This window comes from Perissodus microlepis, chromosome 6, assembly GCF_051167445.1.
Source record: "Perissodus microlepis isolate ML-2025 ecotype Zambia chromosome 6, ASM5116744v1, whole genome shotgun sequence".
Taxonomy (NCBI): Eukaryota; Metazoa; Chordata; class Actinopteri; order Cichliformes; family Cichlidae; genus Perissodus; species Perissodus microlepis.
In genome coordinates, this window is record NC_140466.1 from 36,412,152 (window position 1) to 36,700,509 (window position 288,358).

At 40.2% G+C, this 288,358-nt stretch overlaps 12 protein-coding genes and 2 long non-coding RNA genes across 16 annotated transcripts; 8 read left to right on the forward strand and 6 right to left on the reverse strand.

Moving 5' to 3' along the window:
* The first annotated feature begins 47,146 nt into the window (after positions 1-47,146).
* Positions 47,147-87,986, forward strand: LOC146386114 (uncharacterized). Of its 2 annotated transcripts, XM_084932155.1 has the most exons (4): positions 47,147-47,426; positions 56,177-56,524; positions 82,096-82,174; positions 87,901-87,986. In XM_084932155.1, exons 1-4 carry the CDS (start codon positions 47,255-47,257, stop codon positions 87,914-87,916), a joined length of 615 nt encoding a protein of 204 aa, XP_084788281.1. In that variant the 5' UTR covers positions 47,147-47,254; the 3' UTR covers positions 87,917-87,986. The 2 variants fall into 2 exon arrangements, with proteins under 2 accessions (XP_084788281.1, XP_084788280.1); XM_084932154.1 differs by lacking the exons at positions 82,096-82,174; positions 87,901-87,986 and having other exon boundaries at positions 56,177-60,248.
* On the reverse strand, positions 69,724-78,279 carry LOC146386115 (uncharacterized). The gene is made up of 12 exons (XM_084932156.1): positions 77,999-78,279; positions 76,743-77,099; positions 76,426-76,650; positions 75,392-75,745; positions 73,614-73,823; positions 72,369-72,626; positions 71,500-71,760; positions 71,144-71,404; positions 70,927-71,008; positions 70,773-70,833; positions 69,989-70,212; positions 69,724-69,904 (listed from the first exon to the last, which is right to left on the reverse strand). Exons 1-12 carry the CDS (start codon positions 78,141-78,143, stop codon positions 69,841-69,843), a joined length of 2,502 nt encoding a protein of 833 aa, XP_084788282.1. The 5' UTR covers positions 78,144-78,279; the 3' UTR covers positions 69,724-69,840.
* Positions 85,287-91,644, reverse strand: LOC146386116 (B-cell receptor CD22-like). The gene is made up of 11 exons (XM_084932151.1): positions 91,207-91,644; positions 90,067-90,396; positions 89,692-89,892; positions 89,247-89,579; positions 88,938-89,162; positions 87,886-88,140; positions 87,499-87,651; positions 87,200-87,284; positions 87,050-87,107; positions 86,324-86,583; positions 85,287-86,149 (listed from the first exon to the last, which is right to left on the reverse strand). Exons 1-11 carry the CDS (start codon positions 91,274-91,276, stop codon positions 86,086-86,088), a joined length of 2,034 nt encoding a protein of 677 aa, XP_084788277.1. The 5' UTR covers positions 91,277-91,644; the 3' UTR covers positions 85,287-86,085.
* A 5,455-nt stretch (positions 91,645-97,099) lies between these two features.
* Positions 97,100-132,777, reverse strand: LOC146386117 (B-cell receptor CD22-like). Its single transcript, XM_084932150.1, has 13 exons — positions 132,630-132,777; positions 128,086-128,243; positions 120,278-120,613; positions 119,941-120,150; positions 119,487-119,819; positions 119,069-119,269; positions 118,624-118,956; positions 118,318-118,542; positions 100,529-100,783; positions 99,194-99,278; positions 99,044-99,101; positions 97,800-98,056; positions 97,100-97,625 (listed from the first exon to the last, which is right to left on the reverse strand). Exons 2-13 carry the CDS (start codon positions 128,153-128,155, stop codon positions 97,562-97,564), a joined length of 2,427 nt encoding a protein of 808 aa, XP_084788276.1. The 5' UTR covers positions 128,156-128,243; positions 132,630-132,777; the 3' UTR covers positions 97,100-97,561.
* A 1,163-nt stretch (positions 132,778-133,940) lies between these two features.
* Positions 133,941-139,766, reverse strand: LOC146386118 (B-cell receptor CD22-like). The gene is made up of 11 exons (XM_084932153.1): positions 139,651-139,766; positions 138,853-139,188; positions 138,516-138,734; positions 138,361-138,393; positions 137,921-138,121; positions 137,506-137,838; positions 137,165-137,389; positions 136,007-136,186; positions 135,501-135,588; positions 135,301-135,358; positions 133,941-135,107 (listed from the first exon to the last, which is right to left on the reverse strand). Exons 1-11 carry the CDS (start codon positions 139,703-139,705, stop codon positions 135,021-135,023), a joined length of 1,815 nt encoding a protein of 604 aa, XP_084788279.1. The 5' UTR covers positions 139,706-139,766; the 3' UTR covers positions 133,941-135,020.
* Positions 139,767-149,389: 9,623 nt separating this feature from the next.
* Positions 149,390-161,202, reverse strand: LOC146386119 (B-cell receptor CD22-like). Its single transcript, XM_084932149.1, has 12 exons — positions 160,954-161,202; positions 159,454-159,789; positions 159,119-159,337; positions 158,665-158,997; positions 158,304-158,528; positions 154,990-155,247; positions 154,494-154,754; positions 153,341-153,601; positions 151,148-151,229; positions 150,978-151,035; positions 149,614-149,831; positions 149,390-149,468 (listed from the first exon to the last, which is right to left on the reverse strand). Exons 1-12 carry the CDS (start codon positions 161,192-161,194, stop codon positions 149,399-149,401), a joined length of 2,562 nt encoding a protein of 853 aa, XP_084788275.1. The 5' UTR covers positions 161,195-161,202; the 3' UTR covers positions 149,390-149,398.
* Positions 161,203-174,500: 13,298 nt separating this feature from the next.
* On the forward strand, positions 174,501-185,632 carry LOC146386120 (ubiquitin carboxyl-terminal hydrolase 46-like). The gene is made up of 22 exons (XM_084932161.1): positions 174,501-174,579; positions 177,855-177,923; positions 178,024-178,201; positions 178,284-178,375; positions 179,939-180,019; positions 180,218-180,273; positions 180,572-180,644; positions 180,754-180,837; positions 181,328-181,383; positions 181,703-181,793; positions 181,903-181,986; positions 182,081-182,181; positions 182,305-182,361; positions 182,462-182,593; positions 182,686-182,809; positions 182,895-183,046; positions 183,152-183,251; positions 183,392-183,468; positions 183,646-183,754; positions 184,364-184,421; positions 184,591-184,748; positions 184,835-185,632. The coding sequence occupies exons 4-22, from the start codon at positions 178,340-178,342 to the stop codon at positions 184,838-184,840; spliced, it is 1,635 nt and encodes a 544-aa protein (XP_084788287.1). The 5' UTR covers positions 174,501-174,579; positions 177,855-177,923; positions 178,024-178,201; positions 178,284-178,339; the 3' UTR covers positions 184,841-185,632.
* Positions 185,633-190,996: 5,364 nt separating this feature from the next.
* LOC146386121 (ubiquitin carboxyl-terminal hydrolase 46-like) lies at positions 190,997-200,791 on the forward strand. 2 transcript variants are annotated; one of them, XM_084932157.1, is made up of 22 exons: positions 190,997-192,401; positions 193,025-193,093; positions 193,194-193,371; positions 193,454-193,545; positions 195,109-195,189; positions 195,388-195,443; positions 195,742-195,814; positions 195,924-196,007; positions 196,498-196,553; positions 196,873-196,963; positions 197,073-197,156; positions 197,251-197,351; positions 197,475-197,531; positions 197,632-197,763; positions 197,856-197,979; positions 198,065-198,216; positions 198,322-198,421; positions 198,562-198,638; positions 198,817-198,925; positions 199,535-199,592; positions 199,762-199,919; positions 200,006-200,791. In XM_084932157.1, the coding sequence occupies exons 4-22, from the start codon at positions 193,510-193,512 to the stop codon at positions 200,009-200,011; spliced, it is 1,635 nt and encodes a 544-aa protein (XP_084788283.1). In that variant the 5' UTR covers positions 190,997-192,401; positions 193,025-193,093; positions 193,194-193,371; positions 193,454-193,509; the 3' UTR covers positions 200,012-200,791. The 2 variants fall into 2 exon arrangements, with proteins under 2 accessions (XP_084788283.1, XP_084788284.1); XM_084932158.1 differs by having other exon boundaries at positions 193,025-193,371.
* Positions 200,792-206,956: 6,165 nt separating this feature from the next.
* Positions 206,957-209,662, forward strand: LOC146386122 (uncharacterized). Its single transcript, XR_014800548.1, has 4 exons — positions 206,957-207,573; positions 208,197-208,265; positions 208,366-208,543; positions 208,626-209,662. It is a non-coding gene; the product is annotated as an uncharacterized LOC146386122 (long non-coding RNA).
* A 627-nt stretch (positions 209,663-210,289) lies between these two features.
* On the forward strand, positions 210,290-211,692 carry LOC146386123 (uncharacterized). The gene is made up of 3 exons (XR_014800549.1): positions 210,290-210,615; positions 210,914-211,179; positions 211,670-211,692. It is a non-coding gene; the product is annotated as an uncharacterized LOC146386123 (long non-coding RNA).
* Positions 211,693-212,396: 704 nt separating this feature from the next.
* LOC146386124 (ubiquitin carboxyl-terminal hydrolase 37-like) lies at positions 212,397-215,973 on the forward strand. Its single transcript, XM_084932159.1, has 11 exons — positions 212,397-212,523; positions 212,647-212,703; positions 212,804-212,935; positions 213,028-213,151; positions 213,237-213,388; positions 213,494-213,593; positions 213,734-213,810; positions 213,989-214,097; positions 214,707-214,764; positions 214,934-215,091; positions 215,178-215,973. Exons 1-11 carry the CDS (start codon positions 212,477-212,479, stop codon positions 215,181-215,183), a joined length of 1,020 nt encoding a protein of 339 aa, XP_084788285.1. The 5' UTR covers positions 212,397-212,476; the 3' UTR covers positions 215,184-215,973.
* Positions 215,974-223,502: 7,529 nt separating this feature from the next.
* On the forward strand, positions 223,503-231,147 carry LOC146386125 (ubiquitin carboxyl-terminal hydrolase 46-like). The gene is made up of 20 exons (XM_084932160.1): positions 223,503-223,713; positions 223,796-223,887; positions 225,451-225,531; positions 225,730-225,785; positions 226,084-226,156; positions 226,266-226,349; positions 226,840-226,895; positions 227,215-227,305; positions 227,415-227,498; positions 227,593-227,693; positions 227,817-227,873; positions 227,974-228,105; positions 228,198-228,321; positions 228,407-228,558; positions 228,664-228,763; positions 228,904-228,980; positions 229,158-229,266; positions 229,876-229,933; positions 230,103-230,260; positions 230,347-231,147. Exons 2-20 carry the CDS (start codon positions 223,852-223,854, stop codon positions 230,350-230,352), a joined length of 1,635 nt encoding a protein of 544 aa, XP_084788286.1. The 5' UTR covers positions 223,503-223,713; positions 223,796-223,851; the 3' UTR covers positions 230,353-231,147.
* A 15,038-nt stretch (positions 231,148-246,185) lies between these two features.
* Positions 246,186-273,501, reverse strand: LOC146386126 (uncharacterized). Its single transcript, XM_084932163.1, has 16 exons — positions 273,312-273,501; positions 256,305-256,387; positions 256,121-256,201; positions 255,055-255,114; positions 253,802-253,975; positions 252,255-252,383; positions 252,014-252,059; positions 249,957-250,047; positions 249,701-249,842; positions 249,439-249,543; positions 248,808-248,895; positions 248,624-248,657; positions 248,289-248,363; positions 248,077-248,179; positions 247,795-247,928; positions 246,186-247,629 (listed from the first exon to the last, which is right to left on the reverse strand). The coding sequence occupies exons 1-16, from the start codon at positions 273,355-273,357 to the stop codon at positions 247,494-247,496; spliced, it is 1,527 nt and encodes a 508-aa protein (XP_084788289.1). The 5' UTR covers positions 273,358-273,501; the 3' UTR covers positions 246,186-247,493.
* Positions 273,502-274,616: 1,115 nt separating this feature from the next.
* atp6v0e2 (ATPase H+ transporting V0 subunit e2) lies at positions 274,617-287,094 on the forward strand. Its single transcript, XM_084932164.1, has 4 exons — positions 274,617-274,841; positions 275,410-275,457; positions 281,643-281,741; positions 283,891-287,094. The coding sequence occupies exons 1-3, from the start codon at positions 274,738-274,740 to the stop codon at positions 281,734-281,736; spliced, it is 246 nt and encodes an 81-aa protein (XP_084788290.1). The 5' UTR covers positions 274,617-274,737; the 3' UTR covers positions 281,737-281,741; positions 283,891-287,094.
* The last annotated feature ends 1,264 nt before the right edge of the window (positions 287,095-288,358 follow it).

Here is a 288,358-nt window from a genome sequence, read left to right on the forward strand (position 1 = left end):
TCAGATTATTGAAAGTTGAGACAATGATAGCTTTTCAAGCATGCTAGTCTGCCATCTCTCTCTCCTCAAAGACAGATCCATGCACAAATAACCAGGAAAAAAAGCTACTGGCACTTCAGATTGACAAGCTCTGGCCTTTTTTACTGGGGCAAATACACGCTCACGAAAGGGAGGATGCTAGCATGTTTCAATCTGTCTGTCACTTATAAATTAGGAAGCGATTTCTTGCCAACTGAGGAAGTTGGAAAGGAAGTGACTGGACTTTTTTAAGTTTTGTGAAGATGTTTCACCTCTCATCTGTCTTGTTCACTAAAACCAAATGGTGAAAAGTCCCAGGTATTTAAACCCAAGAGACAGTTGTCGCTTAAGAGGGTTGTTGACCATCTACAGGGAGTGCAGAATTATTAGGCAAGTTGTATTTTTGAGGAATAATTTTATTATTGAACAACAACCATGTTCTCAATGAACCCAAAAAACTCATTAATATCAAAGCTGAATGTTTTTGGAAGTAGTTTTTAGTTTGTTTTTAGTTTTAGCTATTTTAGGGGGATATCTGTGTGTGCAGGTGACTATTACTGTGCATAATTATTAGGCAACTTAACAAAAAACAAATATATACCCATTTCAATTATTTATTTTTACCAGTGAAACCAATATAACATCTCCACATTCACAAATATACATTTCTGACATTCAAAAACAAAACAAAAACAAATCAGCGACCAATATAGCCACCTTTCTTTGCAAGGACACTCAAAAGCCTGCCATCCATGGATTCTGTCAGTGTTTTGATCTGTTCACCATCAACATTGCGTGCAGCAGCAACCACAGCCTCCCAGACACTGTTCAGAGAGGTGTACTGTTTTCCCTCCTTGTAAATCTCACATTTGATGATGGACCACAGGTTCTCAATGGGGTTCAGATCAGGTGAACAAGGTGGCCATGTCATTAGTTTTTCTTCTTTTATACCCTTTCTTGCCAGCCACGCTGTGGAGTACTTGGACGCGTGTGATGGAGCATTGTCCTGCATGAAAATCATGTTTTTCTTGAAGGATGCAGACTTCTTCCTGTACCACTGCTTGAAGAAGGTGTCTTCCAGAAACTGGCAGTAGGACTGGGAGTTGAGCTTGACTCCATCCTCAACCCGAAAAGGCCCCACAAGCTCATCTTTGATGATACCAGCCCAAACCAGTACTCCACCTCCACCTTGCTGGCGTCTGAGTCGGACTGGAGCTCTCTGCCCTTTACCAATCCAGCCACGGGCCCATCCATCTGGCCCATCAAGACTCACTCTCATTTCATCAGTCCATAAAACCTTAGAAAAACCAGTCTTGAGATATTTCTTGGCCCAGCCTTGACGTTTCAGCTTGTGTGTCTTGTTCAGTGGTGGTCGTCTTTCAGCCTTTCTTACCTTGGCCATGTCTCTGAGTATTGCACACCTTGTGCTTTTGGGCACTCCAGTGATGTTGCAGCTCTGAAATATGGCCAAACTGGTGGCAAGTGGCACGCTTGACTTTTCTCAGTTCATGGGCAGTTATTTGGCGGCTTGGTTTTTCCACACGCTTCTTGCGACCCTGTTGACTATTTTGAATGAAACGCTTGATTGTTCGATGATCACGCTTCAGAAGCTTTGCAATTTTGAGACTGCTGCATCCCTCTGCAAGATATCTCACTATTTTTGACTTTTCTGAGCCTGTCAAGTCCTTCTTTTGACCCATTTTGCCAAAGGAAAGGAAGTTGCCTAATAATTATGCACACCTGATATAGGGTGTTGATGTCATTAGACCACACCCCTTCTCATTACAGAGATGCACATCACCTAATATGCTTAATTGGTAGTAGGCTTTCGAGCCTATACAGCTTGGAGTAAGACAACATGCATGAAGTGGATGATGTGGACAAAATACTCATTTGCCTAATAATTCTGCACTCCCTGTATACAGGGAGTGTATACTAATAATTCTGCACTCCCTGAACAAGACACACAAGATGAAACTGGGCCAAGAAATATCTCAAGACTGATTTTTCTAAGGTTTTATGGACTGATGAAATGAGAGTGAGTCTTGATGGGCCAGATGGATGGGCCCGTGGCTGGATTGGTAAAGGGCAGAGAGCTCCAGTCCGACTCAGATGCCAGCAAGGTGGAGGTGGAGTACTGGTTTGGGCTGGTATCATCAAAGATGAGCTTGTGGGGCCTTTTCGGGTTGAGGATGGAGTCAAGCTCAACTCCCAGTCCTACTGCCAGTTTCTGGAAGACACCTTCTTCAAGCAGTGGTACAGGAAGAAGTCTGCATCCTTCAAGAAAAACATGATTTTCATGCAGGACAATGCTCCATCACACGCGTCCAAGTACTCCACAGCGTGGCTGGCAAGAAAGGGTATAAAAGAAGAAAAACTAATGACATGGCCACCTTGTTCACCTGATCTGAACCCCATTGAGAACCTGTGGTCCATCATCAAATGTGAGATTTACAAGGAGGGAAAACAGTACACCTCTCTGAACAGTGTCTGGGAGGCTGTGGTTGCTGCTGCACGCAATGTTGATGGTGAACAGATCAAAACACTGACAGAATCCATGGATGGCAGGCTTTTGAGTGTCCTTGCAAAGAAAGGTGGCTATATTGGTCGCTGATTTGTTTTTGTTTTGTTTTTGAATGTCAGAAATGTATACTTGTGAATGTGGAGATGTTATATTGGTTTCACTGGTGAAAATAAATAATTGAAATGGGTATATATTTGTTTTTTGTTAAGTTGCCTAATAATTATGCACAGTAATAGTCACCTGCACACACAGATATCCCCCTAAAATAGCTAAAACTAAAAACAAACTAAAAACTACTTCCAAAAACATTCAGCTTTGATATTAATGAGTTTTTTGGGTTCATTGAGAACATGGTTGTTGTTCAATAATAAAATTATTCCTCAAAAATACAACTTGCCTAATAATTCTGCACTCCCTGTATTTGTTTTTTGTTAAGTTGCCTAATAATTATGCACAGTAATAGTCACCTGCACACACAGATATCCCCCTAAAATAGCTAAAACTAAAAACAAACTAAAAACTACTTCCAAAAACATTCAGCTTTGCTATTAATGAGTTTTTTGGGTTCATTGAGAACATGGTTGTTGTTCAATAATAAAATTATTCCTCAAAAATACAACTTGCCTAATAATTCTGCACTCCCTGTATTCAGCTGAGTCTCTCTCTCTCAGGTCCGCGATCCTGAGAGTGCAGTCGTTCTCATGAAAGATGTATTCAACTCTATCTGAGTAGGCTGGGTTATTTTTTTACATCCAGAACGCTTTTATGACCATCTTTAACAAACCAAAATATCTCCTGAACTGTGTTTATTATGGGTGAATAACTGTAGCTGCAGCCTATGTCCACTGTTGATCCTGTGTAAGTCACTGACCAACCATTCTGACCCAGCACCGCTGTAACACAGAGCACATCAGTACAGTCACAGCAACATCATTAAGTAGCACACATACTTAACACACATACACTTCAGACAGGAAGCCATTAAGACAAACGACTGCATACAGGGTGTATGCATTTCTAGTTAATCTTTACCATTTTTTTTTGTGTGTGTGTCCAGGAAGTCAAGCTATAGCTTGACTTCCTGGACATCTCAGACACTCTCACGTTCATTACTTAAAATAAACATAGTTTTATAAGCAAAAGTATAAATTAATTCTTCTTTGTCTAATTTTTTAATGTTTTAATGATCACCTTAATTGGCATTAGGATTTGAGAGATTTGTGTCTATATGTTTTTTCTGTATGTCTCTAAAGATAGATTAGTGGCAAACATGGAGACAATCTGTATTTTACACTGGACAGTAAGAAAGTGGTGAGGTGTGGTTCCTTTATACAGCATGCAGAGCTTTTAGTGCATCATTCAGGTGAACTATGACAGCTCCAGTAATGCAGTTAAATGAAACTTTGCAACAGTTTTTATACAAAGATACTTAGCACAGAAAAGTTGAGGTAAACAGATCTATAAAGACAAATTTACCAGCACGAGTATATGACTTAATGCTAAACAGATAATAACACAAAATATTATTTGGTACATTTTAAGAGTCTTTTAGCTTTAACTTTTTAACTTCAGAAAAAGTGCAGTGAAAGTTGCAAAAGTCCGATCAACAAGTACCTGACACAGAGAGGAGGACAAGAAATCCACTTGCTGCTGCAGTTAAACTCATAACTGCTCTTCTCATCTGTATGTGCAGCTTCTGAGAAAGTCAGATCTGCCAACAGAATTATGGTTGTATATTTCACTGTGCAAGGAAAGTCAGTCAGTCGATAAAATATATACATAAAACATCAGCTTCTACTTCCAACCCTGAAAGATAATGTGATGAGTACTGGAACAGAAGCCAGAGGTCAAGCTGTCAAACTACTCTGACTTCTTCCTCTTCACATTTTTAATAAGCATGAAACCAGTCTGTCAAACTAACTTAAACTAGAGGTTAGTAGGGATGGGTACCGGTATCCGGTGCCATTATGGCACCGGTTCTGACATAAACAGTAGTAACCAGACCGAAAAGCAGCGCACATTTCGGTGCTTTTTTTTTTCCTGAGATGTCATACACTTTGGATTCTAGCCAATCATTTTACCTTTCCGAGGATCTGATGAAACACCTGGCGACGTATAGCATTTTGTTAAAAGCCGAGAAATGCGCCGTATTTGATAACTTGTTGCGAGACCTCACACCGTGCACATCTACTGCGGGTGGGTTGCCTGTTATCGGACCCAGAGTTAGCAACATCCCCCAAAAACCCAAAGAGTAGAGTCCTGGCCCCTAGCCCTGCCAGTGTAGCAGAAATGATGACGGATGATGATGATGGCAGCAGCAGCCGTTCTTCACTGCGTGAGTAGCTTAATGTTGTTCGTGTGTAATTTACGTTGAGTAGGCTAACCACGTTATTACATTAATGCATGTAAGATGAACTAGCAAACACCGTCGTAGTTACATGCAGCTGTCTTCTTGTTTGATGGCAGATACTCCCTTCACCCTGGCCAAAAAGGCTAAAATGACCAAAGAAAAAGTGGAAAACATCTATACATGAGAGGTTTTTGGACAAAGTTTGTGTTTTTTCCATTGATTAAGCAGCCAAGAGTGATACCATAAATCCCCTATAGCTGCAGAAAAGGCTAACATTGTTATCTTTTTACAAAACAACAGCTGAACATGAGAGGTTTTTGGACCAATTTTGTGTTCTCCATTCTTTAAGCACCGGTTCGAGCACCATTTAAGAACCGGCACCGTTTCAAAAGTACCGGTTTGGTACTGGTATCAGATAAAACCTAAACGATACCCATCCCTAGAGGTTAGTGAGGTAACTTCAACTCTTCATAGTGGTTCAGTTCATGCCCAGCTCATCTGTGTTTGAGAAACAGCGCTGTGGTATTAGTTTGTAGTGTTATTAAAACACCTATAATATAATACATACGAGTCACAAAATGTTATTAAATTTAAATGTATTTGTGACAGTTAGAGTAAAATGAAGTCAGAGAGAAAGAGAGAGTGAAAGAGACAGAGCCAGACAGGGAGACAACAGAGAGAGAGAGAGAGAGAACATGCTCTTTTAGTAAAATAAAAGCATAAATTGATAATTGTGTGAATGCCTACAGCATTCACACAATTGACTATGTGCACGAGACAATGCTAACTTCCTGGTTTGAGACCGGATGTGGGGTTGTGCATTTCCGGTAGCTTTACTTTGCGGTCAATCGCTACTGCGAAGATATACTCCAAAATCATGTCCAAAACTCGAAAACTGAAAGATTGTGTTAAGTTACAAAGAGCAGAAGGTGGGAACACTCACCGCTGTTGTGTCATAAAAAAATCTAATGATCAATTTTGACGTTTAAAGCGTTTAGATGATCAGTTGTTTACATCACTCAACACAAGCAGAACTGCATTACTGCAGCAGAAGACACATCCTCCACATTCAGAAGCACATCTCTGTATAATGACTGGTCTCATGATTTAAACAGGCAAATGTTCAGCATTCAAACTACAGGTGGAGAATAGTCAAACCAGATGTTTCCCCCGTTATGTCGATATCAGCTAGTCAAGTACACACCTACACAGCATGTTAACAAACCGTGAAAAAAGCCACACACAAAATGAATGATTGCTGGTAACGGTTTCTATACATTAGTATTTACGAAGGGTATGTTGTGACTTACCTTCGGTCCCTCGCTATAACGCGGTTCACCTTTCACCTCGCTGTTTCACGGATTTTTTAGTGCAAGTTTGCATGCTTTTTTTTTTTTACGTCACATTGTGTCCTGCGTCCTGATCGCTGCAGACGATCTCCTCCGTGACGTCTCTCCTGTACAGTACAGAATCGCTGCATCGATCGCTAGCAGTGTGACTGCAGTACTGTATGTCCACGAAACGTTTTGCACCGTCAAAAAATAAAATTGGCTACTTGATTTCACCTATCGCTGGTTATTTTTAGAACATAACACCCGCGATAAACGAGGGACAGCTGAGAAATATAACATTTGAATCCCTTTTCTCTTTTGCTCTGAGGCGCGGGGGAAAAATATCGACAAGTCGATGAACATCATTTACAGATATATTGGGTAAATGCCCAAGACATCTATAGAAATGTAAATCGCCGCTTGATTCGTTCATTTGCTTAACTTGTTTTGGACCGTAAACCAGGCGCGAATAGGACACCGGAAACAAAGCTCCCCACAGGAGTTTCTGCACCGGAAGTAGCATATGCTAACGTGCACATAGTCAATTGTGCTATGATGCTATGATTTTTGGTATTTTCTGCTATTATACTTTTTAAAATATTACGTTTTTTTTTTCCTTTAATTTGTCCCATTGAAATGAATGGAAAACTTCTGCAATTCTGCTAAAACTTGCTTGTTTTTGAAACTTAACTACTTCCTCATACTTTCACATAGAACAACCATTTAAACTTTAAAATGTTCACAAATTATTGGGCTATTCATGTATGATTCAGCTTTTTCATATCTGTTATCGTTTTAATCTTATCCCTCTTTAAGTTTTGAGTTTCATCTTTGTGATTTTTCACAAAATACATGCATTGTTATGGTTGCTATGCAGTTGGTTCTAAGTGAGCCACTGTAGCTTTCACAATCTTCTCTTCATGTCCAAACAACTTCTTGCTACTTGCTCAATTTTCACTCAACCCACACAAATTATACATCAAAACGTAGGTATTTTTGCTGGCTTTCAGAAGATGTCACTATCATTGTTGTGAGATTTATAGAATTTTGGCAAATCTCCTCAGACCAACACAAAGTCTCAAAGCTCTCCATAGAAAGTCAATGGAGAGTTTGTTCAAAATCACCGCTTGATTTCTGTAATGAGAGGCATTTTCGAATCGTCATATCTCCTTAACGAAGCGAAGTTAAGACATAAGGCTTGTCCGAGTATATCTTCAGACACTCCTGACGCTCACAATTCAAGAATTTCTTTCTCACCTATTACCGTTCTGAAATGAGTTAGACTTGTTTGAGGGTAGGAAATTCGTCCTTCGCTCAGATTTCTTCAGATTTCAAACTCTGGAAATGAACCACTTTTTTCTCTCGTCATATCTTTTTGATGGATTTCCACAGAGACCTGAAAACTTTCATGATTGTTCACCAAAGCCTGCTGTCTCTTACGGTGAAAGAATGATATCGATACTCCAAATAGATTTCGAGTTACAAAACGTTGTTTGAGGGGAGGTCAAGGCAGTTTTCTCTTCGCCCCTACTCAGTTAGGGTACATTAGAAGTCAAATATCTTTAATAATTCTTATTTTAATGATAAATTGTCAACACTTGAAGATTCCCCCATCTCTTCTGAACAAAACGGTGTAAGAATGACTGTTCTAGCCCCTACGGTTAGGAAATTATAGCCATTTGTTTGAGGGGAATCCTCACTATGTGAAATAAACTGAAAGAAGCAGGTCTGTGTCTCTGTGCTGCGTGTGTAAACAGATGCACCTGTTTTGGCGGGAAAACGTAAACAGCCTCTCTGATTGGTGGATTCAAATTGAGCAGCTTCCAGGCAATTTGACTGACCTAGAAACATACAGGCAGCACCTTTAACAGCCCCTGTTCAATACCGTGTGTGTGTGTGTGTGTGTGTGTGTGTGTGTGTGTGTGTGTGAGAGAGAGAGAGAGAGAGAGAGAGACCCTTTTTATGGCAGCATCTCATTGTAGGATTCAAATGGATTATATTTAGACTGGTTGACTGGATTACATCGTGTGTGTGTGTCTCTCTGTGCATTTGTGTTTCCATTTGTGTCCATAATTGTAATTGTGTGTATCTGCTGGCTGTTATTTCTTTCTTTTTTTTTTTGTCAATTTTTCAATTTGAGCGACCCATACCATGTTCAGTATTTTTTCAGCTGTCCATTTTACTTTTCCAATTTTTCTATTTAAGTTATTACTATTCTGTTAAATCATACTATTTCTGCTATTTTATAAGATTTGTGCTAAATATAGTATTTCTGCTGAATTATAGGATTTCTACTAAATCATAGTATTTCTGCTACTTTTTGGTATTTGTGATAAATACAGTATTTCTGCTAAAAATATAGAATTTCTGCTATTTTATAGGATTTGTGCTAAATATAGTAATTCTGCTTAATAATAGTATTTCTGCTGAATTATAGGATTTCTACCAAATAATAGTATTTCTGCTAAATCATAGTATTTCTGCTACTTTGTGGTATTTGTGATAAATATAGTATTTCTGCTAAAATATAGAATTTCTGCTAAAATATAGAATTTCTGCTATTTTATAGGATTTGTGCTAATCATAGTAATTCTGCTAAATCATAGTATTTCTGCTTCTTTTTGGTATTTGTGATGAATACAGTATTTCTGCTAAAACATAGAATTTCTACTAAAAGTAGTATTTCTGATTAATTATAGTATGTCTACCAAATCATAATATTTCTGACACAAGCAGCATCTGTGGTGTGTGTGTGTGTGTGTGTGTGTGTGTGTGTGTGTGTGTGTGTGTGTGTGTGTGTGCGTGCCTGTGTGTGTGTGTCTTTGTCTGTGCTTCTGTGACTCAATTTTTATTCGTTGGTGACCAGCATCCATTAGTGGATTCAACTTGACCAGATTCAGACTGATTGACTGGCATAGAAACACACAGGACACTTCATGCTCTGTTTGTCTCTGTGTGCTCTTGTGTGTGTATGTTTCTATGTCTGTGTTTATGCTTGCATCTATGTTTGTACACATTGTTTTCTGAACATGGGTTATGTGTCTCTGTGTGTGTGTGTGTCCCTATTTGTAAACATTGTCATGTCATTTTTGCCTTAGCTTTGTGTATCTGCTGGCAGTTCCTTTGTATCTTTTCTCATGTTTCTGCCAATTTTTCACAGTTGAACAATAACTAATCTTTTGAGGGAACTTCAGCTTTTTGAAGCTGGCCGTTTTGCGTTTCCAATATTTCTGCTAAAGTTATTACTTTTCTGCTGAATTATACTATTTCAGCTCCTATGTTGCATTTTTACTAGGTGTTACTATTATACTACTGTATGTTAAGTTGTACTCTTACAACATTTTTCCAAGTTTTTAGGTTTGTGCTACATATTAACATTTCTGCTGTATTATAACACTTCTGCCATGTTGTACTATTTCAGCCAAGTTACTATGTTCCTGCTGAGTTACAACATTTCTGCTTTTTTCTCCTTTGATATAGTATTTTTGCAAACGCTTTATGTTTCTTCTTAAGTTTCTGCAAAGTTATTATATTTTGGCTCAGTTGTTATTCATCTACACATTTATTACAATTTCAACAACTTTTCTGATACTGACTTCAACTTCTTCAGCTATTTTCAGCTTTTTCAGCAGTTTTCAGCAGACAGCTTCAGCTTTACAGCATTCACACTGCATTTTCGCAGGAAATGCAAATTTCTTATAATTAATTTTGTTTCATTTATGCAATACAATGTGTTTAATCTCACTTGAGCATCTACTAGCACAATGTGAAATTAGTGACAGTACCACATGAATGTCTGACCTGAACCCTGCTCAATAAGCCGAGAATAGAAAGCTCTGGTGCTGGTGTGAGTTCAGGTTCAGAGCACTGCTGGGGTTAGTCTGGGACTCTGTGAAGCAAGAGTTTGATCTGGTGAAAATCTGCTTAGGCTGCAGTGATTTTACTTCCCGTCCTATCTCCAAGGCAGAGGACATCCATCCTTTATGGAAAACTCATTTCCATCACTTATCTATGTGATCTCATTCTTTTGGTCACTACCCAGGGGCCATGACCATCTGTGGAGGCAAAGCGATGTAGACTGATACATCAGCAGCTTTGCTTTACACTTAACCACAGTGCAGTGGAACAGCATCTGTATCACTGCAGATATGGCAACAATCTGCCTGCCAAGCTCTCACTCCCTTCATTTATGAACAAGACGTTATGATACTTAAACGTCTTCAGCTTCGGGCAAGTAACTGCTCCCTGACCCAAGAAGCAATCAATCAAATTTTTATTTCAAACATTAAGCCAAGAAGTGTTAATACACATAAAAGACAAATATACATCAAACCAACTTGCCATTCAAAAAGACATAGGAGGAAGCAAACACTTATTACTCCTTACCCCTATTTAACTCATTATATATATCTGTTTTGATGACTATGCATATTGTATATATACAATATATCTACTCTGAGTATTCAAAGTACTTTACACAATAGCCAAGCACTTTTTTTTAAGTTTTTTTCTACATAACATTCACTCACACATTCATGCATCAGACGGTAATTTGAAGTTAGTATCTTGCTCAAGGATATTTGCCATTTAGCTTGGAGTTTCCTCTTTTCTGTTTTCTCTGTAATGAGACTCATGCTGAGTTTGACAGAAAACAGAAGTGCTGCACACTTGGCTGCTGTTACATGTAATGTCTAAATTTCTGAGATCTCGTTTACTAATAACAAAACAGAGAATGGAAAATTATGAAAATGAAGTGATGAGGGTTAGTTCCTTTTTTCTTTAGCACAGTGACTCAGTCACTGAATCCTTCAGATACCCTAAAAACTCCAAATCTGTGGAGACCCGTTTATCAGGGCAATAACATTACCTACACTGACACATGTTAATGCTAAATACCACATTTGCATTTTTTTAAATGACTCCTTTAGCTTCCTATGAAAAACCAGTTGCACAGTTGTGAAAATTAGACGTACAGTATGTGACACAGTGAAAAGAACACAACAAATCTCCCAAATCTACTCATTGCTGTTACAAACTCATAGCAGCTCCTCTCTGTCTGTGTAACTTCAAAGGAAATTATCATTAATTAATTTTCATTATTTCAACAAGGAGTGAAAGCATCGCATTTTGTAATGTAAAAAAGTCAATATGTATATAAAATGATTTAACTTATTACAGAAAAATGCTGTCTTTATGGATAATGTTCCTGTGTGATCATGCTCAGTAACAGAAAAGTCAAGCTGTTAAACTGGTCACAGTAAATGTGGAACCAAACCACATGCAGCTCTCCCAGCATGATTTATTCTGTAAAAGAGCGAGGGATTTGTTTTGGGATGTGCCTTTACCTCAGTCAACACAGCATGCCAACACAAGAGGGCATTTATACAGACAAAGAGGAACTAGATTTTAGATTCATAGATATTTGTTTATATATTACCAATTCACAAATATAGGTATTTCAAGGCGTTTTACACAGTAAATTAAGATTCTACACCAGTTTAGAAAGAAAACCAACAGTATGAAACCCTCTATGAGCAGCACTTTACAACAGTGGGAATAAAAATGCTTTGCTTTAGCAGGAAGGAACCACCAGCAGAGCAATAATGGCCACTGATGAAGAGCGAAGAGGGAAAATAAGACTATAGACTCAATAGTCATTGTGAAGCACTTCAGAGTAAAGTATGACCCCACAACATTATAGATAAGAAAGTGCACAAGTCCACTGCAGGGAAAACAAATTTATGGCGTCACCGTGAGACAGGATGTTCCTAATTTGGACAATACCAGAGACTGTTCCACACACTTTTATTTTATTTCATCACACACTTTGTTTATTTTTGTATTTTTTTGTGGACATGAAATAATTTACATTCACACCATTATGAAGGTTGGGAGACTTCATGACTTATCTGGTCATGAAAGTATTTCTGCGCACATACATACACAAACACACACCAAAATAATGTGTTTCTAAAAGAATCAAGTATGGCACACGGTGAAAAGTTAAAACTCAGTCTAGTTCAACTATGGCTCAAACCTATAGGCTACATTTTTCTGAAATAGAACCCGAAAAAGTCGTTCTATTGTAATATTTTAATAATTAATAATAAAATGTTAGCTTTTGTTGCAACAAATCAGCAAATTGTAGTGTGAAAATCTCATTTATGGCAGCTTGTTACAGCAGCTCCTGCTTAATACCAAGCTTTTTTTTTGTTATCCTTGTATGGTACATTGCATCTATTTCTTTATTCCTGCCCTGTCTACTTATTAATTTATTGTTCTTTGCTTTATTCTTTTCCAGGAAGTGTTTTAAGTTGCTTATTTTCTTATAACGTCTCCTGTGTGTAGCTGTGGTTAGTGTGTTTTTTCTCTTTTATGTACTTATTATTCTTAAACGCTTAGAGAATCAGACTGTCTCAGAAAGTGTTAATCCCTCACTGAGTTTGATTTTTCTGTAGAATATGAGCTAATTTATAAATGCTATGACTATGTTTAAGTTTAAGGCAACAACAAATCTTATCTACACAGCTGCTTATGAAGATAATACTACCACAATGATAAAATATGATATTAAAATCATTTTAGATTTAAGAAAGACATTTGCTTTGCCTGCTCTTGCTCTTGACGAAGGCGGTCGCACTTTTCTCCTCTCCTCCTCTCCCTTATCTTCCCTGCTTAGCCTCTTATGTCCTTGTCTAGTCTCGTGTTTTTTGTATTACTTTTCCCTGGAACACTCTCTCACAGTCTGTTCTCTAAAACCTAAAAGAGGAATTATGGATTGGATCAACTGGTCCCTAAATGCAATTGACACCCCTTTCTCAACGAGAAGTTTGGGCTTGGGTGAGCCTGAGTGCTGAAGATATCTACCTATTCGGAACCATGGTAACAGGGTTCTTGCTGATCGGAGCTGGCTTGGCCCTGACTTATCGAAGAATTAAGAAAGCGGAACCGGCTGTTCAAACCCCCACAAGGCTGCCCGCTGGGACTGGAATGATGGGAAGAGGCATGAGTTTCTCAAAATGGGCTCACTGAGTGTAGCACGGATAAGATCTTGGAGAGGCTACGGCTGCCGTGAATACTCAGAATAAGATCTCTGACTGCAGACTGGATACATCTTGGAAGGGCTAGCTCGGAATAAGATCTCTGGGCGCAAATTGGATGACATCTCGGGGAGGCACACTGTTGTGAGTTCTCAGAAATCGGCTCCTTGAGCACAAGAAATGACAACATCACAGAACGCAAGTATGGAGAAGCTCGCGGCTCTCCAACGGGAGATTGAGAGACCAGTGTTGGACTGTAGAACTGCTTTGAAATTCATATGAGCTGTTCGCACTAAAGTAAAAACCACCATCACTTATGCGGATACCCCTTTGGCGCCAGCTGCGGTCTCAAGGCTGGAGCTGAACAACAACACCCTGATAACGACTGTGTTTAGTCTGTTCCTTCCCATTCCATGCAAGGCCACCTGGGTTGGCTGGAAGACTGTTTACTTAGCCTAGCAGGGCGAAGGACACTGTCTCAGCTGAACTCTGGACACGCACATACATATACACTGATATGCACACACTCACCCCCCCTCCCTTTCCAAACACCTTCGACGCTTATTCCCTTCCGATGCTGACGGGGATCAAGGAGACCAGCGCACGCAGGCCCGGATGTACTGTCTAATTCGGCTGTCTCTCACCCTTTACCCATCCCTGTTGCTTGTCATGTGTTTCTTTGGTGTATTAACAGTTTTTTTCATGTGCTATGTGCAGAGGTGTTTTTTTTCTGTTCTCAAACTGATCTCCCTGTTGGAGCTCAGTCTGGGGGGAGTTATTTTTTTCTCCTTATCTTTCCTCATGTGGTGCATTTTCCATTGTTATACCTCTCTGACCTGTCTTCCCCATGTGATGTTTTGTGTAATGTATGTATGGTCGGAGGGTAAGATGGCGCCGCCATTGCGTGCAATAGGTCGGCAGCCTTATGAAATTTCCCCCTTGTGGGACTAATAAAGGTATATCAATCAATTCAATTCAAAAGTCACTTCTTCTTCACTCCTATTTAGTACACGGGGATCTGCCAGGCCTGGGAGCCATCGCCAGTCCCCTTCAAGGCCTTCCCCAAACCTCAACTCAATTCATGTCCAAGTATTCCCCTTTACCTGCTAAAATGCTGTCAAACCTAAAATGAGGACGTGGGCCCAGTTAGTGAATCATTACTTCATATAGTAATGGCTTGTTTGTCATAATTACTGGCACGACTTAGAAAGCTCTACTACATTTTTATTTACAATAAAAGAAAGCACTTTTCAATCATTTTTTTACAAATAAATAACTGTAAAGTGGGGTGTGCATAATTATTCAGCCCCCTTTGGTCTGAGTGCAGTCAGTTGCCCATAGACATTGCCTGATGAGTGCCAATGACTAAATAGAGAGCACCTGTGTGTAATCTAATGTCAGTACAAATACAGCTGCTCTGTGACAGCCTCAGAGGTTGACTAAGAGAATATTGGGAGCAACAACACCATGAAGTCCAAAGAACACACCAGACAGGTCAGGGATAAAGTTATTAAGAAATTTAAAGCAGGCTTAGGCTACAAAAAGATTTCCAAGCCTTGAACATCCCACGGAGCTAGTGATGGGCAGATGAAGCTTTTCATCCAATTGGTTCACCCCCAGCGCAAAGCATCTTGAAGCTTCATTTGCTCTAGTAGGACATCTACTGCACGTAAAAATGTTAGTTGGCATGAATTTGAGGAGTGTGGCATTTTGCACACAGCCTGTAAATGTCAACAACAAAAGGAGTGTGTAAAACATGTATATTGTAGTGATGGCAGTATACTGTGTATATTTATACTGGCAGTATGGAAAATGATTATTTGGAAATGCTTAAAATGGAAATGATCATTTACTGTGAGGTGAGGAGTAGTTGGGGTATGGACAGTGGTTGTGCTTTTGTAACGTTGAGGTATGGACAGTGATTCGTGTTTAGGGGACACATTATTGGTTTTTATTTAAAAACAACAGTTTCTCCACTGTGGCAGGTCGTAGGCGATTTCTTTTTTTGGACAATATTTCTCCTGCTTTTGAGAACACTCGCTCACAGGGCACAGATGAGGCAGGGGTACACAGGTATGTCAGTGCTAACTTGTATAAGTGAGGATAGATGTACTTTTGTCTCTCCCAGTATTTAAGGGGGTCCTCCAGCCTTCCAATATTTGACTCCATCATGTACCGTTGGACCTCAATATTCACGTCTGCTGTCACATTTTGTGTCTGTCTGCCTGACACTTTCATCCAGGTGACGCCACAGGTTGTTACCTAAACAATAAGGAGAGTTTTATGTGATACTAACAATTCAATTTTCAATTCAATGTTATTTATATAGCTCCAAATCACAACAACAGTCGCCTCAAGGCGCTTTATATTGTACAGTACACTGATACAGGTACAATAATAGATACAGAGGAAAACCCAACAATCAGTCTATATAAATGCAACTCAAATGCAATAACAATAGTACCGTGGGAAACAGCCTCAACAGTTTGTGACGTTGATGGCTATGGTGGTGGTGTGGAGGAAGAGGTGGTGGAGGCCCTCATTACAGAAGCACATTCTGCTTTCAGTCTTTTTTTTTTTTTTTTTTAATTGTGAATTTATTTTATTTTCGGTTGCTACAAACGGGACAGACATGACTGGGGGATAGGACAGGGAGAAAGAATGAAAGAAAGAGAGGGAGAGAAAGAAAACCAAAGGGGAGAAGAGATGGTGAGAAGGGGGGGAAGAAAGAAAAAAAAAAGAAAGAAAAATCAAACAAACAAAACACCTGGATCACCTGTATGGAGAAAAAAAACAGAAGAGAAAGCAAACAACAAAGAGCAACATAATAAAAAAAAAAAAACAGCACCATCACAATAAACTAGCTAGCAGTAGATAACAGTAGATACTAAATAATAAACGATATTGTGCAGCACGCAAGATAGACAGCGCACAATGTGCTTTGAGGCAGCAGCCAAGAAAGGTGTAGTCCGCGTCTGTGAACACCCGTGTGTACACCTGTGTGCACACCTGTGTGGATCAGCATGCTTGTATTCCAAAGGTTTCTCCATGTAACGATCTGCTAGGGAGTTTCAGTCTTTTTTCTGCTTCGCTAGCTCTTGCAGGGCTGAGAAACCCGAGTTTTCTGAACCTTGGGTCCAGCAGTGTCGCAAGGAACATAATGCCCATGGTTTGTATTTTATCCAGCTTCTCTCTCAATTGCATCCTCAGCTTCTGAGCCAGAGAAGACCCAATGGATGGTGATTTTTTTCCATTTGTTCATTGAGGCAATGATCCAGCATAGTGAGCAAAGGTATGACCTTTGACCCAGACACCCTTTTTTCCTGAGAGAGCTCAATGGTTGCATCGTTAAATGGTGCTAGGACAACCAGACACTCTGAAATTATACCAAATTCCTCAGATGAAACAGGTGGGATGTCTGTTGTGAGACTTGCCAAAGCAGCACCCACTGGCTCCCTTTGCTCGAACAGTCTTTGCAGCATATTATAAGTGCTGTTCCAGCGGGTTTCCACCTCCTGTATTAGTTTGAGTTGAGGCTTCCTTAGTTGTTCCTGCAACACTGAAAGCCTCTCCTTACAAAATACAATTAAAAAGCATACATTAGATTGTCAAGGGAGCAGAACTATACACTTAAGTAGCATTAAAGAAACTGTAATTAAGCCACTTAAAAACTTACCTTTGCAGTGGTACTGCTCCTGAAATATCCCACGATCTTCCTGGACTTGGCTCGGATGTCAGAGAGCTCAGGGGTCTGGTCAAGGGCCTTCTTCACCACTAAGTTCATGGTGTGAGCTATGCATATGGCATGTTTGAGTAGTAGCTCCCTTGCACAAGCCCCCATATTGGCAGTCTTTTAAATCCTTTGTCCTCCACAATGCTAAATGGCTGGGAGTCCTCAGTCACCATGCTAACCACCTTCATCTATTTGAGATTGTTCCCCTGAGGAAAGACAATAAAAACAAAGCACAAATATAAATATCACACACCTAACTTCATGGCATTTGATGGCTCACCTGGTCTTGCTCCACAATCGGTGTTCCCCTTATTCTCATGCAAAGCTCTGCATAAGCATGGATGAGGTGTTGTTGTTATATCCCAGCTCCCTGGCACATAGCAAACACTTCGCCTTGTACAAAAGTAAAGACAGCTTAACATAAATTGTATTGTACCATCAGTTTCTCTCCAAACTGTCTCCAAACTCTCACTAACCGCAACTCTCCATCAAACACCCACATTTTGAATGAAGTCTAAGGGGTTTATATATATCGCTGTCATAGCTTGCGACAAAGTTCGAACCACTTCCTGAACCAGTCACGTGGTACAGCCGGGCAACGAGGCTTCGGACGTCATCATTTTCAGCTCCTCCCATAAATGAAGAAAGCCTCGTTATGCACATCGCGGAAACGCCCCCTCTATTACTTGACACAAGCTTTGAAGCCTCGATAGAGAACGTCACATCACTATTGAACATCCCACGGAGCACTGTTCAAGCGATCATTCAGAAATGGAAGGAGTATGGCACAACTGTAAACCTACCAAGACAAGGCCGTCCACCTAAACTCACAGGCCGAACAAGGAGAGCGCTGATCAGAAATGCAGCCAAGAGGCCCATGGTGACTCTGGACGAGCTGCAGAGATCTACAGCTCAGGTGGGGGAATCTGTCCATAGGACAACTATTAGTCGTGCACTGCACAACGTTGGCCTTTATGGAAGAGTGGCAAGAAGAAAGCCATTGTTAACAGAAAACCATAAGAAGTCCCTTTTGCAGTTTGCCACAAGCCATGTGGGGGACACAGCAAACATGTGGAAGAAGGTGCTCTGGTCAGATGAGACCAAAATGGAACTTTTTGGCCAAAATGCAAAACGCTATGTGTGGCGGAAAACTAACACTGCACATCACTCTGAACACACCATCCCCACTGTCAAATATGGTGGTGGCAGCATCATGCTCTGGGGGTGCTTCTCTTCAGCAGGGACAGGGAAGCTGGTCAGAGTTGATGGGAAGATGGATGGAGCCAAATACAGGACAATCTTGGAAGAAAACCTCTTGGAGTCTGCAAAAGACTTGAGACTGGGGCGGAGGTTCACCTTCCAGCAGGACAACGACCCTAAACATAAAGCCAGGGCAACAATGGAATGGTTTAAAACAAAACATATCCATGTGTTAGACTGGCCCAGTCAAAGTCCAGATCTAAATCCAATCGAGAATCTGTGGCAAGATCTGAAAACTGTTCACAAACGCTGTCCATCTAATCTGACTGAGCTGGAGCTGTTTTGCAAAGAAGAATGGGCGAGAATTTCAGTCTGTAGATGTGCAAAGCTGGTAGAGACAAACCCTAAAAGACTGGCAGCTGTAATTGCAGCAAAAGGTGGTTCTAAAAAGTATTGACTCAGGGTGCTGAATAATTACGCACACCCCACTTTGCAGTTATTTATTTGTAAAAAATGTTTGGAATCATGTATGATTTTCGTTCCACTTCTCACGTGTACACCACGTTGTGTTGGTCTTTCACCTGGAATTCCAATAAAATTGATTCATGTTTGTGGCTGTAATGTGACAAAATGTGGGAAAGTTCAAGGGGGCCAAATACTTTTGCAAGCCACTGTAAATGTTTGGTTTAAAATCACTCCCATCACCTCTGCAGATTCATCTGATTTGGTTTTTTGGTTCAAAGTTTTCTTTTTCCTGCAATGCATCCTGCAAAAAACCAAACCCATAAAAAACTTTGAAAAGGGAAAATAAAAAGAAATGATGAAACTGTGAGATCTGCATCGCTTTACCTCATCCACAGACTCAGGACCAGCAGATGAATCAGCATCAGGAAAATGAGAGTCAACCTGATGATAATCATGATTATTTCTGATTTCCCTGAAATAACAACCAACAAACATGACATATTATCACTTATTAGCCAATCACTTTATTAGCCACATAATTCTGCCGTATTAGTCAGTGTCATCTGCTCGTGATATGATGGAAGAGACTCCCTTGAAAAGCGCTGGAAGTCATAACACATGTTCTTTGCATCAGTTACATGTTGATTCAGAGGATCAGGGTCTAAAGTTTACCTGCCACACTCAGCTGTAAGGTGGACCTGTGATGCCCTCTGGTGTTCTGTGCAACACAGTAATAACTCCCACTGTGTTCAGGTCTGAAGTCAGTGATGGTGAAGTTCTGTCCTGATACTTTTACTGAGTCTTCATCCTCCTTGTACCAGGTGTAATTAGCTGCTGGGTTAGTATCACTGCTACAGGTCAGAGTCACCGAACTGCCCTCCACTATCTCAGCAGAGGGACTCACTGACACAGAGGGAAGCTTTGGAGCATCTGGGAAAGAAAACATACAGTAGTTACACAGTTGGAGCTTAAATTCTTTCCTTTATTACCATAAATGTTCGGCTCTTGGTGAAACTCAGCTTAGTTTCACCAAACTTCCCTCCAGCAGAAAAAGTGTTTTACTCACAAATGACAGTGAAAGTGACTTTGCTGTCACCAAGAGTATAACCATATTTACAAGTTAACATCAGAATGAAATATGAATAATTTATATAGTTATCTGGAACAGCACATTTTCTGTATAGTGAAAGCGAAATATATGATGATGTAGAAACAGCAATAACTAAAGAGACATGGAACAAAAAAGGGGGCTCAATATGTGTCCAAGTAAATTTCTCCTTCTTTTGTGTCACCACAACAGATCATCTGCCTCCATCTCATCCTATCTCCAACATCCCCCTCTGTCACAACATCCATCTGTATGTCTTCCTTCACTACATCCATGACTCTTGCTGCTTTTTCACTCTTGCTGCTGTCCTGTCACAAATCACACCCGGGAACTTATGCCAGGGTTCTGTTTGTGAACTTTAGTTCGGCTTTTAATACCATTGTGCCTGAACTTCTGTCCTCCAAACTCTCCCAGCTCAGCGTGTCACCAGCTACCTGTCAGTGGATCACCAGCTTCCTGACAGAGAGGAAGCAGCAGGTGAGGCTGGGGGAGATCACCTCTGAAACTCGGTCCCTCAGTACTGGTGCCCCTCAAGGATGTGTCCTCTCACCACTATTGTTCTCCCTCTACACCAATGACTGCACCTCCAAGAATTCAGCTGTTAAACTCCTGAGGTTTGTAGATGACACCACCGTTATAGGCCTCATCCAGGATGGTGATGAGTCTGCATACTGGTGGGAAGTTGAGTTGATGGTACTCTGGTGCAGTCAGCACTGCAGCGGACTGTACAGGCAGCAGAAAAGATCATCAGCACCCCCCTGCCCTCTATCCTGGACCTGAACCTTTCAAGAACCAAGAGACAGGCAGGGAAAATCATAGCAGACCCCTCACACCCTGGACACAGACTCTTTGACCTGCTGCCCACCCAACATAGGAACAGTTTCTTTCTCTGTGGTATTCATTTGATGTTATTTCTGTAATCCTGTATATTTGTATGTATATAAGATTAGATTGGTATGATATGGTTGGTTTATACACTTTTGTGTATGTACGTGTGCATATATGTGTGTGTGTGTGTGTGTGTGTGTGTGTGTGTGTGTGTGTGTGTGTGTGTGTATTGTGCCGTTTACATATAGTTGTGATTTACATTGCTGTGCTTGTGAGACACCATCTTCTGGAACCAAAAATACTTGTATGTGTTTGTGCATATACTTGGTCAATAAACGGGACTCTGACTCTGATACTCTACTCACTCTTCTCTACCACAGCTGCACTCTTGTCTTCAGCTCTGTACTGGCCATTGCTTTGGAGGGTTTACCTGCATTTCTCTTCCTATCGACACTGTTAGAACAGTTTAAATCCATCTCCAATATGCCTGATCTTCTGCACACTTAATATGTCTTCCTTCCTTCTCTCCATCACATCAGCCAGCTCTCCCTTTACCAGTCATTGAAACTACACTTAAAGTCCTTACTTTCACCTCCACTCGTCTACCTGCCATCTTTCTCGATGTCTCCTAATGCACTTTCCCTGTTTCCCTTTCCTTTGTCTTTGGACAACGGTAGCACAGCCTCTATAAGCACCCTGTTGGAAAACAGCACCAAAACTGGTCAATGGGACCTGACTCATCTGGCCTGGAGATCTTGTTTTTTATGATCTACACGATTAATTTGGCCAAAGGTCTATGCTGGATGCCCTTCCTGATGCAGCTCTCCCCATTTTTTCTGGGCGTGAGACAAGCCATGGCTAGGTTTTCTGTCCAAGTAAATTTACGGATATTAAAACTGATTTACTCACATTTCACATCAATAAACACAGTTTTAGATGTTGTCCTCCTCAGCACATTCTCAGCTATACAGAAATACTCTCCAGAGTCTGAAGACTTGACAGAGCTGTAGGAGAGCTGTTGTTCTTTCCCAAAAGGTGTTTGGCTATTCTTCTTACACCAGGTGTAATTAGCTGCAGGGTTTGCCTTGTTACACGTCAGAGTCACTGAACTGTCCTCCTCAATTTCATGAGAAGGACTCAAAAACACAGTGGGAGGCTTTGGAGCATCTGGGTAGAAAAACATAGTTACACATTTGTTTAATAAGTTATGTAGGATTAGAGGGATGAGATGTTACAGTTAGAAATCAACGGTGTCTGAAAAGATCTAAACTGCAAAAATGGAGACTTGTTGGTGGAATTAGAATAAATAAATCAAATACACCAAATTTAAAAAAAAAAAAAAACTATTGTGAAAAAACATGGATGAAACTTTATGACACTTCAACATGTTATGAATGGAGATAAAGCTCTAAGAGAAGGAAAATCTGTTAGTTTTCCTCACATTTCATACCCATAAAGATGGATTCAGATGATCTCCATATAGCACTCTCCAGAATTACAGGACTGCATGGAGGTGAAGAAAAGCTCTAAAGTGAGAAGTGTTTGGCTATTTGTCTTATAACAGGTGTAATTAGCTGCTGGGTTAGCGTCACTGCTACAGGTCAGAGTCACTGAACTGCCCTCCACTATCTCAGCAGAGGGACTCACTGACACAGAGGGAGGCTTTGGAGCATCTGGCAGAGATAATATAAGGAAGAATTCACTATTAAAGTGTGGTATCACGATGTAGCACCAGGTAAGGATATTTTCTGAATCAACAATTAATTAGGCCAATTAAGTTGTTTCTTTAATCAATGAAGTGCTGGAAATACAGCATTGTATGACTCGTCCAGTACTTTTGAGATATTGACACTTATTTGTCCATTTTTGATCACATTTCTCAAAAACAATTTATTGGTTTCTCTGCTGTCACCACTTTCTTAATATTTCATGAAAAATCTAGGTAATCTTGAATGACTTTCATATCCTTCTGAGGTATGACCTGGTTTATCAAAGAATCACAGTGTGCTTTAATTCATAGTGCAAATATCTTAGCTAGGACTGCGCTCTTTTGGACAGAGATCTCAGATGTTGTTCCTGGGATGCTGTGCAGTGTTTTTAAGCACTACACAGTATTCAAAGGAAAATTATGATTGATGGATGGATGGATGGATGGATAGATTGCGCTGACAAGGGAAATGATTTACTCACATTTCACATCAATAAAGATGTGTTTAGAAGTCTTCCCCAGCTTGTTCTCAGCTGTACAGTAATATTCTCCAGAATGAGTGGGTGAGATTGACCAGATGAAGAGCTTTTGTTGTTTCCGAAGAGGTGTTGGGGCATTTTCCCTGTACCAGGTATATGTAGCTGTTGGGTTAGCATCACTGCTACAGGTCAGAGTCACTGAACTGCCCTCCTTAATCTCACCAGAGGGACTCACCGACACAGAGGGAGGCTTTGGAGCATCTGCGGAAGAAATCATTGATGTCTGGTTGGTGCACAGGTTAATGCTTAAAGAATGGAGTGCAAGGCTGCAATATAGGAAACTTCGCATTTGTAATATTTTGCACTGCAGGTTTACAAGAGAAAAACATCTGTGTATTATCATGTTACTCGCCTACTTTCACCATACAGCAGGCTACACATGGCAGCTGTTTGAAAGGGCTGTCAACTTCTCTTTCAAGGCAGCTGTGATTTCGTATGAGCAGCCTGCCTCAGGCCTCATTCTTACAGCTCGAACTGTAAGAATGAGGCCGGAGGTGCATTCTCCATTAACAGGTTTGGTGCACTTATTTACCAACAGGAAATCTCAGTTTGGTTCACAGTGTGTGATTTGGGTCATAGCCAATCTGTACTATAAAGCACTAAGCCATTCTATTCTTGAGACTAATTTGGCACTCTCATTGCAAAACTTGCCTTCTTTTACTCAGCAACCTGTACTGAATGGCTAAAAATTAACTACAAGGTACCTGGCACAGTCAGAAGAAGGACAACAAATCCACTTGCTGCCCCAGGTGGACTCATTGCATCTTCTCTCATCTGTGAGTAACAAAATTAACATCAGCAGGCAAATGATGTGGTTTATCTTTCAATAAGTATCAGACATTGAGAAATTGTACTTACTATGAAGAGAGAGAGTTGTCTTCTAAGTTAACCCATATATATATATATATATATATATATATATATATCCATCCATCCATCCATTTGCTTCCGCTTATCCTTTTCAGGGTCGCTGGAGCCTATCCCAGCTATCATAGGGCGAGAGGCGGGGTACACCCTGGACAGGTCGCCAGTCTGTCGCAGGGCCAACACACAGGGACAGACAACCATTCGCACTCACATTCACTCGCACATTCACACCTAGTGGCAATTTGGATTATCCAATTAACCTATCCCCAAGCTGCATGTCTTTGGACTGTGGGAGGAAGCCAGAGTACCCGGAGGGAACCCACGCAAACACGGGGAGAACATGCAAACTCCACACAGAAAGACCCCGGCCTGATGGTGGAATTGAACTCAGGACCTTCTTGCTGTGCGGTAACAGTGCTAACCATCGTGCCACCGTGTATATATATATATATATTAAAAGCAACTTTAAAGCCACTCTCATGTTGTCTTGCTTCCTCTTTTTAATTTAAAAATAATTATTGTCATCTAAGACTGTCTGGTTCCCCTGGTTATACTAAGGAAAAGAAAGCCAGATTATACATTGCCAGAAAACAACTCAAGAAGCCTGGACAGTTATATAGAAGCAGCAGGATGAATTTTACATGGCTATACCCTCTACTCAGATCCAGAAAGATGCTACAAAACTGGACTTGACTTCAAAGGAAATGTTAGTTCATCCAGTTATTTAATATCTAAAATGTGGGACTGTGTATAAAAATAGGTGTTTAGGCAGACTTGGGTAAACCTGTCATTTGTGCTTCCTACTGTGCTCCAACCAGGTATCAAATTGCATTTAAAATCTTGAGAATCAAAATCCCCATGTACTTGCCCATATTTGTATTTGCTTAACTGCTTCCTGCAACTTCTCTGTGACACTTAAGACTTTCTAAGTCCATTCTCATTTCTACTAACCATTATTATTTTTAACCCAGTAAGTTATATTTGTTAAATATATGTTAAAGCCAGCCTATCAAAAGATAAACTTAAATAATTGTGATAATAAATAATGCTGTTCTCATAATTTTTCATAACTGATAATCCGTCTTGTGTTTCTAGGCTGAAGGAGTGATGGTCCATAGGCTACACAAGGAGATGACCAGCCTGGTGAGAAGATTGATGGGAAGATTTCTCACTGCCAGCCTTATTGCTGACGTCCCACTGAAGGACATCAAGTTCATGGATGCCAGCCTACAGTTGCCAGGCAAAGAACTCTTTCTTGCAGTAGCTGCACAAAGCCTCTTGGAGGACAACATGGATGAACTTTCCTCTTCTGTCCCAATGATGATCCAGTAAGCATTATGATTATTGTGTTGTCCAAATAAGCTTACCTCCTAAGAGCTAACTGACTGATAATCCATCATACAATGCCTGTAATCATTGATCCGATCATGTGTCACAGGGCAGTGAGAGACTTCTTTGTAGCTGTGACAGCAATGCATCATCAGAGTAATTAAGCAATTACTTTGGTGTTCCTCCACCTCCAAAGAAATGTCAGTAGGAGTCCGAATTGCAAAAGACGCGCGTATTCTTGGAAAAGTGGTTGCAGGAGGTGAGCTGGCTTCAAACAAATGATGAACGCAGAGATGTGGTGCAGAATATGCCATGAAAATCCCACTCTAGCAGACAAAAACAGTCCAAATGTACAATTTCCATAACCCCTGGTTATGGAAATTGTTATAGTTAGGGAAGGTAATCCCCAGTTCTGTTTATGTATATACCTGTATCAGTTGTTGTATAGGATGTTTCTGTTGAACCATCACTACCATCTATTGCACAGGTACTGGACTGCTATTTAATTGAACTTATTTTGTCAGATAAATAAACTCAGTAAAATTCAAGGTTTTTTGTGTGTGTGAGACAATTTTTACATCCCTCACTTTGAGGTCTCAAGGTTGGCAACAATGTTCCCTCTAAACAGTAAAAACTGTGTTTTATAAGGAAAACGCTCAAAAGCACTCTCCGCCTGTGAGCAAAAACGATGCCAAAAAACCCCACCCTTTCTCATTGGTCGAAAAATGTACCATGTCGACCAATCAAAACATGGCATTTAGGTGTTTAGGAAGGGGGAAGTTTTAGGAGTGACAGCGGTATTTTGAGATGTGAGAGATTTGCGACATTTAGCGCAAATCTTGTGTAGTTAGTGTGTAGTTTAGTCAATAGTTTTGTTGTGTGTGTCAGAACAATGAGGCAACTGCTGAATGTTACATGTGTTACAGGAGTGATACATCTCCTGTTGTCAGGCCTGCAGGTATCAGGCTGTTGTTCTCCTTTTTCTCATAGTGGACAGAAATTATTTTTTGGAGTGGCACAAATAATTTGTGTGGCATCAGATTTGATGCAGAACACCTGATTGTTCTGTAAATAGTTTGAAAAGTTTGTTTAAAAAGCACGTTGGCTGCATTTTTAGGTAAACGGCTGCAAAAAACTTTGTTTGCAAAACTCAGTAACTCAGTAACAAGTCAGAGCTTTATAAAAAAAAAAAAAAAAAAAAAAAAAGACAGTTGTTTTTCAAAATTGGAGTTCAAGTTATTTTTACTTCCAATAGTGTTAACATGCTGCACAGGTCATGAACAAGATTTTTTTTTACATTTTCATTGTAAGTGGGCTAAAGCAGTTAATTAAAAGTAGTGTAACATAGATGTAAATGCTGTAATTTGATTATTTTAATAAACATGTAACTTGGATGGATTTAATGCTGGCATGACCACAGTGCACACGTCTAATGTTGCTCACAGTGGTCCAAGTGTCCGCTTAGGGAGTTTGTGTGTTCGCTCAGACATGAAAAATTAGAGGGAACATTGGTTGGCAAGTATGCTCAGGTGGGGCGTCTCATGGACCCAGAGGTCCCATCAGTTAGCTGCTAGTGATGTTAGAGGCTGATAACATCTCTAATAAGAGTTGTAAAAACATGCAGTGACCTATGACGGTGTCCACAAGCATCTGTTTTTCTCACCCAAGATATAATTTTCATTGTGCTTATCTCAAGCTCTTATTGCTGTTATGATGTAACCAAGGCGATAACTCTTAGTTATCTCACACCGCTACATGTGAATACAGAAGCCACACCCACCTATTGATCAGACCTTTGTTTGCAGTGGTTAGCCACTTAGAAGAAAGTTGGCTTAAAGAGGGGAGGAGATAAATCCATTTTTTTTTTATTTACTTTCATTTATTAACAATAACAACAACAATAATTCAAGAACAAATAACATTAATAACAAACAATGAATTGTAGTACATCTGGAATGAAATGATTGAAAATGAACTACGTAAAAAAAGAAAAGAAAATGAATTTATTTCTTTGGAATCAGCCCACTGGCCAACTCTGCCCTCACTCTCCACAGTAGCGCTGCCAGTCTCTTCTCCATTGGTACTTTGTAGTGGGGCACACACTCTCTAGGTTTAGGCTGCAAAGAGACGAGGGGTAAACTGTTTAACCACTAAAGCTGATCACTTTCAGATGTTCTGAGTCTCCAACTGTGATCTATGCAACAGCAGGCTCAGAAATGTAAGCCACTTAAACTGTTGAGACATTTTGTGTAGATTTTTGATCTCAGTTCTTTACACATCAAGTTAAAAGAAAATTTAGCTCTGTTTGGCATCTGACTGTTTTGTCTTTGTTACACATGGTCACAATTTCAAAAATAGAAATCTTACTCTGAACACATTGCTACCTTTATTTACCCTTTAACAGGTCTCAGAACATCCACACTCTTAGAAACAGCTGCCCGTTCCCATCTAAAACTCTGTTTTCTGCATTACTCTCTTGCTTACTACCCATCAGTCAACTGTTTTCAGCACTGATTTATTGTTTTAGCAAAGTTTTTGTTCTACTGCAGAATATTTTTAAGGTTGTCTGCTTACAAAAAAACCAAACAAACAAAAAAGCCTCAGGCCAGGAAAATCTCTTTCATGTTTTTCTGTGTTTTATCCTCAGTTGACACAAAGACATCTGCTGTGATGTTTACACCTTTGATAAAGTCTTGCAGGTGTCAGCTTTCTTTTTTATAAATGTATATAAATTAAAAAAAAAAAAACCTGGGGAAATACTTACTGGGATCAGACCTTGGGCTAGTTTCTCCTGAAAAAAAAAAAAGAAAAAAAAAAAGAAAAAACAAAAGTTCTTCCAACTAGGGCTGGTCAATTAATCGAATTTTAATCACAATTATGATCTGGGCTTTCAACGATCATTAAAAATGACTGAGCCGATTATTAGCCCCTCCCTCGTGCTTTACTCTCGCGCTGCTACGTGTGGCAAATCGAGCGCACCTCTCTGCATTTCGAACACGTGTCACAACAATTAAGACTAAGAGGACCCGAGGGAAGCTCAGAAAGCTAAGCAGAAGTTATTTGGAGAGGAGAGTGACTGCCGTTGGTTGAAAAGAGAAGTGAAAAAAAAAAAACTTCAGCGGTGTGGAAACATTATGGGTTCGCGGAGTCAGACGTGGATCAAGTAGACATAGTGTGTAAACTTTGCTACAGTGTCGTAGCTGCACCACAGAGCAACACTGCAAAGTTCACTAAACATAGATGTTTACATTTTTCATTTATTTTTTATATTGCAAACATTTGCACTGTCATCAGTATTTGCACACTATTTTACATTATTTTTTGACAATCTTTAAAGTCATTATTCAATACATTGTTATTGTTAAATAAATATCGTCAAATAATCGAGATCTCAATTTCAGTGAAAATAATCGTGATTAACATTTTTGCCATAATCGAGCAGCCCTACTTCCAACAAACATTGCTGCCCAGGTCAACGGAACTGACGGTGTAATAACTTCATGCCTCATCCCACACATACCCGAATCTCCCAGTGGAGCTGGTGACGATCCTGCTCCCCTGGTGCAGGATGTTCCTGCCAGCCCTTTTTATATTCATGATATCTGCAGACATGAGAAAAACCAGTGAGCAAACATGTAACTATCACATAAATGTGAATTTGATGGGTGTGATTTTGCTAGACTGAAGAAAGTGCAAACAGAATATTACAGAACTGTTATACAGCATGAGGGTAATCAATTCAAATTACTCTCCTTTATTTGACATAATTATTGTCTGACTGACAGAAGTTACAGGAAGTACTGCAAGTTAAATGAAGCTGACGAAAACCTTTTAGTGCTGAATACATACTTGAAAGCTCCACATTCAAGAACAATCTGAGCACACTGTCATCAGTTATCATCAGTGGGTAACTTTAGTTATGTATGAAACAGAGCTGGGTCTCATCACTGATTTCTACAATCGATTGGATCCCCGATTCAAATCAAATTGAATTTGTGAAATTTAGCCTCAGTCAGTCAGAAATATTATAATTCTGATCATTTATCAGTTCTGACACTTGTGAGACTTCATCAGATGTGTCAACATCACAGCAGATGCCTTTGTGTCAAAGTAACTGAGGATAAAAAAAAAACATGAAGGAGATTTACCTTAAAATATTTTTGCAGTAGAACAAAAACCAAAGAAAACCATGAGTCAGCAGGTGAACATTACCTGATGCTGCTGATGTGAAGCAGAGCAAAGTTACAGAGGTTTTATTAGAGACACAGCTGAGCATTTTGCAATGTGGCATCATTTTAAAAAGATTTAAAAAGATTAAATTTCTTTGGTTTTGAACAGAACAAATGAGGCTTTCTTGTCAAAACAAAACAAAAAAAAAAAAGACGGCCTGTACACAACAGTAGACTGGTACATAATTAGCAAGCAAATAATGCAGAAAACAGAGATTTGAGATGCGAAACTGTTCTCTGAGTCCACTGAGACAGAGAGCTGTGCAGGAAGTGTGAGTTTATCGTGGTGGAAACAAAACAGCAAAGGTAAGAGGGGAATTAATGACGATATTTATCAAATGTGAAGAGGTCAGAGGATGACGAAAACCGCTGATTTGTAAACATAAATGTATAAATACACTTCTCAAACAGAAGTGGCAGTCCTTTTAATTTTTGATCCACTACGTTTTGTAACTTACTTGGCCACCGGGTCGGCTTTTTTGACCGGGGGCGGGATCACCTTAGCGCGGATCCCTGAAATGAAAATTCATGTGAGAGATTATCTAAAGTTTGTAGAAAGAAAAATCTTCGTATTGGTGTTGTGGTTTATTGCTGACTTACACGACGATCCTTTAGTCGGGCTTGTCTGCTTCCCCCACAAAGAAAGAAAAACAGAAAAAGAAGATATTACATGTTCAACCGTTATTAACAGAAGATAATGTGAAGGCTAATTTCAATAAACTACTGAATTCAAATCAGTTTTATTATCGTCATATAGCTATAATATAGCACCAAATCACAACAACAGTCCCCTGTTGTTATATAAACATATTTGTGTTATATAAACACAAATATGTTTATATAAGTGTATATAGCTGTACATTTGCATATGGTTTTATGTGTTACTGGGGTAATAAAAGCAAACACGTAACAAATTGTAAGGAAGAGTTTATGATGGATAGGGCCTAAACTGGAAGAAAAAGTGTGTTATTAAATATTGAAAAGGGGGCGGGATAAAATACGATTATGCTTCTTCCTACTGCTTTTTGAACATTTAAGTTATTTAAATTATTATATACAGTGTTAATCTCTCTGTTTTGTGTCACATGTCAGATCAATGTGGGGACATTTCAGTTTTTCTGACACAGAACATAAAAGTGTTTATCTGCTCGGCTCCACTGATCTGAAAATGGGTTATTACCCACCAGTCTACCGTTGTTTACAGCAATGTCGGACGCTGTTTGTTTGGGTTTTTTTTTTTTACTTCTGACAAGAAAGCCTAATTCCTGCTGTTCAATACTGAGCAAATTCAAACTTTTTAAATAATAATGCTTAGCTGTGTCTCTGATTAAACCTCTGTAACTTTGCTCTGCTTCAGTTCAGCAGCATCAGGTAATGCTCACATGTTGATTCATGGTTTTCTCCAGTTTTTGTTCTACTGCAGAATATTTTTAAGGTTGTCTGCTTAAAAAACAACAACAACAAACAAAACAAAACAAAAAAGCAGGCCAGGAAAATCTCCTTCATGTTTTTCTGTTTTATCCTAAGTTGACACAAAGACACCTGCTGTGATGTTTACACCTTTGATAAAGTCTTGCAAGTGTCAGCTTTCTTTTTTATAAATATATATAAATTTAAAAAAAAAAAAAAAAAAAAACATGGGGAAATACTTACTGGGATCAGACCTTGGTCTAGTTTCTCCTGAAAAAAATACATTAAAAAAACAAAAAAACATAAGTTCTTCCAACAAACATTGCTGCCCAGGTCAACGAAACTGACGGTGTAATAACTTCATGCCTCATCCCACACATACCTTCAGCTGTTCCTCTTTTCTTTTTTTCTGAGGGCGTCTGTCTGCCTCCCCCGGTGCGAGGTTCCTCTCCCAGCCCCGGTGATACTGGTGATATCTGCAGACATGAGAAAAACCAGTGAGCAAACATGTAACTATCACATCAATGTGAATCTGATGGGTGTGATTTTTCCAGACTGAAGAAAGTGCAAACAGAATATTACAGAACTGTTATACAGCATGAGGGTAATCAATTCAAATTACTCTCCTTTATTTGGCATAATTACTGTCTGACTGACAGAAGTTACAGGAAGTACTGCAAGTTAAATGAAGCTGACGAAAACCTTTTAGTGCTGAATACATACTTGAAAGCTCCACATTCAAGAACAATCTGAACACACTCAACGACACTTGAACTTATATTTTATTGTTATTATTTATTTGTCGTATTTATTATTCTTATTGTATCTCTCATATTTGTGCTTTTTAAAAAAAAAACAAAAAAAAAAAACACGGCTGACCAAAGTGCAATATAATATAGCTTAATGCTGACAGCACTAATATACACATATCTCTGTCTCTCATATATCTCACCTAATCAGCTATGAAGTAGATGGGGTGGATGTGTGGCTGGGCTGAGGGATGGGGCTGGATGGAGTTGGGGGGCTGGGGGTGGCAGTCCTTTTAATTTTTGATCCACTGAGTTTTGTAACTTACTTGGCCACTGTTAATAGAAAGACAAATCATCATATTGGTATTCTGGTTTATTTCCAGTTTACAGGACGGTCCTTTGGGCCTTTGATGACCTTGAGTCTGCTTTCCCTACAAAAACAGAAAAACAGAAGAAAAAAATATATTAAATCTTCAACAGTTATTAACAGTAGAAAATGTGAAGGCTAATTTCAATAAACTACTGAATTCAAATCAGTTTATTAATATAATATAGCTATAATATAGCACCAAATAACAACAACAGTCCCCTCAAGGCACTTTATATTGTAAAGTAAAGACCCTACAACAGGCTAAACAAAAAAAAACAACAACAATCAGATGACCCATTTATGAGCAAGCACTTGATGACAGTGGGAAGGAAAAAATGCCAGAAGAGGAGGAAAACAGGACAGAAGACACACTATGAAAGAGAACTCTATTAAATTTGCCAATATTAGAGACTACATTACCCACCATGCCTTTCATGTATCATTCAACACCCTGTCACTCATACTTTGATGGTTCAGGTCTGACTCAGGTGACTCCTGCAAAGGTGATGTGGCTCAATGAAGTTGAGCCAGTCTTTCTTCCAGACAGCTCGCTGTACCTGCAAACACAAATCACTAACCATCAGCAAACCCAACACTTCACTCTCAGCTACTTTAAAAGAGACAGTTTGCTTATTTCCAACTCCATATTTTGATCCTTGGCAACTTTGAAGAGAGTAGCAAAGTCTGTGTCTGTGTGTTAAACATTCCCTGCTAAAATTAGCAAATTTCCAGCTCAATAGTTTTGCCACAGTTCAAAATAATCCTTTTTTATTTGATAGTGAGCCTTGGTTCTGCTTCAAGGTTCATCTACTGTCTGACAGAATGACATTTTAGTTCCTCTTCCTATAAGCGGCTCCAAGACAACATTCTCCTGATTGGCTGCCCCTCAAAGGGCTGAAAAAAAAAATGAGCATTTAGATCAGTGAGAAGCTTAAGTCTCACATCGATTACTAACACACATGCACACCTAATTATTTAAAACACTGGACCATGTTTAATAGAAGTATTTATTTTGTAATAGTACATATGTATGTTAGAAAATAAGGGAAAGCACAATCAGCCCGCCTTTTTGAACTTCAAAGCAGGATTTTTATATTACATTTGACCACAAATAGAGTATAAAGAACAAAAGTGCTTGGTTACATCGTTGGTTTGGTAAAAACAGCATTTTCATTGCTTTTAAACACATAAAAAAACACTCGTGAATTATCGTTAGCAAAATGCTAATTTTAGCAAGAGACTAGCATACTTACTTAGCAAGCACGTGGTCTCAACTCACCAAGATAAGCTATCAGCAAGGTGCTCCCATTAACTTAACACATTAAAGTTTTCAAGTCAGCTTTCAGACTGTGCAAACACTTGTTTATAACACTCAAATTAAATTTCTTTTAGCAATTATTGTTTTTTTTAATGTCACAATTCCAACCCTGCTCCTTTACCTGGGCTTGGACCGGCAAAAGTGACCCGAAATAGGCACTCTGGTGGAGTTACTTTGTGTGTGTGTGTTTATAAGTAGTTTTAAACCTTGTGATCCACAAAACAGCATAAGAGTAAAAGAGTAAAAGAAGAACTGACTGCGTTACAGCACCCGCTGCTTTTTGAGCGTAAAAGCGATATGCGCTTTCGCGTCTTTTTTTAGCGACTTTTTTTAGAAAAAAAGTCGCTAAGGGGTCTGAAAACTCGCTAAATATAGCGACAAAGTCGCTAAGTTGGCAACACTGAATGCGTGCTGGTGTGGTCCGATGTGTGGAAGGCGGGACTAATACTGCTTCTAAACAAATGAAATGATCAACACCAAATGTGATCCTCTCTCTAACTTTAGAGAGAGAATCATATTTCCTCTTTTCAAAATAAATATTTTTTTCAAAATAAAACTGTGAAAATGCATTTATACAAATAAAAAGCGGAAAGAAAGAAATTAGAAAAGGTGTTTTCTCTAGTTGTTTACACTAACATCTGGGTTGATTTACTAACTCAGCCTGACAGTATTTCAAAATAGATTTTAACACAGCTGTTAGCAAGTGTAGCTAACCGTTTTTTTGTTTGTTTGTTTTTTTCAAATTTCATTTGTCACATACACACACATACAGAGTACAACATGCAGTGAAATGCTTGCCTCCGAGCAGACAGGCTGCAGACGTGGCCGCGCCATCTCAGGGCTTGGTTTAGCATGGGGGGGTCTAGCCAAGACCCTTACTGGATACCACCCCCAGGCGGGAATCAAACTTGCGAATCCCAATCCAAAAGTGTGCAGCCTTACCATTACGCAGGCATAAAGTAAAATAATCCATCCATCCATCCATTTTCTTCCACTTATCCGGGGCCGGGTCGCGGGGGCAGCAGCCTAAGCAAAGAGGCCCAGACCTCCCTCTCCCCAGCCACCTCCTCCAGCTTATCCGGGGGAACACCAAGGCGTTCCCAGGCCAGCCGAGAGATATAATCTCTCCAGCGTGTCCTGGGTCTGCCCCGGGGCCTCCTCCCGGTGGGACATGCCTGGAACACCTCACCCAGGAGGCGCCCAGGGGGCATCCTTGTCAGATGCCCGAACCACCTCAGCTGGCTCCTTTCGATGTGGAGCAGCAGCGGCTCTACTCTGAGCCCCTCCCGGATGGCCGAACTTCTCACCCTATCTCTAAGGGAGAGGCCAGCCACCCTTCGGAGGAAGCTCATTTCTGCCGCTTGTATCCGCGATCTCGTTCTTTCGGTCACTACCCACAGCTCGTGGCCATAGGTGAGGGTAGGGACGTAGATTGACCGGTAAATTGAGAGCTTCGCTTTTACACTCAGCTCCCTCTTCACCACGACGGACCGGTGCACCTCCCACAGGACACCCCGAGGGACACGGTCGAATGCCTTCTCCAAGTCCACAAAACACATGTAGACTGGTTGGGCAAACTCCCATGCACCCTCAAGTATCCTCGAGAGGATAAAGAGCTGGTCCAGTGTTCCGCGACCAGGACGAAAACCGCATTGTTCCTCCTGTATCCGAGGTTCGACTAGCGGACGAACTCTCCTTTCCAGCACCCTGGCATAGACTTTCCCAGGGAGGCTGAGGCGTGTGATCCCCCTGGTCCCCCGGTCTGCCAGTCCACGGGTACTGCCCCTGATCTCCACGCAACATTGCAGAGGCGTGTCAACCAGGACAGCCCTACAACGTCCAGAGCCTTCAGGAACTCGGGGCGGACCTCATCAACACCAGGGGCTCTGCCACCAAGGAGTTGTTTAACTGCCTCAGTGACCTCGCCCCCGGAAATTGGCGGGTCATTCCCCTCATCCCCAGACTCTGCTTCCTCCTCGGAAGACGTGTCAGTGGGATTAAGGAGGTCCTCGAAGTATTCCTTCCACCGCCTGACACTTTTCTCAGTCGACGTCAGCAGCGCTCCGCCAGCACTATACACAGTGCAGATAGAGCACCGCTTTCCCCTCCTGAGACGCCTGACGGTTTGCCAGAATGTCTTCGAGGCAGTCCGAAAGTCTTTTTCCATGGCCTCTCCGAACTCCTCCCACACCCGAGTTTTTGCTTCAGCCACTGCCCGAGCCGCATTCCGCTTGGCCTGTCGATACCTGTCGGCTGCCTCCGGAGTCCCACAGGCTATCCAAGCCCGATAGGACTCTTTCTTCAGCCTGGTGGCTCCCTTCACCTCTGGTGTCCACCATTTGGTTCGGGGATTACCACCACGGCAGGCACCAACCACCTTGCGGCCGCAGCTCAATGCAGCAGCTTCGGCAATGGAGATGCTGAACATGGTCCATTCGGACACAATGTCCCCAGTCTCCCTCGGAATGCTGTTGAAGCTCTGCCGGAGGTGTGCGTTGAAGATCTCGCGGACTGGGGCCTCTGCTAGACATTCCCAGCACACCCTCACTACGCGTTTAGTTGCACCAGGTCTGTCCAGCGTCCTCCCCCGCCACCTGATCCAACTCACCAATTCAATTCAATTCAATTCAATTTTATTTATATAGCGCCAAATCACAACAAAAGTCGCCTCAAGGCGCTTCATAGATACAGAGAAAAACCCAACAATCATATGACCCCCTATGAGCAAGCACTTTGGCGACAGTGGGAAGGAAAAACTCCCTTTTAACAGGAAGAAACCTCCGGCAGAACCAGGCTCAGGGAGGGGCGGCCATCTGCTGCGACCGGTTGGGGTGAGAGAAGGAAGACAGGATAAAAGACATGCTGTGGAAGAGAGACAGAGATTAATAACAGATATGATTCAATGCAGAGAGGTCTATTAATACATAGTGAGTGAGAAAGGTGACTGGAAAGGAAAAACTCAATGCATCTTGGGAATCCCCCGGCAGCCTATGTCTATTGCAGCATAACTAAGGGAGGATTCAGGGTCACCTGGTCCATCCCTAACTATATGCTTTAGCAAAAAGGAAAGTTTTAAGCCTAATCTTAAAAGTAGAGATAGTTTCTGTCTCCCGAATCCAAACTGGAAGCTGGTTCCACAGAAGAGGGGCCTGAAAACTGAAGGCTCTGCCTCCCATTCTACTTTTAAATACTCTAGGAACAACAAGTAGGCCTGCAGAGCGAGAGCGAAGTGCTCTAATAGGGTGATATGGTACTACAAGGTCATTAAGATAAGATGGGGCCTGATTATTTAAGACCTTGTATGTGAGGAGCAGGATTTTGAATTCAATTCTGGACTTAACAGGAAGCCAATGAAGGGAAGCCAAAACAGGAGAAATATGCTCTCTCCTTCTAGTCCCTGTCAGTACTCTTGCTGCAGCATTTTGGATTAGCTGAAGGCTTTTCAGTGAGTTTTTTGGACATCCTGATAATAATGAATTACAGTAGTCCAGCCTGGAAGTAATAAATGCATGAACTAGTTTTTCAGCGTCACTCTGAGACAGGATATTTCTAATTTTAGAGATGTTGCGCAAATGGAAGAAAGCAGTCTTACATATTTGTTTAATATGTGCGTTGAAGGACATGTCCTGGTCAAAAATGACTCCAAGGTTCCTCACAGCGTTACTGGAGGCCAAGGTAATGCCATCCAGAGTATGAATCTGGTTAGATACCATATTTCTAAGATTTTCAGGGCCGAGTACAATAACCTCAGTTTTATCTGAATTAAGAAGCAGAAAGTTAGCGGCCATCCAGGTCTTTATGTCTTTAAGACATTCCTGCAGTTTAACTAATTGGTGTGTGTTATCTGGCTTCATGGACAGATAGAGCTGGGTGTCATCTGCATAGCAGTGAAAATGTATGCTATGTCTTCTAATGATGCTGCCTAAGGGAAACATGTATAATGTAAACAGAATTGGTCCTAGCACTGAACCCTGTGGAACTCCATAATTAACCTCAGTGTGTGAAGAGGACTCTCCATTTACATGCACAAATTGGAGTCTATTAGATAGATATGATACAAACCACTGCAGTGCAGTACCTGTAATACCTACAGCATGTTCTAATCGCTCTAATAGGATATTATGGTCAACAGTATCGAACGCTGCACTGAGGTCTAGCAGGACAAGCACCAGGTGGTGATCAGTTGACAGCTCAGCCCCTCTCTTTACCCGAGTGTCCAGAACATATGGTCGCAGGTCTGGTGATACGATTACAAAATCGATCATCGACCTACGGCCTAGAGCGTCCTGTTGCCACGTGCACTTATGGACACTCTTATGTTCGAACAAGGTGTTCGTTATGGCCAAACTGTGATTAGCACAGAAGTCCAATAACAAAGCACCGCTCGGGTTCAGATCAGGGAGGCCGTTCCTCCCAATCACGCCCCTCCAGGTCTCGCTGTCGTTACCCCCCCCCCCAGGGACTCTAAGAAGGCTGGGTACTCCGAACTGCCACTCGGCGCATAAGCGCAGATGACAGTCAGGACCCGTTCCCCGACCCTAAGGCGCAGGGAACAAACCCTCTCATCCACCGGGAAAAAACCCCAACGTACCGGCAGAAAGCCGAGGGGATATTAGAATACCCACCCCAGCCCGCCGCCTCTCACCAGGGGCAACTCCAGACTGAGACAGAGTCCAGCCCCTCTCCAGGAGACTGGTTCCAGAGCCCAAGCCATGCGTAGAGGTGAGCCCGACTATATCTAGCCGGTACCTCTCAACCTCACGCACTAACTCAGGTTCCTTCCCCACCAGAGAGGTGACATTCCATGTCCCTATTGCCAGTCTTGGCAGCCGGGGGTCAGTCCGCCAGGGCCTCCGCTCCTGGCCGCCACCCGGCACACAATGCACCCGACCCCTATGGCGCCTCCTGCGGGTGGTGGGCCTGCGGGAGGATGGGCCCATGTCTCCTCTTCGGGCTGTGCCCGACCGGGCCCCATGGACTAAGGCCCGGCCACCAGACGCTCACCCTCGGGCACCCTCCCCGGGCCTGGCTCCAGGGCGGGGCCCCGGTAACCCTATCCCGGGCAGGGTAAACTGTTCCCTCGATGTTCTTTTCATAAGGGTCAAAGTAAAATAATGCAAGATCTTTTTCAGGGGATAAAATTCTGGGGGCAATAATTTTGATCAACTGTCAAACGAAGAGGTGTTAAAAGTACTGAAGCTGGAGAAAATTGAGCAAGACCCTTGGAAATCTGGACCAGGGTGCCTAGGGTCCTGAGACTGTAGGTTATATACTATGAATTAAAACTAAAGGATCTCTTTTAAGAGATGCTGCTACTCTAATGAAATAATGATCATAATGACAATTGATAATTAATAATTATCTCCCTACTGTTGCAACACATAAACTCTGATGTTATGGTTGCTTTACAATCAAAAACTTCTCACTGTTTCTAGATGCTGACAGATTCCTCCAGCAAACTGTACAACACCAAAATCAAGACGTTTTTGATAGATGATGCACTCAGTGTTGAAGGGGGCTATGTCAAAGCTCATCCAAGATCAACCTAAGAAATGACATGGGGCTGCCTCGCCTTGGAGTTGACTTTGGACTTCTGAAATCCAAGAAGTCCAACAAATCCTGATATTATCTCCCAAATGCAAAATTGAATATGAAACAACCCCAGATGAAGGGACATATATCAGGCCCAAGGGTTTGTGCTCCAAACGTGAACCTCAACATGCCCAAAGTAACAATGCACAGCAGCATCTCAGATCTCCTGGGGTCCGTTCTTCGTACCTCGCTTACTACATCCAAGATCAAATGACACATCCAAGATCAAATCATCGCGCCAACTTTGAGCTCGCTATTCCGGTTCTCCGAACACACCTGTTGTTGACGATTAGTACAGCTGGATGAAGTAATGTGAGATCACTGGGTGGCTTAAAAGGGGCTACACATCGATAGTAGAAACATTGATCGGCAACCCTTTGATTGGTCGGCGAAAATGTCGAAGGAGCGCGCTCAGTATTTTTCGGCAGCAGAGCAAGAACTCTTGATTGAGGGATTTCAGGAGTTTCAGAGTTTAATTAAAACGCAAGGGAACACTGCAAAGGCTGCAAAAGCAAGGAGAGAGGGCTGGCAGAAAGTTACTGACAAATTAAACTCGTAAGTAATTTATTATATTATATTACATTATATCATATCATATTATATTATATTATATCATATTATATTCTATTACATTATATCCTCTTTCACATTAGAGCCACAACAGGACCCACTAGAACATGGGAACAAGTAAAAGTGAAATATAAGAATATTCTACAGAATTGTAATATTTATCACTTATATTGCTTTTAGTCTCTTGAAAAGAGACCCTGAAATAATCTGTTTGTTTGTTTATAACAGCAACCAAGAAAAGGGCAGAGCAAAAAAAGACAGGTGGTGGTCCTGCACCCCCTCGTCAACAAGTTGGTTAAGTAAATAATACCCTCACGGGAAAATCGATATCTCTCTATGAGCACACTGTTGCGCTGAGCTAAAGGATCCTGTCTATCCTGCAATATACGCTGAATTCTGAAAACTCTCCTTATCAATCTTGCACCTTCCGCAATGGGTTGCTCGCGTACAAACGGATAGGACATGGCTGCGACAGACTTCCCAAATCCACCTTCGCTTTTATAGCCGTGGTCTCTCATCTTGATTACACGAAGTAATTTACTATTACTACTCTAAAATATGAATTACATCTGAAATAATCAAATACATGAAATAGAATGATTAATAGTACATTTCCCTTTTTTTAGGAAATGACCTGCACGTATCTGTATGAAATCAATAAAAGAATCAAATACTGCATTATCTTTAGTTACATTGATAATATTTATTTATGGAAAAACAGTGGAAAAATATCGCTGTTGCTTTCGTATAAATGAAGCGGACATACCTGAATGGCCGCGATCTAATCCTGTTTACATAAAGTAAGCCTGCTCCCAAGCAGGTTTACGCTTACGGATCTGTTGCTATGACAGCAAGTCCCGGATGAGCTTCGGAGAACCGAACGATCCAAGATCACGCGAAATCGTCAACAATCAAATCCAGCTAACTTACTTAGCGAGGTACGAAGAACGGACCCCTGGTCTTAGTATTGATGATCCTTCATTGTATTTCAAAACAGCCTCACAGAAACATCACAATCAGATATGTGAACTATGAACATGAAAATTCCTGACCTGGACATAGATGGTGATATCAGAGTTTGTTACACTGATAGAAGGTCCAGAACCAGAGTAAGATCCAGCTATCCTGGAATGGATGGCGTTTTAGGTCAACATATTGAGCTACCGGTGGCTGGGCATAAGGCAGTAGTAACATTGAGCCAGTGCAAGTGATTTCAGACTACGAGAAAACTGAGATGCTCTGCAATGATTGATTTAGGCTCCAGAGTCTAGATTCAGGCATGTGCAGATGTGAAGAGGTCAGGGAAAAGAGCATGGAGGCAGATAGCATCAATATGACTGATAACCATGATGAGTAACCTGAGGGTGAGGAAGAGAAAGAGGGAGGGAATGAACAAAAAGCAGATTTTCAGAGGCTGTTTGGAAGCAGTGGAGATGTGTTTGGCAAGTTTATTCACATTTGTTCTGATTATGAGCAAGTGGATAAACAGCAGGCTGACAGCCTGGAGCTTCCCAGCTTGGGTTCAGGTGTTAGCAGTGGGGGAGAGGAGCCAGGTCACATGACACAGGGGTTTGCTCTGATGACAGGCAGGTCGGTGGAGCCCTCCAGTGATGGATATATGCCAGTGAAACAGGAGGAGGACTGAGAACAGACAGCAGGCTCAATTATGACGACAAATAGCATGTAGCACATGTCAGTGTGCCAATCAGTTCTCAGGAAAATGTAACATCACATAAATCTTTATCCACTTCACGGTGTTCTGCAACACTGGTGGTGATATTCATAAATGTATTTTCTTTGATTTTTATAGTTATGCAAAAAAAAATAGTTATATATCAGAACTGTTCACTATAACCTTGCTTTTAAACGGAATTGTTGTATCAGATATTACTACTGTCAAAAAATAAATGCATTATATAATGAGAAACTAAACTAAAATTAATAATAATGTAGTTATAATTGTTTGCATTTATATTGTGGTTTTTGTGAGATAATCTAAATATCAATGGTAGCTAAGATAAAGTTGAAGTCATAACATTACTGAGCTATGTAAGAGCTTGCATTTGTGTTTGTTTGTTTTTAAATAATGTTACTTTTAAAAAATATATATATACATAGTCATCATCTTTAACACAAAGTTGTTCCTGTGTTTTCTCTGGGTTTTGAAAGGGTGGCCATGCCCACTCTGATGCATCGATGTCCGGAGAACCGCCTCTTCCACGTCCCTGTCGTTGGTCCAGGGTTGTGAGGGCGAGGGGTCAGGGCTCCACGCTGGCACTGGCGCATATGATGCGTCTTCAAGCCAGTTTTCAAACGTGGATGAATCGTGGATGAATCTCCGGAGTCAGAAGATCGTCCAGAGTCACTGTGCCGGCTGCCGCTGTTTTTTCTGGCGGTGATGTCGGTGCGTGGTTCCGTCGCTCTGATGTCTGTTTGAGAAAAAGTGATGAAAGATTTCACTTTTTCTTGGAGAAAAAAATGTTGGCGCGCCTCTAATGAAATGTAACCCATACTCGGATTCAAAATTCTGGTTTACAAGAAGGATATCAGTGCGCAGGATAGAGGGCTTAGGTATTTTGTTGGGCGTAATAAAGCGCCGTTACTCAGACGTCACACCACCCCTTTCTTCAATGTTGAATAGTGACCACTGTAAAAAGTTCTAATGTACATAAAGTTTGTCTTCTGCTCAATCTAATTGTTTTTTAATAAAAACATGATTATTGAACAATGAACAAAATGAGATTAAATATTTTATTCGAGCAACCAGACAGGCACCAACAGGGTCCTGTGAATGTAACGCAAGATGCGCAGCTACAAAAAGGTTTTGATCACAAATCACACATTTGAATCAGCAGGTAGAGAACTTTACTTTTCCTACCACTGTCTGTGCCTGATTGACATTCCCCCCTACTACCAGTTGCCAGTGATGCTTGTATCTCTCGTGAACTAGCAAAACTGCCAGAGACATGCACGGGTACATGGACTAACGGGTATGAGCACGCCTGAGGGGGTGATTGGGGGTGGGGTGGTTGGGGGGCGAAAACAGTCCCACTATATCACTATTATCATCCATCAATCAATCCATGCATTCATTAATCCATCAATACAGCATACATCTGTTAAATCTACTAAACCACCATTGTCATAATGAACCCTTTGGAAGACCCTCTGGATCCTGCGTTTAAATGAGCACACCACATCAGATGTTCTGTGAGCCACTGAAACCAACTGCAGTGTACTGTTTTCAGTAGCCTTCAGCTTTCAGGTTCGTTTCTGTGGATCCACCTCCCAGTTTTTCAGATTAGTCTTACAGTGTGGGCTGGATTAGCTGACCCTGAATCCTCTCTTAGTTGCACTGCAATTGGCCAAGAGTGCTGGAGGCTTCCCATGATGCACAGACTATTTCGTCTTTACTCACCTCGTTTCATCTGCTGCACCCGGTTGGGATGAGAGAAGGAAGACAGTGAGGAAAGCTGGGCATCACTGGTCAAGAACGGCTCCAGAATCTAATTGCCACCTCCATTCCTGAAAGTTAGAGCTTTTAGCAATGAGGGCGGCGCTTTATTATGCCCTCTACTGTTTATACAGTGAATAATTTATTAATCCTGTGCATTCTAGTCAAAAGCACCTAACTGAGACATTCACATGATGGGGTGAGCAACAAGTGACCAGAGCGCAGCGATGAAGACAGAGTGGAACAAGTTTGAAGGAAGAGGAAATGCTCTCTTACCCTTTAGGTAATTGCACATAGGTAAACTGAGACATATGTGAAGCATACAGTGGGTCTGTGTAATGGCTTATTGGGTAGAAACAGGGTCTAAACCAGGGGTGTTTTATACAATTATATCTGGCCCACAACGTAATTTCATATCTCAATTATTAATGTCTCGTCGTATGTGGGAGCCAAATCTTCAGCCCTGCTGAGAAACCGTGTAGGCAGTGTTGGGGAGCAACGGAATACATGTACTGGCGTTATGTATTTAAAATAGAAAATGTGAGTATTCCGTTACAGGTAATGTTTAAATAGGTAGTAATTAGAATACAGTTACTCTGTTGAAATTAATCGAATACACAGCGGTCATTTCTGGTTTCATATGTTAGGCAATCCCCTCTCTATGGCTTGATTTAACGCAGTCGGGCATAGGTTTAGCTCAGTTGGATGAGCATGTAGTCATATATCGCATTACTGAGAGTACGACTCACGGCCCCCTTTTAAAAAAAAATCAATTTCCATTTGGGATTAATAAAGTTTCTTTGATTCTGATTGCCCCAAACAAAACACGCAATAAGAGGCACTAATGTAAGCGTCTGATAATCAGCATTAGTGCTGGCTGCTTATGTTACTTGCTTTCGTGCTTGTACTTACCTTGTCTCTCTGTTTCTAGTTCAACCCCCGGATCACGCTCGCAGACTATCGCTGCTACCTCAGTTCAACAGCTGGTCTCTCCTGCCATAAATGCCACCACCTCTCAGGTTCGGGCTTTCTCCCATGCTGTTCCACCTGCCTGCCTCCCTGCTTCTCCACCAGGACCTCCGGACTCGTCCTTTCACAGACTCACCTGGACCTTGCCTCTCCCTTAATCTCTCTCCACCTGCTGACAAAGTAAGCCAGAGCAATACAGCCCTGGGGTTGTTTGCCTCCACTTCCACCCGGCTCGCTGTAACTCTCTTCTCCTGTACTTGTAATGCCTTTCCCCTCACGATTCCTGTCAGACTCTGGATCCTCATGCCCACACTTCTGTGCACTCACAGCTTGGTTTCATAGTTTTAAATCCATGTGTATAGTCAAGTGTCACAACTCTAGTCCTTATCACAGTTCAACCTAGCCTTGTAAATAAATGTCATTATAGTGATATTCTGTCTTCCCCAGCCAAGAGCCCTTCCTAGTTTTCCCCTGCTCACAGTAGTGTTTCTGCCCTCACCTTTGTACATATTTCCCCAGTCACTAGTGTTCATGTGTAGTTTATTCTCACATTGATATTTTATCACTGCATTTAGTCACGATATCACATAACTTGTATATAGCCACTGTACTCTGCAATGGTGTGCGTTCACGTTTTCCCACTCGCTGTAATAAATTCTTGCCACGTACATCTTGCCTCTGAGTTGAATCTGTTTTGGGTCCAATCTACTCCATACAGCTCATGCTGTGACACGTCACATCAATAAGTTCATTTGATTCTGTTGTGACATTTCCAGATTCCTTCTTTCTGCATCTGAAATGAAAAAATTGACAGAATTGAATCATAAAACTACATGAGAGCAGTGATATGAGTGATATACTCAAGATGTCACGGTTCTGGGTCGGTTCGACACAGTATTTTGAGTTGTTATGTTTTGGGTTATTTTTGAATGATGGTTTGTTCTTTAAATTTCTCTGGTGCTTTGTCGGGTTTTATGATGAATCTGTTTCAGTTATTTTGGTGTGTTTGATTGTTTTCTTATTCTCTTGTAGTGCTTATGATGATGATGAATCTATGTTTTCACTTATTCTGGTTTAGGAAGTAGTTCTTAGGTTTTGTGTTCTCATGTTTATTGCCGGTTCAGTTCAGTGTCCCGTCTGTCTCTATGTCGTGTCTGCGTCTTTGTTTGTCTTATGTCTTATGTTAGTGTGTGCCGCTTTGCTCCCCTTGTCTCGTTAGCCCTGATCTCTCCCAGCTGTGTCTCCCTCCTGTTACCCATTCCCTGATTACCACCCTGTGTATATAAGCCCTGTGTTTTCCCGTGCTCAGTGTCGTGTTGTACCAACAGATCATGCCTGTATGTTTCCGGTTCTCAGTGTTCGTTGTTCTGTTCATGTTTTGTGCTTTGCCAGCAATAAAACTGTGGTTTTCTGTTGAAATTTGCCTTCACGAGTCCTGCGTTTGGATCCTCACCTCCGCCTGCCGCACACAGAGCACTGACACAAAACAAGCAGAACAATCTGCACCAAGACAACCAAAGTCAACTGGATACCATTCATCACCATTTCCAATTTCCCTAAAAATGAGACAAAAAATATTGGATGAGGAAAATATCAGTGTTCTCAACCCTTTGGTCAATCTTCATTCTCCTTGTACCAGGTGTAACTAGCTGCTGGGTAAACATCACTGCTACAGCTCAGTCACTGAACTGCCCTCAGCTATCTCACCACACAGGCTCAATGAGACCGATAGATGTCTTGGACCAAAAATAATAAGTGTTAAATAGCTCATATAAAGGCTGAATAATTGTCCAACTCTTCAAGCTTCAAGCTAATGTCTTCTGTACATTCAAGTTATTCATGGTAGAGTGTATGTACTTCACCCAGAAATAATCACCCAGAAATAATCATTGTCTTGCACTTTTGTACATTTAAAATTTCTATCTTTAAATTTGGGTAAATTATCAGCCTTTTTTAATAAGTCAAACATCCTTTTTTAAGCTTTTTTGTAGACATGGGTCAAAATTTGTCGTATTGTGTGTGAAACTGGTATACAGTGTACAGTACTATGCAACAATCTTGACTCACCATGTCTTCATCCCAGACTTTCTTGGCATTTTGTAAAGTGGTCTGGAGCAATAGTAGTTCCCCACCCCTTTCCCCGCCATCCACCTGCTGGCCTCCACCACTTGCTAATTTTACTGAATCTGTGAAAGCTCCACCATAGCCACTACCAAACAATTGAGTTATTTTTACACGTCTGCCAGCATCTGTCCAATCCGCCACCTTTCACTGTTTACACGGTTACAAAAAAAAGACAACAACAAAACATTGGCCCATTTAAAACGAAAAATTACCATCGGCCCACCGGGTAAATGCCCGGTATGCCCGATGGCCAGTCCAGCTATGATGGATGCTCCCTGATGCAGTGGTAGATTTCACATTGTTAAACAAAAAGAACAAGGAGAAGCGTTTTATCTTAAATTCACATACAGCACAGGAATATTTTAATCAGTATTATAGTTATGTCAAAATCTACACAGATGCATCAAAGAATACAGCCAACCAAAGTGGGATAGCATTTATAGTTCCTGAATTTAATATCAAGGTAGGGAAAAGGATCAATGACGATTTGAAATGGTTTCCATATTGTTAGCTATCCAGTGGATTGAGGAAACGAAACCACTAAGGTCTGTGATATGTTCAGACTCGAGCTCATCACTGGCCAGCCTGCAAGACAGTCACTCAGACTGCAGACCTGACATTATTCAGACTTGTTATGATGGGGCTTGTAGTCACAATCTCATGGGTACCAGCGCATCGTGGAGTTAAAGGAAATGAAATGGCAGATAGGACAGCAAAAGTCGCAACAAGGAGACCGATGGTAGATATGGTTATTAGTGTGAGTAGGACGGAGCTCAAGAGCAGAATACGATACAAAATGAAAGAAAGGTGGCAAAAGCAATGGGAGGAAGAGAGGAAAGGGCAGTGGTTGTACAAAATCCAAAGGAAAGTGGGGGGAATGAGAAGTACAGGACGAAATAGGAGAGAGGAGATTCACACACACTGGTTTAAATAGCACATTATTTTTAATAGGTAAACACTGTACATGGGAGTGTGACTGCAGTAGGGAACAGGAAACAACAGAACATGTTTTATTGCATTGTCAGAAGTATAATATTGAAAGGAGACAACTGATCAAAAAGCTGGACGATATGAAAGTGAAGTTTGACTTGATGGATTTATTTCGCGTGAGTTTTATAAGTGACAGTTATCAGGCTGTATTTCGGTTTTTAAGGCAGACCCATTTCTTCGGGGTTATTTTATTTTATTTTATTTTATTTTTGTCATTTCGGGCCTCACTCTACACCAGTTGGTGGCGGTAATGCACCATTTTGCTGTTTGCCAACCGCCAATAAACCCTATACAGAAGAAGAAGAACACTCGCGCTCTACCGGAACCTCACCACGTGACACAGGCGGAAGTAAACAAACAAAGGCATCATCACCGTCCCACGCGTGTGTGTCTGATCACAGAGACTGCTGTATTGAGTGTGTGAGCTGCCGCAGTAACAATGCCTTCAGTTCAGTATCTGAGAGAGTTTATCAACGAGCGACTAACTGCTGCTGCTGAACAAATATTCTTGGAGTTTGAAAAAACGATCGTCCAGTACGAGCAAGAGATCGACCGTCAGCGCAGACTGATGGATATCACCTGGAAACCCGAAATAAAGCTGCACAGGACAGGTGAGTGTCATTCTGATGAAGGATCCTAATCACAGCTCTGCGGCACATTTATTTTTGTGAAGGCTTTTTGGAGACGTAAGTAAGCAAAATGTATTTATATTCCACTTTTCACACGTTTTCAAACCCCCCGCCGTATTTCGCTACTCAGGTTAAATATGATATATAAGTCACTTAGATAACTTAAAAATTTTATTGTTTGGCTTTTTTCAGTATTTTATTTGTTCCTGAGTAAATCGGTTTGGCTGAGATCAAAGTTAGAGTTTTTACACAGCTGAATAAACGTCAAGCAGACAGCTGATTATCAGAAGTGTGAGATGCTCGAGAATATACTCCGGTATCCTGTTATATTTTAGATAGCAAGGAGCAGACGGCTTCGGTGGAGTTTATTAAACTCTGCAAATTTCATTAAAATTTAATAAACTATCATCTTGTCTTTATTGTTAGTTAGCACATACCTTAAACTTTTAAAGCTGTAAGCTAATGATAGTTATATAAGAGCAGATGCTGCTGGTGCAATAAGCTGTACGTTGTACGGCCAATGGATGCATGATCTGATTAGTCGACTAATCGCAAAAATAATCGGTGAGTAGTCCATATCAAATAATCGTTTGTTGCACCCCTAATTTATATGCCACATTTGACAGATAAAAATAAATAAAAAATTATATTGGGAACTACAGTGAACGACAGAGAAAAACTGCACTGTAGGCTCCACCGAGCGAGATACTTAGTGGTGAGATATGTCGAAGAAGGCCGGCTTCACCCCATTCTTGGATCGCAAGAAGTCACTCGGAGACAGTGAAGTCCAACTTCAAATCTGTATTCCGCAAAGTATCTCCATATGGAGGTCACCAATGCCACTAGTGATGTGTCGGTGGCGAACGAAACGGCTCTTAGAGCTGGATCTTTGAAGTGAACGACGTGTACAAGCTCCGAAGCGCCTACAAAATGCAACAGAAGTGCTCCAGGATGCTAGGCGCAGTGTTGAGCTTTTGTTACCTAGTGGCTACACAAGCCAAGAAGTACCAACGACCGGATTTGGTGTGTGGTAGTAACAGGCAAATGAACTTTTTTTTTAAATTATTTGAATATATATAAGTGCATGTGTATAAATACAAAACAATACACATATGCTTTCAACTGTGTAATTTAAGTGATCTAGGTAGCTCTGTTTTGGAAGTTCAGTTAACGCTAGAAATGTGTTTTGGAGTTTGTACGTGCTTTTTGGAGTTTGTACGTGCCTAGTCTCTAGGGGCCAGCATATATATATTTATATATAAACATATATAAATAAAACCACTGTTTGTTTGTTTTTGTTTTTTTTACATTAGTAGTTCCTTTTGTGCATAACTTTATATTGTTGTTAATAATAAAGCAACAAAACAACCTGAAGAGCCGGTTGGGAGCCGAAAGAGCCGGTTCTCTAAAAAGAGCCGGAAATCCCATCACTAGCCTTCAATTCCAGCATTGCAGTTAAGCCAGCCTCCACTTTGTTTTACGTTCCCTGTGTATTCTGAGCACTATGGCAAAAGACGTGGAAACTTGATTTCAAAATAAAAGCTCCTGAAGCATGATTTCAAAATGAAGGCCAACTTCCAGTAAATTAAGAGCACATTCACAAATATCAATTAGTCTTGTTTGCACACTCTAATGTTGGATACAAATGACATACCGTAGTATTCTAGTAGCAACATGTCAATATTAAAGCCATCTCCTTTTGGATTTCTAAGTAAAAACCCTCTGAATGTTTATTTTTGAACTACTCTTTTAATTAATTCAGAATGGGAAAACTCAAGTTTCCAGACTAGTTGCAGTCTATATTGACAGTATACAACCCCATAGTGATACCATGTCAATATCAATCATTCTTATTTAGCCTTTCAAAATAATAGCCCTTTCAAACTGACCATATATCAGTGTGCGTTTTCAATGACTTTAGAAAAATGGAAAATTACAGTTTCCACAGAATAATTACTGTCCATATTGACAGTATTCCATCCTACAGAGATACCGTGTTAATCTCAAGTCATTCTGATTTTGCCTTTGAAAAATAATAGCCCTTTCAAATTGCCCATACGGGAAATAATCTTTCAATGAATTCTGATTTCTCTAAAAAGAAAAATTCTTGTTTCCATTGCATAATTAAAAAGCCTTTTCTAATTGCCCATATCTGACTTACTCTTGGAACGATTTCGAAATGTTTTAAAATGGAAAATTCCTGTTTCCACAGGGTAATTCCACTTTAGATCAACAGTATACAACCCCACAGTGATACCATATCAATATCAAGTCAAGTAAAGTGGAAGTATCCTGTGGAAACAGGCATTTTCCATTTTAGAGCATTATGAAATCGTTCCAATAGTAAGTCAGATATGGGCAATTTGAAAAGGCTTTTATTTTGGAAAGCAAAATCAGCCTGACTTGAAATTAATATGGTATCACTGTGGGGTTGTATACTGTTGACCTAAGGTGAAATTATCCTGTGGAAACAGGATTTTTTTCTGTTTAGAGCATTTTGAAATTGTTACAAAAGTAAGTCATATGTGGGCAATTTCAATGGGCCATTACTTTGGAAAGTAAAATCAGACTGACTTGATATTGACATGGTATCACTTTGGGGCTGTATACTGTAAATACAGAGTGAAATTATCCTGTGGAAACAAGAATTTTCCATTTTAGAACATTTTGAAATCGTTAGAAGATTAAGTCAAATATGGGCAATTTCAACAGGCCATTAATTTGAAAGGCAAAATCAGGCTGACTTGATATTGACATGGTATTACTGTGAAAAACACTGTGGTTGAATAGTGTTGATATAAACTGCAACTAGTCTTTGGAAATACGACTTTTGCTTTTTTCTTTTTTTTTTAATTCTTTATTTCTAAAATATTACTTCACGAAGGTGATACGACTTTTTCTTTTAAGAGCATTATGAAGTCATTGAAAGAGTACTTCAAAAATGAAAATTCACAGGGTTTTTACTTTGAAATCCAAAATAAGATGGCCTTGATATTGACAGGGCGGTATTAGAGTACAAGGTTGTGTCATGTAGATCTAACATTAGAGTTTGTAAACAAGCTAGGGCTGGGCGATATGGCCTAAAATCCATATCGCGGTATAATTTGAAGCACGTGCGGTAACGATATATATCGCAATATATTCTTTTCTTCTGTATAACGTATTTTTAACACTATAAGGCACACTTAAAATCCTTTAATTTTCTCAAAAATTGAGAGAGTGCCTTATGTACGAATTCTGGTTGTGCTTACTGACCTCGAACCGATTTTTGGCGTGCAGAAATCTGTTAAAAAATGTTTTAGTACAACTTTGGTAAGCTGCACTGCTTAATGGATTGTCAGAGCATTACGGCTGCCGTAGTGAGGAGCTTCGCGGAGTAATCTGGGTCCAAAACTCCGTCGGCTTCAGGTCCCAAAGTCAAAGAACACTGAGAGTTAAAAACGGTCTAAATTCTTTCATCTTTAATAAAATCATCAGCGTTGCTGCTTTACCAGGTGTAACAATTAAGTTTAACATCCAGGCATCCATGAAAACAGAATTTATTAAATTTAACGGAGTTAGAAGTTAACAGGAACTTAGCTCGCTAGTTTCCACCTAAACATTTCATACCATGTTCTGACTGAGAGATTTTTGAAACTAATTAAAACGTACAGCTCTGCTACCACTTCCAACATAAATGAAGACAGAAAACTAAACAGCAGTGGCGTTTGCAGGGTTACTGATTTTGGACTACCTGGTATATAATGTTGTGCTACGTGATTGCTAGCGACACAGCTATGTTAGCATAACATTAGCACAGTGAAGCTGGAGGATGAACGCCAAACGTTTTTTCCACTCGATAAAAGTTAACGTGAGGGATTCTGGTGGTCAGGGACAAATGCAATCGCATAGCAGGATGCTATACACGGGGCAAACTTCAGTCAGGAGAACAACTGAGATTTTTCATCCACAATACGAGGTTAGTTATTAATATACTGCAACAACATGGGAATAGAGCAGCTGCGAGAGAATTCAACATTAATGAATCAGTGTTACGGAAGTTGTTTTGATGGCCACTGTAGTGCCTATATTAATTTCTTAAAGTTCTCTAATTCTCTTATATTTAAAATAACCACACTTTGGACGGACAAGCAACTGTTTTTACTCGTCGGTTTGTTAGCAACAATGACAGTACAACCATCGTGTGGCTCTGCCGTCCACTTGTTTATTTTCTACATAAACCAGGGGTGTCCACAGTTGGCCCACGGTCCATTTTTAATTGGCCCGCAAGTAATTTTATAAATAGAATAGAATATGGCCCGCACTCCAACTTTTGCTTGAGTGTATTGCACTTCTTAGTTTTAACACCAGGGGGAGCTGCTGTTGATCAAGGCAGTTGCTCCACCAAAAAGGACAATCACAGAAGAAATTTACCCCAAGTTACTAAACATGGCAGAACCAAAGAAGCGAAAGGTAGAAAATGAGTGCAGAAAATTTCAGACACGGTGGGAGAGTGAATATTTCTTCAAAGAATTCAAGGGGACGTGTGTCTGTTTGATCTGCACTGAAACTGTGGCAATTATGAAAGAGTATAATGTACCACGTCATTATGAAACCAAACATCAGGCCTATGCATCCTACACTGGTGCTGAGCGAGAGCAGAAATTAAAGAAAAGGGTAGCTCTCCTGCGGGGTCAGCAACAGTATTTTTTTTGTGCTCAAAAGGTCCAGGAAAAGGCTCCAATAGCCAGCTATGAGGTTGCCCAACTCATCGCAAGACATGGCAAGCCTTTTTCAGATGGAGACCTCATAAAACACGGCCTTGTTAAAGTCACCAAAATAATGTGCCCGGAAAAAGTGCAGGACTTCAACAACGTCAGCATGTCCAGAGATACAGTTGTGCGACGCATTGAAGACTCGTCAGCCAACATTAAACTGCAACTGTCTGATAAAGCTGTGCTTTTGATTTTTATTCTATCGCATGCGATGAGAGCACCAATGCCACAGACACCGCACAGCTGCTAATTTTTTTGCGGGGAGTGGACGAGAGCACGAGCGCTTTAGGTGAGTAAAAAATATATTCCACAGTACCCGTGTGTTAATGTGCAGGTACACATGCTTCAAATATCAATAATGCGCATCAATTATGTCACTACCCTGCTTTTGCGCACCACTTTCTTATATGCGTTTTTCTTGTTAACACACAGAGTACACACCCCTGTGCACAGCGCACGCACACGTAGTCAGCTGATTTCATCTGATGCAGATTTGCTCCTTGATCAAGTGACATTTGTCCGGATTTCTGGCACGAGTGGCGATCAGCACCGCAGCTGGATGGCCCGATTTACATACCCAGCGCAGCTGATACTCACCAGAATAATTTACTAAAATTATATGCACTCCTGTTATTAAGTCCAGTTCAGTCTGTTAATGTTGATAATCATTTCAAACGGACGTTAATAGATGTTTTGCTAAGCCTAATAACTTAAATAACAAACTTGAAATTTACCCGTCCCATTTTCGCTTTTATTGTTTTTTCTCTGTACTGTAAATCTTCTGTCTAAGAAGAAATCTGAGGCTGCTGTTCTGAGAATGAGCTACCAAAGCTTTTTCTGAATAAATCAATAAAGATCCATTTATGGAAAGCTGTGATGAAGGCAGTTTTGTCTTTAATTATATTCAACAATATAACACACATTTGACCACTTTTAAGTGATTTTTCTAACTTTAATACAGTAAAGTTAAGGTTATATACCTAATTTCTAGTAAGTGGCCCAGCCCCTCCCATATTTTTATGTATGTGGCCCTCAGTGAAAAAAGTTTGGACACCCCTGACATAAACCTTTCAAAATAAAGCTGAAGATCCTGTTGAGATTTTTCAAAATAAACTGAAATGATGACAAAATACATTATTTTCAAACATAACAATTCAGAATATGCATCAAACAAATTACTTCATGTTTTTATTTGAGGTAACTTTAAATGGTGCTTACAGTCACCACGTGGTTGAAGGGACAGAGAATCCCAGCATGACCAGTGAAGATGAGGCAGAACCAGGTAGCTCAAACAGAAGGATCAGTCTAAACAAATCCAGGACCTTATTCCTAAACGAGGGGCTGCCTCTGTAGCAGGGACATGGTTTGGTTATGAAAAGTCTGACATGGACCTGAAAACTGTACTATGCAAATTATGGTGCAAACTGGTCCAGACCACAGACTCAAACATGACAAACCTCTTCTACCACCTACGCAAGAGTCATGTGACAGAGTATGGAGAGAGTTTATGGATGAGAAGCAAAAAAGAGGTGTTTTACATCGAGGTATGAGATTTTGGTCATATCGCACATCCCTAGTTTAATGTCTCAATGCACTCTGAAATGAAGGCAGAGCACAAATAAGCACTTGGAGTTAAAAAAGAAATCATGAATCAATTAATAGACCAAAATGTATTCTAAGATTTTGACTCATCAAAGTTGCCCCCTTTGGCAGCTATAGCAGCTGAACACAGCCGTGACATTCTTTCTCCAATAGAAATCAAATATTCTTCCATATCTGTTGCTGAAGTTCCCATAAATGTGGACCTTGTAGTTGCTTTGCTTTCACTCTTCTGTCCAGTTCATCCCCAACCAGCTCGGTGGGGTTTAAGTCTGGAGACTGTGCTGAGCACTCCGTGTTTTCAAGCTTACCATCTTGTTCTTTTTTTTCTGAGGTAGTTCTGGCACACCCTGGACTTGTGTTTTGGCTCATTATCTTGCTGACCAACTAGGTGCATACCAGAAGGTACCGCATGGTGCTGCAGAATGCTGTGGTAGCTGTTTTGGTTCAGGAAGCCTCTCACTCTGTACAAGTCACTGACCCTGGATCCAGCAAACAGCCCCAGACCATCACACTTCCTCCTCCATGTTTGAGGGTTGATGCCACACACTGTGAACCATCCTTTCCTCTCATCAACGGCCCACAAAGATCCTGCATGATGATCAGAAAATTTCAAGCTGTGCTTGAATCTGTTGCCCTGTGAGCCGTAATTCACGCAAGCTGTTAACTCTCAGAAACTTGTCCTCTGATTCAGTCGTGTCTTTGGGTCTGCCAGACCTCTTCCTGTCAGAGTTTGTTTCTTTTGATGTTGAAGGAAACTGTACTCACTGACACCTGTTAAGAGTTCAAATATTGAGGGTGAGCACAAAACAATAATGGTCCAGAAGAGCTTCGGTCAAACAATGATTTTAATGAACACACGCGTGGGGAGATGAACACTGCCCACAGACAGCATCGATCTCTGCCCAATGATACACAAGCAGTTGTTTTATACCATCAGGGTTTACTTTTATGATGCCCCCTCATGCGTCAAGCAGATACAATACATGCATGAGTTTCAAAACCACAAATGTTCTGTTGACGACTTTTGACACATTGAAAAGGACATCTTCTCCGTCTCGAGGCCAGGTGCTTCCTATTAATCTTCTAACTCTCGCTTATCTCCTGGAACAAACTGTCCCTTAGGCAGACACAGTTTTGCAGTCACCACCTTTTGCAAACTATTATTTGAATTCTTACCTAAATATGAGTCTAACTACTGTGTGTGTGTGTGTGTGTGTGTGTGTGTGTGTGTGTGTGTGTGTGTGTGTGTGTCGACCTCCAACGCACTCAGCCTCGCCCCGCCGTTGATGCTTCTAACCTTTTACCAGACAGAAGCTCTCTGTGATAGGTGTAATAATCTTAACTAAGAACACGTGTTAATCTATTGAATAAATGCTTTGATGAAATGATAATTAATGTAATGGTAATGATGATGGTTATGAATAGTAGCAGTAAAATATTTCCCTGATCTCCACACACCTTAACTTTTTTTGCAGTGTAGGAGAGACCTACATTTTTCAGTTATATGATGTTCTGTCTATCTTCCATTCTTAATTGCCTTTTTCTTGCCAACACACTACTTTCTGCAGTACAATACTGTTCAACTGATGCTCCAGAGGGTATGTAACCACAGTGTGTTCCAACACTGGTTTTATGCAGACAGAGGGGGCTGTAAGTAATCCAGAAAAGTGGGAACCCCTATAGCACATGTGTGAAAGTCAAGGCCCGCGGGCCACATCTGGCCCGGCGTACATTTATATCCAGCCCGCGAGATCATTTTATATAGATGTACTATTATTGTTATGCATGGCCCGGCGATATGAGGCGCTAATAATATACAAACTACAGGTCCCATAATGCAGCGCTGCAGCCTCCTTGCTGAACGCTAGGCTAACTGGGAACATTCCCGCGTTAATCAAGTCAAACTTCTGTTATTGCGAAGCTAGCCGCTCACAATGGTGGAGAGAAAAGTTGATTCTGAAAGCAGAGCCTTTCAGCACCAGTGGGTGACTGAATATATGTTTACAGACATTGCTGTAAACATATAGTTAGTCTGTCTGTTAGTCTATCTGGTTATTGATCCCACTGCTCTTGCACATGTGCTACAATCAGCTGATTTTAGTTTGCCATATGCCATTACATTTATTTTCATTTCACAAAAGGAGGAGACCATGATGGTAAAGTAGAAACTGCATCCAGGACAAAACAGCTGCTAACACAACTATGGCTCTGTGCAAGCACCTGTGCAGACAGCATGCTAACGCTAAGCTTGCCAAGAGCCATAGATATCAAGCATAATTTAATTTTTTTTTTTTGTGTTGTCTATTTGGTCAGTATGATTTTTTTTCTCTATTATCACTTCACTTTTCTTTTAATTGTCTCCTTTTTCCCCTCCAGACGTCCCACAGCAGCATGTCTGTAAGGAGGAGGAAGTTGTCCCTGACCAGCAGCTGTGGAACCAGGAGATGAGCTCCAATCTGGACCAGGGGGAACCAGAACCTCCAAAGATTAAAGAGGAACAGGAGCTACTCTGTAGCAGTCAGGAGGGAGAGCAGCTGGTACTGAAGGAGGAGATTCATGCCTTTATGGTGACTGCTGCTGAGGAAAAAGACCACAGTGAACCAGAACCAAAAAGAGACCATCTCAACTGTGTCAGCTCTGATGTAGCTGTGAGAGAATATCAGGGAGCAGGGAAGAAAGAAGCTCACAATAATGTAGAATACCAACCTACACCAGACAGTCACTGTAAGTCTGACAAAACTAAAAAGTCTTTAAAATGTGATGTTTGTGGAGAAGTCTACAAATATAATTATGAAATGGATATGCATTATAGAATCCATACAGGGGGGAAGCCGTTTTCCTGTAAAACATGTGGGAAAAAGTTTGTACATAGGAATTCTGTAGTGAAGCACATGAGAATCCACACAGGAGAGAAACTATATCATTGTAAAATATGTGGGAAAAAGTTTGTACATCGTTCTCTAGAGAAGCACATGAGAATGCACACAGGTGAGAAACCATATCATTGTAAAACATGTGGGAAAACGTTCAGCCGTAAAAGTAATTTAACAGAGCACATGAAAATCCACACAGGTGAGAAACCATATCATTGTAAAACTTGTGGGAAGGCATTCAGACGTGGTACTCATTTGTTTCGCCACATAAAAATACACATATAGAGGTGTACTCTTTTAACAAGATTAACAGTTTAGCAAGCTGTGTAGAGCGCAAAGTTAAACAAGTCAGCGTGGTAACTAATGATAAACACAGCATGGTAGGAAGGAGGTTATGGTTAGTTTCATTTTAAAAGCAGGTGGCACATTTTTCTAGTAAGCACTCTCTGCTTACGACCAAAGTTTTAGGAGTGACGGCGGTGAGAGAGAGAGAGAGTTTTGAGATGTGAGAGATTTGTGACACTAGCGTGCATGGAGTGTGTAGTTAGTGTGTTGTGTAGCTATTGGTTTTGTTTTGTGTGTCAGAACAATGATGCCGAATGTCACAGTTGCTGCCATAAAGCCACCAAAGGCAGATTACAGAGTAAACGCTGTCTCCAGGTGGAAAACAGGAGGAGTGATACACCACTGGTCTGCAGGTATCAGGCCTGTGATGTTCTCCTCTGTCTTACAGTGGAGAGAAATAATTTTTTGGAGTGGCACAAATAATTTGTGTGGCATCTTATTTGATGCAGAATCGGAGTGTTCTGTAAATAGTTTAAAGTCTTTCCTGCATTTTTAGGTAAATAGTTGCATGTAACTTTTTTATTTCCAAAACTCATGCATAGGTTTATTAAATTTACAATTTCTATTTGCATTTCATGTTATGAAAATGATTTGTGAAACATGTTTTTTTGTTGTTGTTACAGTAAAAAAATATATCTGATTTCATGTTGTTGTTCTTTTTTTTTTTTAATCGATTGTACTAATGAAAACATAACTGTAAATTCAGATGTGAGGTTGTGCTGAAAAGAATGATACCAAACAAGGCAAGTAGACATGTAGAGGTCAAATCAACCCTGGACCTCAGAGGGTTAAACTTTTTTTTCCTAAAGTAACACAATAGTTACTTTTCCTCGTGGCTCAAAGAGTTGGTAGTTCGTCTTGTAACCGGAAGGTTGCCGGTTCGAGCCCTGGCTCGGACAGTATCGGTCGTTGTGTCCTTGGGCAAGACACTTCACCTACCGCCTACTGGTGATGGCCAGAGGGGCCGATGGTGCGATGTGGCAGCCTCGCTTCTGTCAGTCTGCCCCAGGGCAGCTGTGGCTACAACTGTAGCTTGCCTCCACCAGTGTGTGAATATGAGAGTGAATGAATAGTGGAATTGTTCAGTGCTTTGAGGGCCCCGAAAAGCGCTATATAAATGCAATCCATTATTATTATTTAATTACTTTTATAATATTGTAACTAAGTTAATAACTGAGTATAGCTAACTGATATTAGCTATTCTCAGTTCACGCAGAAGATTTTGTTCAGTGATGAGGCAAACTTTTATGTGAATGGTGAAGTTAACAAACAAAACCACCGCTACTGGTCTGACACTAACCCACATTGGAGGGATCCCTCCAAGACTGTTGGAACAACAAAAGTGATGGTTTGGTGTGGTATATGTGGTACAACGATAGTGGGTCCATTCTTCATCAATGGAAACCTCAAGGCCACTGGATATTTGAAATTGCTACATGATGATGTGTTTCCCTCTTTATGCACTGAAGCTGGCACGTTCCCTGAGTTTGTCCAGCAAGATGGTGCACCACCACATTATGTGTGCCAGGTCCGAGCATTCCTAGATGAACAGTTTCCTGGAAAGTGGATTGGTCGTCGTGGGCCAGTTGAATGGCCCCCAAGGTCTCCCGATCTGACCCCCTTAGACTTTTATCTTTGGGGTCATCTGAAGGCAATTGTCTATGGTGTGAAGATACGAGATGTGCAGCACCTGAAACTAGGGATACTGGATGCCTGTGCTGGCATTTCTCCTGCGGTGTTGCTATCAGTGTGTGAAGAGTGGGAGAAGAGGGTTGCATTGACAATCCAACACAATGGGCAGCACATTGAACACATTTTATAAGTGGTCAGAAACTTGTAAGTAACTCATGAAAGAATAAAGTTACATTGAAACCAAGCACACCATTGTTTTTTTTGTGACATTACCAATAAGTTTGATGTGTCACATGGCCCTATTCCTATTGAAAAAACAAAAGTTGTATCCAAGATGGCTGACTTCTAAATGGCCACCATGGTCACCACCCATCTTGAGGAGTTTTCCCCCTCACATATACTAATGTGCCACAAACAGGACTTTAATATCACCAATCATTCCCATGTTATTACAGTGTATCCATATAAATGGCCCACCCTGTACATAAAGTTTGTCTTTTGCTCAAATTTTTTTTTTTTTTTATAAAAACATGATTATTGAACAATGAACAAAATGAGATTAAATATTTTATTCGAGCAATCAGACAGGCACCAACAGAGCCCTGTGAATATAACGCAAGATGCGCAACTTTAAAAAGGTTTTGATCACAAATCACGCATTTGAATCAGCAGGTAGAGAACCTTACTTTTTTCTACCACTGTCTGTGGCTGATATTGACACCCCCTCCATCACCGGTTATCAGTGACGGTCTGCTCTCTCGTGAACTAGCAAAAGTGCCAAATACAGTACGAGCACGCCTGAGGGGGTGATTGGGGGGCGAAAACAGTCCCATTATATCACTACTATCCATCCATCAATCAATCCGTGTGTAGTGAAGTCGATTTTGGTAGGCTTTTACATGATGTCCGCAAATGCAGCACTAACATCCACACCTTCCCAGCTGATAATTAGAGGCCTTATCAGAAACAGTAGTGCTTCTCTACCACACGAAGGCACTTGGCATTCTTTTCCCATCAAAGGTGGCCGATAGCGTTAGGCAACTAAGCACCGCAGAGTAGTTTGATTTCTTCAGAAAAGCCGCTCATTTTAGTATTGCCCCTTAGACAGTGGATTGTGCAACACTGCTGCTGTGTTGTTGTAGCCTTGTCATTTTACACTAGTCTATGGACTGGCCTTGACTGACTCCTGGTTTTATGGTCTTTTACTCCAAATTGTTTGATATATTTTAATCATGCTTTTATAAGGAACTACCTTAGGGTGTATTTGTCACATTTATATCTCTTTTACTGATTTGTTTCATGTTTTATATGTTTGTTGCTTTGGTGGAGGTGCGGCTGCTCGTTGTGGGACTAGGCACGTGAGGTGGAATCGACCCCCCCAGATTCATGAGAGTGTACACACCGGGAATAGGTAGATTGCAGTGTTAGTGACAGTGAGGTTTGCAGTGGAATTAGGTGGCACCCTTGGGTTGCCTCCTCAAGTGGCCGGTCGCCACCATTTTGTTTAGTTATTATATCGAGCTCTTATTGAGTAGCGTCGTGGCAGCGAGCCTTGTCATTTTAATCATTGTTTGTTAATAAAGTGTTTTAATTAACTGTCTTGCCGTCTCAGCCCTGCTACCTTAAGAACTTCTCTGCTTTTAGTAGTATTCTTAATAAGTTTTGAGTTGTAAAACTGATCTGCCTCACCTCTGCTGTTAATAACGAGCCTGTGGGCTTTGGTAGCTAGTGTAAAATCCACATTGGCCATAGAAATCTTTCCTGGGGTGTAACTCCCCCCCCAGGTGGCGTTGTCAACATCCCTTAGTCACCTTCACTGGTTATCCTCCTTCGCGCCACCACACATGCATCCATTAATCCATCAATACAGCATACATCTGTTAAATCTACTAAATCACCATTGTCATAATGAACCCTTTGGAAGACCCTCTGGATCCTGCGTTTAAATGAGCACACCACATCAGATGTTCTGTGAGCCACTGAAACCAACTTCAGTGTAGTGTTTTCAGTAGCCTTCAGTTTTCAGGTTCGTTTCTGTGGATCCACCTCCCAGTTTTTCAGATTAGTCTTACAGTGTGGGCTGGATTAGCTGACCCTGAATCCTCTCTTAGTTGCACTGCAATTGGCCAAGAGTGCTGGAGGCTTCCCATGATGCACAGACTATTTCGTCTTTACTCACCTCGTTTCATCTGCTGCACCCGGTTGGGATGAGAGAAGGAAGACAGTGAGGAAAGCTGGGCATCACTGGTCAAGAACGGCTCCAGAATCTAATTGCCACCTCCATTCCTGAAAGTTAGAGCTTTTAGCAATGAGGGCGGCGCTTTATTATGCCCTCTACTGTTTATACAGTGAATAATTTATTAATCCTGTGCATTCTAGTCAAAAGCACGTAAGTGAGACAATCACACGATGGGGTGAGCAACAAGTGTCCAGAGCGCAGCGATGAAGACAGTGGAAGAAGTTTGAAGGAAGAGGAAATGCTGTCTCACCTGTTTGGTAATTGCTTTGTAAACTGCTGTTCACAAACGCTGTCCATCTAATCTGACTGAGCTGGAGCTGTTTTGCAAAGAAGAATGGGCAAGAATTTCTCTAGATGTGCAAAGCTAGTAGAGACATACCCTGGCAGCTGTAATTGCAGCAAAAGGTGGTTCTATAAAGTATTGACTCAGGGGGCTGAATAATTACGCACACTCCACTTTGCAGTTATTTATTAGTAAAAAATGTTTGGAATCATGTATGATTTTCGTTCCACTTCTCACATGTACACCACTTTGTGTTGGTTTTCACACGGAATTCCAATAAAATTGATTCATGTTTGTGGCTGTAATGTGACAAAATGATGAAAAGTTCAAGGGGGCCGAATACTTTTGCAAGCCACTGTAGGTAAACTGAGACATATGTGAAGCATACAGTGGGTCTGTGTAATGGCTTATTGGGTAGAAACGGGGTCTAAACCAGGGGTGTTTTATACAATTATATCTGGCCCACAAGGTAATTTCATATCTCAATTATTAATGTCTCATCGTATGTGGGAGCCGAATCTTCAGCCCTGCTGAGAAACAGTGTTGGGGAGTAACAGAATACGTGTACTCGCGTTACGTATTTAAAATAGAAAATGTGAGTATTCCGTTGTTTGTAGACATGGGTCAAAATTTGTCATATTGTGTGTGAAACTGGTATACAGTGTACAGTACTATGCAACAATCTTGACCCTTCATGTCTTCATCCCAGACTTTCTTGGCATTTTGTAAAGTGGTCTGGAGCAATAGTAGTTCCCCAGGCTTTCCTGTCTGTGTGTGTGTGTGTGTGTGTGTGTGTGTGTGTGTGTGTGTGTGTGTGTGCCATTTAACACTGACTTTTGACTCATTCAAGCATAAAAAAGTCCTCTAGCTCAAAATATGAACCAGTGTTTCGTCTGCATATAACGAAAAACTTAATTCAATTCAATTTTATTTATATAGTGCCAAATCACAACAAAAGTCGCCTCAAGGCGCTTCATAGATACAGAGAAAAACCCAACAATCATATGACCCCCTATGAGCAAGCACTTTGGCGACAGTGGGAAGGAAAAACTCCCTTTTAACAGGAAGAAACCTCCGGCAGAACCAGGCTCAGGGAGGGGCGGCCATCTGCTGCGACCGGTTGGGGTGAGAGAAGGAAGTCAGGATAAAGACATGCTGTGGAAGAGAGACAGAGGTTAATAACAGATATGATTCAATGCAGAGAGGTCTATTAATACATAGTGAGTGAGAAAGGTGACTGGAAAGGAAAAACTCAATGCATCATGGGAATCTCCGGCAGCCTACGTCTATTGCAGCATAACTAAGGGAGGATTCAGGGTCACCTGGTCCAGCCCTAACTATATGCTTTAGCAAAAAGGAAAGTTTTTAACTTAATCTTAGAAGTAGAGATAGTGTCTGTCTCCCGAATCCAAACTGGAAGCTGGTTCCACAGAAGAGGGGCCTGAAAACTGAAGGCTCTGCCTCCCATTCTACTTTTAAATACTCTAGGAACAACAGGTAGGCCTGCAGAGCGAGAGCGAAGTGCTCTAATAGGGTGATATGGTACTACAAGGTCATTAAGATAAGATGGGGCCTGATTATTTAAGACCTTGTATGTGAGGAGCAGGATTTTGAATTCAATTCTGGATTTAACAGGAAGCCAATGAAGGGAAGCCAAAACAGGAGAAATATGCTCTCTCTTTCTAGTCCCTGTCAAGACACTTGCTGCAGCATTTTGGATTAGCTGAAGGCTTTTCAGCGAGTTTTTTGGACATCCTGATAATAATGAATTGCAGTAGTCCAGCCTGGAAGTAATAAATGCATGAACTAGTTTTTCAGCGTCACTCTGAGACAGGATATTTCTAACTTTAGAGATGTTGCACAAATGGAAGAAAGCAGTCTTACATATTTGTTTAATATGTGCGTTGAAGGACATATCCTGGTCAAAAATGACTCCAAGGTTCCTCACAGCATTACTGGAAGCCAAGGTAATGCCATCCAGAGTAAGAATCTGGTTAGATACCATATTTCTAAGATTTTCAGGGCCAAGTACAATAACCTCAGTTTTATCTGAATTAAGAAGCAGAAAGTTAGCGGCCATCCAGGTCTCTATGTCTTTAAGACATTGCTGCAGTTTAACTAATTGGTGTGTGTTATCTGGCTTCATAGACAGATAGAGCTGGGTGTCATCTGCATAGCAGTGAAAATGTATGCTATGTCTTCTAATGATGCTGCCTAGGGGAGGCATGTATAGTGTAAACAGAATTGGTCCTAGCACTGAACCCTGTGGAACTCCATAATTAACCTCAGTGTGTGAAGAGGACTCTCCATTTACATGTACAAATTTGAGTCTGTTAGAGAGATATGATACAAACCACTGCAGTGCAGTACCTGTAATACCTACAGCATGTTCTAATCGCTCTAATAGGATATTATGGTCGACAGTATCGAACGCTGCACTAAGGTCTAGCAGGACAAGCACAGAGATGAGTCCACTGTCAGAGGCCATAAGAAGATCATTTGTAACCTTCACTAAAGCTGTTTCTGTGCTGTGATGAGCTCTGAAACCTGACTGAAACTCTTCAAATAAGCCATTCCTCTGCAGATGATCAGTTAGCTGTTTGACAACTACTCTTTCAAGGATTTTTGATATGAAAGGAAGGTTGGAGATTGGCCTATAATTAGCTAAGACTGCTGGGTCTAGAGATGGCTTTTTGAGTAAAGGTTTAACTACAGCCACCTTGAAGGCCTGTGGTACATAGCCGATTATTAGAGATAGGTTGATCATATTTAAGATCGAAGAATTAATTAATGAGCAGTTTTGTAGGAATGGGGTCTAAAAGACACGTTGATGGTTTGGAGGAAGTAATTATTGAAGTTAACTCAGAAAGATCAATTGGAGAAAAAGAGTCTAACTTAACATCAATGGTACTAAGAGTAGCTGTAGATAATATTACATCTGTGGGATGATTATTGGTAATTTTTTCTCTAATGATAAAAATTTTATTTGTGAAGAAGTTCATGAAGTCATTACTAGTTAACGTTAAAGGGATGGTTGGCTCAACAGAGCTCTGACTCTTTGTCAGCCTGGCTACAGTGCTGAAGAGAAACCTGGGGTTGTTCTTATTTTCTTCAATCAGTGATGAATAGTAAGATGTTCTGGCTTTGCGGAGGGCTTTCTTATAAAGCAACAAACTATTTCTCCAGGCTAAATGATGATCCTCTAAATTTGTGACACGCCATTTCCTCTCCAGCTTACGAGTCATCTGCTTTAGGGTACGTGTTTGAGAATTATACCACGGAGTCAGGTACTTCTGATTTGAGACCTTAGTTTTCACAGGAGCTACAGTATCCAGAGTCGTAGGTAGTGAGGAGGCAAAATTATTAACAAGATGATCGACCTCTGTTGGAGTAGCGTTCAGATAGCTGCTCTGCCCTATGTTGGTACAGGGCATTGAAGATGATAACAGTGGGTGGATTATATTCTTAAACTTAGTTACAGCGCTTTCAGAAAGACATCTACTTTGATAAAGTCTACTCTCCACTGCTGTGTAATCAATTATTGTAAATGTAAATGTTATCAGGAAATGATCAGACAGGAGAGGGTTTTCAGGAAACACTGTTAAATGTTCAGTTTCTATGCCATATGTTAAAACAAGATCTAGAGTGTGATTAAAGTGGTGGGTGGGTTCTTTTACATTTTGAGAGAAGCCAATTGAGTCTAATAACAGATTAAATGCCATGTTGAGGCTGTCATTCTTAGCATCTACATGGATGTTAAAATCACCCACAATAATTATTTTATCTGAGCTGAGAACTAAATCAGATAAAAAGTCTGAGAAATCAGACAGAAACTCTGTGTATGGCCCAGGTGGACGATAGATGATAACAAGTAAGACTGGTTTCTGAGTTTTACAGCTGGGGTGGACAATGTTAAGCATCAGGCTTTCAAATGAATTAAAAGTCTGTCTTGGTCTTTCATTAATTAATAGGCTGGTGTGAAAAATTGCTGCCACACCGCCCCCTCGGCCTGTGCTTCAAGATTTCTGGTAGTTAGAATGACTCGGGGGTGTTGATTCATTTAAACTAACATAATCATCCTGCTGCAACCAGGTTTCTGTAAGGCAGAGTAAATCGATTTGTTGATCAATTATTAAGTCATGTACTAACAGAGACTTGGAGGAGAGAGACCTAATATTTAATAATCCACATCTCACTGTTTTATTCTTTGGTTCAGATGTGGATACTGTATTGTTGTTTCTTTGTAATTGTTTATGTTTAAGTTGTTTGTTGCTGGTTTTTAGTTTGTTTTTTGTCTTTTTGGGAGCTGACACAGTCTCTATGGAGATGGGGTTTTTTTTGGGGGGGGGGGGGGGTAGCAGGAGGAGAGAAGCTGCAGAGAGGCATGTAAGACTGCAACTCTGCTTCCTGGTCCCAACTCTGGATAGTCATATTTTGGGGGGTTTAATAAATTTGTCCATATTTCTAGAAATGAGAGCTGCTCCATCCAAAGTGGGATGGATGCCGTCTCTCCTAACAAGACCAGGTTTCCTCCAGAAGGTTTGCCAATTATCTATGAAGCCCACATCGTTTCTGGGACACCACTCAGACAGCCAGCAATTTAAGGAGAACATGCAGCTAAACATGTCACTCCTGGTCTGATTGGGGAGGGGACCAGAGAAAACTACAGAGTCCGACATTGTTTTGGCAAAGTTGCACACGATTCAATATTGATTTTAGTGACCTCCGATTGGCGTAACCGGGTGTCATTACCGCCGATGTGAATTATGATTTTACTGAATTTACGTTTACCCTTAGCCAGCAGTTTTAAATTTCCTTCAATGTCACCTGCTCTGGCCCCTGGAAGACAATTGACTATGGTTGCAGGTGTCTCTAGCTTCACATGTCTGAGAACAGAATCACCAATTACCAGAGTTTGGCCCCCGGCGGGTGTGTGCGGGGAAAAACGGTTAGACACATGAACAGGTTGGTGGTGTACCTGGGGCTTCTGTTTAGGACTATGCTTCTTCCTCACCGTCACCCAGCCGCCCTATTTCCCCAGTTGCTTGGGGTCTGCTGGGGAACAGCTAGCGGGGCCTACGCTATCTTCGGCTGCACCAGCTACAGGGGCCTGGCTAGCTACGGGTGAATGAAGGGTGCGAAGCCGAGTCTCCAATTCAGTAATCCTGGCCTCCAGAGCTGCAAATATGCTACATTTGTTACAGATATCATTACTGCTAAAGGAGGCCAAGGAGTAACTAAATATCTGACACAATGAGCAAGAAAGTGCAGGACGGACAGGTGAAGTAGCCATGGTGCTAACGAGTCGACTACGAGCTAAGCTAAGCTAGCGAAACAGTACAGAGTAGGGGTGGGTTTTAATAATTGATTCATAGATTAAAATCGATTCTGGCTTGGACAACGTGATATCGATTCATTAAAATCCTGAATAAATTTTTCTTATATAAATGTATTTTGCCCAAAATGCCAGAATCTCAGGTGAAACATCACAAAATTTCGACAACCACCAAACATTTAAGACAGTAAACGAGAGCAGGTACACGGCTTCTGCACAAAGACGTAAACACACAGCGCATACCCGCGGATCAGAATCAGTGAGATGTCGCCTTTCTCACCCGACGGCACGGACACGGTCGGGGCTGAAAGCCGGCAGCTCGCTGATTCTGATGTTTCGGTGGGCCTGTGCTTTGTGTTTACGTCCTTTTTGCGCTGATTCTAAAGCTGTTAGTTTTATCTCTCTCCAAACAATATTGACCGAACCAGCAGCAAAAGAAGATCCAAACTATGCTTCACATAAACATCGTCATGGACTCCCTCTGACTTTTGCTGTTTTGCTTCCACCACGATAAAATCACACTTCATCACAGCTCTCTCTCTCTTTCTCAGTGTACTTCAAGAACAGTTTCCCGTCTAAAAATCTGTTTTCTGCATTATTCGCTTGCTTGTTACGCACAAGACTACCGTTATTTACAGCGCTGTCGGCCGCTGTTTTTTTTTTCTTTTTACACACTTCCGAAAAGAAAGCCTCATTTCTGCCGTTCAATACTGAACAAATTTAAACTTTTTAAAATTATGCAAAATGCAAAATGCTCAGCTGTGTCTCTAATAAAACCGCTGTAACTTCAGAGGTAATGTTCATAAGTTGATTAATGATTTTCTTTCATTTTTGATGTACTGCAGAATATTTTTATAAAATCCCAGTCCAGGAAAATCACCTTCATGTTTTTCTGTTTTATCTTCAGCTACTTTGACACAAAGGCATCTGCTGTGATGCTCACACCTTTTGATAAAGTCTTGCGAGTGTCAGCTTCCTTTTTATAGATACAAAAATATGTAAATGTACTGATCTGAATTATAATATTTCTAACTGTCTGAGGCAAAATTTCCCAGATTCAAATCAAATTGAATTGAATCGAATCGTGATCGAATCGATTCGGGACCTTGTGAATCGGAATCGAATTGATTCTAGAAATCAGTGACGATACCCAGCCCTAGTGTGAACGCACCGTAAGGAAGTAGAAAATATCAAACACACCAATACAACACCAGAGGCCTGAAACACTGATAAAACACGTTTTCAGTTTCATGTTGTCTAAACTAAAATGAGTCTGTGTGACATGTAGTCTCAGTTTCCTGTTCTTAGCTGACAGAAGCAGCACCTGGTGTGGTCTTCTACTGCTGTAGTCTGTCTGCTTCAAGGTTCAGTGTTCTGAGTATTCAGAGATGCTCTTCTGCAGATCTTGGTTGTAATGAGTGGTTATTTGACTGGCTGTTGCCATCCTATTAACTTGAGGCAGGTTGTCTATTTTCCTCTGAGCTCAACAAAACCCTTTCTCGCTGCTCACTGAATATTTTCTGTTTTTACAACAATCTTCTGTAAACTCTAGCGATGCATGTGTGGGAAAATCCCAGCAGATCAGCAGTTTCTGAAACACCAAGATCAGCCCCTCATGTTCAAAGTCCCTTAAATCATCTTTCTTCTTTCTTCTTCATTCTGATGCTCAGTTTGAACTTCATTGATGTCTTTATTGTATCTCCATGTCTAAATGACTGAGTTGCTGCCATGTGATTGGCTGATAGTGTTACGTATCAGAAACATTATACATGGTGAACAGACAACCTTTGATAAAGTCTCGAAAGTGTCAGCTTCCTTTTTATAGATACAAAAATATGTAAATGTATTGATCTGAATTATAATATTTCTGACTGTCTGAGGCAAAATTTCCCAGATTCAAATCGAATCGAATTGAATCGAATCGAATCGATTCGAATTGAATTGAATCGTGGATCGAATCGATTCTAGAAATCAGTGACGATACCCAGCCCTAGTACAGAGACAGTGAGTGAATACTTTGGCTATAAATTAGGTAGTGAGTACACAGAAAGTGTGCTTCGGATGAAGTACGTGAAGATTATACTATGAAAAAAGAATGTATTTAAAAGTTTTTAATTAAATTGCTAAGCAGATAAGCTACTCAGAAACACCACTGTGTTTGAGCAAGAACAGGAAGTGATACTCTACCACAGAGCGAGCGACCACCAAGTGACAGCGCCACCAAGAGTCAGGAAGAGAAACAGCAAACAACAATATAAAATTGTACTTTTTGGAACTTGTTTCCATTTCTTTAGCAGAATCTACAAAAAAGAAAATGCTACAGTAGAGACAATTTGACTGACATGAAAAATTTTCATACCATCAAGGTATTTCCAAAAGTGCTACTATAATTTATTGTAATATATCTGAAAATAAATAGATGATAAATTCCTCTTGTAAAACCTTGACCAAATGAAACATGGTGCTCATGATGAATAAGATTTTCATACCAGATCACTCAAGGATAGTTGGCACTATGTAGGGAGTGTTAAAGGGAGAGAGCTTGCTGATTTGATGATAAGAAATATGATAGAGATATCATTTGTGTACAGGACCAGGTGAAAGGGAAGAAAGATCAGATAATGTAATGAGTTCAAAACTGGAAATTAAAGGGGTGATGTTGTATGTTGTTAGTGCATTTGGACGCCGGTTAGAACGAGAGATATTCTGGAGTAAGTTGGATGAAATGGTGGGAATTTTCTCCAGTGGGTAGAGTTTGGTGATTGGAGAGGAGGTGATGAGAAGGTGTTGGGTTGATATAGTGTTACTTGGGAGAAATGCAGAAAGACATCTCTAGAAGTGAGTATATTAGAGGGACAGCTCAGGTTGAGCAGTTACAAGAAAAAGTTAGAGAGGTTGAGATGGTTTAGTCATGTGCAGAAGAGGGATAAGATGAAGCTGCCCGGCAGGAGTAAAGAGGAAGACCTCAGAGGAGGTTCATGGATTACTGACGGAAGATATTCAGAGGGTTAGTGTGACAGAAGAGAACGCTTGGGATAGGATGAGATGGAGGTAGATGATCTTCTGTGGTGAGCCCTAAAAGGATTAAATGATACAGCTGTTAATACTGCTGCCAAAGGACCTTCTAGGAAGTACTGATATATTTATTTTTAAAAAGGAAATTGAATTTTCTTTAATTAATTACAATAATTAAATTACATCAGTTACGAAAAATATTTTATTTTGTAATAATTATGTGTTTGTGTACAAATCCTGAATGGCTGTGGTTATGTTGTGAAGTCATTATTTGTTTTGTTTTTTTAAGACACTTTGAGTAAACCACAGAGTCATTGTTCATGAACGTTTGACTGTACTGTACAGTGTAAATGTATCTTCCCCATTTCCTTGACATCTTGTTCTGTGAAGGGAAAAAAAGATTTACATGATCAGTTTCTAATCAGATGTTTCCTTTAATTGTACGGCAATGAAAACTGTATCTCACCCTTGGGCTCTACTGGAATTGTCACATTTGACAGCAGTGTATTCAGCTTCACTGGCCTCTTCATCTTTGTGTCCGTATAGCTGACCTCGGCCGATGTTGGAGTACAGAGCGTCTGCCTGATTCTGAGAGAAGTGGATGGTGCTGTAGTGAAGGTCATCCTGGTGACCTGATGGTTCTCCTTCTGCTACAGCTGACGAGGTGTCGTACACTGGATCCATGTTCACCTGATGAAACCAGAACTTGATACTTACTGTAGAAATACTTCAATAAGTATCAGGAGTTTCTGGGGTTTTTTTATTGATTATGGTCAATACTTCTTTTTTGAGAAAATTAAAAATACATATTTAGACCACACAAGGTTTTAAAAATAATCAATGTGATAAGCTATGTCAGAATTAACATGTTAGAGGATTAGAGCGGTTAGATACTTAAAATATTAGTATCTACATTTAAGTGATGATCTGTTTAGTCGTATTTTCAAAAAAGCAATCCAATATTGTTAAGTTCCTTTTGATTATTCAATTCAATTTGACCTCATCGGCCTGTTCCATTTATTGCCACAATGCAAAACAAATTAGAAATCCCATTGCACTGCATTCTAATATGTGTTGCTCATATTGATCAGCAGGGAATGTAGAAATGCAGGAAAACATATTGTGCTGAGATTACAATGCTCCAAAATAACTTGGCTTTATTTAAGATAAAGCTGTCACTCCAAGGTGAAAGCTTTATTTTAAGGTATGTTTTTAAAGTGTTTTTCTTTCACAGTGGAATACTTTCTCACCTGTTCTTCACTGGAAGGTTTCTCTCCATCTTTACTCTGTTGTGTGAACCACTTACATTTTCTAAATAGGAGCCAAGAATTCAATGTAACAGTACATTTATGTATCAAAGAGATGACAGACTAATTGATTCATAAGAATCACAGAACTGCTCACCTAATGCACAGGCAAACCATGACCAGTGTGATAGCAAGGAAAACAGCAGTGATTGTACCAGTAACTGCTGCTTTCCGTGTACCTGAGAAGTCATAAAGGATAATAGAAACAAATCAGGAACATCAGAAAATTCTTATACATGACTACACACTTAAAAGGTGTTCACCTGAATAGAGATCATTCTCATACTAAAACCATTCAAAAACCTCTAACTCACTTGCTACAGTAATCAGATGTAAGGTGGACCTATGTTGTCCTCTTGAGTTCTGGGCGTTACAGTAATAACTCCCACTGTGTTCAGTTCTAAATTCAGTAATAGTGAAGTTCTGTCCCAATGCTTTTGATGAGTCTTCGCCTTCCTTGTACCAGGTGTAATTAGCTGCTGGGTTAGCATCACTGCTACAGGTCAGAGTGAGTGAACTGCCCTCCACTATCTCAGCAGAGGGACTCACTGACACAGAGGGAAGCTTTGGAGCATCTGGGAAAGAGCAAATATATATATATATTTGAGAGAGAGAGAGAGAGATACATAGATACATAGATACTTGAAGTGAAAAATCGAATTTTACTCACACTTAACATCTATGAATCGAGAATTTGAGGTTATCTGTCCATACTGATTCTCAGACTTGCATGAGTAATTCCCGCTGTCCTCTGAGCTGATGGCAGTGAAATGATAGATGCTTACTGGACTTGCAAGAAGGGTTTGGTTCTCCTTGTACCAGGTGTGTTTAGCTGCTGGGTTAGCATCACTGCTACAAGTCAGATTGACTGAATCTCCCTCCACTATCATACCAGAAGGTGTCATTAACACAATTGACGTATTTGGACCATCTGCAAGATAGATCACAAATTTTAGGTAGATTGTGTGTTGCAGTGTGTGGGGCAAGGTATTATGATAAACCCCTTTGAAACGTTCAAATAAAATTGTAAATTGTATTATTTTTTAACTGCTTCTTCACGAGCTATTACTGCTCAGTGTGTCCTAATGCATGACCAGGACTGAACTACCAGCCATCCAGGACCTCTACAGACAGGAAGGCCCTCCAGGTCGACTCTGATCCCAGCCACACACTGTTCATGCTCCTTCCAGGAGGTACAGGAGCATCCACACCCACATCAGCAGATTCAGGGACAGTTTCTAACCACAAGCCATCAGGCTACTGAACTGCTCAAAGTATTTTTACAGTAGTTTAAGTAATTTCTATTTATTTATTCTGCTGTTGTTATATTTTTATATATTTTCTTTATTTATATACATTTTCTTTTATTTTTGCCTTAATTACTTTATCTGCTATTTTGCTGATTATAATGTGCAATGTGCCACCTTCATATGACAAATAAAACTTGAAACTTAATGTTAATAATGACAAGTATGAAGAAGGTGGGCATCATATGGACTTCTTTTTATTTTGCATTTACATAAATAATTCTTTACTCACATTTTACATTAATGAAGATATATTCAGATATCCTCCTTCCCAGCACATTTTCAGCTGTACAGTAATATTCTCCAGAATCAGAGGGTTGGATGGACTGGAAGAACAGCTGTTTTTCTTTACTGACCAGTGTTTGAGCCTTCCTGTACCAGGAATACTTAGGTAATGGGTTAGCTTCACTGCTGCAGGTCAGAGACACTAAACTGCCCTTAATGATGTCACCAGGAGCCGTCCTCATCACCGAGGGAACCTTTGGAGCATCTGGACAACAAAACATACATGAATGTGTTATTAGCCTTTAACTGCGTGTCACTGTCCAGAGTGATGATGGTTGAGCTGCACCAGCTGCTGGAAATTCTGTCGCTTGTGCCTGTTTTTAATAACTGTGAAAAGATGCATACTATAATTTCTTCTACAGAGTATTTTGGCGTTGTCACTCATCCTGGTTAACAACAAATAAAAATGAAAGAAACATAGTATTTTCTAACTTCATACTATAAACTCATCAGCAATACACAATCTCAACAAAAGTGAACACATACCTAGAGGCAAAATAAACCTGCTACAGGAAGCCAGTGTCATAAGTGTACCAACAAACACAACACAGTCGAGGTGCTGCCAGTCTTATCTTTACTAAAGATACAAATATGAGCAGCAAGAGTGCGTGAACAAATTTTGCTGAAATGATCATGTCAAAATAGAAACTGAGTGCTGTGTTTGGAGAAAGGAAAGCACAAGGACAAAAACTGGTCCTCTGCGAAGCAGTCTGATAGTCACACAGGCTGAGCCTTTTTTTGCTCAGCCTAAACAACTCTCCATCATCAGTGGACCAATGAACTCTCCATCATCAGTGGACCAATGAACTCTCCATTATCAGTGGACCAATGAACTCTCCATCATCAGTGGACCAATGAATTTTGGATTATTCTTGTAAATTCTACATTAAAATAGCAGTAATTGATATCTGTGAACTAAAACTAAGAAGCAGTTGAGCAGTAAGACAAAGTTTTTTCACTGTTTGATTACAAACAGCCAAAGATAATTTTCAGGATTAGTCAAAGATCACTGGATAAGATGGGTGGATACGATCACTTTAATCATTTGATGTTTTTTTCTTGGTTTCTCTTTAAATATGTTTCATATACAATACTTATCATATTGTACTTTATTCACATGATTTACTCTGTAATATAACAACTGACGATCAAAGATGATCATTTGTTAAGTGGCACTGTGAAGTAAACTCACACACTGGGTTAGAGCGGTGACCCTCGTAAGCACAGGAGTAGCTGTCGGGACCATCAGCATATTTTGTGTATAAGGAAGAAGATTCTCCAAGAATTTCCTCTTCATTCTTATACCAGACAAAGGATGAATGACCAGAAGGAAAACAGCTGCTCTGACAGATCAGCTGTGGGCCAGTGGAGGACCAAACCACCTGTACCTGTATATCTGGATCTGCAAAGCAAAATGTCAGAATTTACCTGACTTAGATCCACCGTTAACAGGTTGCTTTTAAGGATGCAGTAGAATATTGCTCTGTATAAGTATTACAAGCAGTGTTGGGTGTAATGTGTTCCAAAGTAACACTTTACTGTAATCACATTACATTTGTCAGTAACACATTCATGTCATTTTTCTGCTTGCACTACAATCAGCTGATTTTAGTTCATGTGCAAGAACTAGGGCTAGAACTAGAACTAGGGCTGTCAACGTTGACACTTTGATGCGTTAGTGCCGCATTAACGCCCATTAACGCCCGTTAACGCCGCATCATGATTAACACGATTAAAATTTTTAACTCAATCAACCCATTTGGAGCGCAGAATGACTCAAAATCCTTCAAATGTCTCTGTCACTGCATTACGGGCAGTTTGTTCAAAGTTTCTCTATTCTGTGCTCCAGATGGGTTGATTATATTAAAAAAAAATTTCGTGTTAATCGTTATGATGCCGCGTTAACGTTGAAAGACCTAGCAAGAGTGAAAAAGATGATAGAGGGGTTCTGAAACTTTTCAACTTTTTCAACTTTTCAGGAACAGAGATATAGGCATTACTATATAGGTATAGGCATTCTTGGAGTTGTACCTGTGCATGTGCAATGACAATAAAGTTGAATTCTATTCTATTGTATTCTACTTTTATTTTTATGCACAATATTAGAAAAGTGCAATGGTAAACTGAAAACTGCTCCAGGAAAGAAACAACTTCAACCCAGCAGCCAGACCCTGTAAATCAGCATCAGAATTAAGTTTCTACACATATGAAGAATGTGTCTTGGTGTCATGATGCAAACGAAAGTGGTACAGAAATAGAATACAGAATATATAAAATATTAATATAATAAATATGAATATAAGTGCACACAATAGAAATATGCACTATCTACCTAAAGATATTAGAATACAAATCAGTGTAAGCATGTAACGGTTATGAGCAGTATGAGGAAGGAAACTGTTCTTGTAACAAGAAACAAAGGCACTGATGAGCAGTCAGGCTTGCACCACTGTAGCCTAACCTTCATTTCTGCTTGCATATGTTTCTACAGTAGAACAACTGAGGCAATGGCTTTGAAGTATCGTGAGGCTGTTTTTCATCTTTGTTTTTTGGTTTTGAGGGTATTTTGATGTTGTTTTGTTTTGTTGTTGGGTTAGTGTTTGTAAACACTAAAAGAAAAATGGTATGTGTGTCCTCATAAGGACAGAGATTTGTGTTGGTATGTGAAACTGTAGCCTAAGATTCAAAGTGTTGACTGGTAATAATGTGGCAGTGTGTTTTAGTTCATTTTACAGAGTAACGTGAAATTAATGGACTGCATTACTTTTAAGAAAAGTAACGAGTGACGTGTAATACATTGCTTTTTTTTTTTTTTTGTAATAACGACCCCAACACTGATTGTAAGTTTACTAAGAGGATATATGGTTGTCATTCACATACAATATAGACTATGTACATGTTGAAATTAACACTGCACTATACATAGTATAGGGTTATAATACAGATAAATACTTATTAGTCAGTCAGTACCTGTGACAGTCAGAGTTGTTCCAGGTGAAATGTTCCCCCATTGAAACGATTGCGTTGTGAATTTGAAGCGGTATTCTGCAGAGTCAGTCTTTCTCAAGTCACTGATTCTCAGAGTGGAGCGTCCTTTCTCTCTTTCAAGGAACTGAAAACGATCTGCATGCTGGGAGTCTTTACTAAGCTCCCATAGCAGAAAGTGAGTTCTCAACCAATAACTACGATCAGGTCTGAACCAGAATTTTGACACAACAGGATCTGTGTGATAGTATGTGCAAGAAATGTTCACTGATGAGCCTTTGAAGGCACAGATTCTTCTTTCAGTGTAATTCACTCTGTTGCAGTACTGATTATAGCCACCTGAAAAACAGAATTCTTTTTAAGATCGCCATGAAAATACAGTTTTGCATACATTTACTGTCTTTGAACAGTCTTCTCCATGTTAAAGATATCTTACTACAGTACATTAAGGAACAGATGCACATAATAAATATTGCATCAGCGCAATCTGGGTTCTGGCATTTGAAAAATACTGTCTGTATTTACAAAGACAGCAGAGAGAAAAGACAGCGTTCATGAGGTGGGAACACATTTCTACGAGGGTCTTTGTCAAGGCGCAAAATATAGGGAGAATATTCAAATCAGGTACACAAACTTATTTACTAATGTTTGTTACACACAATTTACTGCTGACACACAGAATAAAAGCATGGCTTAATTTTTGTGTGCTCACAATTCCCATTTGGCTCATTTAGGAAATCTGTCCGTGAAACAGCATCATATCCTGCTGAGACGCTTTGTACTAATATGGGGAAAATGCATTTTGTCTTAGATTTTATTAAGATAATATTTTATTAATGTGTTGTGCTGTACTGCCCTTACATATTTTTTTTATTACGTTCTGCTTAAAGATGATGTTCAGTTTTGATACTTTTCAGATCCAACTAATCACAAACAGCTAGGAAACATTTAATACACATCCCAAACAAGAGCTTGGGTTCTCAGGAGGGTATGAGTGGAAGACTGTGGCGTATACTCACACACAGAAGGAGAAGGAAAGGTCTCATGTGGCTTGATAGCACAGGAAATGCTGTCTCCAGAATAAAGGTAGCCTGAATAACGTGATTCTGTTGAAGTCATGTGTCCATTCTTGTACCAGATGTATGAAGAATGATGAGGAAGGCAACTGCTGTGACACTGCATCTCTAATTTGTTGCACCAATAAGTAAGGCATTGAGATGTGTGAATCGTCTGCACTTCTACACCTGGATTAGTAAAATGCAATATAACAGACAGTGAAATTCCCTGCACTGTTTCATAAATGTTAAGAATTTGATCCAACAGACAACAGTCTTACCTGTTACAGATAAACTGACTCCAGGTGAACCAGTATAGGTCCCCCCTGGCTGGTTTGTTATGAGCTTTAATCTGTACACAGCTGAGTCGCTCTCTCTCAGGTCTGTGATTCTCAGAGTGCAGTCGTTCGTACGACAGTGATACCAAACACGACCTGCATACTTTGAATCTATTCTAAGATCCACAGGTTCAACATTGGGCAAATAAATGAACCAGAAGATATTCTGAACTGTGGTATTGATGCTGTTTATTCTTGGTGGGTATGTGTAGGTGCAGTGCATTTCCACCGTCGATCCTTTAATGGCACAGATCTCAGTAGAAGTAAAAGTCACTTCCCATTCTCTCCAACTGTGCGCCACTGAAACATCAGAAACCACAGTCAAGATTAGCATGATTTTAAACGTCAAAATTGTATTTTGTTTTCATCTGAAGTCACAAAACTTTCTCCACAAGAAATATTTGAATACATAATGCAGACTTCAAACTGAGACAATACGGTTTGGTCTCTCAAAGATAAGCTGGATATTCCTAATGCACATGTCTCAGTAATCCATCCATATATTAATAATGACTGAGAAAACAAATGTGGGAAATTTGACTCTGTGTTTTGGGCATTCCTGGCTGCTGGAGAATTTCCACCTGTGATATGGATGGGAAAATGCTAAATGCTAACAGTTAGAAGGGCGTGTTGTGTCTTTGCTTGGTTGGTTTCCCATGTTCGCTGAAGCGTGGAGCTGCTGAAGAAATGTGAAACTCTTCAGCATCAGACTGTGATGTCTTGATAATATGAATTTTGCTAAATGTTGCAGAAATAGCACATTGTAGTCAGAATACCATAGCACAAACTGAAACAACAAATACACAATTCAAAAAGGAAATCTTAAGTATGGAAAAAAAGGTTTAAAGAAAATTTACAAATTTACTTTGTGTTTGTGGTGAACAGGTAAAAACTGTTCACCACATTTTGCATTAAATATTTCATTTTTTTAATTGAAAGGTTTCTATAAAAAGAACATGTTCAGTTTATGTAAGACTGGAAATAATTCCTTGTTGCTTTATATTTAGCCTGAAACCATCACTATTCTTATTACGTGCAAGCAGTTTAACCATCTCTGCAGGAAGTTCCTGTTATTTAATGAAATAATTACATTAAAGCATACAGTGTTCCAGGATGATGTCCAGTAAGTAAATATACTTACAACAACTATAATAACTGTACTAAAGACGTAAGAAGTGTATTTAAAAGATGTTCAGTACCTGATATGGACAGAACGATGAGAACAATTCCACTCACAGCTGTTGTTACACTCATAGTCATTCTGTTCGTCTCACTGTTAGAAAATGTCACATGGTCAGAGCTGCACATGAGATATAATCCACATAATGATCTAAAATAAGACATAGGACAGCAAACATGTGACCGTTGTGGTTTCAACACATTAATAAGACAGCTGTCAAAGTCTGTCTGAGCTTACTTCCTCTTTACCAGCCTGTAATATTTGAATATCCGGACATTCCCAACATGAAATTAAAACTTCTCATAAGCAAAAAAGAAAGTTCAACTTTGAGGCTGATGATCATTGCAGTAATGAAACTTTAAAAAAATAGAGTGCACTATCCACTTGACAGCTTCTTCTGTTTCCTGATCAGCAGATCAGGACTCAGAGGCAGATTGGCTATAACTACAGACAGGTAGATCTAGCCTCCTGGTCTTAAAAAAGAAGTCAGTGTGGAAATGCCTTAAAAGTGCATTCTAGCTGAAGGCCAACAGATGGTGATAGCTGTGCTTGTAAAAATGAAAAAACAACAACCCTGAAAGTCTTTTGGAGAACATGAGAAAGCAGCTCTGTTTCTAGACGTGTAAACACTTCCCTGCAGAGTTTATGTTCTCAGTCACTCATTTTGAATCCATTAAATAAAAATTTGGAGTCTTTTTTTTTTAACTTGGTCATATTATGTTTCGCTGTTTTTTTTCTCATTGACTGTACTGGCCTGTCAATCACACTCATCAGTGCATGACAAAGGTACTATACGCGTGAAACTAATGAACTGAATAAAAACCTACTGCTGTGATCTGCTAAATAAAACAGACAAGAGTTAATCACCCGGTTATCTTTGGGAGTTTCGACCAAAACGGTTTTGGTCGAAACTGACAGTTTTGCTAATGCACTTAAATTCAAATGCAGATGGTGAAAAGAAATACCAGTACCAGTGTCCCTTTGGTGTCTGCTTAATGTGTAACAAAGCAAATGACAGATATTCAAATTCAGTATGTCTTTAGTGATTTGACGTCTATTCTCAATAACCTGCAATCCTCTTCATATTATATAAGCTATTATGTGCTTATTTGTACAACAGAGTCAAACACCACTGAGCCAATTTCTCCTGTATGAAGTTCAAGTCTCTGGTTTTCTTTTGTGAGTCCCTGCTGCCAAAACTGACTCAAAGTGTTGAGAGGTCACCATCTGTCAAAGATCACTATTTATTCACTCTCACATTCACACACGGGTGCAGGCAAACCACAGTTGTAGCCACAGCTGCCCTGGGGCAGACTGACAGAAGCGAGGGTGCCATATCACGCCATCGGCCCCTGTCGCCAACACCAGTAGGTGTTAGGTGTAGGGTGAAGTGTCTTGCCCAATTAAGGACACAACGGCCAAGACAGACAGAGCTGGGGATTGAACTGGCAACCTTCCGGTTACAAGATGAGCTTCCCAACTGAACACCAATGGCCCAATGTGTCCTCATCTGCCAGAGAGAAGTTGTGCTGTTAGCTTAATTGGTTGAAATTTAGTTTTCACTTTAATTGATTTCCTGCAGCTAAGTTGACAAAAAATTAGGGTTAAAAGTTGTCGGCATGATATTTAGGGCCAGATTCAGTGTATTCAGTCATTCAATGCCATCAGGGCGACCATCCTGGGTGAAAACCTGACAGCGATGCAGGTGGATGTCTCTCTCGTGTCCTGGATTGTAGATATTTGACAGGAAGGCCACACTCAAAAAAATGAAATTGGGTGATTGTTACATGTACAAGATTCAAACTTTTAATTTGAACTAAATACTTTAATGTTTCTATGGTGAACATAATTAAATCATGTAGCATCTGCATGAAAATCAGCAACTTATTTTCTTCTTGTTGAGATGACATGATACAATCTAGTAAGAGTGGTTAGTTGCCTGGACTCGCGAAATTCACAAGATCACATTAGATGTCAAACTGCAGGAAAATCGCTGGAGTTTTAAGAGGCAGATAACTACATCCACACCACATGTGTATGCTATTGCTATTTATTGTGGTTTAACCTGTCAGGGACAAAAACGTACAGAAAACTCTGCATCAAGCCTTGTAATCATAGCTTTCCTAGTTTTGCTAAGCCTGGATTGACAGCTTGGTGGTGTGATGGTTAGGGCTGTTGCCTCACAGCAAGAAGGGCCCGCGTTCATATCCACAATCTGGCTGGTTTGCAGTGTGTAATTAGAATTAGGTTCATTGATGATTCTAAATTACCCATGAGTGTAATTTAGTGTAATTTAATGGTTGTTTGTCTCCAATGCCAAATGTGTTGATTTGACATGGTCAAAAATGGGTTACTGTACTTGGTTAAATCACGTGGAAAAAGGTGCCATGATTAAATTGTGTTCATCCAACAACAGATTTTTTTGAGTGCACAATATGTGTTTCTTCAACACTGTGTCTGATCAGCAACACTCGGGCACCACTAGAGGCCGTCCACTACCCTTTCTTATTCAACCTTTAATAAACTGGACGGGTTAAAAACACCACTGCACTCTACAGGAAGTAGTGATGTGTGGGTCGTGAACGAAATGGCTCTTAGAGCCGGGTCTTTGACGTGAACGACGCAAGCCGGCTCCTTATCGCGAGCTGTGGGTTTTTTTTTCTTTCTCTCACCCTCTCTCTCTCTCGCACTTTTTTTCCGCTTCACTCGCATGCGAGCCTTGTGCTTTGCGCTGGGAAGAGGGGGGAGGGGCGGTAGTTACACTCAGTAGCACAGGAACAGAGCGGGAGGGAGAGACAGAGAAAGAGAGCCAGGGACAACAATGTCACATTAGAAAGGTATAGTAATCATCCACAACTATTTTCAGTTGCGGATGATAAAGGATACAGAAAGTTTATTCATGTAGGCCCATATGACAGAGAATGTGCATCTTCTTTTTGTTTTCATATTTTAATTTATATTTAATTATGTTGTGGTTTGCAGTGTTTTGTGTTGTTTCACTTTAAATTTGTAAAAGGAAAAAGCTGAAAATTTAAATAGTTAAAGTTGAAATGTGAATAGTTGATTTTTGTATTATATGACTTATTTATTACATTTTATGTGGCATGAATAAATAAAAGTATATTTACGGTGGCCCCTAGAGACAAAGCACATACAAACTTCAAATCACGTACGAACTCTGAAGCACGTACAAACTCCATAACACGTAAAAACTCCAAAACACGTAAAAACTCAAAACACGTACAAAACACAACAGAAGTGCTCCAGGATGCTAGGGGCAGTGTTGAGCTTTTGTTACCTAGTGGCTACACAAGCCAGGAAGTACCAACAACCGGATTTGGTGTGTGGTAGTAGCAGGTAAATGAACTTTTTTTTTTAAATTATTTGAATATATATGAGTGCTTGTGTATAAATACACAAACAATACACATATGCTTTCAATTGTCTAATTTAAGTTATCTAGGTAGCTCTGTTTTGGAAGTTCAGTTCATGCTAGAAATGTGTTTTGGACTTGGTACGTGCTTTGTCTCTAGGGGCCACCACATATATTTATATATAAACATATATAAATAAAACCACTTTTTTTTTTACATTAGTAATTCCTTTTGTGCATAATTTTATATTATTGTTAATAATAAATTAATCAAAGCAACAAAACAACCTGAAGAGCCGGTTGGGAGCCAGTTCTCTAAAAAGAGCCGGAAATCCCATCATTAACAGGAAGGGCCAGAGTCGGCTCTATTTTCTGAGGCGGCGGAGGTCTTTTAACACAATGCTCAGGATTTTGTACGAGTCTGTTGTGGCCAGTGCCGTCCTCTATGCTGTTGCATGCTGCAGCATCAGGTTGAGGGTGGCAGATACCAACAAACTCAATAACCAGTAATACAATGTATTGTGTTATTTTATTGGTACTTTAAGTAGACATTTACTGTTCCTATTGTCTGTGAGTAAATGTGTATTCTGATTCTGATTCAGTGACTGTCTGAAGACACATTTTGCCTTCAAACAGCCACTGTAGGGGTTTACCAGTTAGCCTGATGATGCATTAGCAGAAATGCGCCCACGGGAGTGAGAAGTTCTTTGATCTAACATTGCACTTTTTCTTTTTTTTCAAAGGTGCGGTCTGTTCGTTTCAACAACATCAGCGCAAAGTGCTGGCTCAGAATCACCGGATGAGGGAGCGAGTGAACAGAGTGTAAGTGCAGCTTTTCCCCCTTTCTCACTCAGAACGGTGTGACTGTTGAGGTAAGTGAGAGGAGATAACTGTTGCACCATATAAACCTGAAATCTGTAAAAGAGCAACAAACACTTTACTCTCCTCCCCTCTCCTACCTTCCCTGTTTGCTCACGTGCCATCTAGATCAGTTTAGTGTAGAAGAAGTGTTTGATAAAGATGGATAAATAAAAACAGAAAGCTGAAAGAGGTAAAATAAACTAAAAAATAAATGCAACAAAATGTGTCAGACTACCCAATGTAGGAGAAATAAATAATATAAAGGCCTCGGAGTCACGGGTGGTGACTGCTGTGAACACTAACCGGGGAGAAACACTGGAGGAAGAACAGCAGTCCCACCAACCGAGTGAGCAAGAGACGGAGAAAAGTGTACTTTACGTGCGAATAACAAAAATAGATGGAGGCACATAATAAAGAAAGAATAGAGGAGGAAAATCAAGTAAACTTGATTAACCTCATTTAAAAAAAACTGTCTCAATATCAGTAATTAAATCTATGTATAGAATTATTTTTATTTAATTTTTATTATTAATTTTTGTTTATTTATTAAAATGGACTGATCACGGCGGGCCATTTTTTAAATCGCAGTCCAGACATGACCGTTACTGAGCCGTGTTCATAAATATTGCTGCAGGCTGTGTGAAACTGAAGCTGCATGAACGGATTAGAGTCGTTATTATATATCTGAAGGCTGTGGCATGAAGCAAAACAGTTTTATTAAAAAAAATTAAGAAGAAGAAAAGGAAATGACATGAAAATCGCTCTGCGTGCTCACTGGTGAGACATTTGAGGTTTGTGCCGATCTCCGTGCACAAATGCAACTAAAAACCTGAAACACGCTTCAGTTCTGCTCAATAAAAATCTCTGTGTTATTACTGAGGAGCAGAAAGCGCTCAGCTCTAACTCTGCGTGAGGACTGAGCGAACAGAGAAAGCCACGTTTTAGCCGTGAACTCTCAGCTCTGAGACATCCACCCGTCACAGTTACTCTACACTTAGACTGAAATTTCCCCATCTCATCAAACACTCTATATACCCTTACTTACTTCTTGTTACCCTTACTCATTTCTCTTTTTAAATTGCATTTTTAGAAAAAATTTTTTTAATTGAAAATCTGTTTTTTTAAATTCTGATATAATTTTTTTAAGTAAGAAATTTTTTAACATTGCCTTTTATTTTGTTAATCCCTTCACCATTTGAATTATTTATTGATTAATCAATCATTATTTATTATTCCTCTTTTACTGTTCATTCTGCTCTTCACTTAATCAGATAAGTTCTGTTTAAGTGATTTCTTCATTCAGTGGGTCCTGCAGCAATCAGGCCTACGTGCAGCAAACTAAATTTAACTAGTCAAAGGAGCTTGCAAAGAAAAGCGTCTGGACTTCTTTAAGTTACTTGAAGACGTTTCACCTCTCATCCGAGAAGCTTCTTCAGTTCTAAGGTCAAATGGTGGAGAGTCCCAGATATAAACCTAGTGGGAGTTTCCCCCCACAGAGGGACAAAAGGACCCCCTGATGATCCTCTAATCGCCCGAGCCAAGGTGTGAAACTGGGTGTGGGTCCCAATCAGCCAGAGTTTCGGGTGTGTTCATTGTGAAACCTGGCCCCACCTTATCATGCGAATTCCTGAGGTCAGATGGCCCAGGATGTGAGTGGGCGTTAAGGCGTCTGGGAAGGGATCTCAAAACTGGATTATAGATGGCAGAGAGTTGGTGTCGTAAACCCCCGCCTCTGTTCAAAGATGGTCGCTCACAGTGGACATAGATGGCTTCTTTCACTCCTCTTTCAAACCATCTGTCCTCTCTGTCCAAAATGTGAACATTGGCATCCTCGAAAGAAGAAGCTTCTCGGATGAGAGGTGAAACGTCTTCAAGTAACTTAAAGAAGTCCAGACGCTTTTCTTTGCAAGCTCCTTTGACTACGATGACCTGGATGACTGAGAACCTTCACAGACATAAATTTAACTAGCTTTCCAATAAATAGAAAAAAGCCAGTTATTTCAAAATTTAACAGGGTAATATTTGTCATAATATAAAAAATATTTGTCATATTGTAGCAAATATACAAAAAGAAAGAAAGCATATGCAAAGACATCAGGAAGGGGTAAATACTTTTTCAGTGCACTGTATGTGACCTCACATGTACATGCAAGAATCCTTGATCAAAACTGTCAGATAAAGTGCTTGTAGTGGTGGACGCTAAAGTAACATAGTATATTTTCTAAAATTTGGTTTCAGTCCAAAACAGCCGTTTCTTCATCCCGCTCATTACACAAACACAGCTTTACAGTATTATATGATGTGCAGCACTTCAGATGCTTGAGGTGTGAACACACGTGAGTGGTTTGTATATAAAAACAAAACATAAATGGAGATTTATATTTTGTACCATATCAGCACAGAGAGAAGGAAGACTTCACTCGTTACTGCAGTTACATTTATAGCTGCTCCTCTCATTTCTTAAAACGCTTCTTGCTTAAACTGCATCAGGTCGATCAAATATGAAAAATTGTGTATTTCATCAAAGATGTTTGAAGATGGTTTCTTCTGTGGTTGGAAAATTAAAGCGAGATCGATATCCGGCTGTCTTCCTTCCTCCGCACACGCCTAATGTGCATGAACAGATTAACATGTGTAAATCTCCTCTGGTGCAATCACTGATGACAGCTTTAAGAAAACACATTTAAAATGGTTGTTTTAAAACTCACAACAATTTATTAATGAGATCATTCCTTGTGATAGCTGAGCTATTTTCTTTACCTTCAGCTTTAAATTAAGTTTATTGTGTGAACTTGCAGTAAAAGTGAAACTCAGGTTAAATGTCTCATATCACCCAACTTGAAGTAGATAACAGGAAGTTGGTGAAGTGCAGCTGAATTTAGCCGTTCTGCTAGCAGAAAGCAGCTCAGCTCAAACCCTCTATTTAAGATGTTTGGGACAAAAGCAACCTGCAGTTATTTAAATATGTAAATGCTCAGCACTGTTACTAGCTAGCTCAAAAGCAGCAACATGAAGTGGAGAAAGACACCAGAATTTATAGAAACATTGTTTTTTTTATTATTTTGTTTTATTTTATTTAATCTCAGTGAAACATTTCTAATTTTACTCAAATTACAAGAACGACTTGAATGATGGACAAAATCATGCTCCCTCTGATTCACCTATAAAGGAAATAAGTTTAAAGATAACAAGAAACTGCTAAACACAGCTGTAATCACAAAACACATGAGCGCAGTTCAGGAGGGCACTGAAAATAACAGCAAACGGTCAAAGCACCAGGACTTTAAGGTTAATCAGACCTACCTCCTGCTGTTCTGCAAAGACTCCTATATCCCATATCCACACAAATAAAACATAATTCTACTCACAATTATGTTAAGTACATTAAAATGGGTTTCAGCAGGACAAATAAAAGCCTTTACACTTGTTTTAGTGTACTACAAACTTAAAGTACCCTTAAAAAGAACAAAGAAAACAAAATTAACATAAACAAAATACAATACAATTCCCCCAATAGTGCCTACTGCCTAGAGAGACCTTGGGCTTCTTGTTAGCTGTAGTAAGATTTTATTTCAGTAAAGGTAGACTCATTTTTTTTATTTAATCCTGTCTGGCAGCTGTTGCCATCAGAACTCTGATCAGAGTGCACTTGTGGTGCAACATATTTTGCTTTTCCAAGATGTTCCTCTTGTTCAGGTCTTCAAGAAACTAGGTGCACGTGTAGACAGGGACAGGAAGTCCACTGTCCAAGGACACATTTTGATTCATCTGTTGCATCATTCTTTATCAAAATGCAAACACAGCCATACACAGCAGAATCTTCCTAAAAGCATTAAATATGTACACTGAGGACACACATTCATGTTCATACTCTACTTTTTCCTGACTGTGCTGTACAGTGCTGATGAATGCTCTGCGGGCTGTTGATCTCTTAATCTGTAAAGGTAAAAACACACTCTCAGAAATATAAAGATAATATGATTTTTTAAAAAGCTCACAATATCAGTAACATTAATTAAGAAAAGAAAAAACTTTGTGTAGTGCCAAAAATGAACAAATATAACAAGCTGGAAATATTTTTCCAGCGTTTCACAAACTAAGTGTCCTCACCTTTGGATGCTGTTTAATCTGACCACAGTGTAGTCCACATCTGTTACTTCTTCGTCCAGTTTTTTTCTTCTTTTGGCCTTAATGGGAAGAATGTTGTAGTAGTCGTGCTCTTCTGGCTTCTTTATGAAAGTTACACTGGAATAGCAAAGATCATCCTGCTGCTCCTCTGCTGCTCTACTCTGTGCTGGAGCTGAAGGGCCGTCACGCTTTGGACATCCACTTTGCAGAGTGTTAAGTGTGTAATAACAATATGCATTTTCCTGTAATTAAAAATAACCATAAAAGGTGAAAGGTTATGGTTGGACATCCCTCTCTCCCTTACCTTCTGAGCCACAGCCTCCCAAACCTTATATTTCTATGTATTCCTGGAGAGGTTTATATGCAGCAAAGGAAGAGCAATGCCACCAACAACACTATTAAACCCGAAAGTGTAATTAACTTTCTCAACACATGAAAGTTAATTACAATTAATCACTGTCTCCAGGAAAACAGTAGACATTTTATGAACTTTTCTAGTACATTTTCATATACGAGAGAACTTAGGTACCCACACACTGTGCAGTATTATAAATCAATCATTACAAGCCGCACTGTGCAAAATTTAAACTTCCCACTGTGCGGTGTATGACAGCAATATGCGACATATACAAAGAGATTCATTTACATTACAATTGTCTTTTTCAGGTTCATATATGTATACCTGCTACCTGACCTCTTCTTCCTTACCTCTGGTTTGTTGTCTGGCCTCTGTCTGGATGAATTTGTTTTGAAGCACCCTTTTCTTCTGTACAGAAGAATGAATGAACATTTTAATTTATCATAACATGAAATTACTAAATAAATGTTTAATAACAACAATATAACTGAACTGCTCACCTAATGAATATGATTCCACAGATGATTATAACAGCCAGAAATAGAACAGTGATTGATGCAACTGCAGCTGTTTTTTTCCATGAGTCTAGGAAACAGTGACCAAACTGAAAACTTGTTACTGGATTACAAGATTAATGGTCCCATAAGAATGGATATAAAACATAAAACATATCAGACCAAAGTCTTAATTAATGACTCATTTTGAGTATAGTTCTTGCCTAACGGCATACAACAGTTAAAAACTAAAAATACTAAAATTAAAATCAGGGCATTTTTTAATAACTCAGTTGTGTCACTACCTTGATTGTTCCTAATGTCAGGAGAAAAACTGACTGTGCTACAGGTCAGAGTCACTGGACTGTCGTCACCAATCTCACCAGACGGAGTGACTGAATTACCCTCCATTATCTCAGCAGAGGGACTCACTGACACAGAGGGAAGCTTTGGATCATCTGGAAGGGATGTGGAAATAATTATGACAAAAATTGCAGCAAATTTACATTCAAATTTAGTGTTCAACATAATAATTGTGAAGAAATTGTACACCATCCTATTCTTTAAGTTTAAATATCTATTCCTGATATCGCAGATTGTACAGTTGATTGACAGTTTTCTCCACCTGTGACGATGTCAGAGTTTAAACCCCTGTTTCTGTGTGGCATTATAAGAAAACTGTCTTGACTCACATTTCACTTTGATAGAGATGACTTCAGATGACCTTCGGCCCACCTCATTCTCAGCAGTACAGTAATACTCTCCAGAGTCAGAAGACCGGATGGACCTGAAGGTGATTTGCTTTTCTTGGCTGATCGGCTGTTGTTCCTTGTACCAGGTATATTTAACTGCTGGGTTAGCATCACTGCTACAGGTCAGAGTGACTGAACTTCCCTCCACTATCTCAGCAGAGGGACTCACTGACACAGAGGGAACCTCTGGAATGTCTAGAACAGAAAAAATACATTTACTTTTATCATTATTGTTATCTTATAATTGTGTGTTCAAATTATCTCTATTATCTAAAGTGGTGGTCAAGAAATTTCCCTCACTTTCATTTCAGTCTGTCACATCCGCAAGTATGGGGAAACACAAGCCTGTAATTATTGGTCACATCTGTTATCTTTAGGGTGACCAACCGTCCTCTTTTTTTGCACTTGTTGACTTGTAAAAGCCAATATGACATTTTTAATTTTACCATTCATTAACCGCACAGAGAAGGCATTGTTTAAATATGTTAAGTTCCTCATGACTGGGCCAGGTGTCCTCTTTTTTGGAAATCACAATATGGTGACCCTAGTTATCTTCAATATAGCAGGTTCATGCTTTGCATGAACAGACCATCTTTGCTGGATTTGTCAGTTGTTCCATAAATTGGATGTACACATGACAGTTCATGGACAGACCTTTGTAGACAGTCAGAAGATCCCTGCTTATTACATTGCTAATTAGTTCCTCTAAAGTAAATAATCACGATTAAATGTACATGTGCTTGTACCTTCCAAAATAAAATTCACTTTGATGTTCTCTGATCAGGATCAAACAACTCTTCAGCACAATGACTGTTCTTTTCTGACTTTAACTGAGTGCTTACCTCTAATTCATGAACCTGACTCCACTCACCTTTAAACTGTATGTACAGTATTGTGAATTCTACTTAACATCTTAAACAACATTTCGATGAACAAAGAAAGCTGAAGAGCTGAAAATCATGATCATCAATAACAGAGTGAAGTAAACTTACACACAGAAGCTGAGCGATAAGCTTCATGTCCTTTGAAAGCACAGGAGATGATGTCTCCAGGATTGAACAGATCTTGATAAGAACTTTGTTCAACCATAAACTGATTGTTTTTGAACCAGACAAAAGAAAGACGACCAGCTGGACTGCAGCTGCTTTCACACTTCAGCTCTGCCTCAGTCTGAGACTCATGGACTGATATTATTCTGCTCATCTTCACCTGTGGAACTGTGTGAAATAACAAAAATAGTCACATTATTAACTTAATGACTTAACTGAATGAAATATCCATCAGTGTGTGTCGATCAGTACCTGTGACAGTCAGAGTTGTTCCAGGTAAACTACTCCTCCATTCAAATCTTTGTGTTTTGAATTTGAAGTGATACTCGGCTGAATCACTCTCTGTCAGGTCTCTGATTCTCAGAGTGGAGCGTTTTCTCCCTGTCTCAGTCACCTGAACACGACCTGCATACTGGGAGTCTTCTCTGAGGTCCTCAGATCCACGACCAGAACGGAACCAGGATTTTGATTGGATTTGAAGATCAAAATTGTAGTAAGTACAAGAAATCTCCACTGATGAGCCTTTGAATGCACAGATTCTTCTGTTGCTGTAATTCACTTTGTTGCACCACTGTTTTTTGGCACCTAAGAGATAAAAAAACAAAAAACATATTTATTGACAGAAAGAACACACCATTAATAAACTCCCATTGATGCTGAACGTTTTCGTTCAGGTAAAATCTCAAAGTGAACTCACAAACTAACGGAGAGTGAAAGTCTTCAAATCCTTTTAAAGCACATGAGTAGCTATTTTTATAGTCATATGACACGTCATAAGAAGAAGAGCTGGATCCATTCACTTGTTGTCCATTTTTGTACCAGACATAAGATGAAACAATAGGATCACAGCTGGTGACACAATCCAACTGTCGTCCAGTGGACCCTCTGACCTGAACATCTTGACCAGTGGACAAGAAACAATAAATAAGATGTCAGTCACTCTCACACTGAGGGAGACATTAGTAAAATTCACAGAAGTGATAAAATCCATTGAAACCATTGAAAAGTTTAGAAGCACAGTAGAACATAGATATTAAGTTGATTAAATATTTATCAGTGTGTAGATCAGTACCTGTGACAGTCAGAGTGACTCCAGGTAAAACAGTAAAACTTTTCTGGTTTGCTTCAATCCTGAACCTGTACACAGCTGAGTCGCTCTCTCTCAGGTCTCTGATTGTCAGGGTGCAGCTGTTCCATTGAGAACTGTACGACACTCGACCTGCGTACACTGAGTCTGTTTTCAGATCTTCAGGGTTATTATCATTCCCTTTAGTGAACCAAATCTTTTTTGCCAAATTTAATGAGTGTTTGAAGGAGCAGCCTATGTCCACTGTTGATCCTTTTACAGCACAGATCTGAGTAGAAGTGTAAGTCACTCCATAATCATTCCGACTCTGTACCACTGTAACACAGAGCACATCAGAATGCAGTTAGATTAATGATAACAACCATAAACAGTCTTATTTGTAGTTAAACTATATGCAGAGAGAAATTCTGATGGGATTTAGACCAAGCACTCTTCATCACAATAGAAAAACTGAAGTTTTGATTCTTTTGTTGTTGACCGTAACAATCATGAAATAGTTTTAGAGTCATTTTCTTCTAATCACCTAATTGGTTGAGACCAGGTATAGTGCTCGATAACAGGATATAATATAAATGTATTCATATGAGGTATATGAATACATACAGTATTAGAAGATTTCTCTCAGAAATTCAATGTTTAATAAACTAGAAAGAATCTAAATTGTGTATATAAGTACTATAACAAAATAAACATTTTAGAAAGTTAAATACAAATACAATGGCCTTTTTCTAACAGTGTATATTTATGGAAACAAATAATATCTGTAGTGTTTACAACACATTACACAACATTTGTATTTTCTTACTAAAAAAAAAAAGAAGGCAAAAAAATAAATCTCTTCTATAATGTTAAGTGCCATGGTGAAGTTGCTGAGAACGTGAAAAGCGGAAACCTCTCTGTCTTTTTCTAAATGCATGTATATATAATATCTGCGGTGTTTGTACACATCACACAGCATCTGTATTTATTTACAAAAAATATTTAAATATATGAAAACTGTAAGTACAAATCAAATGCAAACATGTATATGTAATTCCTGCAGATGGTGGATGTGTGACAGCCAGAAACAGCTCTGGTGTCGGGGTGTAACTGCAGATATAAATCAAATATAAAGGTACACAATACCTGCTAGAGCGAGAAGGAAGAGAACAAATCCACTGGCTGCTGCACTTAAACTCATAGCTGCTCCTCTCATTTCTTAATTCACACCAACATGACAAATACGTCTCTGCCAGCTAGTCTTCATCAGACGCTGAGGATGTAGTCTTTGATGGCAGCGTCTTCTGTGGTTGGAAAATATAAAAGTCATATTAAACTGTCTTCCTTCCTGCTGTACACGCTCAGTAAGCGTAAACAGACTCCCACACTGAAATGAAGAAATGGTTTTTATACAGTTCTGCATGCAGAATGAACTTCTTAAAAACAAACACAACATATTTTTATCACTTTTTAATTTTACGTTTCTGGTCCAGTTTATTAATGAGATCATATGATCACAAGACCATGATCAATTTTTCTATAAATCTATAAAACTCAAAACTAATCTCCACAGTGTTACATTAAAATAAGTATGTATAATGTAACTGAAATTTTAACATGGATGTCAAAATAAATATATCCTGTGTGGGGCCTGAATGATTCACATACTTGTTAAGAACCCCGCTGTATGTGATTCAGGAATTTATTTTTCAAGACAATAAGAAACCATTAGGTGTAGATTTCATAGAGGGCAAAGATGACCTGCCACCACCTAATATTTAGAATACAGATACGTCCAACATGTGTAGGATTTTTTTTCTCCAAGTAAAGTGATCTATTTAAACCCTAAACGTGAAATTTAAGTACACATTACACCACACCACAGTCTTTCTGATACTGGAGATAGTTTTCAATCTAAAACAGAGTCAAAAACCACCACTATGCACACAATACCAGAATGCAGAGTGGTCTTATACTTGCTCTTCTACTCTCAGTTGGCAGCCAAGTAATTCTGTATCATCACAAGTTTACGGACCACAAGCAATTACCACACTTTTATCAGATAAAAGAACCTTAAATATTAGTCCCTGCAAATCTGCCCTTTATTTTGCACTTTGGGATTCTTCGCTGTTTCCACCAGGTCATCCCAGTTTGTGTTTCACTAGAGTCTGAGGAAAACCATTTTTTAATTTGGATGGATTACATTTATTTTAATCACATGGCCATAATAATGCATTGTAATTCTAAGTAATTAAATACAAATTTGAGTGTGACCTCTTCCATGTAGTAATAACTCTCTTAATTAGCAAAAGTTAACCAGCTTCTAGTGGATGAGACAAACCCAGAATGGCTAATCCAAAGCTGGACAGTCCTGATCCCCAAGGATCCCCAGAAAGGACCAACTACTAACCAATAACCTGCCTCAATAAAACATGGAAGCTCCTGTCCTGTAATAGGGCGAAAATGAACAGGCACATAGAAGGGAAAAGGCAGAGACACCAGAGGGGCAAAACACCTCCTTGTTGACGGAGCAGTCACTTGAGACTGTAAAACCAGACTGACCAACCTGGATCGACTTCAAGAAAGACGATGATTCCAGGATTCAGATGGATCCTGGAATGCCTGAAACAGAAGAAGATCAACCCGAGAGCCTTCATTAAGAATTCAACAGGGATATGGCCAACAACACTAGAGGCCAACAAGTCACTGTCAAGTATGCAGGATTTACCAAGGAAATACTCTGTCCCCACTCCCTTTCTACAAAGGCCTGAACACCCTTAGTCAAATCATCAATGAGAATGGCTGAAGAAATCATTAGTCATGTCCTCAACATGGATGGTATCAAGCTGTGTGCCAGGAGAGACATTAGTTCACCGATCCACACTGCTAGGATCTAGTGTAACAACATCTGGACTGGATAAATGTAGTTGGATGGGGAAAAAGTAGGGAAAGTCGTTAGAACTGGGGCGATTGTACTACCAGAAGGCAGCATTGTTGACATGGAAGATAGATGCAAAGACCTTGGAATCCCACAGGCAAATGGGATACATGAAGAGGCCTATTGGAACGCCACAACGGCCAAATTCCTGCAGAGAGAAAACCAAGTAAAATGAGTCAGTTGAATGAAAAGAAAAAGATCTGGGGAATCAACACCTACACACTGCCAGTGATCAGATACTCTGGGATAATAACCTGATCACCCGAGGACACAGAAGCTACTGACATCAAGACAAAGAAACAAGAAACTGTAAGCTAAGTGAATGGAAGGAGACAAAGAGTGTCAGACCACTATCCAAGATGAAACAGTAAAGATCCTTTAGTGCATCAGGAAGATGGCAACAGCTGATCACATGCTTAGTGAATACCTCAGAGAGCAGAAACCAGAGAAAGAAGAGGAGCAAGAAGATGAACCATCAAAGAAGCACAGGCCTCTGCACAGCATGTACCACCAGCAGATAGAAGAAGTTGGTGATATTGAAAATCCTGCCAATGGCTTTACAAAGTCGGACTAAAAGATAGCACAGAGGCACTAAACACAAGATCGATAGAGGCTGGGGTCTACCACACCAGGCAAGAACCCCAGGTGCAGGTTGTGAAAAGATCCCCCTGAGACAACCCAACAGCAGGGTGCAAGATGCTAGTAGGCAGGACGTACATGGAGCACCATCTCAAAATGGTGTGTAAGTCTTATAAATGAAAGTTATGCACAAATTACATATTTAACAAACTTATTTTCTTAGTGATAATTTGAGTGTCGTCTGGACATTCCAGTTGTTTTTTTTCTAAGAATCTAATGTTAAAAATATTATGTGCTTTACTATTGTGAAATACACCTATGAATCTATTCAGAAATTGCCACTGGTTTTGTTTTTACAATGTCCTGGAATTTTTTAATTTGTTCAAATATAGGACTTTAAAGGGTTGCCTGAATTTTGGTTATATTTTTAATTAGCCAATACACAGATGTGTTTTAATACATCTGTCCCAAATTACAGATTACAAACATAATATTTTTAAGGAAATCAGGGATGGCGGGGAAGAAAATATTCTAATATTTTGATGATTTGGGATTCGAGTGACCAGGTCTTCACAATCAAGAATTGGCACACATTTGACTAAATTATTTTCTGAGCTATAATTAGAGCACCACCTGGACACTCCAGTATTTTTTCTGTTTTGATAGGACAGTTTAGTGATAGTTTTTGTGGTGAAGCCTGTCATATTTGTTCAATCCATCATGAAAGTTAAATAAAAATAGCATTGTGTTCATTTTTATCACTAAAAATTAAATATTAAAAGGTATCTGACATGCTTTATTTTTATAGTATTGTATTTGATCTTTTCTGTTTTCTATTTATCACAAAAAATACACACAGACTATAAAAATGCTACCAAAAAAGTAAGTTCAGCTCCAAGTCTATGCAAAAATACAAATACAAATAAATAATCAGAAGATAATGGACAGGTCAGCAGGGAGTGTTTTACTCCTGCAAATCTACATGATGGGGTTGAGTGTGATAGCAGTCATCCACTGGGCAGGCTTAACTACTCACTGCAGTGATGTCTTATCTGCAACAACACAAGTCTTTCTGGAGGTTTTCACTCCACATCTGCAGGTGGTGGTGTTGGTCCTAGTTTCTTTAGCCTCCTCAGCAAGAGGAGTTGGGTGATTTGTATCCAAACGAGCATACACTGTTAACTCTTTCCACATACACAGCGTAACAGTATAACAATATGGCTGATCAAGTAATAATGTGAGCTTAGAATGTTTTATTATATTAATCAGGTTTTGTTGACTGTGGAGTACAGTGCAGATGATTTCTCTACTGTTCCTTTACTTCTGGTGTAGACAGAAAAAGAGAGAAGATGATATTATTGCCATTAATACAGATTCACATAGTAGAAAAGAAAAGAAAACACCAGCAGTTTGGATCAGGATATTTAACAGGGTTTCTTCACACTTAATGCTAAGTTTCCTCATTGAATTGTTCATGACAGCTCATTTGTCTAAACAGCAGATAAAGCGGGAATCAACACATGTTCATGTTTTACCACCAAGCAGTGTGGAAACTGTTGAGTTTAAAACAACATGTCGAGTTCTTTAAGAAGAGTTACACACCAAAGTATTTGTTTTCAAAATTAAATGACTTTTTCTGTCTATGAGATGCAAATCAGGTCAGCTCTTTTCCTTTACATTAAGTTTTAAGATTGCTTATTTTTCTTTTCTAGTGAATTGAAAACTAACTTATTGTGAACATATTATAGCATAAGTTGTATCCATAGGACCTGTTACTTTAACAATATTTATTATTATATATTATAGATTAATTTGTCCACTTTCAAAACCCTACAAGTCTTTTTCTTGTGGATTTAATCCAACAACAAGAAACTGGTTGTTTAATTAAAAAGAATTAATTTATTGGACTACCTGATCCACAGATTCAACACAAGCAGAGAAATCAGTATCTGGACCACCAGAGTCAATTTAATGATGCACTGAAAGTGTAGGAATTACAAAGTATAAGAATATTTTGTTTTCTTTGCACTGGTTACATGTTTTTGGAGTTCTGACGTCCTCTTGTGTTCTGGGCTTCACAGTAATAAGTCCCACTGCTTTTGGGTCTGATGGTGAAGTTCTGTCCTGATGCTTTTGGGAGTCTTTAATTAGCTGATCTGCACAGTGATCTAAACAAAGACTGAACCGGCATCATCATAATAATGTTGGTCCAGGATTAACATTGCAACTGACCAATCATGTCGCTGTGATGTCTGATGTTTTCTTTATTAATTTGTACAAAATAATAAATAAATTATTGTATCACTCACTGTTACTGTGGGACCCAACATACAGACACTGGGTCTCTCAATGATAGAACACACAGACTTTATTCTTGCAGTGATTAACACACACTGCACACCACAGTCATCACTCACACACCCCTGGTCCCAGCGACCTACTGAGACAAAATTGAGGAATCACAATTAGCTGATGACTTGCAGATGTGGCCACCACACACATTAAAAAGAATTATAATAAAAATTTAAAAACAAATAAAAATCTGCCTCAAGAAAAGGGCACTTGGGGCACTGTAAGTTCAAGAAATGAACACTGATGAATGCACAGATACGTCTGTTACTGTAATTCACTCTGTTCCATAAATCACCCTGGACAGAAAAAAAAAAGTGAAAAATTTCACTCTTTATATACGTATCGCCCATTTTTGTACCAGACAACATGTGAAGCATAGGGATTAAACCTGGCAACACAGTCGTACACTCCATTTTAACAGTCGGCTCTGAACAACTTGATCAATAGAAAGAAATAATAAGCTGTTATTCACACTCACACACAGAGAGACAGAGCAGGAAATGCAATTCTCAGAAATAAAAGTGGATGGAGATGAAGATGTGATCTGAAGATGATTTCTTCTGTGGTTGGAAAATTTTAGAGAGATAGACATCTGGCTGCCTGACTTCCTCTGTACACGCTTAATGTGCATGAACAGACAAAGGCCTGTAAATCCCCTTTAAAATGAGAAGAAAGAAATTACTACATAAAAATTTAAAATTTCATGTCACATTTGACTTCTGACTTCATCTTTAAGGCCAATAGATTAGTCTACAGGTGAAATTAATAATAATGCTTCATAGAGCTTTTTAAAATGGCAATATGATTTCAGATTCATTTCAGTATGCCTTTGTTGTATACATTAAATTAACATCTTATAACAGTTTAAATACATAAAATTTTGAATCCCCAAAAGTTGATTCAGTTCATCTGGACGTAGCATTTTGAGACTGAAGAAGTCACTTGGCTCAGTGATGAAATGTTTCTCCCACTGAAAACACCACATCCAGATGAACTGAATCAACGTTTTGGGATTTACTCACCTGGATGACTGAGAATGCATCAAAACATTTTGAATGTACAAAATAAACCGAATCAAATCTTTATTCACTTAATGCTTATTACCAAAGATTTAAACAAATTGTATTAAACAATGAAGTGAATGTTTACACATTTACAATATCCACACGAATAAAAAAAAAAAAACAACCCAAAAATATTATACTCAAATTACGTCAAGTATATTAAAATGCTTGCACATTGCACATTGCATTTTTTTTACTGCATTACAAACTTCTTAAAGCAAGTTTAAAAAGAATAAAGAATACAAAATACATATACAAAATGTAATAATCTTCCCTTAAAAATAAAACTGCCCAGAGAGTGGTTTGTGCTTTCAGAGTGTTTCTTGTTTGCTGTATTAAGTTTATATTCCAGTACAAGCTAGATTAACATCTAATAAACTAGTAATGATTGTTACATGTGTTACACATATACACAGCTCTAACGTTTATAATAGTCCACTGTCCAAGGACACATTTTGTTATATCTACTGCATCATTCTTTATCAAAATGCAAACACAGCCATAAACAGCAGTATCTTCCTAAAAACATTAAATATGTACACTGAGGACACACATTCATGTTCATACTCTACTTTTTCCTGACTGTGCTGTACAGTGCTGATGAATGCTCTGCAGCCCGTTGATCTCTTAATCTGTAAAGGTAAATGTGATGTCAATAAAACTCACAATATCAGTAACATTAAGTGTTTTCTTTTCTTAAGTTAGACCAAAGACCAAAGTTACACCAAAACTAAATAAATAATGCATTTACAAAATCAAAACAAAGAAATTATGGAAACATTCCCACAGAAAATAAGTGTCCTCACCTTTGGGTGCTGTTTAATCTGACCACAGTGTAGTCCACATCTGTTACTTCTTTGTCCTTTTCTTTTCTTCTTTTGGCCTTAATGGGAAGAATGTTGTAGTAGTCGTGCTCTTCTGGCTTCTTTATGAAAGTTACACTGGAATAGCAAAGATCATCCTGCTGCTCCTCTGCTGCTCTACTCTGTGCTGGAGCTGAAGGGCCGTCACGCTTTGGACATCCACTTGGTGCAGGGTCAAACATGTAATAATATGCATTTTCCTGAAATTCAAGATAACCATAAAAGATGAAAAGTCATGGTTGGACCTCCTGCCCTCCCCTGCCATCTGAGCCACAGCCTCCCAAACCTTGTATCTGTATTCCTGGAGAGGTTTATATCCCGAGCAAAGGAAGAGCAATGCCACCAACAACAGCATTAAACAAAAAAGTGTCATTTTCTCAACACATGAAAACTGATTACAATTAATCACTGTCTTAACTAAAGGTACCCACACACTGTGCAGTATTATAAATCAATCATTACAAGCCACACTGTGCAGTGTGGATCTCATAAACCTGGGTGGGACATGAAGTTTGAAGCATGTGAATCGTACAATGATAATGATCAGCTTTTATTCCTCTGCTGTTGGTGTCCATACCGAATCATCAGACTGGATTCAGACTTGATAACAGCTGGCAGCTGTCATATAACAACCTGCTGCAAGAGCTCTACTAGATCTTCCTCTTTATTGGAACTCCTAAAAGCCAGATACTTCCATCATTTCTCTTTGTTTTGTCGTTTTCATGAGTGTTGGTGCTCAGTTGATCAGCAGAGCTGATCATCATGCTGCGTTTCTGATGTTGGATAATAGATGTTGATTGCAGCAGCAGGCACACTGTGAGAGGATCACCCTAAATTTCTGGCATTGTAATGATTTTATCTCAGACCATCTTTGTTTATAAGATTACTACAGCCAACCTTTTAAGTTCTTCCACTGTTTAAGATAGGACAACCACATTAAACACAATCAAAGCTATCACCACCATTTTTCTTTATCTTAGATGGCCCACAGTCACAAAATGTATACGCAGCTTAATATCTGGTTGGGTTAATACCCACTTTTCTGTACTACAACAGCTAACTTTATCTTTCAACTGTGCAGTGTATGACAGCAGTATACAGACATGTACAAGGATATTAAGTTACATTAAAATGGTCTTTTTCAGGTTCATATATGTATACCTGATACCTGACCTCTTCTTCCTCACCTCTGCTTTGTTGTCTGGCTTCTCTCTGGATGAATTTGTTTTGAAGCACCCTTTTCTTCTGTACAGAAGGACGAATGAACATATCAGTGAATTATTACATGAAATCACTAAAGACTTTTTTAATAACAACAATAAAACTGAACTGCTCACCTAATGAATATGATCCCACAGATGATTATGACAGCCAGAATTAGAACAGCGATTAATGCAGCTGCAGCGATTTTTTTCCATGAGTCTAGGAAACAGTGACAAAACTGAACATTTGTCACTGGATTACAAGATTCGGGATCACATAGAAATGGAGATAAAACATTTAACCGATCAGACCAAAATCTTCAAATTAACGACTCAATTCTGAATCTAATTCTAACTCTAAACTTTAACAATACTAAAACCAACATGAGGACATTTTAACAACTCCATTGTACTACTATTTTGATTGTACCTAATGCCAGGACAACAACTGTTTGTGTGTTAAAACATGCAGATCTTGATTTTTACTGAAGTCGACCTCAACCGACTCAACACTAAATACAGAGAAAACAGGACAGTAAGACTTGTGGTTAGCATTAGCTAATGGGACTAATGGGAGGCCACTTAATTTCATCTAAAAAGCTCCACAGTTGCAAGTAGCAATGAAACTCTCTCTGACATATTTAGGAAAACGACCGTGTCTGTAGACTGGCAAACAGTGAAACTGCTACACACTGATTGCCAAACTTGAGAGTTTGCTCATATCACTCTGGTCACCATCCTTCAAGATTTCATTTACTCTCTTTCAGTTTGTATTTGGAAAATGTGAAACACATAGACACAAAGCACCACAAGATTTCTTTTTAAGAAAAACAGAGCTGGATATACAGCAGCATTGACTATGACAGCATGATGAAATAGATCATCAAAAATCAGCCTGGAGAACAGATAAAATATTACAACCCACACTTGGTATTTTTACTTGTAAAGAGCTCTTTGGATCCCATTATGGTGATTATCATTATTCAAGTGTTTTGTATGGAATGTAAGAATGTCTCTCGGGTTGTTTTGTGGGTGTGATACAGTAATATATGGTCTAACAAAACAAAACCGATAAAAAGGCATTGTTCATGAAGCAGACTATGATGATGTCTTTGGCAGCCAACTTGAGCCAACTGAAAATCTCGAGGACATGATGAAAGCTGAGACTGAAAGCACTGTCAACACCATTTGGTCACAGGTTATGGGTGTATTATCTGATTCATAAATGTATCCATACTGTAATCTTATTTTATTTCCCTACATAACTGACACTGGTAAATCAATAATAAACTAAATAAATTGTTCTGTAACTGTAAGATTAACTGCTGTTTTCTACTGGTCTGCTTTGTTCCTTGTACCAGGTGTAATTAGCTGCTGGGTTAGCATCACTGCTACAGGTCAGAGTCACTGAACTGCCCTCCACTATCTCAGCAGAGGGAAATTGTGTTTTCAAAAAGTTTTTTCACTCACATTTCACATTGATAGAGATGACTTTAGATATCGTTTTGCCCAGCTCATTCTCAGCGGTACAGCAATACTTTCCAGAGTCAGAAGACCAGATGGACCAGAAGATGATCTGCTTTTCTTGGCTGATCGGTTGTTGTTCCTTGTACCAGGTGTAATTAGCTGCTGGGTTAGCATCACTGCTACAGGTCAGAGTCACTGAACTTCCCTCCACTATCTCAGCAGAGGGACTCACTGACACAGAGGGAAGCTTTGGAATGTCTAGAACAGAAAATATTAACATTAGAATTAACGTCATAATACATTGTGTATTTTTCTGTTAATAATTACAGCAAACAAAACATAAGAATACAAACTTTAATCTTTATTCTTTTGGCATTAATGTTTATTCAAAATATCCGTATTTCTTCTTTAAAGTTATGGTCAAGACATTTCCCTCACTTTCATTTCAGTCTGTCACACCCTCAAGTATGGGGAAACAGTCAGCCTTTAAATATTTGAAGGATCTGTTATCCTCAATATATTAGGTTCATGCTTTGTATGAACAGACCATGTTTGCTGGATTTGTCAGTTGTTCCATAAATTGGATGTACACATGACAGTTGTGGACAAGAGATATTTTATTTTGTATTCTCATGGTGACAATTTATAATCAGGGCTATCATTGATCAATCATTCATCATTGTTGAACCAGTTGACAGAATAATCTCTGAATTATATCTATGGTAATCTGAGTAAAATATTAATGTATGCATATTATCATCACTTTAATTAGTCTATTGTTGTTCTCTATTATTCTTTCTATCTGCTTAAGCTGTTGCAAATGGTATCCATATCATTGTATTCACACCTCTCGAAGCTGTGGGTCCAGTAGGGCCTTCTACATTCACTTGCACACATATTCAGGCCTACACCAACATGCACATAGAGAGTCATGGAAAGTACGCACGTTCACTCCTGCACGTACTAAGAACAGGGAGGTCGTCTCAGGACAATCTCTCGGTTGGACACACAGTCTCACAAAACTGCACAACATATCACACACTTGTTTGTCTCGAAAGTAGTATTGGATGCCTATATAAGGAGAACTTTGGAACTGTTATCATTTCCAGTAAGATCTAGCTGTGATGTCATCAGGGTAATATAAGGATGGGGAGCGGTCTGCTCGAGGAAGATTGTAAGATTGTTGTTGCAAGTTTCTTCCCACACTCTGCGCAAGTGTGTAAATAAAGATCACTATTTTTGGCACCTACCTGGATTCAGTCTGCTTACTTCTCTTGCCCAAATCGAACAAGTTTTCAACAATTCTTGGTGCCGAAACCTGGTTGGGGAAGAGAGGAGCGTGCGGCTTGGAGGTGCCAAAGGGACGGAAGGCCAGCAGCTTATCTGAGTGACACGCCAGGCGAACTAGAAGGTGAGTGCCACCTGTTGATTTTTATCCAAAGGCGCTAAATTGGAAGTTAAAACTAAATTTAATAATATTCACTCAGTATGGGCTTCTGGTGTCTGTCCATAGTGATTTTGGGGTAATTAGTGCTAAAAGCAGGGAATATTGGACTGACTAAATTTATTGCTGTTTATTTTGGGGGGAATTTTGAGTTAAGAGGTTATGTGTTTAAGTCAATACGGTGTGTGTTTAAAGTGATGTGGGTTGACTGGGGAGGCCAGCCAGCCAACCAGTAGTTTAGGGTATTCGGTCTGATTGATCAGCAGAACGCGGTTCGGGCGTCGAAATAACCGCGGGCTAAGACCCGGGAGTGATGCTTATAATACACTTGAATAAATTGTCTTAGGACTGGGGCGCGGCCCCTAAGAGCGCAGTTGCTCAGCGTGTGGCGGCGACCCCTGATCGTGGACGCACGGTCAGGTTAAAAGCTCGGGTGGTACCCGGGGGATTTCGAGCCCCCCTTAAAAACTAAAGTGGTCAAGGGGATCACTTTCCTTACTGCGCTGTTTGAGTGACAGGGTGCGACCCGGCTGTGACTATTTAACGTCGGGGACTTGTGAACTTTAAGTAAAGCCAAAAGCGTGAACTGTGATATTTCACGTGGCTGGTGGAGGTCCTTGTTGCCTGGCGGGGAGCAGTTATAAATTAAGTAGGGCTTAGGAATCTGACCGCTCTCGGCGGGGGCGTCCTCGAAGCGGGTTTAATTGATTAGCAAGGCGCGGCCCTGGGCTGAAAGATGCTTTTAAATTAGTCAAAAAACTTAGGAATATCGGTAGAGAAATAAAGAAGATAAGTTGTTCTGGCATATGGTGTTTTCATACGTTTATATGGGCCCATGTGTAAATAATGTGTAAATAAAGTGTAAATTAGCGGTATAAACTGTCTGTTGAATTTCTCCTGTGTGGTTGCAGAGTGAAAAAAAGGAAAACTCTTTTCTTTTCTCTCTCTGAGAGGAGGCGAGGGGGCTCTGTGGGGAGCTCTGTGTGTGTGTGTACTTGCTGGCTTTGTTCCATCTCCCTACTTCTCCATTTCTCTGCTTCTCAGTTTTCTTTTTGGGTAGGTGAAGGTGTGTTTCAGAAGTGTGGTGAAAGGATTTCAATATATTAAATAAACTAAATCTTGTAGTCTTGTGTTTGTGATTTCCTAGTGTATATAAAGTCTTTTAAAGATCGGGTGAGTCTCTCGCTATAAGGAGGGAAACGGCGTGCATAGGAGATTGACTGGATTATTCTCATGTGTGAAAACTTTGTAGTTGTTAGGGAAGTGAATGTGAGAGTGAATTTTTGCTGGCTTTGGGTGCTTAAATTGTTGCAGTAGACGTTTGTGAAGTTTTGTCTTGAAAGGAGCATTAGTGTGTGTGTGTGTGTGTGTATGTGTGTCTGTGGGCGGTCTCTCCCCGGCTAGAGCCTAGCGGAGGTTAAGCTTGACCAGCTTGTGGGATTCTGACTGCCGAAAGGGGAACTACAGTGAGGCAACCCCAAAGGGAGGAGCCTAAGAGCGGCCATTTTGGTAAAGGTAAGTGAGGTCGAAAAGCAAAATGGCTGAAGAGGAAAAGGTGACCCCTGATGGGGGAAAGAGATACAAGCCACTGAAGGACCAAATACAGCAATTGAAGAAAGCAATTAAAATTACTGCTGAGGGGACTTCAAAGGAGATTGCCCGCCAGTGTCAAGATCTGGAAAGAGAAGTGAAGGAATTATGTGAAAATCAACAGAAGACATTGGAGGACAGAACTCCTCTCCACTCCATCTTCCAAGTTGAAGGTGAGAAATGTGAGAAGAGAATCAAAGAGCTTGAAGAGGAACACTTGGGACGTTTTCAAGGGAGAAAAGTGAAGGCAGAAAAGAAGCTCATGATTGGAAAACAAAATAAGTATTGCAAGCTTATGATTGTCTCCCAAGGCGTTTCTCACTGGATGCAAGAGGAAGTGAATGACACCAAACCAGTCTTAATAAAAGAAGCCGAGGCTGAGGGAATATTATATCCCAGCCTGAAGGAATTCCTGAGTGCCCCACCCCCTCCTTATATCTGTCCAGTGGTGACTTTGGAGGGTGGCACCCTGTGGGGGCCGGGAGGAAAAACAGGAACAGTTAAAGGAGGAATTGTGGAAGTACAGGAGAATCCTATACCATCGACATCTGCTCGGGGCATAGAGGAGGCAGACACAAGAGTGGCGCAGCCTCAATCAGTGGCACCTACACAAAAAGTGATGCAGCCTCAATCAGTGGCAGCTGCATCAGAGGTGAGTCAGCCCCACCCAGCTGCTGGGACATCACAAGGAATTACTACACGGGGGGTGATCTTGATCCCTCCCTCTCTTTTTAGCCCAGATGGAGCTACAGAAGAAGCTCAACCTGTGGCTTCCATGAGTACAGGTCAGGTGACACCGCAACAGCCCAGCCAGGGAAATGCCTCGCAGGAGGTCTGGACTTCAGAGGAAGATTCACCTTCACTGCAGTTTCAGAGGCAGCCATTAAAGGCGAGCCAAAAAACCAGTCAGAGGTCAAAGGTTGACAACCCTGAGGAAGAACAGTGGCAGGGCCATGTTGTTGGGAAAATATCTGACAACCGGGAGGCCGTGATAAAGTTGGAACAGACCTTGAAAAGACTGGAGGAAGAAGGCGTAGCAACACCACGGCTATTAGCACAAACGCTTGAGGCATTGGAAAAGGACTTGGCGACCTCTATAAGACAATCAAGAAAATCTAGAGAAGTGTCGAACCTGGAAATGGGAGGACTCGCCCCAAAGTTTCAGGGTCTCCCAGGAGTGAAGACGCTTCGCTCTGGGAGGGTTCTGGAAGAAGTAAGAGACAAAAGACCGTCGATCTTTGAAAAGAATCGCAAGCAGAACGTTGCATTGCAAACCGGAGAAGGGCAGTGTGACATAGAGGAGGAATTGCCCCTCACTATGCCTTTACTGTCGGGTTTACAGGGCGAACCAGTCTACCATCCCTATAATATCAGAGATCTTGAGGCTCTGGTGAAGCAGCTGCCCCCGATCACAGAGGGAGGAGCGGCTTGGTTGAGAAGACTAGGAAGTCTTACAGAAGGAGAAGAACTTGCCCTGGGAGATTTTCGTGCTATCGGTGGGAGGACCTTCAGAGGTGGAGGCCTCGCAGACGTGGAAGAGATAGCAAGAACTGCATGCCAACCAAACGATGTCCCCTATGCAAGGGTGCGAAATGCTCTCTCTGATGCAGTGCGTGAGAAGTATCCGACCCATAATAATGGCACTACACCTAGGATTGTTTGGAGCCCAGAACATTCCCCTAGAGAGTTTATAGAGCATGCAAAAGAACAGTGGATTCTCCAAACTGGAGAGCATCCTGGGCAAGATGGGGAATCTCGGGCGTGGTTCCGATGTGCGGTGTTAGCAGGTCTGCCAGAACGAGTGAGAGCAGATCTACAGAAGAATCCAGACTTTGCGGTGGCGGATTCAGCAAAATGGGAGAGGCATATCATACATCGACTTGAGCTGGAAAGAGACGAGGTGAACAAGAAAAAACAGGAGTTGGAGGAGGCGCAAGGGCAGTTAGTAAAATTGAAATTGGCTGAGGCGAGAGAAAAACTAAACGAAAAGAAAAAGGAAAACAAAGATGGAGCTAAGAAGATGCTGGTGGCGCAGCCACAGGGCAATCCGGAGCCTGATTGGCCAGATCTGGATCCGGTTCTGTACCCTGATGACCGATGGCCCGCCAATGGACCAAGGCAAGGAAGACCCGCGGGGAATTGGGGGGCTACTAGGTCGTTGAGGGGGCGTGGTGGATCTCAAAGAGGAGGCGGACCAAGGGGCCGTGGTCTGGGGGGACCTATGCTGGACCCGAATGTATGCAGAAGGTGTGGAGGACGAGGACATTGGGCTCGTGATTGTCCTACACCACGACAGCTAGAACTTGGTTATCCATCTCCACCCCAGGCACAGGGAGCTCTTCGAGGCAGAGTGGTCCAGACAAGGGGACATCAAGCTCCAAACCCAAGCATGGCGCCGGTGGCTCAGTATCCCCTGGCCTACTGGGGCGGAGAGGAGGAGCTGTACTGACGGGACCCACAGAGACAAGACGACATGGGAATGGCAGATCCGATGTTGTCAATGAGTGTGGAAGGGACTGAAATGACCTTCCTTGTGGACACTGGAGCTACTTACTCAACGCTGAGACAAAGACCAAGCAGTGTCACACTTTCCGAACACACGGTTAGTGTGGTGGGTTTCTCTGGGGTTCCAATGACTCTGCCAATAACTAATCCAGCCCGGACGGTGCTGGGAAATCAGACATTGAAGCACAGTTATGTGGTGTCTCCTCAGGTGCCAGTGAATTTGATGGGCAGGGACCTGCTCATTAAATTGGGAGCCACTGTCATGTGCTCAGCTGATGGATTAACAGTTACACTTCCAGGAGGAAAAGAGTTTCTGTGCCTGGGGACAATTTCAAAGAACCAGTATTTGCTGAAAGACTGTGAACAACCTACAGCTGACATTTACTGGGGTCGGTTGGTGGATGAAGGCATTTTGAGACTGTATCAGCTGTGGAAACCTTGGATTATGGCCTTGGCTGTCTATTCTTTTCCGCGAGATCCATGCCACGTGACCCTCTATTATGATAAGAATGAGGATGAAATTTATAGGGACCAGTTCCAGACTGAACTTGAGGGTCAGACTTGGAACATACGCTCTCAGAACATCTATGTTGGTCCTGAAGGCGTCGCTGCAGGAGTAAATTTAACCGAAGAACAACGGCCTTGGTTCAAAATGGGACCTGATTCAGTGCCCCATATTACATTGGCGGTCCATGAGGGTCATCAGGCGAAGGAGCTGGGAACAATGGTCAAGAGAGCCCTCGATGAACCGGGCTGGCAAGCCACTCAGATTCCAGACGTTTGGTACTCGCCAAAATGCAAAATTTACCGTATCACTTGTCTATCAGAGGACACAGTGATATTGGAGCATGAACAAATCTCAAGAATCCATGGGAGAGAAAGAATAGACCATGCGGATGCAGTTGCCGCACTTGCGACTCTTCCTGACACCTTATGGTCAGCTGGGTCTACAGATGTGGGCCTGGCAACTTGCTCGCCTGTTTTGTTCCAGCTGAAGTCTGAAACACCAATTTGGAAACCGCAGTATAGGCAAAAGAGAGCAGCTGAAGAGGGAATTGCAGAAACCATTGAGGGGCTATTGAAAGTAGGGGTGCTTGAGCCCTCACTATCTTACTGGAACACTCCTATTTTGCCAGTAGAAAAACACGGGACAGGAAAGTACAGAATGGCACATGACTTAAGAGCCATTAATGCCATTTTACGTACTGACACGGTGCCTGTCCCAAATCCCTACACGGCATTGACGGCATTAACACCAGAACAGAAGTGGTTTACATGTATTGATCTAGCGAATGCATTTTTCTGTCTCCCATTACATGAGTCTCTGAGAGACATTTTTTCATTCACATACAGGGGGCAACAGTATAGATACACACGGTTGCCACAAGGGTTTGCACTCTCCCCGGGCATTTTCAACCAAGTGTTGAAAGAAGCTCTATCGCCATGCCACCTACCAGAGGGGTGTTCACTGGTGCAATATGTTGATGATTTGCTCATTGCGGCTCCGTCTGCTTCGGCCTGTACGGCAGCTTCACTTACCATACTGAAGAGACTCGCTGAGTGCGGTTTCAAAGTGAGTAAAGAAAAGTTGCAGTTGGTCCGACCAGAAGTAACATTTCTGGGCCGTGTCATTGCTCACAAATCAGTGGGTTTGCTAAACACCCATCGCGATCAGATTTTGACACATCCAAAACCGCGTACGGTTAAGGAGTTGCTCTCATTCTTAGGTTTAACAGGATACAGCCGTCACTTCATTCCAAATTATGCAGGGAAAACAGCCCTTTTGAGGGATTTGGTGAAAACAGTGGGTGTCCGTAACCTGAAGGCTGAACTGCCATGGACATCGGCCACTGAGTCGGCGTTCATCGCATTAAAACAGGACTTGTCAAGATCGGCTGATCTTGCCATCCCTAATTATGATGAACCCTTCTATCTTGATGTTTCAGAAACACACGGGATAGTTAATGGGGTGTTGTTTCAGAAAAAAGGGGGAGGGAGAGATGTACTCATGTACGTCAGCGTCAGACTGGATCCATTAGAGACAAGGCACCCGGGATGCACACAGCATGCCATTGGGGTGTCAAAGATTATACAAAAGACAGCACATATAGTGAGGGACCATCCGTTGAAGGTGCTGACCACCCACAGTGTGGTGGCATATGTTAACTCACAAGCCTTCACCATGACACCATTGACACAACAGAGAGTGAGTAAAGTTTTAGACGCTCCCAACTTGACCTTCACACACGAAGGAATCAATATGGCAGATTTAATGGGGTCAGGAGAGCCGCACGACTGTGCAAAGAGAGCTGAAGTCGACGAGAAGATAAGAGAAGACTTGAAAGCGGAACCTGTACGGGGAGCTGAAGATTGGTTCACAGATGGATGCTGCTACAGAGATGAGGAAGGATTGAAAGCAGGCTACGCGGTAGTTTGCAGAAAAGGGGCTGAATTTGAAGTGAAGGAGGCTGAAAGACTTGAAGGGCAGCAGTCAGCCCAAAGAGCAGAAGTAATTGCTCTAAGTCGAGCTCTGAGACTTGCAAAAGGAAAAAGAGTCAACATTTACACGGACTCAGCTTATGCCTTTGGAGCAGCTCACGTGGAGCTGGCCCAATGGAGAAGAGCAGGATTCAGGACAGCAGATAATGCACCAATCTGCCACAAGAAGGAGATGGAGGAACTTGAGCAGGCCTTGGGAGATCCAGAGGAGGTGAGCATCATAAAATGCAAAGGTCACTCCTCAGGGACTGGCATGGTGGCCAGGGGAAATCAGGAAGCTGATCGAGCGGCCAAGGAGGCAGCAGGCTATAAAGCACTACGACAGATGGTGCAAATAACCGCGGAGGAAGAAGTAGGAGTCAACATGCTAGAGGAGGCCAGGAAGGCCCAAGAGGAGGCGGCCCCGGAAGAGAAGGGGGTCTGGAAGAGTCGAGGAGCCTGGGAAGAAGGAGGTCTCTGGCGAGGACCTGACGGACGACCAGTGTTGACGGCCAACCTGGCAAAACAGAAGATTGCCGAAGCGCATGGGCTTGGCCATGTAGGTGTGGCCCAGATGGGAAGACATCTGTGCCATTGGTGGCATCCCTTTTTGAAGGATATGATCAAGGAGAAAGCCAGGACGTGTCTGATCTGTGGGAGGCACAATCCAAAACCAGTAATTAAGCCAGAGGCAGGAAAATTTCCCATCCCAGAGAGACCAGGTGAAGAGATTGTGATCGACTTCACTGACATGATTGATCCAGGGCCAGGAGGAGTTCGATATCTACTGGTAAGTGTAGATGCTCTGACGGGATGGCCCGAAGCGTGGCCAACAAAGAGGGAGGATGCAAAAAGTGTGATTAAGTGTTTAATCAATCATTACATCCCCCGGCATGGTTTTCCTAAGAGAATTAGGTCAGACAATGGGACTCATTTCAAAAACAAAGATTTGGCAGAGGTAGAACAGAAGCTGGGGTTGCAACACAGATTTGGCACTGTATATCATCCCCAGTCACAGGGGAAAGTAGAAAGAATGAATCTAAACCTGAAAAATAAAATCGCTAAAATTTCTGCTCAGACGGGGCTAAATTGGGTGGCAGCCCTGCCAATTGCATTGATGATAATAAGATGTTGTGTTAATCAATCCACAGGTTTCACACCATATGAGCTGTTGACAGGACGACAGTTTCCAGGTCCTTGGACAACAGTCCCGGCGGAAGAAAGTATAAAAAGTAACAGAAACCATACTGAATGTTGGAAAGAATTAAAAGCTCTTGTGTCTAGTTTCACACAACAGGTTGGAGAGGGGGTGAATGCGGAGGACAGGTCCGTACCCGACGCCAAGGCGGTGTGGCTGAAGGTCATTAAGCGAAAGTGGAGAGATCCAAGGTGGACGGGGCCATTCGAGGTGACGGCTCGAACTACCAGTGCGGTTCGGCTGAAGGGAAAGGGTGAGACCTGGTTCCATTGGTCTCAATGTGCCGTGGCCAATGAGAGCTTACTCGAGATAAGCTCCACCCCGAGTAACACAGGGGGGAACATAGAGGCAGAATAATCCTCTCCCCCTGTGCCGCGGTTCTCCCCAGTAGTCTACCTGGGGAGACGAAGAAAGAAGAGGAGCGTCACATGCCAAGTATTAATTCATTTCAGGCTCCTAATAGGCTAGGGCTCTAGTCTAAAGTATTTTATAGTTTAAGGGAGTCGTAATAGTTTTGTACGATAATCGCATACTTTTATACTCATAACGTTATACTCTTATTACGAAGTTTAAAGTAAAAGTAAAACGAGCCTGGGAACAGTGATCATGAAGTTGTGGGAAAATTGGAAAATAACGGGGATGTTGGGGATAATAAGTATTATAATGTGTTTGTTTGTTTATTGGCAGACAGGTGAATTGCCCAGACGCAGAGGTCTATCCGCTCCAGAGTCCAAACCGATCAAGTCGTCAAGGAAATTCAAGCGCGAGGTTGGCTCAGGTGGGAACGATGGGTGTCTCACAGCCAGTGGGGGAGTTGAGTTTGGGTATGTTAATGGGTCCACGACAGCCTTCACATTCGATTTGTGTGAGGTAATTAGATGCCCAGGAGACGGTAGCAGCTGGAGAACATATGATGTGTGGATTTGTTATCACCCTATGGTATGTTACCCTAAGTCGGTGTGGGGTCCATCAATGGAAGGAGACATTTACACTTATATAACAGATCAGTGGTGTTCTTGGCAGGATGTGGTTGCTTGGACAGGGGTAGGATGGCGGCCAACAGTGCCACAGGCCCTGCAAGGGATAGCCATTCAGAGAGATTATTCTGTTACACAGAACCCTGTCACTCTTTCCCTGGGACCATGGAGCGAACTCCCTGAAGCGGGGTATGACGGGGGTGCGTTTTATCTAGTCATAGGGGTAGATAAAGCAGGGACAGATCCAGTAGGGATAATTCGGGTGAACTTATTCAATCCAAGACCTAAACCGATAGGGAACGACACTGCAATGAATCTCATAGAGCAAATGGACCCCCTAGAGACAGCTACTTACAAGGATTCAGAAGAGACATGGCTTGTTGCCACAGATTACACTAGATTAAAACCCCAAGAGTTAATAGAGCGGGCCACAGGTTTTGGTGATAGGAATCTTTGGTTAGATTGGGTGGCTCAAAATGCTAAAGAGCAGGAAGTGGTTGATTGTGTTGCTTGTGCTACAGCTCGACCTCGTCTGTTCACTGAACCCGCTCCTCTGTATCCAGAGGATGAGTGGGGTTATAATTGTATGCTGAGATTAACTAGAGAGGCGGTGAACACAGGTAACTGCACCACTTTGTCAGGTTTATACCCGCCAATTGATAAACGTACACAACCAGGTTCATTCACACCTAAACGAGATAATTATACATGTTTTGAGTTCTCTACAGACAGCGTGAGATATACGTTAGGAAGGATTGATCCAAGCTGGTGTCAGAGGACGATCCCAGGTAGGACTACTAATAATGTAAGTGACCCAACCACAATCATAGGCACCTGGGCAAGGGGTGGGCTATATTATTATTGTGGGCAGTACACCCTTTTGGTGCAGGTTCCCCTGGGGAGTATGGGAACATGTGCTCTGGTGCGCCTAGGTGCACCGTTGATGCTTATAGGAAGTAGAGTAGAAACAGTTTCACAGCAGGACACGGGTGTGTTGACAGCCAGACGTAGGAGAGATACAAGGGGTACGCACAAATATGACCCAAGATGGGACTCGCCAACCTGGATTGACTCAATAGGAGTTCCCAGGGGAGTTCCAGATGAGTATAAGTTAGTTAATCAGATAGCGGCCGGCTTTGAAAGTGTGTTTTTATGGATAACTCCAAATAAAAATGTTGATCGCATTAATTATGTGCATTATAATGTGCTGAGACTCTCTAATCTCACTAGGGACGCAGTGGAAGGCCTTGCGGAACAATTAGGTCCGACGTCTTTGATGGGAGTCCAAAATCGAATGGCTCTGGACATGTTGTTGGCTGAGAAGGGTGGAGTATGTGCAATGTTTGGTGACATGTGCTGCACCTTTATTCCCAACAATACTGCTCCGGACGGAACGGTCACTCGGGCGCTGGAGAATCTGAAAACGTTATCTAGAACCATGCATGAGCAATCAGGTGTGAACACGGGGCTGGGAGACTGGATCACGTCTGTCTTTGGGCAATGGAAGGGTGTGTTTATGTCTGCCATGTTTTCTCTTATAGTTTTTCTAGGTATATTGATGATCGGATGTTGTCTCATTCCTCTGGTAAGGCGAGTGTTGGTAAAACTGGTAAGCAGGGCCCTAGACTCTGGTTCAGCTGGTTCAGCTGGTCCGGGGTATATGATGCCGTTGCGAGAAGCCGCCTGGACGGAGGAGTGAAACAAATTCGGGTAAAGGTTGGCCGATGGCCAAAGAGGAGGAGTGTGGACAAGAGATATTTTATTTTGTATTCTCATGGTGACAATTTATAATCAGGGCTATCATTGATCAATCATTCATCATTGTTGAACCAGTTGACAGAATAATCTCTGAATTATATCTATGGTAATCTGAGTAAAATATTAATGTATGCATATTATCATCACTTTAATTAGTCTATTGTTGTTCTCTATTATTCTTTCTATCTGCTTAAGCTGTTGCAAATGGTATCCATATCATTGTATTCACACCTCTCGAAGCTGTGGGTCCAGTAGGGCCTTCTACATTCACTTGCACACATATTCAGGCCTACACCAACATGCACATAGAGAGTCATGGAAAGTACGCACGTTCACTCCTGCACGTACTAAGAACAGGGAGGTCGTCTCAGGACAATCTCTCGGTTGGACACACAGTCTCACAAAACTGCACAACATATCACACACTTGTTTGTCTCGAAAGTAGTATTGGATGCCTATATAAGGAGAACTTTGGAACTGTTATCATTTCCAGTAAGATCTAGCTGTGATGTCATCAGGGTAATATAAGGATGGGGAGCGGTCTGCTCGAGGAAGATTGTAAGATTGTTGTTGCAAGTTTCTTCCCACACTCTGCGCAAGTGTGTAAATAAAGATCACTATTTTTGGCACCTACCTGGATTCAGTCTGCTTACTTCTCTTGCCCAAATCGAACAAGTTTTCAACACAGTCCATGGACAGACCTTTGTAGACAGTCAAAAACAGATCCCTGCACAGCCCTGTCAGAAGCACATCCCTGTTTATTAAACTACAGGGTGGGCCATTTATATGGATACACCGTAATAACATGGGAATGGTTGGTGATATTAAAGTCCTGTTTGTGGCACATTAGTATATGTGAGGGGGCAAACTCCTCAAGATGGGTGGTGACCATGGTGGCCATTTAAAAGTCGGCCATCTTGGATACAACTTTTGTTTTTTCAATAGGAAGAGGGCCATGTGACACATTAAAATTATTGGTAATGTCACAAGAAAAACAATGGTGTGCTTGGTTTCAACATAACTTTATTCTTTCATGAGTTATTTACAAGTTTCTCTTTGTTCACAGCCATTGACATGTCGAAGAGGTTAACACATGAGGAGCGGATCGAAATTGTGTTGATATCTGGTGAACGCAGTAACCGGGTCATTGCAGCAGATTTCAATGCAAGACACCCTACGAGACCACCCATCTCCCATGCTACAGTCAGCAAACTGCTTGCTAAGTTTCGTGAAACTGGTTCAGTGTTGCATTTGCCAAAATGTGGACGCAAGAAAACTGTCACTAATGAAGAAACATCAGTGGCTGTCCTAGCTTCATTCAGCAAGAGTCCACAGCGTAGCACTCGCCGCATGTCACTGGAGAGTGGCATTAGTCGAACATCCCTTCGGCGGATATTAGCTACTCACAAATGGCACCCTTACAAACTCCAGCTACTGCAGCATCTCAACGAGGATGACCCAGATCGGCGCACAGAATTTGCAGAATGGGAAAAACAAAAATTGGAACAGGACCCTCAGTTCACGCAGAAGATTTTGTTCAGTGATGAGGCAAACTTTTATGTGAATGGTGAAGTTAACCAACAAAACCACCGCTATTGGTCTGACACTAACCCACATTGGATGGATCCCTCCAAGACTGTTGGAACAACAAAAGTGATGGTTTGGTGTGGTATATGGGGTACAACGATAGTGGGTCTGTTCTTCATCAATGGAAACCTCAAGGCCACTGGATATTTGAAATTGCTACATGATGATGTGTTTCCCTCTTTATGCACTGAAGCTGGCACGTTCCCTGAGTTTTTCCAGCAAGATGGTGCACCACCACATTATGGGTGCCAGGTCCAAGCATTCCTAGATGAACAGTTTCCTGGAAAAAAGCCATCTCTAGACCCAGCAGTCTTAGCTAATTATAGGCCAATCTCCAACCTTCCTTTCATATCAAAAATCCTTGAAAGAGTAGTTGTCAAACAGCTAACAGATCATCTGCAGAGGAATGGTTTATTTGAAGAGTTTCAGTCAGGTTTCAGAGCTCATCACAGCACAGAAACAGCTTTAGTGAAGGTTACAAATGATCTTCTTATGGCCTCTGACAGTGGACTCATCTCTGTGCTTGTCCTGCTAGACCTCAGTGCAGCGTTCGATACTGTCGACCATAATATCCTATTAGAGCGATTAGAACATGCTGTAGGTATTACAGGTACTGCACTGCAGTGGTTTGTATCATATCTATCTAATAGACTCCAATTTGTGCATGTAAATGGAGAGTCCTCTTCACCCACTGAGGTTAATTATAGAGTTCCACAGGGTTCAGTGCTAGGACCAATTCTGTTTACATTATACATGCTTCCCTTAGGCAGCATCATTAGAAGACATAGCATACATTTTCACTGCTATGCAGATGACACCCAGCTCTATCTGTCCATGAAGCCAGATAACACACACCAATTAGTTAAACTGCAGGAATGTCTTAAAGACATAAAGACCTGGATGGCCGCTAACTTTCTGCTTCTTAATTCAGATAAAACTGAGGTTATTGTACTCGGCCCTGAAAATCTTAGAAATATGGTATCTAACCAGATTCATACTCTGGATGGCATTACCTTGGCCTCCAGTAACGCTGTGAGGAACCTTGGAGTCATTTTTGACCAGGACATGTCCTTCAACGCACATATTAAACAAATATGTAAGACTGCTTTCTTCCATTTGCGCAACATCTCTAAAATTAGAAATATCCTGTCTCAGAGTGACGCTGAAAAACTAGTTCATGCATTTATTACTTCCAGGCTGGACTACTGTAATTCATTATTATTAGGATGTCCAAAAAACTCACTGAAAAGCCTTCAGCTAATCCAAAATGCTGCAGCAAGAGTACTGACAGGGACTAGAAGGAGAGAGCATATTTCTCCTGTTTTGGCTTCCCTTCATTGGCTTCCTGTTAAATCCAGAATTGAATTCAAAATCCTGCTCCTCACATACAAGGTCTTAAATAATCAGGCCCCATCTTATCTTAATGACCTTGTAGTACCATATCACCCTATTAGAGCACTTCGCTCTCGCTCTGCAGGCCTACTTGTTGTTCCTAGAGTATTTAAAAGTAGAATGGGAGGCAGAGCCTTCAGTTTTCAGGCCCCTCTTCTGTGGAACCAGCTTCCAGTTTGGATTCGGGAGACAGAAACTATCTCTACTTTTAAGATTAGGCTTAAAACTTTCCTTTTTGCTAAAGCATATAGTTAGGGCTGGACCAGGTGACCCTGAATCCTCCCTTAGTTATGCTGCAATAGACGTAGGCTGCCGGGGGATTCCCATGATGCATTGAGTTTTTCCTTTCCAGTCACCTTTCTCACTCACTATGTATTAATAGACCTCTCTGCATTGAATCATATCTGTTATTAACCTCTGTCTCTCTTCCACAGCATGTCTTTTATCCTGTCTTCCTTCTCTCACCCCAACCGGTCGCAGCAGATGGCCGCCCCTCCCTGAGCCTGGTTCTGCCGGAGGTTTCTTCCTGTTAAAAGGGAGTTTTTCCTTCCCACTGTCGCCAAAGTGCTTGCTCATAGGGGGTCATATGATTGTTGGGTTTTTCTCTGTATCTATGAAGCGCCTTGAGGCGACTTTTGTTGTGATTTGGCGCTATATAAATAAAATTGAATTGAATTGAATTGAATTGAATTGAAAGTGGATTGGTCATCGTGGGCCAGTTGAATGGCCCCCAAGGTCTCCCGATCTGACCCCCTTAGACTTTTATCTTTGGGGTCATCTGAAGCCAATTGTCTATGGTGTGAAGATACGAGATGTGCAGCACCTGAAACTACGGATACTGGATGCCTGTGCTGGCATTTCTCCTGCGGTGTTGCTATCAGTGTGTGAAGAGTGGGAGAAGAGGGTTGCATTGACAATCCAACACAATGGGCAGCACATTGAACACATTTTATAAGTGGTCAGAAACTTGTAAATAACTCATGAAAGAATAAAGTTACATTGAAACCAAGCACACCATTGTTTTTCTTGTGACATTACCAATAAGTTTAATGTGTCACATGGCCCTCTTCCTATTGAAAAAACAAAAGTTGTATCCAAGATGGCCGACTTCTAAATGGCCACCATGGTCACCACCCATCTTGAGGAGTTTTCCCCCTCACATATACTAATGTGCCACAAACAGGACTTTAATATCACCAACCATTCCCATGTTATTGCGGTGTATCCATATAAATGGCCCACCCTGTAGTAATCAAATCCTCTAAATAAGCTAAATAAGCAGGATTACATCTACATTTGTATTCCAAAATAAAATTAAACCACTTACAGTCAGGGGAAACATTATTTGAACCACTGCTGATTTTGCAAGTTTGGCCGCTAACAAAGATCAGTCTTTAATTTCAATGGTGGGTTTATTTGAACAGTGTGAGATAGAACAATAATGGGAAAAAAATCCAGAAAAATGCATTTCAAAAAAGTTATAAATTAACTTGCACTTTCATGAAGGAAATAATTATTTGATCCCCCATCAGTCAGCAAGATTTCTGGCTCCCAGGTGTATTTTATACAGCTGATGTTGGGAGCCTTCTCAACTCATTACCTGTATAAAATAAAGATGTCCATAGAAGCCATCAGTGCATCCAGATTCCAAACTCTGTACCATGGCCAAGATGAAAGAGCTTCCCAAGTATATCAGGTAAATCAAAATTCTGGCCCTACACAAGGCTGGAATCGGCTATAAGACCATCGCCAAGCAGTTGGGTGAGAAGGTGACAACATTATTATTCACAAATGGAAGAACTATAAAATAACTGCCATTCTCCCTCGGTCTGGAGTTCTATGCAAGATCTCACCTCATGTAGTTTCAGTAATAATGAGAACGATGTGGAACCAGCCCAGAAATACTCGGAAGGAACATCAGTGATCTCAAGGCAGCTGGACCAGAGTCACCAAGAAAACAGTTGGTACCACACTACGCCATGAAGGACTGAAATCCTGCAATCCCCTGTTTGAAGTTTGCCACTGAACCTCTCAATAATTCAGAGGGGGACTGGGTGAAAGTGTTGTGGTTAGATGAGACAAAAATTGAGATATTTGACATCAACTCAACTCGCCGTGTTTGGAGGAGGAAGAATGCTGCCTATGACTCCACGAACACCGTCCCCACCATCAAACATGGAGCTGAAAACATTATGCTTGCAGGGTGTTTTTTCTGCCAAGGGGACAGGACAACTGGACCGGATTTTTAGAAATACATTTTTCTGGGGTTGGTGGTTATTGTTCTGTCTCTCACTGTTCAAATAAACCTACCTTTGAAATTATAGACTGACCATTTCTTTGTAAGGGGCAAACTTACAAAATCAGCAGGGGTTCAAACAATTTTCCCCTGACTATAAATGGTGAGACAAGGCGGTGGTTAAGATTGCTTTGTTATGTCTGGGGAAAAGGAAACCAATGATTGCTCAACTCATCTTCTCCTACCTCTTCTCCACAGCAACTTTATAATGAAGTCACCTTATTTCCTTAAGTAGATGTTCCTCTTTAATCTTAATTATATGTTGTTCAGAATACTACTGTCTTTCATGTGATTATTTGCTTTCTTCACCACATGGTCAACCCATTGTTCAGCACATTGACTGTTCTTTTTGAACTTACTCTAAGTCAATAAATGCTTCTGATTCATGAACCTGGCTGCACTCACCTTTAAACTCTTTGTACAGTAACACACTCACACAATTTAAAGTATTGTATAGTATTGTAAGTTATGCTGAATATCTGAACCAACAGTTTGGTGAAAAAAAAGGGTGTAGATGTAAAAACTTATTTGGGATGATGACCACATAACGCAATGAAGTAAACTTACACACAGGATCTGAGCGATAAGCTTCATGTCCTTTGAAAGCACAGGAGATGATGTCTCCAGAATTGAATAGATCTTGATAAGAACTTTGTTCAACCATAAGCTGATTGTTTTTGAACCAGACAAAAGAAAGATGACCAGCTGGACTGCAGCTGCTTTCACACTTCAACTCTGCCTCAGTCGGAGACTCATGGACTGATATTATTCTGCTCACCTTCACCTGCAGAGCTGTGTGAAATAACAAAAATAGTCACATTATTAATTAAATGACTTAACTGAATGAAATATTCGGTGTGTGTTGATCAGTACCTGTGACAGTCAGAGTTGTTCCAGGTAAACTACTCTTCCATTCAAATCTTTGTGTTTTGAATTTGAAGTGATACTCGGCTGAATCACTCTCTGTCAGGTCTCTGATTCTCAGAGTGGAGCGTCCTTGCTCTGTTTCAATCACCTGAACACGACCTGCATACTGGGAGTCTTCTCTGAGGTCCTCAGATCCACGACCAGAATGGAACCAGGATTTTGATTGGATTGAACTTTGATAACTGTTATAAGTACAAGAAATGTTCACTGATGAGCCTTTGAATGCACAGATTCTTCTGTTACTGTAATTCACTCTGTTGCATGATTCACCATCGATACCTGAAACATTACAATTAAAAGAATTTTTAAAACCAAATTTATTGACAGAACATGACATTAATTATCACCTAGAATAAGTTTTTATTCAGGTAAAACCTCAAAGGGAACTCACAAACTAATGAAGAATGAAAATCCTCAAATCCTTTTACAGCACATGAGTAGCTATTTTTATAGTCATATGACACGTCATAAGAAGAAGAGCTGGCTCCATTCACTTGTTGTCCATTTTTGTACCAGACATAAGATGAAACATAAGGATCACAGCTGGTGACACAATCCAACTGTCGTCCAGTCGACACACTGACCTGAACATCTTGAACAGTGGACAAGAAACAATAAATAAGATGTCAGTCACTCTCACACTGAGGGAGACATTAGTAAAATTCACAGAAGTGATAAAATTAATTAGAAACAAAGTATTAATTCTCTCCATCTTTAGACCCGAAACCATTCAAACTATTATTAAAAGGTATGGGAGAACATGCAAATAAAAATTGAGTAAATATCCATCAGTGTGTGTTGATCAGTACCTTTGACAGTCAGAGTTGTTCCAGGTAAACTACTCTTCCATTCAAATCTTTGTGTTTTGAATTTGAAGTGATACTCGGCTGAATCACTCTCTGTCAGGTCTCTGATTCTCAGAGTGGAGCGTCCTCTCTCTGTTTCAATCACCTCAACACGATCTTTATACTGGGAGTCTTCTCTGAGGTCCTCAGTTCCACGACCAGAACGGAACCAAGATGTTGATTGGATTGGACTTTCATAACTGTTGTAAGTAGAAGAAATGTCCACTGAAGATCCTTTGGCTGCACAGATGCTTCTGCTGCTGTAATTCACTCTGTTGCATGAATCACCTCGGACACCTGAAACATAAAATGATTTTTAAGTCAGATTTAGAAAGTAGTTACTGTGAGTTTGACTGTTTTTATTCAGATGTATGTAGTGACTCTACAAGATGATTTTATGTAACTGAAATAAACTCACACACTGAAGGAGAGGAGAAATCTCTTACAGCACAGGAGTAGCTATCTGAAAGCTCCAGATAGTCTTTATACCAGTACAGGCCTCTAGTAGAAATTTTCTGACCATTTTTGTACCAGATGTAGGATGGACTATCATGTATTTGACAACTGCTCTGACAAGTCAGCGTTGCCCAGTTGGAATATGATGATCTGTCCACGTGTACCTGAAGAGCTGATTATGTGAAGAGAGAGCAAAAATCAGAGTGGAGACTCTGCTCTGCTGTTCTGTTTATCCATTTGCAAACACATACAGTTATATTCATAACAAGTTTGGACAAATGTGTAAATGAAAATTTTACCTGTGACAGTCAGAGAGACTCCAGGGAAAACACTAAGACCACCTTGGTTTGTTATGTATCTGAACATGTACACAGCTGAGTCGCTCTCTCTTAGGTCTCTGATTGTCAGAGTGCAGCTCTTCCAGTGAGAACTGTACGACACTCGACCTGCATACGCTGGGTCTGTTTTCAGATCTTCAGGATTATAATTGTTCCATTTAGTGAACCAAACTCTTTTTAACACAATTACTCTTGAAGGGTATTTGAAGGAGCAGCCTATGTCCACTGTTGATCCTTTTACAGCACAGATCTGAGTAGAAGTGTAAGTCACTGCATAATCATTCTGACTCTGTACCACTGTAACACAGAGCACATCAGAATGCGTCAGATTTATAATAACAAACAACAGTAAAATTATGAAGTCAAGCAATTACAGCAGGTAAAATAAATATGGAAAACAAAACCAAGGCATCAAAACCAAGGCGATTTAAGGCTCCTCCTTGAATCGCTACCTTATCGTGGTGGAGGGGTTTGTGTGTCCCAGGGATCCCAGGACCTATGTTGTCTGGGGGCTTTTGCCCCCTGGTAGGGTCTCCCATGGCAAATTGGTCCTGGGTGAGGGACCAGACAAAGAGCAATTCAGAAGACCCTTATGAAAAGAACATCGAGGGAACAGTTTACCCTGCCCGGGATAGGGTTACTAGGGCCCCGCCCTGGAGCCAGGCCCGGGGAGGGTGCCCGAGGGCGAGCGTCTGGTGGCCGGGCCTTAGTCCATGGGGCCCGGCCGGGCACAGCCCGAAGAGGAGACATGGGCCCATCCTCCCGCAGGCCCACCACCCGCAGGAGGCGCCATAGGGGTCGGGTGCATTGTGTGCTGGGTGGCGGCCAGGAGCGGAGGCCCTGGCGGACTGACCCCCGGCTGCCAAGACTGGCAATAGGGACATGGAATGTCACCTCTCTGGTGGGGAAGGAGCCTGACTTAGTGCGTGAGGTTGAGAGGTACCGGCTAGATATAGTCGGGCTCACCTCTACGCATGGCTTGGGCTCTGGAACCAGTCTCCTGGAGAGGGGCTGGACTCTGTCTCAGTCTGGAGTTGCCCCTGGTGAGAGGCGGCGGGCTGGGGTGGGTATTCTAATATCCCCTCGGCTTTCTGCCGGTACGTTGGGGTTTTTCCCGGTGGATGAGAGGGTTTGTTCCCTGCGCCTTAGGGTCGGGGAACGGGTCCTGACTGTCATCTGCGCTTATGCGCCGAGTGGCAGTTCGGAGTACCCAGCCTTCTTAGAGTCTCTGGGGGGGGGGGGGGTGTTGGAAGGTGCTCCACCTGGAGACTCTGTTGTCCTGCTGGGAGACTTCAATGCTCACGTGGGTAACGACAGCGAGACCTGGAGGGGCGTGATTGGGAGGAACGGCCTCCCTGATCTGAACCCGAGCGGTGCTTTGTTATTGGACTTCTGTGCTAATCACAGTTTGGCCATAACGAACACCCTGTTCGAACATAAGAGTGTCCATAATTGCACGTGGCACCAGGACGCTCTAGGCCGTAGGTCGATGATCGATTTTGTAATCGTATCACCAGACCTGCGACCATATGTTCTGGACACTCGGGTAAAGAGAGGGGCTGAGCTGTCAACTGATCACCACCTGGTGGTGAGTTGGATCAGGTGGCGGGGGAGGACGCTGGACAGACCTGGTGCACCTAAACGCGTAGTGAGGGTGTGCTGGGAACGTCTAGCAGAGGCCCCAGTCCGCGAGATCTTCAACGCACACCTCCGGCAGAGTCTCAACAGCATTCCGAGGGAGACTGGGGACATTGAGTCCGAATGGACCATGTTCAGCGTCTCCATTGCCGAAGCTGCTGCATTGAGCTGCGGTCGCAAGGTGATTGGTGCCTGCCGTGGTGGTAATCCCCGAACCAAATGGTGGACACCAGAGGTGAAGGGAGCCACCAGGCTGAAGAAGGAGTCCTATTGGGCTTGGTTAGCCTGTGGGACTCCGGAGGCAGCCGACAGGTATCAACAGGCCAAGTGGAATGCGGCTCGGGCAGTGGCTGAAGCAAAAACTCGGGTGTGGGAGGAGTTCGGAGAGGTCATGGAAAAAGACTTTCGGACTACCTCGAAGAGATTCTGGCAAACCGTCAGGCGTCTCAGGAGGGGAAAGCGGTGCTCTACCTGCACTGTGTATAGTGCTGGCGGAGCGCTGCTGACGTCGACTGAGAAAACTGTCAGGCGGTGGAAGGAATACTTCGAGGACCTCCTTAATCCCACTGACACGTCTTCCGAGGAGGAAGCAGAGTCTGGGGATGAGGGGAATGACCCGCCAATTTCCGGGGGCGAGGTCACAGAGGCAGTTAAACAACTCCTTGGTGGCAGAGCCCCTGGTGTTGATGAGGTCCGCCCCGAGTTCCTGAAGGCTCTGGACGTTGTAGGGCTGTCCTGGTTGACACGCCTCTACAATGTTGCGTGGAGATCAGGGGCAGTACCCGTGGACTGGCAGACCGGGGTGGTGGTCCCCATCTTTAAGAAGGGGGACCGGAGGGTGTGTTCCAACTACAGGGGGATCACACTCCTCAGCCTCCCTGGGAAAGTCTATGCCAGGGTGCTGGAAAGGAGAGTTCGTCCGCTAGTCGAACCTCGGATACAGGAGGAACAATGCGGTTTTCGTCCTGGTCGCGGAACACTGGACCAGCTCTTTATCCTCTCGAGGATACTTGAGGGTGCATGGGAGTTTGCCCAACCAGTCTACATGTGTTTTGTGGACTTGGAGAAGGCATTCAACCGTGTCCCTCGGGGTGTCCTGTGGGAGGTGTTGCGGGAGTATGGGGTGTCTGGCCCATTGCTACGGGCCATTCGATCCCTATACAACCGTTGCAAGAGCTTGGTTCGCATTTCCGGCAATAAGTCGGACTCGTTCCCGGTGGGTGATGGGCTCCGCCAGGGCTGCCCTTTGTCTCCGGTTCTGTTCATAATTTTTATGGACAGGCTTTGGTGGCCTCAGAATCTCATCTCTGATTTTTGCGGATGATGTGGTTCTGTTGGCTTCATCGGGTGAGGGCCTCCAGCTCGCACTGGAGCGGTTCGCAGCCGAGTGTGAAGCAGCGGGAATGAGGATCAGCACCTCCAAATCTGAGGCCATGGTTCTCAGCCGGGAAAGGGTGGAGTGCCCACTCCGGGTCGGGGATGAGTTCCTGCCCCAAGTGGAGGAGTTCAAGTATCTCGGGGTCTTGTTCGCGAGTGATGGGAGAAGGGAGCCGGAGATCGACAGACGGATTGGGGCTGCAGCTGCAGTAATGCGGACGCTGCACTGGTCCGTCGTGGTGAAGAGGGAGCTGAGTGTAAAAGCGAAGCTCTCAATTTACCGGTCGATCTACGTCCCTACCCTCACCTATGGCCACGAGCTGTGGGTAGTGACCGAAAGAACGAGATCGCGGATACAAGCGGCAGAAATGAGCTTCCTCCGAAGGGTGGCTGGTATCTCCCTTAGAGATAGGGTGAGAAGTTCGGCCAACCCGGAGGGGCTCAGAGTAGAGCCGCTGCTGCTCCACATCAAAAGGAGCCAGCTGAGGTGGTTCGGGCATCTGACAAGGATGCCCCCTGGGCGCCTCCTGGGTGAGGTGTTCCAGGCATGTCCCACCGGGAGGAGGCCCCGGGGCAGACCCAGGACACGCTGGAGAGATTATATCTCTCGGCTGGCCTGGGAACGCCTTGGTGTTCCCCCGGATAAGCTGGAGGAGGTGGCTGGGGAGAGGGAGGTCTGGGCCTCTTTGCTTAGGCTGCTGCCCCCGCGACCCGGCCTCGGATAAAGCGGATGAAGATGGATGAATGGACAAAACCATATTTCTAAGTAAATATATTTCTAAAGGCGCTATTGACATGAAATTCTCACCCAATGTCAGTAACAAATCATCCAATCCACACATGCAAAGAAATCAAACCATAGATGTCCATAAATCAAGTTATGTGTAATAATGGGAAATGACACAAGGAAAAAGTATTGAACACAAAAAAGTGGAGTTGCAAAAAAGGCATGGAAAATAATGCCACCAGCTGAAATCTGTCAGAAATTAGAAACCAATCCTGTCACGAAGTGCAAATTAATATCATCTGGTTCAGACAGGCCATCCACACAAGAAACATCTCATGATTGGTGAAGCCACTATGCTCTCATAAGGCTGTCACGACCTTATTGTTGGAAAACATTGTGATGGCATTGGTCACAGAAATTTTCTAAACTACTGACGGCTCCAGTGAGCACTGCTGGGGCCATAATGTGGAAGTGGAAAGAACATCGTTTTACCACAAACCGGCCATGATCAGATCCTCCCTGCAAGATTACAGACAGAGGAGTAAAAAGAATTCGGAAGAGTTTCTAAGAGCCAAGGAGCACTTGTGGAGACCTATAGAAAGATCTGGAATCAGCAGGTAAAATTTTTTAAAAGAAAATAATAAGTAATGCTCAACCACCATTGCCTGTATGAACGCAAAAAAGCATGTTGATTTTAAAGTCTGCTGAACAACATTTAGACAAGGCTGTGAAATACTGGGAGAATATAGTCTGATCAGATGAGACCAAAATTGAACTCTTTTGATACCATAATACAAACAATGTTATGAGGTCAAAGGGCATTGCATATAAAGTAGGGGTGGGTTTTGATAATCGATTTATCGATTCATTAAAATCCTGAATCGATTTTTTTAATGTAAATTTATTTTGCCCAAAATGCCAGAATCTCAGGTGAAACCTCACAAAAGTTTGACAACCACCAAACAGCTAAAACAGTAAATGAGAGCAGGAACACAGATTCTGCACAAAGACGTAAACACAAAGCGCGGACCCGCGGATCAGAATCAGTGAGATGTCGCCTTTCTCACCTGACGGCACGGACACGGTCGGGGCTGAAAGCCGGCAGCTCGCTGATTCTGATGTTTCGGCGGGTCCGCGCTTTGTGTTTACGTCCTTTTTGCGCTGATTCTTAAGCTGTTAGTTTTATCTCTCTGCAAACAATATTGACCGAACCAGCAGCAAAAGAAGATCCAAACTACGCTTCACATAAACATCGTCATGGACTCCCTCTGACTTTTGCTGTTTTGCTTCCACCACGATAAAAATCACACTTCATGCACAGCTCTCTCTCTCTCTCTCTCTCTCTCTCTCTCTCGATGTACTTCAAGAACAGTTAAAAATCTGTTTTCTGCATTATTTGCTTGCTTGTTACGCACAAGTCTACCGTTGTTTACAGCGCTGTCAGGCCACTGTTTTTTTCCCTTTAATTACTTCCGAAAAGAAAGCCTCATTTCTGCTGTTCAATAGGCTTCTGAACAAATTTAAACTTTTTAAAATTATGCAAAATGCAAAACGCTCAGCTGTGTCTCTAATAAAACTGCTGTAACTTCAGAGGTAATGTTCATAAGTTGATTAATGGTTTTCTTTTGTTTTTGATCTACTGCAGAATATTTTTATAAAATCCCAGTCCAGGAAAATCACCTTCATGTTTTTCTGTGTTTTATCTTCAGCTGCTTTGACACAAAGGCATCTGCTGTGATGCTCACACCTTTGATAAAGTCTTGCGAGTGTCAGCTTCCTTTTTATAGATACAAAAATATGTAAATGTGAATTATAATATTTCTGACTGTCTGAGGCGAAATTTCCCAGATTCAAATCGAATTGAATCGAATCGTGGATCGAATCGATTCGGGCTCTTGTGAATCGGAATCGAATCGATTCTAGAAATCAGTGACGATACCCAGCCCTAGTTCTGATCATTTATCAGTGTGTGTGTGTGTGTGTGTGTGTATATATATATACATGTATTATTTAGTTGACATGTATAAAAACAAAGCTGACAATTGTGAGACTGCATCAGAGGTGGAAGCATCACAGCACCGATACAGTCAAAGTAACTGAGGGTAAAACAGAAAAATATGAAGGAGATTTTCCTCACCTGGCTTTTTCCTGGTTATGGCTTTATAGCACATAACCTTTAATACAGTGGATTAAAAAATGAAGAAAACCATGAACCAACATAGAGTGGCTTGCAAAAGTATTCGGCCCCCTTGAACTTTTCCACATTTTGTCACATTACAGTCACAAACATGAATACATTTTATTGGAATTCCACGTGAAAGACCAACACAAAGTGGGGTACACGTGAGAAGTGGAACGAAAATCATACATGATTCCAAACATGTTTTAAAAATAAATAACTGGAAAGTGTATGAACTGTATGAACATTACCTGATGCTGCTGAAGTGAAGCAGAGCAAAGTTACAGAGGTTTTATTAGAGACACAGCTAAGCATTTTGCAATTTGGCATCATTTGTAAAAGCTTAAATTTCTTTGGTATTGAACAGCAGAAATCGGGCTTTCTTACCGGCGGTCATTTTTGGAAACAATAAATAAATAAAATTTAAAAACAGCGGCCGACAGCACTGTAAACAAGGGCAGACTGGTGTATAATAAGCAAGCGAATAATGCTGATACTTGAGATGGGAAACTGGTCTTTAAGTACACTGAGAGAGAGAGAGAGAAAGCTGTGCAGGAAGTGTGATTTTTATCATGCTGGGAGCAAAACAGCAAAGGTAAGAGGGAATTAATGACAATGTTTCTCTAATGTGAAATGTAGTTTGGATCTTCTTTTGCTGCCAGTGAATTTTGGTGTGACAAAACCTGCAGCTTCACAGTCTGTGAGATATCGGCTTTCAGCACCCGATGACATGCACAGGTACATACTGTCGAGTGACCGATCTGCGCTCTGTGTTTACATCTTTCTGTGGAATCAGTTTACCTGCTTTTTAACAGTTTGGTGTTTTAACACTTTGGTGGTTGTTGAAATAGTTTTGTGAGCTTTAACCTGAGATTCTGGCATTTCAGGCAAAATACATTTATATTTAAAAATTGATTCAAGATTTAATAAATCGATATTATTCAAAGTAAAATCATGAGAATTGTCTTCGAGGCATTAAATATGTCAGTAAGCATGTTTAATAATTTTTCCCAGTGTTATTTCTCCTTATTACACATAATTTCTGAACATCTGTGGTTTAATTTCTTTGCATGTTTGGATTGAATGGGTTGTTACCGAATTTCATCTCAATAGCACCTTTAGAAATATATTTATTTAGAAAATTGGTGTCGTGTTCAATACTTATTTTACCCGCTGCATATAGGGAGAACTTCACACAATTGAAAAAATGTTGTTCTTCATTTCTATTATAAAAAATATTTAACAACTGTTTTTCTCAGCCAAATGTGTGAAACGAGTATCTTAGAATATAAATAGATACAGTTGAGTTTTACACATTTTAAATTATCTGTTATCTAAATGATCCATTTATACTACTTGACAACAAAGTATAACAGAAAATTCTGTTAATCTTTAGAATTTTTCTCTCTGTAATTCAATGATATATAATGTAACACTAAAGTAAGTACAGTATTTCAAAAAACATTACTATACTTAAATACATATTATAAAAAGTAAATTATAACAATTAATGCATCAGTTGTTTCTTCTTTTTATCCTGTATAATAGAGACATACTGTAGCTTTATAATGTTAAGTGCCATGGTGAAGTTGCTGAGAACGTGAAAAGCGCAAACCTCTCTGTCTTTTTCTAAATGCATGTATATATAATATCTGCGGTGTTTGTACACATCACACAGCATCTGTATTTATTTACAAAAAATATTTAAATATATGAAAACTGTAAGTACAAATCAAATGCAAACATGTATATGTAATTCCTGCAGATGGTGGATGTGTGACAGCCAGAAACAGCTCTGGTGTCGGGGTGTAACTGCAGATATAAATCAAATATAAAGGTACACAATACCTGCTAGAGCGAGAAGGAAGAGAACAAATCCACTGGCTGCTGCACTTAAACTCATAGCTGCTCCTCTCATTTCTTAATTCACACCAACATGACAAATACATCTCTGCCAGCTAGTCTTCATCAGACGCTGAGGATGTAGTCTTTGATGGCAGCGTCTTCTGTGGTTGGAAAATATAAGAGTGATATTAGACTGTCTTCCTTCCGCAGTACATGCTCAACATGCGTAAACAGATACAATCCTGTAAACCTCCACTCGAACCCTAATGAAGTGAAGTGCTCCTTATACAGTGGTTTACATGTAAGATTAACTTCTTAACAAATTTGGCATACAGTGCCTTGAAAAAGTATTTATACCCCTTGAACTTTAACATTTTGCCACCTTACAACCAAAAACTTCAATGTTTTTATTGAGATTTTCTGTGACAAACCAACACAAAGTAGCACATAATTGTGAACTGGTATGAAAATTATACATAGTTTTCAAAATTTTAAGTAAATAGAAATCTGAAAAGTGTGGCATGTATTTGTATTCATGCTCTTGAATTCTGATACACCTTAAGTAAAATCCAGTGGAATCAAGATCTGAACATCTGAAGGAGTACTGTTCAATCCATCATCCAAAAATGGAAAAAGTTTGCTACAACTGCAAACCTACCAAGACATGGCCGTGACCATGGTCACTCTGGAGGAGAAATCCACAGCTCAGGTGGGAGAATGTGTCCACATGTCAACTGTAAGTCGTGTCCTCCACAAATCTGGACTATATGGAAGAGCGGCAGGAAGAAAGCCATTGTTGACAGACAGGCATAAAAAGTCCTGTTTGCAGTTTGCCAGCAGCCATGTAGGGGACACAGCAAACATGTGGAAGAAGGTGCTGTGTTCAGACAAGCCTAAGTTGAACTTTTGGCCCTAAATGCAAAACGCTATGTGTGGCAGAAAAGTAACACTGCTCATCACCCTGAACACACCATCCCACTGTGAAACATGGTGGTGGCAGCATCATGCTGTGGGGACGCTTTTCTTCAGCAGCGACAGGGAAGCTGGTCAGAGTTGATGGAAAGATGGATGGAGCTAAATACTGGGCAATCCTGGAAGAAAACCCACTGGAGGCTGCAAAGCACTTGAGACTGGGAGGAAGATTCACCCTCCAGCAAGACAATGTCATACCACTTCACATTTATGTGCTACTTTGTGTTGGTCTATCACACAAAGTCTAAATAAATAAAAAAAACACAAGTTTTTGGTTATGAGGTGAAAAACTTTACTTTTCAGTGCCTTAAAAAAGGCACTGTATTTCAATCACTCTTTGCTCCTACAATTACCGCAAAATGTGTTAACAACACCATGAACAGATTTACTGTTAAGCTGCATATTTAATGCGGGTTTAAAGAGAGCTGAGAGGAAATCTTTACCACAAAATATCTCTTAGATAAAAAGAACAGGTGAGGGAAATACAGCTGAAGAGGTCTGGTAGCCTTTCTGTTAAAATGATAGCTGTAGCTTAACAGTGCTGAGTGAGCTTTCCTGTAATCACCTCTAAGAGTCCAACGACAAAAGCAACCTGCAGTAGTTCACATACTGAAATACACTATGTATTTAATGAAAGCAATTTGAATTTCCAGCTCTTGTCTCATGTCCAGAGTGTTTACATTGAAACTAGTATCACATTTCTAATATTACAAAATACCATGGATGTCAAAATAAATATATATGGTGTGCGGCCTGAAAGATTCAAATACTTCAAGACTAAGAAGGGTTCTATTTCTTCACATCTTGGCAAGATAACTGAAGATACTAATTTTGGAGCAGATGGGCTGTGTAGGAGTGTTTAGCTTATTTTAGAGTTTAGAAATGTGTTATCATAGAATGTAGAACTATTGTAGAGATACTGACACTGCCCTCAATATAATAAAGGCCTCACTGTGTTGTGAACTTAGGAGTAGATTGTAGGAGATCCCTCCCCAGCTGAACTGTGAAAGTAAAACAGAGAGGAAATTACCTAGAGAATGTTTGGGTGGGGGTCTCAACATTTGTAACTGGATAACTGTGGTCTGGAAGGGAGATGGGTTTCATGACCTAGGGAGTCACCTACACCCACAGTGTTTTAACTGTCACGCACACACATCCACACGCACACTCACTCATGTGCACTCACACATACACACAGGTATGCGTACACAGTCACACACGAGCACTCACATAGACACGTGGGAACGCGCACATGTAGGCATTCATGTGCTCGTGCACATAGATACAGACACAGAGTTTGCAGCACACCGTAGGGGGTTTTATGATGGGGACGCCTCTATAAAGCTGGCTGTAACGAACAAAGGGGTGAAGATTTTGGAGAGGGACACACCGGCCTCGTCTTCCCTTCTAGAAGTGCATGCTTAAATGAAGATGAATAAAGATGAATAAAGGTTTTGTGAAATGACTACTGAGTTCCGGTGCCGTCTCTGGAAGTTTCGACGAATAAAAGAACCGGGGTAAAACTGATTTCGCAACAGTTGATAAAAGTATTGTATCTACAGTAGTTTTAAAATCATGATCTGATTCAAAAACTGGAAAAGAAATCCAAATTCAATCCTGTTTTTTACACTATGCCATCTAAGACAGATATTTTTGCACTATCATACATGTGGCTACATTTCTGAGTGTACAACTGTATGCAACCCATTATGCATATAACTGCATGTCGGTTTTGCAAAGGTGGCCCATGTTTTAAAGGATTGTCTTGTGATATACTGTTTTTAAGTTACAAATTACTCTTATTTATTTTCCTTTTTTAATTTTTAACCCATATATTTTCCAGAAAAATGGCAAAGAAAGAATGTAAGTAAGGGTGTGATTTTTGGGCTGCACCCATGTTCTATTACAGATTTATTATGTGACAAGTGGGGCTGAACAAGACTTTAAATATAATTTTGTATTAGATAATTACTTTCCAAAGTATTTATCTAAAAACATTTAGACTTATTAATGCATCTTTTGTAATCAAAATACATTTACTATACTCATATAGCACTCGTATGGAACAGCATTTTTTATTATCTACAGTATTATATTATATTGTTTATCCTTTTCATGTTTTGCGTACTTATATATTGCTGAATAGCCTGACTGATAATGATGCCATTATCTGTAAATAACGGGCAGCTAAAGCTTTCAAATAATCTGGAATAAGTACAGTATTTCCATCCAAAATACAGTGACATAAAAGCTAAAAGTGGTATGAGATAGAATTACAGTAAAATTCTTGAGTAAATCAGTCACACTCCTCACAGTTGTATCAGTGCTTTAATCCGGTGATGTTGGTGGTTGTCCTCCTGTTTAAGCTTCAAATTACTCCTTGTGGTATTTAAAACTCTTTTTGTTCTAAATTGGGACAAATTTCATTTTATATTTTTCTATAGAAAAAAATGAATTACAATAAGTAGTATCATCTTTGTGTGGCTGACTGTAGCCTACAGTACAGAATCTAATCAGTTAAACAGATGCTGGCAGTCGGCCTTTATTCAAACACATGTGTGTGTAACTAGTGCCTAAATATAATCTTGGTCCAAAGAGGATCTTGCTTTTCCTTGACCAGCCCACAGTTTCAAAGTGATTAATTTTTTTTATAAACCTTAATGAAGCAATATAATATTGAAACGGGGCACCTAAGATCTTACTTGCTGACCTTTCATAACAACAGCTGATTTTCTGTTTTTGTCAGGTTATGTTGGTTTGTTTGTTTTTAATTATTAACAACCATTTAACACAGACTGGGTTGCAGCAAAACTTGTCTTGCATGCCAGAGTAAACTAGCTAAGCACCATATTAATGGAAATATGTAGTCGATCAGCTTTGTCGATCAGGCACTGATACCGATCAGTGTTTAGCAGTTGAATTTTTTGTAACTTCCTGGTTTTAAATGTGGTACATTTTAAGTTTTTTCAGTCTTGGTATAATATGTCATATTTTATACTACACACCAACCTATTGTGGTCTTTGGTATGTAATTGCTACATATAGAGCACGAAATGCTGGTTTGGCTGCAGTGGTGTAAGCACAGATTTGGTGTCCCATGCAAAAATAAATATATACATAACTTTAGGCCCCACCACATTAATACTGTGAACCATGCCAGCTCTGAAAAATATAACACTGTGCAGACCTGGATCAATATTCTCATAAATAGATTAAATAGATAATATAAATAGATTTTATAATGTTGTGCAAAACTGATGAGATATGTAGAAACCACTTTATACATTTTAATATTTTCTAAAATTCTAGTATTTTAAGTATTTTTTACTGCTTGAACATTTGTATTTATAATACTACATATTGGCAAACGTGAATAATCCTTTGAATGTCAAGTATAGCAAACTAATATGTCTGTCCTGAGACCTATAAAGCACAGGTTTTAATCTGATTTAGCTCACTGAAAACTCCAATCACCTGTAACAGTACTTCTCTCTTTATGTAGGTTATGATGATAAAAAATTCCTAAGGTGCCCCCTAAGAGGCGATTAGACACATTTTGGCATAAAAGAACTCACCTGCTTATGTACAAAGGTTCTGCCTCCAATTACAAGTTGGCTAAAACAACAAACACATTATTTTCTGTCAGAAATGAAGCAAGCTGACTAAAACTAGGAAAGTCCATCAAGTTAATTTCTGCCTGTCTCTTTTTTCTTTTTCGAAACTCAGACTTTACTGATAACAGAGACATCCTACTGCAGCGCTATCTCTGTATCGCTAAGAGCGCTTGCACATGGACCAAACCAAATCATGAAATAAGGAGGGGGAGGCGGGGTCAGAGGCTGACTGAATTATAGTCTTTGGTGTCAGAAACAAACAAAACTAATGCTAGGAAACAAACACGTTTATAAGTACCTTGTGAAGCAAACAGTATTTTATGGTGATAAAGTTAATAATTTCATAACAAAAACAAATAAATAAAATAATATGTATGGACTATTTGACTATTCCCTTCATAGAATCGTCATAACTTCTCTCCTCTAAGGAACTCCTCTCTTAATTGATTTCACTTGCAGACTTAAAAAAGACCTACAAACGACCTGGTGACATCATCACTGGGAACGTGCTCCTGGTTTTGATATGACTGTGACAATTTTTAATTTATTGTTATTTTATTGTTGTAATTGTAACATGTTTGTCTGAAGCGGGTCTCCCTTGTAAATGACTTACTGAGTCTTGATTGAGCTACCTGTATAAATAAAGGTTAAATAAAAAATAAAAAAGTAATTGAGTTAACTAATGAGGTTGCTTTGTCTGCTTTGGCCAATAGTGGTCACTGCATGACATGTGCATTACATGTGCAATGCATCTTTTGTCAGTCATCTTTTGCTGACTTTTGAAGACTGGCATGTCCTATTTAATACGTGCATGGTTTTTCTTGATTGATTGATTAGGAACGCTTTTAGAAAACTTTGTTGGCTGCAGTTCTTCTTTGCTCTTTCAATGTTGGGATAAATTCTCTTTCCACATTCGAGTGAATCCAGGCTGCAAATATATAATCAAAAATGAACAGGTCAGCAGGGTGTATTGTTTTTGTTCTGCAGATCTATATGACTGAGTTTTGTGCGATACCTGTGATTCACTGGGCAGGTTTAAATACTCACCGTAATGATTTCTTATCTGCAGTGCCACGCTGAGACACAACACAGGAGGTCTTGGTGCATTATCCTCCACACCTGCAGGTGGTGGTGGTCCAAGTTTATTCTCCTCAGCAAGAGAAGTGAGTAGATTTGTAAACAGTAGAGTGTAGGATATGCACAGCATGACAGTACGGCAGATTCAAGTAATAATATGAGCCAGGTTTTGTTGACTTTGGAGTGCAATGCAGATGAATTATGAACTTTTTATTTTTGTAGACAGAAAAAGAGAGGAGATGATATCCTTGCCATTAATACACAGACACATGTTATAAGAAAATGAGAAAATGTCAAAAAGAATTTGTAATATTTCTATGTGAGATGCTCCTCAACTGAGGGCTGTGCTGCATCTGTGAAATTTAACAGCAGAGTACTCATTGACGGGTGGCTGGCCTCTCCTTTAGAGATACAGTGATGAATTTATCCCTCCGAGAGAGGCTCAGTGTAGAGCCGCTGCTCCTCCACCTTGAAAGGAGGCAGTTTAGGTACTTTAGGCATCTGACAAGGATGCCTCATGGGTCAGGTGTTTCGGACACTTCCCACTGTAAGGACAGAATGACAGATGGATACACTGAAGGAGGTGGCTGGGAAGAGGAGAAGGGTTTGGTGAAGGTCATGTGTTTCCGCTTGCTGTGGAGCTCCACAGTGGCTGCAGCCAGGTGCTCTTAGGGAAGGAGGAGGTCTGTGCGTCCTTTAGCTGTTGTTCCTTTAGCTCTTCCTAATCAAGGCTCATGCAGGATGGAAACATTTGTCTTGGCTACTTGACAAATAATAAAATGTATTTACATTAATACCAAAGACAGACCACAAAGAATTTCTCAGTCAGCTCATCCCTTTACATAATTATTCTCAGGAATGAAAACACCAGCAGTATACATCAGCAGTATTTATCTGAATGAAAAAATAAAGCAGGAATCAACACGTGTTCATATTTTACCACCAAACAGTGTGGAAACTGCTCAGTTACAGTGCTTCACACCAAAACTAGTTCAGGATATTAAATAATTTCACTAAATCAAAAAATTTAAATTAAAAAGTTTTTAGGAAGTTTCAGAAATAAAGCTGCTGTTTAAGTTTAGCCTCATCTATGAATACTGCATTTGATCCTCAGCCAAACAGCACAGTCTATGAAAACATCCTCCACAGAGGCAGAGACCGTGCTCCTTAACTTTTCTCTTTCTGTCATCATTCTAACGTCTGATTAAACACCATCTAAACAACATGAGTTTCAGTCTGTTTCTTTTATATGCAAGTCTCTAACATGACTGGACTTCACAGCAGCTCTTCCTGCTCTTCAGTGTCGTCTGCAGTGACGCCCTGTGAGGCTGAGACGTTCTCATAATCAGCATGAGTGTTTACCTGATGGGGGGAGAGAGAGAGAGAGAGCTTTCTGTATGTTTTTGATAACATTCAAAACTAAATACTTTAGTAATACTTAAAGAACTTCACATTATCCTACCTAATTTTATTTACATTTATTTTTTCTATTCTAGTGCAATAGAAACTATCATACATCTATCATAACACATGTTGTATCAGTAGAACCTCTTACTTTGATGACATTTACAGATTCATTTAATCCAGTTTCTAAGGCCACATGTGTCTTCTTCCTGGATTTAATCCAACAAAAAGAAAACGGTATTAAATTAAGAATTCATGACTTTAAAACTGAAGGTTTTAAGATGGACATAAAAGAGCAATTATGACACTGTTGTTACTGTTTTTCTTTCTTTTTAAAAAGAAATGTGTTACCTCATCCACAGACCCAACACGAAGAGAGCAATCAGCATCAGGACCACCAGAGTCAATCTGATGATATTCAATATTATTACAGATTTTCCTATAAATTCAGAAAAGCACAAAGGAGATATGTCTTAGTCGAGAGATTAGATTTATAGGGTCATGCTATTTGTCATTGGGTATCATCAGTAACTGCTGTCACTAAGTTTACTCTCTTAACACAGCTGCAGAAAGGTAAACATTTTTATATTTTCTTTGCACTGGTTAGAATATACACTACCAGTCAAAAGTTTGGAGACACCTTCTCATTTAATGATTTTTCTTTCTTTTCATGACTATTTACATTGTAGATTCTCACTGAAAGAATCAAAACTATGAACGAACACATATGGAATTATGTAGTAAACAAAAAGTGTGAAATAACTCAAAACATGTTTATGTTACAGATTCCTCAAAATTGCCACCCTTTGCTTTGATTACTGCTTTGCACACTCATTTCACAGTAACAAAACTCCCACTGTGTTCAGGTCTGAAGTCAGTGATGGTGAAGTTGTGTCCTGATGCTTTTTCTGAGTCTTCATCCTCCTTGTACCAGGTGTAATTAGCTGTTGGGTTAGCATCACTGCTATAGGTGACTGAACCGCCCTCCACTATTTCACCAGAGGGACTCACTGACACGGAGGGAAGCATTGGAGCATCTAGAACAGAGAATATTAAGATTAGATGATTAATAAGAGATCACATTTGATCATAATATACTGTCTATTTTTCATAGATAGCATCATGCTCCCTGTGTCCTCACTGGTCTGACCTGTGATGTCTACTTATCCCTCCACTCCTGGTGTTGATTCTTTGTGCAGTGTCAGACTTTAAGGAGAGTTCCTGCTTCTTGGCTTCACACACCTGCCTTTAATGATCTTGTCAAGAGCCAATATTTATAAGAGTGATGAGCTGTATCATTGAATGAAAAACGGAAACCATCTGAGTCCCGCGTTTCGCCTATGGTGGCAAACCTGACATAGACTTTTATCCTTACTGTTCAAATTATTTCTATTTCTTATCTAAAGCTGTTGTCAACACATTTCCCTCAGTATCTTTTCAGCCCGTCACAACCTCAGTTGTGGGGACTGACAAGCTTTTAAATACTGCTCAGATCTGTTATCCTCATTATATTAAGTTCATGCTTCTTTTCTATGGACAGACCTTTGTAGACAGTCAGAAACAGCTGATGTACACCTGTTCTTCACAATTCACACATCTCTGCTTATTACACACTCTAAGGTAAGTCTTTAAGTAGATATTCTTGTTAAATCTTACACATGTTGTTCAGGGTACTGCTGTCTTTCATTAAATTATTTGCTTTCGTCCCCACATGGCAGTCTACAGGTGATGATAGGAACTGATCTTTCATGTTCTCTGATCAGGATCAAATCACTCTTCAGCACAAAGACAGTTATTTTGGACTTTAACTCAGTATCTGACTCAGATTCATGAACCTGGCTCCATTCACCTTTAAACTGGTTGTACAGTAAAACACTCAAAGAATTTAAAATACATTATAGTATTTTGAATTCCACTGCACATCTTAAACAACATTTTGGTGAAAAAAGAAAGCTGAAGATCTGAAAACACAAAATTGTTCATGATGACCACATAACACAGTGAAGTAAACTTACACACAGGATCTGAGGGATAAGCTTCATGTCCTTTGAAAGCACAGGAGATGATGTCTCCAGGATTGAACAGATCTTGATAAGAACTTTGTTCAACCATAAACTGATTGTTTTTGAACCACACAAAAGAAAGACGACCGGCTGGACTGCAGCTGCTTTCACACTTCAGCTCTGCCTCAGTCTGAGACTCATGGACTGATATTATTCTGCTCACCTTCACCTGCAGAGCTGAATATGACAACACAGCAGACATCAGACATTAAATACTCAAAACAATAAATACACCCATTACCACAACTGAACAACTGAGCTGAATGAAATATTCGGTGTGTATTCATCAGTACCTGTGACAGTCAGAGTTGTTCCAGGTAAACTACTCTTCCATTCAAATCTTTGTGTTTTGAATTTGAAGTGATACTCGGCTGAATCACTCTCTGTCAGGTCTCTGATTCTCAGAGTGGAGCGTCCTCTCTCTGTTTCAATCACCTCAACACGACCTGCATACTGGGAGTTTTCTGTGAGGTCCTCAGATCCACGACCAGAACGGAACCAGGATTTTGACTGGATTGGACTTTCATAACTGTTGTAAGTAGAAGAAATGTCCACTGATGAGCCTTTGACTGCACAGATTCTTCTGCTGCTGTAATTCACTCTGTTGCATGAATCACCTCGGACACCTGAAAAATAAAATCATTTTTAAGTCAGATTTGCGAAATAGTTACAGTGAAATTTACTGTTTTTATTTAAATATGAACTCACAAACTAACGCAGAGTGAAAATCCTCAAATCCTTTTAAAGCACATGAGTAGCTGTTTGAAGTGTCATATTGCGCTTCATAAAAAGAAGAGCTGGCTCCAATCACTTGTTGTCCATTTTTGTACCAGACATAAGATGAAACATAATGATTACACCTGGTGACACAATACAACTGTCGTCCAGTGGACCCTCTGACCTGAACATCTTGACCAGTGGACAAGAAACAATAAATAAGATGTCAGTCACTCTCACACTGAGACAGATTAGGGATTTCAATTTTCAGATCTAAAACAATGAATTAGTGGGGGGAAAAATAGTAATTATCTTGATGTCTAAACATGAAATCTCACAAAAACTTTAGAAAATATATCATTAAAAAGCACAGAACATACAGATAGAATGTTAAGCTGACTAAATATCCATCAGTGTGTGTTCATCAGTACCTGTAACAGTCAGAGTTGTTTCACCTCGGACACCTGAAACATAAAATGATTTTTAAGTCAGATTAAAGTAAGTAATCACAGTGAGTATGACTGTTTTTATTCAGATGTATGTAGTGACTCTACAAGATGGTTTTATGTTACTGAAATAAACTCACACACTGAAGGAGAGGGGAAATCTTCATGACCTCTTACAGCACAGGAGTAGCTATCTGAAGGATTCAGATTGTCTGAATACCGATACTGATTTCTTCTAGAAATCTTGTGTCCATTTTTGTACCAGATGTAGGAGGAATGATCGTGTAGTTGACAACTGCTCTGACAAGTCAGTGTTGCCCAGTTGGAATTAGATGATGTGTCCACGTGTACCTGAAGAGCTGAATATGTGAAGAAATAAAATCAGAGCAGAAACTTAGACATCTATTATCCATATCCAAACACACACACAGTCATGTTCATAACAATTTCTGACTGATGTGTAAATAAAAATGTTACCTGTGACAGTCAGAGTGACTCCAGGTAAACCAGTAAAACTTTTCTGGTTTGTTTCAAACCTGAACTTGTACACAGCTGAGTCGCTCTCTCTCAGGTCTCTGATTGTCAGAGTGCAGCTCTTCCAGTGAGAACTGTACGACACTCGACCTGCATACGCTGGGTCTGTTTTCAGGTCTTCAGGGTTATAATTATTCCATTTAGTGAACCAAACTCTTTTTAACACAATTCTGCTCGAAGGGTATTTGAAGGAGCAGCCTATGTCCACTGTTGATCCTTTTACAGCACAGATCTGAGTAGAAGTGTAAGTCACTGCATAATCATTCTGACTCTGTACCACTGTAACACAGAACACATCAGAACGCAGTCAGACTCATTACAACAACAATAAACAGTTTTATTTGTAGTTGAACTATATGCAGAGAGAAATTCTGATTCTGACATTCGGATTTAGACCAAGCACACTTCATCACAATAGAAAAAATGAAGTTGTGCTTCATTTCTGTCTTACAAAATATTTAACAACTGTTGTTCTCAGCCAAATGTCTGAAATGTCTGTCTTCAGAACATTAATAGATAAAGATCAGCTTTCCACATATTAAATTATTATAGAAATTGTCCAGTTAGGTACAACCTATTTATATCTATCGATAGATGTAGATATAGATGATATAGATATATAGAGAGATATAGAGAGAGATGTACTGGGTCTACAAAAATAAATCCCTTATGTATTGTAATTTTACATTAAAAAGTAACTCCTGCAGATACTGAATGTGTGAAAACCAGGTACACATAAACCTGTTAGAGAGAGAAGGAAGAGGACCAATCCACTCGCTGCTCCACTTAAACTCATCGCTTCTTCTCTCGCTTCTTAAATCACATCAACATGACAAATACTGTTTCCCAGTTAGTCTCCATCAGTTGTTGAGGATGTAGTCTTTGATAACAGGGTCTTCTGTGGTTGGAAAATATAAAAGAAATATTAGACTGTCTTCCTTCAACTGGACATGGTCAGCATGCATAAACAGATGAAAGCCTCTATACTCCCACACTGAAATGAAGAAGTGGTTGTTATACAGTGGTTTACATGCAGAATAGCTTCATAAATACAAATATGGAATATTTTTAATCACTCTTTAATCGTACAGTTCTGGGCCAGTTTATTACCAGGATCATAAATAGATTTTCTCTCATGTACATTAAGTTTTAATGTAGGTTTTCTTTGCAAAGTGAGTGTGAAGCTCTTTTTTAAGAGGGCTGAGAGCAAATCTTTAACACACAATGTCTCCTGGATAAAAAGAACAGGTGACTCGGGTAGTGATGAACAAAACCGTTGTTGACCAGGTTAAGCTTCAATGCACGTATTAAACCTATTGTATGACTGCTTTCTTCTATTGCCCAATATTTCTAAAATTAGAAACATCCCGTCTCAGAGTGACACTGAAAAACTAGTAAATGCATTTATTACTTCTAGGCTGGACTACTGTAATTCATCCAAAAATGTCGTCCTAAAGATGTCCTAAAAAATCCCTGAAAAGCTTTTTCTGATATTGTCTTATCTCCATTTGCTCTGTGTTAAATTCAGAATGAGATTTAAAATCCTGCTCCTCACATACAATAATAACAATAATGAATAATCAGGCCCAATTTTTCCTGCTGTGACTTGGCCTCAGGATGTCTAGAGGCAAGAATCAAGCAAGTAAATAAGTGCATCAGCGGTCATGTGCTCAGCACTAAAGGAGTTGCTGCAGAGAACCACAGTTGTGCGTCAATGAAACTGTAAGCGTTATTTCTTTTGGCAGTTAACTGGCATGATACTGGTTCTAATCGTTTGTGCATGTTAAAATTATGCCTCAGTACTTTTATACCATGTTGATAGAAATATTTGGCACCAAGTTAATAGCAGTGGCCATAATCTCCCGCCATGATTACATCCAGCGTTATTAGGAATAAAGGACTTTTCTATTGTTTAGTTTAGTGGTTCCCAAACTTTTTTTGCTAGGCCCCCCTTTGTTTTACAAGAAAAATATTCGCGCCCCCCCCCCTTCTCGCGCGTGCACGCACAAACGCATCCTCCAACCACACACACCCATATTTTGCTCCATTGTGGTTTCTTTCACACCTCAAACATTTAGTAAACAATTAAGCAAATACAAGTAAACTGCAATAAATTACAGGTAGTAATAAAATAAACTACTAACTCTTTTACGCTACGTCCACACCTACACGGGTATTTTTGAAAACGCAGCTGTTTAGTCCACACGTAAACGGCGTTACCAATCACCGAAAACTGAGATTTTTTAAAACTCCTTTTTTGTGTTTACATGTGGACGAGGAATACAGAGTTCTTCACGCAACATCAAAGGTATGTGCCTTTTTTCACGTCACGCTGTGCGCCACGTTATTGTTTACATGAGATGAATTGCAGAATGGCAGATAGAGACAAAATACTGTTACTGTTAATCTGACTATCTTCAGGTTTTACACGCTTACATATACAAACGCAGTTACTGTTCCTCGATTTAGAAAGGCAGAGGCGTCATGGTGTAATTATTTTACGTGTAGTTGTTTTTTTCCTGTGTAATAATATTCAACATTGCTATCAATACATTTTTCAAAAAATGCCTCTCTGTGCAAAATGGGTCTAAAAACATAAACAACTGTAGGATACTGTTTGTCTGTGATTTGTTAGTTAGTTTGCTAGCTTGATTAGCAACTTGTAAGAAGATGTGCTATTTATCCAATCTGTGGTCTACAGTGACCCCTTGTGGACATGTGTTGAGTAGATGATGTGTTGTGATTGTTTTCCTAGTTATCTATGACTCTACTAACTATAGAATTGAATGTTTTCCAGAAAACCATGCTCATAATCACACATACTGTATACTAACAGGAATAAGTTCAAGTATGGCTGCACTGAATTTGGATTAAGCCTAGCAAGCACTCTGATGGAAACAATTATTTTGTGGAACTTAATCAAAGACAGTCAACCCAACTCCTGGACTGCTGCAGACTTTCTGACAGAAAACTTGTATACCCAGCTTTCCAATATATATATTTTATAGTACCACTATCACTCCACTAGAACACTTCACTCTCAGTTCCTTCCTATAATATTAAGTGCATTGAGACAACTGCTGGTAGCCAGATGCCCATCTCAGCCAATTAATCGAGAAACCAGCGCCTTCTCCTAACCATTAAATCAACAACAATGCAAGAGGTAGAAAGCAAGAGAGATAGAGAGAGAAACACTCTTCTACTGCCTCTTGTCCCACAAACAGTTGTACATTACTGCCAACTTCTGGACAAACAGTCAGTATTTTTCACATAAGAGGAACCTAAATATCAGTCACTGAGCATCTGTACACTATTTTACATATACCCAAAGAGGATACAGTTTGCCCAGACATGTGCACAGGGTGGTTTTGACATGTTTTTGAAAATGTATATCTGGCTCTGAAAAGAAATCTGACAATAGAATACTAGGTGAACAAATTCACCCCTAATTACCTTTATATTAGCACGTGTATCAGTATCAGAGTGCACACATCTGGCCTAAGCACATATAGCCATATAAATGTCACCATACTATGTACATTACATTATTTTCTGGGCTTCATGTATAATAACATATTATACCTAACGATTTAAACTATTTTATTGAATGATTATACAATAGTCTTTTATCATGCCACTTTTAGATCAACTGTGTAACAACACCATTTTTTGGTTTGCCTCTTTAATAAAGCTGGTGTCAAGGTTATGGTGAATAAGGACCCAAATCCAGAATCACTCAGACTCACGCACATCTAGGAATCAAATAAGAATAAACTTTTATCAAAAGGCAGATGAAAACTAAATCCAAGACAACAGAAGACATCCCAGGGATAACAACAGGAAACATCTGTGGGCAACAATATGATGTGGCAATAAATAGAACTGAAGTTATAAATTCACACAACTCAGAGGAAGTGAACACAGCTAGGGGAAGTAAAACTGAATGTCAAACGCAAACACTTAATGAGAACACAACACAGATACAAAGGCTACACAAGACACATGCGAAAAACAGGACTTTTAACTTTAAAACCTAAAGACAAAACTGAGAGTATCATCAGTTACCACTAATCCATGAAAATAATGAAAAACTTAAAACACTGGGGTCAAAATACTCAAGACACACAAGATCAAAGAAAGACAATGATAAAACAATCAGCACCTACAACTAGAGACAAATACAATGGAAACACACATGAAAATCTAAACAATAAGCAACGTCCAAAAACACTTTTGCCCACTTTTTCTTAAACTAAAGGGAAAGAAGTTAGAAATAGGAGATAAGATGGGAAGTACTTTTGGAAAGCAGCCCCAGTCTGTCTCCTTGTCCTCTGATCAGTGTCTCTGTTGGAAGTCAGTTGTTTCTGTCTGAGCTCTATACTGCAAAGGAGGTCCAGTGTACCCAGGATATGTGTCTGTCATCTAGATTCACTTACCCTAACATTGGCGAATGGGATAAACTGTCACATGAAGCTGGTTCTCAACTGGCTAAGTTATATGAGGGTTTCCCCTGTGCGTTCACATGACCAATGCCAAAGGGGCGTTTCACAGATCATATGACTCTTCTTCCACAGAAAATGATCCCTGTGAGTGCCACCTACTCCAGAGATGCTAGCAAATAAAAATCTCTAAAAATCATACAAAATATATCAGTAAAATCCAACACTGTTGTGAAAAAAACAAGGTAAAGCTGATGTCTTTAGTGCAAACAATAAGCATTTTAATTCCAGTTAATTATTTGCAACATTGAAGTTTACTCTCCTTACAGGAATCCTTGTTGTGTTTTGTGTTTCCAGCAGTGTAAAACAGATTAATTAACAGATTAGAGTGAAGTATGACAACATTTAGACATTTTCTAAATCACCAAATTAAAATGTGGATATTCTTGTAGAGATGTGACTCTCAGTTTACGGTGTGTTTAGTAAAGTAAGGTAGTTAGTTTAAAAAGCTGCCCATATAAAATGTACTCCTCCAACAGAGATTCTATATCACACGTAAAACATGTTGAATTACAAAGAAATAAGTGGAAATGTTGCGTTTCCAGATGGTTTTACACTGAAACTAAAAACATTACATGCTTCCAGGAATTTTTTCACAGTCCATTCTCTGCTCGCCGTACACCCTTCACATGACACTTTACATCAACCCTATTTTCCCATACTGTCAAACTGAATTCTGTCATTAAACCTTTTCCTACCCATCATCTGTCAGCCAGTCAGCCTTTGTTCCATATGCTTTAAATCAGCGATCCCCAACCCCCGGGCCACGGACCGGTACCGGGCCGCGAGAGTTGAGGCTTGGGTGTGAAATTTATGGTTTTCAGGGTTATTTTTGTTTTTTATCATTATTTTTTTTATTGTTTTTAGCATTAACTCGGTTTCCCTGGGTCTTTTCCCGTGTGTTATGAATAAATCTTCTTTTTTTGGTACTGGTACCGGTTTTATTTTGTTGTATTTATCCGCGACACCTTAAACGCTGGTCCGTGAAAATATTGTCGGACATAAACCGGTCCGTGGTGCAAAAAAAGGTTGGGGAGCGTTGCTTTAAATCTTAGTGCTCTTCTATCTTTTTGCCTTTCATGTCACTTCCTGTCTCCTCCCCATCTCCACATCATGCTGAAGAGTAAGTGTCTGATTAGTCATTTAGACCTTTACAACTGCAACAAAAAGCACATCACAAACTGAAATCAGATTCAAACAGAATGAACACACTGTTAAATTCTGGAAAGTGGAAAGTTCTTGAATATTTTAAGTACCCAACTCTAATGCCTCCCCGCATGATGTCAATAACGGTCTGGGAAGTCACAGTGGAGCAGGGCAAACAAAGGATTTCTGAACTTTTTTAAAATGTTTTTATAATAAACAGGAAGTGAAACTGCTGAGATTAAAACATTCTTTTGCAAGAGTGTCCTGGGCTGACACATGCACCATTAACCTTGCATGTTTTTTCATTGTGTAATGTTCAGAAGTCAACCATCAGAGCAGCACGGAACGGATATACTGCAGAAGTACTGATCACCAAAAAGAGCACTTCTCCCCATTTAAAATGAGATTTGATGTGTCTAATGAAGGCACAAATCCAACAACACGTGACACTAAATGTATCATACACTGATAATGACTGAGGAGCCAACAGTGCCAAGACTTGGCACCAAATGACAACAAATTTGTGACACCTCGCTGAACGTTCGGGGCATTTTAAGGGTAAAACCTGAATATTAATGATTAGTAAGGTGTGGCTGTTTTCCTCACTGTGTTCACTGAAGTGTGAAACAACAGACAAAATGTTGAAGTGAAACTCTTCAGCGTCTTGATAATGTGCCATCATTTTATTTTGTGCAGATGAACTGAACTAACAAGGTTCTCATACACATGTACAGGCTAAAAATTAAATGTCTCACAACTGGACAGAAGATTGGAGAAACATCGTCTGATCTGATGAGTCAAATTCTGGTGTAACATTCAGGTGGAAGGTTCAGAATTTGGTGTAAACAGCATGAAAGCATCATGGATCCATGCTGATGTGTATTGGCAGCTCAGGCTGGTGGTGTAGTAGTTTGGGGGATATTTTCCGATAACACTTTGGGTAACTTAGTGCCATTTGAGCAGTGTTGCGTGAAAATTGTTGTTGACCACGTTCATCATAACCTATGAATTAAGGTTTTCTAGATCAGCGGTCTCCAACCTTTTTTGCGCCACAGACCGGTTTATCCCCGACAATATTTTCACGGACCGGCCTTTAAGGTGTCGCAGATAAATACAACAAAATAAAACTAGTACCAGTACCGAAAAAAAGAAAATTTATTCATAACACACGTGAAAAGACCCAGGAAAACAGAGTTAATGATAAAAACGATAACAAAATAACGCTGAAAACCAATAAAAACCCTGAAAACTATACATTTCACACCTGAGCCTCAACTCTCGCGGCCCGGTACCAAACGACTCACGGACCGGTACTGGTCCGAGGCCCGGGGGTTGTATGTATATATACATATATATATATATATATATATATATATATAAATATATCCCATCCATGCCTCCAAAGAGAGGGAAGGTAGTCAGAACTGAGGGGATTGATCTACCAGAAGGCAACATTGCAGACATAGAGGACAGTTACAAGTACCTGGGGATCCCGCAGGCGAATGGGAACCATGAAGAGGCCGCTAGAAAGGCTGCAACCACCAAGTACCTGCAGAGGGTCAGGCAAGTCCTGAGGAGTCAGCTGAACGGTAAGAACAAGATCTGGGCCATCAACACCTACGCCCTGCCCGTGATCAGGTACCCTGCTGGGGTAATAGGCTGGCCAAAGGAGGAGATAGAAGCCACTGACATAAAGACAAGAAAGCTCCTTACCATGCATGGAGGGTTTCACCCCAAGTCCAGCACCCTGAGGCTGTACGCTAAGCGGAAGGAAGGGGGCCGGGGACTGGTGAGTGTCAGCACCACAGTCCAGGATGAGACAACGAACATCCAAGAATACATTGGGAAGATGGCCCCAACTGACCGAGTGCTCAGTGAATACCTCAGGCAGCAGAAACCCAAGAAAGAGGAGGGAGACGAGGAACCATCATGGAAGGACAGGGCCCTGCACGTTATGTACCACCGGCAGATAGAGGAGGTGGCTGACATCCAGAAATCCTACCAGTGGCTGGACAAAGCTGGACTGAAAGACAGCACAGAGGCACCAATCATGGCAGCACAAGAACAAGCTCTGAGTACAAGATCCATAGAGGCTGGGGTCTATCACACCAGGCAAGACCCCAGGTGCAGGCTGTGTAAAGATGCTCCAGAGACAATCCAGCACATAACAGCAGGGTGCAAGATGCTAGCAGGCAAGGCATACATGGAACGCCATAACCAAGTGGCCGGCATAGTGTACAGGAACATCTGTGCCGAGTATAACCTGGAAGTCCCGAGGTCAAAATGGGAGATGCCCCCAAGGGTGGTGGAGAATGACCGAGCTAAGATCCTGTGGGACTTCCAGATACAGACGGACAAAATGGTGGTGGCTAACAAACCGGACATAGTGGTGGTAGACAAACAGAAGAAGACGGCCGTAGTGATCGATGTAGCGGTTCCGAATGACAGCAATATCAGGAAGAAGGAACACGAGAAGCTGGAGAAATACCAAGGGCTCAGAAAAGAGCTCGAGAGGATGTGGAGGGGGAAGGTGACGGTGGTCCCCGTGGTAATCGGAGCACTAGGTGCGGTGACTCCCAAGCTAGGCGAGTGGCTCCAGCAGATCCCGGGAACAACATCGGAGATCTCTGTCCAGAAGAGCGCAGTCCTAGGAACAGCAAAGATACTGCGCAGGACCCTCAAGCTCCCAGGCCTCTGGTAGAGGACCCGAGCTTGAAGGATAAACCGCCCGCAGGGGCGAGATGGGTGTTTTTATATATATATATATATATATATATATATATATATATATATATATATATTTATATAAAATAAACATCAGCAGATGTTTTGGAGGTCCAGCGTCATGTTGCTCTTTATCGTCTGCTTTCACTTTATTGTGGTATATGTGGGGTCGGTTTAGTACAGGCATTAAAATGTGATCGGTCTCTGATTTTTATTTATTCTTTAAAGGCATGCACTGTCACTTCTTGTTTGTCTTGCAGTCTGTTGTGTAAAGTTCTACTGCACTAACTGCACATAACATGGTCAAAATGCTGAGAAGGCAATAAAAATAAATGCATTTCACTAGTCTGGTGATCAGGCAGCTGCATTTTACCACTGCAACACTTATTTTCAGTTTCATTAATTATACAACTTCTTATTTCTTAATTTTCTTGTGCTGTTCAGCATATCAGAAACCAAGAATGGTCATGAAGCACAGAGAAAGCATAAAATCTGAAACATGGAACAGTTTAACCAACCAGGCTGGCGGCTAACACTGTGGTTTACTGAGGCTAGCTCTGTGGACATAAGCAGTTATTTTTACTCTTTCAATTTATAGACTTCCTCTAAACGCTCCCCCCCCCCTCATATGTCGCTATAACAATACACTTGCTGAATGTGTGTGTGTGTGTGTGTGTGTACGTGCAGAATAGGCAAACTGTCTCAAGTGGTTTCAAGAACCCAAACAACATGAGTGCATGAAGTCACTTTCTCCACAGGAACACAGAGATAGAAAATCTTATTTTTTTAGACCTTAAATGTTCAGCCATCCTCTGAGAGCACCGCTCTGACACGTTGAGAAAAAGTTTGAACCTTCTGGCCCTCGTTTCTTCACACCACCACAAATGCCTGCTTGAGGCTTATGACTGAGTTTTAGATTATAATTGGGCTTTGATGGGTTAAAGCAATGAAAGGGGCATTGCTAAAGATACTGAAACAAACCTGCCTGTGTATTATGTATACAGAAGACGGGCTGAAAAACAAGACACAGCTGGGAGCGGGGCGCAAGTAAAAACAGTTACAGGCAAACAGTCACTTCTAATTCTAGAATAAGACACATTAGAAACCAAACCTTCAACCAAAAATAGAAACTACTGAAAGACAACTAACACAGACAATCTAACAGTAACCACAGTGACAGAGATAAAGAAGACAGAAGACATGGGACAAAGAGAAACCAGGAACCCATGACATGACACAACGACAGATCCACTCACCCAAACTACCCCAAACTCTGGATCTGGTCAACAGTTGTCAAGATGCTGAAGGACAGATGGACACATGGATGGACAGGCTGTCTAAATCTTGTGGACAGAGCTAAGCAACCAAACAGCTGGAGCGACACTGATATGAGATATAAAGGATGCACAAATTATTATTTGCCATCTACTGAGAAACTTGACCCTGCTCCTTCACATCTGCCCAACTGTAAAGTACCCACCTACAGTGCAGTCAGAGGTGTAAGGATGGTGTGGGTATGTGTGTTTATTAAATCTATTTAATGAATGAATACCACTGCATATTAAAATATGAAATAGAAAAACATGTCCCCTCACTTACAAACAATTAAACCCATGAAAAAAATCCTTAAGTCCTTAAGAAATATTTATTAAAGATTTTTTTTTTTATTAAATAATATATATCAGTGCATTCCAGTCAGGTTATTATGAGAGTGAAAGCACTGGTAAATAAGTCACATTCTTAAAAAATAAATGAAGCCACGGTAAATAAAAAATCTCTTTGAGTTGATAGATACATAAAACAGTCATCAGTGTATGGAGAAGGAGCTATAATGCATTTGAATGATCGCATTAGAAAATGAAGGAAGCAAGACTGTACATGTGGACATACACTGATCAGGACAGTGAGTCATTCACAAACAGTGCATACAAACAAATCTGTGTTGAAACCACATTCATGCACAAATGTGAATACATTTAAAATGCTCTACACTATACATATCAAACAAATTAAAGGCCTAGCTGTCATGGAAAATTTCTTCTTCATTCCCAGTTTTCCAAAAGACCATTAACCAAAAATGCTCAACACTCTTTAATAAATACAAACACATCCTTACAGACTCAATGGTAGATTTTCCTGACTGTGCTGTACAGTGCAGATGAATCTTCCACAGCCTGTTCACCTCTTAATCTGTAATGATAAAAATACTGAATTATGAAGATTTTATAATAAGACTCTCACAATATTATGAGCATTAATTAAGGAAAAAAGTCATAGGAACAACAATCAAAGCAATAAACATTTTTCAACATTGTGGACAAATAAAGAGGCTCACCCTTGGGCTCCATTAATAAACTTGACAAGAGAGTATTCCACATCTCCCCCTCCCTCTTCCTCGTCTTCTTCATTTTGTCCTTTGGGTTTAGTGGGCATAATGTTGGAGTAGAGAGGATCTTCTTGGCTCTTTGAGAAACTGACACTGGCGTAGCAAAGGTCGTCCTGCTGCTCTGCTGCTGGAGCTGAAGGGCCATCATGTTCTGGAGATGCACTTTTCTGAAGAAAAAATGTTTCAGCAATAAGAATACTTGATCTCAAATTAATCCTACAGCAACAGGGTTGGACATCATAGAAAGAGTTGATCTGAGTGGACTGTATCTGTTTTTGGAGAGGTAAGTATCCCCAGCAAAAGGTGTTGATGCCATAAACTAAGTGAGTGAGAATGACCACCTGAAGGAAAATAACAGGAGGACACAGAGGAAGAGGACAGGAAAGAACAGGAAGAGAAAGGCATAGCAGAAAAGAAGGTTTACTTTGAGCGAAAAAGTAGCAAAGGGGGTAACGCTTCGAATTATTTTCCATGTGTGGACTAAAGGTTTAGCACATGGATGATATCTGTTATTTGTTTCCATGCATCCCCTTAGTTGAGTCCTGATAGAGGAGAACACATCTCAGCAACAAGCTTCTGCTATCACAGCTCCACAACAGTTTTACTTTTGTTGGAATCCTAAACATTTTCTTTTACCTATTTTATCTCTTTTACATTTATCTGTTTCATTTGTCTTTTTTTTTTTCTGTAATTCTGTGTAATGTAGAACAACTGTCCATCCATCCGTCCGTCCGCCCGCCCGTCCGTCCGTCCGTCCGTCTTCTTCTGCTTATCCAGGGCCAGATCGAGAAGCCCAGACCTCCCTCTCCTCCTCCAGCTTATCCCGAGAAACTCCAAGGCATTCCCAGGCCAGCAGAAAGATATAATTTCTCCAGTACATCCTGGGTCTGCCCCGGGGCCTCCTCCCAGTGGGACATGCCTAAAACACCTCACCCAAGAGGCACCAAGATGCATCCTTGTCAGATGCTCGAACCGGTTCCTTTCTATGTCGAGGAGCAGCACAGCTCCACTCTGAGCCCCTCCTGGATGGCCAAAGTTCTCACCCTATTACTGAGGGAGAGGTCAGCCACCCTTCGGAGAAAGCTCATTTCCAGTCGCTTGTATCCACAATTGTGATCACTTGTGATCATATGTGAGGGTAGGGATGTAGAGCGATAGTTCTAAGTTTAGATAGTTCTAAACTTAGAACCAATCCTCAGTTGGGACAACTGTGTGCAGCCATAACCAGAGATACTGCTACAGTACAGCTCTTTCACATTAGTTTTGTATTTAGCTTATGTGTGATGACCTTTTAATCACCTTTTCTTCCTTACCTGTGCGATGCTGTTTGTCCCGTCTTTGGAGAAAATGACTTTTAAGGGCCTCGTTTTTCTATACAGAACAGAGAACGAACATTGAACAATGAGCAGTGGAATTTCAGGAATCTTTGGATGACAACAGTGAAGAACTAATTGTAGTTAATTTTAAAAACTGATCTGCTCACCTTATGAATATGACTGCAGAGAGGATTACGATAGCCAAAAAGAAAATAGTCATCGATGCAATTGCAGCTGATTTCACTAAACCTGGGAAACAAACTCTGGATTAGTAACTTGATTACAGAAGTTTGGGTCTATTAAGAATGAACATAAAGTATATCAGACCAAAACCTTCTAGTTTATGACTCATGGACTGTGGTTTTACATCTAATTCCTGCTGAAGTGCCATTATTTTCATGTCCTAATGATGGGATTTTGTCTAAAAATATGAATACCACAGGGAACTTTTCATCTGAAGTCAGATCGGTCAGGAGGGCAGCTGTTTTCATTTTTTCTGAAGATATAATTAACATTGATTTGAAAATGTAGTTGGAAGTGAACAATTACCCCAACATTAAATGCAAGACAGATTTAAAAGACTTATAGAAACCTTACCCAATGTTTTGGGAGAGACTCCTTACTTGGTTTAAATTATTATATTGTCATATTGTCCACAGTGACAGTTGCCAAGGGTCTATGAAAATCACTACAACATATTTAAGACTAGCTATTACCAGGCTTTATTGGCTGAAGAACCGCATTACTGGAGGTTAGAGACTGTGCTAGTGGATGAGATGGTATAGTTTTTCTAACAAATGATTTGCCACAAACTGAAAAGTTCCAAGGTCGCATAAAGGCTGACACTGAAAGGCAGCATAAACGAGTAAGGTCACGAGTAGGGAAGTTCCTACGAGACCATTATAACACTTAAAAATGTAGGTTTTTCCTACAAAAAAATTGCAAAGAAAGTCAAGGTGTCAGTGAGTACAGTTTCCTTTAACATCACAGAAACTCAGAAACTGGGCAAACTCTGACAGGAAGAGGTCTGGCAGACACGAACCACAACTGAATCAGAGGACAAGTTTCTGAGAGTTAACAGCTTACGTGATAGGTCGCTCACAGGACAACAGCTTCAAGCACAGCTTAATAGTGGTCGTAGTAAAAAAGTCTCAGTTTCAACTGTGAAGAGAAGACTTTGAGCTGCATGTTTGACAGGACGAGTTGCAGCAAGAAAGCCATTGCTAAGACGTCAGAATAAGACAAAGAGGCTTGCCTGGGCCATGAAACACTGACACTGGACTACTGAAGACTGGAAAAAGGTCATATGGACTGATGAATCAAAATTTGAAATTTTCAGTTCATCACGCAGGATCTTTGTACGTTGTCGAGTAGGCGGAAGGATAGCTGCACAGTGGGTGGCATCAACTGTCAACCATGGAGGAGGACGTGTGATGGTCTGGGGCTGTTTTGCTGGATCCAGGATCGGTGACTTGTACAGAGTCGCCCTGAACCAAAACACCTATGACAGCATTCTGCTTATCCATGCAATACCCTCTGGTATGTGCCTAGTTGGTCAGGGGTTCATCCTACAGCAAGATAATGACCCAAAATGTAGTCCAAGCTATTCCAGAACTACACCAGGAAAAAGGAACAAGATGGGAAGCTTGAAACCATGAAGTGGCCAGCACAGTCTCCAGAGCTAAACCCCATCGAGCTAGTTTGGGATGAACTGGACAGAAGAGTGAAAGCAAAGCAACCTACAGGTGCTGCATGTTTATGGGAACTTCTGCAACAGATATGGGAAGAACTCTCTGAAGAATATTTTATGTCTATTGTAGAAAGAATGCCACAGGCGTGTTCAGCTGTTATATTTGCTAAACGTGGCTACTTTGATGAGTCAAAGGTTTAAAATACATTTTGGAAAGACTGGGATGATCTAAAAAAAACTTTTGACTGGTAGTCTACATTTTTCTATTTTTTGCATAGTATTATTATCTTTAGGTAATGCTGTATCTATTTATTCCTGATCTGATCTTATTTTCTCAATGTCAAAGTACTATAAGCACTGTCATCTATTTTGCGTGATTACAACTTCAACAAAAAAGAGAGAAATGGGGAGTTTAGCCATCTGTAACATCTTTGAACTGGTAAATGCTGTTTTACATTAATAAAGTAAGAACAATATAACAAGTATTTCTGGAACTGCCTAGCAAAGACAACGATGTTTAACTGTCTAGTTGATGAGTCACGCACACACTTAGATCCAAGTGTAATATTTCTACATGTATCAATGTTCAGGTCAATTTTTATTTATTAATTTCTGAAATGATGAAATGATGCAGAGATAAATGGGCAAATTTATAAATGTAGTCACTTACTTGCTGTAACAATCAGCTGTAAGGTGGAGTTATGATGTCCTCTTGTGTTCTGTGCAACACAGTAATAACTCCCAATGTGTTCGGGTCTGAAGTCAGTGATGGTGAAGTTCTGGCCTGATGCTTTTGCTGAGTCTTCATCCTCCTTGTACCAGGTGTAATTAGCTGCTGGGTTAGCATCACTGCTACAGGTCAGAGTCACCGAACTGCCCTCCACTATCTCAGCAGAGGGACTCACTGACACAGAGGGAAGCCTCGGAGGATCTGCAGCATATTGGAGACCAGTCGTCAATATTTGAAAGCCTTGTTTTGTTTAGGTTAATCAGTATTTTTTTTTTTTTTTTTACATTTTTAGAAACCCAATAATGCAGAGTCAGAATATATAGATTACATAAAACACATTGTTGTAAACTCTTTGCATGTACAGTACATTCAGAAAAGTGTTCACCACGCTTAACTTCCAGTTCCACATTTTTGTAATGTTACAGCCTTAAAGTTCTACACACAATACACCATAATGACAAAGTGAAAACATTTGCTAACCATTTAGAATAAGGCTGTAATATGACGAAATATGGAACAAGTAAAGCACGGAAAATACTTTCTGGATGTACTGTAATGCCAGTCTTAATCCAGTTTATCCTGTTCACACAGGGGCACAGTGACAGACTATAAATGGTGAGCATTAAAGCACACTAACAGAGAAAGAGAGAAACATTCATATTGACCGCTACTGCCAGATTAGAATTACTGATTAACCTCATATGCATGTCCTTGGACTGTGGGAGGAAGCCAGAGCACCAGGAGAGAACCCACACAGGGAAAACATGTAAACTCCACACAGCTGGCAAGAAGATTCAATCCCAGAACCTTATCATACCTATAATTATAGTTTAGCATGTTTGCATCATAGATCGTATAAAAGACGGGCATGACGTGAAAAAGGAGGGAGGAGAGTCCGACTATAAAACCATTTACTCACTGCCAAAGACTCAATCACAAGTCATTTGTCAGTTAGCATATAATTTTGAAAAAAGTATGACCAAAAATTCTGGTCTTTTTTTTTTAGCCTCATCTAGTGCTATCAAGTGAGTACTTAATAGAGCAATTATTAGCAACCAGACATGCTTTCTGAGCTGTTCACTGAAATACTTACACTCAACATCTATGTATAGAGTTCCGGACTGTGCTGGTCCATACAGATTCTCAGCTTTGCACGAGTAGTTCCCGCTGTCCTCAGAGCTGATGGAGGATAAATGGTACCTTCCCACTGGTCCATGAAGCAATAATTTGTTCTCCTTGTACCAGGTGTAATTAGCTGCTGGGTTAGCATCACTGCTACAGGTCAGAGTCACTGAACTGCCCTCCACTATCTCAGCAGAGGGACTCACTGACACAGAGGCAAGCTTTGGAGGATCTGGAGGAGAAATAGAAAATATACTAAAAAACATGTATTCCTGTTCCTGTTTGACCTAAAATTTGTGACATATTAAACCTTTTCTATAACTGAATACTGATAAAGGTTTTAGACCTGCAGCATTTACTCTGACTCTATGACTGTATCGGGGTTTGTAAGGTGTGGCCTTGTTTGGGTGTAAAAAAAAATTGCTGTTAAAACTATTAATTCTGCAAAGATAACTGTCTTCACTCACATTTCACATTGATAGAGATGACTTCAGATGGTCTTTGACCCAGCTCATTCTTAGCGGTACAATGATACTCTCCAGAGTCAGAAGACTGGATGGAGCTGAAGATGAGCTGTTGTTCTGTAGTGATTGGTTTTTTGTCCTTGTACCAGGTGTAATTAGCTGCTGGGTTAGCATCACTGCTGCAGGTCAGATTCACAGAGCGACCCTCCATTATCTCATGAGAGTTATTCAGCACCAGTACTGAAGCAAATTTTGGAGCATCTAGAAGAGAGAATATAAAGATTGATTAGATTTGATTTGATTTTAACAAACACAGTAAATAAAGCAATTTAATTATCAGTCATTTTCTGAATCTGTTATCTTCAGCATATAAACGTGTTGTGTATAGATCAATCGAGTTTCTCAGTCTTACCACTCTTACAATTCACAGGACAGACTTTACATCTGCAACTAACCCTCTGTGTAGTCAGAGCACTGCTGCTTATCTCTTGTTCAAAATTGCCACACAGGTACGAGTACCGCAATGCTCATTACATTGGTAACGGTATCTTCTAAATTAATTAAGCATGCTTTCCAAAAACAAATTTAATGATGATATGATAAGGCTATAATTCAGGTTGGTTGGATTAGGCACAAAAATGAATTTCTCAGCTTTTAGAATTGATTGTTTCTGTCATGGCTGTGTGCAGACAGGCAGAGAGGAAGGACCCAAAATGCAGGACTCACTGAGGCAAAGGTAAACTCAAAATAAACAGCTTTATTGCAGGTTGCAGACTGTACAGAAAACTAACTATACTGAGTAAAAAATAAACTAACAGGCAGGCAAAACAGGTAACAGAACACACAGCGTAAACTGAGGGTAAGCAGATATTAACGACGCAACAAAGAGCAAAGGCAAACACAGGGCTTATATACACTGGGGAGTAATCAGGGAATGGGAAACAGGAGGGAGACACAGCTGGGAGAAATTAGACTAACGAGACAGGGGAGAAGTAAAACTGAACACTCTGACATCAGACTGGGACTATCAATATAAAACAGGAAACACAGAACAATTTACAAAGACACAGACCTGACACTGAGGCAGACTGAAAGAATATAACACATGGAACCCAAAGACGACAGAGACTAAAAGAAGAATTAACATCAAACTAAACTCATAACCAGAACAAAACTGAAACCTAGAATAATAATAAGCAAAAAAGCATATCTTAAGAATCATAACATTACGGAGCCCCGCAAGGGACATGGGAGAAAAAAAATTAAGACGGACTTTTGCGAGATCTCGCAAAACAAACTCGGGATCTCGCAAAAGTGAAAACATTTCGGAGACCGTCTGCTCGAAGCCGACCGGGAGTTCGAGGCACGATGTGCCGGGAGAGCGGTGTTCCCCCCAGCTGTAGTAGGTCTCGACCTCCCGTTAGCTTCGAGATGGTGGGTGTCAGACATCTCCGAAAACGTCGGAGCACTTTTGCAAATATGTGATGTCTTGTAAACCGAGCAGATATTTGACGTTTAAACAGCTACATTCAACATGAAACCAGGAGATGTCCTTACTGAATCATCAGAGCTGAACAGGTGATGGAGAAACAGGTTTACCTTTTAGGTGACATGAATGAGTTGAAGGGAAGTTATGAACTGTTTCTGAGAGACAAATAACACCAGGATCTGTTTCTAAGTAGCTGACAGCTGGTAACTGTGCAGGGGCGGCTCTAGCAAAGTTTTGCCAGGGGGGCAGGTAGGGCATTAACAGGGAAAGGGGGGCACAAAGATGTGCTTTCTTATTCTCATTTAAAATGTCTGGCTGTTATTAAATAATTATCTGAATCTTACAACCAAAGGTTTTATCTGATGTAAAATGTATAGAAATCATACATATACCAACAAGACTGTACATCACTGTCACAACAGCATTTGTTTTCATTCAAAGGCTTTATGGCTTTAATACCTGGTGGGCAGGTCTTTAGTCAAAATGCCCGCGCCGATTTTTTGTCCCAGTCCAGCCCTGGGCACGACACGCAGTGAATTAATCTGAGAAGGTGCATCAAAAAATAAATGGCCGCACCAGCGGTGCACACTGCAAATTGGGACTTTCAGGTGTTTGGACCAATGTTTTATTTTCTGATCAAACCAGAGATCTTTAATGAGCAGCTGGATTTGTCTCGCATTAACTGGCTGAGTTAATACCAGTTAATGCGACATCGAAGCAGCTGGAATCCACAGCTGTGCGTGTTCATGGAGCTGCATTTTCACCTGCTGGACATCACTACCTGACAAGTTTAACTGTCTTCAGAACATTGCAGAGGCCTTATTGACAGTACTTGGCTCTAAATATCTGTGTGAGCAGATTTTCTCTCACATGAAGAGTGTACTCAGGTAGCCATCTGAATGGGCACTCAGAGACCTGTGTCTCTGAGACCAGAGATCACATTAACATGTGTGTCTCTGTATTAACAGACATGCCATATTGGATTAGTTTATTTTTCTTATCATTGTTGTGAGGAGACCATAAATAGCATTTGTATTTTCTGTTGTACAGTTCATTTGCTGTTATGGAGTTCTTGTTATGGATAAAAAGTGTCTTTTTTTTTGTTTCAAAATAGCTGATAACTATTCCCTGATAGCTGCCAACATCTGCAAACAAATATAATTCTAGAAAGTGGTTCTATATATTGTGTAACTGTTCATATAGCGCGTTATTCAATTTATTGCTAATGCAATCATATAGCACACTGACTTCTGAGGAAATTTTAAATGGCACTCGCCATCAGAAAGGTTGCCTACCCCTGATATAGAAAAACACCAAAATATAAGAAACAGAAAATGCTGGGTCAAAATGACCCAGAACTGTGACAGTTTGGTTTGAAATGGGTAATTAGTTCAAGTTTAGTTAACTCTTATTTATCACACGTTTAACATTGATATCCATATTGTGACTGCAGAATCATCATGTTCCTGAATTATGAAGAAAAAAAAAAAAGTCACATGAAATGGGCCTGGCAGTGAGAGAACGATGAACGATCTTTCCAAACTTCCAAAGGAAGAGCTCCTTGTTTCCTTACATGAAGCAGATTTCCTGCTCAAAAATCGTTCGGCGTACGGCCGTCTTTCATTAGAGTATATGACATCTTCACTATGCAGTAGCCTACAGCTGGGCAGTGAAAGGAGCTGATATATCCTGTCCTCTGATCACGAACACACAAAACTGAATGAAGGTTTCAGTTTTGTGAACCTGACTCGAACTATCGTCACTTTGAAGTTATTTATAATCTGTCAGAATGATAAAAGTCTGTGACTGAATCATGAAGTGAACTCACACACTGGTGGAGAGCGGTAATCCTCGTATCCTGTGAAAGCACAGGAGATGTTGTCTCCAGGATAAAAGCAGTCTGTATAAGTAGAAGTTTGCTGTTTTGTGTTTTTCTGTCCGTTCTTGAACCAGATGAACGAAAGACGACCAGCTGGACTGCAGCTGCTTTCACACTTCAGCTCTGTCTGAGACTCATGGACTGATATTATTCTGCTCACCTTCACCTGCAGAACTGTGTAAAATTAAAGTATTCACATTGTTAAACAGTCAAACTACAAAGACACCAACAAGTAAATAATTAACAACACAAGATTCAGTTTGTAAAATTCAACTGAATGAAATTATGAGTCACGTGTGTTGATCAGTACCTGTGACAGTCAGAGTTGTTCCAGGTAAACTACTCTTCCATTCAAATCTTTGTGTTTTGAATTTGAAGTGATACTCGGCTGAATCACTCTCTGTCAGGTCTCTGATTCTCAGAGTGGAGCGTCCTCTCTCTGTTTCAGTCACCTCAGCACGATCTGCATACTGGGAGTCTTCTGTGAGGTCCTCAGATCCACGACCAGAACGGAACCAGGATGTTGACTGGATTGGACTTTCATAACTGTTGTAAGTACAAGAAATGTCCACTGATGAGCCTTTGACTGCACAGATTCTTCTGTTGCTGTAATTCACTCTGTTGCATGAATCACCTCGGACACCTGAAACATAAAATGATTTTTAAGTCAGATTTAGAAAGTAATCACAGTGAGTTTGACTGTTTTTATTCAGATGTATGTAGTGACTCTACAAGATGGTTTTATGTTACTGAAATAAACTCACACACTGAAGGAGAGGGGAAATCTTCATGACCTCTTACAGCACAGGAGTAGCTATCTGAAGGCTTCAGATTGTCTGAATACCGATACTGATTTCTTCTAGAAATCTTGTGTCCATTTTTGTACCAGATGTAGGAGGGACGATAATTTAGTAGACAACTGCTCTGACAAGTCAGTGTTGCCCAGTTGTAATACGATGATCTGTCCACGTGTACCTGAAGAGCTGATTATGTGAAGAAATAATATCAGAGGAGAATTTTTAACATCCATTATCCATACGCAAACACACACAGTTATGTTCATAACAAGGTTTGACTGATGTGTAAATAAAAATGTTACCTGTGACAGTCAGAGTGACTCCAGGTAAACCAGTAAAACTTTTCTGGTTTGTTTCAAACCTGAACTTGTACACAGCTGAGTCGCTCTCTCTCAGGTCTCTGATTGTCAGAGTGCAGCTCTCCGAGTGAGAACTGTACGACACTCGACCTGCATATACTGGGTCTGTTTTCAGATCTTCAGGATTATAATTGTTCCATTTAGTGAACCAAACTCTTTTTAACACAATTATCCCCAAAGGGTATTTGAAGGAGCAGCCTATGTCCACTGTTGATCCTTTTACAGCACAGATCTGAGTAGAAGTGTAAGTCACTGCATAATCATTCTGACTCTGTACCACTGTAACACAGAACACATCAGAAACTAGATTAATGACAACAACAAACATATATTGTTTCAGTAAAAGTTCTGAGAACCTTTCCTCAGAATAAGCAGCACAGATTTATTGTTCCTGACATTTTTTTTTTTATCATGCATATGGTATTAAGTATTTAGGAAGGTATTTTTGTTGCTGTTGTTCTTGGTGTTTACATATGCGAGATCATCTGTCCATTCAGAAGTCTTCATCCAGTCAATTTCTGAGTGAGTTAATGATGTGATTTTTCTCTGAAAACAAGTCTTTGCAGGCTGTGAGAGTGTGAGCCAAAACAGTAAACCCATCCATCCATTCGCTGGCAGGGGGCTGCAGCCTATACCAGCTGTCTTACGGCAAGAGGCAGGGTACACCCTGGACAGGTCACAGGTCTGTTGCAGGACTAACACATAGACAGAGATATCCATTCCCTCACATTCACTCCCACATTCACACCTATGGGCAATTTAGTGTTTCCAATTAACCTAACCCCACTAACTGCATGTCTTTGGACAGTGGGAGGAAGCCAGAGTACCCGGAGAGAACCCACGCAAACACGGGGAGAACATGCAAACTCCACACAGAAAGACCCCGGCCTGACGGTGGAATTAAACTCAAAACAGTAAATCAGTATGTCAATATAAAATTGTACTTAGTAGTCAGTATAAGCTTTGTGACCGCCCTTGCAAGTAAAAACTGTAGCGTGTGTGTTTCTACTCTCTGGCTCTCAGCTGAAGAAGTGTCTTTAGAATATATCTCTTGACACAGTAAACCAAAAACAAGATAATAATAATAGTATCTGTGGGTTTGTTATTACAAATATGACAATTTGCATAATGCAAAACCATGTGTTTGTGCAAAAAACAAAGAAAAAAGAAAAGAAAAATGGCTGGGAATCCACTTTCTGTTTATCTGTTAGTTTCTGTTAAGAAACTTCAACCTAAGTTAAAGCAGCCTGAAAATTGTATTTGTCCATTAAATGCAGTGGAGACAATAAATAAAAAAAACCTTTTCTACAATCTGTATTCAGTTGCAGTATTGGAAATGCAAACCTTTAACAGCTCTGTGCTGCAGATGGTGTGGTGTAAAAAACAATCAAAAACAGTTCAGTTGTGATCTACCTCAAGACTGACTTACTATTACAGAATTACCTGGCAGCGAGAGAAGGAAGAGAACCAATCCAGTTGCTGCTGCAGTTGAACTCATGGCTGCTCCTCTCGTCTCATAAATCCCATCAGCAGGTAGATCACATAACATGTAACATGTTGTAAACCAGCCACGATTTCTGCCAGTGTTGAAGATGCTGTCTCTGAAGACTGTGCTTTCTGTGGTTGGAAAATGTAACAGAGTTATCTGGCTGTCTTCCTTCCTCTGTACATGCTTAACATGCATGAACAGACTTTAAACCTGTAAACCCCCGCGCTTAAATAAAGAAGTGATTCTCTCACAACACTTTGCATGCAGCTTTATGTTCTGAAAATATCACCTTAAGAAAAAAAGGACTGCCTCTGATACAACTGCTGAGGACAATAGAAAACATTTTAACATGAGTCTTTTTGAAGACTTCAAGCCTGACTTTATTAATGACATTGATCATTTTGAAAACTGGCCCATGAATAGATTTTAATTTAATTTGTGTTCATGGGTTCAAGTTCAGTTAAAATCTCTCTAGAGCTGTTTTTTGTCCAGAAGGAAGATAATAACTGCTGAGTGTAATCCTAACAGCTCAGTAGTAGGACGGCTAAAAAGTATGCTAGGTATAGCTAATATACTGACAGAGTTTTAAATGACTAAAAAATGTGTTTTGGCAAGCTAGGCTAACCCTTAAAGCAAGTTTAAGTAGGGATGTTTTGTTACCCCCACTTCTGTGTGTAGTGTGGCTGGTAAAAGTGAGGGTAAACAATACCCTGATGCAAAAAGGAAACAAAACAGAAAGAATCACTGTGTCATTAAGTGCCCAGCAAAGTTAAAATTGATGCAGCAAAGCTGATGGGAAACTGGGGATTGCATAAACTAGAGACTAGACTCAGACAATATTTAAAGATCTTCTGCCAGCTCTGTCACAGCCCCGCAGCCATGTGCCTTGCTTTCTGCCTTGAATTCTTAGTTATTATAATCAAGAGTGAGTTACTGTGTTGTTATCTTGTTATTTCTCTGTAGGACATTTAGATTAAGATGCCACGTCAATACTTGCTATTTCACATATTGATGTGCAGTTTAAATATTGATGTGGTGGGAAAGACAGAAGGTTTGCTGTGTCTCACAAGCATGCACAAGGTTACAGGAGGCAGGCAGCAGCACCCTGACTGCCAAGTTTCAGGATGAAATCCCTGGGCCCAGTGTCATTACTGCTGCAGTGTGTTACTTTAGTGCAAAGTCTTTATAAAATCAAGTAGACTGTGGTAGAAGATGATTGTTTTCTAAAGCTCTAGAAATGTTTTGAATCCAAGAAGTCCAACAAATGCAGTGCCTCCAAAAAGCTGTTAAATGACTCTTCTAAAAGATTCAGTATTCAGCAAAGGAGTAAATAATGCAGTGGGTTTTTGAGTTCTTAATCACACAAAAGTTATATTCAAAACCTTTGTTATGAATCCTGATTCTGTTTAAACTGCTACCTCAGTTAGAGGACTGCACGGTTAAGATGCAACCACAACATCTAAAATCGCTCAGCAGTTCTCTTTTGCCACAAAGATTACATAAACCTTTTCACCAGGGGCAAACCAGAGCACAGGACTGGAAAATGAAACCAGCAGATACAGAACATTGCAGTTCAAACCAGCTCCTGAATACTGTGGTTAATAAAAAAAGTGGTAACTGGTGTGGCAGCTGGAGCCTGTTAACACGAGGGCTTCACTTGCAGGTGGAGCAATCACAAAGCCAGCCAGACTCGCCACCTGAGAGAGAAAGAGGAAGAGGAAAACAAAACCCATGCCTGACAGTCAATAGGACCAATAAGATCAGTGGGTTTGTGGGTGTTCCTTTGCTCCGTGCAGGTCTGAGAGCCACATCAGTGTTCTTCTTCAAAGCTGTGTTCGTACCTCTCATCAGTTAAGAACCTGCTTGATGACGGACTTATGATCTGCAAAGGGCACTGGGACCTCCTGATGAAATCCACAGCGTGTGTAGATTAGTTTATTAACAGGTGACGCATAACAGAAAAGACTAAGTCAGGTATGTGCTGACTCAGCAAGGACTCTATAAAAGTGAAACACAATGCCGGAGAGTTTTCCTTTAAATTTTCACCTGGTGCCTGTGAACTTTAACTCAGTTCAAGTTTATTTAGAAAGCACCAAATCAAAGGTCCCCTCAATGACCTTTGTACTGTAAGGTAAAGACTCTTAAGTAATAAGGATCACAGTGGGCTCATTATTAAGGCATTACAGCTGTCACTGCTTATTTTCTAACATTACACAGAGCAACACGCCAAGCACACGTATGTGTATCAAGACAGATACACATCAGTACAGCCACCTCTGCACTCATTAGATGTAACTAATACTTGTCTGAAATCTAAGATTAATCTTCACACAAATGATTTCTTCTGATCTTGAAAATGTTATTTTTACAGTTCAGTTCAGTGACTGTGAGCTAAACACACACACACACGCGCGCTCACTCTCCTTTGCTGAAGTGTGTGAGTGTCCTCTTGTGTTCATAACGATGTCCTGCAGTGTTGCAGACATATTTCAGCCAGAAATGATCACCTACACAGCTCTGGTTTCTTCCTCTGCCACCGATGAAAGACAGCATGGATGTGCTGTAGGTGTCATTATGTTTATTTAATATGAAGCCATCATTTAGCAATTGTTACGGATTCAAATATTGGGGATGGATACAAGAGGAAAAACCACAATAACAACACTGGTCCGGCCGGGTTGAGTCAAACGATGATTTTAATGATCACACGCGTGGGAGATGGACACCGTACGCAGACAGCATCAGATCTCTCTTTGACTATCCCTCAAAGAGGACAAGGCCTAGGCGTCCCCGACCTTGGCAAGCGTTACCTCTGAGCACTGCGCTTCTTAGCAGCCTCTAACTGCCGTCCTATAATAATTTATAACACTTTGAAACAACAGTCAGCACCCCAAAACAAGAGTATGACTGAGGCAGGTGCAACCTAGTGATCAATGGAGCCTCTAACTCACAACATGACCAACTCAGGCCCAACCATAACCAATGGAGCCTCTAACTCACAAAATGACCAATTCCCTACCAAACTACTTGAGCCTCTAACTCAATTTCTTAGCAGCCTCTAACTGCATTAATTTCTTAGCAGCCTCTAACTGCATTTAATTCTTAGCAGCCTCTAACTGCATTTAATTCTTAGCAGCCTCTAACTGCATTTAATTTCTTAGCAGCCTCTAACTGCTTCAACTCATGAGATTTTTTCATCAAAATCAAAACAGGCATTTACCAGTACTTTCAGTGAGTAGACTTTAATTTAATCATGTCCAATTTGGCACACTTTGGAAATAATTCAACAGGTAGTGCCTTACCTTTGTATAAGCCGGCTTATGCCCACTCACGTCAGACCACTGGCTTGTGCCTGTCCGTTCGACAACCTCGGACCGTCCAAACCTCCAAAATTCCACCCCAATACCACAGGACGAGCCCCCAAACTGTTACGGATTCAAATATTGGGGATGGATACAAGAGGAAAAACCACAATAACAACACTGGTCCGGCCGGGTTGAGTCAAACGATGATTTTAATGATCACACGCGTGGGAGATGGACACCGTACGCAGACAGCATCAGATCTCAAAATGGTGGAGCATTGATCAAACTCTTATAGCCTCTAGTGGCCCCCACCTAATCATAAAAGCCTAAACATTCACATTCTTTCTCTCACACAGTGCCTAAGCTACGACCTTGGCTCCCTGTTTATCTGCTCCTGCTGAGATGGGGCAGAAAACTCCAGTATGTTCTGTTCTCTTCTAATCAGACAAATAAGGCGATGACTTTCTGCAAACAGTATTTCTCATAACTCAGCAGTATAATGCATCATAAAACAATATCATTCATTCACAATAAACCAGCAGTCTAATGTAATGCAACTCAGCTTAACAAATGCAATAGTTATCACCTTCTAATTCAGGAGAATAATGCAAACTAAAACTACATAATAATTCACCATCTTTAATTAAGGGTCTAGCATGGCATAAAATAATATTATAATCTGACACTCCCCCTTTTGTGCTCTTTAGAATAAAGAGCTCACCTACACCCTGTAGTCCAATGCGGCCGGGTTCATTTCTTCTTACTCCTGAGGCCCTTTGTCCCCCTGTTGGGCGAACCATATGTGAGATGACCTCTATGTTTGCGCAGTCCAGGTGCAAGAAGAACTATTATTCCAACAGTAGCAGGTACAGATGACACTCCCCAGTTCTCCCACAGCTTTATTTTGGTGCTACCTTATACCCTTCAGACGTACTCAGACTAGAACCTCTGTCCAAGGAGCTTTTAGCCTTTATTTTATTGCTGCAGCCACCAGTGTCTTCCAGTTGGGTGATCCACTGCTCTTCTTTCTTCAGCCTCAGGGGTTAGACAACCCTTCAGTCGTTGCACAGATCAGGGGATTATTCTGCCCCGATGTCAAACAACAATCTGTGTATCCTCGGGTCCTGTGTATCCCGTGTATTCCCCAGAAAAAGGAACAGGAACGTGTCCCCCTTTTGCCCAAGAGCCTCTCGAACCTCGTTGGTCTGGTGTTCCTGGATCTCCGCCAACCCATTCATTGTTATTGCTGTGTTTATGGGATCCATCCTTTTGAGGTGACTTATCAGAGCCCAAAATGCCATGACACTTGGACCCAGTTGGTGTCTCGGCAGTCACTGTGTCTGTCTCTGCTGCGAAGGATCCTCGTATATCTGTGACCTCGTCCGGTGTCTGTTCCTTTCTCTGTAAGAGACAGAAAACCAAAACACCTCTCTGCCTAGCCCTAATAATCTACTGTTGTTATCTACTGACCTTCTGGTGATTCAGGATTGGTTTAGAATATTCAGAATGTCCCAGGGACTTATTCTAATCATATCCTATGTGTGTGTAAGCGTGTTTGCATTTAGCCCTCTGCACTCAAAGTCAATACCTGCAATATATCAGTCCGGACCATCACGCCGGACGAAGCTTATGACCTTCAAAAGACCAAGTGCCAACTCCTTATAAGCACATTTGCAAGGTGTGTAAGAAATTATTAAAACCACTCATGTGTTTCCTTCCGCCTACTGTCCCACGGTTTCCTCTCCAGTGTGGTACTCAGCTTCTCGTGAACACAGGCATTTTATCTTCTAAACGCTATTCAATTCATTTCAATGATTAATGCTTAAACATGGAAAAATGATTTATGCTTTTCACTGGTTCTCTAAAAAAGTCCGGAGACCTCTTGGGTCACTATTAGCTTAAGCTGTACCATACCTAAGTTATTAAAACACAAATGAAGTCATAAAAATGTTCATATAACCCTTGTTTGATGTTAAAACCCAACTTCCCCCCCTTTTTTGACACATTCCAATGTGTCAAATCAACGGAGCTAGAAAATTAAAAGAAAAGGTTAGTGACCTCATCTCTCAGAAAGTATCAGACTTTCTCCTATCCAGTGTCGTAGCTCCAGTAGGCTCCGCCCGGAGCCAAGAAAAGCATGATATTTGTGTTGTGTAAGCGCGTGCGGCCTTCTATGCTCAAAGTCACTCCAGTCCATAGATCAGCCAGACATCGCGCTGACTGTAGCTTTTAACCCTTATTAACTTGAGCACAACTCTATAATGAGCAACAAACTGCAATATGTATAAAAATGATCATGGTTACACCTGCAATGAAAGATCATACGATTATCCTGACACCTGTAAATAGAAGATTAACCTGAGGTTATGACAATCACCGGAACACAAATGTTAATATAATGTCAAAAGCTTCAATAAATCATTAATGCAATGCTTGTTATATGATTCTGATGCAATAATAATGCTGATGCTAAAATAACAGTAAAACACCCCCTTTTATCCCGTTTACAAACTTCACAAATAAACGTTTATCCATGCCTCTTTTAATTTTATTTCCCCCTGTTTTTCCCTTACTGACCACAGCAGGGGAACCTATGTTTTGATTCAGCCATGAATCCAGCTCACCTGATTCATCACTGAGCCCCATCGCCACTGGCGTCTGACAGGGTGGTGCTGCATATTCTTCCTTTAATGTCTCTATTTTCAATCTGTTAATTAGAGTGCTTAAACATGAAGTAGACTACGTCCACAACAAGTCAATACAGCTGTAAATGTGGCTAATTATCAATCTATAACCAATCAATAACAAAAAATAGCTTTTATTTTATGCATGTTTTTAGTCAACCACTCACCCAGAGGATTTCCAATCCCAGGAAATTCCTTCTCCTCATTTAATAAGTCTGTCCTCCTTCCATGCCCTGGTAACTGGTCCATCCAGAGCCATATCATCTCGAAATATACACACAACAAGCCAAACCACACCTTGGTCACACCAACCTTTTTCCGCCCTGAAGATGTCCAATGCCATCTTAGTCTGGATCAGGGTTCTAATAGATTTGCAATTTTCATTAGTTTTGACTATGATTTAGTTTCGACTTCAGATTTTCAATTTTATATCAGTTGTAATTAGTTTTTACCAATTGTTTGCTAGTTTAGTTTAGTTTTTATTTTTTTTTGAAAATCCTTAGTTTCAGTTTAGTTTTGATTAGTTTCAGTTATAGTTTTAGTTGTGTTTGCAATAATTAAGTGTAACAAAATCCCAGTTTCATCATATCAGTCATGCTCTTCTGCTTATCCTTGGGTATTGAGACCATTAACTCTTGCAGCACCGGGTGTTCGCAATTTTGGTTCAAGTGAATTGATAAACTTTTTGAAGGCAATTGACTCACACAGTTATGTAGATGTCCCAGTCCTGTTGTCTCGGGATGCATCACTCTGCCTTGCAAGGGGTTAGCTTCTGTTTTCTGGGGATGAGGGTTGAGTGGGGGAGCTCTCTGAGGAGGGGGAGTGTGCTCCCCCTTACCTTTTCAAGGTAAGCCAGGTCAGCCTTCTTGTGTGAGCTTCTCAAGTGCATTTTAAGGTCTGTGGGATTTTTTTCCCCTTAGACGTGTCCCTCATAATTTGTCTCTTTCCACTACAAGACACTTGCTTTATCCAAAACACAGTCATATTCAAAGTAATCCCAAATTGGACTCTGGCGCTTTCTCCCGACTTTTCCTGACATGATTCTGCACGTGGACGGAGCAGCAACACAGACGACTCGACTAACGTACTGCCACCTGCTGGCATAATGAGACGGCAAGAAAAAATCTGGAAACTAAACTTCATTTTCACCCATGACTATTGTAGGACACGCACACCTCAATGAAAACTAAACACATTTTGCTATAACTTCAGTTAATTTTAGTTAGTTTTGTGAACACTCATTACAGTTTTAGTTAGTTTTCCTTTTTTGTTCTTATTTTTATTTCTGTTAATGAAAATGTTTTTTTTCTTTTCACTTCTAGTTTTCGATATTTCGTTTACATGTACTCTATTTGAACAGGGATTTATCAGTGTCAAATGGGATTTTTTTAGTGTGTGTCTGTAAATGCAAATCAATTTATTTATTTATTTATTTTTCTGAAAGGCAAATGTTAAACGGGCTCTAACAAATCCACTTTATTGCGTGCTCATAGATTTTCTTTTGTCCGGGTCGCTCACCCAATGTGGTTGATTTAAATTTGTGAATTATGTCACGCTTATTAGTGGCTCATGATTTCTTAAGGCCTATGTCTAAACTTGACTACAGAGGCAGAGCATAATTCCATCCTTTCAGGGTGAAGGACTTCACTTTCTTTGTGTCAAGGCAGCTCATAATTATCTTAATAGCTTTACCTAATCAAGTTATGGCTTACCATCACTTGTGTTATAAGTATAAGGTGTCCTAAATTCATTCAAATTTTATTTCCAATTCACTTGCAGCAGTTTAGACCGAATTATTAACGATAATAACCTTGGTCTGGACTGTCAAAGGTGACTTTAACGCTGACTGTTCCGACAATTCATTTTATAACATTTCCTTGTCAGATTAGCCAATCTCTGCACTCTTGAATAAACATAATCGACATGGTCAATATTTTCCTGCGTGTTATTTCACCATCTTATCGATTCCAGCTCTCCATCCGCATGTGGTTTGGCACATTATATTTATCTAAAACTCCACTCTGTCTCTAAATGTTTTGAAGAATTTTTCAAGCCGGGGGTCAAATTTTGAGAATTTGACCATAAGTGAAAGTTATGGTGTTATCACCCCCTTTTGGGGCTTACCTTTCCCAGTTTTGATGATATTCCTCCCTATTCTTTGCAAGTACCCCCTTTTGGTGGCGAGAAACTGTTGGTGTGGTCAAGTGGGTGCTGTAAAAACAAAAGCTCAGGACAGAACAGTCACCAGTCATGTACTCACATACAAAATTAGCATATATTTGATTTCATATTGAACCTCTGAGTGTAATGGTACATTTTAATTTAAATTTCTCAAAGCTAAACACAAAAATTTTCTTTATTTTGCTCTTGTTCCTGTGCAGCACCACCTCTCAGCACATGCCCCTGTCGGTTATATCTCTACTTTTCTGAATTATTGACTATTTCAATGAAAGGACCTAAAAGATGGGGACCAGTGTTTATCCTTACATATCTCCATTTTGAATGTGACAAGTCTATCATTCCCCTTTTATTCATAGACATCGATAGAGGGGTTTTTTTGGGCTTTTTTCTTTTCTTTTTTCCTCTATAAAAGTTAATTGACTCTTTACAGTGGCCTGCTATGGTTAATAATAACATGTTCAGTCATGAGTGAAATCAAACCTTTTCTTCACTTTAGCATTTAACATTCCCAACAATATAATGTGATACATTAATCAAAACACAGCTACTAAAACACAATTTTCTTAATGCAAACATCAGTAACTCAAAATTAGCCACCAAAGGGTTCAGTCTGCAGTTCACACTCATGTGAAGCTACAGCCTCCCCCTTTAGTCTCTGTCATCCTTCTGTTCTTGCAAAAACAAATCAAAGCAAGACAAAACATCCACCCTTTTTTTATAGGCTGGGTGAATTGTTTGTGGACATTTACTAATCCTAAAGTCGGCACCATTTTTGTCTCAGTATCAAGTCAATTAGAACTTTTAGTCGTCAGTCCATCACAGTCCAGCCACATGCATACATCCACACACATTCATACCAGAAGTTGCTGATAATGGAGTCTCACGCGCGACCTATTCGAGCATCCATCACCAGCAAGATGACGTCATCATTTTAAAGGAAAACAGTTCCTTGTTTTTTGACTGGATTGACTCGCTGCAATCCTTTTAGGCTCAGGACTTCTCATGTGATCAGTGTCCCATATAAGTGAATTTCTCCCAAGCCCATTATAATCATGGAGAAAAATACTTTGCGACTGTTTTCAGTAAGAATATTTTATAGCGCTTTAAAGTTCAATCTCTCAGGCCTGGATTAAAGAGCTGATTTGTTAAATCAGGAACTCACAAAATACCAAAATATCACCACCGGTGGATCACACCTCTCAGATGTTCTTATTTCAGTGCACTGTAACAAAAGCAAAAACAAACGTAACCAATAAAGTACCAAATACTGGGGCCCATTGCAAACATGTCCAAGCATAAAACCATCTTTCTCTCTCTTAGAGAAAGAAAACAATCCAAACCTCACTGATGAAATCAACCTAGTGTTAAGCAAAACCCAAAAATCAACTAAAATAAAATTCACCAGAAAGTTTTTCTCCCTCCTGGGACAATATTGTGTAGGGATACAGGGACCGTAACTCCTTTTTGCCCTGACAAAAGCATGTTGGATTTACTTGATTTAACAGTGGACACTGGTTGCACACAAATGTTTTGCTTTGGCAGAAACTTAAACAACTGAGTTAAATCAACACAACCTATTCGTATTCAGTAAACCTGTGCATTTTGTGTTCATAAAACACGATTGAAACATGTTCAGATGGAGTAAGTTGAGCTCCTGGAATATTTTTGATCCTTCAATTCTGTCAGTTTATTTCAACACCATTCAATAACTTTTATTCAAATTCTACTTGGTCACTTAAATACTACATGTTGTCTTCATATTGCATACGGTTCAACAAAGTCTAGATCCTGGTTACCATAAAATTAAATGGGTCTACAACAACTACCATCCTCCTATCTTTCTCCTGGTTGCAGCAGGGCCGGGAAATAACCCTGAAGTGATAGGTTACCAGGCAGGGTACACCCCGGACAGCTGACCAGTCTATCAGATAGAAACAAACAGCCATTCACACTCACATTCATGGATAATTTAGAATCATCAATTAACCTAGCTCTAATAGCTGCATGACTTTTCACTGTGGCAGGAAACCAGAATACCCAGAGAGAAACCACTGCAAACTAGCCAGACTGTGGACCTGCACCCAAGACCTTCTTACTGTGGAGCAACAGCACCAACCAGCATGCCAACAATGTAGGAAATACAGGAAAGCTATGATTTCCGGTATTTGATGCAGAATTATTTTGTTCTTGCCCTTGACAGGTTAATTCACAATAAATAGCAATAGCATGCATGTGGTGTGTGTGTCGCTGTCTGCCTCTTATAACTCCAGTGATTTTCCTGTAGTTTGAAATCTTATGCGGTGTTGTGGATTCCGTGAGTTCAGCAGCTAACCACTCTTATTAGATCGTATCGTGTCATCTCAATGAGAACAAATTGAGTTGTTGGATTTTATTTATTTATTTTTTTTCAGTGTGTTCCTCCTTCAATTAAATCTCACTCACAAAAAATGTGGCGCTCCGATATAAATCTCACTCCGTTAATTCATCATTTTCACTCTGTACCACTGCTCCTTATCAGGCTGTGTGAAGCACAGTAAACAATTCAGTCGAGGCCTTGAGCCATAAACAGACATCACGCACAGACATTGTTTTCATAACCAAACTGCTTTAGACCCTGTCCCCCAAATCTACACAAAAGCCCTCTGGGTGACATGAAATGCATTTAACCAATGAACAATCAATGGCTTCTTGTTGTTGTAACAGATTCTGTATTTGGATGTTTGTGTGCAGCATTTTGCGTGTCAGCATAAGCATTTGTTAGTAAAGCATTCTTCATTGCAGCAGCGTGTGTGTGTGCGTATCACTCTTCATTGCACAAGCGTGTGCATGTGTGTGTGTGTGTGTGTGGATCACTTCTCAGTGAACTGAATCAGCATCTCGATTTGTGTGCGTGTGTGTGTCATTTCTCACTCAATTGACTCAGCGCGTGTGTGTGTGTGTGTCAGTGAATCAACGAGTGCATATGTGTTCATATGTGTGTTTCTCTTCATTCTGAGTCAGTGCATGTAGATGTGTGTGTTTGTGTGTGTTTGTGTTCATCACTTTCCTGTTCTGGTGTTCTGGGTAAACCACAGCCTGAAGCGTGCCCTGGGGTCCTGCCCTCCTCCATTTCAGTCTGTTTGCATCCATTGGTGCTGCTGCTCAAAGTTCTGTCCATACTGGTTCTGGCCCCAATTGAGGCAGTCCTTTTCTCCAGTGTCCTGCATCTTCTCCTTGTCCAGCTCCTCCTTAACTTGACCCTTTTGCTTCTGTAGCTCCTTCAGGGCTTGCTCCTGCTGTAGGAGCTTCTTGTCAGGTTTGACGACCTCCTGCTCCAGCAAGCTCCAGCCTGGTTTCAAGTCCTGTGTCTGGGACTCCAAGCCTGACTGATGGGTTCGATTATCAGCCAGCTCCTCCTGAGCCATGCTCAGTTTCTGCTCTGATGCCTTGAGCTCTTACTGAGGGCAGAAACCTCAGAGTCTTTTCCGTACACGTCAGATTGAAGTTTATTGATGTTTTCCTTGCTTTGCTCCACGGCCTTCTGCAGCTCTGCTGTTCGGCTCTTCTCAGAGGTCAGCTCCTGGCCGAGCCCCAACACCTGTGCCTTCAGCTTATTTTATTCTGGTGCTTTTGTCCATTCTGAGGTGCCTCCTGACCTCAGTTACTCCTCCTGTCTCTGGCACGCCCTTTTTGCTGCCCGATCATCCGTGTTGGTCAGTCACTGTCCTGCACAGTTTTAATGCAGAGTTGTTAAGGTCAGCACTCTTTTGCTCGGCCTCACTTTTCCTCTGGGCTTAATGGGCGTCTCGTCAGAGCTCTGTTAGCTGAAGCTGTCTGGAAATCTCCCCCGTGTAGTGAAACGGGCCTTGGATTTAACGCTCTCCGTCTCCGCTGCATGAGATCGTTTTCCTGCAGCTCTGTTGATATTTTCAGGTTGTTGTTGTGGGTCCAGCTGCTGTAGCATTTGGTCAGGGTCACATCAAAGATGGTAGAGGAGAGAGCAAAGATGGTAGAGGGGAGAGCAGGAGTCCAGGTCAGCCTCGGCAAAGCAGCCTGTAATCAAGCATAAAGAGAAAAAACAAAAACAAAACAAAAACAAAACAAAAACAGACGAACAGGAAAATGATGTTGTGTTGGCTGTGTTATTCAGAGAGGGGAGAAACAACGGGGCCAGGCCCTGTGTCAGCCTTCTCTCCCCCTTTTTTTGTTTTTTCTCAAAGTTATGTATGTATGTATGTTGGCTGTTATACTTTGTTGTGTTTGAAAATAAAAGTTGGTCTGATAAACTTATTTTCAGAATAACTAAATCTGAGACTTTGTGTCACTGTAAGATTATAACAGTGATGGCAATATAATTGTTTGTTGTTCAGCAGTACAGTGTCCACCATATAATCAACTCATAACCCACCAAGCTGACAGGACAACACAGGTACATGTTAAAATTGTTAAGATCATGTTTAAAAGCCCAAAAAAGAATTTTCTTTCATTCAGTAATCACTTGTATTAATCAATCAGCAGAAAACATGTCAGAATTTGAATCTTCTAACCACTAAATTTGTCGTGTCATCACTGGTTGGTCAGACCAGTGTCTCTTTTTTTGAAGTTAAGTTGTTGTCCTGCAACCCAGAGAGTTTATTTGTTAGTAGTGGATAAACTTTATCATTTAATAACAGGTGTATGTTAAGTTTCGCTGCTTTAACCTTGCTGGAAAATCTTCACGTGTTCATGAATGTAAGCTGTTTCTTCATTGCGTGTGTGTGCGTTTGTAGGTGGGTTATTTTAACTTTTTTTCTCAAACAAGGCATTTCTCTAACACGTGCCTTTCTCATACATTTCTCTGGTTGTGTGTGTGTTTTTATTTTGTTTCCCAAATTTTGATTCCCCACCTTAAATAACAGCATTCCATGTCTACAGCCAGGAGTTAGAGCTTGCTTGTGAGATTCAGGGACACATGGTGCCAATAACAATTCAGTCAAAAACTTGCCTGCAAATTTCCAGTGATGGTAACCGATAACTGGAGGAGAAGATGTCCTTTAAGCTTATTTTCCGGGTGGGGACAAAGTGAGGTCAAGCTGTAAACTTTTGAGCCAAAGCTTGGCCTGTCTGTCGTCCCAATTCTGTTTATGCTTTTGCCGCTGTACTCACACTGAAAAAAATGCAATAGGGTGGTTGTTGAATTTGCATAGAATTACTTCATATATCCAGCATGACTAATTTAAATTTCACATCTAAACATATTTTTGTCTTTTAATTTTCACATATTCTTTAAGAATATTCATTCTTTTAGAACAAATCATGTTGAAAAGAAACAAGTTAGTCATGTTTTATCCTCAAGCTCCGCCCCCTGGAAAGGAAAAATCGGCTGCACTGTCCGCCATTTTTGTCTCTCGCTTTGGAAAATCTACTACCATCTGGAGTTTTACACTTGGAGGTAAATAAGATTTTAAAGCTAACACACCAGTGAGAAAGAGTGTAGACCCTTTATATATGTGGACTTTTACTGGGGTGTTGTTATTTTACAGGTATGTGGGCTGTTTATCGAAAACCATGAAAGGCTAATGTTAGGCTCCAGTTAGCTAATGGTAACCGAAATTATGCGATAAGCAAATTAGTAATTAACATATATAATGTGAGTTAATATTGTTTGTATATTCTTTCAGTCTAAATTAACAGACTATTACAAACTTGCATCGGTGTCTGTAGTAAGTGGTGGTACCTGCAGTGTCTTAACCATTAAACAAGCTAATGTAGGGCCGGGATATGACTAGTTTGTTGAAACATGTCTGCTGCCAATGTGACTGCTCACACACGGTAACATTACCAGCACATAGCCACAGCCGCTATAAACATGCTGAAAGGTCAATCTAGCTTCTGTAGTCAGCAGCTGGAAGACTCAACACAGACCCAAGATAACGATTATCTAAATGTTGTGTGTCCTGTTTGTAAGCCCAGAAAAAGAAATTAAATAAAACTAGAAAAATCTGCATTTCCTGCGAAAATGCAGTGTGGATGCTTTAAAGCTGAAGCTGTCTGCAAAAACTAGCTGAAAAAGCTGAAAAGTTGCAGAAATTGTAAAAACTTTGCAGAAGCAAAGGAACTTTGCTAAAATGGAATAACTTAGCAGAACTGCAATATCTTAGAGGAAACATAATACTTGGCAGAAATGCAATAGCATAGCAGAACTTAGCAGAAATATTGTAACTTACCAGAAACATGATAACTTCTCAAAAATACAAGAATTTAGGAGAAATAGTATAAGATAACAGAAAGAATATATTTAGCCAAAAATACTTAAGCATTACAGAAACACTATGATTTAGAAAAATAGTACAACAGAGCAGAAATACTGTGATTTACCAGAGACACTGTGATGAACTATGAATATTGTAATTTTAAATTAATACTATGTTTTAGCACAAATACTATAATTTGACAGAAATACTATCATTTGGCAGAAATACTATGTTTCAGCACAAATACTCTGGTTTAGCACAAATATTATAACATAGCAGAAATACAATTATATAGCAGAAATGCTATATTTAGAGAGAAAAATATAATACAGTAGAAATAGTATGATTTAGCAGAAATACTACAATATAGCATAATAACAATGATTTAGAACAAATACTATGATTGAGCAGAATAGTAATAACTTAAGTGAAAATACTGGAAAAGTAAGATGACAAGCTGAAAAAAAAACGGAACATAGTTAAGTTCCCTCAAAACTAATTGTTGTTCACCTGTGAAAAAAAAATAAAGAAATAAAAATAAATTTAAAAAACAAGAAGGAACAGCCAACAGATACACACAAAATCAAAAATGTATACACAAATGCACAGAGAGAGAGACACATTGAGGGTCTATGCCAGTCAAGCAGTCTGAATATATTATACTTTTTTCCAACAATGAGATGCTGCCCTAAAGAGGGTCTCTCTCTCTCTCTCTCTCTCTCTCTCTCTCTCTCTCTCATGCACACACACACACACACACACACACACAAGATCCAATTCAGTCAACCAGTCGAAATATATTGAATTTAAATCTTACAATGAGATCATCCCATAAAAAGGCTTTCTCTCTCTCTCTCTCTCTCTCTCTCTCTCTCTCTCTCTCTCTCTCTCTCTCTGTCACACACACACACACACACACACACACACACACACACAGGGAAAGAGAAGTAAGTTTCTAGCTCAGTCAAGCAGCCTGGGAGCTGCTGAATTTGAATCCACCAATCAGAGAGCCTGTGCACTTTTTCCCGCCAAAACAGGTGCACGCAGCACAGAGAGACACAGGATTTTTGCAGTCTATTTCTCATAATGACGACTCCCCTCAAACAAATGACCATAATTTCCTAACCGTAGGGGCTAGAACGGTCATTCTTACACCGTTTTGTTCAGAAGAGATGGGGGAATCTTAAAGTGTTGACAATTTATCATTAAAATATGAATTATTAAAGATATTTGACTTCTAATGCACCATAACTGAGTAGAGCAAAGCAAAAACTGCCTTGACTTGCCCTCAAACAACGCTTTCTAACTCTAAATCTATTTGGAGTATCAATATCATTCTTTCACCATAAGAGACAGCAGGCTTTGGTGAACAATCATGGAAATTTTCAGGTCTCTGTGGAAATCCATTAAAAAGATATGACGAGAGAAAAAAGTGGTTCATTTCCAGAGTTTGAAATCTGAAGAAATCTGAGCGAAGGACGAATTTCCTACCCTCAAACAAGTCCAACTCATCTCAGAACGGTAATAGGTGAGAAAATAATTCTTGAATTGTGAGCGTCAGGAGTGTCTGAAGATATACTGGGACAAGCCTTATGTCTTAACTTTGCTTCGTTAAGGAGATATGACGATTCGAATATGCCTCTCATTACAGAAATCAAGCGGTGATTTTGAACAAGCTCTCCATTGACTTTCTATGGAGAGTTTTGCGACTTTGTGTTGGTCTGAGGAGATTTGCCAAAATTCTATAAATCCCACAACAATGATAGTGACATTTTCGGAAAGCCAGCAAAAATACCTACGTTTTGATGTATAATTTGTGGAAGTTGAGTGAAAATTGAGCAAGTAGCAAGAAGTTGTTCGGACATGAAGAGAAGACTGCAAAACCTTCAGTGGCACACTGGAATCCAAGTGCATAGCAACCATAACAACGCATGTATTTTGTGAAAAATCACAATTTTGCAACTGAAAACTTTAAGAGGCATAAAAGTAAAACGGTAAAAGATTTGAAAAAGCTGATTTATACCTGAATAGCCCAATAATTTGAGAACATTTTAAAGTTTGAATGGTTGTTCTACGTGAAAATATGAGGAAGTAGTTAAGTTTCAAAAACAAGCAAATTTTAGCAGAATTACAGAAGTTTCCCATTCATTTCAATGGGACAAATTAAGCTTAATATTTTAAAAAGTATAATAGTGAAAAATACCAAAAGACATAGCACACATTAGCAGAAATAGCAGAATAGTTTAAAATTTGAACGGTGAAAATCGGCTGAAAATCGTGGAAGTAGTTAAGTGCCAAAAAGTGTACGGAAGTCCTAAGAGGAACTCAATAGTGTGGATGCTTAAAGCATCCACACAATAAATAAAAATTGTTGATGATAAAAAAAAAAAAGTTTAAACTTCAAAGCTCATGCATACATGCACATCCAGTGCTCAGTGTCTAATTGTGTGTTTGTGTTTTTACCTTTTCGCAGTAGCGTAGTGAAACATTTGGGCGGTGGATAAATAATGGAAAATAAAATTCAGACTACAGATGGCTTCAGGTGAGTACACGTGGTGCACAAGGACCAAAGCTCACCTTCTCAACCTGGACAAAATGAATTATTTTACACTGATACTGTAAACTTTGTGTTTGTGTGTCAGGTTTCCATACATCGGAAACAGCTGCTGCATCTGTAGTTCTGTCCATCCTGAGGAGAGTCCACACTCTACATCAGATCCTTGGCTCACCTATAATGACGCACAGGTGCTGCACACAACTGGATCTGCAGCTTGTGAGGAACAGCAGCACTCAGCCTACATCCTGTTTTACGAGATTAACGTAAGAAGACACAGCATCTCATCCTGAAGTGAGAGAATGGCACGCCAGCTGCAGCCTAATCCAATCTCTCTTCTTTTTTCAGTGCCCAGACACCCTTCAGTTTCATCATGTCATCCCTAACAATAGCTGTAGAGTTGGATGGAGGATGAAGACAGCAGAGAGCAAAAGAAACAGGTAAGAGCAGACAGGTAGTCAGAGTTAACAAAAACTTTTAAAGCCAGTGTAGCTTCTGTTTTGAACACATTTATTGATGACAATTTTACATAAATAAGCAGTGTGTTATACTGTTATCAGATGTGGAGTCTCACTAACCACTTTAATAGTGACTTGTGTCCCAAATACTGTTTATTTGTCTTAGTTACAGATAGTGAAATAAAAATGGGAAATGGTTGTTTCATAATTGTATACTCAGCTTGGTCAAGACAATAATTCGAGAACGAGGGGCAGGATTTTGAATTGATGCCATTGGTGCATCTACTAAAGTTCTGGGGTCAGTTTGAATATCAGTGACCTTGACCTCAAGTTCAAAGGTCAAGTTTTCTGAAAATGTTGTGAATGCTACAACTCTGTGACGAGACGTAAGTCTCCTAGGTCTTTAAATTTGTATATAGGTGCATCTACTAGGAAGCTGAAGGGTTGCACTGCGGGCCATCTGTAGAGGTGTAGAGTCAACAACCTGTCTCTGAACGTGGACAAAACAAAAGAGATTGTTGACTTCAGGAGAGCACAGTGGGATCACTGCCCACTTAAGATCAATGGATCCTCTGTGGAGGTCGTCAAGAAGAGGACCAGATTTCTTGGTGTCCACCTGGCGGAGAACCTCTCCTGCTCCCTCAACACCAGCTCCATAACCAAGAAGGCCCAGCAGCGTCTCTACTTCATGCAGAAGCTGAGGAAAGCCCATCTCCCACCATCCATTCTCACCACCTTTTACAGTGGGACTAACGAGAGCATCCTAAGTAGCTGCATCACTGTCTGGTATGGTAACTGCAGCGCATTGGATCGCAGTACCCTACAACGGATTGTGAGAGCAGCTGAGAAGATCATTGGAGCCCCTCTCCCCTCCTTATAACACCCGCTTGCTGGAGGACCCCACACAGCCTTCAAACACACTCTTCACCCTGCTGCCTTCTGGAAAGAGGTCCCAGAACATCCGGGCCCTCGCTACCAAACTACGGAAAAGTTTCTTCCCACAAGCCGTCAGACCCCTGAACACTCAGTGACTGCACTGGCACACGCACACCTTCACACACGTCACTACCAAGCACTTATCTGCAGTATCTCACACACACACACATACATACAGACACCAAGTTACTTTTGCACAATACTCAGCATTTTGCACATTTCCATTGTCTTGTGTCTGTATCGTCCTGTTCTGTCTAGTTTTGCACTGTTTTGTCTTGTTTATTTTTGCAGTTTATGCACACTGCACTTTATGTAGTCCTGGGTTTGTCCGTATATGTCATATATAGCACCAGGGTCTCGGAGGAACGCTGTCTCATTTCACTCTGTACAGTACCTCTGCACGTGGTTAAAATGACAATAAAAGCCACTTGACTTGACCTGTTTTTGTAGCAGTTGCTTGGAGACGAGTACCACACAGTTCAAATGAGCATACATTCCAAAATATGCAAATTAGCCCCATACATCATAATGATGATGTTTGCTGTTCAGGGTATGAACATTCTATGCTGAAAGTTTATAAATATACAACCTTTGACTGCTTGTTTTCAGTTGAACTTTTGCAAAGCTGAGGAGATTTTCGCTGCGATCGCATCAAGTCCAAAGATGTTTAAACTTCTTTTTCACAGAAAGGTAAGTTTGAAGAGACTCGCAGCACATTTCTCTGAATATTTTCTTATGGTAAACAAGCATTTTTGAAACTTTTAAGGAAGCTTCTTGGATGATTTCTGTAAAAACTGAATTTTGAATCCAAATGAAGGATTTTGTATTTTCATACCATATACTTTGTTTTATGCCATTACTGATGTTGGTTTTCTTGTTTCTAAACAGAAATCACACAAACAAAACGTGGCAGAGAAGGAAATTCCTTCTACGTCTCATCAGAGGTAAAGAAATGCGCCACTCTTTAATGCTGCTGGAGATATTTATAGCAGTGCTTTAGTTGGAGCTCTTTTATTTCCCTTTTATTGGTGTTTTGTATTTACATCTTTTTTACTACTTCTAGTCTTGTCTATAATTTATATTGATTCAGAGATTAGCGTTTGAAAATGTAGAGTGTAAATGTACAAAATACATGATTTTGTTCCATTACAGTTATTCATTTTTATTTGCAATCTCCAGCATGTACTTCTTGTTAAAAATTTCCACTTTGAAAAATAACATTTACACTTTTGTCCTCATCAGCATCCCGGATGCTTCTGTTGCTGAAAATGTTCAAAAGAAGAAGAGAAAATGGAGACACCTCTGCTGTTCCTCGGTTTGCTTTTACACAAAACATATGAAATGCACATTCTCTTTAAATTGCACTTGTTAATTTAAAGTGACTTTACTTTTTTAATAAACGTATGTTTGTTCGTCCTCTGCAGCAAACTGACAGTGATGCAGAGGCAGAGAGCAACACTGTGAAGACACAAAAAAAGTGTCGCTGGTTTCTTTTTAAATTCTGGAAGGTATGTTTTATGGAAAGAGTCACTGTCATCAAGCATTTACTCATCACAGTTAAATGAGAAGAATTAAGAGCAATTTAGCACACAGCTATGTCCTCAAATTAAGTTCAAAGATGTTTAAACGTTTTTTTTTCACAGAAAGGTAAGTTCGAAGAGACTTGCAGGATGTTTCTCTAAATATTTTTTATGGTGAATAAGCATTTTTGAAGCTTCATGGATGATTTCTGTAAAAACTGAATTTTGATCAGAACCAAGTGAAGGATTTTGTATCTCATAGGACAAACTTTAAAACTCAATTTAAAGCATGAATAAATTGTTTTTATTTTATTTAAAGATATTCCTATATATCTGCTTCATGAGCTGACAGCTCACTAAAGTGATAAATAATATGAAATAATACCAAATTTTCTAACTGGACACTTTTCATGGAGAGACCCACTTGGTATGTTTGTTTTATGCCATTACTGATGTTGGTTTTCTTGTTTCTAAACAGAAATTACACAAACAAAACGTGGCAGAGAAGGAAATTCCTTCTACGTCTCATCAGAGGTAAAGAAATGCGCCACTCTTTAATGCTGCTGGAGATATTTATAGCAGTGCTTTAGTTGGAGCTCTTTTATTTCCCTTTTATTGGAATTTTTCTTCCACCTTGTGTATTTGCATCTTTTTTACTACTTCTAGTCTTGTCTATTATTTATATGGATGCAGAGATTAGCGTTTGAAAATGTAGAGTGCAAATGTATAAAATACATGATTTTGTTCATGTTGGTATTCCATTACAGTTATTCATTTTTATTAGCAATCTGTATTAGCAAAATGTACTCCTTCTTATAAATTTCCACAACATTTACACTTTTGTCCTCATCAGCATCCCGGATGCTTCTGTTGCTGCCACACCAGCTAACCCTGAAAATGGTCAAAAGAAGAGAAAATGGAGACACTTCTTCTGCTGTTCCTCGGTTTGCTTTTACACAAAACATATGAAATGCACATTCTCTTTAAATTGTACTTGTTAATTTTAAGTGACTTTACTTTTTTAATAACATTATGTTTGTTCGTCCTCTGCAGCAAACTGACAGCGATGCAGAGGCAGAGAGCAACACTGTGAAGACACAAAAAAGGTCTCGCTGGTCTCTTTTTAAATCTGGGAAGGTATGTTTTATGGAAAGAGTCACTGTCATCAAGCATTTAAATGAGAGCAATTAAGAGCAATGAGGCACACAGCTATGTCCTATATATATATCAGGTAAGAAGCACCACGGAAAAGATCCCAGCAGACCTGAGTTGGGACACTTGGATTATGGAGCTTCTGGACCAAGAGAGTGGATGGGAGCATGTGTTTAACAGGTAAGAGAAAGACGTCCTCCAAAATGTTTCAACTTCAAAGCTCATGCATACATGCACATACACTGCTCAGCATCCTGACATCTTTCCTAATTTTGTGTTCGTGTTTTTACCTTTTTGGAGCAGTGTAGCATGCGGTGGAAAAATAATAGAAAGTCAAACTGAGACTACAGACTGCTTCGGGTGAGTACACGTGGTGCACAAAGACCAAAGCTCACTTTGTCAAAGTGGAGAAAATGAATTCTTTTACACTGATACTGTAAACGTTGTGCGTGTGTGTCAGGTTTCCAAACATCGGAAACACCTGCTACATGAACTCCTGCCTGCAGAGCCTCCTCAACATTGAGGAGTTCATAAGAGACATCGGGCGTCAGGAGGTTTTGTGGAGCACAGATCCAGAAGCTCAGCTCTTAAGGTGCGCTACGTCAACCTTCTACTTTCTTCAAAAACCTGAAGAACAAAGAGATCTAACAGCAGAAATGTCTGTTTACCCTTTCCTTTCTACAGAAGGCTCATTGATGTCAGGGACTGTCATGAGTCAACAGATTATGGCCTTAAAGATCACCACCTAAGAGCTTTTAAGAAGGCATTCAGCAATCAAGCTCCTGAATACACCGGCAGTGCACAGAAAGTGCGTCAGCTATTTGGACATTTCGTTTTTTGCTTTACCTTCTGATTTTGATGTACTGTTTTAAATCTCTCTGCTTTTCTTTCAGGACGCTCATGAATTCCTAACATTGTTCCTCAATGAGGTCAAAAGGCTCGCACCTCACCTGGAGAGGAACGCAGCTCTGCTGGGCCAAAGTTATACCTGCCCAGTAGAAGACCATCACATTTTTAAAATGGAAAACATGAGGACATGCAAGAGGTAAGCCTGTCTTTCAGAAACGCAGAGCTGGTTGCAATATTTTCATATACCTCTTTTCCACCTACCTGATCTTTACTTTAACTACGTTACTCCTGAAATGTGTAGCTGCGGTCACCAATCATCACAGCAAGAGGAATTCACCAGCTTGTCTCTTGACCTGGTTCCAGAGGGGTCTGTTATAAACATGTTAGAGACATACTTGAAGGTAAGATCACAAATTCCAATAGAGTTGTAGTGTCAGCGATCTTAACACACCTTTTTTGTTAGTGTTTGTGTGTATGTGTGTGTGCATATGTTGAGATTTCTTTCTACCATAAAGCCTGTTTTCTCTGTGCTGTTGTTCAGGAACAAGAAATAGAATTTCGCTGTGATTGTGGAGGGACGGCCTCAGAACTGAAGTCGTCTTTTGATACACTGCCAAGGTGAGTAAGGTCACATCAGAATTGATCGACTGACCAGGTTTCCAAACTGTGGCGCATCAAATATCAGAGTTTTTCGAGACAATACTTGAGCAGTCGTTTTCTCCCATCTTCTGTTTGTGTTTGACACTCATTCTTCTTATTTTCTACCTTGTTTGTGTTTTTTTTCTTTTCTGCCAGAGTTCTGATCTTGCATCTGAAGAGGTTTGGCTTTACACAAACCTACAAGATTCAGAAGGTGGATGACCCCGTCAGGCTGCAGAGGGACTTGGTGGTGCCATCCAATCAGGTAAAAACAGACTGCAGAACGTCTCAGGCTACGTCCACACTAGCCCGGATAGATTTGAAAACTCCGTGTCCACACTAGCGTTTTCAGTCATTTTCAAATAGTTGTGCGTCTGCATTGAAACGGCCGAAAACGCTTACGTTCCAGTCCTGCGCATGCGCAAAAGTGAGTGAGAATTACAGAATTTGAAGAAAAGCTATCCGGAGCATGTACAAACTGATATTAATCTTTTTTAGGGCTGTCAAAGTTGAGAGCAATCAAAACAACTGCTGTATAATGCACTCGGCTATCTTTGTTTAATTGCTCACATGACTGCATCACATGACTAAAATGCGTCATCGTTTTAGAAAGTCTGCGTTTTCGAGTGTCCACACTGCGACGGGACAGCTCCGTTTTCAAATGTATGCGTTTTCGAGAGCGTTTTCAAGATGCTGTGTTTTTCCTTGAGGAAAACGCCGTCTCAGTGTGGACGGGAGGTCAAAGCGGAGAGAAAACGATGTGTTTTCAAACGAAAACGCATTCGTGTGGACGTAGCCTCAGCAAATCAGCTTAATTATGGCACTGATGTGAGACTTTATGAAACTAACACTCTTTGGATTTGTTCCTTCTCAGGGTGGTGGCTGTTACAGTCTTGTCAGCATCATCAGTCATTATGGAGGCACAGAGTCAGGTAAAACAGCAGACTTGTTACAAACAGAAAATGAAAACTTGCTACTTTTCAGTGAAGGACTCACACACAAAAGCTTTTGATGTTCTAAGAAGCACTAAGTCAAAATCACTGTTTGCTTGAATCAGTTGACTTCCAGAAGTTGGATTCATTTGTCTTAATGTGATTTCAGGACACTACATCTGTAGTTCTGTCCATCCTGAGGAGAGTCAGCACTCTACATCAGATCGCTGGCTCACCTATAATGACGCACAGGTGCTGCACACAACTGGATCTGCAGCTTGTGAGGAACAGCAGCACTCGGCCTACATCCTGTTTTACAAGAGAAACGTAAGAAGACACAGCATCTCATCCTGAAGTGAGAGAATTTTTAAATGTCCTGTTACCTTGTTAACCAGTTTTGTCTTCATTCTCAGTTCTGAAACAGGAAATGGAAGGAAGGAAGGAAGTTAAGGTCATCATCATGCTGAGAAGGAAAAGCAGTCGTCCCAGCCCACCATCGCACACTGGAGGACAAGTACTGGTAAGTATTGCCCTCAGGAGGAAGGGTCCTCCCAGAGAGCCTGGTTCCTCCCAAGATTTCTTCCTCCAGGAGGGAGTTTTTTCTTGCCACCGTCGCCCCACATTCACTGGTCTCATCAGCAGGGACATTTTTAACATCCTAAGACCTGAACTCTTTCATGGCATGCATTTTTAATTTCTCTGTGCCATTTGGGTTGATTGGGACCTGATCGATGTAAAAACAAAGACATCAGATTCGGACTATCTTTTTTTTGTTTCTCAAAACAATGAGATCCACATATGAGGACGTTCATTTTAAATTTCGATTGAACAGTGGCAGTGTAATGTCCTCCCTCATAAGTGGATATCAGGTTTTTGAAGAGCAAAATTTTGTATTTTGGTCTAGACAACCCAAAATGTTATGTCCACATATGTGGACACCAGGTCCTAGGAGGTTAAAACAAAATCTACTAGTAGTGCACCACTACTAGAGATCGTCCTTTTCTGGACCAGTGTTTGGCTTGCTCTCTGGGAACAACAAATTAGTGCTGTCAGCGTTAACGTCATTTTAACTAATGACGTTAACGCTGACATCACTAATTTGTTGTTATTATTATTAATATTATTATTAATTTATTTGTAAAATAAATTAAATTAAAAAATAAAGAAATTATTTAATTCTTTATTTTTTTTGTTTTATTAAAATCAAAATAACAACAAAAACAAAAATAACTAATAAAAAAATATTAAAAGTATTCAGCAGTGTTTTGTGAAATTTGTAATGAGCCTTAGTTAAGTTGATGTCACAGAAGTTTCTGAATCATTTAGATTGTTCAACAAACTGATTCACTCAGGTAAAGATGGTAAGCTGGAGCAATGGTACCCTTGGAGTTCAGTTTAAGTTTTCAGACAAATATTCCCTCGATCAGTTGCAGCTTCTGCTTTTAAATAAATGATTTAGCTGCAAATGTTTAGCTGCAGGTAGCAAAGTCCAAAAGTGACAACATTTCCACTGCAGTCTCTCCAGAAATGGCTTATAAAATTTTGACCAAATTAGACATTTATCCTTGGATCAATTAAAGGGTGAAAATCTTTAATTGTACCTTTTATAACATTTTAACAAGTTACTGTCTCCTGCTGCATGTTTCCTGTTTTGGCTGAACTTCATCAGCTCAAAAAACTCACCGTGCTGTGGTGTACTAAATGACCTCATGTACAGGACACACTGAAGGCAGGTTTGCAACGTTTAATCAACAAAGTCAAGATCAGTTAACAACAGCTGAACTAAAGACTTTCTTTTTCTCATCGATAAAATGAGGTCCATGCCAATGCGCTCAAATGGGACCTCCATTAATGGTGAGGGGCATAAAGGCGCTTTTTGAATGACCAGCTGGTTCACCAGCTGACACCACTGGACGCACACCATCGGCGCACATCCAAACATGCAAAAAATGCAAGATGGTGGTGCGCACAGATACAGCGGCTCTATGCTCTCGACACACTGAACATGGTCTGTCCCTACTCGTTACAACATGTGGAAATGTCAGTGCTATGTCAGGGCGCACTATTTGACTCTCAGCTCTCATCATTTGATCAAAGGGCCAGTTGCATAATGCCATTATCTTCTGTGTAGCGAATTGCTGGAACGGGCAACCCAAACGCCACGTGTCCCTGTTGGTGGTGTGTGCAGGCCTACATACTGTCCTATTGAGCTACTAAACCCCGACCAATCAGTTTTCAGATTTAAGGGGTATGATGGCCGTCAGCTAACCGCAGCTGTTACTCTTTGCATTTTCCCCCGATATTTCTTTTCCACCAGTACTATGGGGTATTTGTGAATATCCATGACTGACCCGGCCAGTTGGTCTTTGGACAGGGTCACGGCAGTTTCAAGGTTAAAAAAAAAATCCCTTTCACTGACAGACTGAAGGAAAGCTCCTCAAAAATGGAGGGTCTTCAAGCTCCTCAGTGGCAGGAAAAGGTTTCCCGGACCCAGTGTTGTATATTTGTTTCCCAAAAGATTGAAATAGTGGAGAGAAATCAGGTTCTGAAACCATCCAGAAGACAAAGTCTCCAACTGGTTTGTGGAAGTCCAGTTTCTCCAAATTAATCAGCGGGTGAAATGTCTCTTCATGGATGGTTTTGATTCTGTTGTTGTTCACGAACTAAGCCCTCAAAGCAGCATATGAAAGAAAGTCATCTTTCATTGTTGTCTCCAGCGTGTTAAAAGAGAGATCGAGCTCAGTGATGAGTTTTGAAGCGGCTGCAGGGACTTCTCGAAGGTTTTGGCTCAAACGGTCGCAGGATGTTGTTCACAGTGGTGACACTGTTGACTGGTGATTGACAAGCACTGAGATACTAACATGACAAACCCAAGAAACATCATGACTTATTCTCCTGAGTGCCTGCAAAACACAAAATCAAACTCAAAGCTTTTCTCTCAGGTGCTGGTGTGGCACAATCTAATGATAAGAAAGGTCATGCTAACAGCTTTTGGAGCACAGCTGCACAAAATAACAGCTTTTGGAGCACAAAATGCATTACAGGCAAACCCAGTACCCAAACATGTTAACAAGGATAAAGAAAAAATCTGAAACAAAAGCAGGTAGTGTGGTGATTTATGTTGTGAGGATGCTTTCACTCCCATCAAAGTCACCCAGTGTTGAGAACCCAAATGAGCCCAGAAACCTCAAGTGGCTGCAACCAACAGCGAACGTCAAGAAGTGGATACTTGCATGTTGAGCCAGAAACATGCAGAAAACCCAAAAGAGGCAAGACGGCACATCTTGGTCCCACTCAGGCAGTACGAACACCTGGAAAGAGGAGCCCACAGTTCAGACCCAAGGTCACTGGTAAGGACACCAGCCAGCCAGTTATAAGTCTAGTTTTAATTTTCATTTTAGTTAGTGTTATGGCCATTCTAGGGGTGGCCAGACCATAATATAAGGGTGATCCACCCCTGTCTGACCCCAAGCAGCACATCACACAACCAGTACAATTTTGATGGTGATTTATTTACAGTGATTGAATTCTAACAAAGGAAAAGAGCGAACTATAGCTTCGGGGTGGACCCCAAAACAACAAACAAAAGGGACCGTATCTAAAGGATGTACAAAACTTATTTATGAAAAGAATAAAACCAAATGACAATGTCTTATCTCCCTAACTAACAAAAACATGAGAAAAGGGTAATCAAATAAAAAGGCAGTCCACCCCTACATGCTCCTGTATAAAGAAACAGGTAACACAAAGCCTGCCGGTTGAGGTCCATGGCGGTGTCATCTTATATGTTGTCTCCAGGTCATGAGCCAATCTGTATGGGCCGTCCCATGGATGCACCAATCACGGAAAGGCACCTGCACACTCAGATTTACATATGAGACAACATTACAACAACAGTCGTAACATTAACTAAAAATGTTTTTCACCATCTCGTTTTAACTTCTGGTTTAGCTTCAGCTAACTAAAACTAAATGGGCCTTGGAAATAATCACATCTTAATAGAGTGAACCATAGACTGTATAAAAGATAGGACCATTGCAACTTTACTGCAGCACTTCACCCTTTCACATAGTCCCAGCTCTTCTCTGTCATGTTTTATGGTGCTGCAAATGTCTTCAGTTGGTGAAAGGTCTGGACTGCTGGTGTCTTGTTGTGCTTGCTATGCATCCCTGACTCGTTTCTTCTTTCTGCATCAAGTAAGGAATGTAGTGAAAGTTCCCAAGAGGTTAAAAACACCACTGAAAACATGCCATCAGACCTGAGTTGGGACACTTGGATTATGGAGCTTCTGGACCAAGAGAGTGGATGGGAGCATGTGTTTAACAAGTAAGAGTATAACGTCCCCCAAAATGTCCCTAACTAACAAAAACATGAGAAAAGGGTAATCAAATAAAAAGGCAGTCCACCCCTACATGCTCCTGTATAAAGAAACAGGTAACACAAAGCCTGCTGGTTGAGGTCCATGGCGGTGTCATCTTATATGTTGTCTCCAGGTCAAGGAGACAACATATAAGATGGATAGACAGACAGATTTCAAAATAGCCAGCTGGAATGTTAAGGGGTTGAATAACGGGATTAAGAGGAAGAAAATGTTAACATATCTAAAGTTATCAAGAGTTGATATAGCCTTTATTCAAGAAATGCACATGTGCAAGTCAGAAGCCTTAAAACTTAAATGTTCCTTGGTAGGTAAAGTCTTTTCCAGTCCTGGAACTGATAAAAGTAGGGGAGTGTCGGTTCTGATTCATAAAGCAGTTAGCTTTACTGAAACAAAATTAATAACAGATAAGGAAGGTAGATTTATATTGGTTTATGGACAGCTACTGGACACACCAATAATTTTATGCAATATCTATGCACCTAATGCGGACATACTCGCCTTTTTTCATAACCTGTCACAGTATCTTTTGGAATTGGAAGGTGCACAAATAGTGGTAGGAGGAGATTTTAATCAAATACTGGATCAAGACCTAGATAGATCACTTCCTAGGAGAGGCACAGAGAGTAGATCTGTAGTTGCCATAAGGCAGATGACCTCAGATTTAGGTCTGAATGATATTTGGCGGACAATGCATCCAGAAGGCAGGGAATATTCCTTTTACTCTCCGCCTCATAATGTTTATACTAGAATCGACTACTTTCTTATTTCTGAAGCCTTAGTGAATAACTCTATAGATTCAAGTGTTGGTAATATAGTAATCTCGGACCATGTGCCAATTTTTCTATGTCTTGGAAATATTTTACAGATTCCTCAAAGCCGCAGATGGCATTTAAATCTGTCCTTAATTAAAGACTCTGGGTTTATTAAATTGATAAGAGATGAAATACAATTTTACAAACAGACAAATAAGCGAGAGGACACTACATTGGCTACTTGGTGGGATGCTATGAAGGCATACTTAAGGGGGAGGATAATTTCTTACGCTTCCTTTAAAAAGAAGGCAGCTAACAAGAATATCATTACGTTAGAGGCCAAATTAAAGGCACTTGAGGCAGTACATTCCCATACAAAAGACAGAGTTACGTTGAATAAAATCGTTAAAGTTAAATATAAGTTGAATGTACTGTACAACAGAAAGGCAGAATACGCTTTATTTCGCATTAATCAAGCATATTGGGAAATGGGAGAAAAGCCGAGTCGTTTATTAGCATACCGTCTTAAACAGAAAGACGGTATGAACCATATCCCAGGCATACGACAATCAGATGGGGTTATTTCAACTTCTATTAGACATATAAATGATGGATTCAGGGCCTTTTACAATAATCTTTATTCTACACAAGGGAGTTTAGATGAACAGAAATTCGAAGCATTCTTTACTGATTTAAACCTGCCACAGCTTTCTACTACTGACCAGCAGATTATAGATGCTCCAATTACAGTGGAGGAGATTACCCGTGCAATTAACAGTATGCCACTTAATAAAGCTCCAGGATTAGATGGGTTACCATTGGATTTCTATAGAGCATTTGAGGATATGTTAAGTCCCCTGTTGCTCGATGTTTATAATGAGGCGTTCAAAGTAGGCTCATTACCTCAGTCAATGCACTCTGGACTTATAACATTTATTCTTAAAACTGGGAAAGACCCTTTAGACCCAAGTGGTTACCGCCCCATATCTTTGCTGAATTCTGACCAAAAAATCTTGGCAAAGGTCTTAGCGGGTCGATTAAAAGTAGTAATGGTGAAAATAATTCATGCAGACCAATCTGGTTTTGTTCCAAACCGCTATGGTTCAGATAATATTAGGCGGTTGGTTAATTTGCAAAATTATGTATATGATTCAGTATATCCAACAGTGGCCCTATCGCTGGATGCTGCAAAAGCTTTTGATTGTGTTGAGTGGGATTATCTGTTTAAGACATTATAAAAGTTTGGTTTTGGTGACAATTTTATTAGGTGGATAAAGATATTATATGATTCGCCTTCAGCGCGAGTATTGACGAATGGGCTCATATCAGACCTATTCCTTTTACAGAGATCCACAAGACGGGGCTGTCCCCTTAGCCCCGGTCTTTTTGTAATTACTATAGAGCCTTTGGCACAAAAACTGAGAAATAATGTAAATATATTTGAAATTTTGATGGGTAATAGTCAACATAAGCTTCTATTATATGCAGATGATATGTTGTTACTCATGACCCAGCCTGGGAAGTCAATTCCAGCCCTATTAGAATGTATAGAAAGCTTTACGCTGCTTTCAGGGTATCGCGTCAACTGGGATAAATCAGAGGCAATGCCTAAGTCAGGACACTGCCCCCATACTTTATTTAAACAGTGGGAGTTTCGGTGGTCCGTGAATGGTTTGAGGTATTTGGGGATACAAATTACCTCGGATTACACTAAGATGGTTTCTAGCAAATATGGAGCCAATGTTTGAAAGAATAAAAATGGAATTTGGTAGATGGTCCAGAGTACGTCTCACAATATGGGGTAAAATTAGTTGTATTAAGATGATGACTGCACCCATGATCTTTTATATTTTATCTAATATTCCATTACACATTCCAGATAAGTATTTCAAAGATCTAGACTTTTTAATCCGGCAGTTTCTTTGGGGTAGCTCACCGCATCGTTTAAGTATTAAGAAACTTCAAGCGAGTGCAAAACAAGGAGGTTTTTCATTGCCTAATTTCCAATGGTATTATTGGGTGATGAACGTGAAACAACTTAGAGCTTGGTTACCTACTGCACCAGTTAAACCCATCTGGTCCCATATAGAGACGGAAGTTAATGGCGGTATTTCTCCTTGGAGGGAGCTGTTTGATACCAGTCATAAAACTACCCATCCTATAATTGCAAAGACATTGTGGTTTAAATTACATAGGGCAGGTCGCTGGGACTTTATTAAATCACCTTCGGCAACCTTATGGAGTAATAAAAGAATTTTAATTGGAGGGACATCGGTTGACTGGTTACAGTGGCGTAAAGCAGGCATCCTTAATGTATCAGATTTATTTGACTGTGGGACTAAATGTTTTTTAAGCTTTGATAAAATTGTAGAGTTATATAAGTTGCAGCGTAATCAATTCTGGAGATATGTCCAAATACATAGTTCATTATCGAAGTGGCTGGGAACCCCCTTGAGTTGTCCTGTGGGCAGCCCTGTGGAAGTCCTGCTCTCAAGATCACCCTTGGGTAAAGGTACCAACGCTAAGATTTATCACTTATTGCAAGAACGGTCAGCTGACCCTCTCCTTAAAGTTAAGGGCTACTGGGCCCAGGACATGGCATTGGACATATCTTCAGTTGAATGGGATTCATGTTTTCAAAATGTTAATACTATGTGTAAAGAAACAGGCAGTAGATTTATTCAACTTAAGATAATCCATAGGTGGCATCGAACACCGCAACAATTGTATAAATGGAACCTGGCCTCTACGGACGAATGTTGGAGATGTGATGGTCAAAATGCTTCGATTTTACATATCTTATGGAGCTGTTCGGCACTTCGGGATTGGTGGGAAAATATAATGGAGGTAATTTTCAGTGTTTTAAAAAGGAGATTTGGTATCTCACCAAAACTGTCCATACTTGGTATAACCACAGAACTTTCTGATGGAGATTTTTCCAGTTATACAAAAAGATGGATTATTTTGGCTCTTACTACGGCCAAACGGGTCCTGCTAAGACATTGGCGGAAAAAGAACCCCCCTCCCTATGAAGAGTGGCTAAAGACAATGGCTAAGTTGGCGTCTTACGAAAAAGTGACTTATGGTTTATTCGACAAATTGCCTCAATATGATTGTATTTGGTCCCCCTTTACAAGCTGGCTTTCTGTAACTTGAAGAACAGAGGAGTAATGACAGAGTGGTGGTGTGGGGATTGGTGTGCGAAGAAAGAATAGGATAACTTCCCTTTGTTTTGTTGTTGTTTTGTTTTTTGTTGTTGTTGTGTTTTGTTGTTGTTTTGTTTTTGTTTGTTTGTTTTTAAAACTATTTATTTATGTAGTTATCCTTAAGCTCTGTTATTGAAGTTTAAAATGAAATAAATAAAAATTGTTGATGATAAAAAAAAAAAGTTTAAACTTCAAAGCTCATGCATACATGCACATCCAGTGCTCAGTGTCTAATTGTGTGTTTGTGTTTTTACCTTTTCGCAGTAGCGTAGTGAAACATTTGGGCGGTGGATAAATAATGGAAAATAAAATTCAGACTACAGACGGCTTCAGGTGAGTACACGTGGTGCACAAGGACCAAAGCTCACCTTCTCAACCTGGACAAAATGAATTATTTTACACTGATACTGTAAACTTTGTGTTTGTGTGTCAGGTTTCCATACATCGGAAACAGCTGCTGCATCTGTAGTTCTGTCCATCCTGAGGAGAGTCCACACTCTACATCAGATCCTTGGCTCACCTATAATGACGCACAGGTGCTGCACACAACTGGATCTGCAGCTTGTGAGGAACAGCAGCACTCAGCCTACATCCTGTTTTACGAGATTAACGTAAGAAGACACAGCATCTCATCCTGAAGTGAGAGAATGGCACGCCAGCTGCAGCCTAATCCAATCTCTCTTCTTTTTTCAGTGCCCAGACACCCTTCAGTTTCATCATGTCATCCCTAACAATAGCTGTAGAGTTGGATGGAGGATGAAGACAGCAGAGAGCAAAAGAAACAGGTAAGAGCAGACAGGTAGTCAGAGTTAACAAAAACTTTTAAAGCCAGTGTAGCTTCTGTTTTGAACACATTTATTGATGACAATTTTACATAAATAAGCAGTGTGTTATACTGTTATCAGATGTGGAGTCTCACTAACCACTTTAATAGTGACTTGTGTCCCAAATACTGTTTATTTGTCGTAGTTACAGATAGTGAAATAAAAATGGGAAATGGTTGTTTCATAATTGTATACTCAGCTTGGTCAAGACAATAATTCGAGAACGAGGGGCAGGATTTTGAATTGATGCCATTGGTGCATCTACTAAAGTTCTGGGGTCAGTTTGAATATCAGTGACCTTGACCTCAAGTTCAAAGGTCAAGTTTTCTGAAAATGTTGTGAATGCTACAACTCTGTGACGAGACGTAAGTCTCCTAGGTCTTTAAATTTGTATATAGGTGCATCTACTAGGAAGCTGAAGGGTTGCACTGCGGGCCATCTGTAGAGGTGTAGAGTCAACAACCTGTCTCTGAACGTGGACAAAACAAAAGAGATTGTTGACTTCAGGAGAGCACAGTGGGATCACTGCCCACTTAAGATCAATGGATCCTCTGTGGAGGTCGTCAAGAAGAGGACCAGATTTCTTGGTGTCCACCTGGCGGAGAACCTCTCCTGCTCCCTCAACACCAGCTCCATAACCAAGAAGGCCCAGCAGCGTCTCTACTTCATGCGGAAGCTGAGGAAAGCCCATCTCCCACCATCCATTCTCACCACCTTTTACAGTGGGACTAACGAGAGCATCCTAAGTAGCTGCATCACTGTCTGGTATGGTAACTGCAGCGCATTGGATCGCAGTACCCTACAACGGATTGTGAGAGCAGCTGAGAAGATCATTGGAGCCCCTCTCCCCTCCTTATAACACCCGCTTGCTGGAGGACCCCACACAGCCTTCAAACACACTCTTCACCCTGCTGCCTTCTGGAAAGAGGTCCCAGAACATCCGGGCCCTCGCTACCAAACTACGGAAAAGTTTCTTCCCACAAGCCGTCAGACCCCTGAACACTCAGTGACTGCACTGGCACACGCACACCTTCACACACGTCACTACCAAGCACTTATCTGCAGTATCTCACACACACACACATACATACAGACACCAAGTTACTTTTGCACAATACTCAGCATTTTGCACATTTCCATTGTCTTGTGTCTGTATCGTCCTGTTCTGTCTAGTTTTGCACTGTTTTGTCTTGTTTATTTTTGCAGTTTATGCACACTGCACTTTATGTAGTCCTGGGTTTGTCCGTATATGTCATATATAGCACCAGGGTCTCGGAGGAACGCTGTCTCATTTCACTCTGTACAGTACCTCTGCACGTGGTTAAAATGACAATAAAAGCCACTTGACTTGACCTGTTTTTGTAGCAGTTGCTTGGAGACGAGTACCACACAGTTCAAATGAGCATACATTCCAAAATATGCAAATTAGCCCCATACATCATAATGATGATGTTTGCTGTTCAGGGTATGAACATTCTATGCTGAAAGTTTATAAATATACAACCTTTGACTGCTTGTTTTCAGTTGAACTTTTGCAAAGCTGAGGAGATTTTCGCTGCGATCGCATCAAGTCCAAAGATGTTTAAACTTCTTTTTCACAGAAAGGTAAGTTTGAAGAGACTCGCAGCACATTTCTCTGAATATTTTCTTATGGTAAACAAGCATTTTTGAAACTTTTAAGGAAGCTTCTTGGATGATTTCTGTAAAAACTGAATTTTGAATCCAAATGAAGGATTTTGTATTTTCATACCATATACTTTGTTTTATGCCATTACTGATGTTGGTTTTCTTGTTTCTAAACAGAAATCACACAAACAAAACGTGGCAGAGAAGGAAATTCCTTCTACGTCTCATCAGAGGTAAAGAAATGCGCCACTCTTTAATGCTGCTGGAGATATTTATAGCAGTGCTTTAGTTGGAGCTCTTTTATTTCCCTTTTATTGGTGTTTTGTATTTACATCTTTTTTACTACTTCTAGTCTTGTCTATAATTTATATTGATTCAGAGATTAGCGTTTGAAAATGTAGAGTGTAAATGTACAAAATACATGATTTTGTTCCATTACAGTTATTCATTTTTATTTGCAATCTCCAGCGTGTACTTCTTGTTAAAAATTTCCACTTTGAAAAATAACATTTACACTTTTGTCCTCATCAGCATCCCGGATGCTTCTGTTGCTGAAAATGTTCAAAAGAAGAAGAGAAAATGGAGACACCTCTGCTGTTCCTCGGTTTGCTTTTACACAAAACATATGAAATGCACATTCTCTTTAAATTGCACTTGTTAATTTAAAGTGACTTTACTTTTTTAATAAACGTATGTTTGTTCGTCCTCTGCAGCAAACTGACAGCGATGCAGAGGCAGAGAGCAACACTGTGAAGACACAAAAAAAGTGTCGCTGGTTTCTTTTTAAATTCTGGAAGGTATGTTTTATGGAAAGAGTCACTGTCATCAAGCATTTACTCATCACAGTTAAATGAGAAGAATTAAGAGCAATTTAGCACACAGCTATGTCCTCAAATTAAGTTCAAAGATGTTTAAACGTTTTTTTTTCACAGAAAGGTAAGTTCGAAGAGACTTGCAGGATGTTTCTCTAAATATTTTTTATGGTGAATAAGCATTTTTGAAGCTTCATGGATGATTTCTGTAAAAACTGAATTTTGATCAGAACCAAATGAAGGATTTTGTATCTCATAGGACAAACTTTAAAACTCAATTTAAAGCATGAATAAATTGTTTTTATTTTATTTAAAGATATTCCTATATATCTGCTTCATGAGCTGACAGCTCACTAAAGTGATAAATAATATGAAATAATACCAAATTTTCTAACTGGACACTTTTCATGGAGAGACCCACTTGGTATGTTTGTTTTATGCCATTACTGATGTTGGTTTTCTTGTTTCTAAACAGAAATTACACAAACAAAACGTGGCAGAGAAGGAAATTCCTTCTACGTCTCATCAGAGGTAAAGAAATGCGCCACTCTTTAATGCTGCTGGAGATATTTATAGCAGTGCTTTAGTTGGAGCTCTTTTATTTCCCTTTTATTGGCATTTTTCTTCCACCTTGTGTATTTGCATCTTTTTTACTACTTCTAGTCTTGTCTATTATTTATATGGATGCAGAGATTAGCGTTTGAAAATGTAGAGTGCAAATGTATAAAATACATGATTTTGTTCATGTTGGTATTCCATTACAGTTATTCATTTTTATTAGCAATCTGTATTAGCAAAATGTACTCCTTCTTATAAATTTCCACAACATTTACACTTTTGTCCTCATCAGCATCCCGGATGCTTCTGTTGCTGCCACACCAGCTAACCCTGAAAATGGTCAAAAGAAGAGAAAATGGAGACACTTCTTCTGCTGTTCCTCGGTTTGCTTTTACACAAAACATATGAAATGCACATTCTCTTTAAATTGTACTTGTTAATTTTAAGTGACTTTACTTTTTTAATAACATTATGTTTGTTCGTCCTCTGCAGCAAACTGACAGCGATGCAGAGGCAGAGAGCAACACTGTGAAGACACAAAAAAGGTCTCGCTGGTCTCTTTTTAAATCTGGGAAGGTATGTTTTATGGAAAGAGTCACTGTCATCAAGCATTTAAATGAGAGCAATTAAGAGCAATGAGGCACACAGCTATGTCCTATATATATATCAGGTAAGAAGCACCACGGAAAAGATCCCAGCAGACCTGAGTTGGGACACTTGGATTATGGAGCTTCTGGACCAAGAGAGTGGATGGGAGCATGTGTTTAACAGGTAAGAGAAAGACGTCCTCCAAAATGTTTCAACTTCAAAGCTCATGCATACATGCACATACACTGCTCAGCATCCTGACATCTTTCCTAATTTTGTGTTCGTGTTTTTACCTTTTTGGAGCAGTGTAGCATGCGGTGGAAAAATAATAGAAAGTCAAACTGAGACTACAGACTGCTTCGGGTGAGTACACGTGGTGCACAAAGACCAAAGCTCACTTTGTCAAAGTGGAGAAAATGAATTCTTTTACACTGATACTGTAAACGTTGTGCGTGTGTGTCAGGTTTCCAAACATCGGAAACACCTGCTACATGAACTCCTGCCTGCAGAGCCTCCTCAACATTGAGGAGTTCATAAGAGACATCGGGCGTCAGGAGGTTTTGTGGAGCACAGATCCAGAAGCTCAGCTCTTAAGGTGCGCTACGTCAACCTTCTACTTTCTTCAAAAACCTGAAGAACAAAGAGATCTAACAGCAGAAATGTCTGTTTACCCTTTCCTTTCTACAGAAGGCTCATTGATGTCAGGGACTGTCATGAGTCAACAGATTATGGCCTTAAAGATCACCACCTAAGAGCTTTTAAGAAGGCATTCAGCAATCAAGCTCCTGAATACACCGGCAGTGCACAGAAAGTGCGTCAGCTATTTGGACATTTCGTTTTTTGCTTTACCTTCTGATTTTGATGTACTGTTTTAAATCTCTCTGCTTTTCTTTCAGGACGCTCATGAATTCCTAACATTGTTCCTCAATGAGGTCAAAAGGCTCGCACCTCACCTGGAGAGGAACGCAGCTCTCCTGGGCCAAAGTTATACCTGCCCAGTAGAAGACCATCACATTTTTAAAATGGAAAACATGAGGACATGCAAGAGGTAAGCCTGTCTTTCAGAAACGCAGAGCTGGTTGCAATATTTTCATATACCTCTTTTCCACCTACCTGATCTTTACTTTAACTACGTTACTCCTGAAATGTGTAGCTGCGGTCACCAATCATCACAGCAAGAGGAATTCACCAGCTTGTCTCTTGACCTGGTTCCAGAGGGGTCCGTTATAAACATGTTAGAGACATACTTGAAGGTAAGATCACAAATTCCAATAGAGTTGTAGTGTCAGCGATCTTAACACACCTTTTTTGTTAGTGTTTGTGTGTATGTGTGTGTGCATATGTTGAGATTTCTTTCTACCATAAAGCCTGTTTTCTCTGTGCTGTTGTTCAGGAACAAGAAATAGAATTTCGCTGCGATTGTGGAGGGACGGCCTCAGAACTGAAGTCGTCTTTTGATACACTGCCAAGGTGAGTAAGGTCACATCAGAATTGATCGACTGACCAGGTTTCCAAACTGTGGCGCATCAAATATCAGAGTTTTTCGAGACAATACTTGAGCAGTCGTTTTCTCCCATCTTCTGTTTGTGTTTGACACTCATTCTTCTTATTTTCTACCTTGTTTGTGTGTTTTTTTCTTTTCTGCCAGAGTTCTGATCTTGCATCTGAAGAGGTTTGGCTTTACACAAACCTACAAGATTCAGAAGGTGGATGACCCCGTCAGGCTGCAGAGGGACTTGGTGGTGCCATCCAATCAGGTAAAAACAGACTGCAGAACGTCTCAGGCTACGCCCACACTAGCCCGGATAGATTTGAAAACTCCGTGTCCACACTAGCGTTTTCAGTCATTTTCAAGTAGTTGTGCGTCTGCATTGAAACGGCCGAAAACGCTTACGTTCCAGTCCTGCGCATGCGCAAAAGTGAGTGAGAATTACAGAATTTGAAGAAAAGCTATCCGGAGCATGTACAAACTGATATTAATCTTTTTTAGGGCTGTCAAAGTTGAGAGCAATCAAAACAACTGCTGTATAATGCACTCGGCTATCTTTGTTTAATTGCTCACATGACTGCATCACATGACTAAAATGCGTCATCGTTTTAGAAAGTCTGCGTTTTCGAGTGTCCACACTGCGACGGGACAGCTCCGTTTTCAAATGTATGCGTTTTCGAGAGCGTTTTCAAGATGCTGTGTTTTTCCTTGAGGAAAACGCCGTCTCAGTGTGGACGGGAGGTCAAAGCGGAGAGAAAACGATGTGTTTTCAAACGAAAACGCATTCGTGTGGACGTAGCCTCAGCAAATCAGCTTAATTATGGCACTGATGTGAGACTTTATGAAACTAACACTCTTTGGATTTGTTCCTTCTCAGGGTGGTGGCTGTTACAGTCTTGTCAGCATCATCAGTCATTATGGAGGCACAGAGTCAGGTAAAACAGCAGACTTGTTACAAACAGAAAATGAAAACTTGCTACTTTTCAGTGAAGGACTCACACACAAAAGCTTTTGATGTTCTAAGAAGCACTAAGTCAAAATCACTGTTTGCTTGAATCAGTTGACTTCCAGAAGTTGGATTCATTTGTCTTAATGTGATTTCAGGACACTACATCTGTAGTTCTGTCCATCCTGAGGAGAGTCAGCACTCGACATCAGATCGCTGGCTCACCTATAATGACGCACAGGTGCTGCACACAACTGGATCTGCAGCTTGTGAGGAACAGCAGCACTCGGCCTACATCCTGTTTTACAAGAGAAACGTAAGAAGACACAGCATCTCATCCTGAAGTGAGAGAATTTTTAAATGTCCTGTTACCTTGTTAACCAGTTTTGTCTTCATTCTCAGTTCTGAAACAGGAAATGGAAGGAAGGAAGGAAGTTAAGGTCATCATCATGCTGAGAAGGAAAAGCAGTCGTCCCAGCCCACCATCGCACACTGGAGGACAAGTACTGGTAAGTATTGCCCTCAGGAGGAAGGGTCCTCCCAGAGAGCCTGGTTCCTCCCAAGATTTCTTCCTCCAGGAGGGAGTTTTTTCTTGCCACCGTCGCCCCACATTCACTGGTCTCATCAGCAGGGACATTTTTAACATCCTAAGACCTGAACTCTTTCATGGCATGCATTTTTAATTTCTCTGTGCCATTTGGGTTGATTGGGACCTGATCGATGTAAAAACAAAGACATCAGATTCGGACTATCTTTTTTTTGTTTCTCAAAACAATGAGATCCACATATGAGGACGTTCATTTTAAATTTCGATTGAACAGTGGCAGTGTAATGTCCTCCCTCATAAGTGGATATCAGGTTTTTGAAGAGCAAAATTTTGTATTTTGGTCTAGACAACCCAAAATGTTATGTCCACATATGTGGACACCAGGTCCTAGGAGGTTAAAACAAAATCTACTAGTAGTGCACCACTACTAGAGATCGTCCTTTTCTGGACCAGTGTTTGGCTTGCTCTCTGGGAACAACAAATTAGTGCTGTCAGCGTTAACGTCATTTTAACTAATGACGTTAACGCTGACATCACTAATTTGTTGTTATTATTATTAATATTATTATTAATTTATTTGTAAAATAAATTAAATTAAAAAATAAAGAAATTATTTAATTCTTTATTTTTTTTGTTTTATTAAAATCAAAATAACAACAAAAACAAACTAATAACTAATAAAAAAATATTAAAAGTATTCAGCAGTGTTTTGTGAAATTTGTAATGAGCCTTAGTTAAGTTGATGTCACAGAAGTTTCTGAATCATTTAGATTGTTCAACAAACTGATTCACTCAGGTAAAGATGGTAAGCTGGAGCAATGGTACCCTTGGAGTTCAGTTTAAGTTTTCAGACAAATATTCCCTCGATCAGTTGCAGCTTCTGCTTTTAAATAAATGATTTAGCTGCAAATGTTTAGCTGCAGGTAGCAAAGTCCAAAAGTGACAACATTTCCACTGCAGTCTCTCCAGAAATGGCTTATAAAATTTTGACCAAATTAGACATTTATCCTTGGATCAATTAAAGGGTGAAAATCTTTAATTGTACCTTTTATAACATTTTAACAAGTTACTGTCTCCTGCTGCATGTTTCCTGTTTTGGCTGAACTTCATCAGCTCAAAAAACTCACCGTGCTGTGGTGTACTAAATGACCTCATGTACAGGACACACTGAAGGCAGGTTTGCAACGTTTAATCAACAAAGTCAAGATCAGTTAACAACAGCTGAACTAAAGACTTTCTTTTTCTCATCGATAAAATGAGGTCCATGCCAATGCGCTCAAATGGGACCTCCATTAATGGTGAGGGGCATAAAGGCGCTTTTTGAATGACCAGCTGGTTCACCAGCTGACACCACTGGACGCACACCATCGGCGCACATCCAAACATGCAAAAAATGCAAGATGGTGGTGCGCACAGATACAGCGGCTCTATGCTCTCGACACACTGAACATGGTCTGTCCCTACTCGTTACAACATGTGGAAATGTCAGTGCTATGTCAGGGCGCACTATTTGACTCTCAGCTCTCATCATTTGATCAAAGGGCCAGTTGCATAATGCCATTATCTTCTGTGTAGCGAATTGCTGGAACGGGCAACCCAAACGCCACGTGTCCCTGTTGGTGGTGTGTGCAGGCCTACATACTGTCCTATTGAGCTACTAAACCCCGACCAATCAGTTTTCAGATTTAAGGGGTATGATGGCCGTCAGCTAACCGCAGCTGTTACTCTTTGCATTTTCCCCCGATATTTCTTTTCCACCAGTACTATGGGGTATTTGTGAATATCCATGACTGACCCGGCCAGTTGGTCTTTGGACAGGGTCACGGCAGTTTCAAGGTTAAAAAAAAAATCCCTTTCACTGACAGACTGAAGGAAAGCTCCTCAAAAATGGAGGGTCTTCAAGCTCCTCAGTGGCAGGAAAAGGTTTCCCGGACCCAGTGTTGTATATTTGTTTCCCAAAAGATTGAAATAGTGGAGAGAAATCAGGTTCTGAAACCATCCAGAAGACAAAGTCTCCAACTGGTTTGTGGAAGTCCAGTTTCTCCAAATTAATCAGCGGGTGAAATGTCTCTTCATGGATGGTTTTGATTCTGTTGTTGTTCACGAATAAAGCCCTCAAAGCAGCATATGAAAGAAAGTCATCTTTCATTGTTGTCTCCAGCGTGTTAAAAGAGAGATCGAGCTCAGTGATGAGTTTTGAAGCGGCTGCAGGGACTTCTCGAAGGTTTTGGCTCAAACGGTCGCAGGATGTTGTTCACAGTGGTGACACTGTTGACTGGTGATTGACAAGCACTGAGATACTAACATGACAAACACAAGAAACATCATGACTTATTCTCCTGAGTGCCTGCAAAACACAAAATCAAACTCAAAGCTTTTCTCTCAGGTGCTGGTGTGGCACAATCTAATGATAAGAAAGGTCATGCTAACAGCTTTTGGAGCACAGCTGCACAAAATAACAGCTTTTGGAGCACAAAATGCATTACAGGCAAACCCAGTACCCAAACATGTTAACAAGGATAAAGAAAAAATCTGAAACAAAAGCAGGTAGTGTGGTGATTTATGTTGTGAGGATGCTTTCACTCCCATCAAAGTCACCCAGTGTTGAGAACCCAAATGAGCCCAAAAACCTCAAGTGGCTGCAACCAACAGCGAACGTCAAGAAGTGGATACTTGCATGTTGAGCCAGAAACATGCAGAAAACCCAAAAGAGGCAAGACGGCACATCTTGGTCCCACTCAGGCAGTACGAACACCTGGAAAGAGGAGCCCACAGTTCAGACCCAAGGTCACTGGTAAGGACACCAGCCAGCCAGTTATAAGTCTAGTTTTAATTTTCATTTTAGTTAGTGTTATGGCCATTCTAGGGGTGGCCAGACCATAATATAAGGGTGATCCACCCCTGTCTGACCCCAAGCAGCACATCACACAACCAGTACAATTTTGATGGTGATTTATTTACAGTGATTGAATTCTAACAAAGGAAAAGAGCGAACTATAGCTTCGGGGTGGACCCCAAAACAACAAACAAAAGGGACCGTATCTAAAGGATGTACAAAACTTATTTATGAAAAGAATAAAACCAAATGACAATGTCTTATCTCCCTAACTAACAAAAACATGAGAAAAGGGTAATCAAATAAAAAGGCAGTCCACCCCTACATGCTCCTGTATAAAGAAACAGGTAACACAAAGCCTGCCGGTTGAGGTCCATGGCGGTGTCATCTTATATGTTGTCTCCAGGTCATGAGCCAATCTGTATGGGCCGTCCCATGGATGCACCAATCACGGAAAGGCACCTGCACACTCAGATTTACATATGAGACAACATTACAACAACAGTCGTAACATTAACTAAAAATGTTTTTCACCATCTCGTTTTAACTTCTGGTTTAGCTTCAGCTAACTAAAACTAAATGGGCCTTGGAAATAATCACATCTTAATAGAGTGAACCATAGACTGTATAAAAGATAGGACCATTGCAACTTTACTGCAGCACTTCACCCTTTCACATAGTCCCAGCTCTTCTCTGTCATGTTTTATGGTTCTGCAAATGTCTTCAGTTGGTGAAAGGTCTGGACTGCTGGTGTCTTGTTGTGCTTGCTATGCATCCCTGACTCGTTTCTTCTTTCTGCATCAAGTAAGGAATGTAGTGAAAGTTCCCAAGAGGTTAAAAACACCACTGAAAACATGCCATCAGACCTGAGTTGGGACACTTGGATTATGGAGCTTCTGGACCAAGAGAGTGGATGGGAGCATGTGTTTAACAAGTAAGAGTATAACGTCCCCCAAAATGTCCCTAACTAACAAAAACATGAGAAAAGGGTAATCAAATAAAAAGGCAGTCCACCCCTACATGCTCCTGTATAAAGAAACAGGTAACACAAAGCCTGCTGGTTGAGGTCCATGGCGGTGTCATCTTATATGTTGTCTCCAGGTCAAGGAGACAACATATAAGATGGATAGACAGACAGATTTCAAAATAGCCAGCTGGAATGTTAAGGGGTTGAATAACGGGATTAAGAGGAAGAAAATGTTAACATATCTAAAGTTATCAAGAGTTGATATAGCCTTTATTCAAGAAATGCACATGTGCAAGTCAGAAGCCTTAAAACTTAAATGTTCCTTGGTAGGTAAAGTCTTTTCCAGTCCTGGAACTGGTAAAAGTAGGGGAGTGTCGGTTCTGATTCATAAAGCAGTTAGCTTTACTGAAACAAAATTAATAACAGATAAGGAAGGTAGATTTATATTGGTTTATGGACAGCTACTGGACACACCAATAATTTTATGCAATATCTATGCACCTAATGCGGACATATTCGCCTTTTTTCATAACCTGTCACAGTATCTTTTGGAATTGGAAGGTGCACAAATAGTGGTAGGAGGAGATTTTAATCAAATACTGGATCAAGACCTAGATAGATCACTTCCTAGGAGAGGCACAGAGAGTAGATCTGTAGTTGCCATAAGGCAGATGACCTCAGATTTAGGTCTGAATGATATTTGGCGGACAATGCATCCAGAAGGCAGGGAATATTCCTTTTACTCTCCGCCTCATAATGTTTATACTAGAATCGACTACTTTCTTATTTCTGAAGCCTTAGTGAATAACTCTATAGATTCAAGTGTTGGTAATATAGTAATCTCGGACCATGTGCCAATTTTTCTAGGTCTTGGAAATATTTTACAGATTCCTCAAAGCCGCAGATGGCATTTAAATGTGTCCTTAATTAAAGACTCTGGGTTTATTAAATTGATAAGAGATGAAATACAATTTTACAAACAGACAAATAAGCGAGAGGACACTACATTGGCTACTTGGTGGGATGCTATGAAGGCATACTTAAGGGGGAGGATAATTTCTTACGCTTCCTTTAAAAAGAAGGCAGCTAACAAGAATATCATTACGTTAGAGGCCAAATTAAAGGCACTTGAGGCAGTACATTCCCATACAAAAGACAGAGTTACGTTGAATAAAATCGTTAAAGTTAAATATAAGTTGAATGTACTGTACAACAGAAAGGCAGAATACGCTTTATTTCGCATTAATCAAGCATATTGGGAAATGGGAGAAAAGCCGAGTCGTTTATTAGCATACCGTCTTAAACAGAAAGACGGTATGAACCATATCCCAGGCATACGACAATCAGATGGGGTTATTTCAACTTCTATTAGACATATAAATGATGGATTCAGGGCCTTTTACAATAATCTTTATTCTACACAAGGGAGTTTAGATGAACAGAAATTCGAAGCATTCTTTACTGATTTAAACCTGCCACAGCTTTCTACTACTGACCAGCAGATTATAGATGCTCCAATTACAGTGGAGGAGATTACCCGTGCAATTAACAGTATGCCACTTAATAAAGCTCCAGGATTAGATGGGTTACCATTGGATTTCTATAGAGCATTTGAGGATATGTTAAGTCCCCTGTTGCTCGATGTTTATAATGAGGCGTTCAAAGTAGGCTCATTACCTCAGTCAATGCACTCTGGACTTATAACATTTATTCTTAAAACTGGGAAAGACCCTTTAGACCCAAGTGGTTACCGCCCCATATCTTTGCTGAATTCTGACCAAAAAATCTTGGCAAAGGTCTTAGCGGGTCGATTAAAAGTAGTAATGGTGAAAATAATTCATGCAGACCAATCTGGTTTTGTTCCAAACCGCTATGGTTCAGATAATATTAGGCGGTTGGTTAATTTGCAAAATTATGTATATGATTCAGTATATCCAACAGTGGCCCTATCGCTGGATGCTGCAAAAGCTTTTGATTGTGTTGAGTGGGATTATCTGTTTAAGACATTATAAAAGTTTGGTTTTGGTGACAATTTTATTAGGTGGATAAAGATATTATATGATTCGCCTTCAGCGCGAGTATTGACGAATGGGCTCATATCAGACCTATTCCTTTTACAGAGATCCACAAGACAGGGTTGTCCCCTTAGCCCCGGTCTTTTTGTAATTGCTATAGAGCCTTTGGCACAAAAACTGAGAAATATTGTAAATATATTTGAAATTTCGATGGGTAATAGTCAACATAAGCTTCTATTATATGCAGATGATATGTTGTTACTCATGACCCAGCCTGGGAAGTCAATTCCAGCCCTATTAGAATGTATAGAAAGCTTTACGCTGCTTTCAGGGTATCGCGTCAACTGGGATAAATCAGAGGCAATGCCTAAGTCAGGACACTGCCCCCATACTTTATTTAAACAGTGGGAGTTTCGGTGGTCCGTGAATGGTTTGAGGTATTTGGGGATACAAATTACCTCGGATTACACTAAGATGGTTTGAGCAAATATGGAGCCAATGTTTGAAAGAATAAAAATGGAATTTGGTAGATGGTCCAGAGTACGTCTCACAATATGGGGTAAAATTAGTTGTATTAAGATGATGACTGCACCCATGATCTTTTATATTTTATCTAATATTCCATTACACATTCCAGATAAGTATTTCAAAGATCTAGACTTTTTAATCCGGCAGTTTCTTTGGGGTAGCTCACCGCATCGTTTAAGTATTAAGAAACTTCAAGCGAGTGCAAAACAAGGAGGTTTTTCATTGCCTAATTTCCAATGGTATTATTGGGTGATGAACGTGAAACAACTTAGAGCTTGGTTACCTACTGCACCAGTTAAACCCATCTGGTCCCATATAGAGACGGAGGTTAATGGCGGTATTTCTCCTTGGAGGGAGCTGTTTGATACCAGTCATAAAACTACCCATCCTATAATTGCAAAGACATTGTGGTTTAAATTACACAGGGCAGGTCGCTGGGACTTTATTAAATTACCTTCGGCAACCTTATGGAGTAATAAAAGAATTTTGATTGGAGGGACATCGGTTGACTGGTTACAGTGGCGTAAAGCAGGCATCCTTAATGTATCAGATTTATTTGACTGTGGGACTAAATGTTTTTTAAGCTTTGATAAAATTGTAGAGTTATATAAGTTGCAGCGTAATCAATTCTGGAGATATGTCCAAATACATAGTTCATTATCGAAGTGGCTGGGAACCCCCTTGAGTTGTCCTGTGGGCAGCCCTGTGGAAGTCCTGCTCTCAAGATCACCCTTGGGTAAAGGTACCAACGCTAAGATTTATCACTTATTGCAAGAACGGTCAGCTGACCCTCTCCTTAAAGTTAAGGGCTACTGGGCCCAGGACATGGCATTGGACATATCTTCAGTTGAATGGGATTCATGTTTTCAAAATGTTAATACTATGTGTAAAGAAACAGGCAGTAGATTTATTCAACTTAAGATAATCCATAGGTGGCATCGAACACCGCAACAATTGTATAAATGGAACCTGGCCTCTACGGACGAATGTTGGAGATGTGATGGTCAAAATGCTTCGATTTTACATATCTTATGGAGCTGTTCGGCACTTCGGGATTGGTGGGAAAATATAATGGAGGTAATTTTCAGTGTTTTAAAAAGGAGATTTGGTATCTCACCAAAACTGTCCATACTTGGTATAACCACAGAACTTTCTGATGGAGATTTTTCCAGTTATACAAAAAGATGGATTATTTTGGCTCTTACTACGGCCAAACGGGTCCTGCTAAGACATTGGCGGAAAAAGAACCCCCCTCCCTATGAAGAGTGGCTAAAGACAATGGCTAAGTTGGCGTCTTACGAAAAAGTGACTTATGGTTTATTCGACAAATTGCCTCAATATGATTGTATTTGGTCCCCCTTTACAAGCTGGCTTTCTGTAACTTGAAGAACAGAGGAGTAATGACAGAGTGGTGGTGTGGGGATTGGTGTGCGAAGAAAGAATAGGATAACTTCCCTTTGTTTTGTTGTTGTTTTGTTTTTTGTTGTTGTTGTGTTTTGTTGTTGTTTTGTTTTTGTTTGTTTGTTTTTAAAACTATTTATTTATGTAGTTATCCTTAAGCTCTGTTATTGAAGTTTAAAATGAAATAAATAAAAATTGTTGATGATAAAAAAAAAAAGTTTAAACTTCAAAGCTCATGCATACATGCACATCCAGTGCTCAGTGTCTAATTGTGTGTTTGTGTTTTTACCTTTTCGCAGTAGCGTAGTGAAACATTTGGGCGGTGGATAAATAATGGAAAATAAAATTCAGACTACAGACGGCTTCAGGTGAGTACACGTGGTGCACAAGGACCAAAGCTCACCTTCTCAACCTGGACAAAATGAATTATTTTACACTGATACTGTAAACTTTGTGTTTGTGTGTCAGGTTTCCATACATCGGAAACAGCTGCTGCATCTGTAGTTCTGTCCATCCTGAGGAGAGTCCACACTCTACATCAGATCCTTGGCTCACCTATAATGACGCACAGGTGCTGCACACAACTGGATCTGCAGCTTGTGAGGAACAGCAGCACTCAGCCTACATCCTGTTTTACGAGATTAACGTAAGAAGACACAGCATCTCATCCTGAAGTGAGAGAATGGCACGCCAGCTGCAGCCTAATCCAATCTCTCTTCTTTTTTCAGTGCCCAGACACCCTTCAGTTTCATCATGTCATCCCTAACAATAGCTGTAGAGTTGGATGGAGGATGAAGACAGCAGAGAGCAAAAGAAACAGGTAAGAGCAGACAGGTAGTCAGAGTTAACAAAAACTTTTAAAGCCAGTGTAGCTTCTGTTTTGAACACATTTATTGATGACAATTTTACATAAATAAGCAGTGTGTTATACTGTTATCAGATGTGGAGTCTCACTAACCACTTTAATAGTGACTTGTGTCCCAAATACTGTTTATTTGTCGTAGTTACAGATAGTGAAATAAAAATGGGAAATGGTTGTTTCATAATTGTATACTCAGCTTGGTCAAGACAATAATTCGAGAACGAGGGGCAGGATTTTGAATTGATGCCATTGGTGCATCTACTAAAGTTCTGGGGTCAGTTTGAATATCAGTGACCTTGACCTCAAGTTCAAAGGTCAAGTTTTCTGAAAATGTTGTGAATGCTACAACTCTGTGACGAGACGTAAGTCTCCTAGGTCTTTAAATTTGTATATAGGTGCATCTACTAGGAAGCTGAAGGGTTGCACTGCGGGCCATCTGTAGAGGTGTAGAGTCAACAACCTGTCTCTGAACGTGGACAAAACAAAAGAGATTGTTGACTTCAGGAGAGCACAGTGGGATCACTGCCCACTTAAGATCAATGGATCCTCTGTGGAGGTCGTCAAGAAGAGGACCAGATTTCTTGGTGTCCACCTGGCGGAGAACCTCTCCTGCTCCCTCAACACCAGCTCCATAACCAAGAAGGCCCAGCAGCGTCTCTACTTCATGCAGAAGCTGAGGAAAGCCCATCTCCCACCATCCATTCTCACCACCTTTTACAGTGGGACTAACGAGAGCATCCTAAGTAGCTGCATCACTGTCTGGTATGGTAACTGCAGCGCATTGGATCGCAGTACCCTACAACGGATTGTGAGAGCAGCTGAGAAGATCATTGGAGCCCCTCTCCCCTCCTTATAACACCCGCTTGCTGGAGGACCCCACACAGCCTTCAAACACACTCTTCACCCTGCTGCCTTCTGGAAAGAGGTCCCAGAACATCCGGGCCCTCGCTATCAAACTACGGAAAAGTTTCTTCCCACAAGCCGTCAGACCCCTGAACACTCAGTGACTGCACTGGCACACGCACACCTTCACACACGTCACTACCAAGCACTTATCTGCAGTATCTCACACACACACACATACATACAGACACCAAGTTACTTTTGCACAATACTCAGCATTTTGCACATTTCCATTGTCTTGTGTCTGTATCGTCCTGTTCTGTCTAGTTTTGCACTGTTTTGTCTTGTTTATTTTTGCAGTTTATGCACACTGCACTTTATGTAGTCCTGGGTTTGTCCGTATATGTCATATATAGCACCAGGGTCTCGGAGGAACGCTGTCTCATTTCACTCTGTACAGTACCTCTGCACGTGGTTAAAATGACAATAAAAGCCACTTGACTTGACCTGTTTTTGTAGCAGTTGCTTGGAGACGAGTACCACACAGTTCAAATGAGCATACATTCCAAAATATGCAAATTAGCCCCATACATCATAATGATGATGTTTGCTGTTCAGGGTATGAACATTCTATGCTGAAAGTTTATAAATATACAACCTTTGACTGCTTGTTTTCAGTTGAACTTTTGCAAAGCTGAGGAGATTTTCGCTGCGATCGCATCAAGTCCAAAGATGTTTAAACTTCTTTTTCACAGAAAGGTAAGTTTGAAGAGACTCGCAGCACATTTCTCTGAATATTTTCTTATGGTAAACAAGCATTTTTGAAACTTTTAAGGAAGCTTCTTGGATGATTTCTGTAAAAACTGAATTTTGAATCCAAATGAAGGATTTTGTATTTTCATACCATATACTTTGTTTTATGCCATTACTGATGTTGGTTTTCTTGTTTCTAAACAGAAATCACACAAACAAAACGTGGCAGAGAAGGAAATTCCTTCTACGTCTCATCAGAGGTAAAGAAATGCGCCACTCTTTAATGCTGCTGGAGATATTTATAGCAGTGCTTTAGTTGGAGCTCTTTTATTTCCCTTTTATTGGTGTTTTGTATTTACATCTTTTTTACTACTTCTAGTCTTGTCTATAATTTATATTGATTCAGAGATTAGCGTTTGAAAATGTAGAGTGTAAATGTACAAAATACATGATTTTGTTCCATTACAGTTATTCATTTTTAGTTGCAATCTCCAGCGTGTACTTCTTGTTAAAAATTTCCACTTTGAAAAATAACATTTACACTTTTGTCCTCATCAGCATCCCGGATGCTTCTGTTGCTGAAAATGTTCAAAAGAAGAAGAGAAAATGGAGACACCTCTGCTGTTCCTCGGTTTGCTTTTACACAAAACATATGAAATGCACATTCTCTTTAAATTGCACTTGTTAATTTAAAGTGACTTTACTTTTTTAATAAACGTATGTTTGTTCGTCCTCTGCAGCAAACTGACAGCGATGCAGAGGCAGAGAGCAACACTGTGAAGACACAAAAAAAGTCTCGCTGGTTTCTTTTTAAATTCTGGAAGGTATGTTTTATGGAAAGAGTCACTGTCATCAAGCATTTACTCATCACAGTTAAATGAGAAGAATTAAGAGCAATTTAGCACACAGCTATGTCCTCAAATTAAGTTCAAAGATGTTTAAACGTTTTTTTTTCACAGAAAGGTAAGTTCGAAGAGACTTGCAGGATGTTTCTCTAAATATTTTTTATGGTGAATAAGCATTTTTGAAGCTTCATGGATGATTTCTGTAAAAACTGAATTTTGATCAGAACCAAGTGAAGGATTTTGTATCTCATAGGACAAACTTTAAAACTCAATTTAAAGCATGAATAAATTGTTTTTATTTTATTTAAAGATATTCCTATATATCTGCTTCATGAGCTGACAGCTCACTAAAGTGATAAATAATATGAAATAATACCAAATTTTCTAACTGGACACTTTTCATGGAGAGACCCACTTGGTATGTTTGTTTTATGCCATTACTGATGTTGGTTTTCTTGTTTCTAAACAGAAATTACACAAACAAAACGTGGCAGAGAAGGAAATTCCTTCTACGTCTCATCAGAGGTAAAGAAATGCGCCACTCTTTAATGCTGCTGGAGATATTTATAGCAGTGCTTTAGTTGGAGCTCTTTTATTTCCCTTTTATTGGCATTTTTCTTCCACCTTGTGTATTTGCATCTTTTTTACTACTTCTAGTCTTGTCTATTATTTATATGGATGCAGAGATTAGCGTTTGAAAATGTAGAGTGTAAATGTATAAAATACATGATTTTGTTCATGTTGGTATTCCATTACAGTTATTCATTTTTATTAGCAATCTGTATTAGCAAAATGTACTCCTTCTTATAAATTTCCACAACATTTACACTTTTGTCCTCATCAGCATCCCGGATGCTTCTGTTGCTGCCACACCAGCTAACCCTGAAAATGGTCAAAAGAAGAGAAAATGGAGACACTTCTTCTGCTGTTCCTCGGTTTGCTTTTACACAAAACATATGAAATGCACATTCTCTTTAAATTGTACTTGTTAATTTTAAGTGACTTTACTTTTTTAATAACATTATGTTTGTTCGTCCTCTGCAGCAAACTGACAGCGATGCAGAGGCAGAGAGCAACACTGTGAAGACACAAAAAAGGTCTCGCTGGTCTCTTTTTAAATCCGGGAAGGTATGTTTTATGGAAAGAGTCACTGTCATCAAGCATTTAAATGAGAGCAATTAAGAGCAATGAGGCACACAGCTATGTCCTATATATATATCAGGTAAGAAGCACCACGGAAAAGATCCCAGCAGACCTGAGTTGGGACACTTGGATTATGGAGCTTCTGGACCAAGAGAGTGGATGGGAGCATGTGTTTAACAGGTAAGAGAAAGACGTCCTCCAAAATGTTTCAACTTCAAAGCTCATGCATACATGCACATACACTGCTCAGCATCCTGACATCTTTCCTAATTTTGTGTTCGTGTTTTTACCTTTTTGGAGCAGTGTAGCATGCGGTGGAAAAATAATAGAAAGTCAAACTGAGACTACAGACTGCTTCGGGTGAGTACACGTGGTGCACAAAGACCAAAGCTCACTTTGTCAAAGTGGAGAAAATGAATTCTTTTACACTGATACTGTAAACGTTGTGCGTGTGTGTCAGGTTTCCAAACATCGGAAACACCTGCTACATGAACTCCTGCCTGCAGAGCCTCCTCAACATTGAGGAGTTCATAAGAGACATCGGGCGTCAGGAGGTTTTGTGGAGCACAGATCCAGAAGCTCAGCTCTTAAGGTGCGCTACGTCAACCTTCTACTTTCTTCAAAAACCTGAAGAACAAAGAGATCTAACAGCAGAAATGTCTGTTTACCCTTTCCTTTCTACAGAAGGCTCATTGATGTCAGGGACTGTCATGAGTCAACAGATTATGGCCTTAAAGATCACCACCTAAGAGCTTTTAAGAAGGCATTCAGCAATCAAGCTCCTGAATACACCGGCAGTGCACAGAAAGTGCGTCAGCTATTTGGACATTTCGTTTTTTGCTTTACCTTCTGATTTTGATGTACTGTTTTAAATCTCTCTGCTTTTCTTTCAGGACGCTCATGAATTCCTAACATTGTTCCTCAATGAGGTCAAAAGGCTCGCACCTCACCTGGAGAGGAACGCAGCTCTCCTGGGCCAAAGTTATACCTGCCCAGTAGAAGACCATCACATTTTTAAAATGGAAAACATGAGGACATGCAAGAGGTAAGCCTGTCTTTCAGAAACGCAGAGCTGGTTGCAATATTTTCATATACCTCTTTTCCACCTACCTGATCTTTACTTTAACTACGTTACTCCTGAAATGTGTAGCTGCGGTCACCAATCATCACAGCAAGAGGAATTCACCAGCTTGTCTCTTGACCTGGTTCCAGAGGGGTCCGTTATAAACATGTTAGAGACATACTTGAAGGTAAGATCACAAATTCCAATAGAGTTGTAGTGTCAGCGATCTTAACACACCTTTTTTGTTAGTGTTTGTGTGTATGTGTGTGTGCATATGTTGAGATTTCTTTCTACCATAAAGCCTGTTTTCTCTGTGCTGTTGTTCAGGAACAAGAAATAGAATTTCGCTGTGATTGTGGAGGGACGGCCTCAGAACTGAAGTCGTCTTTTGATACACTGCCAAGGTGAGTAAGGTCACATCAGAATTGATCGACTGACCAGGTTTCCAAACTGTGGCGCATCAAATATCAGAGTTTTTCGAGACAATACTTGAGCAGTCGTTTTCTCCCATCTTCTGTTTGTGTTTGACACTCATTCTTCTTATTTTCTACCTTGTTTGTGTGTTTTTTTCTTTTCTGCCAGAGTTCTGATCTTGCATCTGAAGAGGTTTGGCTTTACACAAACCTACAAGATTCAGAAGGTGGATGACCCCGTCAGGCTGCAGAGGGACTTGGTGGTGCCATCCAATCAGGTAAAAACAGACTGCAGAACGTCTCAGGCTACGTCCACACTAGCCCGGATAGATTTGAAAACTCCGTGTCCACACTAGCGTTTTCAGTCATTTTCAAATAGTTGTGCGTCTGCATTGAAACGGCCGAAAACGCTTACGTTCCAGTCCTGCGCATGCGCAAAAGTGAGTGAGAATTACAGAATTTGAAGAAAAGCTATCCGGAGCATGTACAAACTGATATTAATCTTTTTTAGGGCTGTCAAAGTTGAGAGCAATCAAAACAACTGCTGTATAATGCACTCGGCTATCTTTGTTTAATTGCTCACATGACTGCATCACATGACTAAAATGCGTCATCGTTTTAGAAAGTCTGCGTTTTCGAGTGTCCACACTGCGACGGGACAGCTCCGTTTTCAAATGTATGCGTTTTCGAGAGCGTTTTCAAGATGCTGTGTTTTTCCTTGAGGAAAACGCCGTCTCAGTGTGGACGGGAGGTCAAAGCGGAGAGAAAACGATGTGTTTTCAAACGAAAACGCATTCGTGTGGACGTAGCCTCAGCAAATCAGCTTAATTATGGCACTGATGTGAGACTTTATGAAACTAACACTCTTTGGATTTGTTCCTTCTCAGGGTGGTGGCTGTTACAGTCTTGTCAGCATCATCAGTCATTATGGAGGCACAGAGTCAGGTAAAACAGCAGACTTGTTACAAACAGAAAATGAAAACTTGCTACTTTTCAGTGAAGGACTCACACACAAAAGCTTTTGATGTTCTAAGAAGCACTAAGTCAAAATCACTGTTTGCTTGAATCAGTTGACTTCCAGAAGTTGGATTCATTTGTCTTAATGTGATTTCAGGACACTACATCTGTAGTTCTGTCCATCCTGAGGAGAGTCAGCACTCGACATCAGATCGCTGGCTCACCTATAATGACGCACAGGTGCTGCACACAACTGGATCTGCAGCTTGTGAGGAACAGCAGCACTCGGCCTACATCCTGTTTTACAAGAGAAACGTAAGAAGACACAGCATCTCATCCTGAAGTGAGAGAATTTTTAAATGTCCTGTTACCTTGTTAACCAGTTTTGTCTTCATTCTCAGTTCTGAAACAGGAAATGGAAGGAAGGAAGGAAGTTAAGGTCATCATCATGCTGAGAAGGAAAAGCAGTCGTCCCAGCCCACCATCGCACACTGGAGGACAAGTACTGGTAAGTATTGCCCTCAGGAGGAAGGGTCCTCCCAGAGAGCCTGGTTCCTCCCAAGATTTCTTCCTCCAGGAGGGAGTTTTTTCTTGCCACCGTCGCCCCACATTCACTGGTCTCATCAGCAGGGACATTTTTAACATCCTAAGACCTGAACTCTTTCATGGCATGCATTTTTAATTTCTCTGTGCCATTTGGGTTGATTGGGACCTGATCGATGTAAAAACAAAGACATCAGATTCGGACTATCTTTTTTTTGTTTCTCAAAACAATGAGATCCACATATGAGGACGTTCATTTTAAATTTCGATTGAACAGTGGCAGTGTAATGTCCTCCCTCATAAGTGGATATCAGGTTTTTGAAGAGCAAAATTTTGTATTTTGGTCTAGACAACCCAAAATGTTATGTCCACATATGTGGACACCAGGTCCTAGGAGGTTAAAACAAAATCTACTAGTAGTGCACCACTACTAGAGATCGTCCTTTTCTGGACCAGTGTTTGGCTTGCTCTCTGGGAACAACAAATTAGTGCTGTCAGCGTTAACGTCATTTTAACTAATGACGTTAACGCTGACATCACTAATTTGTTGTTATTATTATTAATATTATTATTAATTTATTTGTAAAATAAATTAAATTAAAAAATAAAGAAATTATTTAATTCTTTATTTTTTTTGTTTTATTAAAATCAAAATAACAACAAAAACAAAAATAACTAATAAAAAAATATTAAAAGTATTCAGCAGTGTTTTGTGAAATTTGTAATGAGCCTTAGTTAAGTTGATGTCACAGAAGTTTCTGAATCATTTAGATTGTTCAACAAACTGATTCACTCAGGTAAAGATGGTAAGCTGGAGCAATGGTACCCTTGGAGTTCAGTTTAAGTTTTCAGACAAATATTCCCTCGATCAGTTGCAGCTTCTGCTTTTAAATAAATGATTTAGCTGCAAATGTTTAGCTGCAGGTAGCAAAGTCCAAAAGTGACAACATTTCCACTGCAGTCTCTCCAGAAATGGCTTATAAAATTTTGACCAAATTAGACATTTATCCTTGGATCAATTAAAGGGTGAAAATCTTTAATTGTACCTTTTATAACATTTTAACAAGTTACTGTCTCCTGCTGCATGTTTCCTGTTTTGGCTGAACTTCATCAGCTCAAAAAACTCACCGTGCTGTGGTGTACTAAATGACCTCATGTACAGGACACACTGAAGGCAGGTTTGCAACGTTTAATCAACAAAGTCAAGATCAGTTAACAACAGCTGAACTAAAGACTTTCTTTTTCTCATCGATAAAATGAGGTCCATGCCAATGCGCTCAAATGGGACCTCCATTAATGGTGAGGGGCATAAAGGCGCTTTTTGAATGACCAGCTGGTTCACCAGCTGACACCACTGGACGCACACCATCGGCGCACATCCAAACATGCAAAAAATGCAAGATGGTGGTGCGCACAGATACAGCGGCTCTATGCTCTCGACACACTGAACATGGTCTGTCCCTACTCGTTACAACATGTGGAAATGTCAGTGCTATGTCAGGGCGCACTATTTGACTCTCAGCTCTCATCATTTGATCAAAGGGCCAGTTGCATAATGCCATTATCTTCTGTGTAGCGAATTGCTGGAACGGGCAACCCAAACGCCACGTGTCCCTGTTGGTGGTGTGTGCAGGCCTACATACTGTCCTATTGAGCTACTAAACCCCGACCAATCAGTTTTCAGATTTAAGGGGTATGATGGCCGTCAGCTAACCGCAGCTGTTACTCTTTGCATTTTCCCCCGATATTTCTTTTCCACCAGTACTATGGGGTATTTGTGAATATCCATGACTGACCCGGCCAGTTGGTCTTTGGACAGGGTCACGGCAGTTTCAAGGTTAAAAAAAAAATCCCTTTCACTGACAGACTGAAGGAAAGCTCCTCAAAAATGGAGGGTCTTCAAGCTCCTCAGTGGCAGGAAAAGGTTTCCCGGACCCAGTGTTGTATATTTGTTTCCCAAAAGATTGAAATAGTGGAGAGAAATCAGGTTCTGAAACCATCCAGAAGACAAAGTCTCCAACTGGTTTGTGGAAGTCCAGTTTCTCCAAATTAATCAGCGGGTGAAATGTCTCTTCATGGATGGTTTTGATTCTGTTGTTGTTCACGAACTAAGCCCTCAAAGCAGCATATGAAAGAAAGTCATCTTTCATTGTTGTCTCCAGCGTGTTAAAAGAGAGATCGAGCTCAGTGATGAGTTTTGAAGCGGCTGCAGGGACTTCTCGAAGGTTTTGGCTCAAACGGTCGCAGGATGTTGTTCACAGTGGTGACACTGTTGACTGGTGATTGACAAGCACTGAGATACTAACATGACAAACACAAGAAACATCATGACTTATTCTCCTGAGTGCCTGCAAAACACAAAATCAAACTCAAAGCTTTTCTCTCAGGTGCTGGTGTGGCACAATCTAATGATAAGAAAGGTCATGCTAACAGCTTTTGGAGCACAGCTGCACAAAATAACAGCTTTTGGAGCACAAAATGCATTACAGGCAAACCCAGTACCCAAACATGTTAACAAGGATAAAGAAAAAATCTGAAACAAAAGCAGGTAGTGTGGTGATTTATGTTGTGAGGATGCTTTCACTCCCATCAAAGTCACCCAGTGTTGAGAACCCAAATGAGCCCAAAAACCTCAAGTGGCTGCAACCAACAGCGAACGTCAAGAAGTGGATACTTGCATGTTGAGCCAGAAACATGCAGAAAACCCAAAAGAGGCAAGACGGCACATCTTGGTCCCACTCAGGCAGTACGAACACCTGGAAAGAGGAGCCCACAGTTCAGACCCAAGGTCACTGGTAAGGACACCAGCCAGCCAGTTATAAGTCTAGTTTTAATTTTCATTTTAGTTAGTGTTATGGCCATTCTAGGGGTGGCCAGACCATAATATAAGGGTGATCCACCCCTGTCTGACCCCAAGCAGCACATCACACAACCAGTACAATTTTGATGGTGATTTATTTACAGTGATTGAATTCTAACAAAGGAAAGGAGCGAACTATAGCTTCGGGGTGGACCCCAAAACAACAAACAAAAGGGACCGTATCTAAAGGATGTACAAAACTTATTTATGAAAAGAATAAAACCAAATGACAATGTCTTATCTCCCTAACTAACAAAAACATGAGAAAAGGGTAATCAAATAAAAAGGCAGTCCACCCCTACATGCTCCTGTATAAAGAAACAGGTAACACAAAGCCTGCCGGTTGAGGTCCATGGCGGTGTCATCTTATATGTTGTCTCCAGGTCATGAGCCAATCTGTATGGGCCGTCCCATGGATGCACCAATCACGGAAAGGCACCTGCACACTCAGATTTACATATGAGACAACATTACAACAACAGTCGTAACATTAACTAAAAATGTTTTTCACCATCTCGTTTTAACTTCTGGTTTAGCTTCAGCTAACTAAAACTAAATGGGCCTTGGAAATAATCACATCTTAATAGAGTGAACCATAGACTGTATAAAAGATAGGACCATTGCAACTTTACTGCAGCACTTCACCCTTTCACATAGTCCCAGCTCTTCTCTGTCATGTTTTATGGTTCTGCAAATGTCTTCAGTTGGTGAAAGGTCTGGACTGCTGGTGTCTTGTTGTGCTTGCTATGCATCCCTGACTCGTTTCTTCTTTCTGCATCAAGTAAGGAATGTAGTGAAAGTTCCCAAGAGGTTAAAAACACCACTGAAAACATGCCATCAGACCTGAGTTGGGACACTTGGATTATGGAGCTTCTGGACCAAGAGAGTGGATGGGAGCATGTGTTTAACAAGTAAGAGTATAACGTCCCCCAAAATGTCCCTAACTAACAAAAACATGAGAAAAGGGTAATCAAATAAAAAGGCAGTCCACCCCTACATGCTCCTGTATAAAGAAACAGGTAACACAAAGCCTGCTGGTTGAGGTCCATGGCGGTGTCATCTTATATGTTGTCTCCAGGTCAAGGAGACAACATATAAGATGGATAGACAGACAGATTTCAAAATAGCCAGCTGGAATGTTAAGGGGTTGAATAACGGGATTAAGAGGAAGAAAATGTTAACATATCTAAAGTTATCAAGAGTTGATATAGCCTTTATTCAAGAAATGCACATGTGCAAGTCAGAAGCCTTAAAACTTAAATGTTCCTTGGTAGGTAAAGTCTTTTCCAGTCCTGGAACTGGTAAAAGTAGGGGAGTGTCGGTTCTGATTCATAAAGCAGTTAGCTTTACTGAAACAAAATTAATAACAGATAAGGAAGGTAGATTTATATTGGTTTATGGACAGCTACTGGACACACCAATAATTTTATGCAATATCTATGCACCTAATGCGGACATACTCGCCTTTTTTCATAACCTGTCACAGTATCTTTTGGAATTAGAAGGTGCACAAATAGTGGTAGGAGGAGATTTTAATCAAATACTGGATCAAGACCTAGATAGATCACTTCCTAGGAGAGGCACAGAGAGTAGATCTGTAGTTGCCATAAGGCAGATGACCTCAGATTTAGGTCTGAATGATATTTGGCGGACAATGCATCCAGAAGGCAGGGAATATTCCTTTTACTCTCCGCCTCATAATGTTTATACTAGAATCGACTACTTTCTTATTTCTGAAGCCTTAGTGAATAACTCTATAGATTCAAGTGTTGGTAATATAGTAATCTCGGACCATGTGCCAATTTTTCTAGGTCTTGGAAATATTTTACAGATTCCTCAAAGCCGCAGATGGCATTTAAATGTGTCCTTAATTAAAGACTCTGGGTTTATTAAATTGATAAGAGATGAAATACAATTTTACAAACAGACAAATAAGCGAGAGGACACTACATTGGCTACTTGGTGGGATGCTATGAAGGCATACTTAAGGGGGAGGATAATTTCTTACGCTTCCTTTAAAAAGAAGGCAGCTAACAAGAATATCATTACGTTAGAGGCCAAATTAAAGGCACTTGAGGCAGTACATTCCCATACAAAAGACAGAGTTACGTTGAATAAAATCGTTAAAGTTAAATATAAGTTGAATGTACTGTACAACAGAAAGGCAGAATACGCTTTATTTCGCATTAATCAAGCATATTGGGAAATGGGAGAAAAGCCGAGTCGTTTATTAGCATACCGTCTTAAACAGAAAGACGGTATGAACCATATCCCAGGCATACGACAATCAGATGGGGTTATTTCAACTTCTATTAGACATATAAATGATGGATTCAGGGCCTTTTACAATAATCTTTATTCTACACAAGGGAGTTTAGATGAACAGAAATTCGAAGCATTCTTTACTGATTTAAACCTGCCACAGCTTTCTACTACTGACCAGCAGATTATAGATGCTCCAATTACAGTGGAGGAGATTACCCGTGCAATTAACAGTATGCCACTTAATAAAGCTCCAGGATTAGATGGGTTACCATTGGATTTCTATAGAGCATTTGAGGATATGTTAAGTCCCCTGTTGCTCGATGTTTATAATGAGGCGTTCAAAGTAGGCTCATTACCTCAGTCAATGCACTCTGGACTTATAACATTTATTCTTAAAACTGGGAAAGACCCTTTAGACCCAAGTGGTTACCGCCCCATATCTTTGCTGAATTCTGACCAAAAAATCTTGGCAAAGGTCTTAGCGGGTCGATTAAAAGTAGTAATGGTGAAAATAATTCATGCAGACCAATCTGGTTTTGTTCCAAACCGCTATGGTTCAGATAATATTAGGCGGTTGGTTAATTTGCAAAATTATGTATATGATTCAGTATATCCAACAGTGGCCCTATCGCTGGATGCTGCAAAAGCTTTTGATTGTGTTGAGTGGGATTATCTGTTTAAGACATTATAAAAGTTTGGTTTTGGTGACAATTTTATTAGGTGGATAAAGATATTATATGATTCGCCTTCAGCGCGAGTATTGACGAATGGGCTCATATCAGACCTATTCCTTTTACAGAGATCCACAAGACAGGGTTGTCCCCTTAGCCCCGGTCTTTTTGTAATTGCTATAGAGCCTTTGGCACAAAAACTGAGAAATATTGTAAATATATTTGAAATTTCGATGGGTAATAGTCAACATAAGCTTCTATTATATGCAGATGATATGTTGTTACTCATGACCCAGCCTGGGAAGTCAATTCCAGCCCTATTAGAATGTATAGAAAGCTTTACGCTGCTTTCAGGGTATCGCGTCAACTGGGATAAATCAGAGGCAATGCCTAAGTCAGGACACTGCCCCCATACTTTATTTAAACAGTGGGAGTTTCGGTGGTCCGTGAATGGTTTGAGGTATTTGGGGATACAAATTACCTCGGATTACACTAAGATGGTTTGAGCAAATATGGAGCCAATGTTTGAAAGAATAAAAATGGAATTTGGTAGATGGTCCAGAGTACGTCTCACAATATGGGGTAAAATTAGTTGTATTAAGATGATGACTGCACCCATGATCTTTTATATTTTATCTAATATTCCATTACACATTCCAGATAAGTATTTCAAAGATCTAGACTTTTTAATCCGGCAGTTTCTTTGGGGTAGCTCACCGCATCGTTTAAGTATTAAGAAACTTCAAGCGAGTGCAAAACAAGGAGGTTTTTCATTGCCTAATTTCCAATGGTATTATTGGGTGATGAACGTGAAACAACTTAGAGCTTGGTTACCTACTGCACCAGTTAAACCCATCTGGTCCCATATAGAGACGGAGGTTAATGGCGGTATTTCTCCTTGGAGGGAGCTGTTTGATACCAGTCATAAAACTACCCATCCTATAATTGCAAAGACATTGTGGTTTAAATTACACAGGGCAGGTCGCTGGGACTTTATTAAATTACCTTCGGCAACCTTATGGAGTAATAAAAGAATTTTGATTGGAGGGACATCGGTTGACTGGTTACAGTGGCGTAAAGCAGGCATCCTTAATGTATCAGATTTATTTGACTGTGGGACTAAATGTTTTTTAAGCTTTGATAAAATTGTAGAGTTATATAAGTTGCAGCGTAATCAATTCTGGAGATATGTCCAAATACATAGTTCATTATCGAAGTGGCTGGGAACCCCCTTGAGTTGTCCTGTGGGCAGCCCTGTGGAAGTCCTGCTCTCAAGATCACCCTTGGGTAAAGGTACCAACGCTAAGATTTATCACTTATTGCAAGAACGGTCAGCTGACCCTCTCCTTAAAGTTAAGGGCTACTGGGCCCAGGACATGGCATTGGACATATCTTCAGTTGAATGGGATTCATGTTTTCAAAATGTTAATACTATGTGTAAAGAAACAGGCAGTAGATTTATTCAACTTAAGATAATCCATAGGTGGCATCGAACACCGCAACAATTGTATAAATGGAACCTGGCCTCTACGGACGAATGTTGGAGATGTGATGGTCAAAATGCTTCGATTTTACATATCTTATGGAGCTGTTCGGCACTTCGGGATTGGTGGGAAAATATAATGGAGGTAATTTTCAGTGTTTTAAAAAGGAGATTTGGTATCTCACCAAAACTGTCCATACTTGGTATAACCACAGAACTTTCTGATGGAGATTTTTCCAGTTATACAAAAAGATGGATTATTTTGGCTCTTACTACGGCCAAACGGGTCCTGCTAAGACATTGGCGGAAAAAGAACCCCCCTCCCTATGAAGAGTGGCTAAAGACAATGGCTAAGTTGGCGTCTTACGAAAAAGTGACTTATGGTTTATTCGACAAATTGCCTCAATATGATTGTATTTGGTCCCCCTTTACAAGCTGGCTTTCTGTAACTTGAAGAACAGAGGAGTAATGACAGAGTGGTGGTGTGGGGATTGGTGTGCGAAGAAAGAATAGGATAACTTCCCTTTGTTTTGTTGTTGTTTTGTTTTTTGTTGTTGTTGTGTTTTGTTGTTGTTTTGTTTTTGTTTGTTTGTTTTTAAAACTATTTATTTATGTAGTTATCCTTAAGCTCTGTTATTGAAGTTTAAAATGAAATAAATAAAAATTGTTGATGATAAAAAAAAAAAGTTTAAACTTCAAAGCTCATGCATACATGCACATCCAGTGCTCAGTGTCTAATTGTGTGTTTGTGTTTTTACCTTTTCGCAGTAGCGTAGTGAAACATTTGGGCGGTGGATAAATAATGGAAAATAAAATTCAGACTACAGACAGCTTCAGGTGAGTACACGTGGTGCACAAGGACCAAAGCTCACCTTCTCAACCTGGACAAAATGAATTATTTTACACTGATACTGTAAACTTTGTGTTTGTGTGTCAGGTTTCCATACATCGGAAACAGCTGCTGCATCTGTAGTTCTGTCCATCCTGAGGAGAGTCCACACTCTACATCAGATCCTTGGCTCACCTATAATGACGCACAGGTGCTGCACACAACTGGATCTGCAGCTTGTGAGGAACAGCAGCACTCAGCCTACATCCTGTTTTACGAGATTAACGTAAGAAGACACAGCATCTCATCCTGAAGTGAGAGAATGGCACGCCAGCTGCAGCCTAATCCAATCTCTCTTCTTTTTTCAGTGCCCAGACACCCTTCAGTTTCATCATGTCATCCCTAACAATAGCTGTAGAGTTGGATGGAGGATGAAGACAGCAGAGAGCAAAAGAAACAGGTAAGAGCAGACAGGTAGTCAGAGTTAACAAAAACTTTTAAAGCCAGTGTAGCTTCTGTTTTGAACACATTTATTGATGACAATTTTACATAAATAAGCAGTGTGTTATACTGTTATCAGATGTGGAGTCTCACTAACCACTTTAATAGTGACTTGTGTCCCAAATACTGTTTATTTGTCGTAGTTACAGATAGTGAAATAAAAATGGGAAATGGTTGTTTCATAATTGTATACTCAGCTTGGTCAAGACAATAATTCGAGAACGAGGGGCAGGATTTTGAATTGATGCCATTGGTGCATCTACTAAAGTTCTGGGGTCAGTTTGAATATCAGTGACCTTGACCTCAAGTTCAAAGGTCAAGTTTTCTGAAAATGTTGTGAATGCTACAACTCTGTGACGAGACGTAAGTCTCCTAGGTCTTTAAATTTGTATATAGGTGCATCTACTAGGAAGCTGAAGGGTTGCACTGCGGGCCATCTGTAGAGGTGTAGAGTCAACAACCTGTCTCTGAACGTGGACAAAACAAAAGAGATTGTTGACTTCAGGAGAGCACAGTGGGATCACTGCCCACTTAAGATCAATGGATCCTCTGTGGAGGTCGTCAAGAAGAGGACCAGATTTCTTGGTGTCCACCTGGCGGAGAACCTCTCCTGCTCCCTCAACACCAGCTCCATAACCAAGAAGGCCCAGCAGCGTCTCTACTTCATGCAGAAGCTGAGGAAAGCCCATCTCCCACCATCCATTCTCACCACCTTTTACAGTGGGACTAACGAGAGCATCCTAAGTAGCTGCATCACTGTCTGGTATGGTAACTGCAGCGCATTGGATCGCAGTACCCTACAACGGATTGTGAGAGCAGCTGAGAAGATCATTGGAGCCCCTCTCCCCTCCTTATAACACCCGCTTGCTGGAGGACCCCACACAGCCTTCAAACACACTCTTCACCCTGCTGCCTTCTGGAAAGAGGTCCCAGAACATCCGGGCCCTCGCTATCAAACTACGGAAAAGTTTCTTCCCACAAGCCGTCAGACCCCTGAACACTCAGTGACTGCACTGGCACACGCACACCTTCACACACGTCACTACCAAGCACTTATCTGCAGTATCTCACACACACACACATACATACAGACACCAAGTTACTTTTGCACAATACTCAGCATTTTGCACATTTCCATTGTCTTGTGTCTGTATCGTCCTGTTCTGTCTAGTTTTGCACTGTTTTGTCTTGTTTATTTTTGCAGTTTATGCACACTGCACTTTATGTAGTCCTGGGTTTGTCCGTATATGTCATATATAGCACCAGGGTCTCGGAGGAACGCTGTCTCATTTCACTCTGTACAGTACCTCTGCACGTGGTTAAAATGACAATAAAAGCCACTTGACTTGACCTGTTTTTGTAGCAGTTGCTTGGAGACGAGTACCACACAGTTCAAATGAGCATACATTCCAAAATATGCAAATTAGCCCCATACATCATAATGATGATGTTTGCTGTTCAGGGTATGAACATTCTATGCTGAAAGTTTATAAATATACAACCTTTGACTGCTTGTTTTCAGTTGAACTTTTGCAAAGCTGAGGAGATTTTCGCTGCGATCGCATCAAGTCCAAAGATGTTTAAACTTCTTTTTCACAGAAAGGTAAGTTTGAAGAGACTCGCAGCACATTTCTCTGAATATTTTCTTATGGTAAACAAGCATTTTTGAAACTTTTAAGGAAGCTTCTTGGATGATTTCTGTAAAAACTGAATTTTGAATCCAAATGAAGGATTTTGTATTTTCATACCATATACTTTGTTTTATGCCATTACTGATGTTGGTTTTCTTGTTTCTAAACAGAAATCACACAAACAAAACGTGGCAGAGAAGGAAATTCCTTCTACGTCTCATCAGAGGTAAAGAAATGCGCCACTCTTTAATGCTGCTGGAGATATTTATAGCAGTGCTTTAGTTGGAGCTCTTTTATTTCCCTTTTATTGGTGTTTTGTATTTACATCTTTTTTACTACTTCTAGTCTTGTCTATAATTTATATTGATTCAGAGATTAGCGTTTGAAAATGTAGAGTGTAAATGTACAAAATACATGATTTTGTTCCATTACAGTTATTCATTTTTATTTGCAATCTCCAGCATGTACTTCTTGTTAAAAATTTCCACTTTGAAAAATAACATTTACACTTTTGTCCTCATCAGCATCCCGGATGCTTCTGTTGCTGAAAATGTTCAAAAGAAGAAGAGAAAATGGAGACACCTCTGCTGTTCCTCGGTTTGCTTTTACACAAAACATATGAAATGCACATTCTCTTTAAATTGCACTTGTTAATTTAAAGTGACTTTACTTTTTTAATAAACGTATGTTTGTTCGTCCTCTGCAGCAAACTGACAGCGATGCAGAGGCAGAGAGCAACACTGTGAAGACACAAAAAAAGTCTCGCTGGTTTCTTTTTAAATTCTGGAAGGTATGTTTTATGGAAAGAGTCACTGTCATCAAGCATTTACTCATCACAGTTAAATGAGAAGAATTAAGAGCAATTTAGCACACAGCTATGTCCTCAAATTAAGTTCAAAGATGTTTAAACGTTTTTTTTTCACAGAAAGGTAAGTTCGAAGAGACTTGCAGGATGTTTCTCTAAATATTTTTTATGGTGAATAAGCATTTTTGAAGCTTCATGGATGATTTCTGTAAAAACTGAATTTTGATCAGAACCAAATGAAGGATTTTGTATCTCATAGGACAAACTTTAAAACTCAATTTAAAGCATGAATAAATTGTTTTTATTTTATTTAAAGATATTCCTATATATCTGCTTCATGAGCTGACAGCTCACTAAAGTGATAAATAATATGAAATAATACCAAATTTTCTAACTGGACACTTTTCATGGAGAGACCCACTTGGTATGTTTGTTTTATGCCATTACTGATGTTGGTTTTCTTGTTTCTAAACAGAAATTACACAAACAAAACGTGGCAGAGAAGGAAATTCCTTCTACGTCTCATCAGAGGTAAAGAAATGCGCCACTCTTTAATGCTGCTGGAGATATTTATAGCAGTGCTTTAGTTGGAGCTCTTTTATTTCCCTTTTATTGGCATTTTTCTTCCACCTTGTGTATTTGCATCTTTTTTACTACTTCTAGTCTTGTCTATTATTTATATGGATGCAGAGATTAGCGTTTGAAAATGTAGAGTGCAAATGTATAAAATACATGATTTTGTTCATGTTGGTATTCCATTACAGTTATTCATTTTTATTAGCAATCTGTATTAGCAAAATGTACTCCTTCTTATAAATTTCCACAACATTTACACTTTTGTCCTCATCAGCATCCCGGATGCTTCTGTTGCTGCCACACCAGCTAACCCTGAAAATGGTCAAAAGAAGAGAAAATGGAGACACTTCTTCTGCTGTTCCTCGGTTTGCTTTTACACAAAACATATGAAATGCACATTCTCTTTAAATTGTACTTGTTAATTTTAAGTGACTTTACTTTTTTAATAACATTATGTTTGTTCGTCCTCTGCAGCAAACTGACAGCGATGCAGAGGCAGAGAGCAACACTGTGAAGACACAAAAAAGGTCTCGCTGGTCTCTTTTTAAATCTGGGAAGGTATGTTTTATGGAAAGAGTCACTGTCATCAAGCATTTAAATGAGAGCAATTAAGAGCAATGAGGCACACAGCTATGTCCTATATATATATCAGGTAAGAAGCACCACGGAAAAGATCCCAGCAGACCTGAGTTGGGACACTTGGATTATGGAGCTTCTGGACCAAGAGAGTGGGTGGGAGCATGTGTTTAACAGGTAAGAGAAAGACGTCCTCCAAAATGTTTCAACTTCAAAGCTCATGCATACATGCACATACACTGCTCAGCATCCTGACATCTTTCCTAATTTTGTGTTCGTGTTTTTACCTTTTTGGAGCAGTGTAGCATGCGGTGGAAAAATAATAGAAAGTCAAACTGAGACTACAGACTGCTTCGGGTGAGTACACGTGGTGCACAAAGACCAAAGCTCACTTTGTCAAAGTGGAGAAAATGAATTCTTTTACACTGATACTGTAAACGTTGTGCGTGTGTGTCAGGTTTCCAAACATCGGAAACACCTGCTACATGAACTCCTGCCTGCAGAGCCTCCTCAACATTGAGGAGTTCATAAGAGACATCGGGCGTCAGGAGGTTTTGTGGAGCACAGATCCAGAAGCTCAGCTCTTAAGGTGCGCTACGTCAACCTTCTACTTTCTTCAAAAACCTGAAGAACAAAGAGATCTAACAGCAGAAATGTCTGTTTACCCTTTCCTTTCTACAGAAGGCTCATTGATGTCAGGGACTGTCATGAGTCAACAGATTATGGCCTTAAAGATCACCACCTAAGAGCTTTTAAGAAGGCATTCAGCAATCAAGCTCCTGAATACACCGGCAGTGCACAGAAAGTGCGTCAGCTATTTGGACATTTCGTTTTTTGCTTTACCTTCTGATTTTGGTGTACTGTTTTAAATCTCTCTGCTTTTCTTTCAGGACGCTCATGAATTCCTAACATTGTTCCTCAATGAGGTCAAAAGGCTCGCACCTCACCTGGAGAGGAACGCAGCTCTGCTGGGCCAAAGTTATACCTGCCCAGTAGAAGACCATCACATTTTTAAAATGGAAAACATGAGGACATGCAAGAGGTAAGCCTGTCTTTCAGAAACGCAGAGCTGGTTGCAATATTTTCATATACCTCTTTTCCACCTACCTGATCTTTACTTTAACTACGTTACTCCTGAAATGTGTAGCTGCGGTCACCAATCATCACAGCAAGAGGAATTCACCAGCTTGTCTCTTGACCTGGTTCCAGAGGGGTCCGTTATAAACATGTTAGAGACATACTTGAAGGTAAGATCACAAATTCCAATAGAGTTGTAGTGTCAGCGATCTTAACACACCTTTTTTGTTAGTGTTTGTGTGTATGTGTGTGTGCATATGTTGAGATTTCTTTCTACCATAAAGCCTGTTTTCTCTGTGCTGTTGTTCAGGAACAAGAAATAGAATTTCGCTGTGATTGTGGAGGGACGGCCTCAGAACTGAAGTCGTCTTTTGATACACTGCCAAGGTGAGTAAGGTCACATCAGAATTGATCGACTGACCAGGTTTCCAAACTGTGGCGCATCAAATATCAGAGTTTTTCGAGACAATACTTGAGCAGTCGTTTTCTCCCATCTTCTGTTTGTGTTTGACACTCATTCTTCTTATTTTCTACCTTGTTTGTGTTTTTTTTCTTTTCTGCCAGAGTTCTGATCTTGCATCTGAAGAGGTTTGGCTTTACACAAACCTACAAGATTCAGAAGGTGGATGACCCCGTCAGGCTGCAGAGGGACTTGGTGGTGCCATCCAATCAGGTAAAAACAGACTGCAGAACGTCTCAGGCTACGTCCACACTAGCCCGGATAGATTTGAAAACTCCGTGTCCACACTAGCGTTTTCAGTCATTTTCAAATAGTTGTGCGTCTGCATTGAAACGGCCGAAAACGCTTACGTTCCAGTCCTGCGCATGCGCAAAAGTGAGTGAGAATTACAGAATTTGAAGAAAAGCTATCCGGAGCATGTACAAACTGATATTAATCTTTTTTAGGGCTGTCAAAGTTGAGAGCAATCAAAACAACTGCTGTATAATGCACTCGGCTATCTTTGTTTAATTGCTCACATGACTGCATCACATGACTAAAATGCGTCATCGTTTTAGAAAGTCTGCGTTTTCGAGTGTCCACACTGCGACGGGACAGCTCCGTTTTCAAATGTATGCGTTTTCGAGAGCGTTTTCAAGATGCTGTGTTTTTCCTTGAGGAAAACGCCGTCTCAGTGTGGACGGGAGGTCAAAGCGGAGAGAAAACGATGTGTTTTCAAACGAAAACGCATTCGTGTGGACGTAGCCTCAGCAAATCAGCTTAATTATGGCACTGATGTGAGACTTTATGAAACTAACACTCTTTGGATTTGTTCCTTCTCAGGGTGGTGGCTGTTACAGTCTTGTCAGCATCATCAGTCATTATGGAGGCACAGAGTCAGGTAAAACAACAGACTTGTTACAAACAGAAAATGAAAACTTGCTACTTTTCAGTGAAGGACTCACACACAAAAGCTTTTGATGTTCTAAGAAGCACTAAGTCAAAATCACTGTTTGCTTGAATCAGTTGACTTCCAGAAGTTGGATTCATTTGTCTTAATGTGATTTCAGGACACTACATCTGTAGTTCTGTCCATCCTGAGGAGAGTCAGCACTCGACATCAGATCGCTGGCTCACCTATAATGACGCACAGGTGCTGCACACAACTGGATCTGCAGCTTGTGAGGAACAGCAGCACTCGGCCTACATCCTGTTTTACAAGAGAAACGTAAGAAGACACAGCATCTCATCCTGAAGTGAGAGAATTTTTAAATGTCCTGTTACCTTGTTAACCAGTTTTGTCTTCATTCTCAGTTCTGAAACAGGAAATGGAAGGAAGGAAGGAAGTTAAGGTCATCATCATGCTGAGAAGGAAAAGCAGTCGTCCCAGCCCACCATCGCACACTGGAGGACAAGTACTGGTAAGTATTGCCCTCAGGAGGAAGGGTCCTCCCAGAGAGCCTGGTTCCTCCCAAGATTTCTTCCTCCAGGAGGGAGTTTTTTCTTGCCACCGTCGCCCCACATTCACTGGTCTCATCAGCAGGGACATTTTTAACATCCTAAGACCTGAACTCTTTCATGGCATGCATTTTTAATTTCTCTGTGCCATTTGGGTTGATTGGGACCTGATCGATGTAAAAACAAAGACATCAGATTCGGACTATCTTTTTTTTGTTTCTCAAAACAATGAGATCCACATATGAGGACGTTCATTTTAAATTTCGATTGAACAGTGGCAGTGTAATGTCCTCCCTCATAAGTGGATATCAGGTTTTTGAAGAGCAAAATTTTGTATTTTGGTCTAGACAACCCAAAATGTTATGTCCACATATGTGGACACCAGGTCCTAGGAGGTTAAAACAAAATCTACTAGTAGTGCACCACTACTAGAGATCGTCCTTTTCTGGACCAGTGTTTGGCTTGCTCTCTGGGAACAACAAATTAGTGCTGTCAGCGTTAACGTCATTTTAACTAATGACGTTAACGCTGACATCACTAATTTGTTGTTATTATTATTAATATTATTATTAATTTATTTGTAAAATAAATTAAATTAAAAAATAAAGAAATTATTTAATTCTTTATTTTTTTTGTTTTATTAAAATCAAAATAACAACAAAAACAAAAATAACTAATAAAAAAATATTAAAAGTATTCAGCAGTGTTTTGTGAAATTTGTAATGAGCCTTAGTTAAGTTGATGTCACAGAAGTTTCTGAATCATTTAGATTGTTCAACAAACTGATTCACTCAGGTAAAGATGGTAAGCTGGAGCAATGGTACCCTTGGAGTTCAGTTTAAGTTTTCAGACAAATATTCCCTCGATCAGTTGCAGCTTCTGCTTTTAAATAAATGATTTAGCTGCAAATGTTTAGCTGCAGGTAGCAAAGTCCAAAAGTGACAACATTTCCACTGCAGTCTCTCCAGAAATGGCTTATAAAATTTTGACCAAATTAGACATTTATCCTTGGATCAATTAAAGGGTGAAAATCTTTAATTGTACCTTTTATAACATTTTAACAAGTTACTGTCTCCTGCTGCATGTTTCCTGTTTTGGCTGAACTTCATCAGCTCAAAAAACTCACCGTGCTGTGGTGTACTAAATGACCTCATGTACAGGACACACTGAAGGCAGGTTTGCAACGTTTAATCAACAAAGTCAAGATCAGTTAACAACAGCTGAACTAAAGACTTTCTTTTTCTCATCGATAAAATGAGGTCCATGCCAATGCGCTCAAATGGGACCTCCATTAATGGTGAGGGGCATAAAGGCGCTTTTTGAATGACCAGCTGGTTCACCAGCTGACACCACTGGACGCACACCATCGGCGCACATCCAAACATGCAAAAAATGCAAGATGGTGGTGCGCACAGATACAGCGGCTCTATGCTCTCGACACACTGAACATGGTCTGTCCCTACTCGTTACAACATGTGGAAATGTCAGTGCTATGTCAGGGCGCACTATTTGACTCTCAGCTCTCATCATTTGATCAAAGGGCCAGTTGCATAATGCCATTATCTTCTGTGCAGCGAATTGCTGGAACGGGCAACCCAAACGCCACGTGTCCCTGTTGGTGGTGTGTGCAGGCCTACATACTGTCCTATTGAGCTACTAAACCCCGACCAATCAGTTTTCAGATTTAAGGGGTATGATGGCCGTCAGCTAACCGCAGCTGTTACTCTTTGCATTTTCCCCCGATATTTCTTTTCCACCAGTACTATGGGGTATTTGTGAATATCCATGACTGACCCGGCCAGTTGGTCTTTGGACAGGGTCACGGCAGTTTCAAGGTTAAAAAAAAAATCCCTTTCACTGACAGACTGAAGGAAAGCTCCTCAAAAATGGAGGGTCTTCAAGCTCCTCAGTGGCAGGAAAAGGTTTCCCGGACACAGTGTTGTATATTTGTTTCCCAAAAGATTGAAATAGTGGAGAGAAATCAGGTTCTGAAACCATCCAGAAGACAAAGTCTCCAACTGGTTTGTGGAAGTCCAGTTTCTCCAAATTAATCAGCGGGTGAAATGTCTCTTCATGGATGGTTTTGATTCTGTTGTTGTTCACGAACAAAGCCCTCAAAGCAGCATATGAAAGAAAGTCATCTTTCATTGTTGTCTCCAGCGTGTTAAAAGAGAGATCGAGCTCAGTGATGAGTTTTGAAGCGGCTGCAGGGACTTCTCGAAGGTTTTGGCTCAAACGGTCGCAGGATGTTGTTCACAGTGGTGACACTTGTTGACTGGTGATTGACAAGCACTGAGATACTAACATGACAAACACAAGAAACATCATGACATATTCTCCTGAGTGCCTGCAAAACACAAAATCAAACTCAAAGCTTTTCTCTCAGGTGCTGGTGTGGCACAATCTAATGATAAGAAAGGTCATGCTAACAGCTTTTGGAGCACAGCTGCACAAAATAACAGCTTTTGGAGCACAAAATGCATTACAGGCAAACCCAGTACCCAAACATGTTAACAAGGATAAAGAAAAAATCTGAAACAAAAGCAGGTAGTGTGGTGATTTATGTTGTGAGGATGCTTTCACTCCCATCAAAGTCACCCAGTGTTGAGAACCCAAATGAGCCCAAAAACCTCAAGTGGCTGCAACCAACAGCGAACGTCAAGAAGTGGATACTTGCATGTTGAGCCAGAAACATGCAGAAAACCCAAAAGAGGCAAGACGGCACATCTTGGTCCCACTCAGGCAGTACGAACACCTGGAAAGAGGAGCCCACAGTTCAGACCCAAGGTCACTGGTAAGGACACCAGCCAGCCAGTTATAAGTCTAGTTTTAATTTTCATTTTAGTTAGTGTTATGGCCATTCTAGGGGTGGCCAGACCATAATATAAGGGTGATCCACCCCTGTCTGACCCCAAGCAGCACATCACACAACCAGTACAATTTTGATGGTGATTTATTTACAGTGATTGAATTCTAACAAAGGAAAAGAGCGAACTATAGCTTCGGGGTGGACCCCAAAACAACAAACAAAAGGGACCGTATCTAAAGGATGTACAAAACTTATTTATGAAAAGAATAAAACCAAATGACAATGTCTTATCTCCCTAACTAACAAAAACACGCGAAAAGGGTAATCAAATAAAAAGGCAGTCCACCCCTACATGCTCCTGTATAAAGAAACAGGTAACACAAAGCCTGCCGGTTGAGGTCCATGGCGGTGTCATCTTATATGTTGTCTCAAGGTCATGAGCCAATCTGTATGGGCCGTCCCATGGATGCACCAATCACGGAAAGGCACCTGCACACTCAGATTTACATATGAGACAACATTACAACAACAGTCGTAACATTAACTAAAAATGTTTTTCACCATCTCGTTTTAACTTCTGGTTTAGCTTCAGCTAACTAAAACTAAATGGGCCTTGGAAATAATCACATCTTAATAGAGTGAACCATAGACTGTATAAAAGATAGGACCATTGCAACTTTACTGCAGCACTTCACCCTTTCACATAGTCCCAGCTCTTCTCTGTCATGTTTTATGGTGCTGCAAATGTCTTCAGTTGGTGAAAGGTCTGGACTGCTGGTGTCTTGTTGTGCTTGCTATGCATCCCTGACTCGTTTCTTCTTTCTGCATCAAGTAAGGAATGTAGTGAAAGTTCCCAAGAGGTTAAAAACACCACTGAAAACATGCCATCAGACCTGAGTTGGGACACTTGGATTATGGAGCTTCTGGACCAAGAGAGTGGATGGGAGCATGTGTTTAACAAGTAAGAGTATAACGTCCCCCAAAATGTCCCTAACTAACAAAAACATGAGAAAAGGGTAATCAAATAAAAAGGCAGTCCACCCCTACATGCTCCTGTATAAAGAAACAGGTAACACAAAGCCTGCTGGTTGAGGTCCATGGCGGTGTCATCTTATATGTTGTCTCCAGGTCAAGGAGACAACATATAAGATGGATAGACAGACAGATTTCAAAATAGCCAGCTGGAATGTTAAGGGGTTGAATAACGGGATTAAGAGGAAGAAAATGTTAACATATCTAAAGTTATCAAGAGTTGATATAGCCTTTATTCAAGAAATGCACATGTGCAAGTCAGAAGCCTTAAAACTTAAATGTTCCTTGGTAGGTAAAGTCTTTTCCAGTCCTGGAACTGATAAAAGTAGGGGAGTGTCGGTTCTGATTCATAAAGCAGTTAGCTTTACTGAAACAAAATTAATAACAGATAAGGAAGGTAGATTTATATTGGTTTATGGACAGCTACTGGACACACCAATAATTTTATGCAATATCTATGCACCTAATGCGGACATATTCGCCTTTTTTCATAACCTGTCACAGTATCTTTTGGAATTGGAAGGTGCACAAATAGTGGTAGGAGGAGATTTTAATCAAATACTGGATCAAGACCTAGATAGATCACTTCCTAGGAGAGGCACAGAGAGTAGATCTGTAGTTGCCATAAGGCAGATGACCTCAGATTTAGGTCTGAATGATATTTGGCGGACAATGCATCCAGAAGGCAGGGAATATTCCTTTTACTCTCCGCCTCATAATGTTTATACTAGAATCGACTACTTTCTTATTTCTGAAGCCTTAGTGAATAACTCTATAGATTCAAGTGTTGGTAATATAGTAATCTCGGACCATGTGCCAATTTTTCTATGTCTTGGAAATATTTTACAGATTCCTCAAAGCCGCAGATGGCATTTAAATGTGTCCTTAATTAAAGACTCTGGGTTTATTAAATTGATAAGAGATGAAATACAATTTTACAAACAGACAAATAAGCGAGAGGACACTACATTGGCTACTTGGTGGGATGCTATGAAGGCATACTTAAGGGGGAGGATAATTTCTTACGCTTCCTTTAAAAAGAAGGCAGCTAACAAGAATATCATTACGTTAGAAGCCAAATTAAAGGCACTTGAGGCAGTACATTCCCATACAAAAGACAGAGTTACGTTGAATAAAATCGTTAAAGTTAAATATAAGTTGAATGTACTGTACAACAGAAAGGCAGAATACGCTTTATTTCGCATTAATCAAGCATATTGGGAAATGGGAGAAAAGCCGAGTCGTTTATTAGCATACCGTCTTAAACAGAAAGACGGTATGAACCATATCCCAGGCATACGACAATCAGATGGGGTTATTTCAACTTCTATTAGACATATAAATGATGGATTCAGGGCCTTTTACAATAATCTTTATTCTACACAAGGGAGTTTAGATGAACAGAAATTCGAAGCATTCTTTACTGATTTAAACCTGCCACAGCTTTCTACTACTGACCAGCAGATTATAGATGCTCCAATTACAGTGGAGGAGATTACCCGTGCAATTAACAGTATGCCACTTAATAAAGCTCCAGGATTAGATGGGTTACCATTGGATTTCTATAGAGCATTTGAGGATATGTTAAGTCCCCTGTTGCTCGATGTTTATAATGAGGCCAAAGGAGCTTGCAAAGAAAAGCGTCTGGACTTCTTTAAGTTACTTGAAGACGTTTCACCTCTCATCCGAGAAGCTTCTTTATAATGAGGCGTTCAAAGTAGGCTCATTACCTCAGTCAATGCACTCTGGACTTATAACATTTATTCTTAAAACTGGGAAAGACCCTATAGACCCAAGTGGTTACCGCCCCATATCTTTGCTGAATTCTGACCAAAAAATCTTGGCAAAGGTCTTAGCGGGTCGATTAAAAGTAGTAATGGTGAAAATAATTCATGCAGACCAATCTGGTTTTGTTCCAAACCGCTATGGTTCAGATAATATTAGGCGGTTGGTTAATTTGCAAAATTATGTATATGATTCAGTATATCCAACAGTGGCCCTATCGCTGGATGCTGCAAAAGCTTTTGATTGTGTTGAGTGGGATTATCTGTTTAAGACATTATAAAAGTTTGGTTTTGGTGACAATTTTATTAGGTGGATAAAGATATTATATGATTCGCCTTCAGCGCGAGTATTGACGAATGGGCTCATATCAGACCTATTCCTTTTACAGAGATCCACAAGACAGGGTTGTCCCCTTAGCCCCGGTCTTTTTGTAATTGCTATAGAGCCTTTGGCACAAAAACTGAGAAATAATGTAAATATATTTGAAATTTCGATGGGTAATAGTCAACATAAGCTTCTATTATATGCAGATGATATGTTGTTACTCATGACCCAGCCTGGGAAGTCAATTCCAGCCCTATTAGAATGTATAGAAAGCTTTACGCTGCTTTCAGGGTATCGCGTCAACTGGGATAAATCAGAGGCAATGCCTAAGTCAGGACACTGCCCCCATACTTTATTTAAACAGTGGGAGTTTCGGTGGTCCGTGAATGGTTTGAGGTATTTGGGGATACAAATTACCTCGGATTACACTAAGATGGTTCGAGCAAATATGGAGCCAATGTTTGAAAGAATAAAAATGGAATTTGGTAGATGGTCCAGAGTACGTCTCACAATATGGGGTAAAATTAGTTGTATTAAGATGATGACTGCACCCATGATCTTTTATATTTTATCTAATATTCCATTACACATTCCAGATAAGTATTTCAAAGATCTAGACTTTTTAATCCGGCAGTTTCTTTGGGGTAGCTCACCGCATCGTTTAAGTATTAAGAAACTTCAAGCGAGTGCAAAACAAGGAGGTTTTTCATTGCCTAATTTCCAATGGTATTATTGGGTGATGAACGTGAAACAACTTAGAGCTTGGTTACCTACTGCACCAGTTAAACCCATCTGGTCCCATATAGAGACGGAAGTTAATGGCGGTATTTCTCCTTGGAGGGAGCTGTTTGATACCAGTCATAAAACTACCCATCCTATAATTGCAAAGACATTGTGGTTTAAATTACACAGGGCAGGTCGCTGGGACTTTATTAAATCACCTTCGGCAACCTTATGGAGTAATAAAAGAATTTTAATTGGAGGGACATCGGTTGACTGGTTACAGTGGCGTAAAGCAGGCATCCTTAATGTATCAGATTTATTTGACTGTGGGACTAAATGTTTTTTAAGCTTTGATAAAATTGTAGAGTTATATAAGTTGCAGCGTAATCAATTCTGGAGATATGTCCAAATACATAGTTCATTATCGAAGTGGCTGGGAACCCCCTTGAGTTGTCCTGTGGGCAGCCCTGTGGAAGTCCTGCTCTCAAGATCACCCTTGGGTAAAGGTACCAACGCTAAGATTTATCACTTATTGCAAGAACGGTCAGCTGACCCTCTCCTTAAAGTTAAGGGCTACTGGGCCCAGGACATGGCATTGGACATATCTTCAGTTGAATGGGATTCATGTTTTCAAAATGTTAATACTATGTGTAAAGAAACAGGCAGTAGATTTATTCAACTTAAGATAATCCATAGGTGGCATCGAACACCGCAACAATTGTATAAATGGAACCTGGCCTCTACGGACGAATGTTGGAGATGTGATGGTCAAAATGCTTCGATTTTACATATCTTATGGAGCTGTTCGGCACTTCGGGATTGGTGGGAAAATATAATGGAGGTAATTTTCAGTGTTTTAAAAAGGAGATTTGGTATCTCACCAAAACTGTCCATACTTGGTATAACCACAGAACTTTCTGATGGAGATTTTTCCAGTTATACAAAAAGATGGATTATTTTGGCTCTTACTACGGCCAAACGGGTCCTGCTAAGACATTGGCGGAAAAAGAACCCCCCTCCCTATGAAGAGTGGCTAAAGACAATGGCTAAGTTGGCGTCTTACGAAAAAGTGACTTATGGTTTATTCGACAAATTGCCTCAATATGATTGTATTTGGTCCCCCTTTACAAGCTGGCTTTCTGTAACTTGAAGAACAGAGGAGTAATGACAGAGTGGTGGTGTGGGGATTGGTGTGCGAAGAAAGAATAGGATAACTTCCCTTTGTTTTGTTTGTTTGTTTTTTAAACTATTTATTTATGTAGTTATCCTTAAGCTCTGTTATTGAAGTTTAAAATGAAATAAATAAAAATTGTTGATGATAAAAAAAAAAAGTTTAAATTTCAAAGCTCATGCATACATGCACATCCAGTGCTCAGTGTCTAATTGTGTGTTTGTGTTTTTACCTTTTTGCAGTAGCGTAGTGAAACATTTGGGCGGTGGATAAATAATGGAAACAAATCAAACAAATGACCATAATTTCCTAACCGTAGGGGCTAGAACGGTCATTCTTACACCGTTTTGTTCAGAAGAGATGGGGGAATCTTGAAGTGTTGACAATTTATCATTAAAATATGAATTATTAAAGATATTTGACTTCTAATGCACCATAACTGAGTAGAGCAAAGCAAAAACTGCCTTGACTTGCCCTCAAACAACGCTTTCTAACTCTAAATCTATTTGGAGTATCAATATCATTCTTTCACCGTAAGAGACAGCAGGCTTTGGTGAACAATCATGGAAATTTTCTGGTCTCTGTGGAAATCCATTAAAAAGATATGACGAGAGAAAAAAGTGGTTCATTTCCAGAGTTTGAAATCTGAAGAAATCTGAGCGAAGGACGAATTTCCTACCCTCAAACAAGTCTAACTCATTTCAGAACGGTAATAGGTGAGAAAGAAATTCTTGAATTGTGAGCGTCAGGAGTATCTGAAGATATACTGGGACAAGCCTTATGTCTTAACTTTGCTTCGTTAAGGAGATATGACGATTCGAATATGCCTCTCATTACAGAAATCAAGCGGTGATTTTGAACAAGCTCTCCATTGACTTTCTATGGAGAGTTTTGCGACTTTGTGTTGGTCTGAGGAGATTTGCCAAAATTCTATAAATCGCACAACAATGATAGTGACATTTTCGGAAAGCCAGCAAAAATACCTACGTTTTGATGTATAATTTGTGGAAGTTGAGTGAAAATTGAGCAAATAGCAAGAAGTTGTTCGGACATGAAGAGAAGACTGCAAAACCTTCAGTGGCACACTGGAATCCAAGTGCATAGCAACCATAACAACGCATGTATTTTGTGAAAAAATCACAATTTTGCAACTGAAAACTTTAAGAGGCATAAAAGTAAAACGGTAAAAGATTTGAAAAAGCTGATTTATACCTGAATAGCCCAATAATTTCAGAACATTTTAAAGTTTGAATGGTTGTTCTACGTGAAAATATGAGGAAGTAGTTAAGTTTCAAAAACAAGCAAATTTTAGCAGAATTGCAGAAGTTTCCCATTCATTTCAATGGGACAAATTAAGCTTAATATTTTAAAAAGTATAATAGTGAAAAATACCAAAAGACATAGCACACATTAGCAGAAATAGCAGAATAGTTTAAAATTTGAACGGTGAAAATCGGCTGAAAATTGTGGAAGTAGTTAAGTGCCAAAAAGTGTACGGAAGTCCTAAGAGGAACTCAATAGTGTGGATGCTTAAAGCATCCACACAATGACGACCTTGAGCTTCAAGCTAATGTAAGTGTAATGCTATAGCATAAAGCGACTAATGGAATGATGAGGTTGTTAAATTAGTAAAAATACAGTAAATATATCCAACATGAATCATTTATATTTTTGGTCTAAACATAATTAAGTCTCACGCCTTTCACTTGTTTTAGAAGGATGTTCAGTCTTTTAAAACCAGTCATATCAAAATAACAGAAAATAGTTATGTTTTCTGTTGAAACTCCACCCCCCCAGGGTGTGTTCTGCGAGGGAAAATTCACTGTGGCGGTCCGCCATTTTTTGTCTTCACTTCGTTTACGTTTGGTGCTGAGCTTTACTTTGTCGAGGTAAACTGAAAACTACATGTTTGAGAGGAAACGAAGAGAACATCCATTAGATGGGAAAGTTTTTCTCATGAATTGCTGTTGAGCAACATAATGGAAAAAACAAGTCATTCCTTAAGTTAACTAACGATAATGCTAGCTTAAGCTGCGGGACAATATTATGTGCATTAGCTTTTTTTCAGTGTGTGCCCAGTCACATTCGCTTGTTTTTTCTCAGTGAATACAGACTAACAAACTTGTGTCCATTTAGTTAACTGGTTGTACCTAAAATGTTTTAGTTAAACAGTTAAATAAGCTAGTTTGCCATGGGGTGGGCTCTGTGTGTGTGTGTGTGTGTGTGTGTGTGTGTTCGGGAGGGGGGGGGGGGGGGGGGGGGGTGTCTTCACTAAAGTCGGTTTATTTAGGGCATGATACCTATGCAGTACTCATTAGGAGAGGAAGTGCATGAGGTGGGGCTTTATTTCATGTTCTGGGGCAGTGAATGTAATGTACTGATAACATGTTAAACACACACAAAAACCCAACAAATTATTTTAACTGATTTATAGAGAGACTGAGAGGAGGGCTTAAAGAGATAAAAATAATGACAATATAAATATGTTAAATTTATTTTTTCTGTATCGATATATGGTGCTTATCCCTGCTGAAGGGCAGATTGGTGTTGCTTCAGAACAATTCTCTAGCGCTGTTACGTAGAGGTGTTACAGTTAAGGTTTTAATAACATTATTTTATTTACTAGTGAAGATTTGCATATGTTATCTCACATTCTGTAAGGTAAATTTTCTGGAAAGGTCAAATTAACTAATTTAACTAAGTATTAATGAAAGACCTTGATGTGTATATGACAATAATAGATGTAGTTTCTGGGTCATTTGGCAGAACTGCAAAATGGCCAGAAGGAGGCAACTGCTGTGGTTGCAAACAGGCTTTGGGTGGTATGGAAGTAAGGGCAACTATGGAACTGCTCAGCAACATGGGACCCATAGCTAATAAATAGTAATATGACAAAAAATAACAACTTTGTGTGGATGTAACCTTGTGAGATTTGAGATTTTGACAGCATTTTTATGTGACAACTTCTCTTTTTAGATAAATGCAGAGTTTAAGCGCATTACCACCATGCCACTGCAGTCCAGATTACTCTCGCAGATAGATGTGCTATCTGACAAACTAATAAAGGTCTTCAAAAGGCGAGGAGGACAAATAGGAAGAAGACTTCAGAACATTCTGGAGCCCACGGCCCAGGTAAGAAAAAAATTTATTTGTGTATACACTTTAGGGAAAATAATAATTTTAACAAAATGCTGCTTGTCACTCTATGCCAGGAGTATGTTGAAAATCACCTGGGATTTTCACAATTTACCATGGGTGCGTTTTTTTTTCTTCTTTTACCTGCATTAGAACTATGTGTGGAGATCATAGTTGAACACCTCTCTATGCTCTGACAGTATCTTGCTTCTTTGCATGGAGATTTCACTTCAGAAATGCATTACCTTTTTGAGCATTCTGAGGACTCAAATCACATGCTGTAATGAATCCATTTTTTTTCACCTAATGTGTTAATGTTAACATTTTTGGAATAGTGACACAGATTAAAATAAGATTTGGTATAATGTTCTTTGACCAGTGTTCTGTTTAATAAAATTTTGGAATTCTGCATTTTCTAGGCCACAGATGAAGCCATTATCCAACGATATAATAAGGAAACAACCAAGGGAATTTACATCATAAAGTCAAGAGATGCCAGTGGCAGCCCTGAGGACATCGGGATAGTCCTTGAAGGCCAGAGAGTCTGGCAGGATTTGGATAACTATACCCTAGCAGCTGCAATGCTGTTTGGACTAATGTACACTTTGAACCTCACCTACCCACTGGAAAAGTATACCTTCGAGGTATTATAGAAACTGGTTATGGAGTTCAAAAGGAACAGCCTTTCAAAGAAGGCCCAGGTTTTCAGGACCAGACTGTGCGATTGAACAGTTTTCCAGTTATGATGTGGGAACAACATGTTTACCTCTTCGAATATGTACCATCCTTTCTTTTAAGCCAGCACTGGTAAAGTTGCAGTACATAGTGAAACTTATTTTTCTGGCACTTTTCAACTTGGGGCCTTTATTACTGCAGTTTTCACTTTTCAAGCCATGGCTCTTTTAAAAAAAAATTCAAACTTTGAATGTCCATTTTTCTCAATGGAAATGGTGCCTTGCACCAATTTCACCAGTTTGCAATTTTTTTCCCAAGGTGCACCACTACAAACAGATTGCATCGTCTAGTATTAGTGATTGTGATGTTTAGTGATAGAAGCAAGCCAATACTAATCAGTTTAGGTCTCTTGGTTTTGTGCCTGTGGGTTATAATGTTATTTTAAGTCTCTTCTTTGTGTCATTTTAATAATTACACCCCTGTTGCCATATTACCTTATGGCTCTTACATTTAAAAAACTATTTTTTACATAAGCGCGATGTCATAAGGCCCCACAATGTTGAATTCAGCTTACAGAAGATAACTTTGAGGAATGTTGTGGAATGTTTTTCAAGAGATGCATTGTACAAATATGACTCATGTATATTTTGGAAGCCTGAATTGAAAGTCCATTGTTACAACTGTGTAGTATTTTCAAAAATACAGGTCATTGTTCAAAAATGTTTTGCTTATTTCTTTGATTGAAGAGAAAGTGTACAGTACATACAGTAAGATCAGCCTTAATTTAGTTTTATTTATTGAACACTCAATTATATATTAGATTATATATTATATATTAGAAATGTGTTATAAAATAAAATAAGCTTACCATAAAATAATCTTGTCAATATAACACATAGTAGTCCAATACAATTAACACAAAAAGTTCATGTCTGATAAACAAGTGGTTTCTATAAATATTTGACCGGAATGGAAAACATAACAACAACATAACAAAGTCATGTTCATGTTACCAGAAAAATGTGTGCAGGTATAACATAAAAAACTAAGGTTAACCAAACATAACTTAATTTCGTGCAACCGATTACAATAATTTTTTTATGTTTATCCCACTGATTATTTTTTTCAGTGCAGGTTTCCAGGTTGAGAGAAATCCACCTGTATTAACACACTAAAACATTCACTTAGTATTTCTTTTCTGAAAACATTCACTTACTATTTCTTTTCTGAAAACATCCACTTACTATTTCTTTTCTGAAAACATTCACTTACTACTTCTTTTCTGAAAACATCCACTCACTTCATCTGACTAGATTTTACTCTCTCTCTCTCGGTGCATACTTCTCACAGTCTGGCCGTTGCCTTTTATGGGCATGCAGAGTTCCTGTCACACACACAGCTGAAATTCGTGCTTGATCACACCCTATATTATGATAAAACCAACAGTAAATCAAATGTAACCACTTATATTATTGAGCTGAACCAAGGGACACTTTAAAAATCTTATAAATCCTGCTTCCTACCACAAAACTGAAACAAATCACAGCTGTATTTATCACTCAGTCTTACTCTGCCGACTGAAGTGTCAGTCTAAATCATGCACGATTTGTCTTTTCTATATCAAAACTCAGCCAAACATCAAACATTCACCCTAGTCATTCAAAACCTTAGTTGTAATATTATAATCAGCAAAATCAGCGTCTTATTTACAAGTCTTTAACAGTATTTGCAAATCATAATTATAAAACTCAAAAAACACGCTAAACCGGAAGCAAAAGTCCTCTGTGCGCTTCACAGCAGCCACCTCATTTGCATGTTCACACACCGTCTAAAAATAGCTCGCAGCGCTGCAGCGCGCTGTCGTCACACACAGTCTCACACACAGCTCTATTATTTTATATTACAAAGACGTCTTATATTTACAATCACGGTCAGGCCTGGCAGATTTAGCGCCTACACAATTTTGACAAATTTAAGTTAACGGGTCCAACCGAAGAAAGTCCAACTTTTTTGTAATCAATTAACCAGTATCAGCCTCTAACTGTATCTGGCCTAATCCCTAAAGTCCCTGACTCAATTTAACAGTGTCCAAAAAAGCGCAGACACCGTTCCAAACGGTGAGTGGTGCAACCACTAGTTATTCTGGAGTGCCCCAAGCTCCACAGTGACCAACTGACTATCCCTCAAAGAGGACAAGGCCTAGGCATCCCCGACCTTGGCAAGCGTTACCTCTGAGCACTGCGCTTCTTAGCAGCCTCTAACTGCCGTCCTATAATAATTTATAACACTTTGAAACAACAGTCAGCACCCCAAAACAAGAGTATGACTGAGGCAGGTGCAACCTAGTGATCAATGGAGCCTCTAACTCACAACATGACCAACTCAGGCCCAACCATAACCAATGGAGCCTCTAACTCACAAAATGACCAATTCCCTACCAAACTACTTGAGCCTCTAACTCAATTTCTTAGCAGCCTCTAACTGCATTAATTTCTTAGCAGCCTCTAACTGCATTTAATTCTTAGCAGCCTCTAACTGCATTTAATTTCTTGGCAGCCTCTAACTGCTTCAACTCATGAGATTTTTTCATCAAAATCAAAACAGGCATTTACCAGTACTTTCAGTGAGTAGACTTTAATTTAATCATGTCCAATTTGGCACACTTTGGAAATAATTCAACAGGTAGTGCCTTACCTTTGTATAAGCCGGCTTATGCCCACTCACGTCAGACCACTGGCTTGTGCCTGTCCGTTCGACAACCTCGGACCGTCCAAACCTCCAAAATTCCACCCCAATACCACAGGACGAGCCCCCAAACTGTTACGGATTCAAATATTGGGGATGGATACAAGAGGAAAAACCACAATAACAACACTGGTCCGGCCGGGTTGAGTCAAACGATGATTTTAATGATCACACGCGTGGGAGATGGACACCGTACGCAGACAGCATCAGATCTCAAAATGGTGGAGCATTGATCAAACTCTTATAGCCTCTAGTGGCCCCACCTAATCATAAAAGCCTAAACATTCACATTCTTTCTCTCACACAGTGCCTAAGCTACGACCTTGGCTCCCTGTTTATCTGCTCCTGCTGAGATGGGGCAGAAAACTCCAGTATGTTCTGTTCTCTTCTAATCAGACAAATAAGGCGATGACTTTCTGCAAACAGTATTTCTCATAACTCAGCAGTATAATGCATCATAAAACAATATCATTCATTCACAATAAACCAGCAGTCTAATGTAATGCAACTCAGCTTAACAAATGCAATAGTTATCACCTTCTAATTCAGGAGAATAATGCAAACTAAAACTACATAATAATTCACCATCTTTAATTAAGGGTCTAGCATGGCATAAAATAATATTATAATCTGACACAATCTCAAAGGATTAATTACTAATGACGCTGCTCGTGACCATTATCATTGACACGTGTCATTGTCCACCCGAGATTTACTTGTTCTTTTAATGACTCTGATTCTGACTGAAATGAAATGAATACATTATACAGATATGAATACAGCTGGTTTTATTTAGACCTTTCACAAAACACTGCGTTATGGTAAAAATGGCCTGTATTTGTATAGCGAAAAGCTGCTCAGATGACAGTGTCATCAAATGAAAGTTATCAAGTAGCTCAGGATGTAGAGCGGGTCATCTACTCATCAGAAGGTCGGTGGTTTGGTGCCTGGCTGCTCTCAGTCTGCATGCCAAATATCCTTACACTTCCTTCAGAGTATAAATGTGTATGAATACAAGGCACTTACGCTTTGAAAAAAAAAGTGCTTGTCTGAACAAATGTGAACAAAGCAAATTGTATGAAGCATTTTGAGTGCTCTGATAGAGTAGAAAAGTGCGCTATAATAAACAGTCTATTTACTATTCAGCAAGGACAGCAACCACAAAAAACAGGAAGATGTAGCATGTTCATAAACAGGGATTATACTGGCAAAGGATGAGTTGATTCCTAAACTAAAAGCTGGAAGAGAAAGTGGAGACGTGTCTTTTTGAAACTGAAAAAGAAGCTTGAATGTATATAGCTTGAATGTATTTATTTGATGAAGGCAGTCTGCACACTAAAAACATAAACAGCACGTTTTACATTCAAAACTCCATCATATCACTAACTCGGAAACCTAATTTAGATCATATACAAACTCTACATAGCAGTAAAAGGACAGGACTCACTATGGCAAACACTGGTTTGCTCAGATGTGGAGATAAGTATACAGTAGCATTGAAAACCTGGGATTCTGTACTAGTGATGCTGATGACACTGTTTAACCCGCTTCACTTGCTGCCACTGTTCCTCATTCCATCCATTCCATCAACATTTCAGAATAAATACATGTAACAATTAGGTAACTAGTCTGACAGAATACCAAGAACCTGACAGAGAGGAGGAAAACTGAACGATCCACTCATGGTGCTGATAAACCCATAGCTGCTCCTTTCATCTCTATTCAAACCCATCTGCAGGCACACTCTGCCCCGGGCAAACTCAATTAGCTAACGTATAGAGCACTTGTTCAGGAGGATGTGGTCTCGGACAACACAAACAAACAAAAACCCACTTCTGTTTAGATTGTGGTTGGTAGACTCCTCAACAATAAATCAAATAGCTCACAATGGGATTGCTTTCTTCTGCCTCACATTACTGAAAAATAAGAGTTTAATACGCATGAACACACATAATGAGAGCGTCTGTATCTCTGTCTTCTGTTTTAATAACACAGAGCGAAGATCAAACCATCACTCCCAAACCCGAGAATTTCTCTGAAGAACAAATGCAAGCAGCTGGAAACTAAAACAACAAACAGTAAGGGAAAATAAAAGGTCCCATATATCAGTTTTTATTGTTTTATGCAAATATTTATACATTTTATATGCAAAATCTAATTTTACTGATATGAAAATAACTTCATTTTAAAATCTGTCCCAGTGTCGGACTAAAGTGTTTCCAACATGGTTCAACCAAACATTTGGACCATAAATCTCTGTGACATGCATCTGTGCACAAACCAGGAGCTCCTGTTTCTGAAATCCAAGTGAAGCCTTGAAAAATACATTTCCACTGAGGACTGTCTCTGCTACAAGATTTTCTTTAAAATGGATTTATTCTACCCCGGATCAGGGTCTGCATAACGTCCTTCATTATTTCAGAGTCACATCTTCTGACTTTGGTTATCACATGTGATCCATGTCTCAGGTTTCTTCACAAACATTCAGTTGTCAGTGTTCCCAAATGGACCGTCTTCTCCTCTTCTTCACCGATCGCTGCTTTTCTTGTTCCCTTGTCCGTCTTTGATGTGCCTTGCGGGCAGGAGCTGAAAAGATAAGGGACATCATGGTTGCCAAGGCTTCTTGTCTCGACCTTGCTGGTCTGGTATGTGTTTGAAGCGGCACTTGTCGCCATAGAAACAGCCTGTGGTCCGCCAGTAAAAACACTCATCTCCATTTAAAGGTGCCCGCCATCGGGACCTGTGTGGACAGAAGCAGAGGAGATCCGATAAGAGATCAATAAGAAAAGTAACATCTCTCAGCTACTACTGAAAACTATTCTACGGTGATTTTGTTTGTGTCACACTGTAAGGGACCCCTCCCTCTGGAAAGCCCACAGATACACATTAATGAGTCGCTCTGTACCCAGAGGCAGCTGAACTTGGCTGAGTTCCTGCAGTGTTGGAGGCCAAGCTGCTGCTGCTTCTTTGCATGGAGGACCTGTGGATCCAGCGATCTGGGTACCTCATCACCAGCTTGTTGCCCCCGAGCTCCACCCCCTGGACAGAAGGGCACAGTGCAGTTAAACTTTTTTAAGACAAATTTTCATGACAACATTCAGTTTTTTTGACACTCAGAATTATCAATCAGTGTAACGAGACACAGACAGTCCCAATGATGAAGACTGTTTCTAGGCCCGTCACACACCTGCAGCTTGTCCAGGGCTTTGGCAGCCATGTTGGCGTTCTTGAAGTTGACAAAGGCACAGAAGCGTTCATGAAGAACTCTGATGCTTTCAATCTCACCGAAGCTGAACACACACAGAAAAGGTTAATACTATTAATAAACTATCACTGCTGGAAACTCTTTAAAGCTTTAATGTCTTCATAGACACACACAGACACACACACAGTCTTTACATTTTGAAGATATCACAGAGGTCCTTCTCTGTAACTTCCTGTGTAACGTTTCCAACCCACAGAGAGCGACAGTTTCTGAAAGACAGGAGGAAAAAACAGAGAAGAGAAGGAAACGAGTGTGGCGACCACACAGAAGGGAAAGTGTGGTTATTGTTCAGTGTTAACAGATGACAAAGATGCACAACTATTTTCTCACTTGTATCTACATGTCTCTTTCTATGAAGGAAATAAAAGAAACTTGTTGTGTTTCATTCCATTCAAATCACAACAAAGATTTCCCTGAAAGGTGCTCTGGGTTTCTGAATGTGTGATAGATGGGTGAGGTAATAACCTACCCACTCTGGTCCTGCTGAGAAAAGAGCTTCAGAGCTACGAGAGAGAAAAACAAAATACTTTGTCACAAAACTATATAAAGAAACTCCTTAAATTTGCTTAAATTTGGTTTTATTACAAAATACTGTCATTATGCAACAGTGCTGCCTCATGGTGGACAAAGGTGACATTGCAGGCAGTTCTTACTTCTGGCTTCGAATGAGTTGACGACTGCCTGAACAGTGGTGAACTTTTGTAGAAGCTCTTTGCTCTGCGCCTCATCGAAACCCATCTCCTGCAAAAACAAAGTTAAAAATCATTTATGTCAGACAATTGAAACATTTTACTGTCATCACTTGGAAAGCACTTAGCTCGAGTTTGATTTAATAAACACAGAATTGACTTTTTATTGCTCATTTTCAGCAAAAAAGAAATCTTACAAAATATTGGCTTTATAACAATAATAAGCTTTTATCTTTTTTCTAAGTTCAATGTCTAATCTCACATTCGATGAAATTCAAACGTAAACTACAACAGATACACATCTAAAACTGTGTGAATAAATGAAGGAATCTGGTTGAGTTTAAGGACAATGTGCAGCTGAGTTGAGCTGTTTCTCTCAGTCGTGTCCCATCGTCCTGTTGGACACCAGCAGTAAACAGCTCACTTTGGTTTGTCAGCATTTCTAAGCGCCAACAGTAACTGGTGTTCCCAAGAATTTAGGATGTTTTATACTTTTTAAAGTATGTGAAATATTTTTGTAAATTTAAGTTTTTAAAATATCTTCCAGGCAGCTGTTATACCCCAGAACCCTGAAGTCACTCGTGACGTTCCTCACCATGAGCTGAAGGACGCGACAGTTAAAGAGTTTTTTGGATGCTTCCTTACAATTCTGATCCAACTCCAGCACCTTCTCCAGGGCCTTCTCTGCTTCACTGTACCGCTGTCATTTACACAGACACGCAACAGCAGTTAGTGAAAGAAGGAGTGGAGGAAATAAAACGATAGAGTGTTGTAGCATCTTTTATGCAGAAACATAAACATAAAGACACAGTTGCTTGGCATTGAAATGTATTATTTGTTATATAGAACTCACTGACCTTTAACCCCACCAGAGCACAGCCCTTACGAAAGTATCCCTTCGGCCAGTCGGGAGCCAGCTGGATGGACCTTCGAGCATCACTCAGAGCTGAGGAGTACCGCTCCAGAAACCAGTGACAGTACGACCGATTTCCATATAACCTGAGGCACAAGAAGAGACACGCAGACACAGGCAGCAGGAGACTTTACTCAACCAAAGTGGATGTGAAAAAGGCTTAAGTCTGAGCTGGAGTCTGGGTTCACAGGTCAGCTCACCTGTGATCTTTGGGGTCGCAGAAGATAGCTTCTGTGAACATGTCTACCGCCTCGGTGTACTGGGCTTGCTCGAACATCTTAATGCCCTGCACTGGAGAAGGTCACACACACTTTTATGCGTAGAGTAGGGGTGACACATTCATTTTTTTGTCTTGATTCTTACTTATTACGCACTATCTGGCCACTTTATTAGGTATGTTTTTGGCTAGGCCAAACCATCCAATGTAGCAATGTCTGTTTTCAGTTCTCTGTGCTACTGCAACCGTCTGACTTTCATAAACAGCAACTCGCTTTCCTACAGGCAAACAATTCAGCAGCAACAATTTATGATTAGCATTTTCCTTTTTGTTTATCATTATTAATATTATTAATATTAATATTATTATTACAACTGTTGCCATTATTACAGACTCAGTAATAAACAAAGTAGACTGATCACTTTTGTTGACAATATTTTAAAAAACTGAAAACGTAGCTGCTTCCTAAACATAAAATTTACAAGACGTGCATAATTAAAAGGCCAATGAGTGTATATATAAGCACATATTATTCATGAGTTACATAATCAAATACTGATCAACGCTCCTGAAATAGACACCATCTTTTAGAGAGAAGAAATATTTCTTCCTTTTTTGGGGAATGACTAAATATTTTGCAAATTTGGTCCAAAATTTGGAATTTGACTGGGCTTAAATCTAAAAATGGACTGATGGTATCTTGTGCACTGAAATTATTGCAAGGCTGCAGCAATGTTCCCTCTAAGCTGCGCGCGTGTGCAATTGCGCACTGCTGGCACGGTCCCTGCGCACAAAAAATCTATGTTCTGCACAAAAAAAATCTAACCTGTATTGAAATTAAAGTAAATACATTAACAATTCTGTTTTGCAGTGTTAGTCAGTAAGTGACTGGCTGCTCCATTACGGGATTAGAACGATGCCACCTTATCCCATAGTCCAGCCAATGATGCGATTCACATTCGTATATACGCAGCTAATCAGCGTCGTCGGCAGGCTATGACAGCGTCCTTATGTGCCGACACCGGTGTTTTAGCGAGCAAAGCGGCGTGGCTGATGTGGAGTGAAGCCACGTTAATGACAACGTGTACAACCATTGGAGATGTGAGCAGGACAGACGGAAAATGTGCCATGTCGACCAATCACAAAATGATGTGGCAACATGGCATTTAGTTGTTTTAGGAGTGACGGCGGTGTTTTGAGACGTGAGAGATTTGAGACGTTTAGCACAAATCTTGTGTAGTTAGTGTGTAGTGTAGTCAATAGTTTTGTTGTGTGTGTCAGAACAATGAGGCGACTGCTGAATGCTACAGGTGTTACAGGAGTGATACATCTCCTGTTGTCAGGCCTGCAGGCTGTTCTTCTCCTTTATCTCACAGTGGACAGAAATTATTTTTTGGAGTGGCACAAATAATTTGTGTGGCATCAGATTTGATGCAGAACAGCTGATTGTTCTGTAAATAGTTTGAAATGTTTATTTAAAAAAACGCCTTGGCTGCATTTTTAGGTAAACAGCTGCAAAAAACTTTGTTTGCAAAACTCAGTAACTTTATTGAAGAAGTAACTATATAATTAATTGCCCAGCATTGGTCATTATATGCTGTATTTTGCCGACAGAGTTACAGGACTCTCTCCCAGACCACAGACTCAGACTCATAATACAAGTCAGAGCTTTATAAAAAAAAAAAGAAAAAAGAAAGTTGTGTTTTCAAGGAGTTCAAGTTATTTTTACTTCTAGTTGTGTTAACATACTACACAGGTCATGAACAAGATTTGTTTTTAAATTTTCATTGTAAGTGGGGCTAAAGCAGTTAATTAAAACTAGTGTAACATAAATGTAAAGGCTATAATTTGATTATTTTAATAAACCATGTAACTTGGATGGATTCGATGCTGGCGTGACCACAGTGCACACGTCTGCTGTTGCTCACAGTGGTCCAAATGTCCGCTCGGGAAGTTTGTGTGTTCGCTCAGACACATGAAAAATTAGAGGGAACATTGGCTACAGGATAGAGCTGAAGAAGAACACACGAGCAGACTCACATGTCAGGGACTCCCCCATCCTCCTCATTTCTTCTGTGTTCTCCTCCTGAAATCACCACAGAAAGTTCTGTCACTGCAGTCACTCAAAATACATTTAGCCAGCCGTACATGAAAGAGGATGGATCATATAAGCTCATCTCTGGGCTAGATCAATGGACCTTGTGTGTGTGTGTGTGTGTGTGTGTGTGTGTGTGTGTGTGTGTGTGTGTGTGTGTGTGAGAGAGAGACAGAGAGAGAGTACCTGGCTGCTCCTGGCCTCATTTTCCTTGTTCTCTCTGGAGATTTGCTTTGCTCTGTTCATCAGGCCTTTCAGTTTAATGTTGTTGGCAGCGTTGGCCACAAATGCACTGCTGATATCCCACCCTGGCTCCTGAACCACAGGAAGTAACACAAAACCTTCAGTATTATAGAGTGACAAAAACTGAAGATGTCAATCTGCTCTGACCTGCTCTGAGCTAAAAATACATAAATCAGACTGGCTGATCTTTATGATCCAGAACTGGAGGCGCTGAATCCAAAATACGGTGCAGTAGCTTTAGTATTTTTTAGAGGTTTTACTGTGTTTGTGCACAGATCTCTTAGTTCTCACATCAGTCACAGTTTATCCATAAATCAGAGCTTACCTATTCATAGAAATGCAAATACTTTCTAAGACTCTGAGTCGTGTCTTTGTGTGTGTTCAAATAGTTCTGAAACACATAGAAGTCAGGGCAGGTTCAATTTTATGATAATAGGAATACAGGTATTGTGTACAAGTCTTTCACAGTCTAAGACCCGTATTGCTTAAAAATATTAAGGGAATGATTTTTAATCAGAGTACAACATCAAGTCTGCTGCTTTGATGTTCATGAAAACAACAACAGCTGCACTAGAGGGACAACAATGAGACAACCCGTGAAACAGGAATGGTGTGGGACACCATGGGCACTGAGGTTTTCTTCCTCCTCATCTTTTCTGACCTTTTTCATTAATTGTGCATTTGGTTAGAGTCAGTGTCATGAGGTGATACTTGGATCCTACAGAGGTTGCACAGATAATGAAGGTCTGCTGTCTCCCAGCACAGTCTCAAGAACACGGAGGAGATTCCAGGAGACAAGCAGTTACTCTAGGAAAGCAGGACAGGACCATAGAAGGTCCTTAACCCATCAGCAGGACCGCTATCTGCTCCTTTGTGCGAGGAGGGACAGAATGATCACTGCCAGAGCTACAAAATGACCTCCAGCAGGTTACTGTGTGAATGTCTCTGACCAAATATTTAGAAACAAACTTGATGAGGGTGGCATACAAGCATGCCCAATCAAACTATTAAATGAGTTGCAGCAATGCAATTTCAGCAAAATCTTTGACTTTTGGGTGTCTTTGAATTCAGCCCTCTGTAGGTTGATCATTTTTATTTCCATCAGGTTATGTGGCATCCTTTGGGTCCTAACACAACACCCAGTCCATGTCAGGATAGATGCTTAACATGTCCTTTTTTCGCATTGAGATCTGCCACTGCCACTGCTTTAAGCTTTTTGAACAGTGTATGTGCATGACGGTGCACCATCATACCAAGTGCAAGTCATACCAAGCATGTTTGGAGGAAGTTATTACAGAGTAGAAATCAGTGTTTTCTATGATAAGCCTCATGTGTCGTACTTCCAGAACACCTTGCAGGTCTGTTAAACCGTTGAGTTTCTCTTTTGCTTCGCTGGATGAAATATGTTCACAGACACTCTGTTTTATTATTTATTTCCCACCAAATGGACGGGATAAAACACTAAGTACGGCTACCTTGCTTCAACCCACCTCATCTGACATCCTGTGGGACAGCTGGCGGTTCGTCTTGCTCTCCGTTGCCACGACGGCAGCCACTGATTCAGGATTGCATCTGGCTCTGGAATGAACGGCAGTCCATCGCTCTTCTTCTTTCATCTCCTCATCACTGTCAGTATCTGACACTTCTCCAGCTGCTTCCTCTTCCTGTTACAAAATAAAAGCATCACTGTGGAATAACTATAAAATCATTATAAAAAGTGACTGGATACACTAGGCCTTCTTCAGTGTGGGAGTAGAACAACTTGAAACCTTGAGCTTTTGATGACCTGGATTTGTAAGAAGAATTTGTCTTCACTCAGTATTAGGCAGTCTCTCTCTTTTGTGTTGTATTTCACAGAAAGTGAGCATTTTATGCACAGTGTTAGATTAAAGCAGCCAGTAAACCCAATAAAGAAGAAAACAAGTGGTGATGTGATTGTTTTCTCTTATGCAGGGCACCACTGTGGTTGGCATAAGCTGGCTAGTGGTACAAAGAAAGGCATTCAGCATGTTTTTGAAAATTATATATTTTAGCCTACATTATAACAGAAGAGCAAAATGTTGTTATAATAAAGCCTTTAAAAATAAATGTTGAGCAATTACAATCTAAGTCACAGACTGTACATAAAAATACAGACTTATGACTTTTGTACTTATTATAAAAAATAAGTAAGATGCAGATACCTGTGAGAACTGATACCTGTCTTTAAATTTACAATAAAACACAGCCTAGCTGACGACAGAGCAAAGGACACTGAATGGGGCTGCAGCAGAGTAAATGGTTTTGTGTGCAACCTACAGACAAAGGTAAGAGCTGTGATTTCTACACAACAGATTTCTATTGTCTGTAATTTTGTATATAGTTTAAGAACATATATAATACTGTATAATAGTAAGTGTTGTCATTAAACCACCATTGTAAAAAGATGACAGTTCCACCTGTGATAACATATATTTGCTGCCTGCGGTAGAACAACACAAAGACACCAAGCAGAAAAAAGACTTATTACATGAATCAGATACTGCATAACGTGGAGTGAAGGTGGATTGCAAAGTGGCTTGCAGAAGCACGGCAAGTGTGGGCAGGATAAGGCAACTCCGATAGTGTCCCAGCTAAGTGTGTGAAAGGGTATGAGCTGAGGCATCAGGTGATGTGGTCCAGTACTTGGACCAGGTAAAATGATTGCAGTGAAAAGAAAGAAAAGAGAAAGAAAGAAAGACAAATGTGAATATTAGCACCGCACCTGCTCTGAAGCATCCTCCATCCTCTCCTTTCGCTCTAGTTTCCTCCGTTCTTTCTGCCTCTGAAATTAAGAGCAAGGACATGATGGCTATGGGATGATACATGATGACATGAAACATGAGTAAACAGAGGTGGAGAAGCACATGTGTATTAGAGGGTATCATAAAATGAGGAAAGAGGTTGGTTAATGCATTTAAACAATGTGTGTGGACAGGTGGAGCTGCAGGGAATGTGAGTAGTGCTAAGATGTATGATAATGTAGCAGATGCAGTCATTTCAGTTAGAAAACAGCTTTTAACACTGACAACATACTATATAAGCTGTAGGTATCGTAATAGTACTGTGTAGACCTGAGCCACCACTCTGTTCTTTACACTTCACTTCCAAGCAGCCAGACACTCGTGTCGTTTTTAAAGTGGTTTTTGGCACTAGTTCTCCAGGCTTTCTGAAGGTTGGCTGCTTTTCCACTTATCCACTCCTTGAATCTGATCATTTTAACTTAACTTTCACATCATCAATAAGCATAGAAGAGGACAGGAAAGAAGTACAACAATGAGTGTCTACAGCCAACCAAAGCAGAGGCTCTGTCATTGTTTGGAAGTCAAAATTACTGGAATTATGAATACAGAAAAGTACATGAAGATTTTGATCCACCGTGCAGTGCTATCTGGAAGGCATCTGATTACCAACAGCTTCATATTTCAGCATGAAAATGATCCTAAAAACAATCCCATTGCAGTAAAAGCATACACGGACACACAATGAAACACTATCAGCCATGGATTTCCCCAGATCCCAGACCTCAACTTTATTGAAGCAGTGTGGGATAATTTTAATGGAGAATGGCAGTCAATATCCAATGAGCAGCTTTAAATGCCCTTCAAGAAGCCTGGAGAGCTATTCTGGAAGACTACTTTTACGAGAAAGTGTACAAACTCTGTTTTTGGCTTTGGCTTGTACATTAATACCATTCATGTTTACACGTTTAAATAAATTGCTGTACCTACTTCACATTTTCCTAGTGGTGGTTCAAGACTTTGTACAGTGCTGTTGTGACTTTTTCTTACTTTCCTTTTGGCCCTCCTTCTTTCAGCTCTCCTTCTTGTTCTCTCCTCATCATCCAAATCCTCTTCATTGTGCATCATGGCCTGCTCCACAAACAGGAGCAAACACACACACATTCATTCCATGACTGGCTTTAAACACCAGCTGACCAAATGATGACGCATAGTTTATAATCGCTCAGTGTACCTGTGATGACTTCTGATCTTTCCTCCTGTGTGATGGGTCATGGGGTCCATTCTGAGCCTCCATCTCCTCCTCTCCAGAACCGTCTAGACACAAACAAACAGGAATATTTTCATTGCACTGAGCCGTTTTCCTGCAAAGTGACAGGACACAAAAGGCACGATGCGAAAACACAAACAGCCGCTTTGCTATCAGTTTAACTGGGCCTCTAATGACAGGCATTTGACTATGTTTTCTATTTGTCTATAGAGTACCAGAGCACGTGCTCAATTCAGATCTCTGACTGGCCAATTTCCCTTGCAAAACCATGCAGGTGATCGTGTGGCAGCTTCTTACAGAAGGAAAGGAAAGGAGGAAACACATAAATGTGTCACCTTATCTGGTCTCATCTTTCCCCTTCTGTTTCAGCGTTCTGGGCAGCTACAATAAACACAATTGCTATTAACTTATTTAAATACAGGCCACTGTACATCTCTATTCTTAAAGCGTGAAAGAAAAAGCACAACACAGGATCACGGAAAGGTCAAAACTAAGATGTCAGTTTGCTGTTTAGGTCAAACAGACGCTATGTAAAACTCACAGTACAACAAATATATCAGTGCCAAGTTAGATATTTGTTTAAACTGAAAAACATGCAAATAAATCTGCCTGTTTCTCCTGATAACGTCAGTGTGGTGCATCTACATCATTCAAGACCACAAGACAATTTTCCTTCATGTAGTGCTTCCAGCTTACGTGCAACTGAAGCTACTTTGTTATTTGTGTAAAAGGCACAGATGCAGGTGATTCTACACTCTATTTGTGGCATCAGTCTTTTCATTGATTCTTTTCTTTTCCCCCCTCGAGATGTTTGTCTCATGATTAAAGCCAAAATATAATCACAAGTAACTCTGCACTCTACACGATTTAATTGAAATTTCAATGTGGTTAAAAAATATTGAAATCAGAAATGCAACTTGTTACAAAATGTAACTTCTTGCAAAATGCAACATGCAAAATGTAAACAAAGCAGTTTTATGTAAGGAGATGGGGAACTCCAGGCCTCAAGGGTCGGTGTCCTGCATGTTTTAGATATCACCCTGGGTCAACACACCTGAATCAAATGATTAGTTCATTACCAGGTCTTTGGAGAACTTCAAGACATGTCAAAGAGGAAATTTAGCCATTTACATGAGCTGTGTTGGATCAAGGACACATCTAAAACCTGCAGGATACTGGCCCACCCCTGAGTTAGATGGTAATAAAGCCATCTCCATTGATAGGATCAGATAATTTAACAACTTAGGCTCTGGTCACGCAGGTCTAGAGACTGATTGGTGACCACCTTACAACCAACACTCACTACGGAGAAATGTGTATTTTCCAACCAGCCATTGATTTGTTGGCAGTTTAAACCCTTTAGATGCTAAGTGACCACCTGGTGACCACTAGGGAAAATGTGTATTACCAACCACTAGTGAATGGTTGTTGTAAGATGAAGTGGTATACAGATCTGCAACAAAAATCTCCTTCAGATTGCTTTGTGACAGTTTGCCATAGTCTCCTGTAGTTTGCATTGAAGATGCCAACTTGTCAACCAGAAACTATTGCAAAGTACAGTGGAACTCCGACTTACGAATACCCCATTTAAAGAAAAATTCAAGTTACGAAGGCACTGAACGGCAATATTTCTGCCCATGTTACGGCAAAATGCCCGTGTAACGAAATCCACTGGCTCTGATTGGCTGAGCCTACAATGCCCACAATGCCTTCCAAATCATGTGACAACCCCTTGAACAACGTATTGTTGTTCTAGTTAGCAATTAGCCTATAGCCTATCGTTCAGCATCGCCTCACTCAAAAGGCGCCATGGGTGCTTCGACTTACGAAAATTTTTGACTTACGAAAGACACTCGGGAACAAATTAATTTCGTAAGTCGCGGTTCCACTGTACTTTACAGCCTTACTTACTTACAATCCAGGTCTCCAAGAATAGAATTACAACTAACAGTGGTAAATAACTAACAGTGGTAAATAACTAACAGTGGTAAAAACAATGAGAAAACACAGAACTCACGGAAAACAGCCAGCATGACATGAATAACGACTAAATTCCAACAATGCTAAAAACAATGGTAAAAAAAAAACAAACAGCCAAACAGCAAGCTTGACCAGACCACGGGGGACCTCAGACTGGACCAGAAGCAGTTAATAATGTCTGATTTAAAACTGTCAGTTGTTGAACAGGTTCTTATGTTGGATGGGAAGATTATTCCAGAGCTTAAGGCCAATAATAGCAGAGGCCTGATGGCTTTGAGTCTTTAGGTGAGAAGAGGGAACTGCGAGAACTTGTTAGGATGATGAGTGCCTCAGTGACCTGGAGGCAAAATAGGGAGTTAAAAGATGTGTATTAAGGAGTTAATACAGAGCGGTGTTTAAAAGCGCATAACAAAAATGTAAAATCTTTAGAACCCCACAGGTAGCCAGTTCAGCTGAGCTAAAACAGGAGTGAAATTACAATCAAGCAGCTGCAAACAACAGAGATTGGAATTAGTCGAACTAAAATACAAGGAGCTGCAGTAGTCCAGCCAAAAAAGTGTGGATAACTGTTTCAGATCCTTCAGTGCAGCAGCGCTTTATCCCATCATTGTGCTTCTGTTTTTCTTTTTAATGTTATTGTGTTAAAGTGCACAGAACAAAAGAACATTTTGAGTGTGACTACTTCTCTACCTTTCTGTCTTCCCTTTTGTTTTTTCATGACTGTTACAGACCTAGTAGGTCCTAGCATGGTTTTTCCTATGTTGGCATGTATTACTTTCCCTCCCCTGACTAATGTTTATTACATGGCACCACAGTTGTGTCTGTTTGCATAAACATTTGCCTACACAGAGGGGTTTTCAACCTACACACACCTTTTCCCATGCAGTCCTCAGCACGTAGCTCAACTTTGTGTATGCTGAAGGCTGACTAGTTGACAATGCTGACAGCAGAGTGCAGCGGGAATGGAAAAATGTGAAAGAAACTCAATGATAAAAAATAAAATACACTATGAAAAGCACAGACAGTGGCTGCAGTGAGCATTTTTCACTGTTTTTAACACCCCGTTTCACTTCAACTCTTTATAGGTTACTAACGTTTCCACGCCTGGAAAGGACCAGCAGCTGCACATGTAAGAGTAGCCCACAGGCTGGAGGGCTACTGTCTTTATCTGACAACAGCCACTTTTTGTAGGTAGACGGGCTGTCCATAACGCCTTATGGATTACCATTGGAGAAGCACATAGAGTCCATTGGGTATTGCCAGCTGCAGCTGACTCTACTTAGCAATTATACCAGGAGCACTTAAGTCTGGGAAGAGAGCTCCAATGCCAGAGAGCTTTTCTCCAGTGTGTCCTGTGCATTTGTAGACTCTTAGTTTCTTAGAGTGTCCCTCCTTTTTTAACTTTCAACAGGTGAGTGGAGGCCGTGGTGAGGGAAACGCTTGTGGGCCACACTAGGAGATCATCATGCCTGAAAAATGCCTGACACATCTGACCCTCTGGACAGAAATAGTGCTCAAACAGCTAGAAGCATTCTAGAAATATTTCACTCTTGCTCTTGTTTAATTTTCAGCTGAACATTACCCAGTAAGTTAAACTTTTCAAATTCAAACAAGACACATTTACCAATCAATCAATTATTAAAAACTCAGACGGGATGCCAGAACTGGGATGGTCAAAAAAATGTCACACCCAACCGTTTCACAGATCAGTGACCTTGCGCTTAAACTAGAAGCAGGGAGAGCCAGAGCAGCCTGTGCATTTCAAGTGACTATATTTACTTTTTATAGAATATTTGACATGCCACTGAGATTTAAAGGTTTCAAGGGTTACAAGGGAACCTCCACCTTTATCACACTTGTTAATGACTATATTTGCAAGACAGTGAATCACGTAGTAGTTAGAGGTTACTAAAACTGCCTGCGATTTTTTTACTTCCTGAAAAATCAATATGTTGAGTTGTCATAGATAGTTAGTAACTTGTTGAATTTTTTTCTCTTTAAAGTATTTCCTTAATAGGTTGCCAGTTTGAATAAACCATGCAATATGCAAACTTTGTCTGGTAAACATATTTAAACATTCATCAGACTTTTCTATTTAGACCAGAAGTTATCAAACTGGGTGAGATGCCAATTAAAGGAGCTACTGGTCATTTTAATTCTTGTGTGAGTTTATTTTTCAACAATTCAAGATTTGGTCTGCTGTGTTATGAACAACAGAAGAGATCAAATGAAACAGATTTAAAACAGATTCTCCTCCTGCTGGCCACATACAGAATGTAAAAGGGAAAATTTTCCAGTGTGTTTTGTGTTGGTCATCATTTTGTAAGTGCAAACAAACTAATCGTGACTTGCAGAGAAAGAACAAGCATAAAATCATTAAGAATCCTTTTGTGAGTCAGTAATGAGAGCAGTTTTCTGTTGCTGAGCTTCCATACAAGCTGCGCTCTGAACAATTTGTTCTGCTGCCCTCGGAGCAAAAAGAAGTCAGAAGTTCAGTCGGAGAGCACCCTGGAGAATAAGTCCATTTCATAAAATGTCTTGTGTTATCAGCCTGCTGGGCAAAAACAACATCAAACTATCTGAGCTCTCAAGGTGGTAAATCTTTAAGCCTTGAGGCTAAGGCTGACGATACATTTGCACACTCCTGGCATGTAGCCACATCTTTACCTCAGCTATGTCTTCCTGATATGAAGCAAACCTTTTCAGTTATCGTTGTGGAAAACCAAGACCACGTAGCAGAAGGAAACCAGAATTATCTCATACTACCTGTCCATTTGCATTGCTTGATAAGAAATTGAGTCGGAAATGTGGGAATGAGTGGGAAATCTCTGGCGCTAAACGTACATTGGTACAGATTGCCACACACACACAACAAAGTCTCCTATACTCCCAAATATGAAGGCAAAGAGGGCGAAGGAAAGAATATACTTTATGGTGTCAGGCGAACATTTTTACCCCTCAAAAACAACATTGCTGCAACTGGTGCTAAGCAGAGAAGACTTTTTCATCAGAAACAGTAAGACACTGAATCGTTTTACCTTTCAGAAATGGCACCACCTGACTCAGTGGCACCAAAGACATGCAAAGGTATGAAAAGAACAGGAAAGAGGGAAGATGTTTACACGGGTGCAACAGGCTTGTTTTGAATTATCATCCACATTTAGCCAATGTCAAATTACAGGTTTGAAACAACATCACCACAACATAAATACCACTTACATGAAGACAGCCTATAGAGAGCTATTTTACAGTATGCATTGTGGGTTTTTTTGGGTAGGGCTGCCCTCCATGCTTTAAATTCATGTGTTAGTAGTGGAAGATCAGCTGGCATGAACAGATTTCAATACATCTGCAAGGTTGCATTTTATATATCATCAAATCAGGTGATATCTGTGGTGTTTCATTTCATACTGTCTTTATCAGATTTACTAAGAATACAGTAATCCAAAGATATGCAGACAACAACTGATTAATATTATCATGTTTCAGGGGAGCTTATTGTCTGATGATTTTAGTGTCAGAACGTCTTTGCCTTTGATGACACACAGCCTTGGAATGCCACCGGTTTAATGTAGCCAGCATAGTTTCCATTTATATTCATTCTTAAAATATTTGACTACACAAATGAAATGTGAATGACCATTTTATGATGAAACTGGATGAAGCTGGATGTTTTCATGAGGCATTTATACGCAGTTGTCTAAAGTGCTTAAACTGTGTACATGCAAAAGCAGACACTTTTTTCAGATTTTTGCTTTGATTTTGCTCATGTATTCGATTCTTCTTCTAGAGAATTGTACTCAAAGTAAATAACTTGCATGTAAAGCACAATTAATGCAAAACAGTGGCACCTTCTTCCCTTTTTTGTGCTGAACTTGAGTTAAAAATCATATGCAGACACTAGCATACTGCTCTGATAGAGATTCTCGTCTTGCAAGTGAATGAAATGCCCCAGTAATAAGACGTAATATGAATAATGCCGAGTGCTGCAGAACAAAGCACAATATGCAAGTCCCCATTTTTATTTGTCAATATGATGAGAAAACAAGTTCTCCTGGAGGATTTGCTAGTTACGCTAGCTACTAAGTAAGCTAGGTAGTTACATGTTACAACATGTGCATCCTAATCATTTACTAGCTTCTTTTTGCACTGACTGTGATTAAGAGGCTTCATGAAGTCATTCATTTAACTGGCACATTTAACTCCACCCACTTGCCATATTTGATTTAAAAATAAATAAATAAATAAAAATAAAACGCACAACAAATGTATCAGCAGTGCTCAGTCAGCTGGAAGATTTGAACTTATCACCCAGTCCTACCTCAGGCAGCACATATAGGACAACTAACAGTTTAATACCAGATAATCCACTGTTGCCTGTAAGTAACATTAAAATAAGATCATTCAACTTCATGACAAAAGAAACATGGGATTGAAATACAGCCAGGGCTATGACAATGTGGACTATTAGACTTTTTTTTTTGTATGCATAATCAACATAGACTCAAGGTTCAAAAGTAAAAGGACAATTCAATAAGAGGAGGTTTCATGGCTAGGTGAGGTCTATTCTTTTATCATTTTATATCAAACTAAATTGACTTACTAAAAGATTTCGATTTTCTTTTCAAGGGTTCCAGAGATATAAAAAAAATTTTTTTTGAAATGGCCAAAGCACTGTGGATATATGGATGATGGCAGAATTATTTCCTTGGTTTAAAAAAGGTCCTTCAAAATATCTAGTCAAGTCAACACTCTCACACTCTTGATGAAGGAGGCATATTGTTGTCAGGGTCTACAATCAATAGATTCCTTTATGAATTTATGAAAACCATGAAGACCAGATTAGACTTTGGCAGAAAACACCTGGAAGAGCCTGCAGAGTTCTGGAAGAAAAACTTCTTTGGACAGATGAAACCAACATGAACTTGAACCAGAATGATGAGAAGAGAAAAGTATGGCAAGAAATAGAATCACGATCACAATCTGAAGCGCATCACATTATCTGTCAAACATGGGCAAAAATATTCTGGCCTGGGCATGAAATGGCTGCCAGTGGAACGACGCTAGTGTTTATTGATGATGTGGCTGCCAGCAGAAGTGGCAGAATGAATCTCACTGTCATTCCAAATAGGGCTGGGCCATATCATACCGTTCACGGTAATACCAGTATAATGTTGGCCAACGATAAGAAAATGAAATATCGCGATAGAATATGGGTAAAATGTGCATGTGCAGTGCCTTTGTTTTCATACGCACATGGCGGAAAAAGCATGGCGGCGACGGAGAATGAGATAAGGCGAAAGCGGATCGTTGAATGAAGCGGATGAACCAGAATTGGTTTGTAAAAATGCTGCAACTTCAGTGGTGTGGAACTGGTTTAGCTTTCGTCCGTCAGATACACAACAAAGCACTATTTTTGGTAGAGCATGCTAGCAGGCGGTCGTTATTACTGTGTTTTTTGGAAAATACGGCACACTTAAAATCAATCCTTTGATTTTTCTGAAAGTCGACAGTGCCCCTTATAATCCCGTATGCCTTATGTTTGAATTCTGGTTGTGTTTACTGACCTCGAAACGATTTTATGTCGTACACGGCGCTCGAAAATCTGTCAAATGTTTTAGTATGACTGCTAAGCTATGAAGCCGCATCGCTTGCTGGATTGTCGGAGCATTACGGCTATTGTAGGCAGGAGCCTTGCGGAGTGATACGTACTGTGCTTCAACATAATATTACCGTATTGTGTGTGTATAACCTCTTTTTACGTTTTGTGGATATTATACATGCTTATGCTGAGGATATGTCGGCCAGTTTCCACTGGAAATGCCTTTTGATTAAACTGTCAGCAAGGATTTGCACTGTTACATTTTTATATAACTTTAATGCACATAAAAAAGCTGCTTGTTTAAGTGAAAATACATTGATGACTTTTTTTTCTTTTTGCACCAATAAAGTTGTGGAGTTGTAAAGTGTCAATTGTATTGTCAGTTATATCGTTATTGCAAATTTTCAAATGTATATCGTGATAAACATTTTTTGTCATATCGCCCTGCTCTAATTCCAAACCAAATAAATAATGACCCAAAGCATGCTCAGAGCAAAGAAATTGAATATTCCTCAAGGGACAAGTCAATCACCTGATCTCATCCTGAAAGAGCAGGATTTTAAGTTACTGAAGACAAAGGTGAAGCCAAAGAGACTCACAAACTACTGAACGTGGCTGCAGTACCTTGGAGAGAATCTTAATGGATTAAACACCGAATTTGGTGATTTCTAAGGTTATTTTGCCATGAGTCTTTGTCTCAAGTTTGTTTTTAAATTTGCTTGAGAAAACACATTCATTTATTGAACGAGATTATACAGGTGTGTGATGCATTCGGATTCTTTGTCACAATCTGCACCAGATATTTGGAAATGCATCTAGAGTTGTCTTTAAATTAATCTGGGAGCATGGGAAAAGACCACTGGAAGCATCAGGTCAGAAGATGCAAATTCAATTAACGCAACAGGAAACGAATATCCTAAAAATCCACCATTTTCTCCTGCTTATCCTTATCAGGGTTGCAGGGGGGCTGGCGCCCATCCCAGCTTACCATCGGGCGAGAGGCAGGGTACCCCTTGGACAGGTCACACATAGAGACAGACAACCATCCGCACTCACATTCCCACCCATGGGCATTTTAGAGCCATTTATATTTACATCTCTGCTTTGCTTTAATGGACAGTAAACCTAAGCCACCAACATAATTCAGAATACAAATCAGACATGTTAGTTTGCATTTAAATTAAATGTTAATATTACTGCTGCATGTGATGACATTTCTTAAGGCTGACTACAAGATTCCACTGTGATGAACAAGCATGTCAATCAATCAATCAATCAATCAATCAATCAAGGCTTTATTCGCCACATGTAGATTGCCCTGCAGTGAAATGGGACCCCCCCCAACCTTACACACACAACACAGACATCACATGGGGATACAGGTTGGAGATCAGTAGCGTTACAGAAGAAACACTGAAATGTACACTACAATGGGAAAGTCCAAGAGGAAAAAAAGAGACCTCTACTCATGCTATGGGAGGACAGGATGTCAGGATGATTCAGCGAGTTATGACTGCTCTCTATTCAGCCTAGGTTTGTAATATTTACTCAGCAGATTAAGCACCATGGGAGCTTTCAGATCAGGTATGAAAGGCAACATTAAGTTATGAGCTTGTGTGCAATCTCCAAAATGTTAACAAGAGTGTGTACTGCTTTAGTAAGTCCTCCAGAACTGAAACAGGGCAGCAGGTTGAGTCTACACTGCAGTTGTTATTTGCAGTAAAGAACGACAAGAATATGATTGGTGTAAAGATTCTTCTGCAGTTTATTAACAAGTGAAAAACTTAAACATTTTACTGCAATTCAAAGAAATCTATGTAAATCCACTAATTCCTTCGAGTGATGTCATATAATAATTGTTTTAATGATGTTTAAATTAGGACGTTGTGTTACATTCACATGAAAACAGAAAAATGTTATCTTTGTTCTTTCAAAGATAAATATATTCTCAAATCGGTTATTATTCAAATGGTGGCAGTCAAAGTGACGTTACACAACAACACAGTCATGCACCACTAGCAATCTGAGGTTATCTTTCAAACATACATGCTGTTCTCCCAAACCTATTTACTATTTGATGCTGACTGCAGCAGAAACCTCAATATCTTCTCTAACTGTTTCATGGTTAAAAAAAGTTTCCAGGAAAGTGAAGCAATTCCATCCCCTGGACTGCTGGAAGAGTTTAAGGGTGATAAATAAACCCTGACCTTGCTCTAAAGACAAGCAGTACAGCAGAGCAGAGAGGCTTCTGACTCAGACATACAGATAGATGAAACAGAGAAAGTAGTCTTTGCCCACATTCCACTGAAGTGGTAAGCTACCAAGGTCCTCGCATTTAATCCAATTATATTTTTGTTCGTTTTTTCCCATAAATGACAGTGTTCAAATTCATCTGCAAGTCTTCCAAGGCTGTTTACCAGTAAAGTATGCTAACAAAGCATAAGAACTGAGCTCAATGTTTATTAATAATCAACTGCAAACTATTTTGGTGGAAAATAAAAAATATCAGACACATTTCAAGAGAGAGAGGCACCGGTGAAATAAGGTCATTTGCTCGGATTGTGTTTTTACTCACAGACACGTGGTATGACCTAAATATGATTCCAATGACGCTTTAAATCTACGGAGGAACCCCACAATAGCAAAGATGGTGGTAAAAGTCTAAAGAGTTGTCCACACAGCGAGTGATTCTCTTCTTGCTTTTTGCTTGGTAGTTACACTAGTAGTAGTCCAGCCTCCAGTTGCCTAAGCAACCTTCTAATGCATTAAACCCAGAGCCATTGAATAGGAGAGTCGTGCCATCACCACGTGTGACGCTGAACTATTGCGAGACTCCATCATCCTCACAATAGTTCAGAATGTTAGTAACATATGCTAGCCGCGCCATAGCATTATACCAGTATAAAGGTTTGAGATGTATTTTAAAAGGCAAGAACTTAAAAAAAACAACTAAAAAGCTACTCAAGGGCTCTGGTTTAAGCCTATTCCCTCAAATCTCAAACAGTAGCATTCTTTGCTCTCATTGTTAGTTTCAATCACTCACCTCAAAGTTGGGAGAAGTTTAATTCCGGTTAACCCGCCCGCTTCACAATGCCCACAGGTATGTCACTTGCTGTGACTCAAAGTCACTGAATGTCACTGACTTTCTACGGCTTCTGATTGCCAACCTGCTGTGTGGACACTCCCTAGCTTCCAGAGGATTTTTTTTTTTTACTTTATTCTTTTATTGTTTTAGGAAAAAAATCAGAAATAATCTTGTGCAATTTCTAACAGATAGTGATTTTATATCCCAGCAACCACTAAAATTAAACTTTACTTAGATTATGTTTGTGAATACCTGCCTACCTTCATCAATACATCATCTTGAATTTTGACACAAATTATTTCATGCTTGGAAGCTCTGATACACATAGGTCCATAACCTTTGGACAATGGCACTTCTTTTTTTAATTTTATTTTTGCCTCTATAAACTACCAAAGCTAATTTTACAGAAGCAGTAGTAAGACTGTAGACTTCCAGCTTCCAGTTACAGCCACTTTTATGAGCAGCCCTTCAATTTCAGAGGCTCAAAAGAAAGTCAACAATTAACTGATTGTTTCATAGCCAAGTGAGGCCTGTGTGATAAAATATGTGGCGTTGATTCCTCACACCATTTACAGAGCAGAGGAACTTGCTTCCATTTTCCAAATTTGAACCGTAATCAACTTAAAAAGAAAATAATTTTACATGTTTACATTTAGGTAACAAGTTTCTTATCCAGCCTCCGTATTATAGCTGTGACATTAAATTTAAAACAGGTGGTTCCCCCTATTTTAGCAGCTAAATCTTTTGACTAATTAGTGCCAAGGCTAATCACACACAGACGCACCCAGTTTTGTAAACAAATACAAGACTGAAAGACGCATGCAGGACATGCTATCGCTCTGACTCATGTGTGTCTTTATGTGTTGCTTAATTGCAGTAAGTAGATCACTATAATTCCTGATAGGACAAAAAATGAATTCATGGTCTTCTTAATCTGTCTGTGAAGGTTCTCAGTCATCCAGGTCATCGTAGTCAAAGGAGCTTGCAAAGAAAAGCGTCTGGACTTCTTTAAGTTGCTTGAAGACGTTTCACCTCTCATCCGAGAAGCTTCTTCATTTCTAAGGTCAAATGGTGGGGAGTCCCAGATTTAAACCTATTTAAACCTTCTTAATCATATTTGTGTTGGGGGGGGGTATAGATTCCTGTCTTATTTCTATGCCGTGTTTAGTTTTCACCAAACATGGTGCTGTGCATTATGTCCACAGCCAAGTCTTAGTCTTCTAGAGGTTTTGTGTTTTGTTCCCCTCCAAACAAGCCTTTCTTTATCCGTCGTGTTCGAATTGTACTTTCATGCTGACTGAGGTCTGTAGCGTCTGAGATGTAGCTCTAGGATTTCTCTGAGGATTGCATGGTCTGATCTTGGGTTGAATTTGCTGGGACGTCCACTCCAGTCACAACCAGTCACTGTCTGTGACTAGGGTTTTTATGTGTTACTTAATTCCAGTAAGTAGTTCATTATGATTACTGATAGGGCAGTAATCATAATGAACCCGTCACTGTCTGTGACTGGTTGTTTTTCTATTCCATTCCTGTCCTATTTAAAAATGTGTCTGTAAAATGATTATCATGATTGAAACCACAAGGCCAAATGTGCTTGACAAGGAATAAAGCTGCCCTTTATAATACAAAAGCTCCTGTAACTTTAACTTCTTCTGTTCTCCGTGTATTTTGGAACTGGGGGAGGTTGTGCTTGAAAGCTTTACTCTGATTTCATGCCAAAATCTGTGACTCTTAACTTGAAGTGTAACATCTTTTAGTTCCTGAAAATTTACCAAGCGGTTAAAAGAAAACCCATTAAGACCTTTAAGAGAATTAAGAGAATGAGCTGCTCAGTCACCTCAATAACATTTCTTTTTTTTAATGTTTAAATGCTTGTTTCTTATGCAGCCTTTTAGCAAAAGCAGCTCTTTAACTGGAACTGGAAAGTGAAATGCAATTCATACTTGGAACTGTTTTTCGTAAGAGTAGTAAGAAGATGCTGATTTCAAATTGTGTTTAAAGTACCGAGATGTACAAGTCTTTTTTTAAGATGTGAAATAACATAAACACTGAAAAGTCAGGGGAATGACGTTCCCAAGCAACACAGTCCAAGGACACGAGGAATGATGAACATGGTAGGAAATACGCACTGATACGAAATACGAAATAAACCTAATTTATGTCTAGAGGTTATAGATGGCAGGAAGAGGACCGTGTTAATGGTGTAGGCATTTGTTTAACCAGAAAATTAAATATCTTCAGCTGCCAAAGTCATGATACAGACAGCAAAGGTCAGAACTTGAAAGAAGACACAGTGTGATGAAGGATGTTGGGTCTAGTAATGCTTCAGATTCCTGTCGACTTTTTATTACTTTGTTGAAGGAACATGATGAATTTAAAGTGTATCATCAGTTTTAAATGTACATGAGCTGAGTGCATATTATCCCATATGGAAAAGATCTAAATCTTATAAAGTTTGTATCTGTCTTGTGTGAAACTTGTATGAAAAGCATACAAGAATTAAAACAGATATAAGATCCCTTGAAAAATTATATAAATGAAACTTGTGTGTTTTGGATACTTACTAAAACAATATATGAAAGTAATGAGAAAGTGGCCACTTTCATGAGTAAACCATATAAGCCTTATATGATTCACTATATGAAGTAGGCCACATCTTATGCAAAGTTTTTTCTATTTCTTTTCTATATGGGATATTACACACGGATATTTAATCATGGATCTGGCAGGTAACCTGTAGATGATCCCACTCAAACGAACAACTGATCACCATGACTACTGATGTTCTAAGAAGTGGGTCTGTCGAGTCTTTCTATCATTATCATTCGATACTGGTGTATCCACCATAAAGGGCGTCCATGTGGGTGCTCGTCACACGTGGTGTGTCGCTAACATATACGCCACGCCATCGTATATCAACAGGATCCCAGACGCTCAGTGAAACTAAAAACAAGCTGAGCTCAATACCTGCCCATTTTGCTTTGTCACGGGTTATTTTGCCCATCATCACTTGAAGTCAATGAAAGTCATTAATGTTCCACAGGGTGTGGTTTCCACATCACAGCAGTCTGCATCCTATGTGGACGATTAGGAAGGGCTGCACGATTACAGCCAACACAGTTCAACATTGAGATCGTAATAATTTGTCACAACTTTTCATTGACTGCAGTGACAACATGTTTTTATTTCAATATCATGAAAACACAACAGTGCTTTTACATCTGTACTTTATGTAGAAACACTATATTTCCAAAATTATTCACCCACACATTATATTCCAAGTGCAAAACTAACCCGGAGACTATCCACCACATAGTAGCAAGAACTAAGATGGAGGCTGAAGCAGCATACACTCAGAAGCACATCCAAGCGACTGTCAAACTCCTGATTTATGGTAAGGTTGGGGTCATCACTGACGAAGTCTTCTCCTCATGGGATTAAAAGAGAAATTTGTTTTAAAAAAAACAAAGGGCATCCATATGGATAGACACTTTCAGCGATTGCCCAACACTGAATAGCACGGAAACTGAGCAAAATTAGAAAACTGTGGCACTAAGTGGGCAGGCTCCCAGCTAAATTTAGCAGGTAAACTATGCAAACAGAGCCTGGAATGTCAACTAGCAACCAACTACATTGACATAGCTAAAGGCCATGTCATACGTAAGGAATTTCCGTTTGGATTTAGTTTCAGGTTTCATTTTCATTCATAATCACTACTTTCAGGTGGATAAACGAGGTTACACTGTTTGAACACCGTATTGTTCTCAGTATGTACTTCCTTATACACCAACAAGTAGATGTAGATGTTAGTACCTGTCAAAACAGCCTTATTGTGTTGCTCTCTAATGATTAGTCAGAGTATTTTCTGTCTCAACATGTACCTTTGGTGGTTGGTTAGGGAAAAATTTAACTGAAAAAATTGAAAAATAAAAGTACAAAGGAAGGAGGTATTTCTTGTAGTGCTCTTTGGTACATTGCAGTGGAATGAGTGGTTTGCTGAACCTGCTTCTGCGTGAGATGAGGCATGTGTGACGGAGATTCAAGCTCCAAATCAATACATAACCTCACTGACTTATAAATCACTTTCTTTAGTCTTTTAGTATTTGATGCCCCTGTGCACCCCGCCATAGAGCACAGCACTGAACCCCAGGCACATAAAAGTCCTGTTTATTGTCATACATCTGTACGTCTGTATTGTATGAGTGATTTGGTTCTCCTGATGTTCACAAACCAATTTCTCCTGTTATTTCTAGTAATTTGATTTTTAAAAATGTATATGGTGCTGAAGTAATTGAATCCCTAACTTTAAAAATTGTTTAAAAGTCTTCTCATTAAAAGTCTTTTCATGGTGATTTTCCCACTGAGGAAAGGCCAGAACGTCTTTGCGGAGGGCACCAAATTTGTTTGTATGCAAACAAAATTAAAGTACATTTTACTGCTTTCAGTAAAATTCAACTTTTATTTTCTGTCTCCTGCTGCTGGCTTGAATGCCCCATATTTGGAGTGTAGACACTTTTATTAAGCCTTCATTACATGGATGACGTTATTACCAGTCATGGCTGACCATAAACTTAAAGGTTGCAGTGGTGGTCAGACCAGTTCCTGTACATTCTTGTGGGGCTGGCGTGCAGCTCATTTGTCAGTCAAATATTTTTGGTTGGGCTTATAATGCTTTTCCAGCTGAGTCTAAACATAGTAAACGCCCAAACAGGGCACCTAAGATCTAATTCATTTGCAAACAGAAATGGAAATCATCATAACAGAAGAGCAAAAGTACAATTTTGAAACAATAAAGGTCTTAAATATGAACTGTGTGGCACCCATCAGTATAAATGCAGACTTTATAAATGACTTTTAAAATAATGTTCAGCTTTAAAAACAGCAAGCTGCTGTAGTGAACTATTTACCTTGTAGTGTTCACTCTTTAACTTTAGTTAAACAGTTGATTAAAAGTGAGAATAGCCTTTGGAACTAAAGGGTCTTCGGTCAATCTCATTCGTATGCTTTGTTACACACTACCTAGCAGATCTATATGAGTGGGACAGACTACAAAAAACTCAAATTATTATTACTCAGTAGTAATAATAACTTGGATGCTCATATATGTGCTTTGTTCACAACAGACACTGTTCACTAACCTAATTTCCATGTACCATAAATTAGTGATGCACCAACCCTGTCGGTCATTTGATACCTCAACTCAGGATATCTGCCAATAAAACCATGTTCCAGAGCAATCTTTCTTCATCCTTTATTTATAATGTTTTTAAAAAAAGGCAAAATGCCACAAAACCAATCTCATCACAAAACCTCACAGCACTTTAGTAATCTGAATGATTCCTATAAAAGCCATGGATTACTGTTGGCTGCTACTGTGCTACTGGCCTATTAGTCACACATAGCTAACAATAATCAACTGGCAATAACAATGATGTGTGTGCGTGTGTGTGTGTGTGGGGGGGGGGGGGGGGGGTGAATGTGTAAAAATATTACTAGTATTATAAATCAGTAATGTCATACCTGATACTCAAGGGGACATTAATAGGATTGTGTAAATACATATAGTGCCTGAATGCAGCATGAAGCTGAACTCGGATTAAAGTACAGTGAAACAGGTGGCAGCTCTGGCAATAACCTTCTTCAAATACAATAAAGGTGTAGATGGCCAGTTACTATTACTGTGGTTGGTTTGTGATTGTCTCCAAGGTATGTGTATCATACATAAACACTGATAACAATTTCAAAGAGCCCTCATTTCTCCCCAGAAATGTTACTTTGGTGAGCTCTGGGCTCTCACTCAAGTGAGAACTCACTGTAAAATCAGGTCACTTACACAAACACGAAGAACAATTAAAATTACAGGCAGGAGTGACTAAAACGCCCACTCTCCACCTGAACTCCAACTTCTATTAACCTAAAAACACAGTTTGGTCTTACAACACTCAAAAAGGCCACACTTCATTCATATGTAAATGTAACAATGTAGCAACTATAGAAACTCGGAAAATGCCACCAACATCATTACATGTTGGCAGGTGAAGGATAACAGACCAGCTACTGAATCTCTGAATAGTCTGTTTGACTCTTTATGTTTTATACATCTTTCTGACATATTTTTCTAACACATATACAGACTATTTCCGAAAGTTATTAATTGTGAGTGCTACTGAAGCCTGGACAATAGGGGCTCTGAGATACAGTATTCAATAAAAACAGAAAGTCCACAGAGCAACCAACCAGTGTCACCACTTTATTTCACCGAAGAGCCGAAAGTTGGTAACGGCTGGCTGGCAGTATTACTCACCGCCTCCTAAGCCTAGCAGCCGGCAGATATCTCTGGTGAACTTCATCAGCTTTTACCGTCCACACATTAGCGGGCCTCACTCGGCATTAATTCCCAGCTGTCCCTCTGTACACAGTCACACACTTCCACCCTTTATTAAGCGCCGACAGCTCGCCGGTGCCAGTACCGGCTCATATGAAACATTCCCCGCTGATCCGCCTCCGATTGTACTGTCATCAAGCTAACTGGATTACAGCAAAACACTCTTCCGGTTATTGCTTTCAACAATAAAATAAGAAAAAACGGCTTCCTTACCACACCCATCAAAATAAAACCGCGGGAGCGTTAACATCGGTCTTTTCATAATTTTCCTAAAGGCTTGACATCAAACTGCGAGATTTACACGTTGAAAAGAATAGAAAACAATATAATATTTAAAGATCAATAAATTGTACAACTACAATTATTTTCTTGTGGGTTTTATTTAATGTTTTGTCAATAATTTTGTTTTACTTGCATTTTAGATTCATTTATTTCATTCTGTTAACTGTTACAGCATTTAACTATAATTCCCTATGAGGGTTTAATTCTGAATAAACTATACTTTTTTTACATGTATTAATTTCAACTGAAGATTAAAAATATTAAATCCTGCAGTAAAGCCATCAAAGGAGCATATACAAATGACATAGTGATTCACATCAAATGCCTCTCAACACATTTTCTACTGTATCATAAGCACCAAATTTTGCTTATAAGACAGCAAATTTAAATATGTACTCATTTGGTTTTCTTTCTTCTTTTTAGATGCAGTTTAAGCCGTTTGAAGCCCAGTAAAAACAATGGGGGGGTTTTTTCCCGAACTTTATTTGAAATTATAAAGTGAACAGTCAGTCATTCCAGTTCAGTTTGTAAAAAAAACAATGTATTTGAGGGTTAACTTGAGCAGATGTGAAATGTAACAGTGAGGTCAGAGGTCAAATGTGACATGATATTTGGATGTTTAGAATACCGGTACCATTTACTAAAAGGAAGTATACAATAAGAAGCTGTAGCAGAAAAACAAATAGGGAAACTTAACTTATTAGAAATTTTAATATTTTGTTATGGTTTAATTAATTAATTAAATATATAGATTTCTGCTGAAAGCCTGGTGTGTGATGTGGTGATGGTGTGTGTGTGGGGGGGGGGGTCTGCACTTGCCTCTAATCTGCTGGCATATACATCCGTCCAATCCCCCCGTTCTGTAATGCTGAAAGACAGCAGGCTGAACCAATAAAACGTCGCTTTAGCAGAGCTTTCAACCAATCATCGACAGCAGCGACTGATTTGGGCGGGTCCCTAACAGAAGCGACAGACTGGCTCAGCGGCCATTGAAGCATCTTTATCTTCAAAAGGACAAGCAGAGATTTTTTTGTACATCTGCGGGGTCCTGCGGACTGAAGCCATGGTCTATCATTCTCTCGCCCTGCCGATGATCTGCTTCACCACGTTATGGGCGTTGGTGGGGGTCGTAGCTCCGTTTTTAGTGCCCAAAGGACCCAATCGGGGGTAGGTGGTGTAACTGCTTTTAATTGGATACAATTAACGACATCATTTTGCGTTCCCTTTCATTTGACAGTATTATCATTATACTTTGTAACTATAATTGTATTTTCCTTGCTGTCAGTGTTTTCGCTGTGTCGGTCGGAAAGAATCTTTAGACATATGCGACGCGCGCGAGCGTGTTCCTGATCCTCTTCTGGTGATGGAGGCCCAGCGTCATCCACGAAACAGTCATTCAGCTATCCCTCCATCCAACCACACACACACACACACACACACACTACCAGTAATTTCAAAGGTCGAGTCGGCAGGGATAATGTGGGCTCGTTTGGACAAAAGTCATTCTGATGGTTTTATTTGTAAAAAGCAGAGTACGGGGAAGATTGTAAGTCGTGGAGTCAGGGCCAGTCTCCTTGAAAAACTGTGTGATTACAATATTTCTATCGTTTGTGCATTAATGTCCAGTATTGCTCAGTATGTGACTCGGGATCTAATTTTAATAATGTTTGCTTATGAATGTTATAATAGTAAAAGTGGGCACGTGTGACTCTGACTCCTCTGTTCTCTCTGACAGTGTGATTGTCACCAGTCTGATCCTTACAGCGATCTGTTGCTACTTGTTGTAAGTACCTACTTGCTTACTCTTCTTTGGTATGTAGCTGTTGTCATTTTGCATGTTGGCCACATTGTTAAGTACACCTGCTCAAGGGCTCATTAATGCAGGGATCTAATCATCCAATCACATTCGAGCGACTTAAAGAATTTAGATATGTAGACTCCTTGCTGAAGCTCAAACTGATCATTAGAATAGATAAGAAAGGTGATTAAAATATGACTTTGAATGGGGAATGGCTGTTGGTGCCAAGCAATGGTGATCCAGTGAGCAGCAGTAACCTGGGCTAAAATGCCTTGTTGATGCCAGAGATGAGAGGAGAATGGCCAGACTGCTTTGAGCTGATAGGAAGGCAACAGTAATTCAAATAACCACTCGTTACAACTGAGGTGTGCAGAAGCATCTCTTAGCACGCAACACTTTGAAGCTTCAAGCCGATGGATTACAGCAGCAGAAGACCACACCGTTACCACTCCTGCTCTTTTATTTAGCACAAACTCACAAAACATTTTCAAAGGAAGACTGTAAAAACAATGTCTGGTCTAATGAGTCTTAGATTCTGTTGCAGCCTTTGGTTGGTCTGGTCAGAATTTGGCATAAGGAACATGAAAGCATGGATCCACCATGCCTTGTGTCCCCAGTTCAAGTTAGCTGTCGTGTAATGATTTGGGGAAATGGCTTCTGCTACACGCTGGAGCTCAAATCGTCTCAAACACTTGAACATGACAATGAGTTGACTGAACTCCAATGGCCTCCACAGTCACCAGATATTAATCCAATAGAGCACCTGTGAGATTTGGAGAGCGAAAGATAGAGATTGTTAGTGAGGTGTAACTAATAAAGGGTCTGATGTTCAACTGTTTGCATGAAGCTAAAACTTGGTTATCACATAATTTTCTTACATTGAATGAGAATAAGACCGAAATCATAGTCTTTGGTAGTCACACTCCGCTAGACCAGTTAGCTGATGCCCTAGGCCCTCTCGCTAGCCATCTCTCGCTCACTGTAAGGAACCTTGGAGTGTTCCTGGAGGGCTCTTGTAAACTTGAGAAACAGGTCTCCACTGTGGTAAAAAACAGCTTTTGCCAGTTGCGTCACATATCTAAAGCAAAGCCATTCCTTCCTTTAAAGGACCTTGAAAAGCTTGTCCACACATTTATCACATCCAGATTGGACTACTGTAACTCCCTCTACTCGGGCCTCCAACACTCTTCTCTTTACCGGCTTCAGTTAATTCAAAATGCAGCTGCGCGTCTTTTAACAGGTACGAGAATCTATGAACACATAACTCCAATTTTAGCCAAACTACATTGGCTCCCTGTTAAATATCGCATAGATTTTAAAATTCTTTTGTTCACTTTTAAAATTCTGAATAATTTAGCGCCCACCTATCTCTCTGAACTACTCCTCTTATACAATCCCAACAGAGCACTTAGATCATCCAATCACAGGCTCCTAGCACAACCTAGGACTCGAATGAAGTCGAGAGGTGACCGGGCCTTTGCAACCGTGGCACCCAGACTCTGGAATAACCTCCCTGTTCATATTCGTACTGCCGAGTCTATCCAGTCTTTTAAATCACGTCTTAAAACTTATCTTTTTACTTTGGCTTTTGATTCTAACTAGTTGGCTGTTTTAGCTTATTGTGTTGTTACCTATTGTTTGTTGTCCTGTTTTATTGTTTGTTTTCATTGTCTCATGTTTTTACTGACTGTGAAGCACTATGGTCAACACTGTTGTTTTAATATGTGCTATATAAATAAATTTTGATTTGATTTGATTTGTATGTGCCACAGGCTTACTAGCAAATTGAGAATTTTTAGAGGCACAGAGGGGACAGGGTCCTTTTACCTGGCTCTATCTCCAAGGGTAAATTTTTGCCAAATACATGTCATAAGTTACCATTGGTTTCATAAGAATATGAAACCATGTTATTTTTTTATTATTTTTTTTTACTGTAAATAAAATGTTTTTTGTGGCTGTAGCATTTTAGTGACCAACATATGAAGTATGAAGATAAACATCAGTGTTTCCTCACACACAGACCAGTTCAGTGACCTGCCCAGGAATGTTGACTGCTGTGGAAATATATTTGGTGACTCACGTTAGGATTTTTTTTTTTTTTTTTTTTTTTACAATTTATCTGACAGAACAACACTAGCAGGCAGTCCCCTTGCTCTTATTTTGAAAGTTCAGTCACTGCTTACCATTGAGGTCTGGCCCTTCCTGTGTGTTGTTTGTGTGCCTGTTGAACTCTTGCCAGGCTGATATTGTGCCAGTCCTCAGTGTCATTCAGCTGCTTGCCCACTGACGATCTCACTCCCACAGTCACCCACACTCCAACATCTGGGACTGCAGCTGCACACGTAACTCTTGCTCTACTCTTTAAAATCTGCTCTGTGCTGGAGAGTCACTGTAGTCAGAACCTGCAGCAGGTCATGTGGTGGAAACCCGTGCATGCTGATACACATGAAGCGAGAAGATCTACAGCTACGTTTTAAAAAGCAACAGTGATGAATAGGTTGTTAATTAAGCAATAATGTTCGTCATAGTTTTCTTCTACAAAAACAAGATGATAATGCATGAGGACAAAAACTCTGATGAAATGTGTTGACACTTTTGTCAATAAACAAGGTGAAAATGGAGATGAGACCCAGATAGAACCAGTTAAGTTGTGTAGAAAGGCGAGCCAAGTTTGGAAGTGGTCGCCTTCTGCAGTAAGGATAGACGTGCTGTTTGATGTCAAGGAAAATAAGACGCTTTGTAAACCTTGTGGATCAACTCTCACCAATAAAAACACAACAGACTTTTACACTTTTACTCAACTGAATCAACTAAAATCCAACTTTTAACTCATTATTTCTATCAGCTAACAGCTCCATGCTGCTTTCATGGGAGGCGAGGGAAATCAAGGAAAATGGATGCTCTCTTCCTTTCTTTCTCTCAAAAGCATTAATTATGCCCAATGGGACATCTGTTTTACATTTTACGAGGAGGATACTTCTGCATTGGGTTAACAACATCCCGTGTGTGCTGGAGGTCCTACAAGTTACACACTGATAACAAACCTTGTAAAACATCTGCCACCTGACGAGCTGAGTCACAGCAACGCCATCAGCCAGCTGATTCCTGCTGAGACACGAGTTTTATTTTGTTTTTCCCAAGTGCAATAAGAGAGCGAGAGAGAGCACAAATTGGGGTTTGGTTGAGACAGAAATCAGAAAGATGAGAAAACTAACCAGGCTTGTTCTCATCTGATAGCACAACGAAGGTCAAACTCAAAAAGATATGAACTCTAAAGTGTCCCAGTGTTGTAGATGCATATATATGTGTATGCACCTAGTGGGGCTGTCTCAAATCTGTCATTTGGCCTTATGTGTCTGTAATTTGTCCATATCTACATTTAAAATACCAGCATACTAATAAGACTACTGAAACACAGGAATGAACCCAGACAGGTAACAAAGACTGAAAGATCTCAGTGGCAGGAAGTATCAGTAATGGCTCAGTTGTTATCCTTGATAAATCTCATAAAGGGTTTGCTGTTTAAGCTCATGTAGCCTACAGTTGGTGCACAGCTGCAAACTGCTTTGCAACCCGCAGCCTCCCCAATGAATCAGTGTGGAAAAATCAGCAGATTATGTTGATGGCAGCTCGTAGCCAAAACATCTTCATCCCCCTCAGCATGAAATAAAAAGAATTCATAGTTTGTGTTTGTCTGCAGTCTGTGTGTTTTAATATTTGTATTCATATTTCATCAATGTGTTTGTTGTCTCTAATATCTGCTCTGTACTGCGGTTAAGTCCTGCTTCTTCTATCACTGCCTCCAGCTTTGTGTGTAATCACATGGAATGGTCAAAAGAGGTCCCAGAGGAGAGCTGCGCAGCTAAAGTAAATTACAGCAGATGAAAACGACCACAACAGTAACAATATTCTTCTCAGCATAGTGGTCCCGACTGAAATGCTTTATAAAACAAACAGCAGTTTGGCATATACGCAAAGTGACATGGCAATCAGCATTCATTTTCAGGGAACACCAGTACCCTGCGCTTGTTTGGCTATGGCTCTGTGGGGGACCTGCAAATGTGTAGGAGGGCTCTGGTCCTCTGGTCTATCATCAGAAATGTTCAGTTTGAAAGCAGTCGGCGTTTTAAGGGGGATTTAAAAATGGGGATGCAAGGAGAGGTGGGATGTGCATAAATAAGATTATCATTCTAGCACTAGAGGGAGCTGGGCACCCTCAGGATAAACCTCCACCAACAACAGCATTCATACTGTAAACATACACTGTTTGCACCGTTTTAGCCTGGAAATGATGTACCTGGATCAGCCGTACAGATCTGTTCCACAAATCTCGCTGTGTGTCGTGAGTGTCTGCTGTTCTTTTCCCAAAAATAATAACAAGCTTATTTATGAAGAGCGTTTAAAAACATGGACAGATTGGCTTACAGGAAGAAAAATAAAAGCAGAAAAGGTTTTAACCGGTTTATTAAAAGCGCAGTGAACAAACGAGGAGACCTTCTTTTCCATTTCATGTTTCTCTGCATTGATTAAACTCTTCCTTCGCTCAGGCTACAGACTGCTTTCTACAAGTGTCTACAGTTGGCTTCAGCTAATTTATAACCCAGTTTTCTGCCTCTGGCAGAACTTCAGCAGTACTTCAGAAGATACCGGCTACAAATAGAACACTACAGCCAATCTGTTTTCTTTTTCTTATTTTTGGTATTTTTACTGAAGCCCTGAGATAATAACAGAAAGTGTTTGTGTAAGCTGACACTGATGCAAACTGTGTTGGAGGGTTTCTAACACATTGACATTTAGAGGAGCCAGATTGGAATTTCATCTTTCTTCTGTTTTTCATTATTACTATTATTATGTGGGGCAGTTCTACATCCTGCTTTTAACAGTCAGTCGTTGCCTCGATTCTTTGTCCACATCTTCTGAAGTGTCCTTTTGCTTTCATAAAGATAAAAAGTAATTTTGTCGTCTCAGTCGAGACCACTCAGAGAAACTGGTTCTTAGACCCTCACCACTCCTTTTTCTTCACCTTTACAAATAAGCATCCTGCTTAAGTTGCTGTGCCTGAATCTTAATCTTAATCTGCTATTAATCACTTTTTCTAAATTGACTCTATAATAAGTTCCCAGAAGAGCGTCTGACTTATAGTCCAGTAAAGAGGGATGAAGGTCACACTCCTCTCTCTCATGTCAGTTTTGTATTTTAAAAAGATAGAAATTATGATGGTATTGAATTCCTTGTTTTTCTTGTTAGTAATGATTGGCATAAATAACTGATAACGTTTTATAACAGAATTAGGGCTGTGCGATATGACCAAAATCTCATATCCCGATATAAGAAATCTATCATCCCGATAACGATATAAATCTCAAAAATTTTACATTTTCTGTAAATTCTGTGAATCTCGGGCAGCTCGACTCGCGTGAAGTGTTTCCAGCTGGGCGTCGTGTACCTGGAAACGAGTGTTTTAACAGATGCATGAAACGATACATTTTTAGACATAAGTTGTAAAGGCCGCCGTTTTCTTTGTGAGTATTTATTACACGGCGTGCTGCGGGGAAAAGCCTGTTCTAACGTTTGAGTCTAAGGTTTATTTTTTAGCACCTGACGGCTCTTTTTTGCTTCTCATCCATAAATACTCGGCATAATCTTTCACGTGATTCAGTTTATTTTGAAGTCTCAACAGAATCTTGAGCTTTATTGTGAAAGGTTTATGTGGAAAATAAACAAGCGGACACGCAAAGGTTTTACGGTCGTTGTTGCTAACGACAACGCATAAAAACAGGCGCTTGTCCGTCCGTAGTGTGGTTATATAAAATATAAGAGAAAGAGAGAACTTTTAAGAAATGAATATAGCCACTACAGTGACCATCAAAACAATGAAAAAATATTGCCGTAAACAGTTTATTTTGCGACACCACGAAACAAACGATAGCGTAAAATGAAACGATAGACGTTTTTATATCGTCATCCGATATATATCGTTATATCGAACAGCCCTAAACAGAATCATTTTTTTTTTAAAGTTGCTTCAATTGGAATCAGATTTTTTTTCCTGCTCGTATGATCGAATGGTACCGTGACCTGGTTACAACCATCATAAATGCACCCATGTTCTTTCACCACACTGACGGTGCTTTGTCATTTATCTGCTCTCTCTCACTTTCTCTTTCTAGTTGGTTGATAGCCATTCTGGCCCAGACCAACCCTCTGTTTGGTCCTCAGCTCAAGAATGAAACTATATGGTACCTGCGCTACTTCTGGGAGTAAACAGGGTAAGTTTGGCTGAGCAGGACCTCAGAGGCGATGTTGAGGTTTAAATTTATCATCTTAAATGTTTATATGCTGATTATATTGCTTTATAAGAAAGGCCTAACTCTGAGTACACTCTGTGCCAAAAAGTGCTGACAGGAAATTACATGCTTTTGCAGAGCGTGCTTTTGCAGCTAGAAAGTGAAACCAACTAGGCTGTTTGATCGAAACTTAAAGTGTGGTGTGACGTAGAGAACAAGTATATAAATACTTAGGCTTCCGTTTGTGCTTCAGACCTTAGGTTGTGTGTTTTGTGTTCAGGTCTCCATATCCCGAATATGTAAAATAAAGATCATTTTTAAAGTAAAAGGACCACTTCTGAGCTGTGTCTTTTTGGCCGTAAAGAATACAAAAGAACCGGGATTTAATACTTGGTGCCAGTGACCCGGATTCTTGTGCGGCTGAGGGGACTAATTTGGACCTTAAGGCACGATCTGATATGAGGTGGACAACAGACCGGTCTAAAAGAGTATAGGTAAGCGCAAGCCTGTTGAAAATTGTGCACATTGGATGAATTCTAAATTAGTTGTCCACCGAATTGATGATTGTTACCGTTAAATGGCTCAGTAGTGGAAATTAAACTTAATTATAAAATCTGTTAAGTAGATTTCAGGTGACATGTCCATGATATGATGACAGAATCTAAGCAAAGTGGGTAACTGGCTCACTGAATGTCAGTCCAACACAAGAAGTTGGCATTAGCACCTTTTTCTGTCTCCACTATAAACAGCTACAAATAACTACTTAAAAAATACATTTATTTAGTTATTTATAATGAGATTACCTGTACATAACACAGAACGTCTTATTAGAATATCTGACCATTTAACATTATAATAGTAATCTCTGCCAGACAGAAGTTCAGTCTAAAGACTACTTAAGGTGGCTTTTTTAAGAGGCTGCCCCACAGCCTAGTATAAGATATATAAGGATTATTTTGAGCATAATCATGCAAAGCTAGTCTAGATGACTCCATGCGTTATCCAAAGGCAGCACGGTGGTGCACAAACATGCATACTGGGTGTAGTACAGTCCAGGAATAAAAGTGTGGAACTGGAACTGAGCTTAATAGGTCACTTTTATTTATATAAAATCTCAAATTGTTTATATAACTGTTTCTTTTTCTCATAATTTTTTGGGGGGTGTCACCTGGTTGTATGTAATGTCCTGCTGTTACCAGAAGGTGGCAGTTGAGGACTGCTCGGATATGATAAGCGACTGTAATTATGCTTGAAATGCCCATCCCTGGTAAAAATTAAATACAGTCTGTACAGTCGCTGCAGAATCACAGATCTTTTTAAGTACACCCACACACTGAACATCACCCTTCAAAGCAAAAGCTCACTGCTGATTTATTTATTTTTTGTCATAAAATGACCATTACTGAGTAAAAGCAGTGGCTGTTCATAAATGTTTACTGTGGAAAAATGACTTTAAGTGTAATCAAATCAATGAATTGGATGAATTACGGGGTAAGAAATACACAGGTTTTTATGTAGAGACCTTTTGCTACATACCACCATGTGCATGTGTCGTATATGTGGACCTTTAAGAGTTTAAATGAATGGTTATTTCATAGCTGTGTGGAATCATTTTATGTTTCGAAGAAAAAAACCAAGCCGTTACCATAGGCAAACAAATTATTGTAGAAGAAACCTGAGAGCTGTTTTGTTTTTCTGTATTTCCTTTTCTGCCACTCAGTACCATCAGTTCCTGCGCCTTCATTTGTTCTTCGCAAATTAAAAAAAGAAAAGAGGGAAAAAAAGCTCAGTTTTTCAGTTTTAGAGCACAGTGGGGGGAAGAAGACGAAAAAAAGCTCACTACTAAACAGCCCCTGGGGACAGAGGTGGCATTCAGGCGTGAATATTTATCAACTCCACGGAAATATGAGCCGGGTGAAATAGAAAATAAGGGCACTTTTATGAATTTTCAGAGGACATGTTTGCCACGCGAGTCCCCTGATGCTTTTGGTCACGCAGCGCTGACAATATTTGAAAGAGGCTGTTCGGGGTGGGGGTATTGTTGGCTACAACAAACACGCTGGTTCGATTCACGCCTTAAGATGACATATTTGTGATTATGCTGAAATGTTTGCTTTCCTTTCTGTTGCAGGGCTGCGCGATGTGATGCCTCTCATCTTTCCTGTCCTCTGGTTTGCTCGCCTTTAGTTTCGACATGTCCTTAAACACCCGAGCAGCCTGCAGAATGGGTGGATTCATTTTGTTTTGCCACCTTGTTTTTTGTAACCTTGAGGAATCTTAAGAATAATAAGAGTTTTCAAAAAAAAAAAGCTGAATTCATCCTGTGACTCAAGAACAAACCAAGATGAGGAAAGTGAAGCGTAACCCCCCCCCCAACCCCCCCACTTGAAATGTGCAATCCTTTAGTTTAGTTTCCGTGTACATATTTTCTTTTTGTGTTGCTGCCATCGTCAGCGAGGAACATGGATTTCTGTGTGTATTTATTTTGGCTTGCTGACACTGATGTAAGCCCGGTGTAATCACCTCAGTGTCCGCGAGGTCCTGTTATATAAGTGTTATTATCCGTGATGTAATGGGGTGTGAGTGTGAGCGCGTGTGCGAGCGTGTGAAGAGTTCATTAATGTGGGCGCTTGGACCGCGGCCACGAGAATCTCCTGAAAGCACGTAAAAAAAAATGAGAAAAAAAAAATAAGCAGAGAGCGATTCCTTCCACTTTGGGGGCACTTCAGCGTGAAACTCCCTCCCACATTCCCTCGTGCTCCGCACCACGGAGGTCCTCGTTGCCATGGTGATCTCATCGCCCAATTCAGCCCCTCTTCACTTGACCCCTTTTGATGAAATCCTGCCCAATTCTCGCCTGCCTGTGTACAGATGTACTGTAGGTTGTACTGTAGGGACGTGTTTTTGGAGCGAAGCTGCAGATAGATTGGGTGTTAACATCTGCTATTTTTAAAATGTACCTTCAAACAGCGCTTTCACTGCGTTCCTCATTTTAACTTTAGCAAATGAACTCAGACTCTCGGGAGCTTTTAGAAAACAAAGCGATGAAAAAGTGCGTTATTAAAATAAGATGTGAAGAAACCTGCAGCATTGTAACCTCTGATAGGCTGAATATGATTTATTTTTTTCTAATTCAAAGGAGAACAATGCCTGTGCATGCATCACTAATTCTTGTTTGGGGAAATAATGACAAGTGCTCTGAATTTATTTTAATATAAGAAGTCTTATCATTGCAGTTATTGGTTATTTATCTTATTTCATCTGCAGTCCCTGCCCTTATAATCGCACACAGAAAAAAAGCATGTACACAATAAAACACCCCCCAAAATTAGTTCATTGCACCTTACCAGCTACTGCCACAATTACACCTCCCCTCTCCAAACCTTGAGCACCCGTCCTTCCCTCCTCCCTGGAACTCGCCCTCCCTGTCCTCTTCTCTGAAACCGCTTTGCTTCAGCCAAAAAGAATCCAAATCAAAATACAGCTACTTTTTAGAAAGACCAAATTGTGTTCTGTCTTTCCCCCCCCCCCTCCCTCCCTTGCCTTTTTCTGTAGTTGTGGTGGTGGTGGTGGTGTGAGTCTAAAATCGGATGTGTAATAATGTGTGCATTACAGCAGTTTACACATGCAGAGCCCCGTGTCAGTGGAGTGCAATTACACTTGATTACACTCTCAAAGTAGCCTTTGCTCACCAGTAAAGTTTTTTGTAGCTGGTATTTAGTTTCTCTGCAAGTAAACCAGAGTGTGTAAACAAACATCACATGGACTCCCAAGTAGCTCACTTATTTGACAAAGTTTTGGTGACTTTTAACTGCACGTAAAAGACGGGCGTGCCCCCAGCGGCGTCATGCATTGGTTCGTGAACACCTGCTTTTGAAGCAGGTCATCGTCTTTGTTTTTTGAAACTGGACGTGATGAGCACGGGGCAGAACTGACTGAGAAACCGAGGAAAACTGCGGCCTCATATTTTTCTTTAGTGGCTTTTTTTCTTTACAAAGGACTGTATTTACAAAAAGTGAACACCATGTTGTATTAAATAATACTTCAAATTTTCAAACTGAGACTAGAAACTCCTCAAGAAGGTGTTCGTTAGGGTCACAAGTTAAGGGTCAAAGTAGTCTGTTAGTGTTGGTAAACCATAGACTGGAATATATATAAAAGATAGATGAAACCACCATAACGTCACCCACATGGATGTGAAGACCAGTGTACAAGCCTCAAACGGAGCATTTCAGCTGTCAGCAGCATGTGTGACATCACCCAGTCGTTTTTCAAGTCCCAATTTGATGCCTCCAGATGTCCTGGTTGCAAAACAAACGGATGGCATAAAATCGTTAGCCAGTGATATTCTTTCCATTTTAAAACACGATTCGACACATTACTGAATAAACACATTTTTTATTCGTGTGACCCGAGATGAGTGACTGAGTCCATGCACTTTTTTTTTTTTAGATACTCAAAAAAATAACACCTAGCCAATGAAAAGGTGTCCATGCTGTGCAGCTTAGTCAGCCTTTTCATCTATTTTACTCTAAATTAGACTATAATTTGCAAGGTGAACATGCTGTATTTTTTTTTAAAAGCTTGAAACTACTAATTGACACCATAAACTTACAAGATGAAAGAATGCAGGTTCAAGGCATTTCTACACTGGCTTTACTTTCAGACCTAAACCGCCTCCATCTTTTATATGCAGTCTTTTGTCAAAACAACCATGTCTTGTAACTTTGGCACTGTTTTGTCTTTGTGCCAGTTGAATGTCTCTGGTTTTGTCCTGACATCTGAATTCTGTTAGACGTTCTGACCGTACAGTTTTGTTTTGGGTTTGTTTCCTTTGGTTAGGATTACCATAGGAAACAAAGCCATTACATTACAGTATCAATCCCACTCATCATAAAACAAACCACAGTTTGCTTGCAGAGTCAGTCCGTCACTGGACACCAAATGTCATTATTCTCCCATATCCAAGCTAATCGACCTAAAGGAGGGAACCGCTGAGACGTCAGATAACCCGTGTAAAATGTATGAATGCTCAAGAAAAACATTCAAATTTTCAATTTCATTTCTTTTTCTCGTGACTTTTTTTCCTTTTCATTTTTGATAACTGGCTACTGTTCATTTGTTAAATGTTCCTGGCAGCATAGACGAGGATAGATTTTTTTTTTAAGTGTGTTAAGAGTCACCATGGTAACAAACATTCAATAAATCACAAATCGGATTGTTTATGGATTTGAGACCCTGTATGTAACCTTGTATTACTGTGAAGTAAATGCTTGTATGTGAGTGGCACTGTATGTGAAATACTTAATAAAGAACTATGTCTCATAGGATACAATCGCACTCTTCAAGTTATTTATGCTCCATCTGAGTGTTGGCTTTCAGTTGTGGAAGAAACATCTGCAGACACACCGAGAATATACAGGCATGAACTGGCTGGTCAAACATACAAACACTGACAGGCAAAGTTAAAGAAATCATTAAACTGACAACACTTTGTTGCACACTAAGCCACAACCCCATGCAAAACTGTTCACGAATGATTCCAAAATACAAAGAGCCCAAAGTGATGCCCCAGCTTCTAAATTTGCCACGTCATAATCTAACCAAGCATTCAAAGGATACAAAAGTCCCATCCCAAACTAGCACTAACCAAAGAAATTCCATGTCCATGCCCATACAGTCAGGTTTTTTTGGATTTGCACATTGTTAGGAATGTGATTTTAATCATATTTCAAGTGAGATCATATGCCAAGTAAGTACTGAATGTTTTGCTCAATGTTTTGCAAATTAAACTTATCCTTTTTCTCTTATAGAATTTTAGTCTTATTGATAGGACATGATAAGAAACACAGACTGATTCATTTTTAAAATGTGACTTTTTAAAAAAATTTCTGCGAATACCCAGAACACTGATGGGAAGTTGTAGCAGAATTGTAGATCTACTGTATCGCTGTGTATTTGCGCTAAGAATAAAAATATCATTGAACCTCCCTGGTGTTGACCTTTTTGCAGCATCTCTGTTGATATTTTCCACTATCTCTAAAAGGTAGGAGGTCTATGCTGTGGGGCTGAGCTAGTTTAGGTTACCTTGGTAATCAAGGACAAGGTTGACTCCCTCATGCAAGATTGTCACAACAGAACAGTAAGACAAGCATGCATAATTTATAGACACTCACCCAAATCTATCAAAAGAAAGTGCATTGCTAAAAAAAACAAACAAAGAAAACTGAAGAGCTGTTGAACTAGAGAACTCATTAATTAATGTATTTTTAGGAGAAATGTTAAAAGGAGCCTGAACAGATGGAGGAGGGCCATATTGAGAAGAGCTATGACAGGAAGCACCAGGTTCGGATGAGATTTGCCCTGAGATGCTAAAGCCTCTAGATATTATGGAAATGTTTCAGTTGACACACCTCTTTAATGTTAGGTTGTAATCTGGCATTGTGCCTGTGGAGTGGCAGACTGGAGTGGTGATTGCAATTTTCAAAAAGGAGATCCTGAGTGAGTGCTCCAGTTATCGTACTGCTCAGGCTCCCGCCAAAATTTATTTTAGGGTGCTGGAAAGGAGGCCCCAGCTAATGGTGGAACCTCAGATTTAG

Coding starts and splice junctions, on each gene's coding strand:
- LOC146386114 (XM_084932154.1), top strand. CDS start 47,255: ATGCCTTCAGTTCAGTATCTGAGAGAGTTTATCAACGAGCGACTAACT. Junction 47,427..56,176: donor AATAAAGCTGCACAGGACAG/GTGAGTGTCATT, acceptor TTTCCCCTCCAG/ACGTCCCACAGCAGCATGTC.
- LOC146386115 (XM_084932156.1), bottom strand. CDS start 78,143: ATGTCTTATTTTAGATCATTATGTGGATTATATCTCATGTGCAGCTCT. Junction 73,824..75,391: donor AACAACTCTGACTGTCACAG/GTACTGACTGAC, acceptor TTTGCTTTGCAG/ATCCAGATATACAGGTACAG. Junction 71,761..72,368: donor TATCTTCATTAATGTAAAAT/GTGAGTAAAGAA, acceptor TCTATCTTGCAG/ATGGTCCAAATACGTCAATT.
- LOC146386116 (XM_084932151.1), bottom strand. CDS start 91,276: ATGAGAGGAGCAGCTATGAGTTTAAGTGCAGCAGCCAGTGGATTTGTT. Junction 89,163..89,246: donor AACAACTCTGACTGTCACAG/GTACTGATCGAC, acceptor TATTTCACACAG/TTCCACAGGTGAAGATGAGC. Junction 87,108..87,199: donor TGTGGAATCATATTCATTAG/GTGAGCAGTTCA, acceptor TCTTCTGTACAG/AAGAAAAGGGTGCTTCAAAA.
- LOC146386117 (XM_084932150.1), bottom strand. CDS start 128,155: ATGAGAGGAGCAGCTATGAGTTTAAGTGCAGCAGCCAGTGGATTTGTT. Junction 118,543..118,623: donor AACAACTCTGACTGTCACAG/GTACTGATCAAC, acceptor TATTTCACACAG/CTCTGCAGGTGAAGGTGAGC. Junction 98,057..99,043: donor AGCCAGACAACAAAGCAGAG/GTGAGGAAGAAG, acceptor CTTGAATTTCAG/GAAAATGCATATTATTACAT.
- LOC146386118 (XM_084932153.1), bottom strand. CDS start 139,705: ATGAGTTTAAGTGGAGCAGCGAGTGGATTGGTCCTCTTCCTTCTCTCT. Junction 135,359..135,500: donor GTGTTGGGTCTGTGGATGAG/GTAACACATTTC, acceptor GATTAAATCCAG/GAAGAAGACACATGTGGCCT. Junction 135,108..135,300: donor AATCTGTAAATGTCATCAAA/GTAAGAGGTTCT, acceptor TCCCCCCATCAG/GTAAACACTCATGCTGATTA.
- LOC146386119 (XM_084932149.1), bottom strand. CDS start 161,194: ATGCATGTTAAGCATGTACAGAGGAAGGAAGACAGCCAGATAACTCTG. Junction 154,755..154,989: donor CATCTCTATCAATGTGAAAT/GTGAGTGAAGAC, acceptor TTTCTCCTCCAG/ATCCTCCAAAGCTTGCCTCT. Junction 151,230..153,340: donor ACAGCTGATTGTTACAGCAA/GTAAGTGACTAC, acceptor TTTGTTTCCCAG/GTTTAGTGAAATCAGCTGCA.
- LOC146386120 (XM_084932161.1), top strand. CDS start 178,340: ATGGAGGATGAAGACAGCAGAGAGCAAAAGAAACAG. Junction 180,838..181,327: donor TTCTTTTTAAATTCTGGAAG/GTATGTTTTATG, acceptor GTTTCTAAACAG/AAATTACACAAACAAAACGT. Junction 181,384..181,702: donor CCTTCTACGTCTCATCAGAG/GTAAAGAAATGC, acceptor TGTCCTCATCAG/CATCCCGGATGCTTCTGTTG.
- LOC146386121 (XM_084932158.1), top strand. CDS start 193,510: ATGGAGGATGAAGACAGCAGAGAGCAAAAGAAACAG. Junction 196,964..197,072: donor ACTTCTTCTGCTGTTCCTCG/GTTTGCTTTTAC, acceptor CGTCCTCTGCAG/CAAACTGACAGCGATGCAGA. Junction 198,639..198,816: donor TCTTTTGATACACTGCCAAG/GTGAGTAAGGTC, acceptor CTTTTCTGCCAG/AGTTCTGATCTTGCATCTGA.
- LOC146386124 (XM_084932159.1), top strand. CDS start 212,477: ATGGAGCTTCTGGACCAAGAGAGTGGATGGGAGCATGTGTTTAACAG. Junction 212,936..213,027: donor CCAGAAGCTCAGCTCTTAAG/GTGCGCTACGTC, acceptor TCCTTTCTACAG/AAGGCTCATTGATGTCAGGG. Junction 213,594..213,733: donor TGTTAGAGACATACTTGAAG/GTAAGATCACAA, acceptor GCTGTTGTTCAG/GAACAAGAAATAGAATTTCG.
- LOC146386125 (XM_084932160.1), top strand. CDS start 223,852: ATGGAGGATGAAGACAGCAGAGAGCAAAAGAAACAG. Junction 226,157..226,265: donor GACACCTCTGCTGTTCCTCG/GTTTGCTTTTAC, acceptor CGTCCTCTGCAG/CAAACTGACAGCGATGCAGA. Junction 227,306..227,414: donor ACTTCTTCTGCTGTTCCTCG/GTTTGCTTTTAC, acceptor CGTCCTCTGCAG/CAAACTGACAGCGATGCAGA.
- LOC146386126 (XM_084932163.1), bottom strand. CDS start 273,357: ATGAAGTTCACCAGAGATATCTGCCGGCTGCTAGGCTTAGGAGGCG. Junction 248,180..248,288: donor CTCTGTGATATCTTCAAAAT/GTAAAGACTGTG, acceptor GTGTGTGTTCAG/CTTCGGTGAGATTGAAAGCA. Junction 247,630..247,794: donor CCAAGTTCAGCTGCCTCTGG/GTACAGAGCGAC, acceptor CTGTCCACACAG/GTCCCGATGGCGGGCACCTT.
- atp6v0e2 (XM_084932164.1), top strand. CDS start 274,738: ATGGTCTATCATTCTCTCGCCCTGCCGATGATCTGCTTCACCACGTTA. Junction 274,842..275,409: donor CCCAAAGGACCCAATCGGGG/GTAGGTGGTGTA, acceptor TCTCTCTGACAG/TGTGATTGTCACCAGTCTGA. Junction 275,458..281,642: donor GCGATCTGTTGCTACTTGTT/GTAAGTACCTAC, acceptor TTCTCTTTCTAG/TTGGTTGATAGCCATTCTGG.